This window comes from Ceratotherium simum, chromosome 24, assembly GCF_057802395.1.
Source record: "Ceratotherium simum simum isolate JZ-2026a chromosome 24, ASM5780239v1, whole genome shotgun sequence".
Taxonomy (NCBI): Eukaryota; Metazoa; Chordata; class Mammalia; order Perissodactyla; family Rhinocerotidae; genus Ceratotherium; species Ceratotherium simum.
In genome coordinates this window covers 41,820,020-42,063,812 of record NC_141923.1, presented here as the reverse complement: position 1 = coordinate 42,063,812, position 243,793 = coordinate 41,820,020, and the positions used below count along the sequence as shown (strand labels likewise).

The following is a 243,793-nucleotide window of genomic DNA, read 5'->3' as shown; positions in this document are numbered from 1 at the left end:
GTTGTTTCTTTTACAGACACATAAAACCATATCATAAACTTTAAAGTGAGAAAAGGAGATTAACAAGAATGGTCACTGTATTTGTAGTCCTCCTATGGCTTTTGACTGTAATCATCTTTTGCTCCAAATACCATCTGGAATATGTTAACAGGCAATTCTTCCTTTAAGAATTACTCAGGACAGGGGCCAACTCCATGGCTTAGCGGTTGGGTGCATGCGCTCTGCTACTGGCGGCCCGGGTTCGGATCCCAGGCGCACACCAACGCACCTCTTGTCCGGCCATGCTGAGGCGGCATCCCACGTACAGCAACTAACAGAATGTGCAATTAAAACATACAACTATCTACTGGGGCTTTGGGGAGAAAAAAGGGAAAAAAAGGCAATAGATGTTACCTCTGGGCCGGTCTTCCTCAGCAAAAAGAGGAGTATTGGAGCATATGTTAGCTCAGGGCTGATCTTCTTCAAAAACAAAAAAAAAAATAGAATTACTCAGGACAAAGGCTTTAGTGTGGCAGGTCAACAATGGTTATTAGTCTACAACTATACAGGAACTATGACTCAGTTGCTGACAGGCCAAATCCTTGAGCTTCACCTAGAAATAACATTCTTAAAACTACTTGCTTATATAATATAAAGAAAACTGTGTGTTAGCTCTCTCCCAGTCTTTTACCGTTTAGGAAAGTCACAACAGATTTCTAACAATATAGTTTGATAATCTCTATACTTTTATCCAAAACAGTTGCATCCCTCAAAATGAGAAGCTTGATGTAGATAATTCACCTAATTGATTTCTGATCCAATTTCTTAATCTAAAAGTTTAGATTTCTAAACTATTGTTATCTAGTCTTGAGACTCTAAGATGCAAATTTGCCCATACAGGTCATCTTGTTCAAACAGATTTTCAGAGAAGATAATATTAAAAATACAAATATGAATCAGATTTCTTTAGTATTTCTTTTAAACCACTAAGCCACAAATATTTTATTTTTAATTAACCAATTAATGACAGGTGGAAACTGAAATTCCTGTAAAATAAAAAATGTAGAGGGAAAAATAGCTTACCGTCATGTTATGTATGTTTACAATCAATATTACAGATAAAATTAATTGAATCATAATATGTTGAATTGTTGATAGTCGTTAGATAAATGGAAATAGTTTTAAAATCTGCACTCCTATTATAATATTTTTCTTCAGAAAGCAGTTTAAAACTATAATTGATTGAGGCAGCCATCTAGTGACAGAAAAGAGCACTACAGATACTATTTTGCATGACCTGAACGTCATATTCTACACAAACCAACTGAACCATAAAAAATATAGTAGCACTGTCCAACAGAAACATAATAGACGTCACATATGTAATTTAAACTTTTTTAATCGCCCCTTTTAACAAGTAAAAAGAAACCATTTTAATAATGTATTTTTGTTTAACCTAATATATCAAAAATATTACTTTAACATGTAATCTATACAAAAATAGGGCTTTTAAAATAATGTCTTAAAAATACGATGTATATTTTATTGCACATCTCAGTTCGGACTAGCCACATTTCAAGCGTTCAATATCCACACGTTGCCGTGGCCCGGGGCCACCATATTGGACAGCGCAAATCGGGAGAATGAAAGGAGAGCCGCAGTTACTGTTATTTGCCTTTTACTAAATTCATTCCTCTCTCGGCCCCTCCCTTTCCCTCTTTAAATTCTACTTTATTTTGTAAATATTTTTTGCCTCCTGGACATTTTGGAATACTTAAACGGCCCTCAAAAGCCTGTCCGAGAACGACAAGAAGACCCTTGGAGGGTGCATGTCCTCTCCGGAGGGCCCCGGCGGGGTTCGTGTGCCCGCGCGGTCCTCCGATTCGGCTCGCTCCGCGCTCGGCGGTTCGGGCGGCGGCCGCCTCCATTGCTGGAAGGCGGCGGTCGCGGGCCGCGAGAGGGAGGCCACGCCGGGGGATCAGGGCCTGTCCCGGCGTCTGGCCACCTTGTGACATCACAGCGCCGTGCCTCTGCGGTTCAAGTCCAGCGAGTCCGGGCTTCCAGGCCCCGAGGGTCAAAGATTTCCAATGGGAGAGAGCTAGCACTGGAGGAGGCAACGACGAAGCCCCCGCCACCACGCCCACAACTCGTTGCTTCCAGCCGCGTTCTCTGATTCTGCGAAGGCACGTGGAAAGATGCGCGCAGGTACCAACAAACCCGCGAGCAGGCAGGTCCCCACCGTTTCCCAGGAGCACCAGCGGGGTCTTCCGGGTGGACCCCCTACCCCTGCTGATTGGTTGGAGGTTGCCGTCACGTGATCCAGAAACGGGTCTGCCGCTGCTTTCCCCGCCCCTTTTATCCCCTTTCCCACCCTGAGGTCTCCGGAGGCGCAGTGCGGGTTTCCTAGGCAACCGCAGCGGGTTGTGTGTACACACCAGGCCCGGGGCTAGAGAGGGTGTTGTGCCTGCTGCTGCAAGACAGGCACTGAGAGGTCCGAGTGGACTCTGCTCTGTCTCGGATTGCCCTGGAATCCATCCTCTCTCTGGGCTAAGGTGAGTGTCTGTCACCTGGTGGCCTTCCCGCGTACATCACCTGTAGCAGGCTCCCCGGGGCTTTGCTCCCCTCTCTTCCCTCTCCGCCCGGAGGAGACAGGAGAGGAGCAACGTTGAAGTCAAAGGATCCCTGTAATGTTGCAATGGAGATGATAATAATAATGAGAGACACTGACGCGCCTTTATCTGAGGCCGTCAGGGTGACGGAGCAAAGCTTTAGAGGAGGAGGAAACGGAGGATGGCCCATAGCCACCTGTGCGGCCTTTCCCGCACCAGTTAAGGTACTGGGCTGCGAGAACCAAGTTCTCCTTGGCCAGACTTGATACTGCTCACTTTGAGCTGGAAGAGCGTTTGTTTGGTCCATTGGTGACAATGGATGGATTCTGATTCCTTTATACCCAAGGAAGGGAACAATTTGACCATAAAAGTCTTTCAGTATGTAGAAAAGAAGTTAGATTTTCTCAGAATGACACCCTACCCAGCTGTCATGGCAGACAGAAACCTGGTCCTTTCTACTCTTTTTGTGTGTGTGGGTGAGGAAGATCAGCCCTGAGCTAACATCAGTGCTAATCCTCCTCTTTTTGCTGAGGAAGACCGGCTCTGAGCTAACATCTATTGCCAATCCTCCTCCTTTTTTTCCCCAAAGCCCCAGTAGATAGTTGTATGTCATAGGTGCACATCCTTCTAGTTGCTGTATGTGGGATGTGGCCTCAGCATGGCCGGAGAAGCCGTGCGTCGGTGGGCGCCCGGTATCTGAACCCCGGGCCGCCAGTAGCAGAGCACTGGCACTTAACCGCTAAGCCACCGGCCGGCCCCTTTCTACTCTAATTATTACTCTGTTATACTCTGATTGGTCATGTACAGCAAATATTTCTTTAAGTTATACCATATAGGACCCTGTCACATGGACAGTTAGTTAATTCAAACCATTCCACAAACTTTTATCGAATACCAAGCACGTGCCGGGCACTGTGATGGGTTCATTGTCCTTGCCTTCGGTGAACATGGGACCTGGTAGGGAGGAAAGACCTGCAAGCATCACAATACAGTGGGACAGGGGCTATATAGGGTATATTTGGGCCTTAAGTGGAGTTACAAGGAAGAGAATGATTATAATGCTACCAGAGAGAATTAAAGTCTTCACACAGAAGCCCCTTGATTTAAATCTTTAAGGATATGTGGACTATGCCATAAACTCAAGGGAAAAAGACATTTTAGGGAGGGTAAACAGCATATGCAAAAGTACAGAAATATCCCAGCCTGTGCAGAGAATTGTAGTTGTGGCCAGAGCCTGGGGTGCCCTGGGTAGTTTGTGGTTGTAGGCAGGAGTCAGCATGGAGACCATGAATACCTTCCAAGGGGAGTACCATGAGCAGATTTACCTTCCAGGAGGCTGGCTGTCACAGTAGTGTAGAGGATGGATTGGAGGGAAGTGGGCCCTAGGGAGGGCGTCCAGTTAACATCAAGTGATGAGAGCTTCAACCAAGGCAGAGGCAATTGGAAGGGAGAGGAGGAAAAAAATTTGATAGACACTTAAGAGGTATATGCAGAAGGATTTAATGAGTGAGTGAATGTGAGGGAAAGAGTGAAAGAGGGGTTGAGGATAAGTCCCAAGTTTCTGACTGGGATGATTAGAAAGATGTGTCATTTACCAAGAGAAGGCATACGTTAGGAGAAGCAGGCTGGCTGGAAAATGTAATGAGTTCAATTTTGAACGTACTGAATTTGAGATGCCTGTGACACATTCAGATAGAGCTTTCCGTGTGAGTAGTTGGGTTTGTTGCACAGGAAAGAGGAAGGTCAAGATTAGTAATTTTTCGCCAAGAAGGAAACAATCAGAAAAGTATGTTTGAAATAACAAGTAGAGAGAAGCCAACGAGAAAAATCAAACCAAAGAAGAAAACTTAAAGAAGAGAGGCAACAGCATTGTCAAATGCCATGCCAAGGTCCAGTTAAGTTGAGAGCTGAAACATGTCCAGTGTCTTTGGCAATTAGAGGATTATTGTTGACCTTAGTAAAAGAAGCTGTAGTGGTCTGCAGTGTCCCCAGTCAGAGTGCAGTGAGTTGAGAACTGAATGGAGGTCGTGGAGTGTTCCTAATGACTACTATATTAGAAGTTTTTCTGTGAAGGTATCTAAAACCAACTAGTCATAGAATAGAGGATAGGAGGACTTTTTTTTTTTTTTTTAAAGATAGGAACGACCTAACATTCATATATGGAGAGAAAAGAGATGCTAGAGAAGGAAAGATGGGAATAAATTAGAAGGAGGAAATTTGACAGAGCAATGTTCTGAAACAGACTGAAGAGGATGGGATCGGTACACAGGAAAAGATTCATTTCAGACAAGAGAAAGAATACTTTTACTAAGACAGGAGTCAGGAAGGGAAAGAAATGCATCTTTAGGAGGAAAGGGAATTTAAGGAATGTGTATCTGATGGCATCACTGTTCTCTGTGAAGATGGGGACAAGGTCATCTGCTGAGAGAGAATGAGAACGTAAGAAGAGTGGTGGAAGTTTAGAACAGTGCCTATGTCACGCATCCCAGATCTGTATCTGTAGTCCTGCTCACCGTAGGAGAGGGAGTTGAAGAGCAAAATATAAAATATCTGTTGTTGAAAGATCCAGCTGAAGTTAGAGGCCATGCATGTGTAGTGACTTCAGCTCCATGCTGGTTATGTGAAATCTTTCAGCAGCACTTCGGAGGGGGAGAGAGGTGATTGGATCAATCCCTGTGACTGGAGAAAGCATATAAGGCTTGTAAGTACCAGGAAGGTCTAGGCTCCTCATAATTTAGATGTAGTTATGCAAATTATAGAATTTGAGGTTTTTAAATTAAATTTTGCTTTGCTAATCAACTATTGAATTAGAACAAGGTTTTTTCCTAAATGAGGGCATTGATGAAGGGAAAATAAGGTGAAGTGAGAAGTAAGGTTGGTATCCTAAATATGCATATTTCTCTATCAAGAAAAAGTAGTTTCCTTGAATAAATGGAGAGCTATACCTTGTTCTCAAGGGAGACTCAATACTATAAAGATGGAAGTTCTCCCTAAATTAATCTTTACAATGGAATCTTAAAACCCCAAGTGAATTTTAAAAAACTAAATACAAAATAATCATAAATCTTATCTGGAAAAATAAATATGAAAAAGTAGCCAGGAAATTTCCAAAAAAGAATATGAGGTGAGAATTTACAAATAAATCTCAGTAATTAGAACAGGACAATACTATGGGAATAGACAGAGCTAAGGGAGAGTGCAGATTAGAAAGCCAAAAATTAGGCTCAAGTATATGTGATAATTTAGTGAATAACAAAGGGAACAGTGAATTTCTTCTGGAATAGATATCTTGGACATAGAGTAGATAACTTAGATCACCATTTGGTGACTTTGGGGGTAGGAGGGCAGGCTTTGTCCCTTGTGTGGTGGTAGGCAGGCAGGCTTTCCTTTGGAGAATGTAGGGGCTTCTCTTCAGATGAGAAGAGGTGCTACAAAGCCCCCCTTTACTTGGTGTGCCATCTCAGGAAGGCTGGGGGGTAAGTAAGCCTAGTGGCCTGCATCCACATATGGGCCTCTGATGGAGTCTCTAAATTCTTTCAGGTTCTTCCTTGCTAAGTGCTCCCTTGCCTGGCCACTCTTGCAGCCTATGCTGTAATATCTAGGAGTCGTCTAAGGATGGGGTAAAGAGACACTTGCCAGTGGGAAGCAGGGAAGGAATGACCAGTATGACCTTCACTATAGATCCAGCATCTAACTGCTTCTCACCCTCCCCACTGCTGCCACCCTCCTCCAACCACCATCCTCTCTCAGATACACTGTTACAACTGTCCCTTAACTGGTCTCCTTGCCTCTGCCCTTGACTCCTACAGTCTATTTTCAACAGAGTAGCTAGAGTGATCCTTTTCAAAACTGAAGACTGGGCCAGCCCTGGTGGCTTAGTGGTTAAGTTCGGTGTGCTCTGCTTTGGTGGCCCGGGTTTGGTTCCTGGGTGTGGACCTACACCACTTCTCTGTCAGTGGCCATGCTGTGGTGGCATCCCACATACAAAATAGAGGAAGATTAGCAGCAGATGTTAGCTCAGGGAGAATCTTCCTCAGAAAAAAAAAAGAAAAGACAGCTCATGTTACTCAAAATCCTCAATAGCTTTCCATCTTACTAATAATAAAATCCAAAATCCTCATAAGGGCCTACAGGTCACAAGATAGCACTTGATCTGGCCCTGCAATTCCTGTCCATCCTACTAGTCCCCATTTCCCTTGCTGTGCTCCAGCCACATCATTCTCCTTGCTGTTCTGCACACGTGCCAAGTATACTCTCACCCCACTTTTGCATTTCCTCCTCCCTCTGCCTGGATGCATTTCCCCCAGATTTCCTCATAGCTCACACTCCCTCATTTCCTTCAGCTCTTTGCCCAGATGATACCTTTTCAGAGAAGTCTTCTCTTTCTTCCCACCCCTATCATTCTCTGACTGTTAGATATTAGGCCCTCAATACATACATTAATGAATGAGTGAATGAATGAACAGAGAATCCAGTGTATTGGGGTAATTTTCTGGCTGTATTTTTCTTTGTGATGCTAGCTGGAGTCCCTCCCCTCCTCAACTCAGCATGGTGGGACAATGTCCCCAGTTTACAAAGCCTGAGTGCAAATACAGACTGTGTGCAGTACTCTGATACAGATCTCGAAGTCCTTTTATTTGATCCCTTTGGACGGCCCCTAGCCACCCTCTTCCCAATCACTGCTGCTCTCTGAGTTTGGGGAATTTTTTAGGATAGTTTTGTAAAAGTTTTTCTCTGATATTTTTAATTTGGGGCTAGTTTGTACTCATGGGCTTTTCTCTCAGTCTGATGCCAATCTGCTTCATTTTCACTCAAAAGACCTTTCTCAACATCTCTGGCAATCAATGCTCTTTTCCTAGCACTGCTACGCTTTCCTTTCTTATTTTCATATTTCCCTAGTTATTCCAGTGAGATTTGGGGAGAGAACGTAGGTAAATACATGGACTCAATCGTTTTTTCTTAAAATTTTAATTTCTGTATACATCTGCACATGTACATTATTTTGCATAAATGAATAAAAGGGAGCATATAAATGCTTTTTAAATAAACATTTAAGTAAAATTTCATTTAAGTATAACATATATATAGAAATGATACAAATCTTAGGAATCTAACTTTGTTTTCTCAAAGTGAACATATCCCCTTAACCAGCTCCCAGAACAAGAAATATATCTTCATCAGCACTCCAGAAGCCCCTCTTTTTTTTTTTGTGAGGAAGATCAGCCCTGAGCTAACATCCACGCCAATCCTCCTCTTTTTTTGCTGAGGAAGACTGGCCCTGGGCTAACATCTGTGCCCGTCTTCCTCCACTTTATATGGGACGCTGCCACAGCATGGCCTGACAAGCAGTGCATCGTGCGCGCCCGGGATCTGAACCTGGGCTGTCAGCAGCAGAGCACGCGCGCTTAACCGCTATGCCACGGGGCTGGCCCCAGAAGCCCCTCTTTTGCCTCCTCCTAATCACTCACCCCTGAAAGGTAACTGCTGTCCTGACTTCTAATACCATAGATTAATTTGTTTTCAAATTTCATATGAATGGAGTCATGCAGTATGTACTCATTGTGTGTCTTCCTTTGCTCAACATTGTGTTTGTGAGATCCATGTTGGAAGAAACAATAGTTTCTTACTCATTCCACTCCTAGGTATAAACCCAGAAGAAATGTGTATCTATGTCCTGTATGACAAAAATGTTCAGAGAAAGCACTGTTTAGCTCTAAACTGGAAACAGTCTAAATTTCTACCAACAGTAGAATGAATAAATAATGGTTATATATTCTTATTATACAATACTAAACATGCTTTTAAAAAAGTGTAGTTTTTTTTTCTTTTCTATTTTTGCCTAAATCTATCCTCATCCAACCTCTCATGCCTATTATAACCACATCAGCTTTCACCTGCATCTAAGGTAACTCACATTAACAACTTAGTATGTATCTTTCCATATTTTCTTCTTACATAATCATACACACACATGCATATACATATATATATACAGGTACACACACACATATCTGTGTGGGATGTGTTATTATAAAAAGTGGGATCACAATGTATACCATTTCTACATCTTGCTTTGTCATATCATCATATTAAAACCAGGATTCCTATATTTTTAAAATAGTATATGTCTGAAATAATATAATGAAAATATTAAAAATTATGAAAACCTGGGTAAAATTTTATTGAAGCTATTTAGGTATTAGTTCATATCATCTAAAATGAAGTTGGCTAATTCATTTTAATGAACTTTTATTACCATGCCAGGTGTGTCCCTAAGCCCTGAGGATTCTTTTCTTTGCTAGAGAACTAAAAGACATGAACTGGGGGCGAGGTAAGGACGTAGATGAGAGATGACTATTTTCTTCAAGTATTAAAGGCTTATAGTGTGGAAGAAGATTATACTTATGAACTGAGGAAGTAGAATGACAACAAATGGGAAGGAGTTATGGAGAGACAGAATTAAATTTAGAATAAAAAATTGCTTTCTAACAGAAAACTTCAGAGATGGAATGGTCTGTCTTGGGGCCCAGACAGATACTTAGTAATGTACTGTGTGAAGATTTCAAGCCACAGGTGGATAGTTCCACCTAAGTAGCTTTGAGGTCCCTTTCAACTTGGAATGACATGACTCAAGTATTTAATTCAATTTTTCATTTTCCTTAACAGATAATATTGTTATGACCTTTATTTTTAATAGAAGATGACTGAATGTGAAAACCTAAACCAAGAAGAAATAATTAAAGAACTGGTGAGTCAAAGCCAAATTTCTTTTCAATTACCTTTGCAAGAATATTAAGTGGAACATTTTTACACTCTTTTCTGGAGCTTACCTAGAGATTTCTTCTGCTCCATGACCTTTGGAAGCAGAGAAAAATCATATATATGGGACAACCTTCCCTCTTGTAAGAGTCAAAATGGCATTAGTGCAATTGACAGTTTATAATTTCTAATGGCAAAAATAATTTTTGTATTATTTTAAATAGATAATAACCCAATTTCTTTTTTGAAAACAGTGTTTATGCAATGGTTTATCTTATGAGATGATTGGACAAGAAGGATCAGATACTTCAAAACTGGAGATGTTTTTCTCAGGGTATCCCCGTATAGTCGGATTATCACTATTTCCTAATTTAACAAGTCTCACAATTGTTGCTCAAGATATAAAAGAAATTTCAGGGTTAGAGACTTGTTTACAACTCAGAGAACTTTGGATTGCTGAATGCTGCTTAGAGGTAAGTCTAAACGTACAACCTTACATGAAACATTTTATGCTGAATTCTTTGGCTTCTGAAAAATAGTTCATTGAAATATATGCATGAGGCATGGATCAAAACAGATAAATGGAGGGAAAAAGAGACTATACATGATGAATTACAATAAAACCCTTTGCTCAGGAAAATAAAACAAAGAACAGATAAATGGGCAAAAGTATCTATGATTTATACAAAAGAGAAAATAGAAATGAAGGATCAAAACATAGACGTATCCTACTTTTTAGTAATCAAATCAGATCAAATAATACCCAATATTGCTTAGTAGTGAAATTGGTTCACATAGACACTATTGGTTGTGTGAAAATTATAACGTTTATATTGTAAAGCAATATCTCAAAATGTATCCAGAGCCAAAGAAAGGTACATACCTTTGACTCAGAAATCCCTGTTCTCAGATTTTATGCTAGAGAAGTAATTCAACAGCAGAAAACAACTGTATGCATGAAGTTATTTGTTGCAGTATTATTTATAATAACTAAAAATTTGAAACATAAATATGCCACATATAACCCTATGTATGTATAATCATTTTTAAGAAAATGATTATAAACTTCATGAAATATTTTATGATTATTAAATATTATAATTTGAAAGATTATGAAAACATTTTAGATAGTCTTAAGTAAAAACAAAACCTACAAAATTGTACAGGTATTATGATTATAACCATATAAAAATAGGTATAGAGTTGATTACAATTTAAAAAGAATATGAAAATTGAAAATAATTTTATTTAGGTGGAGGGATTATATTTTTTCTTTAAAAAATTTATTTCATTTTCCTGGATATTGATTTTGCAACAAAATGCTATTTTTAAAAGAAAATATACTTAAAATCTACTTTCTTAAAAGCATTAATAGCAAAACATAAGCTATTACTATTCAGTCTGCTCTTTTTTTTTTACAGAAAATTGGAGGTCTTCAAGAATGTAGAAATTTAGAAAAACTGTATTTATATTATAATAAAATTTCTAAAATAGAAAATTTAGAGAAATTATTTCAATTGGAGGTTCTTTGGCTGAACCACAATACAATTAAAAATATTGAGGTAAGATAATTTCAATGATTAATATGTAAAGTCAATTACTACTGTCGAGTTTAAACCACAGTGTCCAAGATCATATTATGCTTAAGGACCAAAATATTGATGACTAGTTTAATTATTGTTGTTGAGAAGAACTAACATGTATATAGCATTTTATAATGTATAGAGAACTTCATATACATCATTTTCTTTATTCCTCCCACCAAGCCTGAGAGGTAAGATGTTATTTCTTCTTTGGAGATTAAAAGAAAAGAAGTTTATATAAGTTTTATATATAACTTGCCTAAGATTATAAACACACTGTGTGTGATGTGTTCTTTTTCTTAGTCCTCCTCCTCTTTTCCTCTCCACTCCCCTCCCTGTTCCCTCCTCCTCCAGTAATGCTCTCCAGGTTCCAGAGAAACAAAGATGGCTGCACTGAGGCACCCACTTCTGTGCTTGTGAAGTACGCAGCACTCTGTGCTCAGAACACCTGGAAAACTAACCAGATTGATCAGATGATTTATAAATATAGATTTTAATGATTTCTCCTGAATTATATATTGTCTAACTTTTTAGGGCTTGCAAACTTTGAAGAATTTAAACGATCTCAACCTTGCTGGAAATCTAATAAGCAGCATTGGTATGTACTGTTTCATGTGGAATAGGAGATAATGCTACAATCATTTTTTCAGTACGAAAAGTACACTCTTACATTTCTTTCTTTTAGACTTTTCTGTATGATATCTTTGCAAAGCAAATCTCTGATTATAGGATATGAAAATATTACCCATTAATCAATGGTTACTAATACAGTGTTACTGTTAGTCTTATTTATATGCAAGTAATGATGGCCATGTACAACTCAAAAATATGGCAGGATATGAACAGAAGGTATAACAAGAAATTTAATTTTTCTTTCATCTTGTTTCTTAAATTCAAGGTCGATCTCTTGATCCCAATGAACAACTGGAAAGAATAAACCTTTCTGGTAACCAAATATGTTCTTTCAAGGTATGTGTAAGTGGAATAATTCATTTTCATTTACCAACCTGGATCATGAACTATCTTATTGCAGAAAATGGGCTAAATATCTCCCTTTTACGGGATAATTTAATTGTTTTGGACTACCCAGCACTCCCAGAAATTTTAGAGTTAGTTGACCAAATTGGCCCTAATGATCTGACACTGTTAAAACCAAACAAATAACTATTTACTTGGCTTTTAGAATACCACTTTCTCTTAGTTTTCCTCTGATCTTTCTGGCCACACCTCTTCAGTTTTCTGGTTTTTCATCCTCTCCTAGCATCTAAAAAACAGACTGCCCCAGGTTATCCTGGGATCTTATCTCATTTCTATATGCATTCATTCTCTAAATAATCTCATCATGTCTTATGACTTTAAATGCCTTTTATCCACTTATTACTCCTAAATTGGTATCTCTATTTTCCCTAACAGCTCCCAGAGCTATAGACATCTTTCCTAATTCAAACTGGTTTCCCTTGCACCAAACCTTCTTCTCCACCTCTCTAAATGGCATTTCCATTCTTCTGGTAACTTAAACCAAAATCCTTAGAGTCTTTTTTTTTGGTGAGGAACATCAGCCCTGAGCTAACATCTGATGCTAATCCTCCTCCTTTTTGCTGAGGAGGATCAGCCCTGCGCTAACATCCGTGCCCATCTCCCTCCACTTTATATGGGATGCCACCACAGCATGACTTGACAAGCGGTACGTTGGTGCACGCCCGGGATCCAAACCCTGCGAAGCCAGGGCTGCTGCAGCAGAGCGCGCACACTTAACCGCTGCGCCACCAGGCCGGCCCCCTGAGAGTCGTTTTTGACTACTCTATTCCTTCATACCCCATATCCAGTCCATCAGAAAATTCTATTGGCTCTACCTTCAGAATATGTCCAGAGTCTGACCATTTCTTATCACGTGCATCACTACCAACCTGGTTCAACACGCCATCATCTCTAGCCTGCATTATTGGAAAATAAAATCCTCCTAACATGTCTCCCTGTGTTTACCCTTTCCCTGTTCACACAGCAGCACACTCCTTTAAAAATATGTCAGATCAGGGGCCGGCCCCGTGGCTTAGTCGTTAAGTGGGCGCGCTCCGCTGCTGGTGGCCCGGGTTCGGATCCCGGGCGCGCACCGACGCACTGCTTCTCCGGCCATGCTGAGGCCGCATCCCACATACAGCAACTAGAAGGATGTGCAACTATGACATACAACTATCTGCTGGGGCTTTGGGGGAAAAATAAATAAATAAAATTATTAAAAAAAAAAATGTCAGATCAAATCACTCTTCTGCTCAAAGCCCTCCCTTGGATTCTTATCTCTTTCAGAGTAAAAGCCAATTCTTACAATGGCCCACAAGACTCTATATAATCTAGTCCCCCAACTCTCTCTCTGACCACAGCTTCTGCCACTCTCCCCTGTGTTTACTCCATTCCAGCCACTGGTCCCGTCACTGCTCCTCGAATATACCTGGCACACATCACCTTAGGGCCTTTGCGCTTGTTGGGCTGTTCTTCCTCCCTATATCTTCATGGCTCATCTGCTCATTTCTTTCAGGACTGTTCAAATGTTCTTAGTGACGCCTTTCCGGCCCAATTCAGGTAAAATGGCAACAACACCTATTACGCTCCCCAGCCTGAAGCACTCCCATCACTCTGTCCCTGCTTTGTTTTTCCTCTTGGCCCTTATCCACATCCCCTACTGGAATGCAGGCTCCACGAGTACAGGAACTTTGCCTTTTTTGTTTACTGCTTTTCCCACAATGCTTAGACAGTACTTGACATGTAATAAATCTCAACAAACATTTGTCAAGCACATAAATGAAAGAGAAAAAAAAACAAAAAGACTTACTGTTCATGGCATATAATGTGAGTGAAAACATATAGCATTCATAATTCATAATTCAAACACTTCTCATCTAGACAATATTGAAGAAACATGAGTAAACTTAATTTTGAATTGATTACTATTAAAATAGGCATTCTTTTACTCAGAGAAGAATGTAAGGCACCAAAAAGCTATAGAATGAGGCAGAATGTTATAAGCACCTTAAAAAGAAATTTCAACAAAATTTTATTTTTTTGGTCAAACTCAAGAGGAAATATTTGATGTGAACCCTCAAGGGTTGACAGAATTTCAACAGGCATTGTAGGAGGACCTAGGCAGTGGCAGGGAGGCATTCTAAGATGGGAAGAACAATATGCACAAAGGCATGGAGGTAAGACATCAAGTGCTATATTTGAGTAATGTCAGCAGAAGAGATCAGAGGGAGCTATGAAAGATGAATTTAGAATGCTGTGAAAGGTAATGTTTAAGCTAACGTAAGACATGAGTAGGAGTTGCCTTGGGAAAGAGCATTCCAGGCAAAGGTGTGAAGGACCTATGTGTTGGAAAGGAGCATGGCAAATTCAAAAAACTAGAAATACTGTGTGGCCGGAACAGAGTGAGGGAGAGTCATGAGTTGTGGCTGAAGAAGATAAGTGCAGAATGCTGGGAGGATAAAGGATTGCCCTGCCAAGAAGCCATCTTGATGTTTATCTCACCCTGGCTAGCCATGGCAGCCTTATGGTGGTGAAGAGCATAGGCCGCATAGGCAGAAAGATCTGTCAGTTCTAACCCTGCCACAAACCAGAGGCAGAGGTATGGTACAGTGGGAAGGTGAAGTATAAGTGAAATAATAATTTAAAGCTCTTAGAATAGTGACTAGCACACAGTAAGCACTCAATAGATATGCTATTTTATTATTATTACTATCACTTTAACTACGTTAACCTATTCTGTTTCAATCTCCTCATCAAAAAAAATAGGGATAAAACAGGTTATGAAAATTCACTATATGGCATAGTTTTAAAAAGGCTCTCTATGATAATCATGGCTGTTTATCATAAAAACATTGAACAGGGGGCTAGCCCAGTAGCATAGTGGTTAAGTTTGCACACTCTGCTTCAGTGTCCTGGGGTTCATGGTTTCGGATCCCGGGCACGGACCTACACACTGCTTATCAAGCTGTGACAGGCATCCCACATAAAATGGAGGAAAATGGGCGTAGATGTTAGCTTGGGGCCAATCTTCCTCAGCAAAAAGAGGTGATGTTAGCTCAGGGCTGATATTCCTCACCAAAAAAAAAAAAACATTGAACATGATTTACAGTGACTTTTACTATTCTCATATTAGGAGTGTTCCTGAAACACTATTATCCTGAATTTTTATCTCTAACCTTTCCACCCACCCTAAAAATATACTATCTTGGTAGTGATGGAATAACTTCTGTGTCACTTTCCTTCCACACCAGGTACCACAACACTAATTTTCAGTGAGATTTTGTGCCTTCATAGACTCCAGTGTCATCTGACTTCTGAGTGTAGATGAGGGGTTCACACCCACCATCTCCTAGCCCAGACTGATGGTCAAATGCAAATAGCCACCCAGAAATCAAGAGTGTCTTTTCTCCTCAGAACAGTCCCATGGTTTACCTTCCTTGCCCTTGCAGAATTTGACTGAATAATTCCCTGCACAGGTCTGTCCAGAAATCCCTTTCAGAGCAACTCTGCCTAGTCCCACTCCTGCCATGGGCCCAGCTGACACCCTCGGGTCCAGCCAATGAACCAAGTTCTCACTTGTCCAGAGAGAGTTAGGACACACATTGGCCACCTGACCTTGTCTTACTCTTGACTCTAGCAGCCTGACTTCACTACTTGCTTCCCCATTCCATTTGTATTTTATCTTCAGAACTAACGCCTCCTGATTCTTGCTCTGGATTTCCCTTAACTCTGATTCTGACTCTCCTAACTAGCATTGCATCCTTTCAAGTCCAACCCCACCATACCCTCCTGCCCCAGGCACAGCCCTAGTAATGCTATTATCAAGGAAGATGTGAGGATGTCTTGGAGGTTAGTAGAAAGTAACAATCATTCAATTCAATTCAATTCACATATTTATTTAGTGCCTACTGTGTTCTAAGTGCTGAGTGCTGGGGATGCAGTGTTTAACAGGACACAACCCTGCTCTCTAAGACATTATCTCAGGAATTAGCAAACTTTTTCTATAAAAGGCCAGATAGAAAATTTTTTAGGCTTTATGAGCCCCATATGGCCTCTGTCATGTATTCTTCTTTATTTTTTTTCCCCAATACTTTAAAAATGTAATCACCATTTTAGCTTGTAGACCAAGGGCCAAAGCCCATACGGACCCTTGGCTTAGAGACTTGTGGATGCACAAACAATTGGCAATAGGGTCTGATAGATTCTATAATAAAGGCCAGCCCAGTGCCTAAGAGAGTTCATAGAAGGAGCATTTACCCCAAGCTTGGGGGATGAAATAAGGCTCCCAGAGAAGATGATTCTTAGGGTTAATCTTGACAGATTAAGAGGTAAAACTGGGATGAAGTTTGGTTCACTTGAAGACAGCAGCATGAGTAAAGGTCTAAAGATAAGATAGGGTCTGGCACATTCTGAAACTTCAAGTTGTGCAGTATGCTTAAAACTTAAAATGTTAGGGTTTAAATATGAAGAGACAAGACTGAAGAGTTAAGCCAGGCCTAGATGCCAAATAAAGGAAGGTTTAAACTTCAAGATAAAAGATGTTAAGCGGAAATAGTCTGGTTGTGCATTATCACCCCCTCCCCCTCCATAGGTTGTGAGAAAAATGAGACCCTCAGGAAAGAGCTAGGTTTCATTGCCCTTAATAGGTAGAAAAGGCATTTACAGAAAAAATATATTTTAAAAACAACTAAAAATCAGGAATTCAATGGTGATGTAATAAAGCAGGGGTCCCCTAGCCTTTGATGAGAAGAGCAGATCTGGAGGCCAAGGAAAGTGGCAAGCGGCGTTCCTAGGCATAAGTGTGGGAAATGGTGGTGAAAGAGTCAGGAGACCTAGAGGTACGCTGGGGCAACTGTTACCAAAGGCGCCGTGCAGAGTGGGCAACAGTGTCTTAACGAATAAATGTGCGTAAGTGACTGGCCTCAAGCTTCCATGTGGAATACATGATTTAGCAAACATTCTTTGGCCTTTTATGTTTAAAAAGTATGGTCATATAAAGTCTGCTGTTTAAGTATTGTTGATCGATTCTTTACATATTTAGCTTGTTTTTCAGTAGAGAAAAACATTTTATCCATCTAAATCATTTAAACATATTTAAGCATACAATTAGAATGCATTACATTAAATTATGGTGATATTAAGTGTTCATATACCTTCTGTAGAAATGGGCAGACGCAATTAATTAATTGAACATTATTATTGCTGCTGTTTTAGGATCTCACTAACTTAACCAGGCTTTGTCACTTAAAGGATTTATGTCTGAATGATCCTCAATATAAAACCAATCCAGTTTGTATGCTGTATAATTATTCCACACATGTATTGTATCACTTGCCTTGCCTTCGAAGACTTGACACGTTTGATGTGTCAGCAAAGCAAATCAAGGAACTGGCAGATGTAAGTGCATCCCTAATCAGGTATTCGTGACGTAAGTTTAATTAACTGCTTCTTTCTGTCTGTGTCCACATAAGGTAGGTAGTATTATCTTGTTAATTCTTGTCACCAATTCTACTTTTGCCCCAGTGAGCAGGATATTTCACATAAACATATACAAATAATACCATTAGTACTAGGATCTCAATTTTGATGACAGTACTGGAAGGTGAAATAATAGAAAAACATTATAATTAATGTGAAACTAAAAGAAGGAAATCTGAAAAATTATCATCAATGTTAAGAATAATTGAACTAGTGCTATATATATATAAATTAATAAAGACTAAATAAAATAGAAATGAAACAAGTAACCCCCTCTCATTTGGAATATTATATATGAAAATTAGAAAATATCCATGGTTGATGGTGGTATGCCAGGATTAGGTAGATTTTAATGTAATTAAAGATGATTTACGGTTCCCTGGAAGTATAAGTGGATCTACCCACACTGCCGACATTGTGAAGATCTCCAAAATCTTGAAGAGAGCTATTCTTGGGCTGCCACTGATGGTGAGCCTCCTAATAAAGGGGCTACTTTGACCTGCCACCAAAGGATCTATAATTTCAGAACGGAGTGTATAGGAAGTAACATGTTTATTAATAGTCTTTCCACATTATATTTCTACCTCTCCTTCCCGTCCAGTGAGCCACTCCCTCTGCCTCATTTATTCATTTAGTTAACCATCAATAAATAGTTTTTGAGTATCTAGAATGTGCCAAGGATGTGGATGCCCCCACATGAGACCCTCCCATCCTTTCCTTGTGGCTCGTCCCTCATCTCAACATCGGTAAAGAATGTCTATCCATTTATCTTAACTTGTTTCTCTTCTCTTGCTAGCTGAGGATTTATTTTCAAGTTCCATTCTCTCCTCTCTTTTTCCCAAAACTGAGATTATCCTCTCTCCCACCCCAATCTAAGAAGTGAACTGTCTTGCAATATTGAGCAAAGGGCTAGAGTTCTTGTCTACTAGCAGATGTTTGGAGTCACTGGAGGACCAGGGAGGAATGTCTTCTCTAACAATGTTAAGTCAAAAACAACAGCGAAACTTCGCAGTGACAACCATATTTTTTAAATTTCCGTTATCATCTCTATAGTTTTACATCAAGCAGTTTCTGCAAAGGTGAGCAGAGTGAATATGCTTCACATAATTACTTGGCTGATTAATTTATCTAGTAAGTATTTAATGCCTGTTACATTCCAAGCATAGTTCAAGGTACTAGAGATAGAGAGTGACCAAAACAGACAAAATTCCTGCTTTCTTGAAGCTTATCTTCTAGTGAAGACAGATAATAAATAACTAAATGAGCAAACAGCTAGTATGTCAGATGGTGGTAAATGCTATGTAGAAAAATAAAACAAGGGTGAAGGAAACAGGATTGTTGGTAGGGCAGAGGAAGGGGGTGGGCTATTTTATGTAGAATTGTTGGGAAAGGATTTGCTAAGGTGACTTTTGAGCAGAGACCTGAAGGAAGTAAGGAGGCAAGCTTTTCAGGGATCAGCAAGTGCAAAGACCTTGAGGTAGGAGCGTGCCTCTCATATTTGAAGAACAACAAGGAGGCTAGTGTGGCTGGAGCTAAGCAAGTGAGAGGGAGAGAAATAAGAGATGAAGACAGGAGTGGGGGTGGGGCACAGATCATGTGAGACTCTGTAGAATGTTGTAAGGACTTTGGCTTTTACTTTGAGTGAGATGGGGGTGACTGGAAAATTCTGAGCAAAGGAAGGACAAGATGACTTATGTTTTAAAGGGATCCTTTTGGATAATGGATTAGGAATAGAGGATTAGAGGGAAAAGGTGAAAGCAGAGAGACCAGTTAGATTCCAGTAACTTGGATGAGAGATGTTGATGGTTTGATACAGGATGTTAGTAAAGGAGGTAAAGTAGTTGGATTCTGGTAGTAGTTAGAAGGTGAAACCCATCTGGAGTTTTTTTTAATTGAGGTAACATTGGTTTATAACATTATATAAATTTCAGGTGTACGTCATTATATTTTTACTTCACGTAAAAATATCACGTTCACCACCAAAAGTCTAGTTTCCATCCATCACTATACAAATGTCCCCCTTTACACCTTTTACCCTCCCCCACCCTCTTCCCCTCTGGTAACCACCAATCTTTTCTCTGTATCAATGTGTTTGTTGTTGTTGTTTTATCTTCCACGTATGAGTGAAATTGTACAGTATTTGTCTTTCTCTGTTTGGCTTATTTCGCTTAGCGTAATACCCTCAAGGTCCATCCATGTTGTTGCAGATGACAAGATTTCTTCTTTTTTATGGTTGAGTAGTATTCCATTGTATATATATACCACCTCTTCTTTATCTATTCATCCATCAATGGGCACTTAGGTTGTTTCTATGACTTGGCTATTGTTAAGTAATGCTGCAATGAATATAGGAGTGCATGTATCTTTTCAAATCAGTGTTTTCGTATTCTTTGGATGAATACCCAGAAGTGGAGTAGCTGGATCATATGGTAGTTCAATTTTTAATTTTTTGAGGAATCTCCAGTACTGTATTTATACATATTCCATACCAATTTACATTCCCACCAGCAGTATATGAGGGTTCCCTTTTCTCTACATCCTCTCCAACACTTGTTATTTCCTGTCTTTTTAATAATAGCCATTCTGACGGGCAGGATGTGATATCTCATTGAGGTTTTGATTTGCATTTCCCTAATAATTAGTGATGTTGAACATCTTTTTGTGTGCCTGTTGGCCATCTGTATATCTTTAGAAAAATGTCTTTCCGGATCCTCTGCCCATTTTTTAATGGGGTTGTTTGATTTTTTGTTGTTGAGTTGTATGAGTTCTTTAAATAGTTTGGCTATTAACCCCTTATTGGATGTATGATTTGCAAATACTATCTCCCAATTGGTATACTGTCTTTTCATTTTGTTGATGTGCAGAAGCTTTTTAGTTTGATGTAGTCCCATTTGTTTATTTTTGCTTTTGTTTCCCTTGCCTGAGGAGGCATATCCAAAAAGATATTGCTAAGACTGATGTCAAAGAGCATACTGCCTGTGTTTTCTTCTAGGAGTTTTATAGTTTCAGGTCTTATGTTCACTCTTTAATCCATTTTGAGTTAATATTTGTGTCTGGTGTAAGACAGCGGTCTACTTTCATTCTTTTGCATGTGTCTGTCCAGTTTTACCAACACCATTTATTGAAAAGACTCTTTTCTCCATTGTATGTTCTTGGCTCCTTTGTCAAAAATTAGCTGTCCATATATGTGTGGGCTTATTTCTGGGCTCTAAATTCTGTTCCATAATCTGTGTGTTTGTTTTTCTACCAGTACCATGCTGTTTTCATTACTATAGCTTTGTAGTATACTTTGAAATCAGAGGGTATGATACCTCCAGCTTTGTTCTTTTTTCTCAGGATTGCTTTGGCTATTTGGAGTCTTTTGTTGTTCCATATAAATTTTAGGATTTTTTATTCTATTTCCATGAAAAATGTCATTGGGATTCTGATAGGGATTGCCTTGAATCTGTAGATTGCTTTAAGTAATATGGACATTTTAACTAGTTACTTCTTCCAATCCATGAGCATGGAATATCTTTTCATTTCTTTGTGTCTTCTTCGATTTCTTTCAATGGTGCTTATAGTTTTCAGTGTACAGGTCTTTCACCCCCTTGGTTAAATTTAGTCCTAGGTATTTTGTTGTTTTTGTTGTTGCTGTGATTGTAAACGGATTGTATTCTTGATTTCTCTTTCTGCTAGGTTGTTTTTAGTGTATAGAAATGCAACTGATTTTTGTATGTTGATTTTGTATCCTGCAACTTTACTGTATTCGTTGATTATTTCTAATGGTTTTTTGGTGGATTCTTTAGGATTCTCTACATATAAACTCATGTCATCCACAAATAGTGAGAGTTTTACTTCTTCCTTTCCAATTTGTATCCCTTTTAGTTATTTTTCTTGCCTGATTGCTCTGGCTAGTACTTCCAATACTATACTGAATAAAAGTGGTGAGAGTGGACATCCTTATCTTGTTCCTGTTCTTAGAGGGATAGCTTTTAGTTTGCCACCATTGAGTATGATGTTAGCTGTGGGTTTGTCCTATATGGCCTTTATTATGTTGAGATACTTTCCTTTTATACCCATTTTATTGAGAGTTTTTATTATAAATGGATGCTGAATCTTGTCAGATGCTTTGTCTGCACTATTGAGGTGATCATGTGATTTTCATTCTTCATTTTGTTAATGTGGTGTATCATATTGATTGATATGAGGATGTTAAGCCATCCTGGCATCCCTGGAATAACTCCCACTTGATCATGGTGTATGATCATTTTAATGTATTGTTGCATTTGACTTGCTTTTATTTTGGTGAGGATTTTTGCATCTATGTTCATCAGCAATGTTGGCCTGTACTTTTCTTTGTCTGTGTTATCCTTGTCTGGTTTTGGTATGAGGGTAGTGCTGCCCTCATAAAATGAGTTAGGAAGCATCCCCTCCTCTTCAATTATTTGGAAGAGTTTGAGAAGGATAGGTGTTAAATCTTCTTTGAGTGTTTGGTAAAATTAATCAGAGAAGCTGTCTAGTCCTGGATTTTTGTTTTTTGGGAGGTTATTGATTACTGTTTCAATCTTCTTACTAGTGATTAGTCTATTTAGATTCTCTGTTTCTTCTTGATTCGGTTTTGGAAGGTTGTATAATTCTAAGAATTTATCCATTTCTTCTAGGTTATCCATCCAGTTTGTTGATGTATAGCTTTTCATAATATTCTCTTAAAATCCTTTGTATTTCTGTGGTATCCATTGTCTTACTTTCTGTTTTTATTGATTTTAACCATCTCTCTTTTTTTTCCTTAGTCTAGCTAAAGGTTTGTCAATTTTGTTTATCTTTTCAAAGAACCAGCTCTTAGTTTCATTGATCTTTTCTATTGCCTTTTTAGTATCTATTTCTTTTGTTTCTGCTCTGATTTTATTATTTCCTTCCTTCTACTGACTTTGGGCTTCATTTGTTCTTCTTTTTTCTAGTTCCTTTAGGTGTAATGTTCGATTGTTTATTTGAGATGTTTCTTGAGGTAGGCCTGTATTGCTACAAACTTCCCTCTTAGTCCCTCTTAGTACTACTTTTGCTGCATTCCACAGATTTTGGTATGTCATGTTTTCATTTTCATTGGTCTCCAGGTATTTTTTTATTTCACCTTTGATTTTTTCCTTGATCCAATAGTTGTTCAGTAGCGTGTTGTTTAGTCTCCACATGTTTGTGACTTTTCCTACTTTCTTCTTGTAGTCAATTTCTGGTTTCATACGAATGTGGTCAGAAAAGATGCTTGATATGATTTCAGTTTTCTTAAATTTATTGAGACTTGTTTTGTTTCCCAACATATGGTCTGTCCTTGAAAATGTTCCATATGCATTTGAGAAGAATGCGTATTCTGCTGCTTTTGGATGGAATGTTCTCTATATATCTATTAAGTCCATCTGGCCTAATGTGTCATTTAAGGCCAATGTTTCCTTGTCAGCTTTCTGTCTGGATGATATATTGATTGATTTAAGTGGGATATTAGAGTCCCCTAGTATTATTATGTTGCTGTGAATTTCTCCCTTTAGGCCTGTTAATAAATATGCTTTGGTGCTCCTGTGTTAAGTGCATATATATTAATAAGTGTTACATCTTCTTGATGGATTCTCCCCTTTATCATTGTATAATGTCCATCTTTGTCCCTTGTTATATTTTTTGCTTGAAGTCTATTTTGTCTTATATAATTACGTCTATACTTGCTTTCTTTTTGTTGCCATTTGCTTGGAGTATCATCTTCCATCCCTTCACTCTGAGCCTATGTTTGTCTTTAGAGCTGAGATGGGTCTCCTGGAGGCAGCATATTGTTGGGTCTTGTTTTTTAATCCATCTAGCCACTCTGTGTGAATTAAATCCATTTACATTTAGGGTGATTATTCATATATGAGGACTTAATACTGCCATTTTATCTTTTGTTTTCTGGTTGCTCTATATTTTTATTGTTTCTTTTTCCTTGTGTTTCTGTCTGTGATTTCAGTTTGGTGGTTTTCTGTGATGTGTTTCTCAGTTTCCTCTTTTTTTATGCTTTGTGATTCTGCTAAGTTTTTGTTTTGTAGTTACCATGAGGTTTGTAGAAAGGTCTCATAGATAAGATAGTCCTTTTTCTGCAGATAGCATCATATCTTCATTTACCTATGCAGGTTCCATCCTTTTCCTCTTCCCCTTCTATGTTTTTGTTGTCACAAATTATTCCTTTTTATGTTGTGAATTCATTACCAAATTGAAGTGGTTATAGTTATTTTTAATGTTTCCTTTCCCTTTAAACTTTGTTATAATTGTATAGTAATTTATTTTGTTTTTTGTTTGTTTGTTTTTAATTTTGTGTTTATTGCAGTAACATTGGTTTATAACATTGTAAAAATTTCAGGTGTACATCATTATACTTCTATTTGCATAGAAGCATAGATTACATCATGTTCACCACCCAAATACTAATTACAACCCATCACCACACACATGTACCGAATTATCCCTTTCACCCTCCTCCCTCCCCCATTCCCCTCTGGTAACCACCAATCCAATCTCTGTCCCTATGTGTTTGTTTATTGTTGTTATTATCTACTACTTAATGAAGGAAATCATATAGTATTTGACCTTCTCCCTCTGACTTATTTCACTTTGCATTACACCCTCAGTGTCCATCCATGTTGTCACAAATGGCTGGATTTCATCTTTTCTTATGGCTGAGTAGTATTCCATTGTGTATATATACCACATCTTCTTTAGCCATTCGTCCCTTGATGGGCACTTAGGTTGCTTCCAAGTCTTGGCTACTGTGAATAATGCTGCAATGAACACAGGGGTGCATGTACCTTTACAAATTGGTGTTTTCAAGTTCTTTGGATAAATACCCAGCAGTGGAATAGCTGGATCATATGGTAGTTCTATCCTTGATTTTTTGAGGAATCTCCATACTGTTTTCCATAGTGGCTGCACCAGTTTGCACTCCCACCAGCAGTGTATGAGAGTTCCCTTCTCTCCACATCCTCTCCAACACATGTTGTTTCCTGTCTTGTTAATTGTAGCCATTCTGATGGGCGTGAGGTGATATCTCATTGTAGTTTTGATTTGCATTTCCCTGATAGTGATTTTGAACATCTTTTCATGTGTCTGTTGGCCATCTGTATATCTTCTTTGGAGAAATGTCTGTTCAGGTCTTTTGCCCGTTTTTTAATGGGTTGGTAGTTTTTTTGTTGTTGAGATGCATGAGTTCTTTATATATTCTGGAGATTAAGCCCTTATCAGAAGTATGGTTTGCAAATATCTTCTCCCAATTGTTAGGTTGTCTTTTCGTTTTGTTGATGGTTTCCTTTGCTGTGCAGAAGCTTTTTAGTTTGATGTAGTCCCATTTGTTTATTTTTTCTATTGTTTCTCTTGCCCGGTCAGACGTGGTGTTTGAAAAGATGTTGCTAAGACCGATGTCGAAGAGCGTATTGCCTATGTTTTCTTCTAGAAGTTTCACAGTTTCAGGTCATACATTCAAGTCTTTAATCCATTTGGAGTTAATTTTTGTGTATGGTGTAAGGTAAGGGTCTACTTTCACTTTTTTGCATGTGGCTATCCAGTTTTCCCAATGCCGTTTGTTGAAGAGACTTTCTTTTCCCCATTGTATCTTCTTGGTTCCTTTGTCAAAGATTAGCTGTCCATAGATGTGTGGGTTTATTTCTGGGCTTTCAATTCTATTCCATTGATGTGTGTGTCTGTTTTTGTGCCAGTACCATGCTGTTTTGGTTACTATAGCTTTGTAGTATATTTTGAAATCAGGGAGTGTGATACCTCCAGCTTTGTTCTTTTTTCTCAGGATTCCTTTAGCTATTCGGGGTCTTTTGTTGTTCCATATAAATTTTTGGATTCTTTTTTCTATTTCTGTGAAAAATGTTGTTGGAACTTTGATAGGGATTGCATTGAATCTATAGATGGCTTTAGGAAGTATGGACATCTTAACTATGTTAATTCTTCCAATCCAAGAGCACGGAATATCTTTCCATTTCTTTGTGTCTTCTTCAATTTCTTTCAGAAATGTTTTATAGTTTTCAGTGTACGGATCTTTCACCTCTTTGGTTAAGTTTATTCCTAGGTATTTTATTCTTTTTTTGCAATTGTAAATGGGATGGTATTCTTAATTTCTCTTTCTGCTACTTCGTTGTTAGTGTACAGAAATGCAACTAATTTTTGTATGTTGATTTTGTATCCTGCAACTTTACCATATTCGTTTATTACTTCTAAAAGTTTTCTGGTGGATTCTTTAGGGTTTTCTATATATAAAATCATGTCATCTGCAAATAGTGACAGTTTCACTTCTTCCTTTCCAATTTGGATCCCTTTTATTTCTTTCTCTTGCCTGATTGCTCTGGCTAGGACTTCCAGTACTATGTTAAATAGGAGTGGTGACAGTGGGCATCCTTGTCTGGTTCCTGTTCTTAGAGGGATAGCTTTCAGTTTTTCACCATTGAGGATGATATTAGCTGTGGGTTTCTCATATATGGTCTTTATTATGTTGAGGTACTTTCCTTCTATACCCATTTTATTCAGAGTTTTTATCATAAATGGATGCTGTATCTTGTCAAATGCTTTCTCTGCATCTATTGAGATGATCATGTGATTTTTATTCTTCATTTTATTAATGTGGTGTATCACGTTGATTGATTTGCGAATGTTAAACCATCCCTGCATACCTGGAATAAATCCCACTTGATTATGGTGTATAATCTTTTTAACGTATTGTTGTATGCGATTTGCTAGTATTTTGTTGAGGATATTTGCATCGATGTTCATTAGTGATATTGGCCTGTAATTTTCTTTTTTTGTGTTGTCCTTGTCTGGTTTTGGTATCAGGGTAATGTCGGCTTCATAGAATGAGTTAGGGAGCTTCCCCCCCTCCTCACTTTTTTGGAAGAATTTGAGAAGGATAGGTATTAAGTCTTCTTTGAATGTTTGGTAGAATTCACCAGGGAAGCCGTCTGGTCCTGGACTTTTATTTTTGGGGAGGTTTGTGATTACTGTTTCAATCTCCTTACTGGTGATTGGTCTATTCAAATTCTCTACTTCTTCTTGATCCAGTTTTGGAAGGTTGTATGATTCTAAGAATTTATCCATTTCTTCCAGATTGTTGAATTGGTTGGCATATAGCTTTTCATAGTATTCTCTTATAATCTTTTGTATTTCTGAGGTGTCTGTTGTAACTTCTCCTCTTTCATTTCTGATTTTACTTATTTGTGCCTTCTCTCTTTTTTTCTTGGTGAGTCTAGCTAAAGGTTTGTCAATTTTGTTGATCTTTTCAAAGAACCAGCTCTTGGTTTTATTAATTTTCTCTATTGTTTTTTTGGTCTCTATTTCATTTATTTCTGCTCTGATTTTTATTATTTCCCTTCCTCTACTGATTTTGGGCTTGGTTTGTTCTTCTTTTTCCAGTTCCTTTAGGTGCATTGTTAGATTGTTTATTTGAGATTTTTCTTGTTTGTTGAGATAGGCCTGTATCGCTATAAACTTCCCTCTTAGAACCGTTTTTGCTGTATCCCATAAATTCTGGCCTGTCGTATTTTCATTTTCATTTGTCTCCAGGTACTTTTTGATTTCTTCTTTGATTTCTTCGTTAACCCAGTCGTTGTTCAGTAGCATTTTGTTTAATCTCCACGTATTTGTGGCTTTTCTGATTTTCTTCCTATAGTTGATTTCTAGTTTCATACCGTTGTGATCAGAAAAGATGCTTGGTATTATTTCAATCTTCTTAAATTTATGGACACTTGTTTTGTGGCCTAATATGTGATCAATCCTGGAGAATGTTCCATGTGCATTTGAAAAGAACGTGTATTCTTCGGTTTTTGGATGGAATGCTCTGTATATATCTACTAGGTCCATCTGTTCTAGTGTGTCGTTTAAGGCCAATGTTTCCTTATTGATCTTCTGTTTGGATGATCTATCCGTTGGTGTAAGTGGAGTGTTAAAGTCCCCTACTATTATTGTGTTACTGTCTATTTCTGTTTTTATGTCTGTTAATAATTGCTTTATATATTTAGGTGCACCTACATTGGGTGTGTAGATATTTACAAGTGTTATATCCTCTTGTTGGATTGTTCCCTTGATCATTATGTAATGCCCTTCTTTGTTTTAAGGCCAGTTTTTGTTTTAAGGTCTATTTTGTCTGATATGAGTACTGCTACCCCAGCTTTCTTTTCATTGCCATTTGCATGGAGTATCTTTTTCCATCCCTTCACTTTCAGTTTGTGAATGTCTTTAGGTCTGAAGTGTGTCTCTTGTATGCAGCATATATATGGGTCTTGTTTTTTTATCCAGTCAGCCTCCCTATGCCTTTTAATTGGAGCATTTAGTCCATTGACGTTTAAAGTAGCTATTGATAAGTATGTACTTACTGCCATTTTTTAACTTTTTTTTTTTCTCAGTGTTTTAGTAGTCCTTCTTTGTTCCTTTCTTCTTCTATACAGAATTGATGGTCACTTTAGTTTGACCTCTGTCTGAAAGCTGTACTCTTTAACTCCCCTCCTCCCTCCTTTTATGTTTTTGATATCATATCTAACCTCTTTTTTGTGCATTTGTATCCATTACATTCTAATCATGGAAATAGATAATTTTTCCTATTTGTGGTCTTCTCTTTTCCCCTTAAATCAGTCCCTTTAACATTTCTTGTAGCACTGGTTTCTTGGTGACAAACTCCTTTAATTTTTGCTTGTCTGGGAAATTTTTGATCTCTCCTTCCATTTTGAATGATAACCTTGCTGGGTAGAGTATTCTTGGCTGTAAGTTTTTTCCTTTTAGCACTTTAAGTATATCGTGCCATTCTCTTCTAGCCTGTAAGGTTTCTGCAGAGAAGTCAGCTGATAGCCTTATGGGGTTTCCTTTGTATGTAACTTGACATTCTCTTGTGGCTTTTAGGATTCTCTCTTTATCTTTAATTCTGGACATTTTGATTATGATGTGTCTTGGTGTGGGCCTCTTTGGGTTTATCTTGTTTGGGGCTCTCTGTGATTCCTGTACCTGGTTGTCTGTTTCCTTCCTTAGGTTAGGGAAGTTTTCATCTATTATTTCTTGAAATAGATTCTCTGCCCCCTTGTGTCGCTCTACTCCTTCCGGGACACCTATAACACGGATGTTAGTGTGCTTGATATTGTCCCAGAGGTCCCTTAGACTGTCCTCAGTCTTTTTAATTCTTTTCTCTTTTACCTGTTCACCTTGGGTAACTTCTTCTAGTCTTTCGTCCAGCTCACAGATCCGTTCTTCTGTATCCTCTACTCTGCTTTTGAGTCCCTCTAATGAATTTTTCATTTCCAGTATTGTTTTCTTCATTTCTGATTGGTTCTTTTTTATATCTTCCCTTTTTTTGTTGACATTCTCACTGAGTTCATCTATTCTTCTCCCCAGATCAGTGAGCATCCTTAACACTCTTAGTTTGAACTGTCAGGTAGGTTGCTCATTTCTGTTTCACTTAGTTCCTTTTCTGGGGTTTTGTCCTGTTCCCTTACTTGGAATGTATTCTTTTGCCTCCTCATTTTGCCTCTTTCCCTGTGCTTGTGTCTACGTATTAGGTAGGTCAGCTACGTCTCCTGCTCTTGGATAGGTGACCTTATGTAAGTGATGCCTTAGGAGGCTTCCAGTGTGCTTCCCTCAGTTCTCAATGTTCCAGGGGTGACCCCTATATGGGCTATGTGTGTCCTTCTGTTGTGGCCTGTTTGCTCTCCCTGTAGGCACCCAGGGAGGCCAAGTTATGCTCCTGGCCAGCTGTTGTAATGCTCAGCTGCTTGTAGTTGTTGTGGGCCCTTCAGTCTCTTTATCAGGTGTGGGAAGCCCCAGCACAGTTGGCTGCAAGTTCTAACACCACATTTATGTTGCAGTATTTCTTTTAAGTGAGTAGGCCCCCACTGTGGCAGGTTGTTAGGCTCAGGGCCTTACAATTGCTGTAAGCCTCTAGCCTATTAGGTCTCTTGTCAGCTCTCTGAGTATTGCAGCTGGGTGGGGCTGGCCTCAGGCACAGGAGCACCCAATTGTTTCAGGCTTTGGAAGGTGAGGCAAACCCCCTATATGGGTCTTTGAGAAGCACAATTCTTCTGCAGCTGACAAGCCCTGCCGCCCACAGGTCCACACAGACAGTCAACACAGTCCTGCCCCGTGTGCGTGCCCTGACCTCCCCAAGCAGACCCAGTCTCTCCACGGCGGGAGCCCCACACACTCCGCCACTGCCCCACACTCTCCACTCGCTCCTTGTGCACACCCTGCCCCGCTAAAGTCAGCTCAGTTGCCAGGCTGCAGAGAATCCAGTCACCAATCTATGCAGGCCCACAAGTTGCCTGAGGGCTTGTTGTTGGGTGGAGACAGTCTCTAGGGTGGGCTGCCTGCTCTGGCTGCGCTGGATTAAATCGGTGCTCTAGCGGGTGGGGCAGACCCTGGGCTAGCAGGCCTCAGGGAGAACTCCAATGGCGTCTGTGTCAGCACGCCCACACCAGGCCACACCAATGGCCACCACCAATGTCTCAGTCCCTGGAGAGGTCTCACCCCTCACCAAGATGCACTCAGGGCCTATTAGGTGAGTCTCTTTTCACCACAGCACTGTGCACCTTTCTTTCTGGTGATTTTAGGATGCTGTCTGAAATGGGTGAGTTTGTGTGCGGGCCCTTTAAGAGCCGGTTTAATTTCTTTGTGAACCGGGTTTTCTGAGGGTACTCCCCAATGTTTTATTAGCAGGCAAAGTCAGACAATATGCCGCTGGTCTCGATTGTGCTGGGTCCACAAAATGCCCACAGCGGGGGCGCTCCCGGCTCAGGGCCCCGCTCCTCCAGGGAGGCTGTGTACCTGTGAGCTGCTCCCTGTGGCCGTGAAGCTGGCGGCTTGTAAAGGCGGCGTTTTTCTTCTCCAGAAGGGAGTTTCTGCCTCTTCTGCCTCAGTTAGGATTGTCTGTTGTTGCAGGAGTTCCTCTTATCCAGTTTTCAGTTCTGTCTCAGGGGTAATTTTTCCACGAGTAGTTGTAAATTGGCTGTGTCCACGGGAGGAGGTGAGTTCCGAGTCTGCTTACGCCGCCATCTGGACTTCCCCCCTAGTAATTTATTTTGATGTAGAGTTGCAATTTTATGATTCGGTCTATTTATCATCTTGCTCAAAGTTTTGCAAACCATTGCCTTTTTATATCAGGTAGGAGGGCCCCTTTTAACATTTCTTGTAAGGCAGGTCTAGCGGCAATGAACTCCCTCCACTTTTGTTTGTCTGGGAAAACCTTTATTTCTCCTTCATATCTGAAAGATAACTTTGCTGGATAGAGTATTCTTGGCTGACAGTTTTTATCTTTCAATATTTTGAATATATCATTCCACTCTCTCTTGGCCTGAAGAGTTTCTGCTGAGAAGTCTGCTGATAGCCTAGTGGGAGTTCCCTTGTAGGTTATTATTTTTTCCCCTGGCTGCCTTTAAGATTCTATCTTTGTCATTGACTTTTGACAGTTTTATTATCATGTGTCTTGGAGAAGGTCTTTTTGCATTGAGATAATTGGGTGTTCTTTTAGCTTTGTGGATTTGTATATCCAGTTCCTTCCCCAGATTTGGGAATTTCTAAGCTATAATTTCTTAAAACAAGCTCTCTGCTCCCTTCTCTCTCTTCTCCTTCTGGGATTCGCATTATCCTTGTGTTGCCCTTTCTAATGGAGTCAGATAATTCTCACAGAATTTCTATATTTTTTAAAAATCTCAGTTTTCTCTCCTTTTCTACCTGCATCATTTCTAGGTTTCTATCTTTGAGTTCATTAATTCTCTCTTGCATATGGTCTGCTCTATTTCCAGTCCTTTTTATGCATTTATCATCTCATTTATTGTGTCCTTCAGCTCCAGAATTCCTGTTTGGTTCTTTTTTAGAGTTTTGATCTCTTTGGTAAAGTATTCGTTTTGTTCACTGGTTTTATTCCTGAGCTCATTGAACTGCCTGTCTGAGTTTTCTTGTAGCTCATTCAGTTTCTTCATGACAGCCATTAGAATTCCTTACCAGTTAGATCACATTCTTCTATGACTTTATGTTTGGTTTCTGAAGAATTGTTATTTTCCTTTTGTGATGCCATGTTACTGTGGCTTTTTGTGGTGCCTGCTCAGTTATTCCTCTACCAATGCATTTGTCATAGCAAACACTTTTCTTATTTAGGTATAGCTTTGCTTGTTTTGATTCTAACTAACCCATTGGAGATTAGAAGCTTTTCTTTTGTTTTTCGGTAAGTGGCGCTATAGCACTAGTTTTTGCTTTCTCTTACCTGAGCTGCCTCTGGCTATATTTGAGAATCGCACATTCCACCCTTGAGCAATTATTTGCTGTGAATTCATTACCAAATTGACAACATCCAAGGTGAGAATTTCCCTGGTTGGGGCCGGGTGCCCTGACCAGAGGTTTCAAAGTACACCGGTGCACACCAGCAACCAGAGACTGCACAAACAGTGGCAACACTCACTCATAGCTTGGGCCCCCCAACCCCACCGAGTGGTGGCAGGTGGAACACACGTCCTGAGGCTTCAGGACACAGAGCAGTGCCGGTGGTGACCCAGTACCCTCCTCCTGCCCTGGCAGTGGTGACGGTTTTTCCAGCAGTGGGGACAGCAACTAAAATGCGGATTTCCCTGGTAGAAGCAGGGTGTCCTGACCTGAAGTCTCAAAAAGCACTTCAGTGACCACAGGCTGCAGGACCAGCAACAACACTTGAGGCTTAGCCCCTGCCCCTTCCCCAGTAGGGGCAGGTGGCAACTGCGACCTGAGGCTTCAGGAACCACAGCAGAACCTGTGACGCAGCCCCTAGTGGTGGCACCCCCAACACCAGCTCTACCAGTAGTGGAGGCTACATATAAGAAGCCAGGCCTCTGGCAGCAACAGTGATACCCATGAACCCAGTGCCCCTGGTAGTGGTGCACCCAGCACTCCCAGGTAACCCAGGAGCAGCAGTGCAGGTGGTGCACAGGGCAGCAACACTCGAGCCCATGGAGAGCCCACAGATACCCAGTGGGAGAACACAAGACCCAGGAAACCCCAGAAGCAGCAGAAGTGCTCGCAGCCTGGTGACCCCAGTGGCAACACCTGAGACTACAGTGACACTGTAAGCAGCAAGCCGCCAGCATCCTCAGAGGCACAAGCAGCACAAAGAGCACACTGATGATCCTCTAGTAGAGGCAGTGGACGGTGGAAAGTGCAGGCTCTCAAATACAACCAGAAGCGGCTCACAACCAAAGTAACCAAAGCCTTATCCAAATAAGAAAGGTGGTTACTACCACAAATGCGAGGGCAGAGGATCAATTCATCAAAACCATGAGGAACTACAGTAACATGGCAGAACAGAAAGGAATGATAACTCTACAGTGAGTAAAACATCCATAACCCAACAAAGGCTACATTGCCCAATTATTATTAGGGGTGTCACCGATACTCTCATTGTCACTGCCTGTGCTTCCAGGGATCACCGATGCCTTGCTGTTGCCTGTGTCACTGTGGTTGCAGCAGGTGTACAGGGATGGCTGATGCCTCTGCCATTTTCGGGATCACCTGGGTCAAAAGCTCCACCGCCGTGGCAGAGCGGGGGGAAGATTAGGGAAGGAGCCGGGTTTGCGGGCACCACCTCCACTGATGCCCGTTTCCTTGCAGCCATAGATGCTGTTGCGGTTGGGAGGTCGGAGTTCTGTGTGCACCTCTGCTGCTGCTACCAGGCTCTGAGCTGCAGCCAGGGGCCCGGGATCATGGGGCTCCCCTCCGCTGCTGCCCCACTTCCCGTGGCTGCAGGTGCTGCCAGCTGAGAGGCTGGAGTTGCACATGCACCTCTGCTGCTGCTCACCACGTTCTCTGGACTTGGGGGTAGCTGGCTCAGCCACCATGGCCAGGGGGCCAGGATCCAGGACACCACCTCAGCTGTTCCCCTGGTTCACCTCCTCTTTGTGCTCCAGTCCACTCACCTTTGTGTGTACCGATGTTTGGATCTCTCCGGCATCCTGCTGTGTTGGGCAATGTAGCAAGTGAAGTTAAGACCTACCAGGAGGATCTCCAGGGAGTTAGCATGGGACAGAGGGAAGAACATGAACGTTCAAACCAGGAGACTTGGGTTCAAGCCCCAGTAGCATCCATTACTGTCTGTCACTTAGGCAAGGCCTTTCCCCTCTCAAAGCTTCAGTGTTCTGAACTATTCAAATAATGATGATGAATATGGTGCTTGCCTTTCACAGGGTTATTGTGGGGATCCCATGAGTTAATGGGCATAAAAGTCCACTTTAATTGTTAAGTACTATAAAAATAATTACTATGAAACTGTAGTTGAGCATATTTCTGCTTACGACTTTTAATTCTTTTTTGGCCATCAAACAAGCAAATGGATCAAATTTTGTCTTAACTGAAATACAAACATGCAACTGAATTTGGCATTGTAGTCTAATTTTCAAAAAAAACTTTTACTGTAACAAGCAATTCCACCAAAGTTATTGAAAATGACTTTGACATTAATTCTTAAAAGTCCAAACACAAAAAGCAAAGTGAATATAGTCAGCCTACGAAGTTGTAGGCTGGGAGGCTGGGGGACAGCTCAAACAACAAGGATAAAAATCTCTGACTGATAACAAGGATAAAAAACAACAAGGAAAAAACACCCCTGATTGATAACTCATATTTATTGTTATGACACACTAAGTGGTTTTGAAAGAATTTAGGAATAGTAAAATATCACAGTTTTTGTTCCTATATACAGGTATAGGTATAGGCTTAATAAAGAAGAAGAAACTGTGGAGGGATACACTAGAAACAAATCAGTGGATATCTGAGGAAGGTGGGGCAGCTGGGCAGGTGAGAAACAAATATGGGAAGCTGACTTTTCATTGTACATCTTGCAATTTTTTGGTTTTTGAAACATGAACATATTACTTATTCAAAAGTAAAATTTAAAAACAGTAAAAGCAGGATTTTTTATCTTTTTTTTTGGTCCCCCACCTAGGGGACTCCAAGTTAAATTTGAATTTCAGATAAACAATAAAAAATGTTTTAGTATAAGTAAATAAGTATAGGTAAGTTTGTTAAGTATGATGTTAAAACATTATTTGTTGTTTATCTGAAATTCAACTTAACTTGGCATCTTTTTGTGTGTGTGTGAGGAAGATTAGCCCTAAGCTAACATCTGTTGCCAGTCCTCCTCTTTTTGCTGAGGAAGACTGGCCCTGAGCTAACATCCATGCCCATCTTCCTCTACTTTATATGGGACGCCTGCCACAGCATGGCTTGACAAGGGGTGCATAGGTCCGCGCCTGGGATCTGAACCCATGAACCCCAGGCCGCCGAAGCAGAACGTGCAAACTTAACCACTATGCCACTGGACCAGTCCCACCTGGTGTATTTCTTAATGGTGGATTTAATCAATTTATCATGATAAACTTATTAATAACTTCATGATCCATTGGTATTAAGGAATTCAAGATAATTGGATTAGATGAACAATTTAGTAATTTGCTCAATCTAAAACAAGTTGATTTAGAGCATCCTTTTATAGATTCGAAAAAAAAACATGAAGTCTTGTTTCTTAGCCATGCTTTTAGAAAATTAATTGAATTGGGCCGGCCCCAGGGCTTAGCGGTTAGGTGCGCATGCTCTGCTGCTGGCAGCCCAGGTTCGGATCCCGGGTGCGCACTGATGCACTGCTTCTCCAGCCATGCTGGGGCCGCGTCCCACATATAGCAACTAGAGGGATGTGCAGTTATGACATACAACTAGCTACTGGGAAAAAAATAAATAAATAAAATTATAAAAAAAAAAAAGAAAGAAAAAATTAATTGAATAATGTTACATTTGCTTTTAATTCTTTTTAATTTCTTTATTTTTTCCTAAATTAATCAAATGGGAATAATGTAGTTATATATTCCCTTTAGTAGTACTGCCTCATTAGCTAAATGGTGCTATTTTGTACGCTGAATTCTATCTGTAGTCTCTTTATGTTGTCATTCTGGAAATAAATGTGAATTTGCCTCACACTTAAAATATTATCCACAAAGAAAATCTTTGGAATTTTATATTTTGCTTGTTAAGTTTAAATATAGAACTTTGTATAGCCATTATCATTTCAACCATCATCATTATTAGTAATTGAGCATGCAAAACTTTCAAATTGTTATATAGAACATATTGCACTCATATAATACCACTAATAATTACCTATAATGTTTTTTTGTTTCAGCTAATCTTTTGTTTTTTCTCACTTTTAGACAACAGCAATGAAAAAAGTAATGTATTATAATATGCGTATAAAAACTGTTAAGAGGCATCTTAATGAAGACATTGAAAAACTGAAAGATCGAAAATGTAAATTACAGAAGTTGCCAGAAGAACAAATAAAATTATTGAGCTTTGTGAAAAAAAATGTAAGATTTAATACTGTAAAATTTCAATGGCCACATCTTAAGAAAACTGGCAGATAAATAGCGTTATCTTTTAAATTTTATATATATGTATATGTGTATACATATATGTATAATTTTTTTATTAATACTGAGTTTCAAGTCAAGTTTGCCCCAAATAAGTTTTGATTTCAGGTACTTAACTAAGCTTCATTTTGTGCTTAGAAATCTGCAATTCAGAAAAGGTATAGGCTTGTTAATTTATAAGATTTTTAAAAAGCTGTATAATTCAATATGATTCAGAGAGTTATAAAGATCTGTTAGATCTTTCAGCTGCATTTTTATTGGATACCAGCAGGCTGTGCTCAAAATTCATTTTCTTGTCTAAAGTGCTAAAATATCCCTTTACTAATACTATTAAGGTACACAACAAGGTGGGAACCTTATATCAGGCTCTACTTTAGTAGTTACATTATGTGTGCTTTTTAAATTTAGAATAAATTGGGTTTCCTTTACTAAAAGGAGAACCTAAAAATTAAAGATTATTTACCTCAAAACAGAACTTTGTATATTGTATTTTCAAAAAAAGTATGAGAGAGTAATAAATTATTTAACAAATGGTGTTAGCAAAAAGAGTCCAACTACTTGGGAGAAGGGGAGTTGGATCCTTAGTTTACACTTTACCAAAAAAGTAAATATCTGTGGGGGAAAAAGAATTAAATGTAAAAAAAAAACATGAAAAAGATGAAGAATATATAGATTAATATATTTAACTGCCTGCCAAATAAAAGAAATACTAGAAATCACAAAGGAACAGAATGTAGACTTGATTGGAAAAAAAAAGTAAAATACTTTTGTACTAAAAAGCATCATTAATGAAAATAAACAACAAATGACAATCTGAAAAAATCATTTTCAACAAACGTGGTGGACAAACATAATATCCTTAGTATAAACATAGTCATAAATAAAACAAGACAAAAAGTAAATATCCAAATAGAAAAACTGAGCAAACTACATAAACTATCACTTTACAAAAGAAGAAATAAAAAATGACTAATAAACAGTTGAAAGAAAAGCTCAACTTGATTATTAATTTTCGAACGTGAATTAAGATAACAAGCAACCATTTTCACCTATAAAATTGTCAAAGCATAACGCGATAGTACTCAGGCTGGTGAAGATGGGTGTGACACTATTACACCACTGATGGGAGTGTAATTTGGGTCGTATATACAGTCATGCACTGCGTAATCATGTTTTGGTCAAACAATGGACCACATATATGACAGTGGTCCTATAAGATTAGTACCATATAGCCGAGGTGTGTAGTATACCATCTAGGTTTGTGTAAGTACACTATATGATGTTCACGTGACAAAATCCCCTAATGATGCATTTCCTATCCCATCATTAAGTAACGCATGACTGTGTTAAAAGCCTAAAAATGCTCATAGCCTTTGGCCAAGTAAATCTGCTTCTAGCACTCTATTCTAAAGATTTGGATAAATATTTATATATAAGGATATTCATCACTGCATTATTAATAACAAAAAATTGGAAACTACTAAATGTTTAACAAGAGAGGAAGAATCATTCATTCTTAAGATAGAATAGTGTGTAGCCATTAAAAACTAAGTCTTTATTTAAATATACTTAATACTTTTTCTAAAATGAACAGGTTTAAATTCATATTATAATCAGAAAGATATTCTTAAAGTAAAACATTAACAAAATTTAAATGATTTATTTGAATAAAAATCACAGAAGAATCAGTATATGGAAATCATTTTATATTTGCCATTTTCATGTGCAAATTCATGTATTAAGTAAAACCTGCAAACGTGAAAAATAATAACTATAGATTATATAAGCTACAGATATTTTTATAAATATGCTTAATTTGTGTTGTAATAGCTGAATATAGCCATTCTAGAGAGGGAGTACAGATAATAAGTAAATTTGTATTTATATACAGTTCTCTATGTACAGTACAATATATCTTGAAATCCTACAAGGCTGGGATTAGGGCAAGCAAGTGAGGCACTCGCCCTGGGCCCAAAATTTAAGGGAGGGCCCAAAACGTCAAGATAAATCATATTTAATGCAATAGCTTTAAAAATACAAATAAATGCAAAAAAGTCCTATGGACAAAAAAGCCTCAAATATCAAAATTTTAAATAAAGACATTGCTGGGCCGGCCCTGTGGCTTGGTGGTTAAGTGCGCGCGCTGTGATGCTGGTGGCCCGGGTTCGGATCCCGGGTGCGCATCGAGGCACCGCTTCTCCGTTCATCCTGAGGCCGAGTCCCACATACAGCAACTAGAAGGATGTGCAGCTACGACACACAACTATCCACTGGGGCTTTGGGGGGAAAAAATAAAAAAATAAATAAAATCTTTAAAAAAAATAAAATAAAATAAAGACATTGCTGTGCTGAGCCATATAGCAGACTTAAGCAAAATGAAAAATTTGCACTCCTATATATATGCAAAAAAAAATATTGAAAAATTGAAAAGCAGGGTGATAGTCACATTATTTCAAATTTAAATATTTTATTTATACCCAAACCAGCATTTATTATAATTTTACTTTGGCTTTAATAGAGCAAACTCACCAGTAATATTTAAAAATCTGTTTCTTTGGTTTCCTCATTTTCAGTAGAAAGAACTTCCATGTTTGAAGTATTTAAGATTGTCTTTCATTTGGTCAAGAGAAATTGGCCAACTGAACTTGTACCAAAGTTATTTATAATCACAAACTTGCCATGTTTTTATGAAGTTTGGCCTACTTATTATCTAGATTTCTACTTTGTTAATTTAAATTAACTATATATTTAATAGATTCCACTAAAAAATTTTGTTCTCTGGTACATTGATTTCGACAGTTGGAACAAGAACTGGCTGAACTCAAGGGATCTGGCAAAGGGCACAATGATAGATCCAATAACAATAAAGTAACTGAGCTTGAAAAATCAAAGAACTGTGAAACTGTCACTGAAGAACCAAGTCTTCAACAGAAGATATTGACCAAACTAAATGCCTTGAATGAAAGGGTAACATTCTGGAACAAAAAATTAGATGAGTATGTTTAATGAGTTATCTAGTTGTTCAAATTTGAAACATGAGAGGATAGAATGTTCTGGGCCATCAATTGAGCTCAGTTCCCTTCTTCGGGAATGGAAAGAATTATAGTATGAAGTAAAATATGAAATGTATTTCCAGTCCAGTTCCTAGTAGAGAGAGGCATCATTGGTTCAAAGGTGGCATATAGTTTTTTACAGAGACAATACTTAATTAGGAACAGTGAACTTCCCCTGAGTGGCTTCCTGTCACACCACTAGTTTCTGCAAACTAAAAACATTAGTTTTTTTACCATTAGCTGCTAATGGTGCAGAAACTCATGACACAGACGAGACAGACTGGGCAAAGCACATACACAGTTGTCTGGAATCATGTAGAAAAAAAATCAAGTTGAGTATCAACTAGCAATATAAAGCAAGAAGACTTAGTAAGAATTTTTTTATTTACTAGGGTACTAAGTGGATAAGTTAGTTTCCCCTGTAATAATACTAACAAAATAATAACTAACATTTATTGAGTCCGTATTCTGTGCCATACTTTTTGCTTTGAGCTTTGCATATAATCCTCAAAAAAGCCTATTCAGGTGTATGTACTATTGATATTGCCATTTTACTGAGAAACAGCAGCATAAAAATGTTGTGACTTGTCTAAGATCTGAGATCCATAAGTGGTGAAGCCAGAAGAGTCTTCTAACCTTGACTTATTCTGAGGTTAACAACATTGCCAAGAATAGAATGTCTTTTACTTGGTTTAACTGTTAACACCAAGCTTTCTTTATCCATTAACAAAAGCCTTGTATTTTAACATCAGTTTTTTAAAAATCTATCATGAATTTTAATGCTGTGATTTTAATAGCTTTACATATATATTTTTAAACAGAATTGAAGCAATTTATCATATTGAAGTAAAGCAAAAGAAGAAAAGTCATGGCTTATTGATACCATTTTTTTTAATTGAGTTGGAGACTGTGGGAAATATCCACTTTGAAGAAGGCACTCGATCTGATGACTGGTAAATGTGTTTGAAATTTAGTTATAGGTTTAAAAATAATTTTAGTGCTTAGGATCATCAACCAAAATATCAACTTGTAAAAATCTTAAAATATCCCATTTTCAAAGCACTTCTCATATATATAGAATATTCATCCACTGAAAATTGGTAGACACCTACTTTACCACCTAGACGTCTCTGTTTACACCACTGCCATGAGCTAACCTTGAAAACATCCTAATGGTATTTCATTGCTCTGTACCCAATTTCCCTTAGCCTGGGAGCAGAATATAATTCGGTAGTTATGGTCACGTATTAATTTTATGTATGTTTATACTGTTTATTTATGGACTCGATATAGCCCTGGATTCTGAATATTGGGTGAGAAGCTAAAATAGAGAAGGAATGGCAAAGCAGGATTGGCAACAGCAGGTTGCAAACACTGGAGGAGGCTGCCTAGTAAATTTCCTGGGGGTCCATGGTCAAAGTCAAACCCGTTGTCTAGAGCTAGCTGGAGTCAGGGTGCACATAGACTCTACAAGTGAAAATAAGGCATATACTTAATAAACCAGGAATTTGGGTGAAAAGTCCATTTAGACAAAAATGGAAAGAGCCACCAGAAACAGAAGCAGGAAGCAGCACCCACACTTCAGAACCAAGGCCTGCTGGTAGAAACAAGGAAGTGGTTGCGTTGCCTCACGTAGAGGGTACAACCAAAAAAATGGTCCCTAAAAAAAAGAGAAAAAAGAAAGCCTTTGCAGAAAAATATCACTAATTATAACTTTCACATTTCTACAATCATTTTCTCAAAATTGAGAAGCCCATGAACAAGCCAAAGATCGCAGTAGAACCCTAGAAGCATACTGGAAACGTTGGTGTGTGGACAGAAAGCGGGAAACACGTAAAGCCATGGAATGGACCTGATATATCACCCGATGATGATTATTCAGTCAGTGTTGAAACAAACACGGATTTTTATGGAGTAAAATGCAAAATTTGCATTAACTTTTTAGAAAGAAAAATGTGTGGCTGTTATGGGTGACTTTAAACCAAGCCCCTGATTTCTGTTAGATGTGGCCTTTGCTCACCTCTATGAGTAAAAGCTCTTCTCAAGGGCCTTGAGGTTACTTTGAGGAAAAAGTGTGAGAGGCTCTGCCCAAGGCAGAAAGAGACCTTTTAAAATACTTTCTTTTGTATCAATACATCCATTTGCCCAGCGGTTACCCCTGTTTGCGTAACCACAATACTTGATTTTTATGTACAAAGATATAAAAGGTGTTCATCCCAGTTCCCATGTGAACAAGTAGAGGCCTTGATTTTTCAAGTGCAGAAATGGAATGGTGTCTCTCTGCAGGATGCATGAGTAATTTTTCAGTCTTTCATTTATATTCACTCAACCTAAACAGAATTGTTTTTTATTATTTCTGTTTCTTTTTAACTTATCGCAAAATAAGCTCTTTACAAAACAAGTAGATTAATGAAAAAAATGTAAAAGCAAAATGGCTAAAAAGCCATTTAGTTAACTAAGTCAACCTAATAGTAAATTAGATAGCTTTGATGGATTTTGATAAGCATTAACAATTGTTTACTTGGTTTTAATAAGAATACCCTTGATCCATTTTAAGGAGAAAATCAAATATATGTGGGCGGAATTTCAAGGACTGTTTTTTACTTTTAGCAGACTACAAGCTTGGCCACCTTAGCTCTGATCTTTTATGTAAATGTTAAGAAATAACTACTAAAGTGCTTTAAATTGGTCAGTGTGCTACATACCTAGTTTTATGTAAACACTAACTTCTCTTTTATTAATATTTTTAAAGCCAATGGTTTAACATTTAAATAAAAAGTACTGGAGTAGAGCTAGAACTCAAATATAAAGGTTTTCTATCAAAATAATCTTTGTTTATTTCTTTAGCAAAAGAGCATTACAGATTTCTAATTGTATATCATTCAATATTTCTTAATTTCATTTCTTTCATGAAATCAAAGGGCCATATTTTTCAGCTTAGAAACATCCTTATTTTACAGAGACTTGCCTGTTGAGTAGATTGTTGCCACCGTAGCGTTGTCATTAGCGATTGCTATTATTTGCCTAGGTATTGCCAGTTGAGTTATCCATTGATTTCAGACACTTCTCAAGTGGGGACTCCACAGCATCAAAGATGCTGTCCTTGTGCCTGAGAAGCTTTCAACCTGGTTATAGATACACGGCATTTACAATTTGAAGAAATAACTGTAAAGCACCACAAAACAATGTATAAATGTAAGCTCCTTGGGGGCAGATATAATGTTTCATGTGCCTTATAAGTCATAATGTCTAGCATAGGGCTAGCTGGATTCATAGCTCAATAGATTACTAATTGAAGTTTCCATATCACTTTATAGATACTCACTTAACAGTTTCACTTTTGTGTATATAATGACTTTCAGTAATAATATAATTCTTTATATATAAAGATTTCATGCTGTACTATTTTAGGGAGCTACGGCAGCATAAATTTTTTGTTTTATACTGATATTGGGTAAGTCAGCAAGTCTGTTAACAGTATTTTTTAAACCTTTGTTTAGGATTTTCAAGTACATTTTAATAGATTTTATTAGGCTCCAGACATTTAAAAACATGTGCTTTCTACATTTGCTAAATGAGTGCATCATTTGTATATTAATAAACGTTTGTAGGCATCTCTCTGTGTCACTGACTTCTTAGTCAATGATGTGGATCACCACTGAGGATGCTCACACATTCCGGTCCTGCTGGGTGAGTGAGGTACCCAGTGCAGTGAGGGTACCTCCACAGTACTTGGTGCTGCTGACCATTCCTTCCTCGTAACCTCGCCTCGCTTGTTTTTTGTATGTAGATGATTTCTATTTTCTTTTTACACTCTCGCTTGCCAGTCTCTTCTATTCTTGCACTTTCAAAAATTACTTATAGTTACAAACTCTCTCCTTTACTCCAGTCCTGAATTTCTACTTGTTAGACATTTCTAGTTGAATGTCCAACTGGCAAAGCAAACTCAACACATTCAAAAAGGAACTCAGCCATGAAGTAATAAAATATACAGTAGGGTTAGAGTCAGAAAACCTAGGTTCACACTCTGTCTGTGTAGTCTTGACACAGTTACTTAACCCATCGGAACCTCATCTGTAAAAAGGAGAAAAATTAAAATCTACTACAAAAGATTATTACTAGCATTAGACAAGGTAATGTGAAAATACTTAGTTCTTAATTTTTATGTTTTTGTTACCTCTTCCTGCCCACAACCACATCTTCCTTCTCACTCCTCCATTCCTGTTTGTGGAACAACTATCTTCTCAGTCATGGGGGCTCAACAAATGTTAAAGCCATTCTTGGCTCCACTTTCTCCCTCAATCTTCACATCCAACCAGGCCAAGACCAACAGGTTCTCCTCCATAGTGTCTCTTGAATTCATTCTCTCCTCCGTTGTGACCAAAATCACCTGCACATGGGCCATTATAACCTTCCTCTTAGACTATTGCTACAACATCTAGCACAGTGTATGCAGGCAGTAGGCACTCAGTATTGGCTAATCTATCAGTAAAGATACCTAAATGGTTTCCCATGTGGTTCCTGCTGGCATGCTTCCTACACAGAGAGCACTCTGTTAAAAACAAAACAAAAGCCTCTCATAGTAACCTGTTACGTTTCAAATTATATTCAAACTCTTCACCTCGACAGTCAATGTTCTTCACTGTATGGTCTCCAAACTATCCTAACTCTTTTTCAAACCCCTTCAGAGTCAGACAAACTGTGTGTGCCTCCGTGCTCTTAGAACATACAGAGTCCACCATCACATAAGTCGTTTTGTCTGTTCTGCTTCCTTCCCCAGAATGCCTTGCATCCCTTACCCTCACTCCATCACTGCCTGTCAAAACTTGCTTTATCTGCAAGGCTGACATCGTGAGCCATTCTTTTGTGAGGGATTTTCTTGTCATCGCCATCAGATATAATCATTATTATTATTATTCTTTTTGAATCTTCATAGCACTGAGTTGTATCTCTCCTATCTTATACTCTATTATAATTTTGTTTGTACTTGTCTGATTACTTTTCTGCTCCGTTGGTTTATAAACTCAATGAAGAGAGAAACTGCATCATATTAATCTTTGAATCTTTTCTATTTTGTTCACTTACCCAGCATCCATCCACTGAGCTTGTAGCGTGGGCCAGACTCTATGCTAGGTGCTAGGGGTAAAAGTCTAATAAGACATAGTTCCTGCTCTCATCAAGCCTGCAATCTGGTGTGGAAGACTACTGTAACGAAACAGCAATAAGTTCTGGGATAATTGCAGGTGTGGACAATGTAGGTGTGGAGAATGTAGGAGGGACCAGATCTGTAAATATCAAAGCAGAATGAGGATTTAGAGAAAGTTTTCTGGAAGTGGGGACACTTGAGGGAGATGCTTAGATCCGAATTTTGAAGGAGAGATAGAAGTTAAGTAGACAAAGAATTAGGGGAAGGACTTTCCAGGCAGAGGAAACAGCATGTGAAAGGGTGTGGAAATAGTACAATACATTTGGAGAACTACCAGGAGAACCCTGATTAAGGGTCTTCCAGGCTGGGCTAGTAGTTTGAATTTTGCCTTTACATCTATGGGACTCCTTGAAGGAAAGGTGTAGCAGATTTAGATGTTATTTTATATAAAGTCATTATTTTAGGTTCAGACTAAAATGCATATACCTTAAGCCAGTAATGGCACACTCCCCAGTGCATGTGGCACATTTTCAGCAATGCTGTGAGAAGCTGTCATCCTCTATGAGGTACTGATAATATGGAAAGTCGCAGTGCTTCTCCATCAGCATAGTTCTAGTGCTCCCTCTTCCAGCAGTATTCTAGCACTCTCTGGATGAGTTTTTCTCATCCCAGCATGGCCAGGTGAATGAATTGCTTTACTTCTAGGACCCCAGGTGGCACAGAGCCCATCTCCTCTTAGCACCAGGCTTCCCTATCTCCAGGGCTCTAGGAATTCCATATAAAAAAGGGCTCAGCTGCTGAGTTCCCAGACAAAGAAAAGCTCTATAAAAGGATCACACTTCATGGAGCTTCCTATGCCATTCCTGGGTCTTGCATTCCTGGGGGATCAAACTAGAAGCTGGTATTGTCCATTTATCACTTCCATCTATTCTTGATTACTCTCAAGCATCCTTTTTTGTTGTTGTTGTTGAGGAAGATTCGTCCTGAGCTGACATCCACGGCCAATCTTCCTCTTTTTTTTCGCTTGAGGGATATTAGCCCTGAGCTAACATCTGTGTCAGTCTCCCTCTATTTTGTATGTGGGTCGCTGCCACAGGATGGCTGATGAGTGGAGTAGGTCTGCCCCTGGGATCCGAACCCGCCAACCCAGGCCTCTGAAGTGGAGTGCGTGGAACTTAACCACTACTCCACGGAGGCGGCCCCAAGGATACTTTTGGATTACCCTTTTGTTACTATATAACAAAAACCTTATTTACATAAAATACCTACAGCACTAGTTCCTATCAGAGTGCAAGAATAATAACAACAATAATTAGAGTGCAAGTAATAATGAGAGCTTCTGTGGTTCCAGCGCATGTTATTTAGGGGGGACTTGTACTGATTTAGGCCCAGGAAATGATCTCTCTATATGAGACTTTAGGTTTCCTACTGCACATGGCAATGTGGCTGTTTAGCCAGACCTCCGAACCAGTTAGCGGCATCATGCTGGACTGTAACTCTTGTTTATATCTGTCTCCTCTACCAGACTGTGAGCTCCTCTGGGTTGGGTTTGGTTTGGGCAGCTCACTTTTCAACTCTAAGGGAGGAGTAATTGGGCAGCTCCTAGCTGTGCTGATTCAGTCTTTGCTCAGAGAAAGGCAAATGCTCTAAATTAGGAGCTCAGAAGTTAGTTTTAGAGAGAGACCACCCATCAGGATCTCACCTCTGTGAACTTAGCCTGCCCATGCTCAGGCCCCAGTTGATTATGCCGGTGAGGACCAGACATCTCATCAAAGGCAAATATATCCCATATAGGATCACTTAACTTCCTTTTCAAATTGATCTGTTTTTAAATCTCATCTTAATCTGCATTCTGTGCTATTTCAGACAGGGCCAGAATTATTGTGAGCATGGCCAGGTGAGGGCAGCAGAGAACAAATGAGCACTTCAGTACATTTTCTTGAGATCCTCACATAGCTGGCCCCTCTGTTTCCTTTAATTCTTAGCTCAATATCGTCTCTGAAAGGTCTGACTGAACACCTATCTTAAGTAGCCCCCACTCCACTCCTTACTCCAGCCTCTCTTTCTTCAAAGCACTCATCAGTTTAGAAATGACTGTATTTAAGTTTTGTTCCTTTTTTGTCCAACTCCCTTGGAATATAGGCTCCACGAGAGCCAGGAAGCTGCCTCTTTCACTTCCATATCCCTAGTTATGAAGTTATTGCAATAGTCCAACTGAGAGATGGTGATGTTTTGGACTAAGGTAATAACAGTGGTGGTGATGAAATAGCGTCATATTCAGGGTGTATTTTTTTTATTTGATAAATCTAACATGTTACAATTTGTAAACTTAAGGTGTACATTACGTTACTTTGACATATTTATATATTGTATTATGATTGCCATTGAAGCAATATTTATCACATTACATCATTATAGTACAGTATTATTGACTATATTCATTTTATTATTTGTTAGATATCTATGGCTTATTTACTACTCGTTACAAATTTGTACCCTTAAACACCATCAATCTTATCCCCCAACTCCTCATGTACTTTAGATTTAGGGCCAAAGAGACTTGCTGAAGAATTGGATATTGGTGAGGAAGAGAAGAGGCAAGGTTTGTTCCTGGGGTTTTAACGTAACTACCAGTTAGATGGTGGTGCTGCATATGGCGATGGAAAACACTCAGGAGGAGCAGGTTTAGGGGCAGATGTTGGTTGAGTTAAGTTTGAAAGGCCTGGTACAAATGCCAGTGAACATATCAAGCAGGTGGTTGAAAGTTCAAGTCTAGGTATATCCAGCTAAGTTAGGTAGAGATAAAGTCTGGAAACAAAATGTTGGAGTTTATCAGTGTGTATGTGTGTGTGTGTGTGTGTGTGTATTTATATAAATATATTTTATATATTTTTTATGTATATTGCCAAAGGACCAAATGAAATCACCCAGAGATAGTGTTCATGGAAACAACAGGGGAGCCAAAGACTGATTTCAGGAGCAATCCAACATTTAGAAGTCTGTCAGAGGAAAAAGCAGCAGCAAAGAAACCCATGAAGGAGCAGCCAATAAGAAAGCTAGAAATGTGTAGCTTCACTGAAGCCAAAAAAGAAAGAGTTAAAAAAAAAAAGAAAGAGTTTCAGTAATAGAGGCTTGCTCAACCAAGATATCTTTTAGGCAGAACAAATATATAATAATTAATAAAAGAACTATTATTTTTATGTTTCAAAGTTTGGCATCTTTTATTGACTTAATAAGTGTGCCCAGTGTGAACCACAACAGAGCTACTATATGATGATATGTCTTTAGCAAAAAACATAAAATATGGGCTATGACTTTTATCATATGCAACTGTGTTCTTCAGCATTTTAAGAAAAATCTCTTATTTTCTTTGTATGTATTCTGTATTCCCATATAGGTTTAATTCCTGCTATGAATTAATTGTATCACGTTTTTGTACCTGGGACTTCAGAACATATGGTATTACAGGTGTGACAGTAAAACGTGTCATCAAAGTTAACAACCGTATTCTAAGACTAAAATTTGAAGAGAAATTCCAAAAGTTTTTGGACAATGAAGATATGCATGATTCAGAGTAAGAAGTTAAATTCCATAAGGAATATTTTTACAAAAGTCTGATTTTATTTTGTAAAAAAGTCTCTCTGTTTTAAATCTTTCTGTTTTACAATATTGAAAATATACCTTGTTAGTAAATATTTCCTTGCTATGCATCTCCCTTGACTAGGGTGACTTCATAGTTTATCCACATTGGGGTCTTTTTGAGACTGAGGGGGAGTGGAGGTTTAACAATGACGCTGGAACATGCAGTATAAATGGGAAATATCCTAGTAGGACATTTGGTCATCTTATCTATGGTTAAGCTTTTTTGAAATCAATTCTCAAACTTTTTTTGTCTCAATCACCATTAAGGAGCTATCGAAAGATGCTGGAATGCCTTTTTTATGTGTTTGATCCTGAAGTTACAGTGAAGAAAAAGCGTCTGCTACACATACTTGAAAAAGGATTTGAGGACAGTGAAACAAGCAAGGTAGCATCAAACGTCACTCAGAATGGTGCTTTCTCCCTAATGAATGAAGCCCTGCCGCTGGTGTAGCATGGTTTGATTCTCACTCCTTTTATCTGTGTTTACAGCAAACCTCTGCTGTGTCACAAAAAGCGTAGTGCTATCATAGAAAGTACAGCATCTTCCTTCTTTGGATTATACCAGAGCAAGTCCATTAATTACTTTTTCTGCCTGACTATCTATGTAATCTTTCGAGGCATCTTACTTTAATGTTGTGATTCTTTTATTGATCTTGAAATCCACTTCTTTAATCTGTTTTAAACTCTTCAAGGTTTTCTCCATCTTGAAAAAATCCACTCACTGAACACTGCTGTGCTTTCTAGCTATCATCTTGTTTTTCTTTTTCTCTTTTATTGCCACCATTTCTTTATTCTCTACTTCACTGTCCCCACCTTGCTGCTGATATTGCTTTATTCCTGGTCACTTCTGAGCTCCAAAATATCCAATCAACCTTTCTGGGCCCTCCACCCTCTCAGTGAGGCAGCTGTAACACGCCGGTACAGAGCAGTGCTTCCTAACCCTTTCATGTCATGGCATATACATAAAATGATAGTATTGCTGCATTTCAGTCCTGGCTTTCCTACTCACCACCTATGTGACTTCACCTCTCTGTGCCTATTTCTCATCTGTAAAATGAAGATGGTAATAGTGTCTGCTTCACAGAGTTGTTGTTAGGATTTAGTGAGACATGCATTAAAAAGTTCTTGAATACTTGTACATCAGTGTTCATAGCACCATTATTCACAATAGCCAAAAAGTGGAAACAACCCAAATGTCCATCAACAGATGAATGGATATACAAAATGTGGTATGTACATACAATGAAATATTATTCAGCCGTAAAAAGGAATGAAATTCTGATGCATGCTACAACATGGAAGAACCTTGAAAACATTATGCTAAGTGAAAGAAGCCAGACACAAATGGACCACTTATATGAGGTACTTAGAATATGCAAATTGGTAGAGACAGAAAGTAGAATAGAGGTTACCAGGGGATGGGGAAGATAGAGGGATGGAGAGTTATTGTTTAATGAGTACAGAGTTTCTTTCTAGGATTAAGAAAAGTTCTGGAAATGGATAGTGGTGATGGTTGCACAACATTGTGAATGTACTTAATACCAATGAATTTTACACTTGAAAATGTTTAAAATGGGAGCTTTTATGTATGTACTTTTTACCACAATAAAAACAATCACCACAAAAGCATTTCAGCTGCTCAGTGGAGAATGGATTGGAGGGAGTGGGGGCAGATGATGGGGCCCTACTGGGGAAGTACTGCAGCAGCTAAGGCCAGAGATGGCGGCTTCAGCAGGTTGTGTGGTGAGAGTGTCCCCACGGTGCTTTCTGGAGGAGAAGTAAGAAGGAAGTGAGGAATTGAAGGTTTTAGAAGGCAGAGTGAAGGGCTCAGGGTCATCGCAGAGAACTGTGAACCATCCTGGGCACAGAGGATGGGGGAAGGATGGAGCTAACATTTCTGTGTGTTTTCTGCCTGGCAGCCACTGTGCCAGGGCCTCAGCTCTTGCATGTCCTAGAGGAGATGCAGTACCTCTAATCCTCCCAATGGCCCTCTGCACTGCTCTGTCCAGTCTGGCAGCCGCCGCCCACATGTGACTGCTGAACATATGAACCATGACTAGCCAGAACTGAGAGGTGCTGGAAGTTTAAAATAAACACCAGTTTTTAAAGACTTAGTACAGAAAAAAGACTATAATTTCTTTGATTATATGTTGAAAAGATAATATTTTGGATATATTAGATTAAATAAAATGTATTATTAAAATTTACCAAAAAAGTTCTTGGACCAGTTCCCGACATATGGAAAGTTTTTGATCAAATTTACCATTATTGTCTGAAACATTTGATACTATTGACTGCTCTTTCCTTTTTGAAATTTGCCTTTGGCATCTATGATATTACACTATTGTTATCCTTCCTATTTTTCTGATCGTCCTGTCTTTGTTTCCTTTTTGTTCTTCCTCTTGCCTCTAAACATGAGAATACCATAAGATTAAAGTTTACTAATCTGCCCTTCTCTCTCCACATACCCTCAATTACTCTCATTGTTAAGATCTTAGAAATGGGGGAACGTAATTGGCTAGAAAAATCACTGTGTAGCAGGTAGATCAGATAAACTAGATTTCTATGCTATGATGTGTACGCAATAAGTAAAGATACAAATTTATGTTCTGCGTTGTTTAAAAGATGGGATTTGATTAAAAAGATGAACTGTGTAAGCAGTTTAAAAGAATTTGGCTTACGTTGGCAGTGTCTTTGTAAGGCAGAGGGCTGCCTGGCGTGGGGAAGATGAAGATATTCTCTCTGATACCCGAGGATTTGGTCAATAGCCATAGGGAGTATCATTTATTCCATTTAGGCTTTGTCCAAAATGTGCATTCTCAGCCAGCCCATCTCCTGATCTCTGCTTTGACACCCACAGCTGCCATTCCTGTGTGGTTCATCTGCTTTATCTTCTTATACAATATATCTGAAACCAACCTTCAATCTTTTGCTCATAAGCAACTCTCTCCTCATCTTCTTTCCTTATTTCTACCAACAATGCTGTCATTCCCTCCACTGACCGGGTTCAAAGCCTTGAAATTATGTTTGACCACTCCCACTCCACTTCCATTGTTTCTACATCTAATCATTTACCATTTCTAGGGATTCTTCCTTTACTGTATCACTTCATTCTTCCTTTCCCTCCCTATGCCCGTTACCTGCCACCACTTTGAACATTCCTTCTAATCTTTGCCAGCAGTTTCCTAATATGCAGCCCTGCCCTAGGTCTTGCTCTCTATTCCTTCCACCTTTAACAGTACAGACAAATTAATCTTTCCTAAAACATTATTTTCATAGCGCACATTGCACTGTGCTCATGATGAGAAACCTTCAATAGTTGCGCATTACTTATGGTAATGAAGTCCAAATTCCTCTGCCTGGCATTGAAGGACCCTCACAATCTAGCTTCAGTCTAACTCCCTATGACCAAATATACCACATGTCCTAAATGAAGTATGCACACTTTACTTGTGATTCTCCTAACCACACCTCAATGCCATGCCTCCCTTTGATGAAATGCTTTTTCTACTTTTTCTTTATGGCAAATTTATCTTTCAAGTCTCAACTCAAGGATTTCCTCCTCTGTAAAGCCTTTCCTGACTTCTCAAACAGTAGGAGCCCTCTTACCTACTTTACAGATTTATCAAAAAGTCAATTAAAATGGAGAACTATAGATAAATGATTTCCTTAAAGACCCTTTAGTGTAACTTAAAACATACACACTTACATTCGTCTATCTTTTGACATAGGGCCAAAGCCATCGAGCAGGAGATTGGAACTCCGGGCAGGCTTTCTTGCATCAGCCACAACCACGTCACATGTTAGTTTTGGTTTCTTTAAAGTTGAGCATGAACTTAAAGATTCTTGCAAAGCAACTTGAGTGCAAGAATCCATCTAGTTTTAATCTGTATGATCCTCCCTGCCACCACCAGACTTTTGCATTTGCCTCACCTACACGTGCTTTGACAGAAATTTGTAATAATTAGCCTCTATGGAACATTACCAAAGCTTTCCACTCAGTTTTCATAGAAACAACTCGCATTCTTTCTCATATTTCATTGCTTTATGTAATGCACATAATTTCAATAACAAATACAGCTAGTATAAACAAGTTTAGGAACAAAATTAACTGATTTTTGGTAAGCGTCCAACACAAGTGGGTAGCATATCTAAAGTACATCAGTATTTTTAAAAGTACCCTCTTATCCTTGAACTGTCACCATACTATGGGTTATAGAGAGAGTGGAAAATATTACTTAATCCTATGAATTGGTTAAGTGGAAGTTGTTTAAGCAGCAATCGAGAATTTTTATTGTAGCACATTTGTTATATTGAAATGTAATCATTTGTGTGCATTTTTCTACAAGTCCTTGAGGGCAGGGACTTTGTTTATAGATTCTTGGTAGAAATCTGATGAATGATTGATGGATAATTGGATAGACAGATGGATGGCAATCATCCCTATTTCTATACCTTCATATGTTTCCTCCTCTTAAAAATACTTTCCTTTAAAATTTCTGATTATTGGAATTATGTCTAATCTTCAAAACCCAGCCATGATCCCATTACCTCTACAAACTCATTCTTAATCACTTCAGTTAAAAAAGGATATCTTATTTGACACATCTGGTGATGCCTTGTATTTTTAATTATTGGGATAGTTTCCATCTTCCTCTCTCTTATTTGAGGGCCAAGGCCATGCCATTGCCTCACAATGCCATGCACATAGCTTGTATCTAATGGATATTTAGTGATGTTCATTGGAAATCTGAGAAGATTATACTTACTGGGATGTGGAATTTGTCGTCATATGAGCCACATTTTAGTGTTCAGGTTTCAATAAGAAAAAATATATAGGCAATTCAGCATTTATAGAAAAGATATCTTTCTAAATAATTTGGCTACTAATATTAAACTAGTAATAATTTTAAAACTCTGAGATAGTGACAAGGAGGAATAGACATGAGTTCCAATCACCACTTTGCCAATTTCTACTTCTGTTCTTGAATGGATCATATAATCTCTCTTAGCTCTAGTTTTTTTACTGCTAAAACTAGAGATTTTTGTTTGCATTTTAGAACTGCTTTCACAACAAATAAGATGAATATTTCTGATAAAACACATTCAAGAAAAAAATCTAGTCACCATGCAAACTGAGATTTCCATGCATTAGCACAATGAAATGTATCGTATGAATAAGAAACTTCACTGGTGTGATACATCATTCCCACAGGACTTTCTCTTTGGACTGTGCACGATTGCTGGTGGAGTCTCATGGACAACGTGCAGACCTGTAGCTCCTGCTCCGCGCGGTGCTGTCAGTCTTGACTCTGGCTGCTTTCACAGGAACAAAGATTGTTCTAGGTCACTTTCAATAAGCCTATTCGCATATAAATTTAACATAAATAAATGGCTTTACAGAATGGAGTTGCACCTGAAGGTTATCTACTTCTTTTCAGTGAACCTGGCCTGCATTATCTTTGCCCAGAAATGTAAACATAAAATAATAAACCATCTGTATGGAAGCTGAAATATTGTCAATTTTGTAAAAATACTCAAACTTTGTGTTTTCTTTACAGCTGCCTCTCAGAAAAGAAGCTGTTATTCTTGCTAATAGCCTAAGTATATGTGAGTGTCCCAGAATTGAATTTCTACAGCAAAAGTACAAGGATGAGAAGAAAAACCCTCTTGAACGTGAGCTCCTCAGACATGGTAATACAAGTATACAGTATTTCAGAACTTTTAAGTTCTCAGTCTTCAAATTTATTATTTTCATAATGTTTTTAATATTTGGTTTTATCAACCCGGAAGATTTTATGAAACCTATTTTATTCAGTATGTACCAGTGTAGTGATACATGACTGTCTGATCTATTACTTTAGTCAAGTTGTCAACAAATATTTACTGAGTGATTATTGTGTGTCAGCATTAATAGGATGAGACTCGTTTGTTACTCATATTTAACCTAACTTATATGAAACAAACACTTGTCACAGTCTGCTTTTGTTCATTAAGTTGTGTCCTAAAAATAAACTTAACATATATATATATGTTTTACACACACACACACACCACCACACACCCCAAATTCATAGGATAGAGAAAAGAGAACTTGGCCCATTTATGCAATAATCATAATATAAAGCACTCAGGAAGGCAGGCTTTATTTGTCCTTAATGATCATAATATAAGATGATAAGAAAATCTAGTTATCAATCTAAAATTGGCTAAAGACAAATTGTGAAGTGTATAGATTGCTTTATAAGTTGCCTTATAGAAGGTTAACTTTTGGTATTTTAATTTATTAATAATTATCAGTACTTTGCATCTTGAATATATATATATAAATAAAAGTACATGAGCCAATTTGTAGGACACTTCTGGGAGAGATTCCCTGGTACCCACAGATTGGGGAAAAAGACCAGCTCATCATGTCGTCTCCTGCCCCACCTTCTCCTACTGCTCATTCTTCAGTTCCACCAGCATTTATTGAGTGCTTACTGTGTGTTAGGCACCTGGCAGGTAATAGGGATACAGTGTATGCAAACTAGACACAGTTTTTCCCTTATGATGCTTACAAACATTAATAATCACACAAATAAATGTAAGATTACACTTATCATACGAGCTACAAAGATGAAGTATTAGTGCATATTACCAAGGAATATATAATAAGGAGAACTGATCAGGTCAGGGAGAAAGGGACACCTATTCTTTGGTCTCAACTATCCAACCTACTGAAGATTGGGTAGTCAGAAATTTGGTTAACTTAATTCTATCAGAGTGAAAGTCTAGGTTCCAGACTATAGCTCTGCTAAAATGATTCATGCTGAACTAAACTATATGTGTTTTGCAGTCTTTCATTCAGCTAATAATAATTAGAAAATTAAGCAGATTATTGAATCTAGAAAGAACTCCTTATTTGAAAAAACCATTTGCTTCTTTTTTTCTCATTCTGCTCCATTCCCATCTTAAGAAATACTTCATAATGTTTTTCTAGATCCTCTGGAATATGCTTTCCAAAATAATTAGTTTCTCTCAATTTACATTTTATAACTTGTATATAGTTAAAAAAAAAAAGTCATCTGAATGTTTTATGCTTAGTGATTAGAAATTACCCTATGGAGGCCGGCCCCGTGGCTTAGCGGTTAAGTGCACGCGCTCCGATGCAGGCGGCCCGGGTTCGGATCCCGGGCGCGCACAGACGCACTGCTTCTCCGGCCATGCTGAGGCCGCGTCCCACATACAGCAACTAGAAGAATGTGCAGCTATGACATACAACTATCTCTTGGGGCTTTGGGGGAAAAATAAATAAATAAAATTTAAAAAAAAAAAAAAGAAAAAAAAAGAAATTACCCTATGGGGGGCCAGCCCCGTGGCTTAGCAGTTAAGTGGACATGCTCCACTACTGGCGGCCGGGGTTCGGATCCAGGCAAGCACTGACGCACCACTTGTCTAGCCATGCTGAGGCGGCGTCCCACATACAGGAACTAGAAGGATGTGCAACTATGACGTACAACTATCTACTGGGGCTTTGGGGAGAAAAGGGGGAAAAAAAAAAGGAGGAGGGTTGGCAATAGATGTTAGCTCAGGGCTGGTCTTCCTCAGCAAAAAGAGGAGGATTGGCATGGATGTTAGCTCAGGGCTGATCTTCCTCAAAAAAAAAAAAAAAAGGAAATTACCCTATAGGAGTCAGTGACTCCTAGAGATCCTTAGGATTGAGTGAATCCCAAAGTTCCTTAAGAATCTAAAGGAAAAAGAAATGTTCATCCATTCAGTAGACATGTATTGAGTGCCTCTTATATCTAAGCTCTGTGCTAGGTGCTGATGACATGGAGATGAATTTTTACCCAGTTAATAACAACAAAAAGTTTCTTATTTTAAATTACGTCATGAAAAACATTGCTAACATACTATGTTCATTCCTTCTTCCTTTTCTGTAAAGCTTTGCTTAATATAATCACAGTAATCCTCCTTGATAACTGTTTCATTTATTCAAGAAGTATTTATTGAGTTTGTATTTTGCATCAAGCATTATGCCATGTGCTATACAGTAGCAAACAAGAGGGCCTGGATCTCTGCCTTTACAGAACATACAGTTGAGTCTGCAGCCAATAAGGAAAGTGATATTGGAAAATTACTAAAATGAATTATTGTTAAAAATGATTTCTGTTTTTTCATATTTAGGCATCCTCCTCATTACAAAGGTTTTCCTTGGCCAGAGTGCTCAGGCTCATGAAGAGGACTCCATCAGTCGAGCTAACTATCCAATGGTTAATTCAGTGTTCATTCCTCAAAAATATTTACTAAGTATGTCTGCCATGCAGAGAAATGTGCTTTCATTTTTCTGAATACGAAATGTTTGTATAATACAGATGCTTACAGTTTAACCTCTACCTACCAAAGTTTGTAAACTTTTCTACAAAATCTGTCTCTAGCTACTAATGAGCTTCTATTTTTCTATTCCCTACCTCAATGACATTTATACGTGTGTGTAGATATTTTATTTTGTACAATTTTATTTTATATTTTACACACACACATATATATCTTATATATGATATATTTACATATAATATGTATTTCAAAAGATAAAAACTCACCCAACTTTTAACAACAAAGCTTTTAGAGTAATATATTTGTCAAAGCTATATGGACACGCATTGAATAGAGAAGTGAAAAAGTATGAAAAGGAAAAGGATATGAATAAAATTAAACCCTACTAGTCTATGTGGTCAAAGAGTGACTACCAGTAAGTATTTATAGAATTAAGAAACTTTCTAGTGGGGTGGGAAGAAATAAGGAAAAAAACCCTCAATAACATAATAGTTGGAACTGACTGAGTTGGTTGTTTATTAATCTACATTGAAATGAAAAAAGTATATTATGTTTCATTCTGAAGAGTGTTTATTTGCTTTGCTTGTTTTTGTCTTTGATTTTGCTCCAGATTCTATCATGGGACAGAGAAACTGTGATTGCTGCGTTCGGCAGTGCAAGTGGTTTGTCTTTGATCATGACCTTGTTTTGCCAGAGTACATCGTTGAATTTGAGTACGTCACAGTGGTATGAATGCATTTTTTAAACTGGAATTTCTTAAATGAGAATAGGACAGTAATTTGAAGTCTAATAATGTGATGTTAAGTTTATACTATACATATACATATATATTGGTTATTCTGTGAAGGACTTAATTTTCAAAACCAATCATTATGACACCTACATATTTTTCTTGTGCAAATATGTTACATGAGTAGTATATGGCTGCAGTCTCACTGGAAGAGATTCAAACTGTACTGAAGGATACAGAACAAACATGAAAATCTGCTTCCATTTCAACCGCATCACCACGCCCTTCCATGAAGGCATCCACTGCTAGCAGCTGTATGGGCTGCTTTCAAGCCTTTTGCTACGTGTTCACATATATAACAGCATATACCATTTGATGTAGTTGAATCAAGTTCTAAGTATTGTGTGATTTTTTTGCTTTTAACAATATGTTTTGGACATATCTCCACTTCAGGACATATAGGTCTATACTTCTTTCTTTTGGTGCCTGCATACTATTCAGTAACATTCTGATTTATTTGACTATTCCCCTGTTGATGAAACATATAGGTTGTTTCCAGTTTTCTTACTATTTAAAACAGTATTTCAGTGAACATTGTTATAGATGCATCTTTATATGCATATGGAAGTTTCTCTGCAGGATAAATTTGTAGAAGAAGTGGATAGTCAAAGGATATATGCATGTTAAATTTTGATTTTGCCAGTACTCTCCACAAAGGTTTGACCATTTTACAAATTTCCAACAGTATGTGACAGTGCTTGTTTCTTTGCATCCTTACGAACACAAGACATTATTAATCTTTGTTTTCCACTCTTATGGGCAAAAGAAGGATATTTTATTCTTTGATATGCTTATGGATTATTTATAGTTTTATAAATCACCTGCTATATCGTTTGACCATTTTCTATTGGGCTCTATCTTTTTCATATTGATTGGAAAAATCCTTATATGCATTCTGGATAGTAATCCTTTATAATGTGTGTGTGTATATATATATATGTATATATTTTTTGAAAATATTATCTGTCACTTGTCTTTTAATTTTTATTTGTAGCAAAACATTTATTTGTCATCTTAATTTGTAATTTAAAAGTTAATTTTTTTTCTTTTTTTTTATTGAGGTAATATTGGTTTATAACATTATATAAATTTTGGGTGTACATCATTATATTTCAATTTCTGTGTAGATTACATCATGCTCAGCACCCAAAGACTAATTACAATCCATCACCATACACATGTGCCTAATTACCCCTTTCTCTCTCCTCCCTCCCATTTCCCCTCTGGTAACCACGAATCCAATCTCTGTCACTATGTGTTTGTTTGTTGTTGTTTTTATCTTCTATTTATGAGTGAGATCATATGGTATTTGACTTTCTTCCTCTGATTTGTTTTGCTTAGCATAATACCCTCAAGGTCCATCCATGTTGTCACAAATGGCCAGATTTAATCCTTTTTTTCTGGCTGAATAGTATTCCATTGTGTATATATACCACATCTTCTTTATGCATTCATCCCTTGATGGGCTCCTAGGTTGCTTCCAAGTCTTGGCTATTGTGTATAATGCTGCAGTGAACATAGGGGTGCACATATCTTTACACATTCGTGTTTTCATGTTCTTTGGATAAATGCCCAGTCCTTCTTTCATGTTCCATTGATCTCTTTGTCCAATCTTGGACCTCTACCACATTGTTTTGTTATTACAACCTTGATGATATGTTTCGATATGTGATAGGAAAATTCCCTTCCCCATCCCCACTCATCTTTTAAAACATTTTCTTGGCTATTCTTGAAAATTTTCTTTTCCAAATAAAATTTTAAATCAGCTTTTTAAATTCTACTTAAAAGTCCTATTAGGATTTGATTGAGATTGTATTGAATTGAAAACTTAACTTGGGTGCATGTATCTTTTTGAATTAGTAGTTTTTTCTTTGGGTAAATACCCAGAAGTGGAATTGCTGGATCATATGATAGTTCTATTTTTAATTTTTGAGGAATCTCCATACTGTTTTCCACAGTGGCTGCACCAGTTTATTCCCACCAACAGTGCATGAGGGTTCCCTTTTCTCCACATCCTCACCAACAGTTGTTATTAGTTGTAATAACTTTGTATGGTGACAAATAGTTACTAGACTTACTGTGGTGATCATTTCGTAATGTATACAAATGTCAAATCACTACACCTGAAATTAACATAATATTATATGTCAACTATACTTCAATTAAAAAAACCTTAATTTGGGGTGAACTGAGTACTTTGCAGTGTTGGGCCTCTCATCCAAGAACATGATAAATTATTCCATTTATTCAAGTCCTCTCTTATGGTTTTTGTTATATAGGTATTAAACATTTCTTGTTACATATAGTTCTGGGCATTTATATTTTATATTGTTATTATGGATGGGATTGTATTGGTCAAGTGTGCTTTCAGCAAAAGACAGAAACCCAGACAAACAGTAAACAGAATAACTCAAATAACAGGAAATCGAGAGGTGGGCAGTTCTGGCTGCTGTGACTGTTCCGTGATGTCAGCAAAGACCTAGCTCCATCATCCTTCTGCTCACCATTTCATGAGCTCTTTTGATCTGAAGATTCAGTTCTTTCTTCTCTTCCATTCTCATTAAGCCCTCTGGGACCTCTATAGTTAAACATTGGACATTCTGAATTGATCCTCCATGTCTTCTCATTTTTTTCTCTCGTATTTTACATCTCCATTTTTAAATTCTATGTTCCAGAAGATTTCCTCAATATTAGCTTCTACATTGCTAATTTGATCTGCTGCCATATCCATTTGGTTTCTCAGAGCGTTTACTGAATATTTTTTATTTCACTAATTGTTTTTATTTTGGCTTTGAAGTGTTTACCCTGTTCTTTTCTATAGCAGCCTATTCACAGATGCTTTATTCTCCCAGATTTTAAAAAATTCTCTTATGGACCTTTTTGGTTTTTTCTAGAGCCATTTCTTTCTTTCTTTTTTTTTTTTTCCCTCTGTTATAACCAGCTTTATTGCTTAACATGGGTCACAAATGCCTTTGTGTATCATCATATATGCACTTAGCGCAATGCTGTAAAAGGGTTCCATCTATTAGTTTCACAAATTATTAAAAAATCTTCTATCATTGCCTGTTCATTTTGTTCATTGCTTGTTCATTTTTTTTTATCTCTATGTATCTAATTTATTTTATTTTTTTGGTTTATTGTGGTAACATTGGTTTATAACATTGTATAAATTTCAGGTGTACATCATATACTTCTATTTCTGCATGGATTACATCATGTTCTCATGTTCACCACCCAAATACTAATTACAGTCCATCACCACACACATGCACCTGATTATCCCTTTCACCTTCCTCCCTCCCCCCTCCCCCTCTGGTAACCACCAATCCAATCTCTGTCTCTATGTGTTTGTTTGTTGTTATTATCTACTACTTAATGAGTGAGATCATACGGTATTTGACCTTCTCCCTCTGACTTATTTCACTTTGCATAATACCCTCAATGTCCATCCATGTTGTCACAAATGGCTGGATTTCATCTTTTCTTATGGCTGAGTAGTATTCCACTGTGTATAAATACCACATCTTTATCCATTCTTCCCTTGATTGGCACTTAGGTTGCTTCCATGTCTTGGCTATTGTGAATAACGCTGCAATGAACAGAGGGGTGCATGTATCTTTACGCATTGGTGTTTTCACGTTCTTTGGATAAATACCCAGCAGTAGAATAGCTGGATCGTATGGTAGTTCTGTCCTTAATTTTTTGAGGAATCTCCATACTGTTTTCCATAGTGGCCGCACCAGTTTGCAGTCCCACCAGCAATGTATGAGAGTTCCCTTCTCTCCACATCCTCTCCAACACTTGTTGTTTCCTGTGTTGTTAATTATAGCCATTCTGACGGGCGTGAGGTGATATCTCATTGTAGTTTTGATTTGCATTTCCCTGATAATTAATGATTTTGAACATCTTTTCATGTGTCTGTTGGCCATCTGTACATCTTCTTTGGAGAAATGTCTGTTCAGGTCTTTTGCCCATTTTTTAATTGAGTTGTTAGTTTTTTTGTTTTTGAGATGCATGAGTTCTTTATATATTTTGGAGATTAACCCCTTACCTAGAGCCATTTCTGTTTGTTCATCTTGTTCTTACTCATTCATCCACAATTATTACCATAATTATTTAATTACCTCATAATTACCTCAAGCATCCTCCTGATGTTTTATTTGTTCGCTCTGAACTTCAAGTTTCTCTGGGTCTGCTCTTCAAAGTGGGTGTCTCCTGCATATGTTTTGGCTACAGGTTACATTACTGCTCCTATTTGTCTGTCAATTCAGTCCATTCTGATTTATGTCTCACAATTTCTAGTCTTTGGTTGGTGCCTTCTCCACTGTTATAAAATATTTATAAATTACCTTTTGCCAGTTTTAAGGAATTTTCAGCGGGAGGGGATGAACACACCCGTTCTTAGCCCACAATTTTAATCTACTCTCATAGATTTCCTAATGTGATTCTGATCATCATAGATATTACTATATAACTTTAAAAAAGTTAATTCACCTTGTTCTACAAAGCCAATTTCTTTTTCAAAATGATAAATACAGCAACAAATTTTTCAATATTTTTAATAAATTTTTTAGGTCAAGCCTCACTCTTTATTTTCTTCATTCAACAATGTTATTCTAGAAGAAGGCAAAAAAAATTCAGAAGGATCAGTATTTTCCCAGGATTTGAAATTTGATGATGAAGTTATAAAAATGGATCCCAGGATCAAGCCCAGACCAAAACTTATTAGTTTGGATGATAAAATGATACTTTCCCTTGCCAAGACTAGCATTTATAGTCATATTGTGGTGAGTATTATGAGGAATAACATTTGGGGACAGGAAGCTTGAATTTGGAATCAAAATATATCATATGAAGTCTAAAGATCCTAAACCACCTATCTGATGATGCCAGGTGTCATGCTGTCAAAGTTGAAAGGCCTAGCCCTTTCCTTCTATGTGGACTAGATCAGTACTGGCCAGCAGTTATATAATATGAACGACATATGTAATTTAAAATTTTCTATTCGCCACATTAAAAAAAGTTTTTAAAAAATTAAAAGGTAAGATTCGTTTTAATAATATTTTAGTTAATCTAACATATCCAAAATATTATTTCAATATGCAAACAATATGAAGATTCATTAATCAGATAGTTTCATATTAAGTCTTGAAATCTGGAGTATATTTTACACTTACAGCACATCTCAATTCAGACTAGCCACATTTCAAGTGCTCAATAGCCATGTTTGGCTAGTGGCTACCACACAGGACAGTGTAGGTCTGCAGGTAGCCTTCTAGTTTGCAAGGGATTTTATTCCTGCATAACAAGCTCTCTTTAAAATGATTAAGATGAAGATAGATAAGTTTCAAATCAGTTTCCAGGATTAATCAACACAGAATATGGGAGCTTTATCTTTACAAAATTAATCAATAGAATTTGAGTTACTTATTGAAGCGACTTACTTTACACTGAAGCAACTCTATTGAGATATTAAGCCTACCTCCACATCTTGACTTTCAGATCTGTCCATTTCAAGTCTGCCACCATTCTATACAAACCACATTTATCTCTGACCTAGACTACTGCCATAGCCTTCTAACTGGGCTGCCTGCACACTACCATTGCAACCTTGCACAACTCCAAGAAGTGCAGTTCACATTATATTCTGCTCATGAGCTCTTTGGATGCCATTCCCTATATAACTGAATATAGCTCAATACAACACAGCGGGGGCCTCCTAGAGCTCTGCAGCCAAGGTCTGTCCTGCTTCCACTTTGAGCCCCCAGCTCATTCTTCATGTTGAAGCTAGAGTAATCTTTTCAAAGTGCAAATATCATCATGTCACCTTTGTCATCCCTCACCACTCCTATTTGAAATCCTCAAATGATTTTCTGCTGTTTTAAAAATAAAACCAAAGTCCTTAATATGGCTGTAACGTTTTGCATGGCCTGGTACCTTGCCTACCTTTCCAGACTCTTCTCATGTTATCTTCCCTTTAGCTCTCTGTACTCAGCCTCCTTTATGTTTCTTAAATGTGTCTTGCTTGCAGCCAACACAGAGCCTCTGCACTTGCTAGTTCTTCTCCATGGAATGTTCTCCCCTGCCCCTTTTCTCCTAATTAACTCCCACACATCTTTTTAGATCTATACTTAAGCATAAAAGCCTTCTCTTACCTCTGAGTCTAGGTCCACTTCCTTTGTTATATGTTCTGTGTTCTTCCTAGACTGTAAATTCCATAGGGGCAGAGGCTATGGCTATTCTTAGCTGTGTATATCCCCAGCACCAGGGCAACAACATAAAATTGTGCAGTGTACATTGCACAAGAGGGCCACATCTAAGGGGCACCTTTTAAATCATAGAGTAATATATTTACTACAACAGTTTTCTGACAACTCTGGGTAAAGTTTCTTGTACTAACACAGTCAGTATATTGTGACAATTTTCTAAAAGCTGGGAATAAAAGTGCCTTGAGGAAAGGATAACTTTTTCTAATTTATTCATAAACACTGTATGCTCTAGCATCAGCTCTGCCATTACCTAGCAGAATACCTGACACACGTTAGGTACTCATTAGCTACTTGTTTAAAAAAAGAATGTCTTTAAAAACAGGTTCTTGCAGAGAAAGTGGGTTGTTTGCTTGAATCTGCTGAAGTACTAGGCAAACTGATATTTGATTGATTGATAAATTGATAAGAATACTTGAGAAGACAAGCTATTCTTACATGACACTATCTTTCTATGTGTGCACTAAAAGCTGAGATACAGACAAAAATTCAGAAATGGTTTTTGTTATCTTGAAAGTCAATTACATTTCTCCATTATGACATTTCTAGATCCATTGTTTAAGATGACAGTTTTTTCTCAAGTGATTGTGTAAAAGAGAAAGAGAATGCAAAAATATTTTTAAAAATAATAAGTGAGGTCAATAGTTTTAAGTCTGCTTATGAAAATAAAGAGAAAATATCTTTTTCAAGAAGTTTATGGGATTGCTGTGGTGAAAACTGTATCATCACCATTCACCAAATCTTCAAATCCAGGAGATAAGAGATAAGGAGGAGATTATCTTTACCGAGCCACTTATTATTAGAGAGGAAGGAAAACTTCATAACATGATAGCAACATCACCATCTTTATCCTAAATGTGCGGGAGAGTGATAACAATCTTCCAGCTGCCAGTACTGCGAAATTATTGTTTCCACACTATAATGTCAAGATGTAATATTTGAGTAATAAATTTTTGGTAATAAAGCTTTAGTAATACGGGTTTAAAAAAAGAATGTGTTCTGATTGGATTGAGCTTCCACAACATGTATTTCTATAGGCTTAAAGCGATTAAATAAAAGTAAAAACACCAGCACCACAGGCAGGTCTTTATCATGATTATCTTTGGTTTGTAAGATGAAAAACAGACGAGACTAAGACTTCACAAAACTTTGGCCTATGTGTGACCTCCACTTGACTGCATTAATTTGATCAACACCCATAACAAGAACGGAGGGGCTTTTTCACCTTCAGTTTGCCTCTACTGCTTAAAAGCCAGCACACTTTCTAGGAATTCTAGTGAGAATACTAGATATTACAGCAAGAATATTGAGACATCACAGCCTTCGCTCTCCTTCCTTTGTGCCATTACTGTAAGAGAGATTCAGGGTACATACCTCTTATTTTCTTTTCAGTCTTCTCCACTAGATTGAATTTTATGAGGACATCTATAAAAATAAATACATAGAAAGAAAAACCCCAGAGTATGTAGTATATAATTTTATAGTCTCTTATTACATAATTAAAAACAAAATTAGAATCGTCATTTATAAGTCTGGCTTTAGCATTGATTTATTCACTTAGCATTTACTGAGAACTTGCTATGTTTTAAGCAATGAGGTAAGTATTGGGGTTCAAAATGAATAAATTATCTTCCCCGCCTCAAAGATATCAGTTTTGTGGAGGAGACAGATATATAAACAAATATAGGAAGGTTGGAGTTGCTAGCAGAGCTCCATAGACAGAGGTGAGTTGAGCGGACTTTTTGAAGGATATGAGAAATTTAGTTGTTTACATCTTCTAGGCAGAGAAAATACTCCATCTTTAGGCGCATGGTTTTGAAAGATCGTCTATTTTCAGGGAACACTGAGAAATGTGTGACTAGAACAAAGGATTTGTGATGGTGGAAGGTAGAGGGGTAGGTTGGAATAGAAGGAGGATACATGAGGCTGAGGCCGGAAGAAGGAGGTTGTAGCCACATTAGGATGGATTTTAGAAAGCAAATTTAAAAGTTTAGATTCTTTTCTTTAAGGAACAGACTGTTTTTAAAGACCTAACTTTGGCAGTTTGTGGATGGATTTAACTGAAGTCAGACTAGTGGTATGGAAATCCAGTAGAAACTATTGCAGTAGACCACAGGACAAATAATAGTCTGAACTAAGGCACTGGTAGTACTGACAGAATGGAGTGGCTGGTTGGAGAAACATTTCTAGAATCGAATGTATATGGAAAAGAGGGAAAGGAGGTGATCAACAATGTCTGTTAGATAGTCAAACTCTTAACTAGGATTGGAAATATAGGCTGCCAAGCAGATATATAGGGAAGATGATGAATTCGGTTGTGGACATGTTAAGTGTAAGGTATCTATTAGAATCTATCATGGATGATACCTATGTGTGACCTGTAGTATAAACTAGTCTGCATAAATTGTCCCTTCTTAATAATTTTAGCTAAGTTTTGACAGCTATTAGAAATTTAGTTGTTTCTGCCTGCCAGGAATTTAGTTATATCCACAATATAATAGGCTATAAGATGGTGGGGGTGAGTGAAGAGGGTTGGGAGGTAGACACCTGATTTTATCATAATACCGATTTGTTTTGAATACTGTGGTCAATTGAATTAATATATTTTCTTGTGCTACTGTTTATTTTGTAGACTATGCATAAATACAGTCTTCACTTGATTCATAATGGTGTAGTTTAAAGGCAGAAAAATATGTAGACATCAGGGTCTCCCCTAAATATAAAAGTGTAATAACATTTACTTTTATATAGCCCATGACAAAATGGACAGGGAAAGTCTGGGCCAAATTCTGATATAGAAATTGTCTTAGACGCCCTCCCACCTCCTTCTTTGATGCTCTGTCCTCCTACTTCAACACCCTCAGCCTTTCTTCCTTAGTCCAGTGCCCTCATACGGTTTCCTGCAATCAAGGTGTACCCTTGCCATCCTCTCTTGTGAGGTATCCTAGCCGATACCCAAAATATTTAGGTCCTACGTTGTTCCCTGGCTAGCCTGAGAAATAGATCTGCCCTAATAATAGTATACTTAACTATTTTCTAAAAAGAATTTCGGGGCCAGCCCCGTGGCATAGTGGTTAAGTGGGCATGCTCCACTGCTGGCGGCCCGGGTTCAGATCCCGGGCACGCACTGCTTGTCAGGCCATGCTGTGGCGGCATCCCACATCAAGTGGAGGAAGATGGGCATGGATGTTAGCTCAGGGCCAGTCTTCCTCAGCAAAAAGAGGAAGATTGGCATGGATGTTAGCTCAGGGCTGATCTTCCTCACAAACCAAAAAAAAAAGAAAAACAAAGAATTTCATGTCAATTATTGCTAAACTTAGACCAAGTCGAAGATCAAATTAGTCAAGAAGCGAATCCAATGATGCTATTATAAACTATACCTTTTAAAATCATGCACTAGATTTTTTTCCTCTAAGCTCTCAATGTTATTTAAATAACTATCGTGTAAAATATAATGTCTTATTTTTTAATTTATGTTTTATTTTACTTTAGAGTCTGAATCTACATGGAAACAGCTTGACTAAGTTGAGAGATCTCGCCAAGTTAACAGGACTTCGAAAACTTAATATCAGCTTTAATGAATTTACTTGTTTAGATGATGTATACCACTTGGTAAGAACTGTCCGTGTGAAATTATTTAAGTAAAACAAAATTATTAATTTAGTGGATAAATTATCTTTGTAATTATGATCTCATATATAGCATGTTTAAAATTATACAGCCCAAATCAGGAACAAAGGATACGTACACCTTATGTTACTTTCTCTAAAATAGATCTTCAATTTAGATTCCATTTGCAGACCAAATACACCCCTGCGGTCATATCTGATTCTACCTACTTTAAAATAAATATATTAAAACTACTCCAGACTGATTTTCAAAGTATAACTTGGAAAGTGTCATCTTCATTTTCTTCTGCTCTTGTTTTCCCACTCTTATTTTTCTCCTCTTTGTGAGTCCTTATTTCTTCTTCTTCATTTTCTAGTTTTCCATTTCACATCTAATGTTCTCAGTTCTTCCCATCTGTCCATTATCCATGTTGTTATTTCTCTTTCTCTCTGCCTTGTCCTTTCTACCTGAATGTTAACATGGATATATCTTGTTTGATTTCTGTTTGCCTACTCATAGATCGTAGGACAAATAAGTAATGCCCGTGTACACACAGACATGGATCTTGTCTGGCTTTTGTTTTCCTTATGTAACAAAAATAATTATGTATGTGGTTCCAGAACTCCACTCAGCATTCCTGTTTCCATGGGTCCCAGGTGACTGACCTACCTTTTCAGAATATATCATCATTCTCAGCTCTCCTTCATTCCACCTCCTTGCAATCAAAGCCCTTGCATTGCTGCTTCCACCACTGTGGTGGGAGCTGTTACTTTGCTTGCTGGCTTTAGGTTTTAGTATTAAACCTCTTTCCTTGTTTCTTTTGGTATGCAAAGTATTTTTAATAGAATCCCTGATAGTCTAGGTTCGGTATGCAGCAGAGGAAAGAAGGTAGTTGAATAGAGTTCCCAGAACTGTATGTAGATTATTGGCATTCTTTTTTTTTTTTTTTTTTAATTTTTTTATTTATTTTTTTCCCCCAAGGCCCCAGTAGATAGTTGTATGTCATAGTTGCACAGCCTTCTGGTTGCTGTATGTGGGACACGGCCTCAGCATGGCTGGAGAAGCGGTGCATCAGTGCACGCCCAGGATTCAAACCCAGGCCGCCAGCAGCGGAGCGCGTGCACTTAACCGCTAAGCCATGGGGCCGGCCCTATTGGCATTCTTTTAATTTATTTTTTTTCTAATGATTTGCTAGCAGTTCCAAAGATTATAACAGTCATTATAATTTTGCTTAGGCACAAATTTAAAGAGTGAACTCTTAAGTCATGCAAGGCACTTAGATCGTGAGTGAGCTTAGCCAGCTGCCCAGCATGTCTTTTGCAATGTGGCTTTGTTGTTCTACTCTAATAGAAAAATGTCTTTCATCATCATAGCCTCACAGCCTTATTGGATGAATATTACCATTTTACAGATAAGGGAACTGGGTAAATTTTATGCCCAAGTATATTTTCAAATTTTAGGATTAGCAAAGGTGGCTAGATATAGACCTCTCAAACATCAAGTATCTGGTAAATAAATGTCTCTCTAAAAATGATTATAAGGATGTGGGGGGGTGGGGAGGTCAGAGAGAAGAGATACTCAACATGTGTATTTTTTCACATTTTGTTGTAAAATAAAACACAGATACAGAAAACTACATACTCCAAACATGTGACATAGTAAATTATAAGGTGAATGTGCTTGTAACCAGCACCCAGGTCAAAAAATAGAACTTTGCCACCTACAGCATAAGTCCCTTGTATATGCCCCATCCCTTTAGGAAATCATTATCCTGACCTCTATACTTAGCCTCTCCCTACAATTTTCCCCATAGTTCCATCACCCAAATGTGCATCCCTAGCATAAAAGTTTAGTTTTGCCATTTAAAAAAAATGTACTGTATCTTTTAAATCTCTTTCAATTTTGTAGGTTTCCCTTCTATCCCCTTCCACTCCCCGTAGTTTATCTATAGAATTACTTGGAGCTTCTGACCCAAAGAGTTTCCCTGCTGATTTGCTTACTTATGCTATAACCCTACATGCCTTCCACTCTCCATATTTTCTACGATTTGGCAACTGGATCCAGAGATTGGATCAGACTCAGGTTCCATTCCTCTGGCAAGACTGTAGGAGGCACATAATGTCTGGTTGTCTCAGTTTTCTGATGCCAGCAGCCATTATTAATGCCGATATCCATTAATTCATTGGGGATTACAAAATGGCAATATTCTTATTTTATCATTTCTTTTTCATTTATTAGCTGGAATACTTTTACATAGAGACCTTTCCCTTATCTATTATTTAGTTACCCAGTGGTACCATTCATATGGAAAATGCAGAATAGATGCTTGATTATTTGTCTTTAGTTACCAATTTTCAAGATAATGAAGTGGTTCTCTATGATTTCCCAAAGATGAGCAATTCTTTTCTGTTTTAATATCATTAGGAATGTAGGAACTTATGCATATTTGATGAGATTCAACCTATTGCAGTTATTATCACAATTGAAGCTCAAATTGTCTCATCCTTAGCCAGTCAGAGCATCTTAAAGTTAGCTCCTTTTGCCGTGACCCTAGTGATCTTTGATAGCTTCTTTGCCACCTGGTATGAAAGATGTTCCATACACATTTTATGTATTTTCTGTTGCAGACTTGGGATCAGCCATTTCTTTTAGAGAGAAGTGGTATTTCAGGACCACAGTCTGGGTTGGTCATTGTTTCTAGGTCTTTTCATTGGGCAGAACTTGTTGCGGGGTATGGCTATGTGTGTGTATGTATGTATGTGACTATATATATGTATGTATAACTGAAACCTCATGAACTAATCTTGATACTTCCAATTCAGGTTCAAGGCTGCAAATCTTTTAGCTTAACCTCTTCTCTGTTACTTACATCTGTATCTTTTTTTCCTCCCACACCAAGAATCCTGATTCTCAAGGATACAAGGTGATAGAAATACAACACTTAATAGTTAACTCATTTATTTTATCCCCTATTACACACTCAGAATGACAGCACTAATACTCTTATCAATATATCACTGGAAATATTTTTAAAAAAAATTTGTATATATTCCTTCCATTCTTCTCCATTTTAAAAAAATAATTAAGGGGCTGGCCCGGTGGCGTAGTGGTTAAGTTCGTGCATTCCACTTTGGTGGCCCAGGGTTCACAGGTTCAGATCCCAGGCACGGACCTACATACCGCTTACCAAGCCATGCTGTGGCAGACGTCCCACATGTAAGATAGAGGAAGATGGGCACGAATGTTAGCCCAGGGCCAATCTTCCTCAGCAAAAAGAGGATTGGCAACAGATGTTAGGGGCTAATCTTTCTCAGCAAAAAGAAAAAAATAAAGAAAAAAGAAAATTATCGTACTATATCTACATTGTCAGAGCATGTAGCCTTACACTCTGTGCACTCTCCAAGTCAGTTCATTGGTAACTGTGTATTTAATTCTCATCACTAGTCCTTAGGTTGGTATCTCTTTAAACATTTTGATTGTCTAAAAATACTCAATTATAGATTCCTTAGGAAGGGCTTATGGGAACAGGATTCTTTCAGTTACTGCATGTTGATAATAGTTTATCCCTGTCCTTTATACTTGAAAGGAAGCTTTGCCAGATATCAAAATTCTTGGCTCACAGTTCCTCTTCTTGGACATCTTAAATGTTATTCCATTTTCTTTTGGCATAAAGTATTGCTGTAGAAAAGTCTGATGAGGATGTGTAATTTTTTTTTCCTTGTAAGTCACATGCTTTTTTCTTCTAGATGCCGAAAGAACTTTTTTAGTTTTCTTTAAAGTTTAGTAATTTTACTAGAATGTGCCTTGACATTGGTTGTCTTGGATCAATATTTCAGTTTTGCAGTATGCTCTTCCAATATGTGTATTAAAATCGCTTTTTTCTTTTTGTTTTTTGAATTGGAAGTTTTTAGCAATTTTTCTGTTTCCTTGCTTTGGTTTTCTTCTTCTCATTATTCACATGTTGAATCTTTATCTACCCTCACTATTTCTCCTTTCTCTTGAGTCCTTTTTATCTCTTAATTTGCATTTGATTTTTAAATTTTTCCTCTTTTTCACTTTCTATTTCTCTCTTTTTTTTTTTTTTTTGTGAGGAGATCAGCCCTGTGCTAACATCCGCCAATCCTCCTCTTTTTTTGCTGAGGAAGACGGCCCTGGGCTAACATCTGTGCCCATCTTCCTCCACTTTATATGGGACGCCGCCACAGCATGGCTTGCCAAGCAGTGCGTCGGTGCGCGCCCGGGATCCGAACCAGCGAACCCCGGGCAGCCGCAGCGGAGCGCGCGCACTTAACCGCTTGCGCCACCGGGCCGGCCCCCACTTTCTATTTCTCTTAAAGAATTATCTGCTGTGTTTATTTGCTTTTGTGTTTGACTGGCTTAGTCTTAGTTTCTGAAATGGTTTTCTTGTTTTATTTCAAATTCTTTTCTGGGTTCTTTCACCTCACTTCTGAGTTTTTCTAATCCAGATTTATGTTGTTATTTTATGTTTTATATCATTCTTAACATTTTTTTTTGCTTGTTTTGAAATAGTAGGTTAGTAGCTGTGATCTGTTTCTTGAGCGTATCTTCCTGGTGTACTTTTCTTGCCTGCAGCAATGTTTCCCCCTCTTCCTCTGTCTCTCTCACAGCTTTGTCTGGGATTTGACCTCAGTACTTATTTGCTGCTTATTTTTAAGCAGCAAATTAGTTTTCTTAACTTTTAAAATGAAGTGGGTTTCGGGAAAGCTTTTCTAACTTCACAGATGTCCCTCTTCTGTAGTTTATATTACTGTTTAAAAATGGTAGTGCTTATTTTCTGAGACTTCCTGAATCTATTCCCCTCCTCCACTTTGGTCTGAACTTTCTCTTTTATTTGCTTTTCTTGTCCTTATCCTGTTTAATTTTAACTTAGCCCCAGCAGTTTCTTCTTCAAGAAGGATTCTGTTCTGGAAGGAAGCCCTGGTGGGCAGTTTTGAGATTCATGGAGGCCAGACTGCTCCAGCCCCTTCAGAATTTTTTACTGTGGGTCCCATGCACTCATTTGGTATTAAAGGGGCAAAGCTCCTCCTAGTTTCAACTGCTGTACTCCAGTGGGCCCCCATGTTTTCCAGTGAATAGTAGTTGGCTATTCTGGGGCTCTCCTGCTCTCAGGTGCATCAGATGCCACCCTCATGATTCCTTCTTCCCCTCACAGAGACTAGATGCTATGTAGGTTGTGGTGCTTTACTCCTATCAGCTTCTTTTGGGGCTTGTGGAGCTATTGTGTCATGTAGCTTTGTTATAAACGTTGTCCCTGGGATTTTGGTTTTATCTATTTACTGTTTTTATGTGGGGATTCAGAGACATTGAAAACCTGTGCTGTCTTGGCCTATATATTCTCCAGTAATTGGCTTTGTACGTGTGTTCAATATTAATTATGCTTACCCCAGCATTATAAAAGGTTATGATCTAATTTAATCATTCCTCTGTAATTTTTACCTTCTCCTAGTTTTTAAATTCGCCTGGGATATCTCATTTTTACTATCATTTCCCTTAAGTACGTCTCTAACATGGAGAGTTTCTGTACCCTTCTTGCATGCTAGAAGTTGGTTCTACTAGGTTGTAGAAAGTAAATGTATTGTTGCTGTGTGTTGATCATCCTGGCCTTGCCTTGTGTACCAAAATACCAAACCTAAGACTGTTTATATAATGGAGGGCCTGGGCTTCATAAATAGTGGAAAGTAAATAAACACACTAAATGGTTTTCATAGAGTTTTTAAAAATTTAAACAAGACATCCATATAAGGTAAATTAAAATGTCCTAAGTTGCATGTCTGTCATTCACTCACCTAAACTATCAGCAAAAGAGAGTATCTGAGAGAAAAGAATAGAAAAATATTTTTTTCTCTGAACATAGCTCCACTATAGTCACACTTGACCAGGAAGAGACAAATATGTATGGCTACTTGCAATCTTAGACTAGATTACATGCCTAATTTTTTATTGAAACAATACTTCTGTCTTATCTTTTTGAATGAGAAATTTGTTGTCAAAGTGTTCCTAATGTCTGGAGACAGCTAATCTACATTTAGAGAATGAACCATTATCCCTAAGAATATTTAAAAGAGGTGTTGAAGATTTTAATCTTTGTGAGTTGGGCTGTACAGTAACTTTAAGGAAGACTGAAACTGAAGTACAAGAAATATTAGAACAGAAAACCCTGCTGCAAAACTGAAAATACTCTTCCATGGAGTCTGTTCTATACCCTGGGAATACAAAAATGAAGATCTCACCTCTGATTTCAAGGAAAGAAGACAGTTATCTTTTTATGATGTATGGTTCCCAAATGCTGGTTTGCAGGCAACTGCCAGAATTTGGGACAAGTTTTTCCCAGTCTATGATGAAAATTGGGAGATGGGTCATGTAGTAAATTTTTATAAAGTTAAATTGATTTCATTTCAAAGACTTATAAGATTATATCTTTCATACTTTTTTGCTGCCAAATATCCTTTTGTTCAAGAAATTGTGATAGTAAATGATAGTTTTTGTTTTGTCTTGTTTTTACCATGCTGATTTATGAGAATAAAAATAACACTATTTGGTTTTCAGAAATTTTTTTAGATTTTAACGATCTGGACATTCAACTCTTGAAACCTGAACCACTGTAATAGGTGGTTCTAACAATATGAACTATGCATTTTAAAGCAGTGACTAATTCTTTGCTGAACTCAAACAGTTGTTTCAATTAAGTTATAAAGAGATCAAGTTCATTTTTAATCTATAGTAATATTATTTTTTATTTTAAAAAATACGTTGCAAAATATCTTAAAGTTCTCTCTATCTCTTCCTTCTTCTGGGTCTGAGTAGTATACACCTTAAAAGAAAATTTTATTTGCAACAAATTAAAGTCTTAAAGACTTCTTATAAATAAGTAGATGAAGATCTGAATAGATAAATAGCCAAAAATAAGAAATACAGAAAAAAAAGAAATTTAAAAATGGCTAATGTAAACACATGGAAAGATACTCAACTTCACTGGCAATAAACAATGTAAATTAAAATAAGGTAGGTGTATTGGTGGGTATTTAAGGAAATGAGCATTCTCATATTCTACTGTTGGAAGAAAAAATTGATACAAACTTCCTTGAAAACTATTTGGCAGTATTTAACAATACAGAAATCTTTAAAACCAGTAATCCCATTTCTAAAAACCTGTTCTGAAAAAATTCAGAGTCTCAATTAAAGTATCATGCTCATGGATGTTTGTTGCAATGTTGTCAATAATTAGAAACAACATAAATGTCTATAGTAAAATGCTTAAAACAATGTTAATAATTCACATATTAGAATATTATGCAATCATGAAAAATCATTTTCAAGAATATTTAAGGGTGTGTGAATATGTTAAAAGGATACAAAATTCTATATAATATACTCTGTTTTATATAAGAAAAAATATATGTGCATATAATAAACAGTGTGTTCAGTGGTTCTTCCTGAGTAATAGAATTATATATGCTTTCTAACTTTTTAATTTTTATTTATTTACTATATTTTTCAAATTTCTAGCAAAAAATGCATTATTTTAATGATTTTTAAAAATTATTATTAAAAATAATGTAATTTAAAAAAATAAAATTATAGAATAGGACAGGTTTAGTTTCTACCTCTGAAGATGAACCTTTTTTAACCAGGCTATTGGTTGAATGGTATGAACCAGAAGCCTAGATATTAAGAAGTGTAATTCCTTGTTTGTTGGAGACAAATTATCTTGCCGGTTTCTCTTTGCCTGCTCTTATGAAAACAAACACTGCCACTTTATGTTGCAAGGGTAAAGTGAGAATTAAGAGAGAATGACTAAAATAAAATACCTGTAACCCTTTAGGAGAATACATACATTGATATCATTATTGCAGTATAACTACTGTTTATGTTTTCTGTGAGGATTACCAAAAAGCATGTAAAGTACTTAGAGAATCATAGAGAAAAGAACATATGTAAATACCAACCATGATCCATTTGGCATCAGTCCTGTTTGTATGTGTTGCAGTATAATCTTGAATATTTGGATGCGAGCCATAACCACGTGATAACCCTGGAGGGGTTCAGAGGTCTGATGAAACTGAAGCACTTAGACTTGAGCTGGAATCAACTGAAAAAATCTGGCGATGAAATAAATGTGTTATGCAAACACACCACAAACCTTCTCACTCTTGATATTCGACATAATCCATGGCAAAAGGTATGCAACAGACATGTTTATTAAAAAAACAATCATTTTTATTTCAAAGCCGTTTTCACTGCTATTCAATAATATCCAGAAATAGGCAAACTATTTTTGTTTTACTAGAATTCCTTTAAGTATTTCATAAGTTGAATTTAGTGAAGTGATCAAATGAATCAAATGTTACCACAAAGAAGGCTATAATTTCATATCAGATTTTTTTTTTTGTTTGGTGAGGAAGATTAGCCCTGAGCTAACATCTTCCTCTATTTGCTGAGGAAGATTGGCCCTGGGCTAACATCCATGCCCATCTTCCTCTACTTTATATGTGGGACACCTGCCACAGCATGGCTTGATGAGTGATGTGTAGGTCCGCACCCGGGATCCAAACCCACAAACCCCAGGCCGCTGAAGTGGAACGCGTGAACTTAACCACTGCGCCACCAGGCCAGCCCACTGATTTTTTTGGTAACATCTAATAGTTTGAGAGTATTAGGGGTTTAAGACTGTTAGATGTCACTGCCATTTGCAAACCTTTGGAGAGTTTATATAGCTCAGTGTGCTAGAACCCCACTATAATGAGGCATAGGAACTAGGAATAACAGAACAGTGAGAGAAACATGCTATTAAAGGGGGGAACAAATTTCTCTCTTCCCCTGATAAACCAGAATTATAAAGTCTTATGTTCTGTTATAAAAGGAAATTTGATTGAACACTTTTTTTCTCATCACAAAAATACGTAGATTCATGCTAAGAAATGTCAGTATTCAATGATTATATTTAAGGGTATCTCCAAGTATTTAAAACAAGCTCCAAGTTTATAATTTCAAGAATCCTCCTTGCCTTGCCTTTCAAAAATGTAAGACTATGTTCAACATTTTAAAAAGGGACTCGAGCATGATTGGTTCTACAAAATTGGCTATATTGCTATTTTATATTGTTGTATTTCTTCTTTTTTTGCTCAGTAAAACTGAAGGATATTTTTCTTTTGCCAGAGCAGACTTCCTGAATGCTCACGGTACAGCTTCTCCCTGTTGCCAAACTAGATGTCAAAGGCCAAAGATCTGTACTGAGTCCCATGGGCTGACTAGCTGACCGCTGGTCTAGACACACAGGAGGTTCTGCAGCTGTCCTCTGAGCACTTTTCACCACAGTCACTATTCAGCAGCTTATAGGATTTCCACCCTTCATACAAGTAGAACCATCCACCTCCAAACAAAACAGATTAATTCTTAAATATAATTTAATTTCAACTATTATTTAAAGAATTAAGCTTTTATTTTTAGATATATATAATAAAGTAGGAGATGTGTAATTTTGAATTATATGTGAAGGAATGAAAAAGCACTCCTTTCCATGCCATAATGTGTGTAATATTTTGTAAAAATTAACTTTTTGTTGTTTTTCCCAAGCCAGCCACATTAAGGCTGAGTGTTATTGGCAGATTAAAGACTCTTACTCATTTAGATGGACTCCTCATTTCTGAAGAAGAAGCAACAGCAGCCATGAAATTTATTACTGGAACAAAGATCACTCAGGTTGGATTTTACCGTTTAATATTTTTTGTGCTATTTCAAATATACAAGTTTATTGCCCATACTCTTGTTTTGTTATTAAGATTTTGTATTCTCTCTTAGCATGCTAATAAAAAAAGCAATTAAAATATAACAATCATATTTTTTTCCTGTTTAAATGTATCCCATTTAAATACCAACTGGTTACATGGATTCTCATCCCTGCACACTACCCCAAAAATACTTCTAGAGTAACTGATTTTTTCCTAGTCAACCTGAACTCATCAGAGCCCTTTCTAGAGCCTACACAAAAATAAGCAACTTTCTGTGGATAAGGTAAGCTTAGAGGCCTTGAGAAAGCATTCAGGGAATTATTTACCTAGTATTGCTATTATATGTGTCTGGCTGAAAACAAAACCTACTAACTTGGGGGAGGGGAAATACCTACATTATCCAGATTTAAAATGCGATACTTTGGCCAAAGTAGCTTCAACATCCTAAATATCTCCACTCTAGTTATCTAGCTATTTGCTTTTTGTGGGGTATTTGAATATTAATTCCTTAAACAATGCAATGTTTCATTTTAGATCTATTCAAAATGAAGGAAAGAAACTTTTTTGTTGATAAAAATATAATTAACGCCTGAAGAAGAGTTGTGGATTTACCCTACTAGAGATCAAAACTTACAAAAATCCTTTAAGACAATGTGGAATTGGCACAGAGTTAGAGAAATAGACCGATATAACAAAATATAAAGATTCAATATAGACCCACACGTGCGTGGAAACTTGATGAATATCAGAGCTGCCTTTACAGGTCAGGGAGACTGGTCAGTAAAAGGCACCGGGACAAGTGCACTAAGGACCTCACTGTCAAAGGCTGAACCAGAACCATTTTAGAAGAACAGATCGGAGATTATCATTATGACCTTGAATTAGGGATGAACTTATCATGAAGAAACAAAGAGCATAAACTAAAAGACTGGTTTGTCTACTTTAAAATGAATACATCTGTTCATCAAAGGGCTAAAGAAAGTGAAAAGACAAGCTACATACCAGGAAAAGAAATTTGCAACACATCTAACTGACAAAAGATTTTCTTTATATATACAGAATATATCAGGAAAAAGACAACCAATCAAACAGAAAAATGGGCAAAAGATTTAAATAGACACTTCACAGGAGAGGAAATCAGAACAGCCAAATAACAGGAAAAGATGCTCCCCCATATGAGTATTCAAGAAAATGAACATTAAAACTGTAATGATCTACCAATTTATAGCCCCAGTTGGAAAAAATTTTAAAGCCTGAAAGTATCAAGTTTTAGCAAAGATTTGAAGTAAAGGTTACAATTGGTACAACCACTTTGGGAAACAATTTGGCATTATCTAGTAAACCTGAATATATACATAGCCTACAACCCAGCAGGTTGTATATACTTTAAACAAACACTTACACTTATGCACCAGGAGTCACACACAAGAGTATTCCTGACAGCAGTGTTTATAATAGCAAAAATCTGAAATCAGCCCCAGTATTCATTGACAGGAGAATTAATAAGGAAATACTATATAGCAATGACATGTGAATGAACTGGAGCTACATGCAGCAGCACAGATGAATCTCATGAATATGTTGAGCAAAAAAGCAAGTCATATAAGAATACATACATACTATTCAATTTACATCAAGTTCAAATGTGTGTGAGACTAAATGATATATTGTCTGTGGACACAAATATAGGTCTATAAAGAAAGCAAGTGAATGGTAGATACAAAGTTTGGGATAATTTGATTGCTTCTTAGGGGATCAATTGATTCACCTGAGATGAGTGATGACTTCTGAAGGGAAGGAATGGAAGAGGATTAGGACTGACCACACAGGGAGCTTCTAGGGTAGTAGAAATATTCTAGCTCTAAAAGTGGTTTCATGGATGGATTATATGAGTGTTTGTATTACAGTAATCCTTTCACAATTTTATAATATTATTTTGTAATGGTTAAATATCTACTAAAACAAAAAAAGAGCAAAATATATAACTTAAAATATATCTAGATATTGAAAACATTTTAGGCAAAAAAAATGTCGTATTTTAAAATTATTCATTGGGCCACTCATGTAAGAAACAATACTTTTTACTATACGAATGAACCACTGTATGCTGTTTCCTTTATTCATCATGTGTTTTTTATTTTATTAGTTATCTCTCTTACGGCATTCTAGTACTAAAGAGGAGAGACCACGAACACTCAGTATGTGGCCTTCTGCCAAAATTCTGACACAGATATCAAAGTTAGGACCACATTCACATCTGAGTGGAAACTGGTACTTGAAGGTAAAGGCTAATTCTATTAAACCTAATATAAAAGCTTCATTTCAATTGATTTTTAGTCAGCTATGGTCTGTGTATCAAAAAGAGGGCACAGATAGGTAAAGGGTGGAAAATTGGAAGAGACTAATTAAAATTAAATAAGGAGATCAAGTGGTGAACAGTTATGTCATGGCAGCTGGGCCTCGACAGTGGTCACCGTAGAACTGGAGATTCAGGATAAAGGTACACTACAAAACCAAAGGGGAGATCCGATAATATGTCAAAATAAGCAAGCAAACTTGAGAGCTCAGAGCCAGAAATCAAGCCAAAAGTTTGGGTGGCAGGTAAAAGGATCAAGAATCCTAGCAAGGGACTAGGGGAACTGGTATGAATTCAGCCAAGGGAAGGGAAAAGGGCAGAAGCACCAGCAGCTCCTTGCCGCATAAAGCTCCCTTATACCTCTTGCCAGATGGAAACTGGGTTAAGAGAAGCTGACCCTTGAAAATGGAAGATATTAGTGGCATTATTTTGGGAGGGATATATACAGATATTTAGCTGTGATGAAGGCCCACTGACAGCTTTGGCTGACCCCACGGGGAGTTCTGGAATTAGAATGGCCCTTTAAATTTGTCCCAAGTTTGGCTGAGATGGCCAGCCCTTTATATCCCTCCATCATTGGATGTGGGCCAACCCGGGAAGGAGCACGACCTTGGGCAGGACACCTCTCTGCAGCTGAGGCTGTCCCTGCAGGGGCTGACAGCTGAAGGCTTCCTGCCAACAGCACTCCCAGCCGCTGGGACAAGTCCTCCACTACAGTGGGAATCTGACGGGCACATCGCAGTGTGCATAATACCATATAAGTCCCTCTTGGAGTTATAATCTTGTCAAATTTTACTTTTTTGTAAACTAAGAGCTTCACAATATCTTTAGTTCCTGAAGGAATTCCTTTGATGTTACTTACCACGTTTGAATTATTTCATTAGCATTTTTATCTTATAACATCAGATTTATTGATGAGATTCAGAAGTAACATATAATATGAATTATTCTACAGATAACTGCCTTAAATTTAGACGGGCAACATCTCTTTGAAATCACAAATTTAGAAAAATTAGAAAATTTGAAATGGGCATCATTCAGCAACAATAATCTCACTAAAATAGAAGGCTTGGAATCCTGTGTTAAGTTGGAAGAGCTCACATTAGATGGAAATTGCATCTCAAAGATAGAAGGTAAAGTATTTGAGAATTTGAAAGTCTTTAAAATATGAATGTCTAATTAACAAGAGCACAAAATGAATAACACTGAGGATAGAATTTCTGAAGAGGAACATCTCTAGAGAAGTTCCAGGAGGGTTTGGGGCAGAGTATTCTAAACACCATTAGTGGGATCTGTGACCAGCCCCTATACATGAGCCCAGCGAGCCGCCTTTCCCCTCCTCCACCTTCCCGCTCCTCTCCTCTGTGCTGGGGTTTACCATCTATTACCAAACCCAGCATATCACAAACTGGGCAGTAATTAATATCTGTCGAGTTGAATAAAGGAATCAATGAAAGAGGTGTGCTTTTGAAAAAGATAAAGCAGCTCAGTTCACTTTTCAAAATATGGAATTAATGTTACATTTGGAAATTTGAAGACTTTAACAAAAATGAAAATTTTATTCACTAGATGTTGAAAATCAAATGTACTATATAATGTTTTGTGTGGATCCACATAAAAGTACATTTAATTAGCTTTGCTAATGTCTGGGTATGCGCACGCATGCAAACATACATACGTATCTGGGTATAGAATATTTCAGGCTGTACATTTTGGCAACAGGGTTGTCCTTGTCAAGGAGAGAAAGTAAGAATTGGAAATCATGGCTGGGAAAGAGACTTAATTTATATTGTATTCACTTTTGTTGACCTTAAACAAATAGACAGCCAGTTATTTCCCCAGCAAAAGTGGTTTATTCAGGATCAGCAAAGAATTGCACTTCTGGGTTTGCCACCATGGTAAGCCACATACAAGGCCCCTGCAGCAAGGGGAGAAGAGACTCTTTTATAGAGGAAAGTGGAAGCTGGGAAGGCTGTTGTAAACAAAGAGTCCATTGGAAGAGACTGGGAGTTCCAAGTATAGTGGCTTTTCTTTGGCTGAGTTGTGACATCTCTCACTGGCTGAGCTGTTGCTGGGCAAGAAGAGGAAGTCGTTCTTCTCCCTTTTGGGCTCTGCAGTTCTAGTAGAGCATGAGAGCTCCCTCTTCTGGCCTCCTGACTCCATTTTAAGTGAGGTTTCTGTTTATTAATTTTCACACTTTTGAATTGTTCGATTATTTTTAGCATGTGTATGTACTACCTTTTTCATAAAATAGAAAATGAAAAAAATATTTCAAATAATTTGTGTGCATGTGTATTTCAAAAAATTATACATGCAAAAGCAAGTATTAAACATCTTTAAAAACAGCATGTATAACATTTATATACTTTATTTTAATGGATGTTAACAATGTTTCTAACTTGCCCTAGATCAATTATTTTCAGCATTCCACAGTCCCATGATAGAGGTGGTGTGGAACGGGAGCATGGATAAAATTTATTGAGGACCAATTATTTGCCAAAAGCTATAACTGACATTCCATTTAATTCCATAACCCCTTAGAAGTAGATTTCAGTATGTCCATTCTATGGATGAGGAAAATGAGGCTCAGCAGTTACATAATTTACATAATTTACCTATGGTCCCAAATCTAATAGTAATACATTTGAAACCAACTCCAACTCCAAAGTTCTTATCTTTCAACTGCACCAGCCTACCTACAGTTATAAAGTGCCTACAGTACATAACATACCTAAGGGTTGGATTGTGGTGACAGGTGGCATTTTCTAAAGTTATGTGTTAGAGTACTTTTAAGCACACAAAGGTAGAATTAGGCTAAATGGTTCTTTTCAATACAAATAATGCCACGCCACAATGAGGAATACTTTGCAGAGTGTTGTACTCTAGTTCCATACCCTTCGTGTTTTTAAATGGGGGCTAGTGATTATTTTGAGCTTTGTGTAGAGCTTTATGTTATTGTGATGCTAAAAATCTTAATTATATCATTTGAAGGTTCTTTGAAAGCAAAATTCAGTATTTCTTACATAATACCTTCCCTTAATGCCTAAGAAGAAGGAGTCTACTTAGAAATCCAAAATTGGAATTTATTAGCTGAGACATGATATATCCTTCTTAAACAAAAGGAAAAACATGGTGATTACTACTATAGAGTCCGTAAAGCCACTTGAACTTAGAAAAAAAGAAACAGTAAAATGACTAGCCTGTCATTTTAAAATTAACTTTTCAGTGCTGTCTGAATCTTTTCTTGAATTTGCTTATTTTTCTAGGCATTTCCAAGCTGACTAAATTAACCCGCCTCAGCATAAATAATAATCTTCTCACTGGTTTGGAAAAGCATGCTTTTGATAACATGCTTCATCTTCACTCCCTTTCTCTTGAGAACAACAGGATCACTTCACTGAGTGGTTTACAAAAAGTTTTTACTCTAATTGAATTATACATAAGCAATAACTATATTGCCGTCAATCAGGAGATCTACAATTTAAAGGTGACTATCTGGGGTAGTAATGTTTCTGTTTTTTAAAATATTCATTATTTCTTTATACTATGAAAGTAATGCACATTCACTGTGTAGGATTTGTAAAATATAGAAAAACGTAAAGAAGAAAATAAAAATCAAGAATAACAAGGTTTATTAAAATGTATTTGCATTCAATTTATGTATACATACAAACATATGTATGTGTAACCAAATGTCCCCAAGTTGATCACCTCCTAGGGTAAATTTTTTTAGTACTCAAATGAAATAACCCAAGCCCCTTCCCTCCTAACTAGTACCTTCTTCAGTGTTTCCAAAGATTCTCCAACTTGGTTGGAGAGTAAGATTCTTTAACTTTTCCTTTCTCAGAGCAATTCTTGATTATCTCTCACTTACTTACTGGTTCTTACTGGTGGCTCCAATTCTTTCTAGTCAACTGTGCCCAGCTTTGCTCTCTTTAATTCTCCCAAAGAAACCGCTAATTCAGGGATGCTGTATAACAGGCTTTACTGAATGTTTGAATAAAATGGAAGTTTTCTACAGCACAGAATAGGAATTCACTTCCAATGTAATGTAAACTTCCTTGTTTCTCAGGTTCAGTGGCCACTGTCCACCACTGGGACTCTCAGAATGGCCTCTTTCCTTTTGCTGATACCATATAGCTAGGACTTTGTCTCCTATCAAAAACTCATGTCCAGTTCCTGTCTTTCCTTATGTTCAGCCATTCTACTCCCCCAATATAACTACTTCTTCTAGAGCTGCAGAGGCAACCTAATCAATGACAGCAGCAACTAAATAAACCATTTTACATTATGATGCAGAGTAGTTTTACTCCCTCTTGTCTTAATCTCTCTTATCTGTATCTACTCAGGGCCCTTCTTTCACAATTAAGGCACATGAAAATGTCTTGTCTAAGAAGAAAGCACGTTTTCCCTTAAGATAAATTCTGCTACTCTCTCAGAAGGCAGAAGCACTTCACTTTTATCTGTCATAGGAAGGCAGTGTTTTTCATTCCTGTTATATCTGTATAAACACATGCATACTATTTAATAGGTCATTAATCATAAACAAAGTATATTGTTTTAAACTTAGCAAGGTTCCCTCCAAGTTTTTACCACTGATAGATAATACATTTAGCACCAGCATCCTAAAACAGATTCTGATCATATAACACAGACCACTGAAAATATTGTACAAAGTAGAACTTAAGGGTCTGAAAGGGTAACCCTAGCACTAAAAAGTACACTTAAAAGCACTCAAATCACTATGAAATGATAGAGTAATTCAAATATTAAAATTTGAGGATAAACTCCTGAGGGGAAAAAACTTGCTAGAGTGATATAATATATCACTTTAAATGTTTGTATTTTTATTACCCAGGGTTTATGCAACCTGGTCATTCTAGATATGTATGGAAACATTACTGTATGGAATCAAGAAAACTACCGGTTGTTTGTAATATTTCATCTTCCAGAACTGAAAGCTTTGGATGGAATCTCAATTGTAAGTTGTTTTGTGACTCATAGCATTGGTCCAAGCTGCATATTCACATACACATAGGCCATAATCATTTGAACTTTTTTACCACTTGTATGACACCCAAATTTACTATGCTTATTAAATCTAGGTCTCCAAAGCACATTTTACATCTGGGTTTTAAAATTTTCTCCTCTGACCAATTCTTAATTGTCTAAATTGGGGTGGCAGAGGAGGGAAGTTGCTGCCTACATTTGCACCCACTGAATTCAATGACTAAAAAATAAAGAGCACAATCTTATGAGACAGGGTAGAAAAAACTGCTCTGGAGCCCTTCTATCCTCTTGGGCCTAAAAACAGCTTCCTATTTCCTGGAAAAATACAGCTGTTAATATTTAAGAAAAATATATTTGAACCAAAAAGTGGTATGTCAGCGTTACTAGGAAACTGTACAGAAAAATAATACAGAACATAGGCCTGAATATGAAAGCAATATTTGGAAACTTGGATTCTATAACAAGCAAGTTCGTACAGGGCTCCTGAGTTCTATGTAACGGGCTAAGTGCATGACAAGTGTGTGAAGAATCAAAAGGTTCCCTGTGTAACATTGTCTAGCTCCTGTCAGACAATAAAACTCATCAAATTTTCTAGAATATTGAGAGAGAGTTCATGATTATTTGGGACTTTGAGGTGCTCTAAGGAGATTACTGATTCTAGCCCTGCTTTTTTCAGGACCCTCCTCAGAATGGAGAATCAAAAACATTCTCCCCCCAACACAAACAACTTTCCTAGAATCTTATATAGTAGGTTTTATTTAGATGTTGGCTTTCACTGAGGTATGTTTTTAAAGTAGCCTTATGAAACTAGTACTGCATTTGTTCTAATGATGTTGAGGATCTTATCCTGCCTATCTCTCTGTGCCCTCATTTGAAGGGTCACATGAGAAAGTGCCCAGAAATAAGTGTGGGAAAATTTTTTCCCCCTAAGGAAAAATTATGCTCTGCTCACTGACAATGAGTACATATTATTTAGCTATTTCACTTTGACTACCTAAAATCTTAGGGCCAAATTTACAGTTCAATAACAAAAACCCTGTAAGACTTATGATCTGTCTGTCCTTATCCACTGTTTTGATCTATCCTAATATATTAGTCTTGATCTTCACTATTTATTATTTGTATTTTACTATTTGATTATATGTGCTTCCTGTAAGCTGCTACAAATTCTTTGTGAAATGAGATAGAATATAAATATATGAATTAATAATGGGACATAAGACTAGAGTGAATAATTTAGACTTTAATTGAGAGGTAACATGAAGGCATTAAAGATCTTTGAGTAGAGGGATAACACATTCAAAACTATGTATTAGGAAATTTCATCTAACAGCAGTGTTTACAGTGATAGATGGAAGACCTATAGGAGGCTATGAGAATAGTCCACATGTGAGGTAATGAGAACCTGAACCACAGGGAAGTGACTTTATTTATTTATTTATTTTTTTAATTTTTTGTTTATTGCAGTAACATTGGTTTATAACATTGTATAAATTTCAGGTGTACATCATTATACTTCTATTTCTGCATAGATTATATCATGTTCACCACCCAAATACTAATTACAACCCATCACCACACACATGTGCCGAATTATCCCTTTCGCCCTCCTTCCTCCCCCCTTCCCCTCTGGTAACCACCAATCCAATCTCTGTCTCTATGTGTTTGTTTATTGTTGTTATTATCTACTACTTAATGAAGGAAATCATACAGTATTTGACCTTCTCCCTCTGACTTATTTCACTTTGCATAATACCCTCAATGTCCATCCATGTTGTCACAAATGGCTGGATTTCATCATTTCTTATGGCTGAGTAGTATTCCATTGTGTATATATACAACATCTTTATCCATTCATCCCTTGATGGGGACTTAGGTTGCTTCCAAGTCTTGGCTATTGTGAATAACGCTGCAATGAACACAGGGGTGCATGTATCTTTATGCATTGGTGTTTTCAAGTTCTTTGGATAAATACCCAGCAGTGAAATAGTTGGATCATATAGTAGTTCTATCCTTGATTTTTTGAGGAATCTCCATACTGTTTTCCATAGTGGCTGCACCAGTTTGCACTCCCACCAGCAGTGTATGAGAGTTCCTTTCTCTCCACATCCTCTCCAACACATGTTGTTTCCTGTGTTGTTAATTATAGCCATTCTGACGGGCGTGAGATGATATTTCATTGTAGTTTTGATTTGCATTTCTCTGATAGTTAATGATTTTGAACATCTTTTCATGTGTCTGTTGGCTATACACGGAAAACTATAAAACATTGCTGAAAGAAATTGAAGAAGACACAAAGAAGTGGAAAGATATTCCGTGCTCTTGGATTGGAAGAATTAACATAGTTAAGATGTCCATACTTCCTAAAGCAATCTATAGATTCAATGCAATCCTATCAAAGTTCCAACAACATTTTTCACAGAAATAGAACAAATAATCCTAAAATTTATATGGAACAACAAAAGACCCCAAATAGGTAAGGGAATCCTGAGAAAAAAGAACAAAGCTGGAGGTATCACACTCCCTAATTTCAAAATATACTACAAAGCTATAGTAACCAAAACAGCATGGTACTGGCACAAAAACAGACACACAGATCAATGGAATAGAATCAAAATCCCAGAAATAAACCCACACATCTATGGACAGCTTATCTTTGACAGAGGAGCCAAGAATGTACAATGGAGAAAAGAAAGTCTCTTCAACAAATGGTGTTGGGAAAACTGGATAGCCCCATGCAAAAAAATGAAAGTAGACCCTTACCATACACCATACACAAAAATTAACTCCAAATGGATTAAAGACTTGAATGTAAGACCTGAAACTATGAAACTTCTAGAAGAAAACAAAGGCAGTACACTGTTCGACATCGGTCTTAGCAACATATTTTCAAGCACCATGTCTGACCGGGCAAGAGAAACAATAGAAAAAATAAACAAATGGGACTACATCAAACTAAAAAGCTTCTGCACAGCAAAGGAAACCATCAACAAAACGAAAAGACAACCTAACAATTGGGAGAAGATATTTGCAAACCATACATCTGATAAGGAAGTGACTTTAAAAATAGAGAGCTGAGGGGCTGGCCCCGTGGCGTAGTGGTTAAGTGCGCGCACTCTGCTGCTGGTGGCCCGGGTTCGGATCCTGGGCACGCACTGACACACCGCTTGTCAGGCCATGCTGTGGCGGCGTCCCACATAAAGTGGAGGAAGATAGGCAAGGATGTTAGCTCAGGGCCAGTCTTCCTCAGCAAAATGGGGAGGATTGGCATGGATGTTAGCTCAGGGCTGACCTTCCTCACACACACACAAAAAAAACATAGAGAGCTGAAAGGTATGAGAAATACTGGGGAGAACTGGTAGAACTTGGCAACCAACTGGATTTGAAGGACAAAGAAAGGGAAGAGTAAAAGATGTCTACAAGGTTTGAGTCTATGCCAATAATAGATATCATAACAGACATGAATATAAGAAGAAAAGTTGTTTTCAGGAATAAGATGATTAGTGTTGGAGACAGTAAGTTTTATATGATAGTGGATCATATGACTGGAGATATCAAGCAAGCAGTTGAAAACACAGGACTAAATTTAGATATGGAAATTTAACTTACATTTGTTTAGATTTGGAAGTAATTTGAAGAAAGTTGATAGTTAAAACCAAAAACATATGTAAGATTGTAAGGAAAGAGAGTAGAGAAAGTAAATAAATTTAAGTGGGGCTTTAATACTTCCATTTAGGAAATGTAAAGAGGAAAAGAAGTCACAACAAGTAGGTGCAGAGGGAGATAGAAGAGCAATATAATCCCAGAGTGTTTGAGATGCAAATGGACATGGACTTTAGAAATTACATAGTCCAAATCTTTTATTTTATGGATGAGCACAAAGAACTCCAGAGAATTTATATGACTTATTCCAAGTGACATGACTCTTTAATGGGGAGGCATGGACAGCTGAGCCTCACTGTCTGTCCAGGGCTCTATGGACATATAATCACACTGCCTTCTTTGGAGTAGGAATGACATAGACTATGAAGAACCAAAGAGCAGTCTGGATAGTTGTGTTTTCATTTAAACCCTCTTTCTACATACTTCTATTTTTAAAATATTATTTTTACAGGAAAAGTACAGAAAAAGATTGCCAACCCCTGATTTAGAAGGACACTAATCAAAACATTATTTTTATGATTATGAAAAATACAAAAGCAATGGTATTCATAAGGCTGAATTAATGTGTTTTTTAAGCTTATTTTGAGATTGTATCATTCAGGGTTCAACCAGAAAAACATAACTAGGAGAAGATATGTGTGTGTGTATGTATGTATGTGTATATTGAAATTTATTACAAGGAACACTTAACAATTGTGGGGGTTGCCTAAGCAAGTCTGAAATCCATTGGGCAGGCCACCAGGAAGAGAAGATTACAGGCAGGCTGGAATTCATGGTCATGGACCAAAGCTGCTGTCCATAGATGAATTTCTTCTATCTTTCAGGAAAGTCTCAGCTCTGCTTTTAAGGCCTTTCAATTGCTTGAATCAGGCCTACCCAGTTTATCCAAGACGATCTCCTTATTGAAAGTCCATGAATTAGGAGCTTTAATTATACCTGCAAAATACCTTCACAGCAATACCTAAATTAATGTTTGATAGAATAACTGGAGACTGTAGCTTCACTTACTTTGCAGCTCTGTTGTTTGGTGCGTAAACCTTTAGGATTGTTATGTCTTCTTGGTAGACTGACCCTTTCATATATATATGTAATGTCCCTCTCTGTCTCTGGTAATTTCCTTTCCATTGATGTCTATTTTTTCAGATATTAATATAGCCACTCCTGCTTTTTTTTGATTAATGTTTGTGTGATATATCTTTTGCCATTCTTTTACTTTCAACCTGCATATATCATTATATTTGAAATGAGTTTCTTGTTGACAGCATACAGTTGGGTCATGGTCTTTTCTCCACTGTCAATTTCTATCTTTTAAATGATGAGTGTAGACCATTTCCATTTAAATCAATTATTGACATGTTAGTGTTTAATTCTGCCATTTTATTTTTTGTTTTCTGTTTGTTTCCTCCATTTATCTTTCTTTTTTTTTTTTTCAGATAGAGGAAGCTGCCTGTGAGCTACCTGAACATTTTATAGAATTGTATTTTGATTTATCTGTAGTGTTTTTTACAGTATTTATCTGTAGTGTAGATTTTTTTTTAGTGGTTGCTCTAGGTATTACATTACATATAACTTACTGGAGTCTACCAGTGTTGACATTTTTAGCAGTTTGAGTGAAGTATTAGAAATCTTACTTTCTTTTAAGTCTATTTCTCCTCTCCTGTTTACAATTGTATTAAATATTTCCTCTCTATATATTGAGAACTACATCAGACAAAACTGTACTTTTTTACTTCAACTGATCAAATATAATTTAGAAAACTCAAGAGGAGAAGGAAAGTCTATTGTATTTATATCTTTCCAGTGTGCTTTCTTCTTTCCTGGTATTCCAAGATTCTCCTTTTTTTCTGTTTTAAGAACTTTCTTTAGCCATGCTTTTAGAGTAGGTCTGCTGTTGACAAATGTGCTTAGTTTTTCTTCATCTGAGAATGTCTTAATTTCTGCTTCATTTTTGAATGATATTTTCTCTGGATATAGGATTCCAGGTTGACAATTCTATTCCATGGTTTCTCATCAGAAACATTCTCTGAATGAGGACCACAACATTCTCTGGTTTCCATGGTTTCTGATAAGAAATCTGTTATAATTCAAATCATTTTTCTCGTATGTATAATATTTCATTTCTCTCTCACTACTTTCAAGATTTTTTCTGTCTTTAGTTTTCAGAAATTTGAGTATGATTATGATTATGTGTCTTTGACATGGATTTTTGGGAGGTTTTCTTCTTTTGGGGTTTGCTCAGCTTTTTGAATCTACAGATTTATGTCTTTTGCCAAATTTGGGAAATTTTCAGCCATTATTTCTTCTAAAACTTTTTCAGGCCCACGCTGTTTCTCCCCTCATTCTAGAAATCCAATGATACTAATGTTAAATCTTTTGTTATGGTCCCACATGTCCAGGATATGGACTATCTTGGTAAAGTGAGGCTCATTTTTTTTAAAGTCTGTTTTCTCTCTTTTGTTCAGATTGGGTAATTTCTATTGTTCTATATTCAAGATCATTGATTCTTTCCTCTGTTTTCTCTATTTGGCTGTTGAGCCCATCTATTTTGTTTATTTGATTATAGTATTTTTCAGTTCTAAGATTTCCATTTGGTTCTTCTTTATATCCTCTATTTTTTTGCTGACACTTTTATTGCTTTGCTGAGTTTCTGTTTTATCATTTATTTCAAGCATGTTCATAATTGCTCATTGAAGCATTTCTGTGATGGCTATTTTGAAATCCTTGTCAGATAATTATGACATCTGTGACATTTCAGTATTGTGTTTGTTGATTGTCTTTTCACATTCAAGTTGAGTTTTTCCTGATTCTTGGTATGCTAGATATTTCTGTTATATTCTGGACATTTTGGGTATTATGTCATAGACTGTGGATCTTATTTAAGTCTTCTGTTTTAGCAAGCCTCCCTTGACACTGCACCAGTAAGGAGATGGGACCGTCAAGTGGGAGTTAGATATCCAAGTTCCCCTACTTGGCCTCTGTTGACAACCTGGAGGCATGTGCTTCATTATTGCTAGGCTAGGGTAGGAGCTCATGCTCCCCATAGGTCTCCACTGACTCATCCTGACTGAGAAGGGCAGAAGTGCCTCATTAATGCTCCACAGACACATCATTGTTACTAGGTGGAAGAGGAACAGGCTCCCCACGTGGCATCTAGTAACAGTTGTGTGTGTGGGTGCATTACTGCTGGGAAAGGATAAAGGTCCAGGCTCCCTACTCAGCATGGGGATGACGGAGGGGTGCCTTATTACAGCTGGGCAAGGGTGGAAGTCTGTACTTCCATTCTGCTTTTCTTGGTGGAGATGGGGCTGCAGTTTATTCCATGGTATTTCACTGGAGTAGACCCATTATTGTCTAAAAGTTTTCTCTCTTCCTAGGCTTCCACTTTTCTAGTCTTTTGACTAAAGCAAGCAGGCTTTTTGTGGACTTTTTTTCTCTCTTGTTGGCATTTCTGTGATTTTGGCTTCTCCAGCAACTAGTCCAGCATATACGAGGCAAAAAGAAAACCCAGGCCTAAAAGAAAAACTCAACTGCCCTATGTTTCCTTTACTCTCACACTACTACCACACTCACTGCACTTCTAACACCAGATGTGTGGGTTTTCCACACATCAAGCAATTCTCTGACACCAGTTGGGTGTCCTAGAAGTAAACTGAATTTTGACACCATCTACCTGGAGATAGCATCAGATCCCACAGACTAAAGGCTCAGTCTCACAATACTGCCCCTGCCCCTACTTCAGACTCCTATCAACAAGTCCAGGTTGACACCTGTGCTTCTGACTACACAGCTGTGAATAGGAGGTTCCCATGACTTTCTGCTTGTTTTTGATTAATTTGCTACAGCAGCTCACAGAACTCAGGAATACATTTACTTACTAGATTACTGGTTTATTATAAAAGGATGTAACTCAGGAAAAACCAGGTAGAAGAGAAGCATAAGGCTAGGTATAGGAAGGGGCACAGAGCTTCCATGCTCTCTCTGAGCGTGCCACTCTCCAGCACCTCCACATGTTTACCAACCCAGAAGTTCTGAATCCCCTTCTTTTGGGTCTTTATGGAGGCTTCACTACATAGGCATGATTGAGTAAATCATTGGCCATTTGTGACTGATTCAACCTCTAACCCTTCTGCCCTCCCTGGAGGTCAGGGGGTGGGACCAGAAGTTCCAATCCTCTAATCACGATTGGTTCCCCTGGCAACCAGCCCCATCCTTAGGGAGTTTCCAAAAGTCACCTCATTAACATAAACTTAGGTGTGGGTAAAAGGCGCTGGTTATGAATAACAAAACATTCATTTCACCTTTATGGCTCTAGAGCTATTTCAGGAACAATGACAAAAGACCAAATATTATTACAAAAGATGTCCCTATGGCTCTTATATAGGGAATTACAAGGGTTTACCAGGAACTGTGGACGAACACCAAATATATATTTCTCATTATAAATCACAATATCATAGTCTGTTCTAGTTCTTTTATAGCACTCTGAGCATTTGCATTTACCACTGGGTAAGCACAACCCAGTCCAGAGTCACTATTTATTCCTGTCAGGATCCATTTGTAGCCCCCACGGTTACCAGCATCAGTCTGATGCCAGCTATGTTTGGGGCCTTCCCACCAGGCAGATCTGCCACATAGCCACTTGCAGTCTCTGTCTCTTTTGCTGGCAGACAGAACAGTTTTTATTGGCATTTTGTGTCTCAGAGGGTGCAAGAGGAATGTGTTTAGATTTAGCCCATCTCTGCATTACTGGAGACCCCAGTGTCCACCTATTTCATAGACTCAGGTGGCCACCTTAAGTGAGCATACAGAGATATGTGCTTGTCAATTGCAATCACTTTCCAAACCTGGAAAGGAGTTCTGATGGGCATTGACATGTCCTACTTTAATGTACCCCTCAGATTTCCAGAGGGCTGTGCCCTGTTTGGGTACCCCTTTAAGAGGCCATGTTTCCATTGCCCTCCTGCCTGACCATATGGCCAGGCCAGGAACAGTGGATGAAGACCAAATATAATTATTATTATAAATCACAATAACACACCAGGGAACTCACCACAATGTCATTCCTCAGCTCTCAAGATCCCTAGCTGGTCTACCTTCTTCTCTGCACCCTTCAGTCTCCTTATGTTTATTTTATATATAATGTGCGGGGGGTTTAGCTGTACTTAGTAGGAGGAATAGGGTAGAATGAGTCCACTCCATTTTGACCTGGAACCAAAGAATTGATGTCATTTACTCATCTGTAAGAGAGGATATCACTTTCTAAATGTCTTCATATATAGGAATCACCAGAGACTGAGTGTGCAAAAGATTTGTTTGGTGGCAGACTTACTTCTGACATGATTGCAGAACGACAAGGACATTCAGACTTCATCCAAATGCAAGACCTAAATTGGACTTCATCATCCATCAGGTACAATCATTTTATTTTATGCTTTTTGACATTATATTAAATATTAATTATTATCATTTTTCTAAGGTTTATAATTGATACATCTTATCAAAATATAACCAATAATTCAAAAAATCATATACCCTACTTCAAAACCTCATGCTAACTTTACCACCCTTTGAAATGCATTAATAATTTTTATCACACTCTATGATTAAAAATATCATGAATCTCTTTCTAAGACCTTATATTTCTCTTTTCTTTTATAATCAAGCTTTTAAAATTAGAACATATGAGGTTTGCTCCTCACATCATTTCAGTCTAATTCAATGCAATCTGGCCTCCACTGCCACTGTTCCTCTGATGCTATTCTCATGAATGTCATCACTGTCCTCCTGGGTAATAAATCCTCTTCTCTCCTTTCTTTTTCTTATTCTGCACTCTTCACAGGCAAACATCTTTAGCCACAGTTTTAATTTATGATGATGAACCCCAAATTTAGCCCAAACCTAGGCTCCTCACTTGAATATTCAATTGCTCTCTAGATAGCATGTAAAAGACAACATCCACCTGTTGTTCCTCAAGGCAAAAACCTAGGAGTCATTTCTCTCTCTCCTTTGTCCTCCAGTTTTAATTAATCACCACATTCTACAAAGTCTGTGTCTTAAGTATGTCTCAAAATTCCCCCTTTCTTTCCATAGTTATTGCCATTGGCCTAGATCAGGAAATGAGCTATTTTAGAGACTCTCTTGGTGATCTTTTTGGTTTTGTCTTATATAACCTTCCCTGCAAATCCATGTATTATCCCTACTGCCTTCTAAAATGCAAGTTTTACCAGATCACTTCCCTTCTCCACATTGTTCAGTGGCTTTCCATTGTCTATAGAATAAAATTTTAAATCCCTTTGTATGGCATAGGAGACCCTTTAATTAACTATTTTTATCTCCTGTAATCCTTGCCTTTACTCCCTACAACTCTTTATACTCCAGAAATTCTAAAATATTCTCATTCCTTAATCTCAATCACAAGAAGCTTTTCATGTTTCTGCCTTTACTTGCGCCTGTTCTGCTGCCTGGAACTCTTTCTAATTTGCCTGACAAATGCCTATAAATTCTCCAAGTCTCATTTTAAGATCTTTCTCCCCTGTGAAGTCATTACTGACTCCTCCAAATATGTTTTTCTTTCCCTAAAATGCCATTACACCTAACTCTGTTATAGCACTTTTCCTTTTTTATTTTCGTTTTTCTGGATCCCATTTTTTGAGAGAAGAGATGGTATCTTTTCATATTTGTTGTAGCCTTTTCAAACACATTGTCGCACTTAGGAAATATTAATGAAAATATGTTGAATGAATGAATGACTTATTAATGGATAAAAGTATGTCATAATTGTAACTTCAGGGTTTAGGATTTGTTTAAAGTGGTTAGGACAAGGTGATTTAGCTTTATGCTCTTCTCTATCATGGCTCAAAGGAAGGTGAATAGTTGTAACACTATGGACTAGAAATCACGCATTCTGTTTAATTACCAAAAACATCCTTACTAGGTGGAATGCCATGAAAGTTTCCAGGAGATCCCACAGAAAACTGTTTTCAAAGACCTTACCTGCTTTCTCCTTTTCCTTCCCATTCCTAACCCCTTTCTGGCATTTCTGAAATAACCTGTTTCACATATATTCTCTGCAGCTTACAACATGAAAATCTTATGATTTACTATATCAACTTCACTATGATTTCATGAATACCTATGTGAATTTATAAAGAAATTGGAGATGTTTATTTTAAAAGTTTCTTTTATGATAGTGCTATGTTTATCTAGTAATAGACTTATTTTTTGAAAGCAATCAAATTCTATATCATTTTCTTACATATCTGCCCAACAAAAATATGTATTTATCGGTTCATTTGACCCATACATTTTACATTAAGGCAATTCTTTTTCATAGCATATGTCAGATGAGATTTTTTTTAAATGTCTTTGGGGTTGTACATGGTCGATTTACCTATATAATTTTCCTATTAAAATTATAACTTGAGCCAGCCCTGATGGTCTAGTGGTTAAAGTTCGGTGCTCTCATGACTTCAGTGGTCCAGGTTCATTTCCTGGTCGCAGAACCACACCACCCATCTGTCAGTTGCCATGCTGTGGCAGTGGCTCACATAGAAGAACTAGAAGGACTTACAACTAAGACATACAACCATGTACTGGGGCTTTGGGGAGAAAAAAAAACTATAACTGTATTTACTTTGTCTAAATTCAGAACTGTGGATTTGATTCCAGTTGACCAATTTAGAAATGTGTCTAATGTGAATCTACAGAACAATAATCTTACCTCATTCAGTGGATTAATCTATCTGCCTAATGTGAAGGTGAGTCACTCATAAATTTTTTTTTTCTTTCAAGGTTTTCAGTGGAAGTTGTAATTATCTTTACTTTGGATTAAAATGTATTTTCATCTATTAATACCTTATTAATAAGGTATTCTTTCTGTAGGTCTTATGCCTCAACTATAATCATATTGAATCCATCATGCCCAGACTAAAGCCTCAGACTCACTTGACCAACAGACAGCTACTCCACCAGAAAGTGCCTTCAAGTGGCTATGGACAGCAAGGAACTCCAAAAATAAACAGGTACTAGTCTTTTTCTACAATTATAAATAATTTTGATTAGGAATTTAAAAAGCAGTTAATCACAACGATGATAGAAGTAACATACATTTAGCTTATTTTAATACTTATTTAATAACTATGTGCCAAAAACAAACTTCACAAATAAAAAGATACTCAAAATTTTCCTTTGTCATTGCTTTTCCCTGCTTCCTCCATTTCACATTCATAGTGTAAAAGAAGAAAATGGAAAAACCTTGTATGTTTAATGACCTTGGTTTTGTTTTAAATGGGATACAATTCACACACCATAACACTCACCTTCTGTGTACAATTCAGTGATTATTTTAGAATATTCACCAAGTTGTGTAACCATTACTACCATCTAATTCCAGAACATTTTCATCACCCCACAAAAGAATCCCTTACCCAGTAGCAAAGACTTAGGTTTCTTTTAACCTTTGTTTTGTTTTTGTTTCTAAATTATTTATCTGGTCACTTACAGCCCCAGCATCAATGGAAAAAATACTTAATGAAGAAGATGGGGACATACCTCCCACCTTCATACACATTTTTGGTAGAGCATAAAGAGATATATATATCCAAGTCAGAATACTTTCATTCCAGTTTTCCCAATGAAGAGCATTCCTTGTGTTTTTATCACCTTTACTGAAGTATAATTTACATAAAATAAAACTCACCAATTTAAGTGTACAATTTAATGAACTCTGACAAATGTATTCAGTCATATAACCATTACCACAATCAAGCTACAAACTATTCCCATCCCCAAAACTTCCCTTATATCTCTTTGCAATCCCCTCCTCCAACACCATGGCCCTTTGCAACAACCACTGATCTGCTTTCTATGACTATAATTTTACCTTTTTTCAGAATTTCGTATGATTAGAATCATATAGTAAGTAGTCTTTTGTGTCTGGCTTCTTTCATTTAGCATAATTCTTTTGAGATTCATCTACGTTATTGCAAGTGTCAGTAATTCATTTCATTTTATTGCTGTAGTACGTACTCCATTATATAGATTATATGACAAATTGTTTACCCATTTATCGTTGATGAGCATTTGGGTTGTTTGCAGTTTGAGGCTATTTTGATTAAAGTTGCTATGAGCATTTCATTTATACACATCCTTTATATTGATGACCCTTCATATTTTTTTTTCACAGCTTCATTTAAGTACAGTTTACATACCATATTCACTCATTTTAAGTGTATAATTTTTGCTAAGTTTATAGAGCTGTGCTTCTATTACCGCAATACAGTTTTAGAACACTTCCATCACACACCAAAACGATCCCTCATGTCAATTTGCAGTCAATCCCCTTTCCCACCTCTAACTCCAGGAAACCACTAATCCACTTTCTTTAGAGTTGTGTTTTCTAGACATTTCATATAAATGGAATCATATAATATGTGGTCTTTTGCATCTGATTTCTTAACCTCAGCTAATGTTTTTGAGGTTCATCCGTGTTACAGCATGTATTAGTAGTTCATTCCCTTTTATTGCTGAAGATGTTGGGTATTCCATTGTATGGATATGCCACATTATGTTTATCCATTCACCAGTTGATGGACACTTGGGTTGTTTCCCCTTTGAGGCGACTATGAATAAGGCTGCTATAAACATTTGTGCAGAAGTATATGTGTGCACTTATGTTTCCTTTCTCTTGGGTCAATACCTAAGAGTGAAATTGCTGGGTTGTGTGGTAATTTAATGTTTAACTTTTTAAGAAACTACCAAATTATTTTCCAAAGTGGTTGCACCATTTTACATTACGAACAACAGTTTATGAAGGTTCTAGTTTCTCCATATCCTCACTAACACTTGTTGTCTGTCTTTTTGATTATAGCCATTCTAGTGGATTTGAAGTTATCTCACTGTGGTTTTAATTTGCATTTACCTCATAACTAATGTTATTGGGCAGCTTTTCATAAACTTATTAGCCATTATTATATCTCCTTTGGTGAACTGTTTATATCTTTTGCTTATTTTTTTCTTTTTCTTTATTGATGTCATAATAGTTTATAACATTGTGAACTTTTTGTTGTACATTATTGTTTGTCAGTCACCATATAAATGCGTCCCTTCACCACTTGTGCCCATCCCACAACCCCCTTTCCCCTGGTAACCACCAAACTGTCCTCTCTGTCCGTATGTTAGTTTATCTTCCACATATGAGTGAAATCATGTGGTGTTTGTCTTTCTCTGTCTGGCTTATTTCACTTAACATAATACCCTCCAGGTCCATCCATGTTGTTGCAAGTGGGACAATTTTGTCTTTTTTTATGGCTGAGTAGTATTCCATTGTATTTATATACCACATCTTCTTTATCCAATCATTAGTCAAGGGACACTTTGGTTGCTTCCACTTCTTGGCTATAGTGAATAATGCTTCAATGAACATAGGGGTGCATGAGCCTCTTCGGATTGTTGATTTCATGTTCTTTGGATAGATACCCAGTAGTGGGATAGCTGGATCATAAGTTATTTCTGTTTTTAATTTCTTGAGGAATCTTCATACTGTTTTCCATAGAGGCTGTACCACTTTGCATTCCCACCAACAGTGAATGAGGGTTCCCTTTTCTCCACAACCTCTCCAACATTTGTTATTTTTTATCTTGGTGATTATAGCCATTCTAACATGTGTAAGGTGATATCTTAGTGTTGTTTTGATTTGCATTTCCCTGATGATTAGTGATGTTGAACATCTTTTCATGTGCCTATTGGCCGTCTGTATATCTTCCTTGGAAAAATGTCTGTTCATATCCTTTGCCCATTTTTTGATCGGGTTGTTTGTTTTTTTGTTGTTCAGTTGTGTGAGTTCTTTATATATTATGGAGATTAACCCTTATCGGATATATGCTTTGCAAATACATTCTCCCAACTGGTGGGTTGTCTTTTCATTTTGATCCCAGTTTCCTTTGCCTTGCAGAAGCTCTTTAGTCTGAGGAAGCCCCACTTGTTTATTTTTTCTTTTGTTTTGCTTGTCCGTGTAGACATGGAATTGGAAAAGATCCCTCTGTGACCAATGTCAAAGAGTGTACTGCCTATATTTTCTTCCACAAGTTTTATAGTTTCAGGTCTTACTTTCAAGTCTTTGATCCATTTTGAGTTAATTTTTGTGTATGGCAAAAGAAGATGGTCTACTTTCATTCTTTTGCATGGGGCTATCCAGTTTTCTCAGCACCATTTATTGAAGGGACTTGCCTTTCTCCATGGTATGTTCTTAGCTCCTTCATCAAAGATTAGCTGTCTGTAGATGTGTGGTTTTATTTCTGGGCTTTCGGTTCTGTTCCATTGATCTGTGTGTCTGTTTTTGTACCAGTACCATGCTGTTTTAATTGTTATAGTTTTGTAGTATATTTTGAAGTCAGGGATTGTGGTGCCTCCAGCTTTGTTCTTTTTACTCAGGATTGCTTTGGCTATTCAGGGTCTTTTGTTGCCCCATATGAATTTTAGTATTCTTTGTTCTATTTCCATGAAGAATGTCATTGGGATTCTGATTGGGATTGCACTGAATCTGTAGTTTGCTTTAAGTAGTATGGACACATTAACTATGTTTGTTCTTCTGACCCATGTGCATGGGATGTCTTTCTATTTCTTTATGTCATCATCAATTTCTTTCAATAATGTCTTATAGTTTTCATTGTATTGGTCTTTCACCTCCTTGATTAAATAGATTCCTATATATTTTATTCTTTTTGTTGTGATTGTAAATGGGATTGTATTCTTGAGTTCTCTTTCTGTTAGTTCATTATTAGAGTACAGAAACGCAACTGATTTTTGTAAGTTGATTTTGTACCCTGCCACTTTGCTGTAGTTGTTGACTATTTCTAATAGTTTTCCAATGGATTCTTTAAGGTTTTCTATACATAAAATCATGTCATCTGCAAACAGCAAGAGTTTCACTTCTTCGTTGCCTGTTTGGATTCCTTTTATTCCTTTTTCTGGCCTAATTGCTCTGGCCAAAACCTCCAGTACTATGTTGAATAAGAGTAGCGACAGGCCAGCCCGGTGGTGTGGTGGTTAAGTTCGTGAATTCTGCTTCAGTGGTCTGGGGTTCGCCAGTTCAGATCCTGGGCGCAGACCTACTCACCACTCATCAAGCCATGCTGAGGAAGCATCCCATATAGAAGAACTACAGCTCTACAACTGTGATACACAACTATGCTCTGGGGCTTTGGGGAGAAAAAGGAAAAGAGGAAAATTGGCAACAGGTGTTAGCACAGGGCCAATCTTCCTGAAAAAAAAAAAGAAAGAAAAAAAAAAGAGCGGGGAGAGTGGGCAGCCCAGTGTTGTTCCTGTTCTCAGAGGAATGGCTTTTAGTTTTTCCCCATTGAGTATGATGTTGGCTGTGGGTTTGTCATATATGGCCTTTATTATGTTGAGGTACTTTCCTTCTATACCCATTTTGTTGAGAGTTTTTATCATAAATGGATGTTATATCTTGTCAAATGCCTTCTCTGCATCTATTGAGATATCATGTGGTTTTTATTCCTCATTTTGTTAATGTGGTGTATCACATGGATTGATTTGCAGATGTTGAACCATCCGTGTGTCCCTGGTATAAATCCCACTTGATCATGGTGTATGATCTTTTTAATGTATTGCTGTATTCGGTTTGCCAATAGTTTGTTGAGGATTTTTGCATCTGTGTTCATCAGTGATATTGGCCTGTAATTTTCCTTCTTTGTATTGTCGTTGTCTGACTTTGGTATCACGGTGATGTTGGCTTCATAAAATGTGTTAGGAAGTGTTCCACCTTCCTCTGGTTTTTGTAATAGTTTGAGAAGGATAGGTATTAAGTCTTCTTTGAATGTTTGGTAAAATTCTCCAGAGAAGCCATCTGGTCCTGGACTTTTATTTTTTGGGAGGTTTTTGATTACTGTTTCAATCTCTTTACTTGTGATTGGTCTGTTCAGATTCTCTATTTCTCATTGATTCAGTTTTGGGAGATTGTATAGTCTAAGAATTTATGCATTTCTTCTAGATTGTCCAATTTGTTGCCATATAGTTTTTCATAGTATTCTCTTATAATCCTTTGTATTTCTGTGATGTCTGTTGTAATTTCTCCTCTTTCATTTCTGATTTTATTTATTTGAGCTTTCTCTCTTTTTTTCTTGGTGAGTCTGGCTAAGGGTTTGTCAATTTTGTTTATCTTCTCAAAAAACCAGCTCTTTGTTTCATTGATCCTTTCTACTATTTTTTTGGTTTCAATTTCATTTATTTCTGCTCTAATTTTTATTATTTCCCTCCTTCTGTTTACTTTGGGCTTTGTTTGCTCTTTTTCTAATTCTGTTAGGTGTAGTTTAAGATTGCTTATTTGAGATTTTTCTTGTTTGTTAAGGTGGGACTGTATTGCTATGAGTTTCCCTCTCAGGACTGCTTTTGCTGCATCCCATATGAGTTGGTATGGTGTATTTTCATTTTCATTTGTCTCCAGATATTTTTTGATTTCTCCTTTAATTTATTCAATGATCCATTGTTTGTCCAGCAGCATGTTGTTTAGTCTCCACATCTTTGTCACTTTCTCAGTTTTTTTATTGTAGTTGATTTCTAGTTTCATAGCATTATGGTTGGAAAAGATGCTTGTTATGATTTCAATATTCTTAAATTTATAGAGGCTTGCCTTGTTTCCCAACATATGGTCTATCCTTGAGAAGGTTCCATGTGCGCTTGAGAAGAATGTATAATCTGCTGTGTTTGGATGGAGTGCTCTCTCTATATCTATTAAGTCCATCTGATCTAGTTTTTCATTTAAGTCCACTATTTTCTCATTGACGTTCTGTCTGGATGATCTATCCATTGATGTAAGTAGGGTGTTAAGATCACCTACTATTATTGTGTTGTTGTTAATATCTCCTTTTAGATTTGTTAATAGTTGCTTTATGTACTTGGGTGCTCCTGTGTTGGGTGCATATATATTGATAAGTGATATGTCTTCTTGGTGGAGCGTCCCTTTTATCATTATATATTGCCCCTCTTTGTCTCTCATTACCTATTTTATCTTGAAGTCTACTTTGTCTGATCTAAGTATGGCAACACCTGCTTTCTTTGTTCGCCATTAGCTTGGAGTATTATCTTCCATCCTTTCACTCTGAGCCTGTATTTGTCTTGAGAGCTGAGATGTGTTTCCTGGAGGCAGCATATTATTGGATCTTGTTTTTTAATCAATCCCAGCACTCTGTGTCTTTTGATTGTAGAATTCAATCCATGTACATTTAGAGTGATTATTGATATATGAGGGCTTAATGTTGCTATTTTATCGCTCATTTTCCAGTTCTTTTGCATTTACTTTGTTTCTCATCCTGTGTGTTTCAGACTACCAATTCAGTTTGGTAGTTGTGTATGATGGTTTTCTTAGCTTTCTCTTTATTTATTATATGTGTCTCTGTTCTGTTTATTTGTTTAGTGGTTACCGTGAGGTTTGTATAAAAATTCTCATGGATGAGATAGTCCATTTTCTGATGGCCTCTTATTTCCTTAGACTAAGTCAATTCCATCCCTTTCCTCTTCCCCTTCTGTGTTATTATTGTCACAGATTTATTCCATCTTGTGTTGTGAGTTTGTGTTTAAAGTGATGAGCTTATATTTATTTTTGATGTTTTCCTTCCCTTAATCTTTCATGTTATAAATAAGTGTTTGCTAACCTATTCTGATAGCTGCAATTTTTATGATTTTGTCTACCTGTTTTTCTCCTTTCTCAAATCTTTGTATCCCCTTTCTCTTTTCTTGTTTTCCTCAGGGATGAGGGCCTTCTTGAGCACTTCTTGTAGTGGGGGTCTTGTGGCAATGAACTTCCTTCGCTTTTATTTATCTGGGATAGTTATTATTTCTCCATCATATCTGAAGGATATTTTTGCTGGATAGAGTATTCTTGGCTGAAAGTTTTTGTCTTTCAGAATTTTGAATATATCATTCTACTCTCTCCTAGCCTGTAGAGTTTCTGCCAAGAAATCGGTTGAGAGCCTCATTGGGATTCCTTTGTACATTATTATTATTTTTTTTTATCCCTCTGCCCTTAATATCTTTTCTTTGTCATTGACTTTTGCCAGCTTTACTACTGTATGCCTTGGAGAGGATCTTTTTATGTTGATATATTTAGGAGATCTGTTGACTTCATTCACTTGTATTTCTAGCTCCTTCCCCAGGTTTGGGGAAGCTATTATTTCTTTGAACAGGCTCTCTGCTCCTTTTTCCCTTTCTTCTCCCTCTGGAATACCTATAATCCTTATGTTGCATTTCCTAATTGAGTTGGATATTTCTCAGAGAATTTCTTCATTTCTTTTTAGTTTTAGTTCTTTCTCCTCCTCCATCTGGAGCATTTCTGCATTCCTATCCTCAATAATGCTAATTCTTTCCTCCATATTGTCAGCTCTGTTCTTTAAAGATTCCATATATTTATTTATCTCTTCCATTGTGTTTTTCACCTCCAACATTTCTGATTGGTTTTTCTTTATAGTTTCAATCTCTTTTTTGAACAAGTTCCTGATTTCATTGAATTGTCTATCTGTGTTTTCTTGTAACTTGTTGAGCTGTTTTATGATAGCTATTTTGAATTCTCTGTCTTTTAGGTTATAAATTTCTGTGCTTTCAGGATTGATATCTGGGTACTTATTTTCCTGTTTGTCTGGAGGTTTAATATATTTGTGCATACTGCTTGAGGGTGTGGGTTTATTTTTCCTCATTCTGAAAATACCTGGTTACAGCTTCCACCTGCCACCACTAGGTGGGGGTCAAGAGCTGTGTATTCTGAGCCCACTGCGATCTGTGGGCACTCTGGCCGACTGGTTGTGCTGGGGCGCCACGCAGGGGGAGGGGCTCTTTTGCCTGCCTGATCCCGGGGGCTTCTCACACTTGTCTCGCTATCTGCTCTCCTGGGGTGCTAGCGTGAGGAAGGCACCCCCACAACAGTTCAGTCACGTCCGTATGGGACTTTCCCACAAGCTGTGAGAGAACTTGGAGAGTGACCATTTCCCCGCAGAGGGATACCCCTCTCTCCTCTCTCTCTGAGAGCTGCACTGACCTGGTCCCAGGGTCACTGTCATTCAAGAAGGAGAAGAGTTCTCCTTACTTCCTTCCACTTCCTCCAGGGGGTCCAGCACCTCCACCTTCACATGCATGGCTGTGTGAGTCTCTCAGACGTCTTTTGTGTTGTGTGAATGTCCTCTGTTGGTATATGAATGTCCTTTTTTTTGTATCTTATAGGAGAGAGTCTGCAGGGAAAGCTCACTCTGCCATGATACTGACATCACTCTCTCTTTTGCTTATTTTTTAATTAGGTTGTTTGGCTTTTATTATTGAGTTCTTTAAATATTCTGGATATAAGCTCCTTTATCAAATAAATGATTTACAAGTATTTTTCTCTCAATCTGTGGCTTGTCTTTTTATTTTCTTAAAGTGTGCCTTTTAAAGGAATGTTAATTTTGATAAAGTCCAATTTATCAATTTTTCACTTACAGATTGTGATTTTGATGTTGTACCTGAGAATTCTTTGCCACCCTGAGGTCACAAAGATTTTCTCATATGTCTTCTTGAAAGAGTTTTACATTTTTTTCTCTTACATTTAGATCTGTGATCCATTTTGAGTTAATTTTTGTGTGTTGTGAGGTAAAATGTGAAGTCTAAATTCATCTTTTTGCATATGGATATCCAGTTGTCCCAGCACCATTTGTTTAAAATACTATCCTTTCCCCCACTGAATTGCCTTGGTGCCTTTGTTGAAAATCTACTGACCATAAATGTAAAAGTTTCTTTCTGGACTCTAACTTCTACTCCATTGATTTATGTTTCTGTCCTTTTGCCAGTACCAGACTGGTTTGATTACTGCAATTTTATAATAAGTTTTGAAATAAGAGATGGTAAGCCCTCCAGCTTTGTTCTTTTTAAAGATTGTTTTGGATATTCTGGGTTCTTTGTGTTTCCTTATAAATTTTAGGATAAGATGGTTATTTTCTGGGGGGAAAAAGCCTGCTGGGCTTTTGATAGAGATTGCATTAAATGTACTGATCGATTTGGGGAGAAATGCCATTTTAGTAATATTAAGTCTTCTAATCCATGAACTTGGAATATTTCTCCACTTATTTAGATCTTCTTTAATTTATCTCAGCAATGTTTTGTAGTTTTCTATGTATACATTTTGACCTTCTTTTGTATTTATTCTGAAGTATTTTATTCTTTGTTATACTATTATGAATAGAATTCTTAATTTCATTCTCAGTTTATCAGTGATTTATAGAAATTCACTTGATTTTTGTATGTTAATATTTTACCTTGTGATCTTGCTGAACTCATTTATTAGTCAATAATCGTTCTTTGCTGTCTTCAAGATTTTCTAAATACAAGATCATGTCATCTGAAAATAAAGACAGTTTTACTTATTCCTTTCCAATCTGGATGCATTTTTATTTTTTTTTCTTTTTCTTGCCTGATTGCACTGGCTCTTGCTTTTCATTTCAAGTAACTCTTTCTGTACTTCTTTGTTCTTTACCATATAAAAATATTTTTTAAAGAGTAAAAATTATTATTATATAAAATATAAAGAGACAACATATTAAAATTTAATTCTGACTTACTATTAAATTTATTCTTTTTTCTTTTTTTTAAACTGTAATTTATAGTAAATACATACCAGACACTCTTTTTATGATACAGCTGGTTTGAAATTAAGTTTATGGGCTCAAACTTACATGTGTGTTTCAGAGATACAATGAGCAGTGAAAATTTGCCTCCAATAATGCACAGTTTAGAAGTTCTTCATTTGGGCTACAATGGAATTTGTAATTTAATTCAGCTACAACTTAACAGACTAAGAAATCTAAAATTCCTCTTTCTACAGGGTAAGTAGCAACACTGTTAACATGTAAGTCTTTATTATTAAAAGCTGATGTGATTATTATCCTGTTGATAAGCATATATAAGCATCAACATTTACTTGAAACAGATTCTTGGACAAAAATATTTTAGTGATCACAAATGGGTTTTTCTTGGGCTATTTACATATATAATGTAAATGCAATATTTTAGGGCTATAGAATATTGCATTCTTTGGAAATATTCTATAACCCTAGAAAATGCAATATTCTAGGGCTATGTACAGCATTACATTATAATTTACTTTTATATCATATCAATTAAAAAAATAATAGAAACTAACCAGTGAGTAATTCACAAATACTTATTAAACCCAGAATTATACTAAGCCCTAAGAAAGATACAGAAATACTGTATTATTGTAATTATATAATTGACATCCTTCCTCTAAAGTAGTTTAAGATCTATCTGTGGAGATATACTGAAACAAAGGTGAATTAAGTTCTAACTTAAGTGCAACAGAATTTTAGAGAAAAGAGAAATTGAAATATTAACCCCTCTACATATCTAAGACTCTTTGAAAGATTGATAGAATTTAGATTGAAGGTGAGCATGACCGAGAGCTCTGCAAGTAGAGAGGAGGAGAGGGAGAGTCACAGGGGCAGGATTGTGGTGTCTATGGGCTAACACTTGAAAAAGGGACCAACCTGATGAAAACAAAGAGTATGCAGTTCTCTGAGAGAATTATAAAGCCTCTAAACATGATCAATTTGATGGATAATGCTCATTTTGCAGTTGAAAATAGGTAGGAATTATGAATGTTTAGAAAAGTGGTATAAGAAAACAGACAGGGTTTGGAACATTAGTCTAACAATAATTATTTAATGACACTAAAGAAAGGTTGGGAGATCCATCAGTGAGACATGGGGAGATATCTGTATAATTGATCTGAGTATAGTAAGTTTTTTCTGAAAGACAGGCTTTTCTAGACCATATTTTAAAAAATTTTAATGTATTTTTTTGCCTATCAAAGGTGCTTGTGAGTTAGCTCAAGAATATGGAGACTTAGCCTTAAAAGAACAAGAAATTGAGCACAAGAATGACAGATGTTTTAAAAGATACATTGACATACAAAAAAGCAGACAACCTAACCCTTGAAGGTCTATTTTAATCTAATAATGTAAAAGTAGAGTGTGTTCTGTTGCCATGGCTAGCATGGCAAATCAGAGTGGGGAAGACTTATGCAGGAAGTGAGGCAGTTCACTCTGACAATAATGGCTGCCATTTATTGAGTCATTGGGCAAGGTGTTTGTCTGTATAGATTATCTCATTCAACCTTCACCCAAAGTAATTTTATATGCATTTTCCAAAAAAAGAAATTGAATCTCAGTGGGGTTAAATAATTTACCTAAATTTGCACCAGTCAGTGGTATGGTACAGAGTGAGACACAGCTCTGTCTGACTCCAAAGCACATGCATTTTCTATCCAGCATGAATGACATAAGGGCCTGGGCTAGAGTAGTGTCAGTGGGAAGGGTGAGTAAGAGGTGAGTTCAAAATGTAGTTTTAAAGGAAGGAAATATTAGGACTTGATGACTGACTAGATATATAAGGAGAGAAAAATAATTCAAGATGTTTTCGTGATCTCATTAGGAGACTGGGCAAAAGGATATACTAAAGCTAGATAAAGTCATTGGGAAAAGTTGCTCATTTGCAATAGGAAAACATCAGTTTGTATTGTAAAAATTTTTAAGACATAAAAATGGAAACTTTTTCAGGCAATGGTACTGGACTACAGGTCAGGACTGGAAATGTATATTTCAGAATTATCCCAGTGGAGGTGACAGGTGAAGTCATAAGTGTATGTCCTTACCTAGGAAATAAGTATAGAGAAAGAATAAAAGGCCAAAAAGAGGTGTGGAGACACCCCCCCCATGCCGCCACCCTCTGCATTAAGAAGGCTGGAGCAAAAAGAACCAGCAAAGGAGTCATACAAGAAATTTTGAAAGAAAATCAAGAAATGCAGATTCTAAATGTCAGGGGAAGGGAGGATGAATGACCTCAAAGTCAAATGGTAAGAAGAATGAAGCCTATGAAAAAAATATCTAATGTGGACAATTGGATTCAACAAAAGGAGACCACTGGTAACCTTCAGAGGGTCAGTTGTGGAAACAGGGGAAGAGCAAAAGCCAAAGTGAAAACAATTTCATGGGAAGTGGTTGGATAGGCAGTAAAGGCAATGGATAGAGGTTGCATACTCAAGGAGCTTGTTCCTGAAAAGAAGGTAAGAGGGCAAATGGTGGCTAGTGAGCTTCTGAGCATATTTGGATGTTTATAAAGAGGTGAGTTAGGTTAAAGTTACTGAATAGGAGGAGGTCATTCTGAGATCCAAGTCTAAAGGGGGATGAGAGCAAAAATGTAGAGGAGTACACAAATGCAGGCAGTGAGAAGATGAGGCCCTGTCGGGGTCCAGGAGAGCGCTTACAAACCTACACCTCAGCGGTTGTGCTAAATTTGCAAAGGGAAGGTGGAGTCTTTGGGGAAGGGCAGGGCAAGGCTGTAGAGAAGCAAGTTAGAATCTTAAGGATTAAGGCCCCAATTTATCTAAAATTTAACTATTTAGTTAAATAAGTGGGAGTTTTTCAAACAATGGGAAATGCTGCTAGTTATAGAAATGTAAGATCCCTGAAATCACATTCAGCATAGTTATTTTGGAGTTTTCTTTTTTAAATGTGTTTAATGAGCATTCTAGAATGAATAATGGCCAAAAATATGCCAGTGTAGATATTCTTCAGCGCTTGAAGCTATCCCATGTGATTTTTATTCCACTGGACTTAAAATATTAAAAGTGACAGTTAGGGGTTGGCCCGGTGGTGTAGTGGGCACACTCTGCTTCGGCGGCCCGGGTTCGCAGGTTTGGATCCTGGGCATGGACCTACACCACTCATCAAGCCATGCTGTGGTGGTGATGCACGTACAAAATAGAGGAAGATGAGAACAGATATTAGTTCAGGGCCACTCTTTCTCAAGCAAAAAGAGGAAGATTGGCAATAGATGTTAGCTCAGGGCCAATCTTCCTCACACACACAAAGAAAGTGACAGTCTAAATACATAATTTCATGAAAGTAATGTATTAACACAACTGAATCATTTTTCTCAATCTGACTTGAATAAACCTTTTTCGTTTATAAGTAAGGCTCTGGTAATATTTCCAAGTCTGTGATTTAGTTCTGTGAGCAGTTTTATTGAAGGTTGTGATGTTATCAATTTCTCTTTAAGAACAGAAGAAAATAAGGTAAATGTACCATATTTCATCAATTCTGAGACACCTGCTTTTTATATTTAACATGTCTGAAATCTGGTCATGTCTTAACTGATGGCATGTCACTGTTTACCTAGCTGGGTTTTTTTTCTTTCTTACTGTATGTAAAATACTGACATATCTTAACAATTGCTGATGTCTTAAATTCGATGAAATATGTTATATTTCATGGAGAAGAATTCCAAGATCATGGGATCATATCTTCAATAATATATTAGTTTGCTAGGGCTACTAAAACAAAGCACCACAAACTGGGTGGCTTAAACAACAGAAATTTATTTCCTCACAATTCTAGAGGCTAGAAGTCCAAGATCAAGATGTCAGTAGGGTTGGTCACTTCTAAGGGCCTCTCTTCTTGGCTTGTAGATAGCCTCTGTATCTTCACATTGTCTCCCCTCTGTGTGTGTCTGTGTCCTAAGATCCTCTTCTTATAAGGACACCAGTCATACTGGATTAGAGCTCACCCCAATGACCTCATTTAAACTCAGTTACCTCTTTATAGACCCTATTCCCAAATACAGCCACATGGTGAGGCACTAGGGGGTAGGACTTCAACATATAAATTTGGGGGGGACACAATTCAGCCCATAACAAACGAGGATGAATAGTGAATAAAACACAGTATGATAGTATAAGCAGCATTGAGCCTAAAATGTAAAAGATCTAAGTTATGCCTAGTGTTGCCACTTTTGTTTTTGAGCAAGTTACTTAATTTCTCTGACCCTCAATTTTCTGATCATTAAAAAGTGATAATAATATTTTCCATGTCCTATTCTGAGACTAATAGAAAACACATTTAAAAGCATTTTGTCAACTCAAGGGTCCTCTTCTCATATAAGTTATCAGTAATACTTATAAAGCTATTGATTGCTACAGTAGAGAGGAATCACAGATTATAAAGAAAGGATTGAGGTTTTAAAGAGTATAATGAATTCATATTTGTTTACTGTGGCTATGTGCAAAAATATGTTGAGAAAGAAATAACAGCATAATTAAGGTGTATCCTTCAACTTAACACAACAACTTAGTTTATTTTAAGAAATAATTAGATATACCTATTAGAATAATCAGATATACTCAGTCAGCACATCTTTTGTACATGAACTTCTGTTAATACCAAGTATTTTAGCATTTAATTACTAAACAGAGAGATTGGGTTAATTTGTACATTGTGTACATCACATTTAATCTTTCAAACATCAAGGAAAAATTTTACCAAATATCATTTGATGATAATGCTCCCTTCTTGTAAATTACATTTCCATTTCTCCTTGGAAATATGTTCTTTTTAATACTTTAAAAAAATCATTTGATAAAAAATATTTAAATGAAGATAGATAAACTTTTATTCAGAAAGTTTGGGTTTAGTTGACATATCATGACATCTTTTTTCAGGGAATGAAATCAGTCAAGTTGAAGGGCTTGACAACTTAGCAGTCCTTCAGGAATTGGTAGTGGACCATAACCGCATCAGAGCATTTAATGACAGTGCCTTTGCCAAACCAAGCTCTCTGTTGACACTTCACCTGGAGGAAAACAGACTACGAGAGCTGAGCAGATTACAACCTTTGGTAAAACTAGAGAAACTCTTCCTAGGATATAATAAAATCCAGGTATCATTATTTTGGTTTTTGTTATGAGATTTACAAGCCTTGATTCCTCTGAACATAAAGCATCCAAACACACCAATGTAAATTTTGCTAATGTGTTACTTATTTATATACCATGTAAATATTCTGTGATGCAGAGGCATATAAATACTCTGTGATGCAAAGATGTCCACCCTTCTTCTAGACTTATAAACCCAATCAACCCACATGCATCCACCAGCTAATAAAGGTTAGCTCTAAATGTTCTAAGGCTCTTCTCAGCGAGATCTCTGAGAGATCTCATTTCTTCCTGACTGCTCTTGTTCCAAACTGTTTCTGCATCTCAATCTCAGACTTCCTTAGGCCCTTTAAACTTGGCATATGTACTTGGTCTACTTGACATTTGAATCAACTCCCAATAAGGGACTTGGATTTGGCTTTAATTCCATCTCTCCTCACTCAAGTCTTCCTTAGATAGCATACTGTCTTAGTTTTACCTGCTTAGAATTCAACCTGTTTCCATGCAACTGAGCCAGACTCTCTCCTGAGACAGCAGATGAGAGGGTGGAAGGTATACATAACTTTATAAAACCTTAACATTTCTCTTAGTGTTTTGATGATGATCTGTTAGCCTTCCCTTTACCAATTTTACTACTTCTGTCCATACCTCTAAGACAATCTCAAAGACAAATTGAACTGTGGACTCCCCCTCAAGGGCAGGGACCGAGTCTATATTGCCCACATTTGTATCAGTATATAGCTTAGTACCTGATACATACTAGATATGTGATCAATATTTGTTTGTGGCTCTACTTGCTAGAGTTCAGGGAGCCTTTTCTGGGGTGATATAATAGCCTGTTCAAGGCTAGAAGGAAATCATGAACAGTGCCCTTTTCTACATAGCAACTAGGAATTATACATACAGAGAAAAATGGCACACAACTAATTTATCCAGGTTCAAACAACATTCATCTGAGAAAAGCCTGCCAAAACTGGCAATGATTCTTCCAAAGCTTTATCCAGAAGAAATCTAAATTAGGAAAATTGCTATCCTATGGGAAATCTTTCCAGTGATAGCAACTGAGCTAACATAAAAGATTGTCAAATCAGACTTACATGAATCAGAGATCTTACCCACTATCAAGCTTTACTAATAATTTCAAGGATACACAGGGTCTGCGACATTCCAGTGGCTTCTCAGGTCCTTTCTTTCTACATCTCACGTAGTCTACCTTAGAATAAAATATGGGATCTCCAAATGAGATTCTGTGGGGGTGATCTCATACAACAAGGGAGTGTTTCATTTATGAAATATCTCCATTTTGTACTTGAGCTTACATGACATTTTATAGGGAGCCGTGCCTGATAATTCTATAGATTCCAGGTTTATTTACTATAAGCAGTCCTTAACCAGAACATTTCATAAATAGGGACCTTCTTCTTAGCAAATATCATTGGTCTATTTGACAGGGCATCTAGTTACCAGCATACTTACAAGGAGATTGGACCAGGTAAACTGCTGTTCCCCAGGAGTGTCCCTGCCCTACTTCCCCACCCTCTTACCCTGCTAAGGAAGTGAACAGACGGCAGATCAGCTGATAAAGCAACTTTCTCCCCAGTAACTTAAACAGGATAATGCCCAGTCAAGCTTATTTATTATCAAAATTTAACATAGCTAAAGGACAATCTGTATGCTAAATCATGGGAGATTATGCATATATCATTTAATGAAGAAGTATTGATTATTTAATGATCAGCCCTTCTTTTTTTTATCCTTGAAATGGTATTTTTCACTGAATTTAGATAAATCGTTTTACCATTAAACTTATTCTAACCACTAATATTATAGTACCTTAATATGACCATACATTTAGCTGGGAAAAATGAACTGAAAGCAATAAGATTAAGTTGGAGATTCTGTTTAATTCTACTGAAAATATTACGTTCTTCAAAATTCTTAACTCTCAATTCAAATTTTCTTTTGGGGAGAGATTTTCTCTCTTGATTCATGCCAACATGGGTAGGCTGACACCAGCATTAATTTCCACAGCTGGACAATCAGATTATAACCTTTGGGTTGATAAAGATTTATAGGATAGGAAGAAAAAAGCATAGAAAATTTAGCAAAACAACAATACTTCAAATGAAGACATATGCAGTCTCTTATTAACCTACTAGGACTTAGTAGGTCTTATTAACCTACTAAGTCTTTCATAAGCTGCATATCCTTGATAACAGATTCCAGTGTGAAGCTTTTGACTTAGCCATCGTGACCAATTATGTAGATTTGGAAATTGTAGATTTGGAAATTGTTGCCTATAGTCTTGCTTCTGCAGGAGGAATCTCAGAAACACAACTGAAAGATGAGTTATGTAATTCAGCTTTATAGTCCTGTTTGATCCCTGTGTCTAAATGATTCCCTTCTGTGGCATCCAACAACTGTGTCTACTTTTAAACATCTCAGTGATCCCCTGGGGCTTGAAATGACCCCAGGAAATAGTCTATTGCTATTTCTTGCCCTAAATGAAAGGCCCCAATCCAGGCTTAACTATTATGATGATTGCCTTATGTGCTTATCCTGACAAAGTACTCAAAAGATGTCAACCACTGGTATGCTGGTTAATGTTTTAACAGCTAGCCCTCCAGGGGAAAAATGTCCTAATCAATAGCATTTACCAATTTCCATGGTATAATTTCTTCCACTATAGCCAATTTCAAGCTAAAACACCATCTCACAAAATTTCTGAAAATTTACCAATCAACTTTTGTGAGCCAGTAGGAAGTAACTCCAACACGCCACTATAAAAGATACCCTATATTAAAAATGGGAAGCCATCAGCCCTCTTCCCCCAATTATGAATATATTAGTTGGCTTGATGTCTCTTTGAAACTGTATACCAGCATTATCCTCTACAAATTTAACACTCTGTTTCTTTTTTCTTTTTTCTTGTGAGGAAGATTAGATCTGAGCTAACATCTGTCGCCAATCCTCCTCTTTTTTGCTGAGGAAGATTGGCCCTGGGCTAACATCCGTGCCCATCTTCCTCTACTTTATATGGGACGCCACCACAGCATGGCTTGACAAGCAGTGCATCAGTGCGTGCCCAGGATCCGAACCCCCGGCTGCTGCAGTGGAGCATGCATACTTAACTGCTACACCACCAGGCTGGCCCCAACACTCTGCTTCTTATATTAACATTTTCCATGAGAAACAAACATTTAGATTAGAAATATTTCACTAGTGAACACTGCTATCCTCCATTTAATTTGAGAAAATAACGGAAGACTTTTTACATTTTTATTCTTTCCCATCAGGCTTTTGTTCCACAGATAGGAACTGCCTATGGGTCAAAATACGCAATGTCTCTAGAGATAAGTGTCAGAGCTTTTTCAAAGTCCTCCTTTATGATATTTCCAAAACCAAAATAGTAAAGATTGGTCATTTTAAAAATCAAATTCCAGGGGCCACCCTGTGGCCTAGTGGTTAAGTTTAGCACACTCCGCTTCAGCGGCCCGGCTTCGGTTCCCAGGCACAGACCTACACCACTTGGTGGTGGCCATGCTGTGGTGGTGACCCACATACAAAATAGAGGAAGATTGGCACAGATGTTTGTTCAGGGTGAATCTTCTTCTGCAAAAAAAATAAAATAAAAAGTAAAACAAACAAAAATAAAATTCTATTTCCAAATGGTCTAAAATAGGTCTAAATTTTTTTATAGTGACTAGATGAATTGGCTATATGTCTACTTGTCATTCCAAATAAGAACAGGAGCATATCAATAACTTTGGTTTATTACTATGAACCAGCAACAACCTTAAGCTGAGCTTATTGCCTACATTTTGTCAGCAAGAGCATTTTAGAAATATTTTGAAAAAACTAAATTGTGTTTGCAAACTTTCACCAATGTTAAATAGATAACACTAAATAATCCCATCCAGGAGGGAAGGCAACTCATTCAACTAGAGAAATAGTTTTTCAACTATATATATTCCCAGCAAATATATCAGGATGCGGTCCATTCAATATCACATGCTCCTTATGGTTAAGGTTGTGTTTAACATGTCCCTTTGAAATTGTTTAAACTGGATTCACCTTCTTTTCCACACTTCTGGGTCAATCCTCTGGGGAATTAACCAAACATAATCTGAGTCCTAGAATAGATTACAACTTTTCTGAGAAAAACACATGTTAGAATGTCATCTTTGCCAACCATCTGTTTGGAATCAGTAGTACACAGATCTGTCTTTAATCAACAATACAGAATATTGTCACACAAGCTCACTCCAGAGGATTCAATCATGAGCTAGTTGCACTCCAAAAAGTACATATGATTACTTCAAATTAGTCCATACTTGAAGATGTTAGATCTAACCAAATAAGAAGTTATTGATTAACTTTTGAACAGGACATGGCAGAGCTGGAAAAACTTGATGTTGTCTCTTCTCTCAGAGAGCTCACAGTTTATGGCAATCCGGTGAGTGTGCTCCTTTTCTACTTTATTGATTTACTTATAGTTGTATATAATTTATTTTTACATAATGTGAGAAAGGATTTACTTTTTTTTGTTTCCATATGCATAGACAGTTCTCCAAGCACAATTTATTGACTAGTGTCTTCTTCCAACTGATTACAATATAAACTGCCACTGTCATATATAAGAGGGTCTGTTTCAGGGTTCTACATTGTTTTCGTTGACCTATTTGTCCACCCCGTACCAATATTACACTGTGTTAATTACTAAAGTTTCATATTAAGTCTTGATATCTGATAGAGTAAGCACCTCTAACTTTCCTTCTCTTCCACATTCTCTTTTTCTTTCCTCACTGTCTTGGCTATTCTTGGCCCTTTACACTTCCTATGCATTTTGAGAAACAGCTTCTCAAGTTATGTGAGAATCTTGTTGATATTTTAATTGGAATTGCATTGAATTTATAAATCAATTTTGGGATAAATTTGCCACCTTTCCTGTTAGAGTCTTTGAAGGGATCAAATAAGTAGCACCCTTATTTACCTAACATCTGAACAAATTGAGAAATATGACAGTGGCAGATGAAAGGTGAAAATATTTTGCTTAGCTTAGGGAGAAAGCCAAATGGGCCTTCTAACAGATCCCAGAAATAGGCAATCATGATGACCCAGAAACAGGAAATACTTGACTGAGGCCTTTCCACATGGGAGGAGAGCTACTCCTGGAGGAGCAGAATGCATTCTTCCAGCAATAAGCTCCTTCCCAAGAGGAAAGAAAGGAACTAAACATGCCCAGATTTATCAGTTAAGTAAGTCTGCTTCCCTTAGTGGAGAAGGAGTGACGGAGTTGAAGGAGCCCAGTAGTGCCACATCACAGAGCTATTCCCACCGAGAAGGAAATAACAATAAGCAGTCTCCCCTAATATTTATGGCATTCATCCTTCCCATTCTTAAACACAAATATCCCTACATTTATTTTCAGTCCTTCAATAAAGATTTAAAATTTTCTCCTAAAAGTTTTAATCATCTTTGGTTAGATTTATTCTGTTGCTTTAATAGCTGCTTTAAACAGTATCTTTTTACATTTTTCTAATTGTTTGCTGCTGGAGTAGAGATTTTTGCATATTACTTTTATCTAGGAAACTTGCTGAACTCTTTTTAGTTCTAATGGATTGTAAATCTTGTTTGATTTTCTCTGTAGACTATCATGTTATCTGCAAATAATGACTCTATTATTTTTTTCCAATCCTTGTGTTTTTTATTTCCTTTAACTTCTCTTAGTATGCTGAGTAGGACCTCCAGTAGTGTTGAATAGAAGCACTGATAGTAAGTTAACCGACTTCAAAAGAATGCTTCTACGTTGTCACTATTAAATATGATGTTTGCTATAGGTTATGGGTAGATAACCTTTAACATTTTAAAGAAGTTCCTTTCTAATTCCATGTTTTTATCATGAATGGACATTGGATTTTGACTAATTGGTAATATAGTTGTTCTCTTTAATCTGTTAATATGTAAATTGCATTAATAGACTCTAGTGTTAAACCATCCCTAAATTCCTGGGATGAATACTACTTGGTCATGTTTTATACCTTGCTGGATTCAGTTTGCTAAGATTTCAGGTAGCATATCTGTATATATGGAAATAAGTAAAATTATCCTATAATTTTATCTTCTTATACTATTCTTTTCTAGTTCATCAAGGCTGTTCTTGCTGCATAAAATTAACTGGGGTGCTCTCCCTCTTTTTCCAGTCTATGAATTAGTTTATATAGGAGAAGACTCATGTTCCTTGAAGGATAATTAGACATTATCTCTAAAACCATCTGGGCTTAATATTTTTTGAAGTTAGATTTTAAACTACTTATGCAAATTCTTTAATGGCTATAAATCTAGTTATGTTTTCTATTTCTTCAAAAGTCAGTATTGAGAAGTTATATTTTTCTATAAAATTGTCCTTTTCATCTAAATTTTAAATGTATTGCTATCATAGTACTCATAAATTTTAAAATCTCCACTATATCTGTTTTTGTCACCTTTTTTATATCTAAATTTGTCGATTTTGCTTTTATTCTTTTATTCTTGATAAGTCTTGCTAAAGATTTGTCTATCGTATTAATCCCTTTAAAGAATCATATTTTGGTTTTATCAAGTATATTATTTCTTTGTTTTTTATCTCATTAATTTCCATCCTTTATTATTTCCTTCTTTTAGTTTCTTTGAATTTACTTTTTAAAAAATTCTTAAGTAGGATCCCTAGCTCACTAATTTTCAATATTTCTTCTAAATGAATCAATTTTAGGTTATAAAATACTGCTTTAGCAGCATCCTAAAAGTTTTGATATGTAGTATTTTTCCTGTTCTTTAATTCTTAAAATCTACTTTCCAAAAAAGATTTCTTCTTTAACTCATGAATTATTGAAGTATATGTGTGTGTTAATTTCAAACCTATGAGGCATTTTTAGTTATCTCTTTGTCATTTATTTCTAATGTTATTACATTTTAGTCAGAAGAGACAGTATATTTGTATATTCTTTGGGATTTATGAAACTTGCTTTGTGGCCTAGAAAGTAGTCTTTCTTTTTTTTTTTTACTCAATTATATGTCTTAGAGATCTCTCTCCATTAAAGTATATGTATCTACCACATTAAAAAAAATAGATTGTTTATTCATTCCCCTTTAATGATAGTTTATTTCTTTCGCTACTACAAACAGCACTGCATATCTTTTTTGTGTTGTCAGTCCCTAAGATCACCCCCACATTCAGAGATTTGCTAGAGGGACTCATGGGACTTAGCATATAGTTGTACTCATAGCTAAGATTTATTACAGTGATGTAGTGAGGATACACAGCCAGGTGATGAGGGACACCTAGCAGAGTCTGGCAGGAATCCATGCACAGGCTTCTTTATGCTCTTTTTCTCCCATGAGGGGTCATACAGTGCACACTCTTCACCCAGCAACAAAAATGCAACGACATGTGTGTTATGTATCTGCCCAGGGAATCCCATTAGACTTAGCATTCAAGAATTTTGTTGGGGGCTGGTCATATAGGTACCCTATGCCTATCACATACCAAAATTCCAGACTCCCAGAAGAAAAGCAGGTTGAGCATAGATCATATTGTTTGTGTAAGTAGTCTAGGCACAGTGAACTAACCCTATTAGTTAAGGAAGGGTGGGAACACTCCCAAAATCCAAGTACCAAACACTAGTCAATATCTATCCTTGTAAGCAGACCCTTCTAAAGATAACAGCCTCAGGCCTACTATGGTAACTCTTTCTACACACCTTCTTATGCACATGCAAATATTTTTTAGAGTAGGTTGACACTACGAAGTGATGGATAATACAGTTCAGTATTGAATTAAATTGGGTAGTGCCTATGGGAAAAGATCACATAAGTTTCAAGCTAATTACTTTTAAGTGAAATTTATGATATAACCCTACTCAGTTGGGATTGCCTGTAGTTAATAAACAATATTATGTACTCTAAAAAGAGACTAAACCTTCAAATGGTAGCCTTGGTTTAAAAAAAAAGTTATCTTCATTTAGCATAACAGGGAATTGAGAAATCTTTCAGAAAGGGAGCTCATATTTGTATCATCTAATACTATAAATTAGATATTATCTGTCATCTTTGCTGCCTATGGTAAATTTTCTTTGAAGTAAAAGGTTTTTTAAAGGAATAAATTTTTATTTTTAACTTTATTTAGATTTGTAGAAAAATGCTACATCGCCACATGCTCATATTTCGACTGCCTAACTTACAGATGTTAGATGGAATTCCTGTGAATTCAGATGATAGGGCAAAAGCTGAATTTCACTTCTCTGAACTACAAGCAAAGAAAAATTTGGTAATAATTGTATTATTTACACTTTTCCTTTTAAAATATATAAATTATTAGTAAATAAACATTATATTATATCTTGTGCATTTTTACTTAAATGTTTAAACCTGGGCTATAATGTCTTTATAGATTACTTTAGTGTCTATTTAGTGATTGGCAGCTTGCTCTAGTGAATAGAGCGCACACACACAAAAGCAAGGGATGCCCCTTTTTCTAATAACATACTTTGACAAAGCAAATTATTTAAAATCTGTGTGCCTCTTGCTCAATATGAGCAATAATGCTAGAAGGTAAGAAACTATAACATATCACTTTTATAAACAGAAACTAACAATAAAACTCTTTCCACTTAGCAAATGGGAAGGGAAGGAAGGAATTCTGACCTCAACTTTGTGGACTGTGTAGTTCATCTAACAAGAAAGATGTGTGCTTCTTTTCTTGTATATTGGCAGAATAATTGAGCCTTTTACCCATGAACCCTAAAAAGATATCTGACCACTGTAGGAAAGAGATTCGAGAAAGAAGCCACAAAAGTATATCATTAGGAAATTCTGTCATTGACCACATGGATTCTTTATGACTATCCTCCAAAGACTAAATTTAACACAGAAAAGTTATGGTTTTTGAACAAAGAAGTAACATGATTAGAGCTGTGCCATTGCAAGGTTTGAGGAAAAAGAGGCTGGAGGCAGGGAAACCAGCTAAGAGGCTTTTAGAATAACCCAAGAAAGAGAGATTAAGTCTAATGGGATTCCCTGGACTAGGGTGGGGCAGTGGAGATGTGAACCTCTGATGTAAGTGAAAGCCAGAGAGTGAAGACATTAGTCAATGACAAAGATTCTTTTAAAAGTTATATTGAAGAGGAAAGAGATAAGACTACTGTAGGTGCTTTCACTGAACTCACTAGATGACCTGATACTCTATTCCCTCTGTAAAACAAACAAACCCATTCCCAGAGCACAATGAACATCTGATACTAGGAGGCTCCTCTCTAGTCCCCCTCTGCCTTCAACAACAGATTCACATATTTATCAAGAGTTGCCTGTATTTTTTCAAAAACTTATATCAGTTCTTTTACTTTAAATAAACAGATACACTATAAGTGCAAATTTTTAAATTATTCTTTCTATGTTTCTGTGAAAACCAAATGGGATACTTTGGAAAGTCTGAATAAAGACCAATCTCACACACACACACACACACAAACACACACAGTCAAATTAGTTTGGGAGAAAAAAGCCTGTAAAATATGGGAGAAAATTATAAAAATTCACACAAAATATGTAGGAAAATTATTTTTAAAAATCTAGACAGATTCTTATGTTCAATTTTTCTCCACATGTCTGTAAATTCTTGCTACTTTAAAGAAATCAAAACTGTAAATTGTAGGCAAAACTTTAAGGGTGGCTTTTTCTAAGAACAATCAGATAAAATACCAATCAAGGGATTCTTGCTTACAGAAAAGGCCTTTGCCCTTCATCAAAAGATTGGTGAGTGTATTTACTTCTATGTTTTAAATTTTTTTAAAGGATAAATATGAATTATACATATAATTCTTAATTATTCCCTGACTGTTTAATTAACCTTGACTTTTTTTGATAAACCAAGGGGCTTCTATTACAGTAGCTGCAGAGACCTGCGAGACTTACAGTTGTTCAGTGTTAAAGATTATCTAGGTTAGGCAAAGGAAATTGGTTCATTTGTGGGTTTTATCTACAAAAATTTTTCTAAAAACTATGCTTTGTGGGAAAAAAAAGTCTTAGCTACTAATCTGTATGATATAACTAAGAAAGAGCACCATCTAATGTCATCTACTGAAATTATTGTCACAGGCACCAATCTTTGAAGAGAACAAATAATCAAATAAAATGTAGTTCAGTGATTTAAGCCTCCTTTCCCTTTCTCTATTTTATATTGCTGGAGCAAGTCACTTCTTGCTTTCAGAAGTGGAAAACTAAAGGAAACTTTAGTTTCCTATTGCTGCTGTAACAAACTACCTCAAATTTAGTGGCTTGAAACAATACAAATTTATTATCTCACAATTCTGGAGGTCAGAAGTCTTACAGGACTAAAATCAAAAGTATCAGTAGGGCTGCATTCCTTCTGGAAGCTTTAAAAGACAATTTGTTCTTTGCCTTTTCAAACTTCTAGAGGCTGCATTCCTTGGCTCATGGCCCTTTTCCAGCAACGGCATCACTTTGACCTCTGCTTCCATCATCACATCTTTTCTGACCCTCATCTTCCGGCCTCCCTCTTATAAGGACCCTTATGATTGTATTGGGCCCACCTGTACAATCCAGGATAATCTCCCCATCTCAAAATCCTTAATTTAATTATGCCTGCAAAGTTCCTTTTGCCGTGTATGGTAATGTATTCACAGGTTTTGGAGATTAGGATGTGGACCTCTTTTTGAGGGGGGCATTACTCTACCTACCACACCACATATGTGAGGGCTCCAGTAAGAGACCTATAAAAATTGTCACATTAAAATTTATAAATTCTAGGGCCAGCCCCATGGCTTAGCAGTTAAGTGCACGCGCTCCACTCCTGGCGGCCCGGCTTTGGATCCCGGGCGCGCACCTACGCACCACTTCTCCAGCCATGCTGAGGCCGCGTCCCACATACAGCAACTAGAAGGATGTGCAGCTATGACATACAACTATCTACTGAGGCTTTGGGGAGAAAAAGAAAAGGAGGAGGATTGGCAATAAATGTTAGCTCAGAGCTGGTCTTCCTCAGCAAAAAGAGGAGGATTAGCACGGATGTTAGCTCAGGGCTGATTTTCCTCACAAAAAAAAAAAAAAAAAGGAGCTTAAAATTTATAAATTCTATTTTAAGGTAATGTTGGCTAAATTTGGAAAATTACATATAAATTACACATAAATTCACTAAATTACATGTAAAGAAATCACTTAGAACTTTAAAGATCCCAATTTCCCTATGTATTTTTTAATTGGTTTAATATAGCAGAAAAAGTACATAAACTCAAATATTAGTCAATGATGAGTATTTCACTAAAGAGTTTGCTGTTGGCTATTGCTTTCTTTTTCTCATAGAGTGAACTCAGGTCTTTCCCATTACTATACTATGATGTTGTCTTGAGTGATTCTAGACACCTATTCTTGCCATTTGAATCAGTGCCATTTACAAGAATTTAATTATCTTTCCACTTATTCTATATGTAAACATTTTATTTAAAAAACCTGGGGGGGGCCTGCCCAGTGGCATAGCAGTTAAGTTTGCACATTTCGCTTTGGCGGCCCAGGGTTCGCGGGTTCAGATCCTGGGCGCAGACCTACACAGCGCTCATCAAGCCATGCTGTGGCAGTATCCCACATACCAAAAAAATAGAGGAAGACTGGCACAGATGTTAGCTCAGGGCCAATCTTCCTTGCAAAAAAAAAAATTGATTCATCTATACATGGTCAGTAAAATAAAGGGGGTATTTCACGTCTTTATTTTAGAGATATCTATTTTAAGATTCAATAATAATTTTTATTTTCATGGCTAGAAAAAAATTGAGCTGTTATTTCTTTTAGCTGTTCAGGAGACACAAGAACAGAATACTTTTCAGGTTTATCAGTTCAGTCTAATGTATTTTTCTTTGTTTTAGTTGCTGCTGTTCTTTCTTTTTTAAAAGTAGATAAAGAAGGAATAAATGAAATCTGAAGTTGACCTTTAAACCAGAACATTTTGGTGCTTTCAGAACAACAATTGCCAACATTCTAGATTAGTGTTGGGAAGAAACTCCCACAACGGAATTAGTTAGGGAATTTGAGACTGGCTAGCTTTAGTAAAAGGCCTGATACCTCAGTGCTCATTACAAAGCTGCATTCTTGTTAACACTTACTGAAGTATGAAGAAAATTGGTAATTTTACACAAATGGCAAAAGCCTATATCTCTAAATAAGCTGAATCATATATTCAGAATTCATATTTTTAAAAGTGTAAACAAGGTCAGTCTAAATGAAAACAGAGCAGGCACAAATTTCTAGGGAAACCAAGAGTCTCCAGCCTAAAATACTTCGCTTCTCCATTTGCTGATTCCTGAAATTCTTTTAAAAGCCTCTTAATCCTCAACTAACTTAAAATGTAAACACTATTTAGAGTTAGCACATTCATGAAAAGTGATTCTTATAAGATGCTTTTCTTAGTTTCCATTTTATTTACTTGTTTTTGAAAAACTAATTAACTGCAAGGCATCTATGAAGTAGTATGAGGAATACAAAGATGTAGAGGATACATCTTACTGTCCAGAAATTCCTGTTCAGAAAAAGAGAAGAAACGTTACAAAGGAGAAAAGGCTTAATTCTCATTTTCTTAATTCTACACTTACCTTGGTAAGACCCTTTGGAAAGGAGGAGGTACCGTCACACTGGATCCTAGTGATGAGTACAGTGCAGGCTGAAAAGACACAACATGAGGTTCTGAGGGAGGTGAAGGGCCCGAAAGACTGGCGTTCCACAGTTTTTGCCTCGTACCAGCTCTGAGTTTAGGCAAGCGTAACTCCTGACCTAAAAAATTTGAAGTTAATCATCAAGTGGGGCTTGTGATAAGGACTAAACCTATTGATCTGAGTTTTGGAGGTGAGGTGTTCCTAACTGTTTTATTTTATTACATAGTTTATTCCTGTTACCAACTCTCTTGTGGATGGTGGATCATTTGGCCAAGTGAAAGCTCCTCCCATGAAAATAACAAACGTAATTCTGCCTGGTGGATTTAGCCACTACTTGCGATCCGACTTCACTTTTACTTCTGAAGTTGAAGGTATTTTGACAGGGAGTTTCAGACTGAATGTAAAAACATTAAATTTGAAACAAAAATCTTACTTTGATTTCTAATACTACTTAAAATTGCATGTTTTAAATTTACATTTCCTAAAATTGCATGTTTGTTCAAGTTTCATGTGGCCATTCTGATTTCAATGAGTCTATAGTATTTTTTGGTTCTGCTCAACTACTAGTATGTTGTAACTAAACATTTGCTCACAATTCGAACTTTGTGCTACTTGCACAATTATTTCCTGACATTTCTTTTCAAAGCTTTTATTTCATTTTGTGTATTTCATAGCAAATGACTACTAAGACCAGTTCATTAGTATGTCCTGGTAAAAGTAGAAATCAGAGGTTTAAAAATATTGGTAACGACAGACTCTTGGGATACGAAGGGAATCTTACCAAGAGAAGATCAGACTTTATCCTTGAAACTACAAGTAAAATATTTGTGAAGCTAATGCTAGGGAAGAGTTTCAAGAGGTAGAGCTCTCAAGGAGTGAGTATATTAAAAGAACAGAGCGTGAAAATGGTTCATTCTATTATATACATTTTAATTCAGGCTAGATCAAGTCTTTTCCCTAATTCCAGATCTTCACTCAGTATCATTTTGGTGAAATTGGGGGAAGCTACTCCTTCTCTGAGGGCTCCCCTCTTCCATTCCTTTTAATATCCCACTTTGCCTCAGACCACTGTTAGACAATAAAACTGAACATCACAATAATTATAAAATGACCTAAGAGCCTACTAAGAATAGTAAATTGCTCTATGTGATTATTTTTAAAGGAAATTCAGTTAAAAGAAACCTAACATAGTTTACTCTGTTATTTTTTGTTTAACTTATTTTTCATACTTCTACATACTTATGGCTTCAAGGTTTTAATGATAGTGAGAATGTTTATGCTTTGTCCAATAGATATAACTATCAGTAAAAGTGAACATACAAAGTTGTTATTAGTCTCCTTAACAGTACAATGTCATCTTCAGGAATGTCGTCAATATCTTTTTTTGGCATTAGTTCAACCCTGGATTCATCTCTATAACTTCCTCCTCAGATATCTTTCTTCAAGATTCGTTGTGTAACTACATTTTAGGATTTTTCTGGAAAAGTCCTGTAATTTCTTTCCTATTTTCTGACTATGTTGCCCCACTTTTTATTTTGAAAAGTATGGTCACTTCATGTGTTCATTTATTACAGCACACAGCTCTGGATATTTATATTTTTAAAAATTACCTAGAAAGAATCAAATTGATTCACTAGCTCAGAGAAATTTAAGGAGCATTAAGTGCTAGAAATATATTCCAATTCTATATTTTTATTTAAAATTTTTAATTCACGTTATAAGACATGTATAATATAAATTCAGCTGAAGACCACCAAACTTTATTACTTAATTTATTTTATTACTTAATGCTTCTCATTGTTTCACAATTCCTAATTTCAGACAAAAAAAACAAGAATGCAGGGATTCTGACAGATAATCCTCGGAGCATCCATGCAGAAATAGCTTTTCGGCAACTCAGAGGGATAAATCTCTCTCCATCTCTTTTATCACATCAGAATATGGCATCTCCAACTGCACAAATGTACCAGAGCAACCAAAACGAGGAAAGGTAAAGCTATTCTGTGTTTTAATATCATTTCTCATCATTTAAAAAAAAAACCTCCCCATATTTGCTAGTCACGTATAAAAACAGGAAATATTGTTATATACTATTATATATTTACTCTGAGAGCTGGATAAACTGTCAGATAACATAAGGCTTCTTCTCCCACATTCACCAAACCTTTCCCAAAGTCCAGTATATTTACATCATAATTCAAAAAGGCTTAGAATTGGCTATCAAGGTAGAATAGTGCTTACCTAGGACTTATGTGAGGGAACACGGAAATAATTACATGGGAACTACTTTTAATTGTATTCACTCCCAAGTCACTTCTAGTCACTGAATACGCAAAGCAGTTCACTTATATTTTGAACAGCAGATAAATTCAACTCTCCGAAATCACAAAGGCCGAGAATTTTGTAAATGCTTCAAACCTCTCCTTATAGTTCCCACTTGCCCTTGCTCTAGTCTGGCCCTAGTGCCCAGCTCACTGCTTAAGAACCTGCTACTTCTCATTAAGAATCCACTCTGCTGCTCAACACCTGTCCGCCTAGATTTCCCATTATCACTTGTCCCCAGCTCTTTGTAGCCAAGCTCCAGCTCTTCTATTAGAGTAACCTGCACAGCAGCAGATCCTGGCTCTTACCCTGCTGACTTCCCTGCTATAATCAGTCATGTCCCACTGAGTCCTCGGGATAACCCAAATTTAGATAGCCAAAAATAGGATCATTTTCTCTTTTGTATTGTTTTTTTGAAATTGTACACATATAGAATACAGAAAGTATTTACTGCAGAATTACCTTAAGTTAGATGATCTATTAAGAAATTTAATCACCATTATTTGACTCATAAATATTTTATTCCTGACAGAATTCCTGGCAGCCACTTTCCAAGATCAAATCGAATGTAACAGCCTAAAGAGAAATGAGCACACACCAAGAAACCTATTTCTGTTTAGTAGTTGTGCAAAAATTAGCAGACAGTGGTGTTGGAAAAAAACAGGATAATCAAGTTACTTATGTTACTGAAGCACTTCAGTTCCATATGAACATAATCTCTATCACCCTGGGGAATTTTAACATCACCTCTCTGAACCTTTCTTTATGGTTATCTTAAGTATTTGTTTGAATTTCTCTATTAGAAAAATCATAAACTATTATATAACAATTTGAAAAGATACAAGTGACATAAACTTCAGAGAATCAAATATTTAGTCATGGTATTGGAAGCATTTAGTTACAAAATCTCATTATGGCCTGTCATGTGAAGATACTTAGAAAAGGTAAGTTTAGGAAATAACATACTTTATTTGTAGAATATGTGTTCATTTGGGGTTACCTAAAACTAACGCATACATTTCTTACTAAACACAATTATTACTAAAGCAAGTTGAGTTTTGCTAGTTGAACTACAGATTAGTTTTTTAGGACTATACTTCGAAAAAATTACCCTTAAACCAGGTCTCCCCTAAGAATTGTTTAGAGATGCAAATCATTGGCATCTTAGTACTTCCTGAAGGTGGCTAACCGTGGGTGCAACCAGTCATTCATGCTCTAAGAATAAGAGTACTATTTCATACATAAAATTCATTAATTGTGCCCATAGTGATATAATTTTACAAGCTGTTTTAGGCTAAAAGGAACACATGGTCAAACTGAAAAGAAAACGTGTTCAAATGAGTGGACATATTTAAAATATGGACCCTTAATTATATTTCACTGGAAATAATTTTTATAAAATATTACATTGTATAGTACTAGGACATATCACAAATCAATCAAATATGGTTTTCAATTTGCTGTTTATTTGTTAAATACAGTTCTTTAAATTAATGACTACATTGCCAATCATACTTTGATATAAATGGGCTCCATGATTCATGAAGTATTATATTTAAATTTTCCAAGTATTGTTTCAACACTGCATGTGATTTTCATATTATTTTATATATTCCTTACATGAAAATAAATTATTTTTACTAAAATATTTGTATTTTATAATCTATCTGGAAATAGTTTTAAAGATATTTTGGAAACTATCTAATTCCAATGTGTATGCAACAGTTTTGCATCTTTTCTTCTTTAAATGCTGTATATTTGTAATCTAATCATGTAAGATTTAAAATTTCAAACCTAATACAGATTGATTTTACACTTAATGTGGTTTTTAAACAACTATTACTTTTAGGTGGAAATAGGATCCTTTGTATAAAAAACAACTATGCAGTTCTTAAGATGTCCAGAAGATGTCTTTGTTGCCCTTTAGTTTTGACAACTCCTTTCATTACAGAGTTGTAATAAGAGTCTGCTCTTCACTATTTGTTACTAACTTGGCATCATCTGCTTTTTTCTCTTATCATTATGTATAAATTAAATACTGAATATATGTTACTTTTATAATAAAAAGTATCTTTTTAAATAATAACCTGAGTGGGGAAAAATAAATTTAACAAGTTTTCAATGGAGAAAAATTTACAATAGAAAATTATAAAGCAGGAAAAATATAACTCATTGTCCAGCATCCACTTAACATTTGGCATATTTTCTTTTACCATTTTTCATATGCATTTGTAATATATTTCAGATCTATCATTTGATTTTTATGTACACATTGTTAAATTTTGAGATATCATTTCTATTATAAATTTTTAATTACATTTGAATTTCTTCTTCAAAGTAAATTAATTTGTAATATACAATTTGATAATAAACATGTATTTAGGTCTTGCTAGGTGCTGTACAGAAAACAAATACAGACCCAATCTTAATAACATTTTTACATAAATATCCAATAGGTAATTTCACATAAAAGCAATGAGGGAGAATGATGACTCAGATAAATTGGCACAGTGGCTCTGAAGGTTTTTCTGCCATGATAGCAGATGACACTGACATGATGTACAACATACTCCCCCGGGAATGCCTAGATAGTTTAAGCCATTGGTTATGTGCAGTTCATAAAGCAACAGTTCTAACTTCATCTCCTTCCTATTCAACAAAACAAATGACAATGTAATTGAATATAAGGGCTGTTTTTACAGGAGTGACTTTAGATCTGCTCTAAATTATTTTTTTAAATAAATCACTCACAAACTGTGAAATTTTAGTTATAGTTACAAATTATTTGTAACACATGTCACAAGTGATTGCAACAAAACAGGCAGGTAGTGCTTTAAATTTACAAACCACTAGCCCATATTTTACATGGTGTATCCTAACAACACACCTATGAAGTAGATATGACATATACACTGTGTCCATTCAGAGATAATGAAACTGGCTTAAAAGAAAAAGAGTAGATATCACACCAAATCCCAGATTTTTTTCAACTCCAAATTCATTGCTTTTTCCATCACTGCAAGTGAATTGACATTTAATTATTACTAATGTGCTATTTAATCAGCTGTTGTAGAGCCCTAGTGTATGGAATGAAACTATTTATTAATTCTCTTCCAGTGTATTTAGCTTAGGGAAAATGTATAATTTCTATAGTAAAATTAGTTCTTTGCTCCCAGCCAATGTCTTGATAGATTTATTTTGCATGCATTCATATGTGTGATTATATGACACGTTTTAAATTAAAGGACAATTCCACAAGCAATCTGGAAAGCTAAAGTTTAGGGCATTTTAACTACAGATTTGGAGTCTACAGTGCTGAACTGAATATAAATGATGTCAAAGTGATCTTCTGATTTCTGTATATGAAGATTGACACTAATTACGTAATTGTTCAATAAGATCTTTATTGTTTACTTCTATTTTTATAGTTCTGAATTTCTCTATTGACACAAAATTAACTATGGTTGTGAACATATTTTTGCCTAGAATATTTAGTGTGCACTGTGCATGTGTGTTTGCACTAGTGACTAGTTTTAAAACTCATGACTAGTTTTAAAATAATCCTTATTTTTAAGTAACATGTCACTTCACTATTTATTCATAAGCTAGCATACATTATAAGAAGTGTTTAATGTTTTAAAACATTAGGTCTTATTGTTAATCATGCTATAGGCTCTTAGCTTCAATTAAATGTTACTTACATAAAAAGAAGTAAATTATTTATAGTTCTGTAAGAGTAGAAGCAAGCACTTATGGCCAAGTTCTGTTGGTTATTCAGTGAATCTAATCAAATCAGTTTTTTTTATTGGATAGAAACTGGCTGATTTTTTGATTCTTCTGCTATGAAACTTAGAGCTTCAGGACGACCTCCAAGTACTTAACTACTTTTCTTGTTCATCTCTCTGCACTTTGCCCCATTATTGAAATATTTTTAAAGAAAAATCTATACCGAATTGCAATTTTCGTTTGTAGTTACCTTTTAGAACTAGGTCAGCAAGAAGTAGACAGTTATTTTATTAGTAATATTTTATTTCTACAAGTTTTTATCTTATAAAAATATGAATTATAATATTCTATTCTTTTTCTTTCATTTGTGAATAAAATTGTTTTGTAAACTACTGAAAAGACATTTCTCAGACCCAATTTGTACATTTTTTTATCTTAAAATTTTGTTTTGGTGATGATTTTTTCTTATAATTAAAATAAAATGAAGATTTTATAGCAAAAACATGAAATGCTGTAACCTGAAAATAGAATAGTATATTGAAAGGAACTTAGAAGTAGCTTTGAAAGTTAATTACCTGAAATCAAATTATTTACCATTTATGTTTTATTTATTAGGCCTTACGTTACCTATATGCTCTTTTAGGTAAATCAAAAAGCCAATTCATTCAACATCATCATTTTCCATATAAAATACCTAAAACGCTAATTTTAAAATTAGAATAGATTTTTCCTTATATTGTATTGTTAAAAATAAAGAGTATTTCCATATGTTCTGAATAAAAATCCGCTGGGATTTTTGGTAACTTTTTTTAATTAATTACATTTTGATAAAATATCAAATTAGATGTGAAGTATTTTTCACAAATAGTATTCTACATTTTCATCCGGTTTTTAATTTTTTAAATTCTAATTAGCTTGTAAACGTCTAAAACTATTTCATACCAGCAGAGTTCCATTTTTAAACATTACAAATAGGAAAAAAGGTTAGTGATCTTACTATTTTTGTAAAACATTTATAGTTTACGGTTTTATAAACCATTTATGGTTACATTAATTTTTTATAACAATATCTATATTTTAAATAGAAAAAAATTAAGGTCATGTGGTTTAAAACCTGTAGATTTTAATCGTCGACCTGCATGTTTTACATCTTGCTTATTGTAAAGCATTATTTTTCTCTAGAAAATGTTTTAGATAATTTTAGTAGTTTGCCTCTACTATTAGTTCCATCTTTAATTTTAACATAATGCCCCCCCTCTACTCTCTCCTCCCCCGACTGTTTTAAAAGTATGTTTTTCAAAGAACAACCAAAAAAGACTAATCTGTAAATATATATCAATAACATTTTTAAGTTTCCAATTATTTCTTATTCCTTCCTGTCAATTTGGCTGAAAACAGGTATTTACAAACACTGGCAGCCTACTTTCTTGTGGCCTTTCATTTTTTTATGAAGTACTTTAAAAGAGTTCAATCAACCTTAATGGTGCCTTTTTAGTTAAGGAAATAGAATGGGGAGAAGTCAATTTGAGCTCCCAGACGAACAAGTGTCTTCAGAAAGAATAGGCATAAATGGGTTTAGAAAACGGAGAGAGCAAGTAAAATGCAGTGCGCAGAGCGCTCAGGGGGCCAGACACAACAGGAGCAGCAAACACTGCAGAGCCTGTTACGCTACATACAGTTGGAACAATGGACTTGACCCAGCCATCTATGTTCAACCGTCAAAAGACAGGTGAAACGCAAGCTGGAATCTAGAGTGTTGAGGAGCAGTAGAATGAAGAGCTTTGAATCTAAAGAGAATAAATGCAGTCATTCAAGAGGATGGAAATGAAGTCAAAATTGGCATATTTCACCGGTTAATTTACCTTGTGAAGAACTCTGTTCAGTTTTAGGTATTACGCCATTATTAGGAACAAAATAGTCTTTAAATTAGCACCCTGGGAGTTTTTAAGCAACAACATAGTGTACATCTGTGAATTTATGTATACATACACATACACATGCAAATAAAAATACAACATATAGGTCTCATATTGTAGCAATTTAATATTATAGTCTATAGCAATCAGTACACTATATATGTCAAACTTCTTGTCTTCCCAAAACAAAAAAGGCTAATTTAGAGTTAGTAGCAAAAGTGTAATTGTACAATTACAAAAACTTGAAAAAGAAAACTAATCTAGAGAACATATGTAACTCACAGAATAGAATACTTTGGAATGATTGAATGGCTTAATTTTTTTTTTAATTAGCTGTAAGTCAATCAGAAGACTTGTTTTGTACATTTTGGGAAAGATTTTATTAAATGTACTGATATACTTTCCTTCTTTAGTAAGTAGAATAAATTAAATAAAATATTATTTTCAATGATTTACAGTGCCTCAGGGTGATTGTTGCAAATGATTTACAATTTTTGGGACTTGTAGCTGAAGAAAAGTGGGTAGAATGGGTCCTGAATTGAAGCTATAACCTTGGAATTTGCTTACGGCCAAGATCCCTGATTTGTGCTTTTGTCTTCTGGCTTGCTTTTTGAGTGTGTTCCTTCAATTACTAAGATGCTGAAATAATTTTTCAAGTTAGGTGGAGGTTCTAATATTTTCATGTGTAGTGAACTGAAGCATTACTATATTGTTATATTATGCTTTGAATGAAGTTAGGAGCATATTTCTGGAAATAGATCTAAAACCTCTATAAATAGAAACTAAATAAAACTAAAGCCCGAACATCTGTTAATGTTAATGGGTTAGGCCATGGTTAACTCTGAAAAAGAATAACTATGAGAATGTCAGCCACATAATTGTCATCCTTTAACAGTTCTGTTATTAAATATTTTAGATACCTATTTATTCATTTTAAGACTTAGCATTAACTGATTAATATTGACCTTATCAAGAATTTAAACAACAGCTACAACAGACTTCAGAAACAGTGAAGATTTCCTAGCATCATGAAACTGTTTTAATTTAATGCTATTTCCAGATGTTTTTTCAATGCATTGTAAGAAAATAAGAGTAGAAATATGTACTTACAACATAAGTATTTCAGTCACCTCAATATTTAGAAGAGAAATGATAGTAAAAAAAAGCTATTCAAGATAATAAAAGCCAAACTTTTTAAAGAGCATTATTTTCATGGAGGAAACAAAAATGAAAAAAATTAGTTTTTGGTTGGACACCACTTTTCTCTTATAACTCAAAAATAACTTTAAAAAGTGAGATATTTGTTTCTAATATTAGATCTTGCATATTTTTTGATCAGTTATTTTAAATTATATTCAAGAGATCAGTAAAGACTACTATTATGAGCCTAGATGGGGAAAATCAAATGAAAACAAAGCAGAATATTGGTATCTAGAGTTATTTTATTCATATGGGTTATAAATAAGCATGAATTCCCTTACTGGATCATAAACATTTATTTTACCTTGAAATCAATTAATATTTACATACTGTTTTATTTTCCACTGAATTTTGTAATTTTATTCATTATGTTTATGGTCATTTCCTGATGTCTGGGTAGGGAAAGAGCAAAAATGATTTTTAAAAAAATTTTAAGTCAAATCTACTCACTAATTTAATTGAAGGTATAAGATTGTGTCAAAATATTAAAAACGTGAACAGACATTTTTCCAAAGAAGATATACAGGTGGCCAACAGGCACATGAACAGATATTCAACATCACTAATTAAGAGGGAAATGCAAATCAAAACCACAATGAGATATCCCCTCACGCCCATCAGAATGGCTATTACTAAAAAAGACAAGAAACAACAAGTGTTGCAGAGGATATGGAGAAAAGGGAATGTGGGAATGTAAACTGCTGCAGCCACTATGGAAAACAGTATGAAGATTCCTCAAAAAATTAAAAATAGAACTACCATATGATCCAGCTTTTCCACTTCTGGGTATTTATCCAAAGAACACAAAACCACTAATTCAAAAAGATATGTGTACCCCTATGTTCATGGCAGGATTGTTCCCAATGGGCAAGACTTGGAAACAACCTAAGTGCCCATCAATGGATGAATGGATGAAGAGGATGTGGTATATATATATGCAATAGAATACTACTCAGTCATAAAAAAAGATGAAATCTTGCCATTTGTGACAAGAAGAATGGACCTTGAGGGTATTATGCTAAGCGAAGTAAGTCAGATGGAGAAAGCCAAATATCATATGATTTCACTCATATGTGGAAGATTAAAAAACAACAAATAAACATAGAGATTAGATTGGTGATTACCAGAGGGGAAGTGGGGAGAGAAGAGGGCAAAAGGGGTAAAAGGGCACATGTGTACGGTGACAGATGGCGACTAGACTTTTGATGGTGAACACAATGTAGTCTATACAGAAATCAAAATATAATGATGTACACCTGAAATTTATATAATGTTATAAACCAATGTTACCTCAATAAAAATAAATTTTGAAAAATATATTAAAAATTTATGGGCTTAAAGTTTCAAAAAATTGATACCATTCCTTTGATATAAATCCACTTATTCATTTTTATGTGTGACCAAGCCTAGCACAGTTGAATGGCCTGTGTATTAAAGAGGTAAGCACATGAATAATGTTATAGCAAAGAATACACACACAACTAACAAAAAGAATGATATAAATCAAAGAGCTGTCCTCCTACATACTAGATCACTTCTATTTCATGACATTGTACTTTTGCTGTTCTTTTACATTTATAAAAATGTATACCTCACCATCTGGGAGACTGAAAAATCAGTTACGTACAGTCTCTTATCGAATCTTCTGTTGAATATATCAGTATAATAGAGAAAACAATGTCAGAACCAACCCCCAAGATCTATGAAGTTATTTCCCCCAGGAGTTGCAAACTTAGAAGACTTCAGGGACCTGTCACATAACCTAAATGAAGGAGGCCAGATATAAGAAAAATTAACAGCCAGAAATATAATTAACTGCACTTTTACTGAAATAAAATGTGCTAGTTTCCATTTGCCCTTCCAGATCATGCCCTCTCTCCTTTTGCATGTGGCTCTAGAGAATGACTTATAGATGACATCAACCACGGTTCTTTGTCTCTCTAGCTGGCAGTTGGCTTTAGCCAATGGAAGACAACGGCAGTATATCAAAGAGTGGGAGAAGAGTGCGATTTAGGCTTTAGTAGTTACTGTATTCCTTTACAAGGACCGCAGCTCCTCTTGGGCTCGCCTAAAACTCTCTGGATTCTAGCAAACTCTCCCTCCTCTTATACCTTTCAGGCCTAAGGCTGTTGCATGTTTGTAATGCTTCACCAACCCTGGTTCATTTCCTTTAATCCCATCCATACTTTTGGAATAGTCCCTTCATCCTCAGTGGCCCTATTTGACCGTGCCACCTCTTTCCTGCTGAGACCCTAGTACATATAGTACCTAACATGACATAAACATGTATGATATTGGGGATTGTATTGAAAATTCAAAATGGGAAAAAAAAAAAAATGAAAAAGCTGAACTAATTGTTTTCTTTTATAATTCATTACTCATCTGGTTTGGAACTAGACACCTGACACCTTTTTGTTCTATAGCAAGATGTTAATGCCAGGTTGGAGTTGTAATGTGCAGCATGGACCACAGACTTGAATTCTGGGAGCCATATTTTTTTAATTAGTCTCATAACCAAATAAAATGTGTTCACAAATGTAGGAAGTTTAATTATGGGTAAAATCTTTGCACAAGTTTTTATGTTACTCCTGTGATGTTTGTAGAATTCTGGTATTCCAATGTCACTTTATTTAATTTTAAATTCACTAAATTCCATTTAGAACTATTCACTCTCACTGTCAGTATTGAGAAAGACTAACTGGACAATGTTAGTACATCTTCATAAAATTCAAAATCATGTAAACATTGGAATCTAGTCTATAACTCCGTGTTGTTAGGAGTGTCATACAGGCCATCACTTGCTTTTCTGGAAATTAATTTCAGCATAAGTAAGAGGGCCAGATTATTCCTTGTCAAACTTGCAAAGATAAAATTTCTCTAAGATTGAGTAAAGTGAACCATATGTCTGTGTAACTACTAGTGAATGTCTTTCCAGAGAAATTTTCATAGCGCTTAGATGTAATTATCAGCCCAAAAGGCTGCCCTTAAATCAATCTTCATTAGTGATCTGAGCCAAGAATTTTGTGGATGATATGCACAAATCAATTTTTCTAGTTGAGAAAACTTCAAAACCATGCTTGACTAAGCACTAAACCTAATGTGTAGCAGAGCAATCTATAGTATTGTGCATCCGGTTTATTAAGCTCCCAGCCTGACTCCACCCCCAATTATACTGTGGATTTTTTTCCCCAATTGTAGGTAATTTTCTATTTTTGGCTGAGAGCCTAAAGAATTCTTTTTCTTGGGGGCCGGCCCGGTGGTGCAAGCGGTTGGGTGCGCGCTCCGCTGAGGCAGCCCGTGTTCGCCAGTTTGGATCCCGGGCACGCACAGGCACACTGCTTGGCAAGCCATGCTGTGGCGGCGTCCCATATAAAGTGGAGGAAGATGGGCACGGATGTTAGCCCAGGGCCAGTCTTCCTCAGCAAAAAAACCAGGAGGATTGGCAGATGTTAGCACAGGGCTGATCTCCTCACAAAAAAGAAAAAAAGAGAATTCTTTTTCTTTATCCTTAGAGCTTATTAACTATAGCTGTTAGTCATGCTCCAGAATTTTTCTGTTTCTCTTATTGGCAGCCGGTATTTGAAGTTTATAGTTAGGTCCTTCTTTTTGGTTGTTGATGGTGAATTTTTTTGTTGTTTCTGTTGCTGTAGTTGGTAGTTGTTATGTTAGAAATTGAGGGACAGTGATTCATTTCCCTATGCTAATCCAGAAGTTTCTACATGAAGATTTCATGTCTTTTCTAAACACAAAAATAATTCATGTTCTACCTTAGTGTCCAAAATGCTGAGTAAAGTTATATTAATCTAAAGGGAACCTAGTGTGTTTTAGTTTTTATCAAGGTTAGTAGAAATAAAATGATTTTGATTAGTAAATTTAAGAAAGTGTATACATAGATACTTTGAGGAAAGTTAGACAAAACAGGAAAACAAACAGAAGTATAGAATGTTTTACATTTTTTCAACCCAAGGAGTGAGAGAGCTAAGCATACTACCAAGGATTAAGGTTTTGGTAAAGGCTAACCTCCTCATGACCACTCTTGGTTGTCCTGGTAATGGGAGCCCCACTATATGAAAGTGGTATTATAGTGAAGAAAAAACCCAACCCATGCACATGAACTACATAAGACTTAAAGGTAAAGTAACTCATGGTCTGGCTAGCTCTACCTTGGGGGAAGGTCTGGGGATGAGTTTGAGAGTGGTTGTGCTGTATATAAAGAATCAGATGATGTAATCAAGTGCTAGGTAACCACAGTACCTTATCCGTTGTACCAATGGCCATCACAACCTAGAAGGGGTTTTGAATTGATAAAATGAAGGAGCTTATTGTCTTCTTATCCAGTGTAAGTTAACTGGAGATTTAGAGAATTCTAGCTCCTTGTTGCTTATATAGCTTCCCCCATCCTTTGCTATGGGCCAAGATTTATTCTGCACAAAAAGTGGGCTTAGAACTAAGAGTCAACGCAGAAGTTCCTTGCTCCCATAAAGAATCATACTGACCCAACAAATAGAGAGAAAACTGGATCTTATACCTGTGCTCTTCCTAGCAGAAGTAGAAAATGCCACAAATAATTTAACATTTGCACACAACTTTTCTTGTAATTTTCACAAAACATCTCAGCCATTTCTTTAACCTACTGATGAAAAGAATTTCCAATCAGGTTCACATTTACAGATCTTTGTTTCTACTCAGAATACATAATTTTCTCCTGCATTCACTAGACTGTGTGGTATAATCAGAAATGTATTTGGTCTTTGTCTCTGGTTCCTAGCACAAAACTCCAAAAACGTATGGAATTTCCTGAGTGATCGGAGTGTTTTTTGTCATTCACAAGGAGCCCCTTTAGAGCACACCTGAGTTTATGCTAATGCGGTGACTCGGAGTGGGGCTCCTAGATAGCATTAGGATAGAGCCAGTCATCAGAAAGACCAAGTGATTAGAGGGTTGGGACTTTCAGCCCCACCCCCACCTGGGAAGGGGATGGGGGGGTGAGGGCTAGGGGTTAAGGATCTATAACTCTTGAACAAGGAGAGTTTCATGAACTTCCAGGTTGGTGAACACATCCACGCGGTGGGAGGGTGGTGCACCCAGTTCTATGGGGACAGAAGCTCCTGTGCTTGCACCCCTTCGGGACCCCATCCTATGTACCTCTTCATTTGGCTGTTCATCTGTTCATCCTTTATAACATCTTTTATAATAAACTGGTAAACACAAGTAAAGGTTTCTCTTGAGTTCTGTGAGTCACTCTAGCAAATTAATCGAACCTGAGGAGAGGTTTGTGGGAACCTCCAATTTACAGCTAGTTCATCAGAAGCAAAGGTAACAACCTAAACTTGAAGTTGGTGTCCGAAGTGGGGCCAGTCTTGTGAGACTGAGCCCTTAACCTATGGGATCTGATGCTATCTTCAGATAGATAGTGTCAGAATCAAGTTAAATTTGTAGTACACCCAGTCAGTGTCCACTGAGAATTGGAGAATTGCTTCGTGGTGTGGAAAAAACACATCGGAACATGCAAAGAATACTGATGACTATGGCAAACACCACAGTAATAATTGTTGCAGATAAAAATCATCTATGGATACTAAAATTAGTAGATGGCAGTATAAACAAGATATTTAAATGGTCTCTAAGAATTTCCTCACAAGATACTTTTTTGTTGTTTTTTGTTTGTTTGTTTGAGGAAGATTGGCCCTGAGCTAACATCTGTTGCCAATCTTCCTCTTTTTCTTTTTTCTCCCCGAAGCCCCAGTACATAGTTGTATATCCTAGTTGTGGGTCCTTCTAGTTCTTCCATGTGGGATGCCACCTCAGCATGGCTTGATGAGTGATGAGTAGGTCCGCACCCAGGATCCGAACCAGCGAACCCCAGGCCGCCAAAGCAGAACACACAAACTTAACCACTGTGCCACCGGGCCAGCCCCACAAGATATTTTTTAATTACAAATAGAAAAATAGTAACCTTGCAGTGGAAAAACTTGGTAAACACCACTTTAACTTAGTGACCAAAGTTAACATCACCAATAATAAACATCAATATCCTGATATGATGCACCGATAAGGGCACATCAGTTCTGTGGTATTCTTGCCAAAAATACATAATCTGATCATGAGAAAATAACCAGACAAACCCAAACTAAGGGATCTTCTACATATAACTGGCCAATAACTCTTCAAAAGGGTCAAGAGCATTGAATGAGGGAAAACTGAGGAACTGCCACAGATTGGAGGAAACTAAGGTGACATAACAACTAAGTGTAATATGTGGGATTCTGAATTGGATCTTTGACCAGAAAAAGGACAGTAATGGGAAAACTGGTGAACTTTGATAAGGTCTACAGATTAGTTAACAGTATGTATCATTGTTAATTGCTTGGTTTCAGTCATTGTTCTGTTACATAAAATGTTATGTAAAATGTTAACATTGGGGGAAGCTGGGTGAAGGGAAGTGCATTATTTTGCAAATTTCTATATGTTCAAAATTATTTCTTTTAAAAAAAGAATTTTAAATGTTAATTTTTGACAATGTTCCTGATTCAAATTGTCATTTTACTGATGCTTATGTGTAGGAGCAAAACTATCAGGGAGTAGGCCCAAATACCACTGTAGTTCACACATTCTTCATGAAGTTGGGGATTCAAGAAGGTCTTAGGGATCTTCTGTATTTTATTTTCATATCACAATCTATGAGTATACAGCTTAAAATATGGATTCCTTTTATAAGAACTTATTATGAAGCCATATTTTGAAAATAATTGAATTAACAGCAATTTTTGGTAAGAAAATTGAACCACTTTATTCAAGCAATTGGAGAAATTATACAATAAAAACTGTATAATTACAAAAAAATAAGATTTTTATCACAAAAACAACTTGCTCTAAGATTTTAGTATACTAATTAATTGAATTAAAAATGTACAAAGTAGTACTAGAACATAAAATAAATTATGTCTTAGCTAGAAAGATGAGAAATTAGAGACAGAGGTAAAAGAAATGGAAATTAAAGAGAAGACAGTTAGTTACCTCTCAGTGTCTGTTCTGTCATTCTCCTTTAGTAAAAGAACTCCGATTAGCTAGCCACTGTGCTTCCCTTGCAGCTAAGTGTGGCCATTTGTTTTTGCCAATGACATACATGTAGTAGCGTTGTATGGAGACTTCTAGGAAGTTCCTTTCCTTAAAAAGGAAAGGAAAACAATTTCCCTTCCCTTCATCTTGTGACTTTGAACGAGAATATGATGGAGGAGCTCTAGCTGGATCAGGAGGAAAAGAAAAAGCCCCTAGGGATGATGGCATAGTAAACTGGACTGCCCCACCAGCCCATGGAACTGCCATACTGACCCCTGGAATACCTAAATCCAAACTTACATGGCAAAGAAATAAATTTATACCTTGTTAAACCATTGTTGTCATGATTTCTGTTACCTGAAGCTCAATCTTATCCTGATATAGGAGACATTATCCTATATCAGGATAACATTCCCAGAAAAGAGATGAGAAGAACATTTGTATTAAAATTTTAGCAGATACAACTCAATGATAAATGAGAAAGAGAGCAAAGAAGAAATGTAGATGATGTTAGAGAAGAGTATAAAATGGAGGATGTAAAAAATGAAGGCAACAACTGGTTCTGAATGAGTCATATTACAAGGTCACTGCAAGTGGTCTCAAGTCAATAAAAAAGGCAGGGCCATAAAGGAATAAACTCTAGAATCTGGAGCTATTAAATACATTAAGAAGATGAAAAAAGGAATCATACTTAAATTCACCAATGATTAGCACCTTAGAGAAAATAATTATACTTCAAAATACCTTGGCTAAAAATTTGAGAATGTACCAGTCAGTGGTTTTGGTTGCAAGGAAAAGAAAATTACGCTGGTTAACTTAAACATAAAATGAATTTATAGGATACCGAATAGCTCACATAATCTACAGGAAGGCTGGAAAACCAGGCTCATAGAATGAGTAATTATCAAGGGGAGTTGGGTGGTCAGAATCATAGGCAGTGTCATGAAACAGGAACAACTTAATTAGGGTGCCAATGCCTTGCTGCTACACAGGTGCTACTGGGCCCTGGATGTTCCTGCTGCCATCAGAATGATCTAACTATTCCTGCTTCATCGCTTCCCATGCTTTACATTGGCAGCCCCAAGGAGAAGATGGCCAAACTTTGGTTGCCTGTCAAAACCTTAGTTATGAGAGTTTGAAAAAAGCATCTGTATTTTTCAACTTTCATGGTGGGAGATGTGACCCGCCTTCCCACTAAGGCTCCCACACTGGCAAATTCCACAAAGGAAAGGGATTCAAATGCTGGGCAGCCAAGAAGAGACAAATGTGCAGTACGTTAAATGATTTCAAATACTTCAGTGGAGTTGAACAGGAACACTGATGTTCTAATTTATCTAGAATATTTTAAAAAGTTGCTTCACTATAAAGTGGGTATAGGAGACTATGGGAGTTGTTCTTTTTGGCTGCCCAGGTAATTTTCCCACTCTCTTTCTTCAGATTCCTTTGGGAAACTCCTCTTCAACTTTTTGTGTTAGTGTTGGGGCTGCTGATCATAGGGGTACAGAGCCTAAAATTGAGATACGAACATTGGGAGAGAGTTCTTCAATTTACGTCCTCCACTGCAATTGCTTCATTGGCAGGATGTGAATCTGAACCCTCTGAAGGCATTTTGCCTGCCACTAGGATAGACTCTATTTGAAGAATAAAGCAGTGCAAACCAAGAGATGGAGAAAGTCCTGACAGTTTTTGAGCCTCTGGATGCAGTCTTTCCTTAAGATCTACCTTTGGACCTCTCAATTACATGAGCCAATAATTAGTTTTTGGGGTCCAATTTCTGTCATTTGCAACCAAAAGTGTTCTGACAGTGCAATGCGTAAGATCTAGGAGATAACAATATTGTTTCTATCTTGAGTCCTACAACTAAAGAGTAATTTAAATAAATACAGTTCCCCCACCTCCTACAATGGGGGTAGGAAGGATATTTGGCCATTAGTTCATAAAATAGATTAGTTTTAAAAGTAAAGAAAATGCAAATTCTCTTAGGATCAAAGGAACTATGGCTTGGGAAAAGAAAAGCTGTGAAGTTAACAACTGCTCCAGAAAGTCAAAAGCAGGAGTAAAAGACATAGATTTATGCCATACCATAAGAAATTCATGTTTGATATAAGAATCTCCTAATAGACAAGAAATCATTCAATTTTTCACAAGATTAATTTTTTAAAAAGATTAGAATCTGGGGCCGGCCTGGTGGCATAGTGGTTAAGCTTGCATGCTCCGCTTCTACGACCCAGGGTTCACAGGTTCAGATCCCAGCCCCGGACCTATGCAGCGCTTATCAAGCCATGCTGTGGCAGGCGTCCCACATACAAAGTAGAGCAAGATGGGCATGGATGTTAGCCTAGGGCCAATACTCCTCAGCAAAAAGAGTATTGGCAACAGGTGTTAGCTCAGGGCTAATCTTCCTCACCAAAAAAAGATTAGAATCTGCCCTGCTTGAGGCGGTATAAAGCTTAAATAACACTGTAATAAAAGTCAAGGGATCTGTTCTAGTCAGATCTGTCATTACCTATCTATATAATCTTCTTTGGACCTCTGGTTTCTCACCTCTATCTAACATAAGCACCTCTTTCACCTCTAAAATTGTGACTGAGGATTAAAAGTTCATTTTAGTCTGACAATTACATTTTTTGCTACTACCAACATACATAAGCTTAGAAAAGAAAAACATGAAAAATAAGTCACAAATTTGAGCATAACACAGAATAGAATTTGGTGATATTCATCTCTAAAATTCTTTTTCCAACTGCTTTATGCATTTCATTTTTCCATTGTACTGCACTCTTAAATCTATTAACTAGCTCTGTTTTCAATTTCTGATACATATCTAGAAATCCACCTATAGCTTCAGGACCACTTAAAAAAATTTTAAGAACATAAAATTACAGAATATAAAATTTACCATTTTAACCTTTTTTATTTTTTAAATTGTGGTGAAATACACACAAAATTGACCACCTGAACCATTTTTAATTGTACAGTTCAGGGGCATTAAGTACATTTACATTGTTGTGCAACCATCTGTCTCTAGACCTCCTGTCACCCTGCAAAACTGATACTCCGTACCCATTAAGCAATAACTCCCCATTTCCCCTCCTTTAAGCCCCTGGAAACCACCATTTTACTTTCTGTCTCTGACTTTGTCTACTCTAGGTACCTCATATAAATGGAATCATACAGTATTTGTGTTTTTGTGACTGGTTTATTTCACTTAGCATTATGTCCTCAAGGTTCATCCACGTTGTAGCATGTATCAGAATTTCCTTCCAAGGCTGAATAATATTCCATTGTATGTATACACATTTTGCTCATCCACTCATCTGATGGACACTTGGGTTGCTTCCATTTTTTGGCTATTGTGAATAATGCTGCTATGAACACTGGTGTACGAATAGCTGTTCGAGTTCCTGCTTTCAATTCTTTTGGGTATATACCCAGAAGCGGAATTTCTGGATCATATGGTAATTCTATGTTTAATTTTTTGAGAAGCCACAGCAACTGCACCATTTATGTTCCCACCAATAATGCACAAGGATTCCGATTCAGGACTACTTTTATACATTAAAATATTTTATTAATTATTTTTAAATAATATACAATGTTTCAAACACGAACACTGAAATGATCATCTAAAACACCACCATGCTAATACAACTATCATTTTCTAAAATTCAAAAGTTTTCTCATTCATATATTTTTACAGAATGGTAATAATTTATACAATTTTTTTGCCCACATTATATATTTAAGCATTTTCTATGGTATGACAAACCCAAAATAATTATCATTTTAATGTCTGTATTATATTCAACCAAAGGGAAATACTATTATTTTTTTAATCATCGAACCTTTGAATATTCAAGGTGCTTCCAATTTCATGCTATTAGAAATATGAAATAAACACATGCATAAATCCTTTTCCTTCTGTTGAATACTTTCCATACGAAGGTATTAATCAGTTAAAAGGTTACACATTTTTGGGGGCCGGCCCAGTGGTGTAGTAGTTAAGCACCCGCACTCCACTGCGGTGGCCCAGGGTTCGGATTCCGGGAGCACACCGAGGCACCACTCGTCAAGCCATGCTGTGGCAGAGTCCCATATAAAGTGGAGGAAGATGGGCATGGATATTAGCCCTGGGCAAGTCTTCCTCAGCAAAGAGAGGAGGATTGGTGACAGATGTTAGCTCAGAGCTAATCTTCCTCACAAAAAAAATTTTTTTTAAAATACAAGGTTATACATTTTTATAGAGTTATTGATAAATATCACTAAATTTCTTTCCAAAGGGATCATATAGATTTGGATTACTCCAGCACTCTCACCAGACGGACCCATGATAGGAAGTACTGTTATCCTTCTATGCATCACTAAGTCTCTAACAAATTGCCTATCACCTAGTAAACACATAATACATGTTTACTAACAATTCATGAATGAATAAATAGGAATGCCATTTAACTGAATCCTCACCATCACTGAATCTTATTTTGTTTGCTAATTTAAGAGAGCCAGTGCATTTTAGATTAAAGCAATTAAAAATTTGGCCTTCAAATCAGAAGGTCCATAAAAAATGAATCTTCTTGCCAGCATGGTCTTTCTTGGTATTTAAACATTTTTGTATACATTGCCAGATGTAATGTAATTCACTCAATTATACCTTTCTTTCTAAACATAAAATATTATTGTGAGATCACTTTCCTAACTTGCCATGTTTTGTGCTATCAGGTAGATATAACCTCTATTTAGCATTTATGTAAAAGCAAATGAAATAGTATCAGACATTCTCAACTCATCATAACTGAAATGTAATTGGCGCTAAGTTTTCTTTGTCTTATTTTTTTCTTATTGATTTTCTATCCATTAAACTGTGAGTTCTTTGACGTTAAATGATGTTACTTTTTAATCTTTGTAGCTGCCAAACTGACTAGCACAAAAAATTTTGCATATAGCAGACATCAATAAATATTCCATATATTTATTATGCTATATATTTATTTTCTATTTGATCTAATTGAGAATAATTTTAAAGAATCATGACAAAAATAATTACATATGCATTTAAAAATACACATTACAAGGATGTCCTTTATGTTAAAGTAGAATAAAATTATCAGATAAAAAGGAAGCTTTAAACTATCCTGATACTCAACGTAGTATGCAATTCCTCTTCACAGGTTGTAAATATAAAGGGAATGTTACTAGAAACTGTCAAATTCTTCCCAAAGCAATCTTCAAGCTAATCAACATAGACAATTACTCTCTTCATTTCTATAGCAATAAGAAAATTTTAAGCAATATCTTTTGATTGGCGTTGTCTTGAAAATTGCTTAGTTGGAGGCCTTATTTTAAAATGCAACAAGCCTGAAATGTTAAACGTAATGTGCCACGCAGCCTACACAAAGAAGTGAAGCATTTGGTACATTTTTCCTAATTGTTTCTGATTGCTGCCTGTGCAGCTCCAGCACTTCTCCATCTTCAAAATCACCTTCAAGGGCTTCAACATCTTTGACCACTACTTTTAATCAAAGAGGCTAAACATAATTTGACTACTATGTAGCAGAAATCTTAACATACTGGCTTTAACGTTTTTATTTAATTGACCTGAGAGAGCCTTCAGAAAGTAAACTATTGGTACTTAACGAATTCTGATTAAGGTGACACACTACCTGATGTTAACACTGACAGCAATCACTGTTCCAGGAAAAGTGGTCAATACTGAAGTTAGCAGAGTTTAGTTTTCCAATGATAAACATGTTTTGTTAGGTCTGCTTAACAATAAATAAAGCTTACTCTTATGTCTAAAGTATGGTTACTTAGAAAACCCTTAAAAAAATTGGCATTAAAAAAACATTATAGGGCCGGCCCCATGGCTTAGCGGTTAAGTGCGCGCTCTCCATTGCTAGCAGCCCGGGTTCGGATCCCAGGCGTGCACCGACACACTGCCTCTCCGGCCATGCTGACGCCACGTCCCACATACAGCAACTGGAAGGATGTGCAGCTATGACATACAACTATCTACTGGGGCTTTGGGGGAAAATAAATAAAATCTTTAAAAAAAAAAAACAAACAAAAAAAACATTATAGCCTGCCTTTATTTCCACCCATACCATGATAAACTTAACACAAAAATAACACAACAGCAGAAATATAGAATTAGATGGAAATTTAGAGATGTAGCCCAATCTCTTAACATTACTGAGGAGGAAACTGAAGCCTGGAGAGTTGAAGTGACTTGCCCAATGTTAAATTATCAAATTTCTTGCAGAGAGTGAATTATAACTCAGAGCTCATTATTTCTGATTAAATATGCTTTCTATAGCTCTATGAAAATCATTGGCTTTTTCCTTCTCACTAAGAGCACATTTCCTAAATTTCCACAATTTTAATCTGAAGTCAAGTTCCCATGTCCATTTATCCAAGAAGGAAGAAATCAGTTATTGAGTTCACGCTTTGATAAGAAATGAGAAAAATATTGGTCTAGTAAATGGAGATTATGAAAAGAGGACAAAGTATTCCAGAGTGGTCTCAGGTAGGGCTGCTTTTGTTTCTGAACAGAACGAGTCATTCTCTCTGGCAGGAGGCAGTAATGGATGGGATACTGGTGCTATAATCAAAAGGAGGGGAAAATCGGCTCAGGGCCCTCCTTGTGATTAAAGATTGTTCTCTGTCTCACAATGTAAAGACAATTCACTATGTGTATCAGGAGAAAAAGGAACTAAAATTCTTTCTGGAAGAATCCACATCACGTTCAGGTTAGTATTTTTAAGATGTACTATATTTTTAAAGAAAATGTAAATTGGGGAAAGGAGACATAGATAAACAAAGGAAGTCTTTTTTTAGAATAAATATAACTTTTAGGTTTCCACAGCCCAATGTTCTAGCCCAGTACATTTGGGCATACCAATGATAAAAGAAAAAGTTGCCCAGGGATACTGAATTGTGGAATTCAGAGTGTATGCCTCTACACTAATCGGGCCATACAAATAAAAATATTTTCTTCGAATTTTTTCACTGGAGAGTATGAGTATTTGGTTTTATTACACGTGTTAGGTAAGGCATATATGCCCTTAAAAGCAAGCTTGTCTCTAATATTTTATTCATTATTGTTGCCAGGAGAAAAAGTTATAAGGGAAAAAATTCACAAGGAAAAAAATCCATAGGCTAGTTTTATATAAAAACCACAAATAAAAAATTTCCATTGTTGGGGCAAGCCCGGTGGCGCAAGCGGTTAAGTGCACGTGCTCTGCTGTGGCGGCCCAGGGTTCGCCAGTTCGGATCCTGGGCACGCACTGACGCATCTCTTGTCAAGCCACGCTGTGGTGGCGTCCCGTATAAAGTGGAGGAAGATGGGCACGGATGTTAGCCCAGGGCCAGTCTTCCTCAGCAAAAAGAGGAGGATTGGCAGATGTTAGCTCAGGGCTGATCTTCCTCACCAAAAAAAAAAAAAAAAAAAAAAAAAAGTTCCATTGTTTCTGAACATATTTACCTGTACAAGTAAACACATCTCTTTCTTGCATGCTGCTGTTTACTGGTATATACATTTTCTACTAATTACAAAGTCTTTTAGGAGGAAAATTCCTATGTAAAAACATGAATCTGATATTTGGCTTGAAATTCATAAATAACAGAACTTTAAAAATTCAACAGGATTAGTAATTATTCTAATATTCATTTCTATACATTGGCTTCATTTAAACTAAGAGCCTAAAAAAGCAGCTCTGATAAAATTTTTAAAAAATTACTGACATAAATTTTATTAAAAATTGTTGTACTTTAAAATTATACTGCTATCTATGGACAGTTAATCTTTGACAAAGGAGCCAAGAACATACAATCAAGAAAAGAAAGTCTCTTCAACAAATGGTGTTGGGAAAACTGGATAGCCATATGCAAAAAAATGAAAGTAGACCCTTACCTTACACCATACACAAAAATTAACTCCAAATGGATTAAAGACTTGAATGTAAGACCTGAAACTGTGAAACTTCTAGAAGAAAACATAGGCAGTACGCTCTTCCACATCGGTTTTAGCAACATATTTTCAAGCACCATGTCTGACCGGGCAAGAGAAACAATAGAAAAAATAAACAAATGGGACTACATCAAACTAAAAAGCTTCTGCACAGCAAACGAAACCATCAGCAAAATGAAAAGACAATCTAACAATTGGGAGAAGATATCTGCAAACCATACATCTGATAAGGGCTTAACCTCCAAAATATATAAAGAACTCATGCATCTCAACAACAAAAAAACTACCAACCCAATTAAAAAATGGGCAAAAGACCTGAACAGACATTTCTCCAAAGAAGATATACAGATGGCCAAGAGACACATGAAAAGATGTTCAAAAATCACTAACTATCAGGGAAATGCAAATCAAAACTACAATGAGATATCACCTCACGCCCATCAGAATGGCTATAATTAACAAGACAGGAAACAACATGTGTTGGAGAGGATGTGGAGAGAAAGGAACTCTCATACACTGCTGGTGCGAGTGCAAACTGGTGCAGCCACTATGGAAAACAGTATGGAGATTCCTCAAAAAATCAAAGATAGAACTACCATATGATCCAGCTATTCCACTGCTGGGTATTTATCCAAAGAACTTGAAAACACCAATGCGTAAAGATACATGCACCCCTGTGTTCACTGCAGCGTTATGCACAATAGCCAAGACTTGGAAGCAACCTAAGTGCCCATCAAGGGACGAATGGATAAAGACGATGTGGTATATATACACAATGGAATACTACTCAGCCATAAGAAACAATGAAATCCAGCCATTTGTGACAACATGGATGGACATTGAGGGCATTATGCAAAGTGAAATAAGTCAGAGGGAGAAGGTCAAATACCGTATGATTTCCTTCATAAAGTAGTAGATAATAACAACAATAAACAAACACATAGAGACAGAGATTGGATTGGTGGTTACCAGAGGGGAAGAGGGGAGGGAGGAGGGCGAAAGGGATAATTCGGCACTGTATGTGGTGATGGGTTGTAATTAGTATTTGGGTGGTGAACATGATGTAATCTATGCAGAAATAGAAGTATAATGATGTACACCTGAAATTTATACAATGTTATAAACCAATGTTACTGCAATAAACAAAAAATTAAAAAATAATAAAATAAAATTATACTGCTAAAGACAAACCACATATGAAAATTTCTTCCAATACTTAGTCATTGCTGGTTCAATAAAATAGGATTCCCATGTATTTTATTTTACGTATTATACATAATATATACTTTCTATATGTACAAGTATTTTACGTATACATATCTATATAAATACACTACTATATATACACTACTATAAATACATATGTACATGTACACTACATGTACATTTTACATATATACGAAAAATTAGGATTTTATATGCACCATTAGAAAGAAATCCTAATAATCTTGAGAATGTATACATAAATTCAGTAAACCCTCTCATTTAGCATAAAATGAACTAATTTTAAGAATTCCTATTGATGTAACACTGAAGTGGTCCAGAGGCTAAGCCGTCTCTGATTACCAGAGCTCAAAATTTACCGGTATACCAAATACCTTACTGTAATTTTCAACTGTAATATAATTTAAAAATAATATAGCATTTCTCTCCCTATGAAAGCATCAATACTGTAACTATTCATAGAAACTAGCAACTATAGTTTCAAAATGATTTTCTGGATAAAGGTATTACTATAAAAACAAAAATCCACTATGCCATTTTTCTGGTTATATAGCAGCTTGGTAGGGGGTTTTGGGGCATAGAGGGGGTATTTTTGATTGTCAATTTAATTCTGTTATTTTATGATTTAAAGACTATAAAAGCAATACATACTGATTGTTAAAATATATTAACAGCACAACAGAGTAAGGATAAAAAGTAAAAGTTCTCCTTCCCACCAAACCCTAGTTAACTTCTTCAGAGTTAACTTCTATCATAGTTTCTTATGTATCCTTCAAAAATAAGCATATACAAAACATGCTCATGCATATTTCTAGTTTTTACATAAGATCATACTAAACAAAATGTAATTTTGAAATTTTTTACTTAATATAAGTTGGACATGCTTGCACAGGACTACATGGAGATGTACTTCCTTTTTTACCTAATTTATTTACCCTGTTCCCTATCGAAGAACGTTTCGTGTTTTGCTATTATAAATGTTCTAAGTACACCTTTGTACAAATATTGCTGCATACTTAGGTGAGACATCTGTAAAGGTGAAATATCTGCAAAGTATATTTCTAGAGAGAAAATTTCTCTGTCAAAGGCAAGTGCATTTTAAATTTTGTTAGACAGAGTCAAGCTAAGTTTCAAAATGCACCTCCAATCTACCATCCCACCAACAACAGTTGTTAATATTGTTGCTGTTATTTGTATTTTATGTATAAATTTTATTTGCCAATAAAATAGGTTATTTGCCAGTAACCTCTTCTGTCAATAGAAGAGGTTAATTAATGTTCTAAACTGAGGATAAAGACTACAAAATATGCATAATCAACTCCTAATTATGTGTGCCAAAATAAAAGGGAATCAATGTAATTCAAACCAAAAGTCTTGTACCATAAACTTGACTAATTTTACTCAACATATTGGGAAGAAAGAAAAATTTAACCACCAAACATCTACAGCAGGTATTTCAACAACAAAAACTTCATTCTGGTTGGGTCGTATGTAATTCAGGGTAACAAAACGGGCATTATAAATACAGCCTCTCCCCATAAAGATAATAGCTCATCCTCACTAAGTACTTAAGCTGTGCCAGTTACCTTACTAAGCAATTTACAGTTATTTGATTTAATCCAATCTGTACAACCCCCCGTGGGATAAGTTCTGTCTCTATTATTAGGCCCATTTTACAACATATGAAAACTGAGGCCAGAACACAGAAGCGGTGAGTGGTGGTGTCAGGGTTCCAACTCAGGCTTCCTGACTCGAGTCTCTACTATTTTTTTTTTTTTATATTTTATTTGTCTATTTTTCCACCCAAAACCCCAGCAGATAGTTGCATGGCACAGCTGCACATCCTTCCAGCCGCTGTATGTGGGACACGGTCTCAGCACGGCCGGAGAAGCGGTGCATCGGTGAACGCCCGGGATCCGAACCCGGGCCGCCAGCAGCGGGGCGCGCGCAGCCAACCGCTAAGCCACCGGCCGGCCCTCGAGTCTCTACTCTTAACCACACTACACTGACTTCCTAGCAGTAGCTGATGCTTCAAAGATGCTTAATGTGGTACCCTGACCCACGACGACTGGGGTTATGTCTTTCTGCAAAGGGGAAAACATTACGCATGGACCGACAACACATTTCCCTGTCACACCAAACTATCAAAGGTTCTATCTGCAAATTGTGTCCCTGAAGACAAGCATATGTACGTCATTGACACTGCACAGCACACGGTTTTCTTCCACATGCTTTCAATAAACTACAGGTGTCCTCCACATCGAGTTATATCTTCTTCTTTGTAAACCTTGGCTTTCTTTTAATATTAAGACAAAAAAGTTTTTCCCATTATGGTCTGAAAACCTAAATGCTTAAGAACTTGGCCATCATTTCCAGTAAACCCAGAAGAGAAAAAAACAAAACAGGCAGCATTTATAGTTCTGAGATAAGGAGATCCAAACGAGGCAGCCCTCACACCACTCAGGAGTCCCAAGTGTGCAGAACTGCTAGGCTATCAATCAGGTGGGGAAACGCGGGTACCCTGACACCGACAAACCCGCTTCAGAGTTCCCTGACACGAGCCTCTAAGTCATTTGAGACCAATTTAAAGCTCTCAGGGGCCGCCTCGCGGACTTCCGCCCGGCAGCCTGCAAGGAGCGCAGAACAGGGGAAGAAACCAAACTTCGTGGGAAAGCGAGGCGGCGGGCGCGGGGCGCACGGATAACTTGTAAACTAGCAAAACTGGGGACTTTGCGGCCACCGTGTAAAGATTCCCGGATCGGAAAAGAACAGCATTAACAGTCCGCCACGGCTTTTTTTTTTTTTTTCCATTGGAACACGGGTATTTTGCCTTATTTTATTAATAATCAGATACCTTAGTTGCACGTTTCAATGATGGGCATTTTGGTTCCTTGTATTTAAAAACGCAGTTACAAATCCAGTCATGGAAAAAAACTGCAAGGAAGGGGCGATAGCGTGTATACGCAGTTCCAAATCGTCCAAGCCGAACAGGACGTAAGAAGTATCACTTAGAAGCGTTTATTACCGTCAGTGTGGTGGGTGGTGACGGCCACAGTGCAGATGTTGTGGGTAATGGAGCTCGCGGGACCCTGAGCGGGTGGAGCCACACTACACTGCGGAGTCGGCAACCAGACCACGGGGAACAGGACGCTCCCAAAATGGCGGCCGCGAGTCCATCCGCCCGAGAAGAACGTCACGTCACCAGGGCAACGACGCTCTTGCGTAGGGGCGCGGCTCGGGTGAAAGTTCAGGGCTGGCGTTGCGACTTCCTCGCCGCTGGCCGCGTCTAGGCCCAAAGCGAGGCCAGAGCCCGAGCGACTTAACGGCCGCCGCCAGGCGAACGTTGGCCAAGGCCTGGAGCAAACGAAGCCCGCCCTTGCCCCAGCTCCGCGTCGTCCGGCCGGCGGGAAGGGAAGCGCCCGCCGCGAGCGCAGGCTCGGGGGCGGGGCGAGCCGGGCGCTGGGCCCGCCCCCGAGCGCGTGGGCGGTTGCGCGCCGGCGGTGCCCGCGGGAGTTGACGTTAGCTATGGAAACGCCGAGCGAGCCCGGGCGCTACCGTGGTGAGCGGGTTGCTGGGCCGCCACAGCTCTTCTGCCTCCGCGTTCCGGCCGCAGGCAGCCTCCCGGCGGGAGCGCACAGCCCGGGTTTACTTGCAAAAATGCAGTCCCCGGGATGCCTTCGCCTCGCCTCTTCCCTCGGGTGACTCGAGGTACGTTTGATTCCCGACACCTACCTGGGGACTTCTTGGTCGCCTTAATTTCCAAGCCTGTGTAGAGCCACGTTGTTCTTGCAGTTTTAATTGCCGCAGATTTTTCATTCTTCGTTGTAAAACCTTAAGTGCGATTATTGCACTTTTTAAGACGTAAGATGAACTCAGTCGCTGGAGGTATCAATCCAGTGTGATTTTAACTTTCTTTCTAAAGACTGCTTGAGCCTGTTGAGTTATAGTATGTTGTTTCTAAGAATAACTTGCGAAATGGAAAATGGCCCTTTGAGCCTTGATTTAGGGATGGCCTTGTTACCCCAGTAAAGTGTACGAACCATGCGCCTTAGGTGGTACTGTACTCTTTTATATCTCCCACTAAACCACTTTTGCCCCAAATTGGAACATGAACTCTGATCTGCTCCCTCTCTCCACAAACCTCATTAGAAGTTATTTAGCAGGCCTCTGAATTGATTATCTGCCCTATACCAGTCATTTCTCTCATTCAGCTGTATAATATTAGGTGTTTTTTTTTTTCGTTAACTCATTCCTGCAATTAGGGCAAAGACCATCCTTTATATTATTGGGTATCCACTGTCACCCGTGCCAAATCCCTAAACCTTTGTCATAGCATCCAGAGCCAGCCATTTAGTAATTTAACTGTTTGGGCACCAGTCGGCTACTGTTAAATTTCCTACTTAAAGAGCTGCCTACTAGTTATTAACTGCCACAGAAAATACCAGGTCGGGAAACTTTTCTCTTTCTTTCTTTTTTTGTGAGAACTTTATTGAGATAGAATTCACATTCCATACAATTCACCCATTAAAAGTGAACAATTCAGTGATTTTTAGTATAGTCACAGAATTGTGCAACCATTTCTACAGTGATTTATGGAACATTTTCATCACCCGGAAAAGAAGCCCTGTACCCTTTCGCAGTCATTCCCCCACTTCCAATTCTCACACTCCCCACCGGCCCTAGGCAAGTGCTAATCTATTTTCTGTCTTTATAGATTTGCTTATTCTGAACATTTCATGTAAATAGAATCATACAATATGTGGCCTTTTATGATTGGCTTCTTTCTCTTAGCATCTGTTTTCAAAGTTCACCCATGTTGTAGCATGTATCAGGTCTTCATTCTTGTTTATAGCCTGATAATATTCCATCGTATGGATATACTACATTTTATTTTATCCTTTGATGGACATTTTTGTTTCCAATTTTTGGCTATTCGTGTTTCTGCTATGAATGTTCATGTACAAATTTTTGTGAAGACTTATGTTTTCATTTGTCTTGGGTAAATACCTAGGAGTGGAATTGCTAGATATATGGTAGCTCTTTGTTTAGCCTTGTGAGGAATTGCCAGACTGTTTTCCAAAGCAGCCGCACCATTTTACATTACCGCTTGAGGGTTCTAATTCCTCCACAAGGTCCCCTCTTTTTGATAGCCAGTCAGTGGATTTGAAGTAGTATCTCATTGTGGTTTTGGTTTGCATTTCTCTAATGAGTAATGACATTGAGCATCATCTCGTGTGCTTATTGGCCGTTTGTATATTATCTTTGGAGAAATACCTATTCAGATCCTTTGCCCATTTTTAAATTGTTGTTTTTTCATTATTGAGTTGTAAGAGTTTTTTGTGTATTTTAGATACAAGTCGCTTATCATGTATGATTTGCAAAAATTTTCTCTAATTCTGTGGATTTTCACTTTCTTGATAGTGAGAACCTTTTCATTTAGACACTTTCCCACTTGTGTTTATCTCTTATCAAGGAGTCCTTTGTCATTGCCCGCATGCTGGCTTAGCTAACAAAAGCTTCCTATTTTGACATTTTGTAGATTCCTCTCAGGCCCACCTTTCCCTGAAAACCCTTTCTTCCAAATTATCCTTCTATTTCTCTAGCCTCAAAATAAAATTCTCTTTCATTTAGCAGTAGCTTGTTGTGATTGAAAAACAGTCTGCCACCAACGGATGTTGTGTATTGGTTAAGTCACTTAATATTACTGGTTCTCAATTTTTTTTCTGTAAAATAAATTGATTTCTGGTAATTCATGTGTGTAGTAGATTTCATTCACTTGATACTTGATTTTGAAAGAAAAGCTTGTTAACCAATTTGAATTTATAATGGTTAAGATGTGTGAGGTGTGGGAAGGGTAGACTAGTATAGAAGCAGAAGCATCAGCTGGCCCTGCTGCGAATTTATGATGCTCTGATGTGACCTTTGGCTATTTCCTACCATCTTAGTTTTCCGTGAGTAATGGAGTGCTATCAATTCATATTCTAGTGTTATACATTTGGGAAGAGGGAATCGTAGAACTGACAACTAATCAGCCAACCTGTGAAACATTGCCAATACTGCAATAAAAAGAACCCTTGAGCTATGTAGTCACCCCTTCCATCCAATCAGTTTTCTCTACAAACCAATTCCTTTGAATTTGCAGAAAACTCTTGGATTCAAAGACCCCCACCCCAGTCTTGAATTTGAATAAATACTATTTTGTAGATCCAAAGAGATGTTAATATGCTTGTTCTTTCCTTTTAACTCTTTTTAGATGCTTGGGTAAATTTTCCTTTCATTGGTAGTGGGAGGAGAGTGCTTACTACATAATTGATAAACTATAACATGAGATATATTTTTCATGTTTAAGCACCAAATGTCTTTCAGAAGGCTCTTCAAGAATTAGCTGTTTGTCTATGGCATGGCATTTAGTTAAGATCCCATAGAGCATCTTCAGAATTATAGGGGGTAGCTGTCTTTGCATTTTAGATTCCTATTAGTAGCCTCAACAGTTAGCACTTGGCTATCAAAAAAGTACGCATGTGCATACTTTTTAGAACTGCTCTGGTAGTAACAGGTGTTTTTTATCCAGTGCAACTGAGAATTAAGTTGTTTCATATTTTGCTTTTTGAGTACTTAGGTGTAGGCCCTTTTGTTTCTTTTCCAGACATGAAGTTTTTTGTTTTCAAAATTAGTAAAGGTGGTGATGCTTGGAAAAGTACAACTTTAGTATATTTCCTTTCAAATTTTTTAAAATACTTCTTACGTGCATGGATGAATGTGTTCTATTCATTGCTCTACCAGCAAAGTTTGTATAGACTTTTTGGGTTTTTTTTTTTTTTTTTTTTGGTGAGGAAGAGTGGCCTTGAGCTAACAACTGTTGCCAATCTTCCTCTTTTTGCTTGAGGAAGATTGTCACTGAGCTAACATCTGTGCCAGTCTTCCTCTATTTTGTATGTGGAACACTGCCACAGCATGGCGTGATGAGTACTGTGTACGTCCACACCCAGGATCTGAACCAGCGAACCCCAGGCTGCTGAAGTGGAACATGCGAACTTAACCACTACACCACCAGGCTGGCCCCCTTTATAGACATTTTTAAACATAAGCAGGAATTACTTTTTCTTGACAAGTTTAATTTTATTTAATACTTTTAGGTTATTTATAAACTAACTATATTTCTTGCTTATTCTCTTGATAATGAAAATTAAAATAATTCCAGAGTCGCTTTTACCAGTAACAATTATTTGAGAGGAAAATGATCTCTGCCCTGCTGGATTGTAAACTCCTTTGGGTTAGAGAGCAGCCTTATTACCATCACCTTGCACATTGTAGGTACTCAAAAGTTATTCAAAAGTTTAAATTTGTGGAAAGTACTAATTTATCATTTAGCTATTTCTCTATGAAAGGAAAGATAACACATTTAGTCTATATTAACAACTATCAAAATGTAATCTTTAACCCTCACCAGCATCTTCTAACAGTGTTTCAAGAGGAAGTTAACATAGGGGGGATAAAAAAGGATTGTGATATATGTCAGCATTTATATCCTTTATATAAGTAAAGTTTTTTCAAATTAATAAGAAAAGTGAATACTTCAATAGAAAAAGAAGCAAAGGACATGAAGAGGCAATTTACAAAAAAGATAAACGGCATTTATCAACACAAACACAAACACATATACATATGTGTAATGAATTTTCTCAGAGAGATAGACAATATTCATGAAATAATAGGATTCTATAAAAAGGAACATCCAAGGATTAAAGACGTGCTCTTAGAAATTAAAAATATGAGAGCAAATATTTAATAAAATTTGACAAATATATTAGAATGTAGTAAGTTTCCTGAAAGTAGAACAAAAATAGAGTTGAGGCACAGTGCAGAAGTGCTCAGTACTTGGAACCCTTGTACACTGTTGGTGGGAATGCAAAATGGTGCATCCACTATGGAAAGCAATATGAGGGTCCTTAAAAAATTAAAAAGAGAACTAAGTATTTATCCAAAAGAATTGAAATCAGGATCTCGAAGAGACGTTTGCACCCCTGTGTTCATTGCAGCATTATTCACACTAGCCAAAAAAGTGGAAGCAAACCAGATGTCCATTAACAGATGAATGGATAAAGAAAATGTGGTTTGTATATGCAATGGAATATTATTCAGCCCTAAAAAAGAAGGAAATCCTGTCATATGTGACAACATGGATGAGCCTTGAAGACATTATGGTAAGTGAAATAATAGCCAGTCACAGAAGGACAAATACTGCATGATGCCACTTATATGAGGTATATAAAATCATCAGACTCTTAGAAACAGAGAGGAGGATGATGGTGGCCGGGGGCTGGGAAGAGGAAGAAATGGAGAGTTGCTGTTCAACAAGTACAAAGTTTTAGTTATACAAGATGAATAAGTTATAGAGATCTACTGTATACCATTGTGTCACTAGTTAACAATACTGTATTGTACATTTAAAAATTTGTGGGGCCGGCCCCGTGGCTTAGCGGTTAAGTGCGCGTGCTCCGCTGCTGGTGGCGCAGGGTTCGGATGCTGGGCGTGCACCGACGCACCGCTTCTCCGGCCATGCTGAGGCTGAGTCCCACATACAGCAACTAAAAGGATGTGCAGCTATGACGTAACTATCTGCTGGGGCTTTGGGGGAAAGATAAATTAATTAATTAAAAAAAAATTGTTAACAGGATAGATCTCACGTTAAGTATTACCATAAAAAAAAAATCCAAATCTAATAGAACAGAAAAAAAAGTGTGGATTCAATGAATGAAATCAACCAATTAATAAAAATAATATGATAGATTAAAAAAACGTAACCTTTGCTAAACAAAAATCAAACAATTACTAAAACTTCTATTTCTAGGAATTGTATTTGCCGAACTTAGAGAACTATAAATTTAGTATAATCCCCAAAAACTGCCACTTTCTATTACCTCCTTCTTTGTTTTAAGAGATCATGCAGTATCTTGCATGACTGCTGAGTTAAAGTTTTGGTAACTAAGAATTCCGTCCTAGTACATTGCCCAAATTGATCTGTTTCCTACCCTTCTGGATAATTCATAAGAAACATGGCTCAGCTTCCAAATAAAGCAACATTTCTGTGGCTATTTTGTTGGCCCGCTTTCAGACTAGCATATGAAGAAAGTATATGGCCTAAATCAGTGTTGTGATGTCATCTTTATCCCTTAACCTCTCTTTTCATAGGTTTTTTTTCCCTTTCCTAAGCCTTGAACCGTTTTCCGTTTTAACATGTTGGAGGTAGCAGTCATATAAATGCTTCAACAGTCTGTCAGAGTGTATGCCAAATTCTCATTCAGGGAGTAAGTTTTAATTATTGTGATTCTGCTTTCCATGCTAGTAATCCAGATGAAGATTTACACGATCTCTGTATAGAAATGTAACTGTTGCTTCCTACAAAGAAAATATATTTTAAATATTCCAGGATCTGTAATTAAATTAAAAGTCAAACAGTACCAATTTATCATAATTTTTGCCTTAATGAATTTCTATTATCAGTCGTGTAATCCTTTAATCCTTAAGATATTAGAAAAAATACCCATACTTTAAATCAGTCTTTCAGCAACCTGATCTACTTGCCTGTTAAATTTCCCTCATGATTTTTTTTCTTGTGTACCTTTGTTCACGACATTCCTCTTTGATATATTTTTCTAATTTTCCTTGGCTTTGCTAAGTCTTTAAGGTCCTGATTGAAGCCCAGGCCAATGTTTCTCAAAGTAGTTTGCATAAAACACTACACATGTGATCTGTTGTTAGATATGTGGGAAAAATGGGTTCCAGGGTCAAATAAGTTTGAAAAACTCAAATGATAACATGTTAAGCAGGTTTACAGTGGTGTTTTTTTTAACTTCAGAGATATCTCCAAGCCTTTAGTTTGCTGATATCCATTGTGACTCTTCAAGATGACAGTCTAGTATGTGATTTCTCAAACTTCTTTGACCATAGACCCCTTTTCAAGAAACATTCTGTAAGTCAAATAATCCTGTATCCTTCAGCCTTTCTTGTAATATCCAATTAAAATAACTCAGATCACCATCCCAGTTTCCTCCCCCATGCTTCTAAGGCTTCTTGAGGGAACTTACATTCTCTTCATACTTCTTGTCTGCTCACGCTTTGTTATTGATTGCTTCTGCCTTATTTCGCCTCTTATACCTGCTGTTCTACCTCTGCTTTTCTCTCCTAGTATGAACTAGCTCCTCCTTCCTGATAATGAAGGAAATTAGTGTAGCATAGGACAGGGGGCAAATTGAAATTGGACTTCTGACATGTTAAAATTCTTCAGCCATTTCCTTCTCCACAGGAGAAACTCAGCCGTGTTTCTCCCTCAGGCACATCCTGCTCCTGTATTGCTTTAGGATGTACTGCTCTAGGCAAAATCTTCTCCGAGCCAATAATACTATCAATAGGTGCCATTATTTATTCCATAATGAAAATAAATGCAGGTAATTTTCCAAACATTTAAAAACTAGGAATAAAGAGTTAATGGGTTTACTGTTTTGAGTGGGCAGGATATGCTGGAAGAAGTTTTCAAAAAAAGTAAATTTTAAACAGCAATATTTAATATTTTTCAACTTTGATCATCTTATTTACACTATGCCATTAATGTATTACATGCCTCTCACCAAGGTATTTTACTAAATATTATGGAGAATCAGAAGCATCTCAAGATTGGCTCCTCCTGGTAAATAACTCAATAGTAGAGAAAAGAAATACATGTGGAAAGATAACATGTAAAGAGATGAACAATACAAGAAATAGCCTATGTTGATACATGTTACAAGGTGAGTAATATGAACAAGCAATGTTTTTGATATACAGAGAGAAGAAAGACACTGTTTAGCCTAAGTGCTCTGCAAAATTTTCAGAAAAGATTAGACTGAATCTTGAAAGCTGACTAACATTACTAATTAGGGAAGGGAGGAGAGGACATTCCAGGCAAAGGAGAGGGCATGAGCAGAGGCACTCAGAAGGAAAGGTGCAGGATCTGTTTGCAGGGCATGGGGTTGAGAGTTCTAGAGGATATTTGGTAATTTGAAGAGGTGTCAAAATGTTGTATGTAAAATACACACACACAAACACAGCCTACTGTGTATGTCTTCTGAAACTTTTACACCTATACAAACTTGACACAACCATGTATACAAACAAGTGTGTGTACTCTTTTTAAATACAAATGGGATCATCAATGTGTTTATTTTACTTTTCAATATATTGTGGGCATCTTTCCATGTTTCCATATCAACAGTAGACCTTCTTCAGAATATTCCACTGTTTAGAATATAATCACAGAGTATTCCATCGAATTGGTAAGAACATTTAAACTAAACTTTACAAAAGACTCAGTAGTACTAAAAGGTAAATGACTTTGGGTAGTAACATGCAGCTAGATATCCTAATTTATAAGGTGTCTTCAGTTTCTGGCTTCCTTTCCCAGTGAGCAATCTCATCTTGTTCCTGACTTGCCTCAGTGGAGCAGGAGGGGCCAGCTTTTACCTAACCCCCTGGGGAAATTTCGGGTATATCCAGACTCTTCAAAAAGCCCAGGCCAGCCATCCAAGCTCATTTTCCTGTCTGATGGCATCTTCCATAGATAATTGAAATCAGAGTGTTTACCCCCACTCATAGGAGTGTTCCCTTACTTACCTTATGGCTTCTATAGAACAATCATATCAGAATACAGTACACTGAGCCTGACATTAGTACAGGAGATAAGCTCATTTAGAGGGGAGGGAGGCAATCTTTCCATTCCCTGATGTTGAGCTATCAATCACTGACGTTTCCTTTTGCCCTCTGGTCCTGTTATTTTGTGAGCACTTGCAGGGCTATCACATGAAGTACAGCTATGACTTGTTCTGTGCAAAACTAAGACCAATGGCTGGAAGATGTAAGATGGTAGGTGTTTATAGTTTAAAGAACTTCCTGACAGTATAACAAGAGGTGCTCTAAGGTAGTAATTCTTGTTGGTGACCCAAAAACTGTTCATGATACCCAAAACCGTTCATGATGCCCAAAAGCCCTCTCCAGGGCTGATACTGGTTGGGTAGAACTGACTTGCAGAAAGACTTTTTTCCTTCTTCTTCCTTTTTTTGGTGAGGAAGATTGGCCCTGAGCTAACATCTGTGCCAGGTTTCCTCCAGTTTGTATGTGGGACACCGTCACAGCGTGGCTTGATGAGTGGTGTGTAGGTCTGCACCTGGGATCCAAACTGGCGAACCCCAGGCCACCGAAGCAGAGTGTGCCAAACTCAGACCCTATGCCACTGGGCCAGATTTTTAACTTACTGGAAGAAAGGCTATTTTAAGATGCCTTTAAATTTTTGGTGTGTGATAAAATATAAAGTTTACTATCTTAACCATTTTTAAGTGTACGGTTCAGTGGTATTAAATACATTCATGTTGTGCAAAGTTACTGCCATCCATCCCTGTGACTCTTTTCATCTTTTAAAACTCTATACCCATTAAACAATAATTCCCCATTCTCCTTTCCCCTCAGCCCACGGCAACCACCATTCTACTTTCTATCTATGATTTTGACTACTCTAAGTACCTTGTATAAAAGGAAAGACACAGTATTTGTCCTATTGTGACTGGCTCATTTCACTTAGCATAATGTCCTCAAGGTTTATCCATGTTGTAGCATATTGCAGGATTTCCTTCCTGACTGAATAATATTCCATTGGTGTGCAAAATACATACCACATTTTGCATCCTTTGATGGACACTTGGGTTGCTTGCACGTTTTGTGAGTAATGCTGCTATGAACATAGGTATACAAATATCTCTTTGAGACTCTGCTTTCAATTCTTTGGGGTATATATTCAGAAATGGAATTCCTAGATCATATGGTAATTTGATTTTTAATTTTTTTTTTTTTTTGGTGAGGAAGATTTGCCCTGAGCTAACATCTGTTGCGAATCTTCCTCTTTTTTTTTTTTTTTTTTTTTTACTTGAGGAAGATTAGCGCTGAGCTAACATCTGTGCCGTCTTCCTCTATTTTGTATGTGGGACACCGCCACAGCATGGCTGATGAACGGAGCAGGTCCACACCCGGGATCCAAATCTGTGAACCTGGGCTGCCAAAGCGGAGCATGTGGAACTTTCAGCCACCGGGCCGGCCCCCCCCAATTTTTATTTTTTGAGGAACCACCTTACTCTTTTCCACAGCAGTGGTACCATTTTACATTCCCACCAACGGTGCACAAGGATTCCAGTTTTTCCATGTCATGGCCAACACTTGTTGTCTGGTTTTTTTGATAGTAGTCATTTTAATGGATAATTTGCATTTCCTAATGGTTAGTGATATTGAGCGTCTTTTCATGTGCTTATTGCCATTTGTATATCTTTGGAGAAATGTCTATTCAAGTCTTTTGCCAATTTTTGAATTGGGTTGTTTGTTTTTTTGGTTCAGTTTTAGGAATTCCCTAAATATTCTGAATATTAATTCCTTATCAGATATATGATTTACAAATATTTTCTCCCATTTTCTGGTTGCTTTTTCACTCTGTTGATAGTGTCTTTTGATGCACACAATTTTTTAATTTTCATGAAGTCCAATTTGTCTATTTTTTCTTTTTTTACCTATACCTTTGATGTCATATCTAAGAAGTCATTACCAAATCCAGTGTTAGAAGCTTTTGTTGTGTTTTGTTCTAAGAGTTTTATTGTTTTAGGTCTTACACTTAGATCCTTGATCGATTTTGAATTAATTTTTGCATATGGTGTAAGGTAAGGGTCTAACTTCATTCTTTTGCATGTGGATACCCAGTTTTCCCAGCACCATTTGTTGCAAAGACTGTCCTTTCCCCATTGAATGATCTTGGTACCCTTGTCAAATATTTGACCATATATGTGAAGGTTTATTTCTGGGCTCTCTATTCTATTCCATTGGTCTGTATGTCAGTCTTTATGAAGATGGCTTTAAACTTAATTTTCATTTTCTAGCCCAACATATGATCCCTGAGGTAATCATTTGTTAGCTGATCTTGTGTCAGAAAACTGTTTTCAGAATAAGCTATTGAGTATATCCCAGGAAAAGGAAAAGTTGAAGAGAAGAGAATCCATGTTATTTGATAATTAGATTTTTGTGTCTCTTAAATGAAAATAATCTAGACTAAAGCATGTACAGGTCCTATTATTGTTTCATACTTTCCTGGTTCTGGTAGATTTCGGAAACTAAAAATTGAAGCATGAAGTGGTTTGCCTGTGGTAACATAACTAATAATAAGCATATACTCTGACGCCTGGAGTCTTTCAATTTCCAGTTTGTTGTTCTTCCTACTCTATGTTGAGCTGCCAATGGCTTTTTTATTGAAATACTACTATTTTAGTAGGACTTAACTTTTTAAATTATCGGAAAATCCTAAATTTACTGTAATTAAGTGATGTGACTAACACTTTGTAGTTCCTTTTCTCTTTTCCACTTCTATTTCCATTTCAATTCAAGGTAATTATAGAGAATATCCTTATTTTATAGAGCAGGGGTTGGCAAACTACGGCCCACAGGCTAAATCTGGCTCACAGCCTGTTTGGGTAAATACCGTCAAGTTTAATTGGCACACCACCACTCATATCTATTCATGTTTATATTATCTATGGCTGCTTTTCTGCTACAACAGCAGAGTTGAGTCATTGTAACAGAGATCATACGGTCCACAAGGCCTAAAATATTTACTCTCCGGCCCTTTACAGAAAAACTTTGCTGACCCTTGTAATAGAGGAAAAAGTTAAAAAAACAAACAACAAAAGCTCTCCGGGAAATGATCAGTTAAACCACTGGCAGATTTGAGTTGAGAGTACTGGCTTTTTGAACTTTCCTCTGACCTCAGAATCTAAAAATGTGAGTGAACTTAAGATCTAATTCCAAATACTAAGTTCTAGATAAATTAATAATGAATTTGTTTGTTTTCAAATAAAAAACAATGTAGTTACTATTTGTTTAGTGCCAAGTATGTGTCATGCAATGGGGAGGAGCTAGAGAAGTGAAGTTATAAATCCTGCCCTTAAAGGAACTGAGGAATAAGGTAGAAATCTGGGGATTCCCTCCATGTTTTAAGTATGACATTTTCAAACAGTGACTTTTTTCTTTTTCTTAGAGACTGCTGTGTTACAGAAAAGGATGTGACTTTCAGAATAATCCTGAGTGGGAAGGATGAGTCCAGATGTGCCTCTGCTGAATGATTACAAGCAGGACTTCTTTCTGAAGCGCTTTCCACAGACTGTTCTTGGAGGCCCTCGACTCAAGTTAGGCTATTGTGCCCCTCTTTACGTATATGTTAATCAGATTATCCTTTTCCTGATGCCATGGGTTTTGGGTGGAATAGGAACACTTTTGTACCAATTAGGCATCCTGGAAGACTATTACACAGCAGCAGTTTCGGGAGGACTGATGCTTTTCACTGCATTTGTCATCCAGTTGACAAGTTTATACGCCAGAAACAAATCGGTGACAGTAGAAAGAATGCTGACCACAGATATCTTAGCAGAGGAAGATGAGCATGAATTTACAAGTTGTGCTGGCGCTGAGACTATCAAATTTCTAATTCCTGGCAAGAAATATATAGCCAATACAGTTTTTCATTCTGTTTTTGCTGGGTTAATATGTGGTCTTGGAACGTGGTATCTGCTCCCAAATAGAATAACTTTGCTGTATGGCAGTGCAGGAGGCACTGTTCCACTATTTGTCTTTGGATGGATGACATTATGTATAGGAGAATATTCATTAATTGTAAACACAGCTACAGAGACTGCAGCTTTCCAAACCCAAGATACTTACGAAATCACTCCTCTTATGAGACCTCTTTATATTTTTTTCTTTGTTTCTGTAGATCTTGCACACAGGTAATAAGCTGTCAAATACTTTATAACTTGCTTTATTTTTAAGCATACTAGTAAGAGCACTCTCCTGAGTATTAAACAAATGAATCTGTGAATTGAAAGTCATCCAGACCAAACCATTGGATGATAAGGTTGTTTTGGTGATTAATCTCTTAGGACTGGGCCGGCCCTGTGGCTTGGTGGTTAAGTGCACGCGCTGCGATGCTGGTGACCCGGGTTCGGATCCCGGGTGCGCATCGAGGCACCACTTCTCCGTTCATCCTGAGGCCGAGTCCCGCATACAGCAACTAGAAGGATGTGCAGCTACGACATACAACTATCCACTGGGGCTTTGGGGGGAAACAATAAAATAAATAAAATCTTTAAAAAAAAAAAAAAAAATCTCTTAGGACTAATCTCTGGTAAACATTCGTACTAAAGTGGTAATTAAATCATATTGAAGAATAAAAAGAACACCCTTTATAAGATAAGGTAAATAAGCAAAATTTCAGTACTGTGTTTCACTTTAAATAAAGAGCTCTGAATCTATACAATAGTCTGGCTGAAACCTATGAAAAGAGATGGAACTTTCCTCTGAGGGGAAAATGAAGAATTTAAAATTTATACACATAAATATTGTTTAGATTGAGTGAATTTACGATTAATAGCATAACTTATTTCTAATTTTCCTTATAGTAACTATATAGAAGGAATATTGATTTTTTAAATCAATTTGCTACAGAAGAAAAATAGAAAATAGTGTTTTTAACAAAATTGCTTACAAAACTATTTGATAACCCCTTTTGCTTGCCTTTTCTAAATCTGACTTTTCTTTCTCTGTTTCTATAGATTGCAGCTTTCTCTTTCACAAGTTAATGTTCAGGTAGAAATATACAGGCCTGTTATGGACTGAATATTTGTGTCCCCCCCAAATTCATATGTTCAAGTCCTAACCCCCAAGGTGATGGTATTTTGATATGGGATCTTTGGGAGGTAATTAGGATAATGAGGGCGGGTCTGGTGGGTCTGGTTTGATGAGATTCGTGCCCCTAGTGCCCTTCTTAGAAGAGACACCAGAGAGCATCTCTCTCTCTCTCCATATGAGGTACAGTGAGAAGTTGGCTGTTTGCAAGCTAGGAAGAGAGTTCTCTCCAGAACCCAACCAAGATGGCATTCTGATCTCAGACTTCTAGCCTCCAGAACTGTGAGAAATATATTTCTGTTGTTAAGCCACCCAGTCTGTGGTATTTCATTATGGCAGCCCGAGCTGACTAAGATTTCTATACCAAGAGGTGGGGTGCTCTTGTAACAAATACCTAAAAGTGTAGAAGTGGGTTTGGAACTGGGTAATGTGTAGAGGCTGGAAGAGTTTTGAGGTGCATGCTAGAAATATGGACGTTAAAGGCAGTTCTGGTAAGGTCTCAGACAGAAATGAAAATGTTATTGGAAACTGGAGGAAAGGCAATCCTTATTACAAAGTGGCAAAGAACTTGGCTGGAACATTTCCTAATGTTTTGTGGAAGAGAGAACTTGAGAGTGATGAAATTGGATATATAGTTGAGGAGATTTCTAAGCAAAATGTTGAAGGAACAGCTCGATTCCTCCTGACTGCTTACGTAAAATATGAAAAGAGAGAGATGAATTGAAGAAGGAATTGCTAAGCAAAAAGGAACTAGAACTCGAAGATTTGAAAAATGTTCAGCCTGTCCTTGTTGCAAAAAATGAAAAAGCGTGTTCTGAAGAGAATAGCAAGGTCTGGACTGTCACTCAATAAAGAATTTATGAGGTTATATGAGCAGAGACACTGCCAGTTTGAACTAAAGGGAATGGAGACAAGATGAAATGAATGAAGGCTGTTAGTCTTCTTAGATTTGACAGGATAAGGATGTTAGAGCTCTTTGCCTGTAAACATGCGCTGTTCTTTAAGAAGAGGGAAAAATGACCCCAAAGGTGATTCAGAAATTGTCAGGGCTACTGCCTCAATTTCAACAAGTTAGAAGGCCTCTGCTAGAAGCCTTGGGGCTGGTACCGCCCTGTAGAGCTATGGGGGTGGGACCACACCTAGAGCTGTTTGGGTGATGTTGCCAGCCTGGGGGCCTGGAGGGCAGAGTATGGAACTAGAGAGGATTATTAGTTAGCCTTAAGATCTAATGGAATTTGCCTTGCTAGGTTTTGAACTTTGGGACCTGTCACCCTTTCAGTCTTTCCTGTTTCTCCCTTTTGGGATGGGAATATTCATTCTATGCCTGTCCCTCCATTGTATTTTGGAAGCACATAACTTGTCTGGTTTCACAGCTTCACAGCTGGAGAGGAATTTTGCCTCAGGATGGATCATACCTCGAGTCTCACCTACATCTGATTTAGACGATATGTAGATGAAACTAAAGACTTTAGAGTTGATGCTAGAATGAGTTAAGACTTGGGGGCTGTTGGGATGGAATGAATGTATTTTGCATATAAGAAGAACATAAATTTGGGAGACTGGAGTGGACCGTTACGGACTGAGTGTTTGTGTTCCCTCAAAATTCATGTGTTGAAGCCCTAACCCCCAGTGTGCAGTGTGATGGTATTTGGAGATGGGGTCTTGGGGAGGTAATAATTAAGTCATCAGAGTGGCCCTAGTCTAATGGGATTAGTGCTCTTATAAGAAGAGACACCAAAGAACTTGGTCTCTGTTTCTCCACCATTCTGGGAAGTTGGCTGTCTGCAAGCCAAGAGGAGAGTTCTCACCAGAACCTGATCATGATGGCACTGTCATCTCAGACTTCCTGTCTCCAGAACTGTGAGAAATAAATTTCTATTGTTTGAACCACCTAGCCTATGGTATTTTCTTATGGCAGCACAAAATAAGATAAGGTATTTAAAAATATTTAACCAGTTTGTGTACTGAAACTGACCTTTTCTTGGGTGTCTGTCTGCTATTCCTTAACTCTTAGTCTCTTCTAATTGTGCTACATTTATGGACCAGAGGACACTATAATACCCTTGTAGTTCTTCACCTAATCAAATATGTAAGGGGAGAATTCATTTATGGGAGATTCATTTATAATTAGTTTCTTAGTACCACTATTATTTACTAACTATGAAATATATTACAGGTAATACTTGATTTTGAAAAATTAGCAATAAAATTGAGTTTGAATGTATGTGTATACATTTCACCCCTTTTAAAAGATTTAAGTTTATAAGATTATTATTTTCAGAATACATATTTGTAACTTACCATCTTCTTTGCCATTTCTGAAATCAGAAATTATATACCTGCTGTAATACAATACCTTTGCAAATGATGCCCTAGGTTCTTTAATTTTTTAAAAAAATCTCAGTTAATTTATAATTAGGTTACCTTGACTATTTGCATTACTGGTTTCTAAATGAAAAGGCATAAAATGTTTTTTACTACACTCTAATTGGATTTAATATACAGTACTATAATTACAAAGAGATTTTTTTCAACTATAACTAAGAGAAAAGACAAAGGCAATCCCCAAACCCCAGAAAAAAATGATGTTTGTGCAGAAAAATTATCCTCTACTTCACTTTTAGAAAATTTTCAGCTTCTAATTAACAAAATAATAAAGAATCAACATCTTTATACAGTAAGTGTGATACTACAGATAAATAATGTATGAAATATGTGCACTATTCAAATTTGGACAGGTGTCAGATATATCAAATTGTGTCTTAATTTTATTCCAGAGAATGTGGAAGTTGAAGAGTTGAGCCCCCCAGTGTAGTAATCTTTTCTCTTTCTCCATTCTTTATTCTACCCAGTACAGTTGTGTATTAATAATTTTAAATGACTTCTGTGCATTTTTATCAGAGACAAGTGTTAAATCTACAATGCTTAGTTCGTAGACTCTTAGGAATTATTTGACTTCTTGATGCATATTTATATCATCTTAGCTGCTATAAAATAGAACGTCTTTTTTCTGGGCATATGGGTCACAGTGTACAGAATTTGAAATATTTTTATGGTTGTTAGATTCAAAACAAAGTTTTTTTCTTGAGGGCTTAGATTTTTTTTTGCCCTAGAAAATTCCTGTTGCATTATCAAAACATTAGAATGTAAATATTTTTTCTTATGAAAGAAATTAACCACAATAATCATCTCTTTGGGGCTGAGTCATACACACAGGAAAGTAATCACAATGTTTGATTACTTCAGTTGTGTGTGCTTATATTTATTTATGATGTCCTTGTATATGAAGACTTTTCTGTGCCATTGCTTGCTGTTTAAGACCAAAAAGAGAATTGTGGGGTAAAATCGAATTTGGGTAAAATATTTCCTAAGTATACATTATTTTTACATAAATTATCCTATCCTTGAATATGTTAGCAAAAGAAGTATTATCTTAAAAAAAAAAAACTGTACAAATATGCAAGTTTTCATTGACCTTCCTGTGGCTTATTGTGTGTAGTTTGGTTTTCGTTTCTGTTAACTTGAGTGTTTTTTTCCTCAGAATGAAATGAATTTTATTTTAAAACTATACTACAGAAGGTATTGTCCTCTAATTTAGCATCGCTTTGTTAACCTTGTGTTCATTAATCCTCTGTTTATGAAAATTTGAAGGACATGCATTATGAGGCAGAGTGCATTAGCTGTCATAGTCCTGGTGTCTGTGTGAGCAAACACATTATGCCATTATTATATCCGTAGTTGATATACATTTGCTTCTGGGCTGTTAACACACACTTAAGTGGATAATTATTACAGAAGTTGCTTTTCTCCTTGACTTTGATTCCCAGCAGCTCAGATGTTCAAGTACAGTTATGTTATAGGCATACCCTATTTTATTGTGCTTCGCTGTATTGCACTTTGCAGGTAATGTGTTTTTACAAATTGAAGATTTGTGGCACCCCTGCACTGAGCAAGTCTATTGGCACCATCTTTCCAATAGCGTTTGCTCACTTCTTGTCTCTGTCACATTTTGGTAATTCTTGCAATATTTAAAACTTTTTCATTATTATATTTGTTATGATGATCTCTGATCAGTGATCTTTGATGTTACTATTGTAATTGTTTTGGGACACCACGAACTGCACCCATATAAGATGGGGAACTTAATCGATAAATGTTGTGTGTGTTCTGACTGCTCCACTGACTGGCAGGTCCCCCATCTCTCTCCCTCTCCTCAGGCCTCCCTGTTCCCTGAGACACAAACAATATTGAAATTAGGCCAATTAATAACCCTACAGCCTCTAAGTGTTCAAGTGAAAGGAATAGTTGCATCTGTCTCACTTCAAATCAAAAGCTAGAAATGATTAAGCTTAGCGAGGAAGGCATGGCAAAAGCTGAGACAGGCCGAAAGCCAGGCCTCTTGTGCCAAACAGCCAAGTTGTGAATGCAAAGGAAAAGTTCTTGAAGGAAATTTAAAGTGCTACTCCAGTGAACACACGAATGGTAAGAAAGTGAAACAGCGTTATTGCTGATGTGGAGAAAGTTTTAGTGGTCTGGATAGAAGGTCAGACCAGCCACAACATTCCCTTAAGCTAAAGCCTAATCCAGAGAAAGACCCTGACTCTCGTCAATTCTATGAAGGCTGAGGGAGGTGAGGAAGCTGCAGAAGAAAAGTTTGAAGCTAGCAGAGTTGGTTCATGAGATTTAAGGAAAGAGGCCGTCTCCATAACATGAAAGTGCAAGGTGAAGCAGCGAGTGCTGATGTAGAAGCTGCAGCAAGTTACCCAGGAGATCTAGCTAAGATAATGAAGGAAGGTGGCGACACTAAACAACAGATTTTCAATGTACATGAAACAGCCTTATATTGGAAAAAGATGCCATCTTGGACTTTCATAGCTAGAGAGGAGGAGTCAATACCTGGCTTCAAAGGACAGGTTGACTTGTTAGGGGCTGGTGCAGCTGGTGACTAAGTTGAATTCAGTGCTCATTTACCATTCTGAAAATCCTAGAGCCCTTAAGAATTATGCAAAACCTACTCTGTCTGTGCTCTGTAAATGGGACAACAAAGCCTGGATGACAGCACATCTGTTTAGAAGGTGGTTTACTAGTTGTAAACAACATGGCTAGTTTGATCTTCCAGCCAGACCACTAAAACTTTCTCCATATCAGCAATTAGACAGTTTCACTTTCTTATCATTCATGTGTTCACTGGAGTAGCACTTCTAATTTCCTTCAAGAACTTTTCCTTTACATGGTTTCCTTTATGTGGTTTTACATGCTTTACTGAGTATTGTAAACCCACTCTTGAGACCTACTACTCAGAAAAAAAGATTCAAAATATTACTGTTGGTTGATAGTGTACCTGGTCACCCAAGAGCTCTAATGGAGATGTACAACGAGATTGTTGTTTTCATGCCTGCTAACACAACATCCAGGGGGCCGGCCCCGTGGCGTAGCGGTTAAGTGCGCACTCCGCTGCTGGTGGCCCAGGTTCGGATCCCGGGCGCGCACGGACGCACCACTTGTCAGGCCATGCTGTGGTGGCGTCCCACATAAAGTGGAGGAAGATAGGCACAGGTGTTAGCCCAGGGCCAGTCTTCCTCAGCAAAAAGAGGAGGATTGGCAACAGATGTTAGCTCAGAGTTGATCTTCCTCACACAAAAAAAACACAACATCTATTCTGCAGCCTGTGGATCAAGGAGTAATTTTGACTTTCAAATGTTGTTATTTAGAAATTTCATTTTGTAAGGCTATAACTGCCATAGATAGCGATTCCTCTGATGGGTCTTGGCAAAGTAATTGAAAACCTTCTGGAAAGGATTCACCATTCTATGCCATTAAGAACATTTGTGATTCATGGGAAGAGGTCAAAATATCAACATTAACAGGAGTTTGGAAGAAGTTGATTTCTAACCCTCATGGATGACTGAGGAGTTCAAGACTTCAGTGGAGGAGGTAATTCCAGATATGGTGGAAATAGCAAGATAACTAGAATTAGAAGTGGAGCCTGAAGATGTGACTGAGTTGCCGCAGAGGAGGAGTTGCTTCTTACAAATAAGCAAAGAAAGTGACTTCTTGAGATGGAATCTACTCCTGATGAAGATGCTGTGAAGATTGTTGAAATGACAGCAAAGGATTTAGAATATTACATAAACAGTTGATAAGCAGCGGCAGGGTTGAGAGGATTGGCTCCAATTTTGAAAGAATTTTTACCTGAGTAAAATGCTATCAAACAAGATCACACGCAACACAGAAATCGTTCGTGAAAGAGTCAATCAATGCGGCAAACTTCACTGTTGTCTTATTTTAAGGAATTGCCACAGCCACCCCAACCTTCAGCAACCACTACCCTGATCAGTCAGCAGCCTTCAACATAGAGGCAGGACCCTCCACCAGCAAAAGGATTACAACTTGCTGAAGGCTCAGATGATGGTTAGCATTTTTTAGCAATAAAGTATTTTTTAATTAAGGTATGTACATTGGTTTTTTAGACATAATGCTATTACAGAGACTAAAGTATAGTAAACATAACTTTTATATGCACTGGGAAACCAAAAAAATGTGTGTGACTTGCTTTATTGCAATACTCGCCTTATTGCGGTGATCTGGAACCAAACCCGCAATATCTCCGAGGTATGTCTGTGTAAGTTTTGAGATTTAGTTTTCTCTTTTGAAACTTATCTTTGGAACTCTGTAAGTACTATGATGTTGTTAGTTTCCAGACAATGTGTTTGGTTAGCCTATTCCAAAAAATTAGTAACATATTGATAGTATTTATTCTTCTATGCTTTAAAGTTTTTATTACATTATTTGAAATGGTTTAATGATGTTATATTTAATTGATAAGTGCTGTACCAAAAACCGGTTTCTCCACTTAAGGTAGAAACCATTTCTAATTTATGAGATTGTGTTGTACAAGTTGGTGTTCTCAAATCCGTACCACTTTTATACAAAATAGAAACAATATTATACAAGTTAGTTAAGTTCCCAGGCTAACGGACAGACACATTCATAACCTCATTTTTTTGCTGACATCTGATATTAACTATACTGACTTAAAATTCTGGCAGCTGGGAGCAAGACAGTACAGGAGAGAGTAGGAGAAAGAGCAGAGCTATCTCTCGGCTAGCTACTAATGTGTGAACAGCAGTAAGGCTTTGGCTTTCCCACTTACTTGCAATTTTAAATTTAAAAATTTTAAACTCTAAAGAATCATTGGTAGAATTTTAACCAATGTAGTTTAGACATCTAAGGGAGAAATATTTTTGCTCTGGGCTCAGTTCGGTTTTATAAATCCATAAATTCAATTTTATTCAGTAAATTACTTTTAATTACTTCTTCCTTCTTTCCACATTTGAATTCACATATTCTCTAAGTACTAAGTTATACAAAATTGAGTAGGGGTCGTTGCTGGTGTGGAGAAAGGGCAGTGGTCACAATTTATATGAGTTGATCTTGTGCAAGTTGGGAGGGACTAGCACCTTTCTCTAAGTGTTCTTCTGTTGGGGGGGTCGTGTATGTGGAGCAAGGGGGTATACGTGTTGTTTTGTTTTTCCTGGAAAGATCCCCTTCTGTATATCCTCTTTTATGATTTGTTTTCTTTTTCTTATAGGTTTATGGTAAATATACCAGCTCTAGAACAAATGAATCAGATTTTACACATCTTGTTTATATTTTTACCCTTTCTCTGGGCACTTGGGACCCTGCCCCCACCTGATGCACTTTTCTTATGGGCGATGGAGCAGGTTTTAGAGTTTGGCCTTGGAGGTTCATCTGTGTCAACCCACCTACGGTAATTATTTCAAATATGAAAGTTATATGTAACTTATTCTTAAAGAACTTTTCAAGCAAATCTTTTCTTCTTTTTTTTCTCTGCAGGTTATTAATGATGTTCATCATTTCTGCTGGAACAGCTGTAACATCGTATTTCATTCCCAGCACTGTTGGTGTGGTTCTTTTCATGACTGGAGTTGGATTCTTACTTAGTCTTAACCTAAGTGAGATAGGTTTTGCCTTCAAACACAGTGTGACCAGACACAGAGTTGGAACCAAATCTAAGGCTTTACCTAGTGGTTCAGAAAAACAGTTTACTTGGAAGGAATGCCTTTTCTACATCATTATATTAGTCTTGGCTCTCTTAGAAACTAGTTTGTTGCATCACTTTGCTGGTTTCTCACAGATTTCCAAAAACAGTCCCCAGGCTATTGTTGGCTACATTTTGATGATATTACTTACAATACTGTGGTTGCTTAGAGAAATTCAAAGCATCTATATATTTGGAATTTTCCGAAACCCTTTCTATCCGAAGGATGTGCAAGCTGTGACTTTATTCTTAGAGAAGCAAGCAAGGCTCATGAAGATTGGTACTGTCAGGCGGATTTTGCTAAATCTAGGTAGGAAGGTAAAATCTATAACCTTGTGTTATGTCTAGGAAGTGTACAAAAATATTATGGAATTCCCATGTTTGTGGTGTATTATACTGCATACAAGTGTTTATTCTTTTATGTTTTGGTTTGTTTGTTCATTATTTTTTTTAGTTAATTGCTTAGAAGTACTCATTAAAAAACTCATATTGGCCAAAATAAAATGTGGTAGAAGGGGTTACTTTGCCTTAATTAAATTCATCTCTTTTTTTGTTTGTCTTAGTGTCACCTTTTGCTATGATAGCATTTCTTTCATTGGACAGTTCCTTACAAGGGCTCCACTCTGTGTCTGTCTCCATTGGATTCACAAGAGCTTTTAGAATGGTAATCCTAATATGCACTTAATAGTATTTTCCTATTCCTAAATTTAATTGTGATTTTGTTTAACGGTGTACTTTGGTTATCAAATTCTGCCTAATAAAGTGGATAATTTGTGTACTGCAGGTATGGCAGAATACAGAAAATGCTTTATTGGAGACAGTCATTGTATCAGCAGTGCACTTGTTGATCACCAGTACAGACGTGTGGTGGAATAGAAGCCTGGATACAGGAATCAGACTCTTACTGGTAAATATATTTTTTAACAGCTTTATTGAGATGTATTTCATATACCATAAAATCATCCGCTTGAATATATTCAGAATTTTGCAGCCATCACCACAGTCTAATTTTAGAACATTTTCAACATTCCAGAAAGAAGCCTCATACACATTAATAGTCATTCCCCGTTCCCACTCTCCATCCCATCCAGCCCCGACTCCAGCCCCAGCAACCATTGATCTACTCTCTATCTCTGTGGATTTGCCTATTCTGGACATTTCACATGAATGGAATTATACAATGTGTATTCTTTGCATCTGGCTTCTTTCACTTATATGTTTTCAAGGTTCATCCATGTTGTAGCATGTATCAGTATTTTATTCTTTTTTATTGCCAGATAATATTCCATCGTATACACCACTTTTGGTTGATTCATTCATCAGGTGATGGATATTTAGGTTGTTTCCACTTTTTGACTTATGAATAATGCTGCTATGAACATTTGTGTGCAAGTTTTTTATGGACATAGGTTTTCATTTCTCTTGAGTATATATACCTAGGACTAGAATTTCATTCATAATAGTAACTCTGTGTTTAATGCTGCAAGGTATTGCCAAACATTTTTCCAAAATGGTTGCACCATTTTACATTCCTACCAGCAGTGTATGAGGATTCTAATCTCTCTACATCCTCACCAACACTGGTTATATCTGACTTTTTCATTGTAGTCATTTTAGGGGGTGTGAACTACTATCTCATTGTGATTTTGATTTGCATTTCTCTGAATGTTAATGATGCATCTTTTCATATGTTTATTTGCTGTTTGTATATTTTTTTGGAGAAATGTCTATTCAAATCTTTTGCCCATTTTTACTTCGGTTATTTGTCTTTTTATTGTTTTGTTTTGTTTTGGTTTTTGGTTTTTTTGGGGGGTTTTTTTTGGTGAGGAAGATCAGCCCTGAGCTAACATCTGATGTCAATCCTCCTCTTTTTGCTGAGGAAGACTGACCCTGGGCTAACATCCGTGCCCATCTTCCTCTACTTTATGTGGGACACCGCCACAGCATGGCTTGACAAGTGGTGCATTGGTGCGCGCCCGGGATCCGAACCTGTGAACCCCGGGCCTCCGAGATGGAGCGCGTGTACTTAACCGCTGCGCCACCGGGCCAGCCCAGTCTTTTTATTGTTGAGTTGTAAGAGTGCTTTATATATCCTGGATACAAGTTCCTTGACAGATATCAGCAAAAATTTTCTCCCATTCTTTAGGTTGTCTTTCACTTTCTTGATAATGACCTTTAATCAAAAAAGTTTTTAATTTTGATGAAGTTCAGTTTATTTTTTCTTTTGTTGCTTGTATTTTTGGTGTCATATCTAATAAACACTGCCTATTCCAAGACCACGAAGATTTACTATGTTTTCTTTTAAGAGTTTTACAGTTTTAGCTCTTACATTTGGGTCTATGACCTACTTTGAGTTAATTTTTGTATATGATGTGAGGTAGGGTTCCAAATCCATTCTTTTGTATATGGATCTACAATTGTCCCAGCATCATTTATTGAAAAACTATTCTTCTCTCAATGACTTTTGTTGGTGCCTTTGTCAAAAATCAAATGACAAATGTGAGGGTTTATTTCTGGACTCTCAGTTCTTTTCCATTCATCTATATGTCTGTCCTTATATGTCTAGACAGTACTACACTGTCTTCATGACTACAGCTTTGTAGTAGATTTTTAAATTCCAAAATGTGAGTCCTCTGGCTTTGTTCTTCTTTTTTAATATTGTTTTGACTGTTCTGGTACCCTTGCATTACCATATAAATATTAGTTTCAGCTTTTCAATTTTTGCAAAAGGGCGTCTGAGACTTTGATAGGGATTGCCTCAAATCTGTAGATCAATTTGGGGAGTACTGCCATCTTAAAAATACTACTTTTTTGGGGGCCGGCCGGTGGTGTAGCAGTTAGGTTCGCGCTCTGCACTTTGATGGCCCAGGGTTCACAGGTTCGGATCCCAGGCATGGACCTATGCACTACTCATCAAGCCATGCTATGGCGACATCCCACTTTACAAAATAGAGGAAGATGGGCACAGATATTAGCTCAGGGCTGATCCTTCTCAGCAAAAAGAGGAGGATTGGCAATGGATGTTAGCTCAGGGCCAATCTTCCTCACCAAAAAAAAAAAAAAAAAACTAAACTAATTCTTCATATCCATGAACATGAGATGTCTTTACATTTATTTAGATCTTCTTTATTTTAACAGTGTTTGTAGGTTTGGTGTACAAGTTTTATTTAATTTATTAAATTTATTCCTATTTAAATTTAAATTCCTATTTAAAATTAAATTTATTCCTAAGTATTTTATTCCTTTTGGTGATAACATAAATGTAATTGTTTTCTTAATTCATTTTTTGGCTTATTCATTGCTAGAGTATAGAATACAATTGATTTTTTTAATGTTACTTTGTATCTTGAAACCTCACTGAATTCCTTTATTACTTCTAATAGGTTTCTATTGGATTTTTTAGGATGTTCTGTATATAAGGTCACGTTTTCTGCCAATTAGATATAGTAAAGATAGTTTTACTTCTTCCTTTCCAATCTGGATGTTTTTCATTTCTTTTTATTACCTAATTGCCCTGGCTAGAAGCAGTAATTGACAGCTTATGAGGAAAGCAGTCAATCTTTCTCCAATAAGTTGAGGTCAGTCATTTACCCTTAAATATGATATCAGCTATCAGTTTTTTGTAGCTGCTCTGTATCAGTTTGAGGAAGTTTCCTTCTGTTCCTAGTTAAGTCTTTTTATCATTAAGGTCTTAGATTTTGTCAAATGCCTTTTCTGAGTCTTTTGAAATGGTCTTGTGGTTTTGGTCTTTTAATCTATTAACATGATGTAATACATTGATTTTTGGTTATTAAACCAACTTTGCATTCTTGGAATAAATCCCACTTGGTCATGGTGTATAATTCTGTTTATATGTTGCAGGATTTAGTTGGCTAGTAGTTTGTTGAGAATTTTTGCGTGATTTATATATATATACATATATATATAGTTTTCTTTTCTTGTCATGTCTTTGGTTTAGATATCAGAATAGCACTAACCACATAGAATGAGTTGGGAATGTCATATTAATTATTCTTAAATGTTTTGTAGTATTTGGTATGTATCTTAAATATTTTATAGTATGTAGTACTGTAGTTATGGAAGCCATCTGGTCATAAGCTTTTCTCTGTGGGTAGCTTTTAAATTATTAATTCAATTTCTTTACTTGTTATAGGTCTATTCAGACTTTCTATTTCTTCTTGAGTCAGTTTCAGTAATTTATGTCTTTCTAGGAACTTGTCAGTTTCATCTAAATGATACAATTTATTGGCATACAGTTATTCTTAATATTATCTTATAATCCTTTTTATTTTTTTCTGTAAGATTGGTGGTAATGTTACCTCTTTCATTCCTGATTTTAGTAATTGGAGACTTCTCTGTTTTTCTTCTTGGTCAGTCTATTTAAAGGTTTGTCAGTTTTGTTGATCTCCTCAAAAAACCAGCTTTTGATTTCATTGATTTCCTCTACTGTTTTTCTATTCTCTATTTTATTAATTTCCTCTCTAATCTTTATCGTTTCCTTCCTTTTGCTTACTTGAGGTTTAGTTTTCTTTGTTTTCTAGTTTCTCTAGTTTCCTAAGGTGAACAATTAGGTTACTGATTTGAGCTCTGTCTTCTCTTTTAATAGGGGCATTTACAGCTATAAATTTCCCTCTGAACACTATTTTAGCTGTATCACAAGTTTTGGTATGTTGTGTTTTTGTTTCATTCATCTCAAAATGTTTTCTTATTTATCTCATAATTTGTTCTTTGACTCATTGGTTATTTAGGAATGTGTCTTTTAATTTCCAGATTTCTTTCTATTGTTGATGTAATTCTGTTTTGTTTAAGAACATACTTTGCATGATTTGTTTGAACATACTTAGTATGATTTCAGTCTATTGAGGTTTGTCTTGTGGCATGACTTCTGTTTCTTAATCTATAAAATACTCTCTACAATAAGGGTAAATTAAGGGTAGTTGCTTAACTATTTACCACTTCTGGGTCTCATGACTTAACAAGCATGAAATGCAAAGTTTAGTTAGTCAACCTTAAGATATTAGATAGCGCTCTGCCAATTCTCTTTAGTAGTACTTTTTTTTAAAGACAGCCCAAACTTTTTAAAATGTAGTCTCATTTATTAATTGTGAGGTTGGAGAAAATTATAACAAAGAATCTTGTATAAGGGCTATTTCCTCAAAAATATCAGGACAATAATAATATACGTTTTCCTTATATAATCTTGAAAATGCATGGAAAGTCTTTAAGAATAAAAAATATTATTTTTACATCTCTACAGGTTGGTATCATGCGTGATCGTCTGATTCAGTTCATCTCTAAATTGCAGTTTGCCGTGACTGTATTTTTGGCATCGTGGACAGAGAAAAAACGTAGAAAATCAACCACCACTTTATGTATACTCAACGTTGTCTTCTCTCCTTTCGTGTTGGTCTTCATAGTTTTTTCCACACTACTCTCTTCCCCCTTACTCCCCCTCTTCACCCTTCCTATATTCTTGGTGGGGTTTCCTCGACCTATTCAGAGTTGGCCAGGGGTGGTAGGCACCGCAGCCTGCGTGTGTGCAGATACCGTGTACTACTACCAGATGGTCCCAAGTTTGACTGCTGCACTGCAATCTGCAATGGCAGCCGGAAGTTTAGGTAAGTAAATGGGTTATACTTAAGAAATCCTCACTAATGTATTTAAAGTACAAAAAAATGAACACACAGAAAAACAGCTTTTTGATCCAATCATTATGCACATTCTCATAATTTTTGTTGTTGTTGTTGAGGAAAATTCACCCTGAGCTAACATCTGTGCCAATCTTCCTCTGTTTTCTGTGTGGGACACCACCACAGCATAGCCGATGAGTGGTGTGGGTCCGAGCCCAGGAACCGAACCCACGCTGCCGAAGTGGAGGCGTGGAACTTAACCACTAGGCTGTAAGGCCAGCCCCCACATTCTAATACTTTGATGTGTAGGCAGAAAGACTAAATGTGAAATAGAAGCATGTCTCCTGCTCCTTATTTTGAGATAAATAAAGTTATAAAATAAAAATACTAAGGGAAAATTTCATTAAGGTGATTTGACAATTTTTAAAAAACATTTTCTTGAATAAAATCAGGTTATAGTCCCACCATTGAAACATGAAAACACCTTATCTCTCAAATTTTCGATGAATTTATAATGAGTTCATGTCAAGTAGATGCAATAGCTTAGACCATAAAGAGTAAAAACTAGCTTTACATAGTATCAGACTAAAGAGCTTAAGGGAGTTTGCTCATATCTTGTTAGTTATTGATTAGTAAGTTAAGCAATCTGACAAGGTTACACAACAAGATAACATAAAAGCTTTGTTCAGTGATTGGTAGCCTCCCAATAGAAGTGCTATGCAAATATTAGCAAGATTTTTGATACGAATGAACTAATTTTATGATAATTATAATTTTACGATAATTTCATAATTTCATTGTACACTAACTGCAAATTCAACTAAGTTGTACTTCTCAAGGTTGGTTTTAGATGAGGTATAAGCTGATGACTATAGTGTGTTGTCTCCTACCATATGCCTTAGCCCCTGAAACTTATTTTAGAAATGTCGCCACTTCCTGGCAAACTAATTCCAGGCAGAGTAGCAGTTTAAAATTAGAATTTTAATGCAACGTTTACTTGGGTTGAACTTTTCTAATTATCTATTAGATGATTTAGGAAAAACTTTATTTTATCTTTGTAGTACAAATTTTTTATAAATAATCATTTTCCTTTCTTTTAGGAAATATTCTACACTTTTAATACTTTTATCCAGTTCCAATTAATTTTTATAAAGTAATGCTGTGCCACTTTTTAAAATACCTGTAAAGTTAAACTCACATCTGAAATAATAAATTCCTTAGTAACAAGGTAGAAATTATACTTTATCATCAAATCAATTACACTCAACCAAGAAATATGTTGTAAAGTATTTCCTGGGAAAAAAATGAGGTAATGTTTCACACACATCTGATTGGCAAAAACGTAAAAAGTGTGACATTACCAAGTATTGGCTAAGGTATGGGGAACAGGAACTCTCTAACCTGCTGGAAGAGAATGTGTCAGTTCGTACAACCACCTTGAAGGGTGAATTTATAGTCTGTAGTAAAGATGTACATATACCATGGCCTAGGGATTCCAGTTTTAGATTCCATGATCCAGTGATTCCACTTCTAGAGAAACTCTTGCACATGTGTTTTGAGGGTCCCCAAGACCATTCCCAGGTTTGATGATTTGCTAGGAGGACTCACAGGACTTAGCATACAGTCATACTCACAGCTAAGATTTCTTATAGGAAACAGATGTAGAGCAAAATCAGCAAAGGGAAAAGTCACATGAGAAAAGAGACCAGGTGCAGAGCTTCCAGGCGTTTGCTCCCAGTGGAGTCACACAGAACATGCTTAATTCCCCAGCAACGCATTGTGACGTGTGTTATGTTAACTACCAGGGAAGTTTACTTGAGACTTGACACCTACGGCTTTTCCTAGGAGCTGGTCATGTAGGCACCCTCTGCCTAGCACGTACCAAAATTCCAGATTCCCAAAAGGAAAGCAAGCGTTAGGTATAAACTGTATTCTTTGCACGAACAGTTTTGTTAAATATAAACTGTATTGTTTTCACAAACGGTTGAGGCATAATGAGAGACTCTTTATCAGTTAGGGTGGTGAGAACTCTCCTGAAATACAAGTTCCTAGATGCCAGTGAAGGGCCAGCTTTGTAAGCAGGCCTTTCAAAGGATAGCAGTCAGTTCAGCTATGTTAACGCTTTTCTTTTTTTTTTAATTTTTTGTTTATTGCAGTAACATTGGTTTATAACATTGTAAAAATTTCAGGTGTACATCATTGTACTTCTATTTCTGCATCGATTACATCATGTTCACCACCAAAATACTAATTACAACCCATCACCACACACATGTACTGAATTTGCCTTTCACCCTCCTCCCTCCTCCCTTCCCCTCTGGTAACCACCAATCCAATCTGTGTCTCTATGTGTTTGTTTATTGTTGTTATTATCTACTACTTAATGAAGGAAGTCATACGGTATTTGACCTTCTCCCTCTGACTTATTTCACTTTGCATTATACCCTCAATGTCCATCCATGTTGTCACAAATGGCCGGATTTCATCATTTCTTATGGCTGAGTAGTATTCCATTGTGTATATATACCACAGCTTCTTTATCCATTCGTCCGTTGATGGGCACTTAGGTTGCTTCCAAGTCTTGGCTGTTGTGCATAATGCTGCAATGAACACAGGGGTGCATTTACCTTTACAAATTGGTGTTTTCAAGTTCTTTGGATAAATACCCAACAGTGGAGTAGCTGAATCATATGGTAGTTCTATCCTTGATTTTTTGAGGAATCTGCATACTGTTTTCCATAGTGGCTGCACCAGTTTGCACTCCCACCAGCAGTGTATGAGAGTTCCCTTCTCTCCACATCCTCTCCAACACATGTTGTTTCCTGTCTTGTTAATTATAGCCATTCTGACGGGCGTGAGGTGATATCTCATTGTAGTTTTCATTTGCATTTCCCTGATAGTTAGTGATTTTGAACATCTTTTCATGTGTCTGTTGGCCATCTGTATATCTTCTTTGGAGAAATGTCTGTTCAGGTCTTTAACCCGTTTTTTAATTGGGTTGGTAGTTTTTTTGTTTTTGAGATGCATGAGTTCTTTATATATTTTGGAGATTAAGCCCTTATCAGAAGTATGGTTTGCAAATATCTTCTCCCAATTGTTAGATTGTCTTTTCGTTTTGTTGATGGTTTCCTTTGCTGTGCAGAAGCTTTTTAGTTTGATGTAGTCCCATTTGTTTATTTTTTCTATTGTTTCTCTTGCCCAGTCAGACATGGTGTTTGAAAAGATGTTGCTAAGACTGATGTCGAAGAGCGTGCTGCCTATGTTTCTTTCTAGAAGTTTCACAGTTTCAGGTCTTACATTCAAGTCTTTAATCCATTTGGAGTTAATTTTTGTGTATGATGTAAGGTAAGGGTCTACTTTCATTTTTTTGCATATGGCTATCCAGTTTTCCCAACACCGTTTGTTGAAGAGACTTTCTTTTCCCCATTGTATGTCCTTGACTCCTTTGTCAAAGATGAGCTGTCCATAGATGTGTGGGTTTATTTCTGGGCTTTCGATTCTATTCCATTGATCTATGTGTCTTTTTTTGTGCCAGTACCATGCTGTTTTGGTTACTATAGCTTTGTAGTATATTTTGAAATCAGGGAGTGTGATACCTCCAGCTTTGTTCTTTTTTCTCAGGATTCCTTTAGCTATTCGGGGTCTTTTGTTGTTCCATATAAATTTTTGGATTCTTTGTTCTATTTCTGTGAAAAATGTTGTTGGAACTTTGATAGGGATTGCATTGAATCTATAGATGGCTTTAGGAAGTATGGACATCTTAACTATGTTAATTCTTCCAATCCAAGAGCACGGAATATCTTTCCATTTCTTTGTGTCTTCTTCAATTTCTTTCAGAAATGTTTTATAGTTTTCAGTGTACAGATCTTTCACCTCTTTGGTTAAGTTTATTCCTAGGTATTTTATTCTTTTTGTTGCAATTGTAAATGGGATGGTATTCTTAATTTCTCTTTCTGCTACTTCGTTGTTAGTGTACAGAAATGCAACTGATTTTTGTATGTTGATTTTGTATCCTGCAACTTTACCATATTCGTTTATTACTTCTAAAAGTTTTCTGATGGATTCTTTAGGGTTTTCTATATATAAAATCATGTCATCTGCAAATAGTGACAGTTTCACTTCTTCCTTTCCAATTTGGATCCCTTTTATTTCTTTCTCTTGCCTGATTGCTCTGGCTAGGACTCCCAGTACTATGTTAAATAGGAGTGGTGACAGTGGGCATCCTTGTCTGGTTCCTGTTCTTAGAGGGATGGCTTTCAGTTTTTCACCATTGAGGATGATATTAGCTGTGGGTTTCTCATATATGGTCTTTATTATGTTGAGGTACTTTCCTTCTATACCCATTTTATTCAGAGTTTTTATCATAAATGGATGCTGTATCTTGTCAAATGCTTTCTCTGCATCTATTCAGATGATCATGTGATTTTTATTCTTCATTTTATTAATGTGGTGTATTATGTTGATTGATTTGCGAATGTTAAACCATCCCTGCATCCCTGGAATAAATCCCACTTGATCATGGCGTATAATCTTTTTAACGTATTGTTGTATGTGATTTGCTAGTATTTTGTTGAGGATTTTTGCATCAATGTTCATCAGTGATATTGGCCTGTAATTTTCTTTTTCTGTGTTGTCCTTGTCTGGTTTTGGTATCAGGGTAAGGTCACCTTTGTAGAATGAGTTAGAGAGCTTCCCCCCCTCCTCAATTTTTTGGAAGAATTTGAGAAGGATAGGTATTAAGTCTTCTTTGTATGTTTGGTAGAATTCACCAGGGAAGCCGTCTGGTCCTGGACTTTTATTTTTGGGGAGGTTTGAGATTACTGTTTCGATCTCCTTACTGGTGATTGGTCTATTCAAATTCTCTACTTCTTCTTGATCCAGTTTTGGAAGGTTGTATGATTCTAGGAATTTATCCATTTCTTCCAGATTGTCGAATTGTTTGGCATATAGCTATTCATAGTATTCTCTTATAATCTTTTGTATTTCTGAGGTGTCTGTTGTAACCTCTCCTCTTTCATTTCTGATTTTACTTATTTGTGCCTTCTCTCTTTTTTTCTTGGTGAGTCTAGCTAAAGGTTTGTCAATTTTGTTGATCTTTTCAAAGAACCAGCTCTTGCTTTTATTAATTTTTTCGATTGTTTTTTTGGATGCTATTTCATTTATTTCTGCTCTGATTTTTATTATTTCCCTTCTTCTACTGATTTTGGGCTTTGTTTGTTCTTCTTTTTCCAGTTCCTTTAGGTGCATTGTTAGATTGTTTATTTGAGATTTTTCTTGTTTGTTGAGATAGGCCTGTATCGCTATAAACTTCCCTCTTAGAACCGCTTTTGCTGTATCCCATAAATTCTGGCATGTCGTATTTTCATTTTCATTTGTCTCCAGGTATTTTTTGATTTTTTCTTTGATTTCTTCGTTAACCCAGTCGTTGTTCAGTAGCATTTTGTTTAATCTCTACGTATTTGTGGCTTTTCTGATTTTCTTCCTATAGTTGATTTCTAGTTTCATACCGTTGTGGTCAGAAAAGATGCTTGGTATTATTTCAATCTTCTTAAATTTGTGGAGACTTGTTTTGTGGCCTAATATGTGATCAATCCTGGAGAATGTTCCATGTGCATTTGAAAAGAACGTGTATTCTTCGGTTTTTGGATGGAATGCTCTGTATATATCTACTAGGTCCATCTGTTCGAGTGTGTCGTTTAAGGCCAATGTTTCCTTATTGATCTTCTGTTTGGATGATCTATCCGTTGGTGTAAGGGGAGTGTTAAAGTCCCCTACTATTATTGTGTTACTGTCTATTTCTGTTTTTATGTCTGTTAATAATTGCTTTATATATTTAGGTGCACCTACATTGGGTGTGTAGATATTTACAAGTGTTATATCCTCTTGTTGTATTGTTCCCTTGATCATTATGTAATGCCCTTCTTTGTCTCTTTTTACAGTTTTTGTTTTAAAGTCTATTTTGTCTGGTATGAGTACTGCTACCCCAGCTTTCTTTTCATTGCCATTTGCGTGGAGTATCTTTTTCCATCCCTTCACTTTCAGTTTGTGAGTGTCTTTAGGTCTGAAGTGTGTCTCTTGTATGCAGCATATATATGGGTCTTGTTTTTTTATCCAGTCAGCCTCCCTATGCCTTTTAATTGGAGCATTTAGTCCATGGACGTTTAAAGTAGCTATTGATAAGTATGTACTTACTGCCAATTTTTAACTTTTTTTTTTTTCTCAGCGTTTTAGTAGTCCTTCTCTGTTCCTTTCTTCTTCTATACAGAATTGATGGTCACTTTAGTTTGACCTCTGTCTGAAAGCTGTACTCTTTAACCCCCCTCCTCCCTCCTTTTATGTTTTTGATATCATATCTAACCTCTTTTTTGTGCATTTGTATCCATTACCCTCTTATCATGGAAATAGGTAATTTTTCCTATTTGTGGTCTTCTCTTTTCCCCTTAAATCAGTCCCTTTAACCTTTCTTGTAGCACTGGTTTCTTGGTGACAAACTCCTTTAATTTTTGCTTATCTGGGAAAATTTTGATCTCTCCCTCCATTTTGAATGATAACCTTGCTGGGTAGAGTATTCTTGGCTGTAAGTTTTTTCCTTTTAGCACTTTAAATATGTTGTGCCATTCTCTTCTAGCCCGTAAGGTTTCTGCTGAGAAGTCAGCTGATAGCCTTATGGGGTTTCCTTTGTATGTAACTTGACATTCTCTTGTGGCTTTTAGGATTCTCTCTTTGTCTTTAATTCTGGACATTTTGACTATGATGTGTCTTGGTGTGGGCCTCTTTAGGTTTATCTTGTTTGGGGCTCTCTGTGCTTCCTGTACCTGGTTGTCTGTTTCCTTCCTTAGGTTAGGGAAGTTTTCATCTCTTATTTCTTGAAATAGATTCTCTCTCCCCTTGTCTCGCTCTTCTCCTTCCGGGACACCTATAACACGGATGTTAGTGCACTTGATGTTGTCCCAGAGGTCCCTTAGACTGTCCTCACTCTTTTTAATTCGTTTCTCTTTTACCTGTTCAGCTTGGGTAATTTCTTCCAGTCTTTCGTCCAGCTCACAGATCCGTTCTTCTGTATCCTCTACTCTGCTTTTGAGTCCCTGTAATGAATTTTTCATTTCCAGTATTGTATTCTTCATTTCTGATTGGTTCTTTTTTATATCTTCCATTTCTTTGTTGACATTCTCACTGGGTTCATCTGTTCTTCTCCCCAGATCAGTGAGCATCCTTAACACTCTTAGTTTGAACTCTCTGTCAGGTAGGTTGCTCATTTCTGTTTCACTTAGTTCCTTTTCTGGGATTTTGTCCTGTTCCCTTACTTGGAATGTATTCTTTTGCCTCCTCATTTTGCCTCTTTCCCTGTGCTTGTGTCTACGTATTAGGTAGGTCAGCTACGTCTCCTGCTCTTGGATAGGTGACCTTATGTAAGTGATGCCTTAGGAGGCTTCCAGTGTGCTTCCCTCAGTTCTCAATGTTCCAAGAGTGACCCCTATGTGGGCTACGTGTGTCCTTCTGTTGTGGCCTGTTTGCTCTCCCTGTAGGCGCCCAGGGAGGCTGAGTTATGCTCCTGGCCAGCTGTTGTAATGCTCAGCTGCTTGTAGTTGTTGTGGGCCCTTCAGTCTCTTTATGAGGTGTGGGGAGCCCCAGCACAGTTGGCTGCAAGTTCTAATACCACATTTGTGTTGCAGTATTTCTTTTAAGTGAGTAGGCCCCCAGCGTGGCAGGTTGTTAGGCTCAGGGCCTTACAATTGCTGTAAACCTCTAGCCTATTAGGTCTCTTATCAGCTCTCTGAGGATTGCAGCTGGGTGGGGCTGGCCTCAGGCATAGGAGCACCCAATTGTTTCAGGCTTTGGAAGCTGGGGCAAACCTCCTACGTGGGTCTTTGAGAAGCACAAGTCTTCTGCAGCTGACAAGCCTTGCCGTCCGCAGGTCCACACACACAGTCAACACAGTCCTGCCCCATCTGAGCGCCCCGACCTCCCCAAGTGGACCCAGTCTCTCCACGGCGGGATCCCCACACACTCCGCCATTGCCCCACACTCTCCACCCGCTCCTTGTGCACACCCTGCCCCACTCAAGTCAGCTCAGTTGCCAGGCTGCAGAGAATCCAGTCACCAATCTATGCAGGCCCACAAGTTGCCTGAGGGCTTGTTGTTGGGTGGGGCCAGTCTCTAGGGTGGGCTGCCTGCCCTGGCTGAGCTGGATTAAATCGGTGCTCTAGCGGGTGGGGCAGACCCTGGGCTAGCAGGCCTCAGGGAGAACTCCAATGGCGTCTGTGTCAGCCCGCTCACGCCAGGCCACACCAATGGCCGCCGCCAATGTCCCCGTCCCTGGAGAGGTCTCACCCCTCACCAAGATGCACTCGGGGCCTATTAGGTGAGTCTCTTGTCACCACAGCACTGTGCACCTTTCTTTCTGGTGATTTTAGGATGCTTTCTGAAACGGGTGAGTTTGCAGGCGGGCCCTTTAAGAGCCAGTTTTAGTTTCTTTGTGAACGGGTTTTCTGGGGGTACTCCCCAATGCTTTAGTAGCAGGGAAAGTCAGATATTATGCCGCTGGTCTCGATTGTGCTGGGTCCACAAAATGCCCACAGCAGGGTCGCTCCCCGGCTCAGGGCTCCCGCCTCCAGGGAGGCTGTGTACTTGTGCGCTGCTCCCGGAGGCCATGAAGCGGGTGGCTTGTGAAGGCGGCGTTTTTCCTCTCCAGAAGGGAGTCTCTGCCTCTTCTACCTCACTTGGGATTGTCCGTTGTTGCAGGAGTTCCTCTCATCCAGTTTTCAGTTCTGTCTCAGGGGTAATTTTTCCACGAGTAGTTGTAAATTGGCTGTGTCCACGGGAGGAGGTGAGTTCCAAGTCTGCTTATGCTGCCATCTTGACTCCGCCTCCTGTTAACTCTTTTCTGCACAACACATTGTACAAGCAGACTTGCACAAAGATCATTTCTGCAGCATTATTTATAACAGTGAAAAATTGGAAACATCTGAAATGTTTATTAATAGGGAGATGAATATTCAGATTCAGCTATATATTCATATAATGAGTTCTCAGTGCGGTTACAGTGAATGACTTTGAGCTCTTTATATTGACATGGGCAAATCGCAGAGACATAATGTTGAGAGAAAAACTAAGTTTTAAAAGTATTTGTACAGTGTGGTATGTAGCATTTTATGTAAATTTTCAACACCACAAAACATTTTTATATGCATGTATATAAAAATGTCCAAAATGTTTTAAGTCATTAATGTGAAGTTGGCTTTTATATATTGAATACTTTTCCTAATATATTTAACATGTATTTAGGACTTCATATAGCAAGTTCTAATTTGTTGTTTTTATGAAAAAGATATCCTTGAATTCTTGTGTATTATCACCTGTAGACTTTCTTTTCCAACTATTCCTGTAAAGAGCTTAATTTAATCCTTCTGATATGCAATCAATAGTTGTTTCTGTTCTTGACGTAAAGAGAAGGTAGAAGGAGTTACGAATTAGTTCCAACTATGTTATCAATTTTGAAGATTCACATGGCAAAATAAAACAAGTTTGAACAATTACTTAGTTTTTTTTTTCTAATTTCTTTTAGGTCTCCTCTTACCTGGGTCTCATTACTTGGGCCGTTTTCAGGATCGTTTAATATGGATAATGATTCTAGAATGTGGCTATACGTACTGCTGTATTAACATTAAGGTCAGCGTGCATTTGAAACCTCTAGTATTTTTACAGTATGTGTGTAAATTATACCGTTATGTACCCATCAAACACTATTAATAGCTCAATTTGAAAAGAGTATCTTTTAGTTATCTGTGAAGACACCTAGAGATTTTTAAAGTATATTTCAATATGCACATACTGGTAGGCAGACTAGTGTTGATTGTATAGTAGAGCATGGTAACAAAATATACCTGCCCCCTTTTCATCCAGTCCTGTTCTTTTTATCCCTGTCTAGTTGAGCATCTCAAAAGTGTGACTCAGTAATATTTTTTTCACTCCTCTAGCATATAAGCATTCTCAACTTAATAAAAACCTTTTGACCCCACTGCCCCTACCTGTTACACCCTCGTTTTCTCCTTCCTTTTAGAGCAAAATGCCTTATTAGAGTTGCTTATAATCGTATCTCTAATTTCATATCTGTCATTCTCTCTTCAGTGTACCCTAGGTTTTTGACTCCATTACCTATTACTCCACCAAGAACTGCTCTTGTCAAGGTCTCCAATGGCTATCACATTGCTAAATCCAGTGATCAATTCTCAGACCCTTACTTGACCTGTCAGCAGCATCTGACACAGTTGCTCTCTTCTTTTCACCTGTTTCATGGGTTAGTCCTCCTCAGTCTCCTTTGATGGTTCCTTCTCTTTTCCTTGACCTTTTAATATCAGAGTGCCCCAGGGCCCAGCAGTCCTTGGTGACAACTCCATTCTTCTGGTTGCTCAGCCCAAAAACATTTGGGCTTTAGTCCAGTGATATTTGACTCCTTGTTTATTTCCATACCCCACATCCAATCCAACAAGAAATCCTGTTGGCTCCACCTTTAAGCCATATTCTGCATCCTGCCACTTCTCATCACCCTGCTCTCAGCCACCTTCATCTCTTTCCTGCATAATTGCAATAGCCTCCTAATTGGTCTCCCTGCTTCTACCTCTGCCCCTCTACAGTCTATTCTCAACCAGAGTGATCTTTAAAATCTAAGTCAGATCACATCACTTCTCTACTCAAAACCCTACAGTGGATCTCTTCTTTCATTCAGAGTAGAAGCCAAGGCCCTAAATAGTCAGGCTCCCTATTCCCTCTTTGGCCTCATCTACTACCTTAAACCTCTCACTCTCTACTCGTGCCTACTGGCTGTTCCCTCTGCCTGGAACACTGTTCCTTCAGATAACCAGACAGCTAACTCCCTCACCACCTTTAAATCTTTGGTCAAGTGTCGCCTTCTCAGTGAGGTCTACTATGGCTGTTCTATTTAAAATTGCACTCCCACTCCCATCCCGGCACTCCCAGTCCTCCTTGCTTTGCTTTACTTCTTCTTTATTTTCATAGCAGTTATACCTTCTAACAAACTATGAATGTATTTACTAGTTTTACTGTTGATGCTTGTGTCCCTCCACTCTCTAGTGTAAATGTCACGAGGGCAGGGATCTCGGTTTTTATTTGGAAGATATATCCTGTGCCCCTGGAACCATGCCTGGCATGTAATAGGCCCTTAATAAATATTTGTTGAATGAATGAATTTTTTGTCTCAGCACAGATTGGACAACATTGCTGGTGACTAAAAAGCTGTTCGTTTAGTCCAGTGGTTCTCAAAATGCAGTTTCCCAGTGTAGTAATTATTAACATCTCCTGGGAACTTATTAGAAATGGAAATTCTTGGGCCCCTCCCCAGACCTACTGAATCAGAAACTCTGGGGGAGGGCCCAGCAATCTTGAGTTTTCACAAGGCTTCCTGTGATTCTGACTCACCTAAAGTTTGAGAACCACTGCTCTAGTCTAACCTGTACAAGTAGGAGAAGGCAAAAAATTATGCAAAATATTGAAGATGTTTCTATTGCTTAATATAGTTCTATTTTTAAATGGTATGGTTTTATAATACCTCATAATGTGGGTCTTTTTATTGATCTTTTGTGCTCTGTGATATATGCGGTATAAAGATATACTTTTTGATGGCAATCTTTCTTTCTTTTTCATTGTTTTGAACACGAGCTTGCTTAGCTATACCATCTACTAACAGTTATATAATGCTTTAAAGTTTACAAGCACTTTTCATTACTTACTTTAATCTTCACAACCCTATGTACTAGGATTATTTTTCTTTGAAAGAGAAGGAAAAGGAATCTCAGAGAGGATAGGTGACCTACTCAGGATTGTGTATGAGCATCTGACAGAGCCATGATTTAAAAACAGCTTCTGAGGTCACATCCATGTTCTTCCCCTAGATCATAATACAGCCTGACACCACAGCCTTTTATTAAAGGCACTGTTAGTTTTGTAATAATGTACAATTAGATTAATAATAATAATAGTAGACAGTGACCTGGTACATCCTCTTCAAGTGATTCCTTCTAGAGAAATAATCAAAATGTGTTTAAAATTCATATAAGAACATATTCATAATATTCATTTTTTCTGACACATATTTGTTGCATACCTACTGTGTGCCAGGTACTAGTTTAGGTACTGCGGATATAGTAGTAACCAAAGGTTTATGGAGTTTACTTTGTAGTTGGAGGAGACAGACAATAATTAAATACTCAAATCTGTAATATTATGTTATTATTAAAAAAACTGGTACAGGAAAATGGTTAAAGAAATTATGGCATATCCATACAATATAATAATGTTCTCATATAAAGTAGGATGGAAAGGTACAAAACTACTGTTCGTATTGTGTAATTCCAATTTTGCTTTCTTCCCCCCACCAAAATTTTTATGATTTAAAAAAGTTTGTAATAAGTGTGTTTCAAACTTGACTACAGATAGTGTTTGAAATTGAGGTCATACTCAATAAAATTGTTTTGCCAATTTCTACTGGAATTTCTATAATGTCTTTTAAAATAGTAGCATTATTTTTCATCTCTGTACCCAACATCAAATGTGTTGAGTGCCATTAACTGAGTTAAGGTATAGCTCTTCAGTTAAAGAAATTTTTTTGCATTTTCTATACTTTTATTATGAAAATCCAATCCATGGGCATTTATGGAACTAGTTGCTTTTCTCTGTGTAATAAGTGATCATAAACTCAAATACTGTTTTATTTCCTCTTTAGGGGTTAGAATTGCAAGAGACATCCTGTCATACTGCTGAAGCTCGAAAAGTTGACGAAGTTTTTGAAGGTGCCTTTGAAGAAGAAGAATACACAAGAGTATGTTCCATTAATGAACACTTTGGAAATGTCTTGACACCCTGTACTGTTTTGCCTGTGAAACTCTATTCTGATGCCAGAAATGTCCTATCTGGCATAATCGATTCTCATGATAACTTAAAAGAATTTAAAGATGACCTTGTTAAAGTGCTTTTATGGATACTTGTTCAGTACTGCTCCAGAAGGTCCAGCATGCAGGAGAATGTTCACAAAACTGAAAATAAAGGGGAAGCGTCTCTAATAATCCTACCTGCCTTGAATACTTCACCACAAACCCAATCCTCAGAAGACACAGATAGTTTAAATTCAGAAACTTTGGATGACTGGTCTGATGATAATGTTTTTGGTGACGAGCCAACTATCAAAACAGGAAAAGAAGAAAAAGATCAGTTGAAAGTTTTGCAAGGTATAAGTGTGCCTATTCCAGGATCAGTAGAAACACAGAGGGTTGGTGATCATTCTGCAGGCACTGTTCCTGAAAACAGTCTTTACAAAGCAGTTATATTGGGATACCCTGCTGTTGACAAAGGAAAGCACCAAGACATGGTTTATATCCCTCTCATAGAGTTCACTTGTTCTCATTCCCACTTGTTAAGCTTACCTGAAGAGTGGACGTCTAACTGTTTGCCTGATTCCAAAATGAGGGAGATGAGCTCATTTTTTCCAGAAGACTGGTACCAATTTGTTGTAAGGCAGTTGAAATGTTTTCATTCAGAAGAAAATGTCCCAAATGTACTGGAAGAAATTGCAAAGGACAGAGTTTTAAAAGACTTTTATGTTCATGCAGTAATGACTTGTTGTTTTAGTTTATTTGGAGTAGACAATATGGTTCCTAGTCCTGGTCATATACTGAGAGTTTACAATGGTGTTTTGCCTTGGTCTGTTGCCTTGGATTGGCTCACGGAAAAGCCAGAACTATTCCATCTAGCACTGAAAGCTTTCAGGTAATTCATTTTGATTATGTACAAGTCATAACACTGGCAGAAAAATGTTGATTTTTTTTTAATAACCTAGAAGGAGATACCCCTTCATTTCTAGTTTTTAAAAATAGTTAACTTTGCTAAAAATGAAAAAAAATGGTATTTATTGTTATTATATTGGGCGTATACTTTAATTTGTACTTCTAGCTGTTTTTTTTATGTAGAACACCTATTTTTCATGTGGCTTACTGGATTTATTCACTTTAACTTCATATTTTCTCCCTAATCTTTTTATCTGAAATATGTATCATTTCAGTTCAATGTCTTAAAAATATTGATTGAACAAATCTATTTCCTCTATAAAATTGATTTTAAAAAAATCTAAAATTCTTCGTTTTCCCATTTTTCAGGTACACTCTGAAACTGATGATTGATAAGGCAAGTTTAGGTCCAATAGAAGACTTTAAAGAGCTAACTAACTGCCTTGAAGAATATGAAAGTGACTGGTACATTGGTTTGGTATCTGATGAAAAGTGGAAGGAATCAGTTTTACAAGAAAAACCATACTTGTTTTCTCTGGGGTATGATCCTAATATGGTAAGTTAAAAATGTCTTTTTAGGGACCAGCCCAGTGGCATAGTGGTTAAATTCGCATGCTCTTCTTCAGCGGCCCGGGATTCACAGGTACGGATCCCAGGTGTGGACCTACACACCACTTATCAAGCCATGCTGTGGCAGGTGTCCCACATATAAAGTAGAGGAAGATGGGCACAGATGTTAGCCCAGGGTCAGTCTTCCTCAGCAAAAAGTGGAGGATTGGCAACAGATATTAGCTCAGGGCTAATCTTCCTCACCATAAAAAAAAATGTTTTTTTAAACATTTTCATGAATTAACCTTAAAGAATAGAAGTCAGTTATAAAGTATTTGAACTAAGTGATAGAGATATAACATTCTAGGTAGGGCTATATTAATTACAGTTTTAAGACATTTGTAATCATGACTTTATGGCCAACATAGTCCAATCCTAGAATGACTGATTATTTGCTTTTGCAAATAATCTAGTTTGGCATCTAATAGGAGTCAATTAAAAATGTTATGTAGCCATCATGCAATAACTAAACCATAAGATAGCCAAGTAAATGTAATTGCTTTAGCATATTTGACTAAATGGATTATATTCTTATGCCAAATTCAAGTGTATGAATTATCATTTTAGATTTGACTCTGAAGAAAAATTAATTTGTATGTGCCAAAGTTTTTGTTGGTGATATCTGTCCTCATTTGCAGCAAATCTGACCTGGGGAAATTAAGGAAGACTTAGTTTCCTTAGGGAGTGACTTTTTAAGATTTAGTACTTGTTCTCATTGCATTTAAAATGTCATTGAGTGTGCACAATATGAAAGATTCAGTGTTATGAGTTTATTGCAAGTTCCACATCTGGCATTACAGCCTGAGCTGCTCCACAGATGCACTCCCCAGTGAAAGTGATGAAAGTTATTTTTTAAAAACAACCATTTAAAGTCTTGGAAATGGTGCTAAAGGCATACAGCAAATAAAGAAACATTTATTCAAGAAAATTGACTAAAACCCAGTAAGAACAGTGAGAGACTGCAGTATTTGAACTAAGACCCATTCCCTCCCAGCTCAGTAAGATGGAAACTCCATTCAGACTGATATAGTCAAGAACACAGGGCTCCCTCTCCCCTTAGCTCCCAGTTGAAGAACTGTTTTCCTGGGAGGAGCAGGACTTCAGCATTTCTCATTTTACTGCCAGCTACCTATTGTGAGGCTAGGTTCTGGGCATGTGTAGTCAGGAGATGGGAATTCTCTTCTGGCCGATCCAATCACTGGATGCAGGCTTTACCCCAGGCATGGTGCCACTGAGAATACTGGGGCCCTAGTGACCCTGGCCTACTCATAAGGTGGAGGTTTCACACTGGAAGAGGCAAGCCAAGAAGACCTGAGGTTACTGATCACCCTCTACCAAGTGCTTATCAGCTAAGGCAGAGATGTCACTGAGACAGAAGCATGCTATTGTCTCACCCCCAGATGCAGAGACCTGGGTCAGAGATTTTGCTCAGTGGGAGAAGCAAACCATAAAAAAAAAAAAAGGAGCTCCAAATCTGTTCTCAAAGGAACTGACTTTATTTGCAAAATAGTGTAGGCACATTGAAGCCTAAGAGTCTCTCAAAAACAATGGAGCCTGGGGCCGGCCCCGTGACGTAGTGGTTCAATGCACATGCTCCATGCTCCGCTGCTGGCAGCTTGGGTTCGGATCCCGGGCGTGCACCAACACGCTGCTTGTCAGGCCATGCTGTGGCGGCGTCCCACATCAAGTGGAGGAAGATGGGCGCGGATGTTAGCTCAGGGCCAGTCTTCCTCAGCAAAAAGAGGAGGATTGGCATGGATGTTAGCTCAGGGCTGATCTTCCTCACACACACACACAAAAACAGTGAAGGCTGTGGTGAAAAATAATTAAGAGACAGTTGGTAAATTCCTTAAAGATATGAGCTAAACTGTAGGCTGGGTAGATTAACAGAGAGAACCAGGGAAAGAAACAGCAGAGAAGAGTTTTCCTGGGGTCAAAACAAATCTCAAACATTGCACTCTAAAGCTATTCTTTCAAAGGAGCCCAAATGTAATTGGATTAGTATATGGAGCCAATTTATGCCCCAGGTCATTGTTGAAAATGTGGAGAACCAGCTGGCAATCAGGGGAGCCTAACAGCTGGGTATGAGCACTCAGCAGACAAGAGGCCTGCCAAAACCACTGCCCTCCCATGGTAGCTGTGGGCATTCACAGGCTGCACTCCCCAAGGTTGCATCATCAAAGACTTCACATTTTGGGGTGAAGGTAGGGATTAACTTCACTAAAGTTATTCATCCACTTACTAAACTAATAAGCAATTAGCAGTAACAAGCTCTGGGGCAGAGGGAATGGAGGATCGGTACCCAGAATTACTACAGTGTGACCTAAAATGTCCAGTTTCAACAAAAATTATAAAACGTGAAAAGAAACAAGAAAGTCTGACCCATACACCAGGAACAAAAGCCAGAAAATAGAAATTGCCTGTGAAAATGACCAGATGTCAGATTTAACAAAGATTTCAAATTAGCCATTATAAATGTGTTCAAAAGACTGAAGGAAACTATAATTAAAGAAGTAAACAGGGCCAGCCTGGTGGCTTAGCGGTTAAGTGCGTGAGCTTCGTTACTGGTGGCCCGGGTTCGGATCCCGGGCGCGCACCGATGCACCGCTTCTCTGGCCATGCTGAGGCCGCGTCCCACATACAGCAACTAGAAGGATGTGCAACTATGACATAACAACTATCTACTGGGGCTTTGGGGAAGAAAAAAAAAAAGAGGAGGATTGGCAATAGATGGTAGCTCAGAGCCAGTCTTCCTCAGCAGAAAGAGGAGGATTAGCACAGATGTTAGCTCGGGGCTGATTTCCCTCACCAAAAAAAAAAAAAAAAGTAAACAAAGTGAGTGTAGAGGGAATGTACCTCAGCATAATAAAGTCCATATAAGACACACAGCTAACCTCCTACTCAACAGTGAAAAGCTGAAAGCTTTTCCTCAAAAATCAAGAACAAGATGAAGATACCCACTCTTGCCACTTTTATTCACATAGTATTGGAAGTCCTAGCCAGAGCAATTAGGCAAGAAAAAGAAATAAATAGCATCCAATTGGGAAGGAAGAAGTAAAACTTTCACTATTTGCAGATGACATATATAGAAAACCCTAAAGACTCCACCAAAAAACTGTTAGAACTAATAAATTCAGTAAAGTTGAAGGACACAAAATCAATATATAATAATCTGTTGCATTTTTATACACTAATAATGAACTAACAGAAAAAGGAATTAAGAAAACACTTCCATTTATAATTGCATCAAAAAGAATAAAATACCTAGGATTAAATTTAACTAAGGAAGTGAGGGATCTATACGCTGTAAACTGTAAGACATTGATAAAAGAAATTGAAGACACAAATAAATGGAAAGATATTCTGTGCTCATGGTTTGGAAGTTTTAATGTTGTTAAAATGCCCATACTACTTAAAGCAATCTACAGATTCAGTGCAATTCCTATCAAAATTCCAATGGCAGTTTTCACAGAAATAGAACAAACAATCCTAAATTTTGTGTAGAACTACAAAAGCCACTGAATAGCCAAAGCAATCTTGACAAAGAACAAAGCTGGATGCATCATGCTTTCTGATTTCAGACTGTATTACAAAGCCATAGTAATCAAAATAGTGTGGTGTTGGCATAGAAACAGACACATAGATAAATAGAACAGAGTAGAGAGGCCAGAAATAAACCCATGCATATATGGTTAATTAATTTACAACAAAGGAGCCAAGAATGTACAGTGGGAAAAGGACAGTCTTTTCAACAAATGGTGCTGAGAAAACTGGACGGCCACATGCAAAAGAATGAAACTGGACCACTATCTTACACCATACACCAAAAGTAACTCAAAATGGATTAAAGACTTGAATGTAATAACTGCTGAAACCATTAAGTTCCTAGAAGAAAACATAGGCAGCAAGCTCCTTGACGTTGGCTTGCCAATGATTTTTTAGGTTTGACACCAAAAGCAAAGGCAACAAAACCAAAAATAAAACAAGTGGAACTACATCAAACTAAAAAGCTTCTGCACAGCAAAGGAAACCATCCATAAAATGAAAAGCAACCTACCAAATGGGAGAAAATTTTTGCAAATCATATGTCTGATAAGAGATTAATATCCAAAATATATAGATTGCTGGGAAGATAGCATAGGAGGACTCTGAACTTACCTCCTCTCACGGACACAACAACTCTACAACAAAGGGGTAGAGAACCTATTTGAAGAAATAATAGCTGAAAATTTCGCTAACCTAAGGAAGGAAACAGACATCCAGGCACAGGAAGCACAGAGAGCAGCAAACAAGATGAACCCAAAGAGGCCCACACCAAGACACATTATAATCAAAATGTCAAGAATTAGAGAGAGAATACTAAAAGCTGTAAGGGAAAGGCAACAAGTTACATACAAGGGAAATCCCATAAGGCTATCAGCCGACTTCTCAGCAGAAACCTTACAGGCTGGAAGGGAGTGGCATGATATAGTCAAAGTGTTGAAAGGAAAAAACCTACAGCCAAGAATAGCCTACCTGGCAAGGTTATCATTCAGAATGGAAGGAGAGATAAAAGAGTTTTCCAGACAAATAGAAACTACAAGAATTTATCACCAATAAACCAGCCTTACAAGAAATGTTAAAAGGACTTATTTAAATGGAAAAGAAGGGGCCAGCCCCGTGGCTTAGCGGTTAAGTGAGCACGCTCCACTGCTGGCGACCCGGGTTCGGATCCCGGGCGCGCACCGATGCACCGCTTCTCTGGCCATGCTGAGGCCGCATCCCACATACAGCAACTACAAGGATGTGCAGCTATGACATACAACTATCTACTGGGGCTTTGGGGGGAAAAATAAATAAATAAATAAAATCTATGAATAAATAAATAAATAAATAAATACATACATACATACATACATAAATAAATAAATAAATAAATAAATAATAAGAAAAGACCACAAATAGGAATAAGAAAATTATCAAAGAAAAAAAAATAACTGGTAGAGGCAAATATACAGTAAACATAGCAGATCAACCGCCTATGAAGCCAGTATGAAGATCAAAAGATAAAAGTACTGAAAATATCTATCTCCATGACAAGAAGTTAAGGGATACATACACAAAAAAGAGGTTAAATATGATATCAAAAACATAAAATGTCAGGGAAGGAAAATAAAAGTGTAGGGCTTTTAATGAGAGGTCAAAATAAATAACTCATACAACTCAATTGCAAAAACACAATCCAATTAAAAAATGGGCAGAGGATCTGAATAGACATTTTTCCAAATAAGACATACAGATGGCCAACAGGTATCTGAAAAGGCGCTCAATGTTACTAATCATCAGAGAAATGCAAATTAAAATCATAGTGAGATTTCACCTCACACCTGTTAGAATGGCTATTATCAAAAAGACAAGAAACAACAAGTAATGGCAAGGATGTGGAGAAAAGGGAATCCTTTTGCACTGTTGGTAGGAATGTAAATTGGTGCAGCCACTATGGATTCCTCAGAAAATTAAAAATAGAACTACCATATGATCCAGCAGTTCCACTTCTGGGTATTTATTCAAAGGAAATGAAAATACTAACTCAAAAAGATATATGCACCCCCCCATGTTCATTACAGCATTATTTACGATAGCCAAGACATGGAAGCAACCTAAGTGTCCATTGATGAATGAATGGATAAAGAAAATATGCTATATGTGTGAACATATATGTGTGTATATATACATACGGTCATACATCACTTAATGAGGATACGTTCTGAGAAATGCATCAGGCAATTTCGTCATCATGCAAACATCATAGAGTGTACTTACACAAGCCCGGATGGCATAGCATACTGCACACCTAGGTTATATGGTATAGCCTATTGCTCCTAGGCTACAAACCTGTACAGCATGTTACTGTGCTGAATACTGTAGGCAATTGTAACACAATGGTAAGTATTTATGTATCTAAACATAAAAAAGGTATAGTAAAAATACAGTATAAAAGATAAAAATGATACACCTGTATAGGGCACTTACCATGAATGGAGCTTGCAGGACTCGAAGTTGCTCTGGGTGAGTCAGTGAGTGAGTAGTGGGTGAATGTGAAGGCCTAGGACGTTACTGTACACTACTGTAGACTTTATAAACTCTGTACACTTAGGCTACACTAAATTTATAACAAAATATTTTTCTTCAATAAGAAATTAACCTTAGCTTACTGTATCTTCTTTACTTTATACACTTTTAAATTTTTTAACTTTTTGACTCTTTTGTAATAACACTTAGCTAAGAACACAAACATATCATACAGCTGTACAAAAGTATTTTCTTTGTTTATATCCTTATTGTATAAGCTTTTTTCTATTTAAATTTTTTTTTCTACTTTTTAAACTTTTGTTAAAAACTAAGACACCAACACATAACATTAGCCTAGGCTTACACAGGGTCAGGATCATCAGTGTCACCATCTTCCACCTCCACACGTTGTCCCACTGGAAGGTCTTCAGGGGCAGTAATACCACAAACACTCAAGTAATGCATTGCGCAACGACATTCTGACAGCTATGACTATGACCAGGCGATAGGAATTTTTCAACTCCCCTGTAATCATATGGGACCACTGTCATATATGCAGTCTGTCCTTGACTGAAAGAAACATCATTATGCAGTGCATGACTGTATATACATACAGACACACACACAATGGAATATTATTCAGCCATAAAAAGGAAATCTTGCTATCTTGCTATTTGCAACAACATGGATGGACCTTTAGGGCATTAGGCTAAGTGAAATAAGTCAGAGAAGGACAAATACTGTATGATCTTACATATATGTGGAATCTAAAAAAAATAAAAACCAAAAGAAAAATCATAGATATGGAGAACAGATTGGTGGTTGCCAGAGGCAAGGTTTGGGGGGTGGGTGAAATAGGTAAAGGTGGTCCAAGTTACAGACATCCAGATAGAAAATAAATAAGCCCTGGGGGTATAATGTACAGCATGGTGACTATAGTTAATAATACTGCATTGTATATTTGAAAGTTGCTGAGAAAGTAGATCTTAAAAGTTCTCATAATAAGAAAAAACAAAAATTTGTAACCAAGTGTGGTGATGGATGTTAACTAGACTAATTGTGATCATTTCACAATATATACAAATATCGTCATTATGTTGTACAACTGAAACTAATATAATGTTATATGTCAATTATATCTTAATAAAAAAAAGTAAAGGAAGGTATAACGACAATCTCGCATCAAATAGAGAAAGAATATCAATAGAGATAGAAATTATAAAAAAAGAACCAAATGAAAAATTCACTAAAGGGACTCAACAATAGATTTGAACTGGTGAAAGAAAGAATTAGTAAACTTGAAGATTCTAGATCAATAGAGATTATGCAATCCAAAGAAGAGAGAGAGAAAAGAATGAATAAAAGGAAGAGAGCCTTACAGAAAGGTGAGACACCATTAACAGCACCAACATACACACATGGTAAGAGTACCAGAAGAGGAAGAGAGAGAGAAAGGAGCAGCAAAATTATTCAGAGATAATGGCTGAAAACTTCCCAAATGTGTTGCAAAAAAACATTAATCTGCACATCCAGGAAGCTCAGCAAACTTCAAGTAGAATTAATACAAATAGACACATCAGAGTAAAAATGCTGAAAGTCAGAGACCAGGAGGTGATCTTGAAAGTAACAAGACAAAAATGACTCCTAAGTTTTTGTTTTGTTTTGTGAGGGAGATCAGCCCTGAGCTAATATCCATGCTAATCCTCCTCTTTTTGCTGAGGAAGACCGGCTCTGAGCTAACATCTATTGCCAATCCTCCTCCTTTTTTCCTTCCCCAAAGCCCCAGTAGATAGTTGTATGTCATAGCTGTACATCCTTCCAGTTGCTGTATATGGGATGCGGCCTCAGCATGGCCGGAGAAGTGGTGTGTCAGTGCGCGCCCAGGATCCAAACCTGGGCTGCCAGTAGCAGAGCACACGCACTTAACTGCTAAGCCACCAGGCTGGCCCCGACTCCTAAGTTTTTAATGGAACTCTGATAAGATTAACAGCCAACTTGTCATCAGAAACAATGAAAGCCAAAAGGCATGGGATAACATATTCAAAGTGCCTTAAAAAAGCTGTCAACCAAGAATCCTATATCCAACAAGGCTATCTTTCAAAAAATGAAGGCAGGGGCCAGCCCACTGGCGTAGTGATTAAGTTCACGTGCTCCACTTCGGCAGCCCAGGGCTCATGGGTTCGGATCACGGGCACAGACCTATGCACTGCTCATCAAGCCATGCTGTAGCGGTATCCCATATACAAAATAGAGGAAGATTGGCACAGATGTTACCTCAGGAACAATCTTCTTCAAGCAAAAGGAGGAAGATTGGCAGCAGATGTTAGCTCAGGGCCAATCTTCCTCATAAAAAAAAAAAAATGAAGGCAAACATTCCCAAATAAACAAAAACTGAGGATTTTGTTGCTGGCAGACCCACCTTATGAGAAATACCAGTGGAGTTCTTCAGGCTGAAAACAAGTGACCCCAGACAATAATTTTAAACCATACAGAAAACAACGAAGAGCATTAGTGAAGGTCCCGTAATTATAAAAAACAATATAAATGCTATTTCTTCTCCTTCTCTTAACTGACTTGAAAAACAATTGTGTAAAGCAATATGTATATAATATAACGTTGGGCCTATAACATATAGAAATGTAATGTATTTGCCAATAATTGCAGAAAGGAGGCTAGTGGGAGCAAAGCTGTATTGGGCAAAAGAAATGATTCCAGATAATAACTTGAATCCACAGGAATAAAGGAAGAAAACTAGAAATGATAAATAAGAAATATAGCAAAATATTGCTATGATATTGCTATAATATAATATTGCTATGATAAGAATATAGCAAATAAATATATACATGTTCTCTTTCAATTTCTTTAAAAGACATAAAAGTATATAAAGTAATAATTATAACACTATATTATAGGGCTTGTAACATTTATGTATAACAATACCACAAATGTGGATAACAATGCCACAAAAAGGGGAGAAAAGAGAATATAACTATATAGGATTTTTGTTTCTCTATCTCACCAGAATTAAGTTAGTATAAACTGAACCTGACACTGGTAAGGTATATATGGTAAGCCCTAGAGCACCCACTGAGGAAATAACTTTTTTAAAAGTTTTTAAAAAATCATTAAAGAAATTAAAATTCTCTATTAAAAGTCATTTAATGCAAAAGAAAGCAATAAAGGAGGAATAAAGGGACAAAAAAAAGACAAGGTATAGAAAACAAAAAGGAAAATGACAGACATAAATCCAACTATATCAATAGTAACATTAAATGGGAATGTATTAAACCATCTAAATGAAAGGCAGAGAGTGTCAGACTGGATTGAAAAAAAAGATCCAACTATATGCTCTTCATAGAAGACACACTTTATGTTCAAAGACACAAATAAATTGAAAGTAAAAGAATGAAAAAGGTGTATCATGGAAACAGCAAAAATAAGAAAGCTGAAGTACCTATACCAATGTCAGAAAATAATAGACTTTACAACAAAAAATGTTACTAGAGATTGAGGGACATTTTATACTGATGAAAAGCTCAGTCTGTCAGGAAGGTAGAGTAATTATATATGCAACTCACAATGGAGCACCAAGATAGGTGAAGCAAAAACCGAAAGAAATGAAGAGAGAAATAGACAATTCAACATTAATCGTTGGAGACTTCGGTACCCTACTTTCAGTCATAGATAGAACAACTAAGCACAAGATCAAAAAAAAGATTTGAACGACACTATAAACCAACTATACCAAACAGACATCTATAGAATATTCTACCTAACAACAGAATATGCATTCTTCTAAAGTGCACATGGAGCATTCTCCAGGATAAACCATATGCTAGGACATAAAACAAACTAAATAAATTTTAAAAGGATTGAAATACTATGGAATATGTCCTCTGACCACAAGGAAATGAAATTAGAAATCAATGAGAGAAAGAAATTTGGGAAACTCACAAATATGTGGAAATTATACAATACATGCCTAAGTCCCAGTGGGTCAAAGGAAAAATTAAAAAATACATTGAGATAAATGAAAATGAAGACACAGTATACTAAAACTTGTGAGATGCATCTATAGCAATCCTTAAAGGGAAATGTATAGCTTTAAAATGCCTGTATTAAAAAAGAAGAAAGATTTCAAGTCAATAGCTTAACTTTCCACCTATGACACTGGAAAAAAGAAGAGCAAACTAAACTTAAAGCCAACGGAAGAAAGGAATTAATAAAGATTAGAGTAGTAATTATGAAATAGAGAATGGAAAAACAATAGAGAAAATTAATGAATAGCAGATTCTTTGAAGAGATCAACAAAACTGAAAAACCTTTGGCTGATTTGACCAAGAAAAAAGAAAATTCAAAATACTGGATTCAAATGAAAAGGGAGACATCACTACTGGCCTTGTAGAAATGAAAGTGGTTATAAAGGAATACTGTGAACACTTGTATGCCAGTGAATTATATAACTTAGACGAAATGGACAAATTCCTACAAACTACTGAAACTGACTCAAGAAGAAATAGACAATCTGAACAGACCTATTAACAAATAAACAGATTAAATTAGTAATAAAAAAATTACCATAAAGAAAAGCCAAGACCCAGATGGCTTTACTGCCTAATTCTACCAAATATTTAAAGAATAATTAATGCCAGTTCTTCACAAACTCTCCAAAAAATGAAGGAACACTTTTCAACTCATTCTGTAAAGCTAGTATTAGCCTGTACCAAAAGCATACAAAGACATTACCAGAAGAGAAAACTACAGACCAATATCTGTTATCAATATTGTTGCAGAAATCCTTAACAAAAGACTAACAAACTGCGTCCAGCAACATATAAAAAGAATTTTACACTGTGACATTTATCCCAGGAATACAAGGCTGGTTTAACATCCAAAAATGAATTAGTTTAATCACCATATCGATAGAATAAAAAACAAAAACCATATAATCATCTCAATAGACCCAGAAAAAGCATTTGACAAAATCCAACACTGTTTCATATTAAAAACACTTAAACCTAGGAATAGAAAGGAACTTCCTCAATTTGATAAAGGCATCTATGAAAAACTCACAGCTAACATTGTAGTTATTGGTGAAAGACTGGGTGCTTCCCCTAAGATCAAGAATGAAATAAGGATGTCCACTCTCACCATTTTTATTATTAAACATTATACTAGAGATTCTAATTGGAGTAATTAGGCAAGAAAAATAAATAAAAGGCATTCAGATTGGAAAGGAAGAAGTAAAATTATCTCTGTTCACAGAGGTCATGAGCTATATATAGAAAATCTAAGGAATCCACTAAAAATTTTTGAACTAATAAGTTCAACATGGTGGCAGGCTACGCAATCAACATACAAAAATCTATTGTATTTCCATACACTAGGAATGAACAATCCAAAAATGAAATTAAGAAAACAATTCTACTTACAATACTAGCAAAAAGAATAAAATACCTAGGAATAAATTTAACAAGAAAAGTACAAAACTTGTTCTTTGAAAGCTACAAAACATTGTTGAAAGAAGAAATTTTAAAAATCTTAAATGGAAAAACATCACATTTCTTAAATGATTAAACAGAGTTACCATATGATCTGGTAATGCCACTCCTAGGTATATACCCAAGACAAATGAAAACATAGAGGCACATAAAAACTTGTACATGGAGATTTATGGCAGCATTATTCATAACTACCAGAAGATGGAAACAATCCAACTGTATATCAACTGATGAATGAATAAGTGAGTTGTGGTATAGTTATATGATGGAATAGTATTCAGCCATAAAAAGGAATGAAGTACTGATACATGCTGTAACATGAATGAACCTTAAAACATTCTGCTAAGTTAAAGAAGCTAGTCACAAAAGACCACATATGATTCCATTCATACGAAATTTCCAGTATAGGCAAATCTATAGCGATAGAAGGTACATTAGTGGCATAGCACTGGGGAAATGAAGGGATAGGAGGGTAATAGCTAAAGAGTACAGGGGTTTTTTTGGACATCATGAAAATGTTCTAAAATTGACTGTGGTGATAGTTGTGTGTATCTGAATATACTAAAAAATTATTGAATTGTACCCTTTCATGAGTAATTTGTATAGAATGTGAATTATATCTCAACAAAGCTGTTTTTAAAAAGAGCCTGTTAAGATGATTGTTCACTGACTAGTATTCATGACTTATGCATTGCTGAGGCCAGACAAGGTGAGGGAATAGAGAAGGAAAGGAAAGAGAAGTGTCTGAGATTTTGCTCATCTGGTCACTGAGTGAAATGGCTGTCAGAGAATTTTTCCTCTCATGCTTATTCAGAGAACTACCAAATAGAAGTGATTCCTGATTCTGAAGACAAGCGACTCATGTGTGTACATTTTAATACACCACTTTCTAAGTTCACCTAACTATAATGGAATTTTTCTCTGTGTTTATAAATAAAATATAAAGGCCTGAATATAATTTCTTTTTTTTTTCTCTGCCTCCCCGGCCCCCCTGCCCCCCCCACCCCACCCCCTCTTTTTATACTTTAAAGGGAGTTTACACTGGGAGAGTACTTACCCTTCAAGAATTACTGATCCAAGTTGGGAAGTTAAATGCCGAAGCTGTTAGAGGTCAGTGGGCCAATCTCTCATGGGAATTGCTTTATGCCACAAATGATGATGAGGAACGTTATAGTATACAAGCTCATCCGCTACTTTTAAGAAACCTCACAGTACAAGCGGCTGATCCGCCCCTGGGATATCCAATTTATTCTTCAAAACCTCTCCATATACATTTGTATTAGAGCCCATTTTGACTTGAGATGTGTTGTCATCAAATGAGATGTTTTTGTTTTTTCAGTTGAGAAAAGTGACAATGTGATTCCTTATAACTTCCCTGGACTTCTCTCTCTCCTCCATGCCTGAGAAAAGCTAAGCTCTATACAGTTGATTCTCTTAGCTATCTTAACAGTTAAAAAAAAACAACTTTATGTCTAGGTTAAAAGTTAGAACTAGTTGGCCAATGTTTGTGCCCTGTGGATTTGTGGTAGGTTTTGGTAAATATAAAACATTTGTATAATATTAGATAATGAATTTTTTAATGCTTTCTTTAATATGTGATAGGTGACTTGCCTTACAGAAGTCAACAACTATATAATTTTTACATGCTTAAAAGATATACATATCTGTGTTTTTAAGTAATAATAATGGATCTTATTGAAGGTTATATAATATATATGTATTTATTTTAAATACAATAAAATTTTATAGTATTTTCAAACTTTGTGCTGCTTTTTTTTAACATTTAACAGTGAATGTTTTCATATAATCTATTCATTTTCTTTTCAAATACTTCAATTCAGAAACCTTAGAAATTTTTAATAAAATCTCTTCCAATAAAATCTTTTCCTTCATTTCCAAGTATCCTTTTGATACATGTGAAAGGAATAGGATTTATCCCATTCATCATATGAATACTCACAGGATTAGCAACGTTAGGGTAATCTGAGTATGACTGCTAGAGGCCATTCTGTAGATCTGTCTCCTTATGCATTTATTTTCAACTGAATATACTGCTTCTGAAGAGTGACTTACCCAATAGAACTACCAGTTACTAGTGTTTTAAGAAATCTAAACTAAAGGCATAAAGAGATGGGAGGAAGATTTTTCATAATGTGATCACAGTTTTGTTTTCGCTCTCTTGCTGCTTAGGAACTTTTTACAAGTACTTACAAGGAGGATGAACAATGAGTCTGTATCAGTTGAGACGTGAATTTCCTCTACCCCTTATTTATTTCCAACTGAATCTCTAGTAGCCTCCTAGGTTGGTAATACAGTAATACATTCTCTTTAGAAATGATTGAAATTATTTTAAATGTGCTAATTAGGTTTTTTTTTATTATTATTCCATTTATTTAGCATGTGGAACAAGTTCAATCAGCAATGTTAAAGGATAACTTTTTGGACTAATTTTCCATTAATGAATTCATGAGATTTGTGTTAGTTATTTTTTTTGGAAGCAATATAGTATGGTAATTTAAAAAGATAGGGTTTGGTGTTACATCTGAGTTCAGCGCTCAGGTTTATGATTTACATAATTGAGATTTCCTAGCTGGACAATTTTATATATTTTTGTCACCTAGGAAATTTTTCTTTTTTTTTTTTTCTTTTTTTTTCTTTTTTTTAATAATTTTATTTATTTATTTTTTCCCCCAAAGCCCCAGCAGATAGTTGTATGTCATAGCTGCACATCCTTCTAGTTGCTGTATGTGGGATGCAGCCTCAACATGGCCGGAGAAGCGGTGCATCGGTGCGCGCCCAGGATTGAACCCAGGCCGCCAGCAGCGGAGCGCGCGCACTTAACTGCTAAGCCACGGGGCCGGCCCCGGAAATTTTTCTTATACAATTAAAAACACTGTAATGATCAGTTTTAATGACTGCATAACGTTGATAGATGTAACAGTTTATTGGACTATCCCCCAAATAATGGGCATTCTAAGTTGTTTAAAGATTTTCACGGGCCGGCCCCATGGCTTAGCGGTTAAGTGCGCACGCTCCCCTACTGGCAGCCCGGGTTTGGATCCCGGGCGCACACTGATGCACCGCTTCTCCGGCCATGCTGAGGCCGCGTCCCACATACAGCAACTAGAAGGATGTGCAACTATGATATACAACTATCTACTGGGGCTTTGGGGGAAAAAAAAAAAAAGAAGGAAGATTGGTGATAGATGTTAGCTCAGAGCCAGTCTTCCTCAGCAAAAAGAAGAGGATTAGCATGGATGTTAGTGCAGGTCTGATCTTCCTCACAAAAAAAAAAAAAAAAAAAGGATTTTCACTATTATAATAATGCCCAGCCATGCTTTCCCTTTACCTTGCATCCTCCTCACACTGCTCCCATGTCTCTCCATTTCATTCATGGCCAAGTTTCCTCATCTTTCGTTCACTTATAAAACCATTATAGTCTGGATTCCATCTCAACTGTTCCCCCAAATAAAGTTTTTATTAAGGTCACTGTTTACCTTCATATTGTCAAACTGACTAGTTACTCTTATGTTCTTGTCTTATTTGTCCTGTAAATGGCATTTGACACATTTTGACCTTTCCTTGAATCACCTTTTTTTTTTTTCTTTTGGGCTTCCCTGACACAAGTATCTTCATTTTCTTCCTATCTCCCTGACTGCTCCTTCTCAATTGCTGTTCCTTTTCTACCTGACCTTTAAATTTTGGAATTTCTCAACAATTGGTTCCAGGGTCCCTCTTCTTCTTCTACATTCACCATAGGCGGTCTCATCCACTCCCAAGACTTAAAGTATCATCAGTAAATTGATGACGTTCAAATATATATAGCTAACTCAACCTCTCTTCTTAGCACTGAGCCTGTATATGTAACTTATTTATCTCTATCTGATATAGTCAAAACGGACCTTACTGAATTTTCCCTAAAACCTACTTTTCTGACTTGCACTTCTGGTAGCGCATAGGTAATTCACATCAGCAATCTCAGAAAACAACTAGCAAAGCTAGGCAAAATAATATTTTTAAATCTGCTTAAAGGTATGAGAGAACCAAGAAAACAGTGAAAAATTACATCACCAAAATCCAATGAAGAATGAAATTTCAAAACTTGAGCTCAGTGTTTGGGCTGCTTTTCTTCTAGGAGCATTTGCCAATTCAGGAAGAGGTGGTTGAGAAGCTAACACTTTAACAGCCTTGCTGCTGAGTTAGAGGAATAAAAATTGGAATCCAGGGCTCTCCAAAGAAGGAGGGAAGAACCCTAGTAATTAATCACACATTAGGTTGGAACCTCAAGGATTACATCCTAATTTTAAGGATGAACCAAAAAATAGATGCAGTTTAAATCTTCTCAGTCCCTAAAACTGGATTAAGGTGACCCTTGGATTTGTAGTGTACCTAGCCACTACCCAGAGTAAATGTAAATCTTCTCTAGACCTTTTAAGTTATTGTTATAATTTTTCATATTTAATGTTGGACAACCTAAAATAAAGCACCTGAGGGGCCGGCCCCATGGCTTAGCGGTTAAGTGCACGCACTCCGCTACTGGCGGCCTGGGTTCGGATCCCTGGCACGCACTGATGTACCGCTTGTCCAACCATGCTGAGGCCGTGTCCCAAGTACAGCAACTAGAAGGATGTGCAACTATGACATACAACTACCTACTGAGACTTTGGGGAGAAAAAGGGAAAAAAAGGAGGATTGGCAATAGATGTTAGCTCAGGGCCGGTCTTCCTCAGCAAAAAAGGAGGATTGTCATGGATGTTAGCTCAGGGCTGATCTTCCTCACACACAAAAACAAAACAAAGCAAAGAAAAAATAATAAAGCACCTGAGGAGATAAGACAACATGATCAAAAGTCCAAGAGAAACAACAGACAGTAGGAACAGACCCACAGATCCAGATAATGGAGTTATTAAACACAGGCTAGAAAATGATTGTATTTGGTACATTTAAAGAAGAAAACACAAGATTAAGAATTTCATCAGAGAATTAGAAACTATACAGGAGAATTGAAAAGTCCCAAACTGATAAATACATTAATCAAGCTTAAGAACTCAGTGAATGGATTTGATAGCAACTGGACACAGCTAAAGTAAAAATTAGTGAACTAGAAGTTAGGTCAGAAGTAAATATCTGATACGAAAAGTGAAACAAAATAATGGAAAATACAGCGAGAAGATAAGAGACATAGGGTTACTATGAGAAGATCTAACATACAAGTAATTTGAATTCCAAAAAGAGAGGAGAGAGGATGTGGCAGAAGCAACATTTGGGGAGATAATGGCTGTGAATTTACCAAATTTTTAAGGGACTCAATCCCTGCAAGACCCAAGCATGCTAAATAAAACCGCACCTCAACACATCATAAGAAAACACGAAATATAAAAAGGAAATCATAAAAGTGGCCAGAAAGACATAAAAGATACTACTATCAAAGAAGCAACAATTTTATTAAGCTGACAACTTCTCAACAGAAAATATGGAAACCAGAAATCTGTGGAATGATATCTTAAATTTGCCAAAGAAAATAACTGCAAACTTAGAATTCTATACTCAGACTTTCCCCAAAAACAACTCTTTAAGAATGAAGGTAGGGGCCAGCCCCATGGCTTAGCGGTTAAGTGCGCACACTCTGCTACTGACGGACCGGGTTCAGATCCCAGGCGTGCACTGATGCACCGCTTCTCCAGCCATGCTGAGGCCGCATCGCACATGCAGCAACTAGAGGGATGTGCAACTATGACATACAACTATCTACTGGGGCTTTGGGGCAAAAAAAAAAAAAAGGAGGAGGATTGGCAATAGATGTTAGCTCAGAGCTGGTCTTCCTCAGCAAAAAGAAGAGGATTAGCATGGATGTTAGCTCAGGGCTGATCTTCCTCACAAAAAAAAAAAAAAAGAATGCAGGTAAAGACACTTTCAAACATAGTAAATTCGACAGCAGATTCTCATTAAAGGAAATAGTATAGTCTATGTTTCAGACAAGAAAAATGATCCAGTAGAAGCTCATGGATGTAGGAAGGAAGGAACAGTAATAAAAAAGATAAATGTATGGTTACATCTAAATTAATAGTGATGCTATAAAATAGTTTTGGAGGTTAAAATACATGACAATAATAGTATATAAGTTGGTGCAGGAGTTAACAGAGTTAAAGAATTCTAAGATCCTTGTATTATCCAGAAAGAAGTTAAAAGTACCAAGTAATATTAGACTTTGCTGTATCATCTATAGGATAACCACTAAAAAACAGCAAAAAAACAAAAACAAGTATATAACTACTAAGCTAACAGAGAAGGAATGTGGAATAATAAGCCAAAAAATAAGAAAAAAATATAAAATAAGACATAGAAATCAAATGGTATATTAGCGGATTTAAACCTAAATATCAGTTATTACACTAATAGTGAATGGACTGAATGTTCCAATTAAATGCAGTGATTATCAGACTGAAGAAAAAGAAACAAAACCCATGAAGTACTCTTTATAAGAGAGATACCTTAAATATAGAGATACAGAAGGCTGGAATTAAAAAAAGAATGGAAAAATTACAGTATGAAATACCAAAATAAAAAGGGGGGGGCCATTTGTACCTATAGCAATATCAATAAAAGTAGATCTTAAGGTGAAAAGTATTACTAGATTATCTCTAGTATTACTAGATTATCTCTCTAGAGAGACACTTCATAGTGATAGAAGATTCAATTCACCTGAAAAGTTCAACAGTTCTAATTTTTTATGATCTATTAATATAGTCTCAAAATATATATGGCAAAAATGGACAGAACTAAAAAGAGAAAAGAGAAATCTGCAATTGCTACCAAATCTCTTAATCTCAAATTCAAGTGCCTGATGCGCAGCAAGCCAATCACTGAGACATCATGCTTGGAGATGGAGAAAAGTTTATTTGAATTGGCCAAAATGAGAAGGCGGGAGGATAGGTTCTCTCAAATCTACCTTAACAAGAGAAGAAAGCAGGGGGGTTTATAGAGGTTGGGGGCTTGGCAGGAAGAGTTTCAGAGAACAAAGGGGTAATCTGTGTTTCTTTCACTCCAGATAAGCCATTGGCCAGTCTGCCTTCTGGGCATCAACAGCAGCTGAGGGCTGGTTATCTGATGATAACTTCCTTGAAGGCATTGTCTTTCTTCTGTAAAACAAGCTCATAAATCCTTGTGTCCCTGAGTCCCCCCCCCCCTCCGGGTTAAACAAGAAAACAGCAAATTGACAAAATTAACTTCTTTTCATCTATGACTGTGTTGGGAACAAGGTTGAAAAGTAATCTTATTGAATATTTACAGTAACCCTGAGGTACCAGGCTTCACAATCACAGTGGGAGATTTTAATATATCTTTTTTAGTAACTGACAGAACAACAGACACACACAAAAACAGTAGATATGTAAAGACTTGAATAAGATTTTAAAACTTAACCTAATTGGCATATTAGAATATAATACCCAACAATGGCAGTACACACAGTATTTGCAAATGTACATGTCATATTTACAAAATTGATCATATTCTAGGTCAAGGCTAGTCTCAAATTTCTAAGGACAGATATGTTCTTTGGCCACGTGCCATTCAGCTAGAAATCAATAAAACTTTCTTTAGAAATAGAAAATCTCTATAAATTCAGAAGTGAAGAAATATCGTTCTGAATAACTCAAGGGTCAAACAATAAATCACAATGAAAATTAGAATAAATTTGAACTGAGTAGTGAAAATACTACATGTCAAAACTTATGGGATACACCTAAAGTCATGCTTAGAATGAAATTTGTAGTGTTTTTTTTTTTTTTTTGGTAAGGAAGACCAGCCCTGAGCTAACATCTGATGCCAATCCTCCTCTTTTTTTTTGCTGAGGAAGATTGGCCCTGAGCTAACATCCATGCCCATCTTCCTCTACTTTATATGGGACGCCGCCACAGCATGGCTTCACAAGCAGTGTGTTGGTTCGCGCCTGGGATCCGAGCCAGCGAACCCCGGGCTGCAGCAGCGGAGCACGCGCACTTAACCGCTTGCACCACCAGGCAGGCCCAAAATTTGCAGTCTTAAATGCACATATTTTAAAAATGAAAGGCTGAAAATTAGCCAAGACGGCATCTCAAGAAGTTCTAAGAAGAATAAATAGCAAATTAAATCTGAAGAAAGTAAAAGAATAAAATAATCAAGCACAAAAATTAGCAGAATAGAAAACAAAAATAAACTGGATCAACTAAGCCAAAAGTTGATCTTTGAAAGACATATAATTGATAAAGCTCTGGCTGACTGAACAAGAAAAAGAATAAATACCAAATAACCGATATGAGGCATGAGAGATAGTATTACAGATCATACAGACATTTGACAGAATATGTGTCAACATATTCTGTACAACTTCAATAAGCTTGACATTTTAAATGAAATGAACAGGTTCCTTAAAAAGTATAACTTAGGCAAAACTGACCAAAGAAAATAATAGGAAAATTTGAACAGTCCTATGTCTGGTAAAGAAACTTAATCGGGCCAGCCCGGTGGCGTAGCTGTTAAGTGCGTGTGCTCTGCTGCGGCAGCCCAGGGGTCACAGGTTCGGATCCCGGGAGCGCACTGACGCACCGCTTGTCAAGCCATGCTGTGGTGGCGTCCCATATAAAGTAGAGGAAGATGGGCATGGATGTTAGCCCAGGGCCAGTTTTCCTCAGCAAAAAAGAGGATTGGCATTAGATGTTAGCTCAGGGCTGATCTTCCTCACAAAAAAAAGAAAAAGAAATAAATAAAGAAATTTAATCTGTACCTAACTTCTTACTGTCCCACAATGACAACTGCATACTTAGATAGATTCATCAGTGTATTCTACCAAAAATTTAAGAAAGAAAGAGGACCATTCTTAAATTATTTCAAAGTACAGTAAAAGTAGGAACCCTCCCCAACTCATTTTTTGAAACCAGCAAAATCTTGATACTAAAACCTGGCAAGGACATTATGAGAAAGAAAAATTACAGACATTCCCAAACATCAATGCAAAATTACCAAAGTACCAGCAAACTAAATTCATAAATGTATATGAATAATAAAGCACAACCAAGTTGGGTTTCTTCTTGAAAAGTGAAGTTGGTGTGATAGTTGAAAATCAATCAATATAATCCACCACATTAACAGAATTAAAGGAGAAAAATCCTATCATTTCAGTAGATCCAGAAAATGTATTTGATAAAATCAACATCCATTCATAAAAAGAAAGAGTTGGCTTTTTAATATTCATCTTTATTAATCTTACCCTGAATGTACGCATGAGGTTTTCTGGATGAGAGATAGATTTCTTATTATCTCACAGTAAATAAGTGCACCTGCCCCCCGCTTTGTGCTAGTCCACACCTCCAGGGCAACACGATGAGAACTGATGAGAATTTTTTCTACATGAGTGGCCAAACACTGCATAGGCAAGGGACAAAGAAAAGTTGTTTTTCCCTGCTATAAAGAGGGAAAGAGGCAGCTGTCCTCCCCTCCTGAAAGGTCTCCCCTTACTCTAGCGCTATGGTATGCAAAAAAAAAAATCTTTCCAGGAGCCAGATAGCCCCATGTGTCTCCTAGGGATACCTCCTATGCCCCAGGCAATACTAGGAAGATAGCCACTTCAATTTTTCTGGTACTTTGGGGGTTAATGTAGGGACAAATCCAGGCTGTACCTATCTGGCCCTCTTGGGGAGATGAGATATTTTATTACACTTTAGGATCAGAGCAATTAACTAGACAAATTGTTACAGATCTAATTCTCATGGTATGTGAAGAATCTCAGAAAGCTGGGGTTTTATGCAGGAGCACTGAGAAATCCAGGGAAGTTTTATTTGTCCATGGAAATAAAGAAGGAAACCACCACCACCACATTTACCAAACAAGGAATGGAAGAGAATTCTTGAATCTGATAAAGCGTATGTTAAAAAACCTACAACAGGCATCATAGTTAATGGTGAAATGTTGCAAGTTTTCATTCTGAGATTGAGAATGAGTTAAGGAGACTGCTTTCACTGTGTCTATTCAACTTTGTCATGGAGTCTTGGCCAGTGAAAATAAGAAGAAAGAAGAGGCCTAAGGATTAAAAATGAAGGAATAAAACTTATTCACAGAAAGCATGATTGTGTGTAGAAAATCCAAAATAATCTACTTTAAATAAAATTTTAGAATAACTTATACAATAGTAACTTATTAATAATAACTTTATCAAGATTGCTAGATATAAGGCCAAGTTACAAAAATCAGTATTTCTATTACACCTGTAACAAACAGAACTTCAAATTTTAAAAAAGATACTATTTGACTTCCAGTCCAGACAAAATTGTGTAAACCCATTTTTTTTTCCTGTTCCTCTTTGCTAAGTACAGCAATTAACCCTGGAAATGATGCAAAAGATAATCAAAAGAGAACATGAAAACGTGGTAAGATGAAGGCGAGCTGCTTTGAGACCCCAGGACTGGAAGAACAGCACAGCAAAGGTGTCCTGCATCCTCCCATCAACAGCTGAAGGCCACCGATACCCAACAGTTCCTGACCCCCAACCTAGCAACTGAAGGCAGTCCAGGTAGGCTCATTCCTTCCCCAGATTGAACAAAAGTCCCTCTAGCAACAATAGGCAAGCCTGACATCACCAGCAAGGGGGATCAATTGGTAACCCTGCCAAAAATAATTGGCCAGAGAAAGCATTCTCCCTCCCTGGTGGGCTTGAGACTGTCCTTTTCCATGAGAGATACCAGCATGGGCAATTGAACAGTTATAGCACATGGCCCAGTCTAAGAAGCCTCGGTCCCTGCGACCCATGACCCTCCCCTCCTCCCAGAGACACTGGAACAGCCAGAGGGCACCAGAATGGAGAAACCACTTCCATCTCCTCAGGCAGCACCAGGAACCCCAGTGGCACCAAATAAAACAAGCAGACCAAAATAACACCATAAAGGCTGCTGGAACACAGCCCACGAAAGTAGACCACAAATAGTATGCTAAACTTAGGGTGAATGCTTACAAAAATAAGATTTCAATATGACCCAGAGTCTCCTAATATAATAGAATAAATGTCTAGGATTCAATAGAAAATCACCCATCACACCAAGAAGCAATAAAATCACAACTTGAATGAGGAAAGACAATCCCAACACTGAGATGAGTCAGATTTTGGAATTAACTGACAAGGATTTTAAAGCACTGTCATAAAAATTCTTCAACAATCAATTACAAATTGTCTTGAAACAAAAGAAAAAATAGAAAATCTCAGTAAAGAAATAGAAGTTATAAAAAAGAACCAAATGGAAATTATTGAATTGAAAAATGCTCTAACAGATTTTAAAAAACTCACTGAATGGGCTCAATAGTAGGGTAGAGATGACAGAGGATAGAATCAGTGAACTTAAGAACTGGATAACAGGGGCCGGCCTCATGGCGTAGTGGTTAAGTGCACGCACTCCACTGCTGGCAGCCCAGGTTTGGATCCTGGGTGCGCACTGATGGCTTGTCAGGCCATGCTGTGGCAGCATCCCATATAAAGTGGAGGAAGATGGGCACAGATGTTAGCCCAGGGCCAGTCTTCTTCGGCAAAAAAGAGGAGGATTGGCATGGATGTTAGCTCAGGGCTGATCTTCCTCACACAAAAAAAAAAGAACTGTATAACAGAATTCACCCAATCTGAACAGAGAGAAAAGAAACTAAAAAAAGAAGAAAGAAAGAAAGAAAGAAAAGAACTAATCTGATCCAGCAATTCCATTTCTGGTTATTTATCCAAAGAAAATGAAATCACTATCCTGAAAAGATATCTGCGCCCCCATGCTCTTTGCAGCATTATTTATAATAGCCAAGACATGGAAACAACTTAAGTGACCATCGACAGGTGAATGGATAAAGAATACATACATACATACACACAATGGAATGCTATTCAGCCATAAAAAAGAAGGAAATCTTGCCGTTTGTGACAACATGGATGGAACTTGAGAGCACTATATTAAGTAAAATAAGTCAGACAGAGAAAAACAAATACTCTATGACCTCATTTATATGTGGAATCTAAAAAAAAACTGAACTCACAGATGCAGAGAACAGATTGGTTGTTGCCAGAGGCTGGGGGGGGCGGGCCGCAAAATGGGTGCAGGTAGTCAAAAGGTATAAACTTCTAGTTATAAGATAAATAAGTCCTGGGCTTGTAACATACAGCATGGTAACTATAGTTAACAATACTGTATTGTATATTTGAAAGTTGCTAAGAGAGTACATCTTAAAAGTTCTCATCACAAGAAAAAAATATAGTAACTGTGTTGTGGTCATGATTTCACAGTGTATACATACATCAAATCATTATGTGGTACACCTAAAAGTAATACAATGTTACATGTCAATTATATCTCAATAAAAATATAATTTAAAAAAAAGAACAAATCTTCAAGGGGCCTGTGAGACAATGACAGAAGATTCAACATTTGTATCATTGAAGTCCTAGAAAGAAAATAGGGGTGAGTAATTGACTTCCCAAATGTGGCAAAAGACACTGACTTACAGGTCTAAGAAGCTTACTGAACCCAGAACAGGATAAACCCAAAGAAATTCATGCAAAGACACATAATTAAACTTTTGAAAACTAAAGACAAAGAAAAAATCTTGAAAGAGAGCTACAACACATTACCTATAAGGGAATACCAACTTGAATACACAGAGAATTTTTCATCTGAAATCATGGAGATCAAGAGGGAGTGGTATAATGTTTTTCAAGGGCTGAAAGAAAAGAACTGTCAAACACAAATTCTATATCCAGTGAAAATATCCATCAGGAATGAAGAAAAAAATAAAGACATTCTCAGATGAAGGAAAACAAAAAGAATTTGTCACTATCAGATGTACCCTTAAAGGAATTTCTCAAAACAAAAAGGAAATTAGTAGGAATCTTGGAGCATCAGGAAGAAGGAACAATGGAAAGAACAGAAATATGGATGCATACAATAGACTCTTTCCCCACGAGTTTTACAAATCATATTTGATGACTGAAACAAAAATTACACCATCTGATAATTCAAGACAATGATATTTAAAAGTGGAGAAGGTAAAGGATCCTAAATGGAAGTGAGACTTCCACATTTCACACAAAGTGGTAAAATGTTGATACCAGTAGACTCTTAAAAGTCACATATGGATATTTTAATACCCAGAGCAACAACTATGAAAACTGTAAGGGATACCCTCAAAAATAATACAAATAAGATGGAATCCTAAAAATTGTTCCAGTAACCCACAAGAAAGCAAGAAGAGTGAAAGAAGAATGAGAACCATAGGAAACAAACAGAAGGCAAACTATAAACAGCAGACTTAACACTAAAATATCAATTACCTTGAATGTACTTGGTCTAAATACACTAACCAAAAGACTGACAATTGCAGAGTGGATTAAAAACACACAGCCCAACGATATGCTGCTTACAAGAAACTAACTTCAAATTCAACATAAGTAGGTTGACAGTAAAAGGATGCAAAAGATATACCCTTCAAACATTAATTTAAAAAAAAAGAAAAAAGCAGAAGTGGCGTATTTATATCCAATAAAGTAGACTTCAGAGCAAAGAAAATTCCTAGAGACAACGAGGGACATCACAGAATGGTAAAAGGATCAATCCACTAATAAGACAAGTGTACACACCAAACAACAAAGCCTCAAGATACATAAAGCAAAAAACTGATACAGCTGAAAAGAAAAATAAATCCACAATTATAGTGAGGGACTTCAACACCTCACTCTCATCAACTGACAGAACTACTAGACAGAAAATCAGTAAGTCTGCAGAAGATCTGAACAACATAATCAACCAACAGGACCTACTTGACATATATAGAACACTCCACCCAACAACAACAGAATACACATTCTTTTCCAAGTACCCATGGAATATTAAAAACGACAAACCATATCCTGAATGATAAAACTTTAACTTCAACAAATTTAAAAGAATTGAAATCATACAGTTTGTTTTCTCACCATGATGGAAGAAAACTAGAAATCAATAATATAAAAACAATAGGAAAATATCTATAAATATGTGGAAATGAAATAACACACTTGTAAATAATTCATGGGTTGAAGAGGAAGTCTCAAAGAAAATTTTAGAAAAATATGTAGAACTGAATGAAAACAAAAACACAACATATCAAAATATGTGAGCTGCAGCTAAAGCAGTGCTGAGAGAAATTTATAGCTCTAAATGCTTACATTAGAAATGAAAAAAGATCTCAACACAATAACCTAAGTTCCTACCCCAAGAAACTAGAAAAAGAAGAGCAAAATAAACCCAAAGTGAGCAAAAGCAGCGAAATAATAAAGAGCAGAAATCAATGAAATTGGAAATAGGAAAACAATAGAGAAAATCAATTAAACAAAATGCTAGTTCTTTGACAAAAATCAATAAAATTGATAAACCTGTAGAAAGACTTGACAAAAATAAAGAGACAACACAAATCATTAATATGAAATAAAGAATATCACTACAAATCGAGCAGCCACTGAAAAGATAATAAGGAAACAATTTTACATTCATAAATTTGACAACTTAGAAGAAATGATCCAATTCTTGAAAGCCACAAACTACTAAAACTCAACCAAAACTAAAATTCAACTGAGACGAAATAGACAATCTGGATAGCCTATAACCATTAAAGAAATGAAATTCATAATTTAAAATCTCTTAAAAAAAGAAATATCCAGACCCAGATGCTCTGGCTTCTTTATTTTTAGATTCATCCATGTTGTTGCATGGATCAATAGTTCATTCCTTTTTATTGCCAGTACAACTCCATCGTATGGAATTACCACAATTTGTTTATTCCATTCACCTACTGATGGACATTTGCGTTGTTTCCAATTTGGGGCTATAATGTAAAGCTGCTATGAACATTCATTTACAAGTCTTGGTATGGACATGTTTTCATTTCTCTTGGGCAAATACCTAGGACTGAAACGGCAGGATCTTATGGTAAGTGTACATTTAGCTTTTTAAGAAACTGCCAAACGATTTTTCGAATCAGTTGTACCATTTTTTACATACCCACCAGCAAAATATGTGTACAAACTGTATGATTTCATTTATATAAAACTCTAGAAAATGCAAACTAATCTCTAGTGACAGAAAGCACATCGTTTGCCTGGGGTGGGGTGGCCAGGGGAAGTGATTACAAAGGGGCACAAGGGAACTTTTGGGGCTGATGGATACTTTTACTCTCTTGATTGTGGTAATAATTTCACAAATGTGGCCCTATGTCAAAACTTATCAAATTGTATACTTTAAATATGTGCAGTTTATTGTACATCAATTATACTTCAGTAAAGGTGTTAAAAATAATAGGATGTTTATTAAATCTGCCTCTGAATAACTGATTGTGACTGAGGTCTCATGCGACTTACTGGTGACCCAGTAGTTGAGCAGACTAATCCTAAAGCCATAGCTTCTACTGGTAACTCTATTCTACTGATTCACCAGCAATCACATTGCACAAAACCATCTATGCCTCAGTTTCAGCAACGGTAGAATGAACATTCTATTTCCTTCCTATTTCAAAGAGCCATTCGAGATAATGATTAGGAAATGAGATGTCAGTGCAAAATAATAAACACTTCTTAAAAAGTCAATATGTGAACACTTGTTTTCACAGCTCTTGACTATTTTTGACAAAATGAACTTTGATAAAAAGCTGCCTTTCCATCTTGGGCTGCTGACAAAAGAGCCTAAGGAAGAGAGAGGGTTTATACACAGACACAGCATTAATTAATTACATGTCATAGAAAAACACCATAAGATGAATTTTTAAAGATCGTTTTAATTTATTTATATGCCTCTTCTACCCTCCATTGGCTGGAGTAATTGAGCAAATTGAACTCATTTTTCCTTCATCCTCATACCATGCTAATTTCAGTCTCTGTGAGTTTTCATTCATGATATTCTGGAGGCAAAGAATGCCTGGCTTACATACTCTCAACAAACCCTCAACATTGGCAAACACAATGCCAAGCACTGGAGATTCAATGATGCGTAAAACAAAACTGACCTGGACCCCACCCCATCCCCAGGAAGGGCTTCCACACTATTCCATCTGCAAATCTCTCCCTTTTCTGAACTCCTGTTTGCACTTACAGTCTGTACCATGCCACATGGCATATATATGTTATTTTGTAGCATTCTAGAATTGTTTCAACAATTCCTCTTTTTGTTTTTACCCCAGGTGCACTGTGTATTCAGTTAATCATTAATTCCCATTTTTATCACTGATTGTGTAAGAGCCCTCTCTTGTTTATTCCATTTTATCCCCATACTACACCCCCATTCCCCGCCCCATCCTAAGCAACCATTATAAGATGTCTAATGTGTATCTTTTCATTGCATGTTTTCTTGCAAAGTGAGCACTACCTTCTATGCACATAAATTTAAGCAATATAAACAGAATTGTGTTGTAGTTCATCACTTACTTTCTTCACTCATCTCCATGCTTCTAGGATATATCCATGTTGCTATGTGTGCATTTATTCCACTGCTTTTACTTACTGTACCCCACGGTGTAGCTCCACCACATAGCACCTTCCCCCTTTCCCAAGGAGGGTGGCCTCCAGCCTCCACAACTATTCTACAGTTATTTTATGCATGTTACCTTGGCTATAGCTAAACTGTGAACTGCTCATAAATAAGAACCATGTTTTTCTTCTGTTACACCCCCCTTGACAGTAGATAGTCAAGGAATATTTGTTGATTTTCTGTTGTGGCCTATCCATGTTTTCTAATGTAAGGTGCTAAAGATTAAAGTAAAATTAATTACAATAACACGTAAGGAGTTGCCAATGGAGTCTTCCTGAGCTGAGTTTAATCCTGGCTTTACCCCGTACTAGCTCTGTGACCTTGGGAAAATAATACCTACTTGCTTTGGGCATCTCTTTCTTCATCGACACAGGTGGACAGTACCACCTACCTTAGTGGGCTGTTTTGAGGAATAAATGCATTAATGAATACAAAGCACCTCAATACAGCAAATGGCATATAACAGATGTTTAATCAATTATGGCTGCTATGAGTCCTACCTACTACTTCAAATTACAGTCATTTGTACCTGTCAGCTCTTCTAAGAGAGTGTAAATACCTTATAGGCAGGACCATTTCAGATACTTCTTTATATCTGTTCATTACTCAGCATTCTGCTTCATGTAATATTCCATGCATTTATATTAAATGGATTACTGTAATTCTTTGGTTAGCATTCTGCTTACCTAGATTTTAAGCATATATGCTAGAGTATGTTAAAATGCTCTTTTATCCAAGAATGTAGTATGTATTACTATCTTTATTGCAAGATTAATGGCAGTCTTTTATTTGTTATTTATTACATGTTGAAAGTTGTATCTATTAAGAAGTAAAATTACAAGTTAGTCTTCAGTTCTTAAGAAGATCGCTGTTTTCATGTTTTCCATTTCTCCCTCCAGTGGCTTGAAAAATGCAAGTATTCCTTCAGTCATGTTTTCTCTTCCAGATTTTAAAATAAGAGGCATCTGCATCCTATAACAGAGTGACAGTAACATGAATCAGTCCATTCCTTTTATTTACCCCAATTTTTGACAATTAATTCCTTCTGTTTTGAGGAGCTATATCACTATGATTCACTGTTAAGAATCCTTATAAAATCTGGGCAAATGCTTAAATTAGAATAAAAAGCATAGCCAAAATTCTAGATCTACACAAATCTATCTCTAATGGGTTTAGCATCACTATCTCCACTATCGTTGGTTTGCATCGGTTCGTGCCATCTCATAAGTGCTTAAATCTCTATTAGTACTCTTCCGGAGCAGCATATCATTACCCACACTGACGTCCCTTAGTAAATACAAAGAATAGGTATTTAGAATTGAAATATTTGACAGATAACTCTCAAATGATTTGTGAGTCAGAGGGAGAAAGTCAAATACTGTATGCTCTCACTCAGAAGATAAAAAACAACAAAAAACAAACACATAGAGTGGCTTGGTGGTTACCAGAGGGGAAGGGGGCAGGGAGGAGGGCGAAAGGGATGATTAGGCACATGTGTACGGTGATGGATGGTAATTAGTTTTTGGCTGGTGAACATGATGTAATGTATGCAGAAATAGAAGTATAATGATGTACACCTGAAATTTATACAATGTTATAAACGAATGTTACTGCAACAAAAAAATAAAATGATTTGTGAACTTTTAGTATATTGCTTAAAGGGTAAAACAAGGCAACTTGATAATCCCTAAGATGTGACAATTCATTTGGGAAAATATGCATTTACCACTTCCAAGAATTTGCACTCAGTAAGACAAAAACAAATTATAAAACAAAATTCAATGCAGCTATTGTTCTTGATCCCTAAAAATAATAAAGATTCATCAAAATAAAGTCCCAAACATGCTGTTCCTAGCCTAAAGGAGAGAAACAAATTCAAGTATTATCAACAAGTACATTTAGTTTGATAAGCTATACTGGCATTCTCTTAACTTATATGCTTACAAAAAAATCTCAGTAAGGAGCCAGATATATACAATAGAAAATAACAGTGCGGAGGAAAGAGGCAGGGAGGAGAGAAGTGAGTAAAAAAAGTAAGGAACAATTTTTAAGAGTTTCTATGGTTTTGTGTGAAGAATGAGGTATTCTATCTCAGAAATGGTACCGGGAAATGAAAGGATGCCCAGTTTATCATAAAAAAGTGGTAAAGCAATAAGGTCATGTAATAAACAATATATTAAAGACGGTAGTAGGAAGAGGAAGGCCATCATTTTTAGAAAAGGCTAGATGTAGTCAAATGCTAGATTTACTGAGTAATGTTCATGTTTACAGTTACAGTTAGATATTCTGTCAACAAAACAAAACCTTCTTACGGATATTGCTGAAAGAACAACTGTTATAGTGGGACTGAAACTCCAGCCCCTGGTCCTTCCTTCAACTCTCAGACAATTATTTCTAGAATGCATTCTCTCTCTGCTGTGTTATTTAACTCTTTGACCTGTACTATTAGCTGAATATCCTGCTACCATCAAAACACGAGCATTAACGGCTAATACTTAATAAGTGTAACACTCCAAGGTGTGTTTTAAGAGCTTTCCATAAACTAACTCATTTAATTCCCATAACAATCCTATGATGAGGTGCTATTATCATCACAAATCTCTATATTGTAGATGGGGAGACTGACTTCTACAGAAGTAACTTGTCTGAGGCCATGGGACAAGTATGCGGTAGAGCTGGGATTTCAACCCAGCTAGTCTGGCACCAGGCTCCATGCTCTTAACCAGGATGCTGTGTCACCTCTCTAGTAAGGTGGCCTTTCCCTCTCAACTTGTAGCCATCACTGGGTACAATACCACTATATCAACTGTCCTCCAAATTTAAAACCCAGATGTACTCTTTGATGAAGCTCTACCTTTAGAACTTCCCACACTATCAAGTCCCAACATTACCAAAATGCTCATAAATGATTTGGCCCAAAGCAACTGGTCCACATTACAAGTTGGTAGAAAATGAATAGCCCCCTTCATGATTTTTTAAGCTCTGGACATGTTAGTGCATCACGGAAGTTTTTTGTTTGCTTTTTTTTTTGGTGAGGAATATTAGCCCTGAGCCAACATCTGTTGCCAATCCTCCTCTTTTTGCTGAGGAAGACTGGCCCTGAGCTAACATCTGTGCCCAACTTCCTCTATTTCTGATGGGGGACGCCTGCCACAGCATGGCTTGATAAGCGGTGCATAGGTCCGCACCCAGAATCCAAACCTGCCAATCCCAGGGTGCCAAAGCGGAGCACACAAACTTAACCACTATGCCACTGGGCCAGCCCCATCATGGAAGTTTTATAACCTTTAAGTCTCTTTAAGCATTTCGTTTTGTTTTGTTTTTTGCTTTTTTCACTAATTCATTTTCACTGTCTTGCAAAAAGTCACAACAAATTAAATCTCTAACAATTCATGGATTGCTTAAATAGTGGTAGTTTATGTAATGATACATATGGTATGATCTCATTTTATAATTCTCTTTATATATCAATCCCTACTAACTTATTTCTAAGAGAAGGTAGTAATCGTTGAAAGAAATACTTGAACAATAAAAACCGTCCACAGAAATAACCTTTCTTTGCATATCGTATCTATAATTTTTGGCTTTACTCATTACATTTCCTGTGCTGTTTTATACATTAAATTCTTTTGATGGTCACAATTTTCTCAGAAATAGTTCATAATATTCCTTAATTTCTGTCAGAATAAATGCTGAGAGATGAGTGATCAGCATATTTTCTTAGTCATGGACATAGTCACATCTCAGATGTGCAGAGTCCTTCTGGAACAAGGTCAAAGGAAACAGTACCACACAGTGAGAATGCATCTGCTTTGACAGCATGGTAAGCGCTTCGACAGAGGTAAGCACGGGGGCTGAGGTGCACCTAGTCCTGGGGAGAAATGGGAGGGGAGGCCAGATATCAACCCAAGGAGCTGACACCAGAGCTGAGATCTGTAGGATGGGTAGGAGTGTCTGAGAAACAGTGGAGAAAGAACATTTTGGCACATACACTGGTCAAATAGTAAGCACAGAAGAAAAAATGGCCATCTTTGATTTGATTTTACCTTATAGAAAACTTCTTTCTCCAAGACCAGTAGTAACTTATAGTAAACCAACAGATATGCATGGGGGATAGAATACTTTTTAGATCTTTTGTATTTATATCATGAGATTATGGAGGGTTAGTGAGAAAAGTTTTTAAACACTAGAAAATTTCATACTTTCCTCTAAGATTGGTATGTGTTAAATGTATAAATTGGTCTTACCACACCACTCTTAAAGTTCTCAATCCTTTTCTTCCCCACTTTGTTGGTAATCCACCAGGCCCAGGTTGGCATATATTGCCACAAATATGCCATTAACAAAAAAGGCTGATCCGCGATCCAAACTTCTTTCAAATCATTAGCCATGCTGATTAACATCAGCCGCACACAGCGACTGGTTGCCATCTTGTGGGACTGGTCTCCACCATTGCCTACAATCTAAGAAAATTTTTTTTAAATTAAGTGAATGCTGAGTATTTATCCAAGGTATTTTACAGAACTTTAAAGCTAGAAAGGACCCAGAAGTCATCTAGCTGAGTGACTCCTTTAATGTGATCTGATTTAGGTGTCTATAAGCTATTTGTAATATTTCAAAAAACCTAACAAAAATCATACACTTACCAGATAGTTGTGCAGGCTAACTAAAAGATGAAGCTTCTTTGCTTTTAATCAGAACTGCATCATCTTAATGTACTTACTGATAATTATATATGACTTCAGTAATAAAAATTTTTAAACAAATTATTAACACACACATTTAGCAAATGAAATTCTATAAAACATGGAGTCCATGGGGATGAAAGGGAGAAAGAAGATAAAAGGAGTTTCTTGGTCGTGAAATCTGGTATGCTAATCTAGTTAACCCACTACCACTCTATGAATAAATAAACTGAGGCCCAGAAAGGTAGGAACTCCTCTGTGCTCACACAGATCATTAGTAGTAACCAGGTCTACATTCCAACTCCCTTGATTCCTACAAGAGAGTGCTTATTCTATTTTACTTTAGAGCCTCCACAGAAAATTTGAAAATATAAATTATATCTGTGACTATTTACATGGATGCATATACAGAGTTATATCTCAGTAGAAATAGATTTTAAAGGAGAAGGAAAATTTCATGGTCTTTAGAGGGATTTTGTATTATTGAGTGATACCGGATTCTTCATGAGACATCTGCTACTCATTTGCTAGATCACAATGTTTAATCTGTGAACTGAGGGAGGCATAGGCCTGGGTGAGGCTAACCTAAATTAACACAACTCAACAAGCCTTTTCCTAGACTCCTTCACCATAATTCCTCTTTAAAATCCTAGTAAGATTTAATGTAGAAAAATTCAACCACACAGAACCTTTCAATGTTGCTATAATTTGTGAATTGATAGAAACTAGGTTTTTAAAATATTGATAGCCCACATAATAGTGGATTACTTACAAGCATATAGTAGCAATTTCTTTAGCTTTTATTAAAACTGGATGCCAAAGCACGATCAGCTAACCTTTAAAATTTTGCTATTGCCATGAGTTAAGTTTTGTAAACAATTCATAAGCAGTTCTAACGTGAAAACCCTGAGATGTAGTGATACAACACCAATATATAACTACTAAAGCATTCATATTATTCCCCAACCAGAAATCTGTACCTTTGTGACTTCTTCCTTTAGGGCATTATTCACAATATTTGACTGCACAGGTCCTGGGCAAATGTTAGAAACTATTATACCTGGGTATGCAGTAAGTTCAGTTCGGAGGCCATTAAAAAAACCCTAACAGGCAAAAAAAAAAAAAAAAAAAAAGGCAAATAAGATTAAATACAGACACATATCTCATGTCTACTATTAGCATGAAATTACTTTTCTTCAACTTTTTATGAAGGACAATGGCACCACATTGTCAAATATGTTCTGAAATGCCTGTGTAAAGGACAGGAAATGTAACTGTGCAAGCCTATTGGGCATTTTTAACTGTAAGACTGAAGACAATCTAGAACAGGCATTCTCAGCTCTTTCTGGGTATGAATGGTTCACCCCCTTTGATAGTGGCAGCTCATGTCATCAATGATTTTTATGGAAGGCAAGCACCGGACAGGTGAAAAACTACCCCTGGAGATTCTGACACACCGTCCTCACACCAGTCCCCATCTCCCTACTCCAAAAGGGGTGCATGTTCTCCAGTGAGAATCACTGAGGTTGGGTTTCTTTTTATCCTTCAGAGTAGTCTAACATGCCGATGCTGGGGCAAGGTGGAGCAAAAACGGAGTAGTACTTACCAGAAACTATCAGAGGGAGAATTCAACTTTTTAAATTTATATTACTATTTTAACACAAAATTAGTTTCAGCAAACATTTATCTTTTTTGGGTAGTAAGACACTACATGGCTAGTTAAAAATGTAATATGCTTGCTTACTCAATGACTTTTGTAAATACAAGCTAGACCCTCTAGACTTAAAGATACTGGCTATTTCTAAGCCAAATAGGGAGTAAACATCTACTTCCCTTTATCTCTTTTCCTAAATTAGGAAATGTTCCAAGACTACATTGTTATAAGGTGAGTTAACTATTGAAAAGCCTAAATAGCTAACTCAGGGTACGTTCATTACGTTCATTTATGATCCAACAACATTGCCAGCCCTTCATGCTCACCCCTAACAAACACAGGGCATATGAGGGTTTATGCTGTCAGAGACTGACACAGTGCCTGACTCAGATGGACAGGAAGAAAGGCTTCGTAAATGAATGAACTCCCATACCCTTAACCTTCTGCCCCTCTATAGCAAAAGGGGAGAGGACACCATAAAAGCCAATACATCGGACACTAAAACCTCTCCTTTGAAATCGCCTCTAGTACAGTGTGTGAACTTTTCAATGAGAAACAAAGTTCATTGTACAGCCTGCTGGGAAGGAAACGTGCTCTTCAAAAACAGCCTCCTGATCTCAGTGTTTAGCTACGGGTATAACTAACTACAGTCTCAACCCACCACATTGTAGCAGCAGATCAAATCCAGTAATAAAACAGTAAGTCTTAGAAGGCAGGCCAGACAACTTATATTGTGTTTGATTGAAAGCATCCCGCATGTCTTATGAGATACTTGGTGCCAAACAGAAGGGGTGGCCGCCTTCCCTCACCTGACTGCCTGAGACTAGCCCAACTTTCATCACTCTGTGCAACTGTCTGCTCTTCACAGCAGAAAGAGGATGTCCTAAGGAATCAAAGCTTCAAATTTTCATGAAACTGTGTTGACCATTACAGTTAATCATTCCAACAGTGAAACGTTCTACTTAAACTGACCTTCAATAGCATTAATTATAAATTATGTGTCTCCTTTAATCATTCTCCTCCTATTGGCCTTATGATTTAATTTATTCCATGTTATAGTTTAATAACATTTCTTCATATCTAGTCTTAAGTCAACATTAAAAATTCATTCATGGGGGCCGGCCCAGTGGCGCAAGTGGTTAAGTGCGCGTGCTCTGCTGCGGCAGCCCGGGGTCCACCGGTTCGGATCTCGGGCGCACACCGACGCACTGCTTGTGAAGCCATGCTGTGGTGGCGTCCCATATAACGTAGAGGAAGATGGGCACAGATGTTAGCCCAGGGCCAGTCTTCCTCAGCAAAAAAAAAAAAAAAAAAAAAAAAAAGAGGAGGATCGGCATCAGATGTTAGCTCAGGGCTGGTCTTCCTCACACAAAAAAAAGAATGCATTCATTTTTAATATTCACATCTCATAAGTTATGCAACCCAAATCAAGCTTTTCTCCTAGCCTCTGCCTTGACTAGATTTTCTTCTTCCAATGAAACTAGGGTTAATAGAGTCAAGGCTAGAAGCCCAGGGCTAATCATCCAGGGGGCAGGAAAAAGGAAAAAGAAGTCACAGAAATAGGAGAGAAAAGTACGTCCTGAAGTGTATGTGAAAGAAACAAGGGGTAGACCCCAAATTTGCCATGATGATGTTGTAGAAATGAGGATAAAGTGAAGGGTGACATGTTGACTAGACCAGACACTTCTCGAGGGCAGGGACCATGTCTTATCATCTTATATCCCCAGGATCTGCTGCAGAACATGGCACAGTGTAGGTGCTCAATACATGTTTGCTGAATTAGGAAGAAACACGTGAGGCTCGAGTCTTTTTCAGCATCTTCTGGGGATGTCCTCTACCAAGGATCTCCTTGGGTCTCTCTTTCTGTCTCCCTATATCACTGCTCAGTTCCAATGACCTCTTACAGTGATGGCCATATTATATCCCCCATATACACATTTAGGTCAGTTCTATCAGAGTTGAGTTTGAGCGGCCTTACCCGAAGAGCATGTTTGCTGGCACAATATCCACTACAAAGAGGTGCAGATACAATACCCAGGAAGCTATTCACAGTGACAATCTTTCCTTGCTTCCTCTCGATCATGTGAGGCAGAACACACTTTGTCAAGGACACCGTCCCTAAGTAGTTAAGCTCTATTAGTTCCTTGTAGACATCCAGGCTGGTGTCCACAAACAAAGAACGCTGGGATCTTCCACCATTGTTGACCAGAATGTCGATCTAGTTAAATAAAATCAGAAAAGGGGAACTTTGAGGATGACTTGTAGATGGCTGATGGAATTCCTAGGGATGGTGGGTAAATTATTAATTTGAAGAATCAATGGAACAAAATGGTGTATTTCCACAAGTCAGCAATAAAAAGATAAACTAAAAACCAGAATTTACCTATGGAATTAAATTCCCAGTTTAAGTGACTTTTTATGGAAAGTAATAAGTGTCATAAACATAAAAGGCAGTGAATTTTTAGCTTCTTTTTTTCTACATGAAGGAATTAGTACTTGTTAAGGCATGAAAAGTACTAATTACATAAAGCCAAAGTCTCACAGATTAAGAGGCCCAACTCATGGGCCTTGCCCTCACTGCAGAGACCCATTTGCCTAATGCCCTTTCAATGACAGCACCACACCGATGGGAATCTCTTGCAGCTACTTCAAAGCAAGACTTATCAGTTCAAAATGCTACTTACTTTACCAAACTCCTGGAGAACCACTTTGGTCGCCACTTCATGGGAACTTCTGTCAGTCAGGTCAAGGGGCAAAATAAGTATATCCTTTTCTTTTAAATTGCCATTCTCTAAATAAAGACAGTTAAAAATTAGTGTGGAAGTCATGCAATAGTTCAGTCAAGCTCCTTGCTACTTTCATTAAGTTTAACACCCACCCTACAACCAGAGTTGGCAACACACTCATTTCTGAGTGGCCCTGTGGAAGTTTCTCTCAGTGACCAAGAGGAAGGCTGGTGGTAATGTGGCAACATCTTATTGGACAAAAAGCTGGCTGGGTATGCAGGAAGTAGAATGGCTCTCTTCACTTGTATATAAACAGTCTAACACTGGAACAGACTCTAGAAGAAATAAAGATTATACTACAAGCTAAAAAAAATAAAAAATTTTAGAGCAATTTCTTTAGAAGTACAGAGGTACATTTGTTTTATGATAGGTTCACAAAGTTTAGTTGCTCTTTTACACACATTAAAAAACAAAAACAATTTATGTTTAAAATCAGTAAGAAGCTCAGTTCTCCATTCATACAACACATAGAAGCTTCCTTCCAGAGGTTATGGATTCCAGGAGGCAAACAAGGAAAAGGACACAATCCTGAAATTCCCAACCAAGAAATACATTGGGCTGTAATGACACTTTTTATTTCTGTTCATCAAAAGAACAATTTAAACTAATTTTTTCAGATTGTAACCTTGAAATACAACAAGTAATACCAGCAAGAAAAACAAGCAAGTAGAGAAAATATAAGAGGTATAAAGGCTTCATGGGCAAAGGAGTAAATTTTGAAACATTAACTGTTTTGAAAGAAACAGAAAAGTTTGCACCAATGATCTGAAAGATAAAAGGAAATTAGATAAAAGGAAAGATAAAAGGAAATCAGCACTCCAAATAAGAAGTGCTGATATGGTTCATCTCTGCCAGGGCAGGACTTGCAAGTTTCAATAGGGGAGGAGCAGCTACCATAAGAAGCAGCCCAGTGCAAAAACACAAGAGGTCTTTGAAAGCAATGTTGTGAAAGAGGCCTGGTGGCTTTGGCAACTAACTCTCATTTCTAGGTGGTTAGTTCCATCAGCAAAGTGAAAGAAAGATTCTTAAAGAATGATAGGTAGATGACCAAAAAAATGGTCTGCTGAAAAATTCAAAATTATCTCAATTTAGATATGAAATGACCATGAGAAATAATAACTTCATTACCAGAGGCTGCTTTCAATGTGCACATAACCACACCAAAACCCAAACAAAAACTTAACATTGTTGCCCTTTATATGAATATGAAAGATATTATCTCAAATTGCATTTTTTAAATTTAATTCCATTCCTGTTCTTTCATCCTTTATAACAAAAATCTTATACCATCCCATACGACTTTAATATCTGACATTTTAGCAAATGAGTAAGGATCCTTTCTAATTAAATTTCTGTGGTTACATACATGTATATCATACATAAGAACCAAATTGCAGGGGCCGGCCCCATGGCTTAGTGGTTAAGTGCGCGCGCTCCGCTACTGGTGGCCCGGGTTCGGATCCTGGGCGTGCCCCGATGCACCACTTCTCTGGCCATGCTGAGGCCGCGTCCCACATACAGCAACTAGAAGGATGTGCAGCTATGACATACAACTATCTACTGGGGCTTTGGGGAAAAAAAAAAAAGGAGGAAGATTGGCAATAGATGTTAGCTCAGAGCCAGTCTTCCTCAGCAAAAAGAGGAGGATTAGCATGGATGTTAGCCCAGGGCTGATCTTCCTCACAAAAAAAAAAAGAACCAAACTGTTCTTTCTCTAAGACAAAAATATAAGACATTCATTTCGTCACTAAAAATCCAGCCACGTTTGAGAGAACCGGTGGTCACTCCCTAATGCCAAGTGTCAGTGCCAAAATAGAAACGTGGCAGAAAAAGAGAAGAAAAAGGGAAGGGCAGCTAATTAAGAGATGAGAAAAGGAAGAGGATTTGGGTCAAAGCACTTGGAGATTTGGAGCCATAGTGCACTGCCCAGGAAAATCCCACCCTTTCCTAGGAAGCACCGCCACTATTTCAGCTTTACTCACCGAGGCATCTTCTCTTCACCCTCTCCAGCTCCTGCACTCTTCTGGCCGACAGCACAAGAGAAACTCCCAGTTTAGAGAGCTGGTAAGCCAGCTCCTCACCAATCCCACTTGATGCTCCCGTCACCCACACCACCATATCAGTCAGCTCCCATTCTGTTGAAAAAGGAGTGGGGATTGAGGACAGAAAATAAGCTATGAGTGACATGCATGAATCAAAGATTAGCCAAAAAAAGAAGTTTGAAACCATATCACCAAATATGAAGACATAATGTGCAGAACTTAAAAATTTAAATATCTTATGTTTACGGCCTTGATTGTGGTGATGGTCTCACAGGTGTATACTTATCCCCAAAGTCCTCGAGTAGTATACATTAAATATGTACAGTTTTTTATATGACAACCATACTTAAATGAAGTGATTTAAAATTTTTTAAAAATTAAATATCCTAAGAAAACACCTCCTACCTAATAAAACAAAAAAGCATGAATACAAATCATATTAGTGACAGTTATCAACACATTACTTTGTGCATGCCAGACTCTTGGGTGAGTTTTCCAGACTTGACTTCAAGGCAAGTCTTATAACTCCATGGTCTGACTCCAAGTCTCTCTTTATCTGTGTATTTAATCGAGAAAAGTGAGGCTAAATGAATAGAAAATCTGCCTGGACTCACTTTCTCACTTTCCTTATCCATACAATGAGGGATTCAGATAAGATGACCACTCAAGGTTCCATCCAGTTTTCAATGCTATTATTCTAATTTCTTGCAATGGAGGTATTGACAACGAATCTGAATACACCAAGTTCTACTCTATCTACACAATGGTGAAATCATCCTGGATTTTTAAAGTCATGTTTTTCCCATTTGCCACTCCCATCTGACGCCTACCAACTAAAGGTCATTTTGTAAACGTGCTCCCCAAATGCCTGAGCTTTCACCCTAGGAGAATCCAGCAGCTCACCCCAGATGGAACGCACATGGCAGAAAGGAAATGCTGTGCTCTGCTTGCCCAACTACGTTCTTGTTCAAGACGGTAAAAACGTTACTGTAATAAAGCAGTGACATGCGGCTTATTCTGCTTTTGTCCAATGAAGAACTTATTTGCACTGCGGGACATGATAGCCACTCTTTATCTGAATGCGTAGAGTCGCTGTGCTGCAAGGTTCGTGTGCGCCTTGTTTATTAAAATATGTATTATTTATCAAAAATAGCAAACAAGGTATCACTTAACATATACATTTCTGATTTTAGATCAGAAAAGTTAAAACCAGGAAACTAGTTTACTGTTTTATGAAACAATTCTAAAATCTAACTGTGGGGTTAACAGTGGGAGCTCCGAAGACCAGGATTCAGATCCTGGCGCCAACAGACATAGCGGTGCAGTGCTCCCGTGTGAGAACTCGGTGCCTTCACTTCCCATAACTGGAAAATGGGCTTCACAGCAAAACCTCCTTCACAGGATTGTTGAGAGAAACAAGTTAAAACACGTAAACCATTAGCAGCGCCTGACACATACTCAGTGCTTAATAAAATGTCAACTACAAGTGTTGCTAAAATTGTTTAACAAATGGACTTTTCAGCAGCAAAACACACTCACTCAATAACTGATGTATTCTAATTTCTCCAGCCAGGGGCAATGGGGTTACTAACTAGGATGGCTGAACATTTTTTCATTGCTTCCTCTGTGCTTAAACACATTACCTCACTAAAACCTTCACAAGAACCTTATGAAATAGGAATTATCTCAGTTTTATAAAAGAGGAAACTGAGGCTTACAGAGATTAATTTACCCCACTAGACTGTAAACTCCCCAAAGGCTGGGAGCCTGTCTGCCTGTTCACTGCTGTCCTCAGTGCTCAGCACAGAGACTGGAATATAGAAAAGACCCATAAATGACTGTGAATAAACACCCAAGAACCTGGCAGAGCTGGGATAGGAGCCCAGGTAGAGCTAGCTTCAAAGCCCACACTCTGACCACTAGCTTATGGGGCCCACATTTTAATATGATCAATATTTTAAAGCCCAGTTGTTTCTTAGCCATTCCAGAAAATGCAGCTTGTCCTCATGAAAGAGTTTCATGTAAATATCTGAACTAAGGATGGAAACATCCCAAATACTGTCTGGGCTACACTGCTTTCCTATCATATGATGCACTTTTCTGGAAAGGCACAAGTGAGCAACCTTCCTGAAGGACTGTATCGGGAAGAGCAGAATGTATATTCAGTCATTTATTCATTCACTGACCACTCTTTGTTCCACAGTTCTGCAATACTCAGACCCCAGGGTGAAGAGAGTTTGTTTCTAACTATCTACTAACTAGAACTAACAAAAGATGTCTTCATTTTTACACGGATGTGCAAATATTATTGAAATCCAACGATGAAAACCCCCAGGCTCGTGTTTATCTTAGTACACCTGCCGTTCTGACACCCTTCCTCCCACTCTAGAGAAGAAGACTTTTTTATTTAGCACCAACTTTTGTTACCAATTCCACAGAATCTGGCACACATAATGGCCTCCCTTAAAGAGCCTCTGAAAGCAGATTCTCAGAGTTGAAAGGAAACTCACAGTTCAACCCAGTTTCAGAATTCTCTGCTCAGGCTGTTGACTAGTCTCTACTTAATTCGCTCACAGGATGAGGAAGTTAGTTAGCTCCAAAGCACCCACTCCTTTTTTGGACAAGTCTAATCATTCCAGGGGTTCAAGGATCCTTTCTTATACTGACGTGATAATCTTTAACTTCCACCGACCTGCAGCAGTCAGCAGCAGTTCTGCCCTGGGGAAGCAGAAAGAATCAATCAAGCCTGTCTTGCACGTGACAATCCCTCGTGTATTTGAAGACAGCCGTGATGTCCCCTCTAAGTCTCTAAGGCTAAATAAACACCTCCAGTTTCTGCTCCCTTCCCTCAGATAAAATGTGGTCAGGTTTCCTCACTCCTGCTCACACCCTCTGCACAAGCTCCAGCTGGTCAATGCTCCTCCTGAAGGGAGCTGGCCAGCACAGGACCCAGGACGGGTATCCCGTGGGGTCTGGACAGTTCAGCATGAGATGACTAAATCGCTTCCCTTGTCCCCAGAAGGTAGGCTCTGTGAGGGTCCAGACAGGGGCCGGCTCAGTCACCGCTGTGTCCCCAGCGCCTAGCACAGAGCTAACACACACAAGCAGGTATTCAGAAGACATCTGTTGTTGTTTGCAGTCTGTTGCTTCAGACACCAAAGGTCTCCCAGGCTTGCCTCATCTTTTCTGGCAGTCACTTCACAGTTGACTCACATTGAGGTTACATTTGCTTGACAGTAGTCAACCAAAACCTGAGTTTTCCTCACATGTGGGGCTACTGAGACTTTTCCTACTCTGGACTTCTGTCATGGATTTTTCTGGATCTACATGCAATATCTAAAATTAGTCACCCTTAAATTTCACCATATGAGACATATGCTTAGAAACACAGAGAATTTCTCTAGAAGGATACATAAAAGGTGGGAAATGGTGGTTGCCTCCAGAGAGGCCCACTGGATGGCTGGGGGACAAGGGTGGGCGAGAGCTTTACTTTTCACCATATAGCCTTTTGTATTTTTAAATTTTGTATCATGTGAGTATACTGTCTATTTTTTAAAGTGACATAAATAATAAAACCTATAGAAAAGACAAGAATTTTTTTTTTTACCTTAACAGAGCCTGCCCATCTTTCCAGTCTGAGCTGTTTTGGGAACGTGAGTCTATCTCCATGTTCCTTTAACTATTTTTCATTATTGCCCTCATCTCCACTTCCAGCTCCCAGGAGTCTTTTTAGTCGTATTTTCCCTAATAACTCCCCCATGAAATTTTAATTCCACAGATATACTGTATATTTGTTTATATATTGTACATATATGTGTGCTTTAAACATAAAAGGAGTTCTATAAAGTTTACTCTTCAGTCAATGCAGGTTTAAGAATGGCTAAATTTAAAAATTAAGTTAAAAGTTAAATTAAAAATTAAAAGCTATTAACATTTAACTTTATAACTGTATTTGCTGAATAACTTAATGTAATGTATTTTCTTAAATTGTAATGTATCAAATTACATGTGCAAATTAGCAAATTACGTAACTACTACATAATAATAGCAATGTAATTAAATGTTTTTAAAAATCCTTCAAAACTGTTATTTTCCAGCAAAAGTAAAACATTAAAAAAATTAAATGAATTTCTTAAAAATTTTTAGTCACCTCAACTTTTAACTTTTGCTTGATATGTGAAAATAACTTTTACTTTAGCTGTTAGATATTGTCAATATTCTTCCTTTTCAGCACATGATATAATTAATGGGTTAAATAACTTTTGTAGAATTACATAATAAAATATAAACTATTTTTATGTAATTCTCAAAGTCCAAGTTAACACAAAAGCACTAAGGATCAAACACAAACATCCACAAAGCAGCCAATAGGCTGGTGCATTAAATCTGTTGAGATGGAAGCAAATGATTAAGAGAAAATCTGCCAGTCACAGCCATCCATTTACCATCGTTTTGTAGCACTGACCTCGCTTGTATGAGGTGTATTTTCCACGAACTCAATAATGTCAGCGCTGCATACGTTATACACAAAAAAACCAAGGAGAGGGCCGGCTCCATGGCTTAAGGGTTAAGTGCGCATGCTCCACTGCTGGCGGCCCAGGTTCGGATCTGGGTGTGCACCAACGCACCGCTTCTCTGGCCATGCTCAGGCCACGTCCCACATACTGCTAGAAGGATGTGCAACTATGACATACAACTATCTATTGGGGCTTTGGGGGGGGGGGGACCAAGGAGAGAAATGAAACACTAAGGAATAAGACTTTGTCAGGTAGGGTTGAGCTTTGGAGGGACACAAAACACTGTAGCATCTAAGATTTTTTTTGGTCCCCAAGAACCAATTTTCCCGCCCTTGGAGGCGATATCGCTCCCCTTCCCTCCCCGACCCGGCTTTGAAAGCATACTAGCTATCACTTCCAAGCAAACCTCGTCACGTGATTTGGCCCTTTTCATACAGGACACTCGGTCCAGGGAAAGCCCACTTCCCCGCAACCCCTGTGGATCCAAAGCCTAGCTTTGGGCAGGTCACTGAGTTTCTCTGAACATTAGTTTCCCTATCTGGAAAATAAAATTAAAAACTTTGTAAGAGGGGCTGGCCGGGTGGCGCAAGCGGTTGGGTGCGCGCGCTCCGCTGCGGCAGCCCCGGGGTTCGCTGGTTCGGATCCCGGGCGCGCACCGGCACACTGCTTTGGCAAGCCATGCGGTGGCGGCATCCCATATAAAGTGGAGGAGGATGGGCACGGATGTTAGCCCAGGGCCGTCTTCCTCGGCAAAAAAAAGAGGAGGATTGGCGGATGTTAGCACAGGGCTGATCTCCTCGCAAAAAAAAAAAAAAAACAAAACTTTGTAAGAGTGGCTGTAAAAGTTAAAGGTCATGTGTGCAAAGGGCCCAGCACTCTGCTCAGCACAGAGAATGCGTTTAGAAAACCTTAAGCGGGGCACAGATAAAAGTGACATGGGCGGAAGGCTCCTTAATATGCCAATAATGCTCTTGCTCCGGGCAAAACGCCAATCCAGTTCTTTCTAGGGTTCTACTTCTATCCCAATGAGTAAGTAGGTGGGTAACTGCAAATTATCTCAAATTTTATTTCAAAACTCCAGGAGAGTGAGAAGTCGAGGATAAACAACTTCAGGAAGTAGAAAAACCGAACTCCAGTCCCTAAAAGGAGACTCCCTTACAAACGCAAGGGGACACGCACTGTTTCTCCAAGTATCCCGCTCCGACGCTGCATGCGAATCCCCGGGAGTGGGTTAAGAATTCGGAGTCCCGAGGGCGCCCGGCCGATTCCAGTGCTCTCTTACTTTGGCAACCCGACAAGTCGGTGCCGACCAGGACAGGAGACAACGGACAGAATAGCCTCCTGGGCCCCGGCCTCTTCCTCCCGCACCCGCAGCCCCGGGCAAAGGCGCAGCCTCGCTGCCCGGAAGCTCCACGCCACCCGGAGGGACGCGGGGGCAGCGGAAACTCGGCCGCACGGCGCCCGGCCTCCCACTCCGGCGGGAGGGGCGGCTCCGGGTCCTCTCACCTGGGCGTCGCCCCTGCCACTCGGCCCACAGCAGGGTCAGGTCGCCATCGGCCCGCAGGAAGCGCACCAGCTGCACCACGACCGCGAGCAGCGCGCACAGCACCAGCAGCCAGAGCAGCAGCTGCCAGCTCATCGCGGCCGCGCGCCGGGCTCCGCGGCAGGAAGACGGCCGGCGTCCGAGCCGCCCGGCAGCACTCAGGGATCAGCGCGGCCGCCGCCCGGCTCCGCCCAGAGAGCGCGCAGAGGGAGGAGCGGCCGGGCGCGCCTAGACCCGCACCGCCCGGCCGGAGCCGCCCTTGGCTGCGCGCGTGGGGCGTGGGGGATGCCCGCCCGTCGCGCCTGGTCCGCCAAGCCTGGCAACGGCTGCACCCTTCGCCTGCTTGTGCGCCTAGTAAAGGGTTACAGTGGGAACAAAAGGCGTGGGTGACTTATTTACTTGGCGGGACTCCTATTGGTACAGTGGCCATGGGATTCGTAATACCAAGAACATTTCTTAACAGTTGTTTTGAGGGCAACTAGTTTTCAAGGCTCTGGTGGTGTCAACAGGGAGAGCACAAATATTCCAACCTATGAACGCGGCCTCCTCCTCCTTATCTGGCTTTTTTAACTAGATGAACTAAACAAACCATCACCCCACCCCCACTGAATTAATGCAGTCTCTGAGTTGGATTGGCCCCGTGTCAACTTAAATTTGGAAAGCACGTTGCAAATGACACGTGCCTCATCGCTGGATGAGAAAGTGCAGCTTTGGCCAAAATTGTCCATGAGCACTAGCGCTAGGAGCACGGATTGGCGACCTAAGCCCACCCCGTTGGAGTCCAGTAGCTGTGCTCTCCGCGACCCGGAGTAAATTACTTCCTTATCTGTACCCACAAAGAATATATAGGGAGGTTTAAATGAAGATATCTGTGAAGGGCACAGCGGCTCGTCCACAGTAATTATATTCATTCTTTCTTTTGTAATTATTAGCATTAATGATTATTATTATTTATTGTTTCCATCATAATTATCATTTCTTAGACTCCAACTTGAAAGGCAGAGACTGTTTATAAACTTCTATATTCTGCACCTACCGAGTTCCCCTTGCAATTAAATAAGTTTAAATTGAGATGAATCAGAAATTGTTGTGATATGGTTCTGGGTTTTCCGAGAAGGATGCGCATCAGCTAAACTTTGAGCTTGACTGATTGTTTACCCAATTACAACTTAGAATAATATTGCTCGAGTTACCCTCACTGGCTTGTCACCTTTGCAATATGGGTTTTACTTTCCTTATAATAAATGACTTTTAAAATAAAGTGCTTAAAAATACCACACTGAGTCTCACTACAGTGAACAAACTCTAGTCAAGAGTTTCCTCTGATCCTGATTCTCCTTCTGTAAAACGTACGTTGGGGTTAGATTTAGTGTCCCAAGCCAGACTATACTATGGATGGGGAAACTGGATTCTCCATCAGAAATTCCAGCGCGGGGAAGGAGAAGGGGGAACAGAGGTGCAAATGGCAATTATGGTAGTGGGAGATGGGACAGCAAGCCTACAGCTGGGAAAACCTGGCACAAAGATCTTTATGATCTCTAATCTGTCCAGCCCTGGAAATTAAGAGGTCTAAGTGAGCTCTGAATGTCTAAGTCTCAAAAATATGCCTTTGTTCTTTAATCTGATTTGGTCCAGTATGAATGTCTCATTCATTCCAGTGTATGTACTTGTAAACTTATGTACATAAGTTTGTATACATTCACTTATTAATTTACAGGCTATGATTGAAACCATACCCCACACCCACAAGGTTAAAATAACTAACAAATTAACCAAAGTTTTTGAGTTTGTCTTGCAGAGTAACAAGGACACTGCAGATAAGGAAAAAACTTGCTGACGACCTCCTTTGACCAAACATTGCGCAGGTGCATTGAGGGACCAGAATGACTAATCAGTAAACTTTGGACGTCACAGGCCAAAATTCCACCACATGTTACACACGGAACCCCCCCGAATTTATACATGTGACCCATGGAGAAATATGAAAGACAGTCACATCTGTGCAGAGGACTCTTAAAACTTCAGCCCCCAATGCCCTCCTACTCCCTCCCTTCTACTTCCTACTTCCCTGATAAATATCCCACACAAAAGCTGCTCCAGGAGACAGATTTGAGAGTTTTGCCTCCTGTATCCTTGCCTGGCTGCCCTGCAATAAAGTCCTTTATTTCTGCTAAAGATGTTTGCCTCAGCATCTGGTTCTTCCACAGCACATGGGGCAAATGAACCCAGCTTGTGGTCGGTAACAAATTTGGTGACCCAGGTGGGACACTAAGTCCTGCCTACATGATTGCCTGTGGTTTGCTGGTCCCACGTGGGGAACGGGGCTCAGACAACCGGTCTTAGCAGCTGCCTAGGCAATTTAGCCTAAAAGACTCAGCCTCAGGGGCTCTGCTCCAGCACAGCATCGACAACCCCTGGCTCATTACAGCTTTATTTTGTAGAAAGACTTTGGAACAAGACGTCTCTGCATGAGTGTCTCAATGCCTGTGTCCAAAATCTGTTTTCTCTCCTGGATTGACCCTCATTAGGGGGCTTTGGTAATTTGACCCTCACTGGAGGGCCTTGGTAAAGGGGAAGAAGGAAATGGATGGTTCCCTGGTTCACAGAGATACTCTTGGAAACTTGGTAACTTGAATTTGGTGTTAAACTTGGTTCAGAGCTGGCAGATTAATTCTAAACGCCAAGTGTAAGTGAGACTTGTGAGTGGAAGTAAGTGGTGCACACTGGGAATGGGGAATGTTAATTCAATCTCTAAATGTAGCCCTTTGGGCTGCATCCTCCAAATTTGGGGTACTTTTAGTTATGAGCCTATGAAAAGAAAAAGATGATTTTTTTATAACACCATCTGGTACAATAAGCGCTTATATAAGTGTAATAGAAACTAATCCAAATATCTTTCAAGATAACATGATATAAAACAATCTTTGGTAAATGAAAGCTTATTTAAATTTGATTAAAATAAACATGTTTCCAGAGTTATCAGCATTGGATATGGTACAGGCATGTTATCTCTGTTGCAAAATTTGTCAGCAAAAATAACTCAGAATAATAGCTGATTTTGCCTGATGTTTTATGAAATTTTTGTGGGAAATCTGAATATAATTATTGGGAAGAAGTAAACTAAATAGACGTGAAAGATAAAAGTCTTTGGGTGAACTTTTTAACAATAATTGTGTGTTATGGTGTATGTACTTGAAATAACTTCAAAAGCTTTTGATAACTTGAAACCTTGGAGTTTTGCTAATTTAAGTTAAATGATGGAAATTTATTGAGTATCTGGGTCTTTTCCACATAAGATAAAATATTAGAATTAATAGCTAAACATAGATTTATCTACCTTTGTTTTCTTATTTCAGATAAACTGAAAGAAACTTGAGTTTATTAATAAACATATTTCATGCCATGCTGAGAAATTTTCAATGAGAAAGCACATATTTCTAGACAGTCGGTATGGAAATAAAACAAGATGTATGGGGGCCAGCCCAGTGGCATAGTGGTTAGGTTCACATGCTCCACTTTAGTGGCCTAGGGTTCATGGGTTTGGATCCCAGGTGAAGACCTACACACTGATTATCAAGCCAAGCTGTGGTGGCATCCCACATGCAAAATAGTGGAAGACTGGCACAGATGTTAACTCAGGGACAATCTTCCTCAAGCAAAAAGAAGAATATTGGCAACAGATGTTAGCTCAGGGCCAATCATTCTCACCAAAAAAAAAAAGAAAAGAAAAGAAGATGTATGTTTTCAATAAAGAAGGTGTAAGGGGGTCCCGCCTGGTGGCATAGCAGTTAAGTGTGCGTGCTCCACTGCAGCAGCTCAGGGTTCGGATCCCAGGCGTACACCAACGCACCGCTTGTCAAGCCATGCTGTGGCAGCGTCTCATATAAAGGAGAGGAAGATGGGCATGGATGTTAACACAGGGCCAGTTTTCCTCAGCAAAAAGAGGAAGATTGACAACAGATGTTAGCTCAGGGCTAATCTTCCTCACGAAAAAAAAAAGAAGAAGAAGAAGAAGGTGTAAGGAATGGAAATATTTTTGTTTGTTTTGTTAAGAAAGATAAAGTTGTCCTAAAGTACTAGAAAAAAAAGAGAGGCAGGAGACAATTTCTGAATGTAAAAAAGAAATGATACAGGGTTTGTGAAAGAAAAGCCCTAAAGAAAGAGTTTTGTGCATGGTCAAGTTGGCTAAGATTTATAAGTAACAGAGGTAAGCTGGTACAAAAGTTGAAATTTGGACTTTTGGCGTGCTCTTGAGAAAGTGATTGTGAAAAGATTTTTTTTTTTTCTTCTGCTTTGAGTGGTCTACCAAAAGGCAGGGATTTTGTGTTTTATCAAAATAAATTTCATGTGTTGTTTTTATCAGATCTTTAACCAGAAGAGTAAAGGTTTTTCTTACAACTATTTCAATTTCTATATTTGTCTGAAAATCTTTTATTGTCACTTAATGAATAGATAATTAAGTATTGTTTCATATTGATCTATGATCCTATTTAACCAAGCATTCTAAAACCTTTTGATATTTTTGACAAACTTCCCAAAATTCACATTCAAAATAGAGTCTTTCTTGTGATCTGAAAGTAACTTTGAGAATTTCCAGCAGACCCCTGGGACTTCTCAAAGAATTTGATCTCTCTTCTTATAAAAAGGTAAATATTAAATTAATTTGGCTTGTTTGGTATGTTAAACTACATGGCAAGCATTGCCAAATAAGTGATGCTAAGCTTCCTTTATGGATATCCTTGCATACATATATGTTATTAATCTGTGTTTTAAAAATCATATGAAATTTTTAAATTTTCTATGTCCTGGTATAATGTTATCACTTGTAATTCTAGTTATTATCTTAAAATGTTATATGTCACAGAAATAACCAAATTTCCTTGTCAATTGCTTTATTTTAAGTCTTTGGTCATCTGTGGATAATTATCGTTTTAATCTGATGCTTTTGCAAATTTGTTTCATCTTCAGAAAGATCCATGGCAATGCCTCTGATGCTTACTCTAGATTACAGGTTTCTGATAAACTTTCAGATCATAAAACCAAACTAGGTAAAAAATTACAGAAGCATAATGGAGAAACTGATGGCTCCATCAACTGCTAACAAAAGAACAATTGAGGGGATTTTTTTTTTTAGGACTGACTAGATACTGCAGGAACTGTGTGCCTAAGTTTTCACCCATTGCTCAATCTTTTATATATATTTCTTAAGTCAGACCAGTCTAATTTAATTGAATGGAGTTACTAGAAGGAAAAAAAGCCAGAAACACCTTAATGTCCATCTTGGCTCAGGCACCAACTTTAGGTTACCCTAATTTCAAC

At 37.2% G+C, this 243,793-nt stretch overlaps 3 protein-coding genes across 7 annotated transcripts; 2 read left to right on the top strand and 1 right to left on the bottom strand.

The window, feature by feature from the left end:
- Window positions 1-2,383: 2,383 nt before the first annotated feature.
- Window positions 2,384-125,059, top strand: LRRC9 (leucine rich repeat containing 9). Its single transcript, XM_087448426.1, has 32 exons — window positions 2,384-2,531; window positions 9,255-9,336; window positions 9,602-9,820; window positions 10,769-10,909; window positions 11,465-11,528; window positions 11,829-11,899; window positions 17,162-17,344; window positions 35,611-35,766; window positions 38,629-38,825; window positions 39,704-39,835; window positions 47,426-47,602; window positions 47,938-48,055; window positions 53,232-53,364; window positions 55,840-55,962; window positions 56,600-56,715; window positions 61,354-61,566; window positions 66,538-66,657; window positions 74,663-74,854; window positions 76,249-76,374; window positions 78,550-78,684; window positions 79,715-79,892; window positions 82,026-82,246; window positions 83,618-83,740; window positions 92,712-92,842; window positions 95,081-95,189; window positions 95,314-95,453; window positions 105,154-105,290; window positions 109,982-110,199; window positions 114,582-114,650; window positions 118,359-118,499; window positions 123,116-123,260; window positions 124,711-125,059. Exons 2-32 carry the CDS (start codon window positions 9,289-9,291, stop codon window positions 124,881-124,883), a joined length of 4,449 nt encoding a protein of 1,482 aa, XP_087304552.1. The 5' UTR covers window positions 2,384-2,531; window positions 9,255-9,288; the 3' UTR covers window positions 124,884-125,059.
- Window positions 125,060-150,984: 25,925 nt separating this feature from the next.
- PCNX4 (pecanex 4) lies at window positions 150,985-206,453 on the top strand. 5 transcript variants are annotated; one of them, XM_087448423.1, is made up of 14 exons: window positions 150,985-152,010; window positions 156,342-156,506; window positions 158,935-159,089; window positions 162,996-163,143; window positions 163,400-164,144; window positions 172,634-172,813; window positions 172,900-173,414; window positions 173,668-173,768; window positions 173,889-174,011; window positions 178,362-178,722; window positions 188,300-188,403; window positions 191,474-192,513; window positions 192,900-193,086; window positions 205,726-206,453. In XM_087448423.1, the coding sequence occupies exons 5-14, from the start codon at window positions 163,456-163,458 to the stop codon at window positions 205,975-205,977; spliced, it is 3,552 nt and encodes a 1,183-aa protein (XP_087304549.1). In that variant the 5' UTR covers window positions 150,985-152,010; window positions 156,342-156,506; window positions 158,935-159,089; window positions 162,996-163,143; window positions 163,400-163,455; the 3' UTR covers window positions 205,978-206,453. The 5 variants fall into 5 exon arrangements, with proteins under 5 accessions (XP_087304549.1, XP_087304550.1, XP_087304548.1 ...); XM_087448424.1 differs by lacking the exon at window positions 156,342-156,506; XM_087448422.1 differs by lacking the exons at window positions 156,342-156,506; window positions 158,935-159,089.
- Window positions 206,454-221,989: 15,536 nt separating this feature from the next.
- Window positions 221,990-238,837, bottom strand: DHRS7 (dehydrogenase/reductase 7). The gene is made up of 7 exons (XM_004426210.3): window positions 238,438-238,837; window positions 232,355-232,507; window positions 230,271-230,377; window positions 229,565-229,804; window positions 226,913-227,035; window positions 225,495-225,710; window positions 221,990-222,219 (listed from the first exon to the last, which is right to left on the bottom strand). Exons 1-7 carry the CDS (start codon window positions 238,568-238,570, stop codon window positions 222,172-222,174), a joined length of 1,020 nt encoding a protein of 339 aa, XP_004426267.1. The 5' UTR covers window positions 238,571-238,837; the 3' UTR covers window positions 221,990-222,171.
- Window positions 238,838-243,793: the final 4,956 nt, after the last annotated feature.

Bases quoted from the DNA above. Each gene is read 5' to 3' on its own strand.
- LRRC9 (XM_087448426.1), top strand. From the start codon at position 9,289: ATGACTGAATGTGAAAACCTAAACCAAGAAGAAATAATTAAAGAACTG. The intron at 10,910-11,464 runs GTAAGATAATTT...CTAACTTTTTAG, and splicing joins ATACAATTAAAAATATTGAG to GGCTTGCAAACTTTGAAGAA. The intron at 92,843-95,080 runs GTACAATCATTT...GTCTAAATTCAG, and splicing joins TGGACTTCATCATCCATCAG to AACTGTGGATTTGATTCCAG.
- PCNX4 (XM_087448422.1), top strand. From the start codon at position 163,456: ATGAGTCCAGATGTGCCTCTGCTGAATGATTACAAGCAGGACTTCTTT. The intron at 173,769-173,888 runs GTAATCCTAATA...TGTGTACTGCAG, and splicing joins TCACAAGAGCTTTTAGAATG to GTATGGCAGAATACAGAAAA. The intron at 178,723-188,299 runs GTAAGTAAATGG...AATTTCTTTTAG, and splicing joins AATGGCAGCCGGAAGTTTAG to GTCTCCTCTTACCTGGGTCT.
- DHRS7 (XM_004426210.3), bottom strand. From the start codon at position 238,570: ATGAGCTGGCAGCTGCTGCTCTGGCTGCTGGTGCTGTGCGCGCTGCTC. The intron at 229,805-230,270 runs GTAAGTAGCATT...TTATTTAACTAG, and splicing joins TTCTCCAGGAGTTTGGTAAA to ATCGACATTCTGGTCAACAA. The intron at 222,220-225,494 runs GTAAGACCAATT...ACTCTGTTATAG, and splicing joins AGAACTTTAAGAGTGGTGTG to GATGCAGATGCCTCTTATTT.